Source organism: Uranotaenia lowii, chromosome 2 (assembly GCF_029784155.1).
Source record: "Uranotaenia lowii strain MFRU-FL chromosome 2, ASM2978415v1, whole genome shotgun sequence".
NCBI classification, from domain to species: Eukaryota; Metazoa; Arthropoda; class Insecta; order Diptera; family Culicidae; genus Uranotaenia; species Uranotaenia lowii.
Window position 1 is genome coordinate 152,254,153 of NC_073692.1, and position 288,358 is coordinate 152,542,510.

At 35.1% G+C, this 288,358-nt stretch overlaps 4 protein-coding genes and 2 non-coding genes across 11 annotated transcripts; 2 read left to right on the plus strand and 4 right to left on the minus strand.

The window, feature by feature from the left end:
- Nucleotides 1-14,579: 14,579 nt before the first annotated feature.
- Trnaw-cca (transfer RNA tryptophan (anticodon CCA)) lies at nucleotides 14,580-14,651 on the minus strand. The gene has a single exon. It is a non-coding gene; the product is annotated as a tRNA-Trp (tRNA).
- Nucleotides 14,652-25,574: 10,923 nt separating this feature from the next.
- LOC129745762 (mucin-2-like) lies at nucleotides 25,575-186,770 on the plus strand. Of its 5 annotated transcripts, none has more exons than XM_055739086.1 (6): nucleotides 25,575-25,736; nucleotides 34,651-34,882; nucleotides 96,203-96,276; nucleotides 161,171-161,724; nucleotides 169,606-172,369; nucleotides 185,062-186,770. In XM_055739086.1, the coding sequence occupies exons 2-6, from the start codon at nucleotides 34,849-34,851 to the stop codon at nucleotides 185,629-185,631; spliced, it is 3,996 nt and encodes a 1,331-aa protein (XP_055595061.1). In that variant the 5' UTR covers nucleotides 25,575-25,736; nucleotides 34,651-34,848; the 3' UTR covers nucleotides 185,632-186,770. The 5 variants fall into 5 exon arrangements, with proteins under 5 accessions (XP_055595061.1, XP_055595063.1, XP_055595065.1 ...); XM_055739088.1 differs by having other exon boundaries at nucleotides 25,575-25,718; XM_055739090.1 differs by lacking the exon at nucleotides 25,575-25,736 and adding an exon at nucleotides 26,153-26,168.
- Trnaw-cca (transfer RNA tryptophan (anticodon CCA)) lies at nucleotides 137,139-137,210 on the minus strand. The gene has a single exon. It is a non-coding gene; the product is annotated as a tRNA-Trp (tRNA).
- An 11,926-nt stretch (nucleotides 186,771-198,696) lies between the features above and the next one.
- On the minus strand, nucleotides 198,697-213,203 carry LOC129747948 (uncharacterized). Its single transcript, XM_055742377.1, has 5 exons — nucleotides 213,106-213,203; nucleotides 206,002-206,827; nucleotides 202,513-203,280; nucleotides 199,905-200,704; nucleotides 198,697-199,835 (listed from the first exon to the last, which is right to left on the minus strand). The coding sequence occupies exons 3-5, from the start codon at nucleotides 202,647-202,649 to the stop codon at nucleotides 199,759-199,761; spliced, it is 1,014 nt and encodes a 337-aa protein (XP_055598352.1). The 5' UTR covers nucleotides 202,650-203,280; nucleotides 206,002-206,827; nucleotides 213,106-213,203; the 3' UTR covers nucleotides 198,697-199,758.
- On the plus strand, nucleotides 204,841-218,237 carry LOC129747949 (uncharacterized). The gene is made up of 5 exons (XM_055742378.1): nucleotides 204,841-206,144; nucleotides 206,745-206,813; nucleotides 206,873-207,008; nucleotides 217,300-217,689; nucleotides 217,745-218,237. Exons 1-5 carry the CDS (start codon nucleotides 206,046-206,048, stop codon nucleotides 217,864-217,866), a joined length of 816 nt encoding a protein of 271 aa, XP_055598353.1. The 5' UTR covers nucleotides 204,841-206,045; the 3' UTR covers nucleotides 217,867-218,237.
- A 1,003-nt stretch (nucleotides 218,238-219,240) lies between these two features.
- Nucleotides 219,241-242,569, minus strand: LOC129744822 (neuroendocrine protein 7B2-like). 2 transcript variants are annotated; one of them, XM_055737544.1, is made up of 3 exons: nucleotides 242,414-242,569; nucleotides 224,464-225,176; nucleotides 219,241-222,176 (listed from the first exon to the last, which is right to left on the minus strand). In XM_055737544.1, the coding sequence occupies exons 2-3, from the start codon at nucleotides 225,130-225,132 to the stop codon at nucleotides 222,105-222,107; spliced, it is 741 nt and encodes a 246-aa protein (XP_055593519.1). In that variant the 5' UTR covers nucleotides 225,133-225,176; nucleotides 242,414-242,569; the 3' UTR covers nucleotides 219,241-222,104. The 2 variants fall into 2 exon arrangements, with proteins under 2 accessions (XP_055593519.1, XP_055593518.1); XM_055737543.1 differs by having other exon boundaries at nucleotides 224,464-225,179; nucleotides 242,414-242,562.
- Between the last annotated feature and the right edge of the window lie 45,789 nt (nucleotides 242,570-288,358).

Here is a 288,358-nt window from a genome sequence, read left to right on the forward strand (position 1 = left end):
TCCAACGCTAATTCGGCACTTGTATGCGTTTTTTATCAAAGTAATCAACAGAATCTGTCACAGCTACGGCCAATGAAAAATTTTCGCTTTATAAGGATTATTTTTTTGTTTTGATTCTGTTGAAAATCATTTGCTGGGCCCTTATGGCTGTGGGACCGACTTGCGATGATTTATGCCATATGGGACCGACTTGCGATCATTTGTTCAATGGGACAAAATTTCTTGAGGTTTTTTTCGATGTTCATCAGAACAAAGTACTAAAAAAAAAGTTTTCTCTTGAAACTACAGATGAAACCAACGTGTTTCCAGCGATAAACTTAAAAATGATAAAAACGCAAATGGGACGGACTTGCTATGAGCGGCAGCATTCTTATGCCCTCATATTATTACTACTCCTATTCAAGAAGTAATGGAGAGAAGTAATGTAATTTTTAAAAAATAATTCCATGTGAGGATGAATTCTAAACCCACACAGGCACACCAAGCCGATCCCTTCCCTTTTCGAATGGCCTTGATCATGAGTGTGGTTCAATTGGATGATTTCTCGCTATAATCGTATTAAGTATGTTGCATCAATATGTTAACAATGAATCCTACGAATCGAATCGAGTGAATCACACTTTTTGCAATCAGTGGCAATTTTAAAACAATGGGCTTTCAAGGCGCACTCGCATACGCCCTAGCTCTATTCAATGGCTTTTGAAGGTTACTATCATAATTATCTGGTGGCTCGTTGGGCTGGTGTCGACAGAAAATTGTTTACAGATGCCGAGATCCAGTCCCACAATTATTGACGCTTGACGCGTCAACTCAAGGTTTAAGCCAATCTGTAGGTATAGAAATGATGAGTATTAAATTCGCCGACAATCAGAAAGTTTGGTGAATACATAAAAGTACATAGGGGAGAGTGGGGATACTTGATCCCTTTTTCTTATTTTCACCATATCTTTTTGGAAAAATTTAGCAACTCGCCGACTTTGACATTTTCTGACAGCTTGTAACTTCAAGTTTCTATGCTCCAAAAATTAGAACGATACTTGAACCCGTTGATGAACTAGAAGCATTTTCGTGAGATAAAAAAATTGCGATTTTTCTGAAGTTAGGGGAGACTTGATCCCCTATTGAAGGAGACTTGATCTTTTATTCAGGAAGCCCTAATCCTTGTATAAAAATCAAACAAAACTCCAAGATAGAATGTTAATTGACTATTTTGGTCATCTTTGTTCTCATTTCACAATTTATAGCAGACATAAGAAGAAAGTTCTTTAACTTTGTCTCAACGCTAATAACATTGCATACTTAAAGGCGCTATTTTATAATTAAGAGAAAATTTATTATTTTTGCTCTTTTCTACAGACAATTGTTTGATAAATATTAGTTTTTGGATAAATATTAGTAATTTCGTAATCAGCAATCATAACGATCAATTCAGAAGAAGAATATGCCGTTTAAAAGGGGGATCAATTGTACCCATAATGAACATTTTAGAAAACTTTTTCTGAAAAAAGTTGAGAGTTTTCCATTGCTTTGAAAATATGACATTATTGACGTTCATTTTACGCTCGAACGATTGATACATTGGAACAAATATTTTTTTCATAATTATCTCATGTAAGGAACATTTTAAAGTGATGAACAAAGATCTTCAAGTTACAATTTGCGAAATTTTTCAAACAAAGTTCGATTACTCAAACAACTATTTTGTTTAAGTTTTTTAAACTACTAGCTTTGTTATTTTGCTCATTTTGGCACATTTTTCTAGAACATTTGATCTTTGTAAGACATTCCAGTTTCGAGATATAGCTAAGGAATCAAGTATCCCCAGGGATCAAGTATCCGCATTCTCCCCTATATTGTATATTCGAGTGTAATTTGATGGCTTCATACTAGATTGAAGATCATGTGGAACCAATTTAACCCCGCGATTGCAAGGAGTTGGAGAAAATCAAAGAATGTTCATTGCTGAAATAACATTTTCGCAAATGCAAAACAATTTGAATGTTATGTTTCCATTAAAGTGTAGTTATGTAATCCCATTCCATTGTGATGAAATCCAGCATGGATCCCCATCGATAATACTTTTATTGGAACTGCATTCTCCTCGAACAATGCCATCAAAACGTCCTCGATTGGGACACTGCAAAGAGAAATTAATCAAATCGCACCCTGAATGCTCCATGGGCTCAATCGGTGCTCATCGACAGTCAGGTGCTGACTGAATGCCAAATTACATCCGCGTTGACAAAATCGAATAACCATCATCGGGTACCAGTAAATAATAAAAATAAAAACAAACCGACCGTCGTTGTTGCTGTTCGACGATTGCGTCACCTCCGCCATTGAGCATAAGAGGCACTTCTAATCGCTCCGAAATGCAATAACATGCTTCTGCCAGTCTAAGTTAAGTTACAAGTGCTCCACAGTCGAACGAGCCCGGCAGGTAATCCACAATTAGGAAGGTACCCAAACCCGGCAGGCTGACGAATCGGCAAATGAAAGTGAAAATAGCGTCACATAGACATAATTTTCTCCAAACAATTTGTACCCAGTCAGTCAATCTTTCTTTGGTCGTTTGTTTTGCTAGTTACTTAGTTGACAGTCCCACGTCGAGCAGCAAGTGTCGTGTCGGTATGAGGGGCTTCAATAAAAAAAATAGAACTGCTTAGCGAATGATGTTTCGCGGACGATGACAAATCGCCTCAAATTGCCTACGGGGGAGGGCTACTTAATGTTGCACAAAACGCCATTAGGCTTCTTCTGCAGTGCTACCGGCTTCGTGGTGAATGTTCTGTGATTGCAACTTTTTTCGAATTTCAAAAACCCTGTAGCCTAAAAAGTTTCCTTTTAGATCAAAACGAATGACAGAATTTTTGCAAATTTTGGAAATGAGATTTAGATACCCGGGTTTTAATTTGAAATTTTTAATGGAAAATCGCGAAAATTTGTTCTTAGGATGTCACTTTTTTTTTTGGTTTCTCTTAAATATTTGGTTCTCACGCAATGGAAAAGGATCGCAGCAATCCGTGCTCGAGAACGGGCGTGCTTTTTCCGTCGTCACGTTTTTAGCATTTGTTAATTTTTCGCGAATTGAAAATTTGTTTTTTTAGTTTTTAAATGTGGAAGTTCAGTTGAAGTTCAGTACGCGAAAATTTAGCTTTTCTGAAAAGTGATTTAAATGATTGAATTAACGGGGTGGTTTTATGCTATCCGGAATAAACCAGGTCCAGAATATTTGTTCAGGAAAGCATGGCATGTAGGGGAATGTCGGGTAAGACGGACACAGCAGGTAAAACGGACACTTTCAATATTTCGAAAATTACAATGTTTGGCACAAATCTAATGATGGGAATATGTTCGTCTAAGTGTATTAACACTTTCGAGACCTTTTGTTTATTTATTGCAAGCAAGGTCCCATAAAAGTAAACAAAACAAACAAAAACTTTGAGGATCCATTATCTGATGTAATTTTCTCTCCTTATAAAATAGTTCATAACTCGCAAAATTTCCAAAAATTTCAACCTTTTCCAAAGGTAGAGTGTTTATTAGGCATCTTTTTAACCGTTCGGAGGAAAATCAGCGAATTTCGGTCAAAGGGCTTGACCAGAAAATGTTTCGAAAAAAAAGTTGCTAAGGCGGGTAAGCCGGACACCTCAAGGTCGGGTAAAACGGACACAGAAGTTTCTCCATGTATTTTAATTTTTCCATCGGTTTGTTCCACCATATGCCTTCAGAATGGTAAAAGTAAGCTCGCTTGCTTGACGGTCGTGTATCTCTTGCGCTTCTTTCCCGGATTAAATTTGCCGTGTATTCAGATTAATTCTCGACAACGAACCCCTGAACATTACTGTTCCATCGTCGAAGTTTAAAATTCACGTTAAGTTCGATCGATCGCAATCATAAGTCGACGTTATTTTTGATTGAAAATTGTACAATTTGCTCTTGAAATTTGATAGTTTCAACGCCATAACAGAGGATCTCATCGCACTAAGACAAGCAGCGCTTTGTGTTATTCATTGCTATCACCATGTCCCGCAACCGCATCAAACGACAACTCAACGGTTCCAGTGAAGAAACTGTCTCACCGGGGACTAACCAAAATCACCAATCCAAGCATAAAAAAATCGCCAGCCAAGTTGCAAACACTCAACACCGTGAGGATGAAACGACTGATCCCGTGAGCCAACCTATCATCTCACTAGCTGACTTGCACAGGATGATAAAGAACGACATACAAGCCGCTTGTAGCCAAACAAATGCCCGCATCGATGAAGTAGCTCACACTATCAACCAAGCCGTTGCTAATCTCCGGACTGAAGTGGACAAAGTTAAAGTTTCCCAGCAGTATCTTTCAAACGAATTTGAGGAAATGAAATCAACGCTATCGAATCAGCAAACCGATATTGGTCATCTAACCAAGGAATTTCTGCAGGTGGAACATGATCATTCGGAATGCCGCCAAATAAATGAGGATGTCATGTGCGAGCTTAACGAACTGAAGCAAGCAAGTATGATGAACCATTTATTAATTTCCAACGTTGTCCGAATTGCTGCTGATGAGAACCTTATTGTTCTCTTTCGAACGATAATGAACGGGTTGAAGATTGAACACCGAGACGATGAAATACAAACCATTACTCGTTTAAATTCAACTAATTCGAAAGGTATCCAACCGATTTTAGTTTGCCTTACGAATTCCAGCTTGAAGGAAAAGATTTTGAAAACTTCCCGCATACGGCCGATCAACTGCAACACTCTTGGGTTGGGATGCAACCAGCCTGTATATTTTCATCATCGCTTAACTGCGGCCAACCAACAACTCTTGGGAGCTGCACGGAAATACCAGAAGGAAAACACCTTTAAATACGCTTGGTACGCGAACGGAATGGTTTTACTACGCAAAAGTGATACCTCTAAAATTATTCGTTTGAAAGATGTGCGCGATTTCCCTTGCTAAAATGATTTTTAACACCGCCTATTTTTTCACCAAAAACGTTTATTAATTGAATTGAATATTGTAAACCCTAGAATACACCCCAAATCGAATTATTATTTATGATTAGGATATAGTAATGCTTACACACTTTATAATTCCACTTTTAGAGTAGTTGGCAACAGTTTGTAAGACTTCTTCAGTTGCAAATAAATAAATAAAGCAAAAAAAAAGAAGACCTTGGCAAGAGCAATTGTCGGTTGAAAAGCACTCGCCATCTCAAACAGGCCATAAAAACTGTAAAAACATGATCTCCGGTGAAGAAAGCGCCTCTAAAATACGAAATTCCGAAACCACACTCTTTCGCTTCCGGGCTCGGACCAGTTGGTTCCATTTTGTTGGGAAAGGTTTTCAAATGCTTAACGTACAAAAATATCTACTTTTACAGCAATTTTTGCGGCAAACTGTACCTTTTTTGAGCAGTGTCCGTTTTACCCGAACATTTTTGAAGAGTGTAATTTGCGAGCATGTTTTTAATAGCTATAAAAACAGCCGTAATGAAGGAAATTTACTAATTCCAATGGTTAATGCGTTAGCAAACAACTTGAACTGCCCATCTGTACGAAAAATTGCGATGAAAAAAGCAATATATGATTTTCTATTGCGATTCTACCTTATGGTGTCCGTCTTACCCGACTTTCCCCAAATCCAACCGAGAAGTAAAGCTACTTTTTTTTTATTTGAATTTTGGTATTTATTTGATTTGAAAAAATTTTTAGCTGATATTTTTGCTACAAGTTAGGTTATTATACAGCATGATCGTATTTATTTCAATCTCGAATGCAAGTTTTGGTGCGAAAATCCATTTTTCCAGCTAAACATGGTTTTGAAGTTGCATACTTTTTGGCAATTTATGCTTGTCCAAAAGGTATTTAATAGCTGAATTAAATTTTTGAAGGTTAACTGATTTTAATCATGACTTTTTGGTATTATTTTTTATCTTTCGAACAATCATACATTCTAATTAAGTGTTAACTGTTTGATTAGAAATTTTACTCTAAGTGGTTATATTTCGCTTGTTTTAATATTAAATCTTATACACTTTAAATGATCAAGTCAAAATTTTCTCAGGTTTACTTATAATTTATTTCAATCATTTTCATAGTTTTTTTTCTCTGTAGCAGTTTTTATAATGTTTATCAAAAAAAATTCTGATCAAATATAAATTTTTCTTTCAAAAACACATTTCTATTTAACTTTTCTCTTGCTCCTTTAAACATGTTTTCAAATTGAATCATCTTTAAATTTTTGATTCTTTAAACATGTTTTTTAAGTGTTTATTTATTATTTCTTTTCAAGAGCCGTTTCGAGAATCAGAGATATGTTAGAGATTATAGTGAGGGAAATAGCTAGCTTCTAGGAAATTTGAATGGTTGTTATTCTTATTATTTGAGAGTTTATAATTCTTTTTAAACTTTCTAATTGAAAACACTTTGTAGATATTATTAGAAGTTTCCTTAGGGAATGTCTAGGAGCATAGGAGGTGCAGGTCAACCAAAGATCGCACCATTTCCAAAAAATGGCTCCTGATATAAACCTCTCTCTTACTAAAACAACCCTTCCTGAGATACTTGAATATAGATTCGCAGACGTATAGACGGTTTCTATAGCTGGTGATACTGACTTATCATTGTTACAGAGTTTTCAAAACAAGCTTTTGAAGAAAACTGAAATAACAGATTTATAGTTGATCCTAAAAAGTATCTTACTAACAATCCTTCCTTCATCTCCTTTGACTACTAGGACGTGGCCTAGTAGAGTAGAGTAGAGTAGAGTAGACTTTTTTTTCTTCTTTTTTTTTAATGGAGAGCATGAGTTATGTGCATTGAGAATGAGTTGCCAATCCCTTCTTTGGCCCTTGTACAAAATTCATGGCCTCGATCAATCACGGAGTAGACACCATTGGCGATGTGGAACTAGTTCTACTTAGCCACGCCAGCTATCATGAAATTCGAAATGCATTGGATGATTCGATACAATATCATATTATATTTTTATTAAAACCATGGGAAAATGGTAGTATTTTTAAGACCTATCAAAGCATTTCGGGCTTAATGATTTAAGGTGGATATGAATAGTCAAACAAGCTAAGCTAAGCTAATTTTCGGAATCATTAAGAATATTATTGATTTAAGAGTCTTAAAATATTCTGATGAAATGATCTACTTGGGATTCTCTATCATTTGGCAAAAATGGTTTCAAGAAATTCAGAGTCATCAGATGTAATCGTTTTTTTTCTAAAATGAAACAAAAATTTGATGGTGTTTAATTATTAACTTGTTCAAACCATTTTTGAATTATGTTTGACCATTTCCAATGGTGCAGCATGTTGTGCTTGAATAAATTCAAACTTTTTTTTTAAGAGTAAACCTAGTCTGAGGGGACCGATATTATCTCAACCAGCCGCTCGCCTTGGCTATCTCATCCTGATCGCATATTTAATCTATGTTTCAGCAATGAAAATATCAAAAAAATGTCCAAGAAACACTCATGAAAAGATTAGCATATTTCGTTTTTTCGGACAATATTTGTGAACCATGTTATGCTCTCCCGAAAAAAGGGAATGCGATTTTACTGTTTACATAATTCAGGGTGTAAGAAAATGAAATAAAAAAACCCCTGGGTAATAATTCTATCAGACTAAGGAAAAGTCCAATGACACATTCCACCGTGATGTGAAATCGCTTTCGCGGACTTGACTGAACTGATATCATTTTTGAAGTCTAAATAGGTTGGCTTGAAAATAAAAAATAGTAGAAAAATAGTACTCTCAATTCGATGTGCGTTGCTTCTCGATTGAATAAAAACGAACGAAGTTATGCCTCTTTGAAGTTGTGGCGTGAATTCACTCAGTTTAAGCAGAACAGGCTAGTGGACTGATTTCACGTCACGAAATTTCAAGTTATTGTGGACCATTCTTCAGAGCTTTCAAATTTCATTTTGTCTTTAAAAAGTGATATTTTGTTATTCCGACTTGTACAATCATAAATTATCAGTATCTTTTCCTAACTTTTTCCTTTATTTGACTGGCACTTGGATAGCAACATATTGAGGAATCATGAAAATTACAACTTTTCCTCACAGTCTTTGTTTGAAGATTCACACACAAAATTTTTAATTTAAAAATAACGAACCAATAGAAAAATCAAAAAAAAATTTGTTCGATTTGTGAAAATCCGATCATCTGGAGGCTTGAAAGCATATTTTCCTTATAAAATTTTACCAAAAATCAAATTTTTTTGACGAGAATTCACATTCGCGCTGTTGAAACTCAGATGTATTCCAACCGATTTCTATGAAATTTAGTGTATCATAATCGTTTCATCATTTTCAAATCATTTACCACAAACAGGGATAGACATCGATTTTCTCTTGCCGTGACCAACCATATGGAGGCCTAGCTATGAATGTAAAACAATTTTGAAATTTAAAACTACTGAAAATATAACTTTTGATGGCTTTCAACGAATTAGTGTCGAAAATTGTACAAGTGGTCAAGTATTTTGTGTTCATGGCGTATATACTTAGACCCCCTGCATTCTCGTTTAACATGTTTTTTGATCAAATTGAATCTCTTCTAGCGTATGTTACTGATAATCACTCCTGCTTTGTTGTAGGTGACTTAAACGTTGCTGTGAATCTGGTTAACCTGAATACCGTAGCTAAATATACATAGATCTATCTTAGAATCTTTTGGATACGCTTGTACTAACACCTTTCCTACTATGCCAATATCTCGGAATATTCTAGATCACCTTATATCGAAGCAAATTGACTTCGATCGATTGAAAAATGATACTATCCTTTCTGATGGTTTAGTGACCATTTACAAATGCTCACATCCGTCAATTTATTAGGTGATAAAAACGTAACAATTCTTAGAAAAGAGATAGTATACAACGCTAAACTTAACAGCTTATTTGTGATTATTTTAATAGCATTCAACTACCAGAAAATGTTGATTAAGGCCTACTAGAAATCAACTTACATTCGCTTTGTGAAAATTTCTACTCGAACACTTAATAGCAGCATAAAACTTTAAGGACATTGTTGTCCATGTTGACATTTGACCTTTAAACACTTATCAAAATAAAAGAGAGTTAGTTAAAACGATAAAAAAGCATCCAAATGATATCGATTTAAAAGAGATGTTAATTCATATAAATAAAAATTTGAGTTCGAAAAAACAAGAATGTAAAAGGCTATATTACATATAAATATAAATACACTCTCAGGTAAATCTTAAACGACTTACTCAATTAACCTTTCAAATGAAAGAGGAGTTATAACCAATAGTACACAGATTTCTGAGAAATTTAACAAATACTTTTCCACAATTGGAAAGAACCTGGCTAAAGAGATTCCAACGGATACTAAAAATGATCATTTGTCTCAATTTAGCTCGATTTGATTTTCCTGTATATCTCACCAAAATTATTCAAAATTATTTGACTAGCCGAACCTTACAAGTAAGCTATCAAAATTCATGCTCTGAAAGGACACCCATTAGAGCTGGTGTCCCTCAAGGCAGTATACTTGGGCCAATTTTATACAATATTTTTACTTCTGATCTTCCTGATGTACCAGAAGGAAAAGGTAGAAGATTATTTGCTGATGATACTTTGCTTTCAGCAAAAGGTCGAAATTTACGGGTGGTACGCAGTAGATTGCAACAAAATTTAAATTCCTTTTTGAATTACTTGAAAATGTGGAAAATTTCGCCTAACGCTTCCAAAACTCAACTTATTTTATTTCCCCATAAGCCAAGAGCAAATTTTTTAAAACCTAATGAAAATCATTCCATAACTTTTAATGGGGTTTCATTAGAATGGTCTGATCACGTGAAGTACTTGGGACTTATACTTGATCGGAATCTTACTTTTAAAAATCACATTGAAGATATTCAATCTAAATGTAATAAATACACTAAATCTCTTTATTCTCTCATCAACAGGAAATCCCGGTTGTGTCTGCGAAATAAGATGCTCATCTACAAACAAGTTTTCCGACCAGCGATCATGTATGCAGTTCCGATTTGGTCTAGCTGCTGCGCGACTAGGAAGAAAGTCATCCAGAGGATTCAGAACAAAGTTCTGAAAATGATTTTGCGGCTTCCACCTTGGCACAGCACCGAAGATCTTCATCGGATTGCAGGCATTGAATCTATCGAAGAGATGGCCAACAAAATCATCTCCAACTTCAGAGGCAAATCGATGCAGTCTTCCATCGCAGAGATTCGTTCTCTTTATGTTTAGTTTAATTTTAAGATAGTGTTTAGTTTTAAGTATAAAATATTTTTGCTATTACAGGATGTTCTCCTACATTAAAAACTTGATTGCGCTCAGCAAATTAAAATCTTATAAATAAATTTTTATAATCTAGTTACTAATAGGGCTATGAACAGTTCATTATTGAGCTGAACACCTAGTTTAATGCAATAATGTAATATAAGTGTAATCATGATTTGATACAAATAAAGACATATTTAAAAAAAAAAAAAAAAAATCATTTGTCTCAAATTGAAAAGGTAGAAAATACAAGATTCTTACGGCCAGCTAATCTAAACGAAGTTCGACTAGTGATTTTTTCAATTAAAAGTAAAAATGGCCATGGACCAGATGGTTTTCCTATTAATGTCCTGAAAAATAACCATGAAACATTCTTGTACATACTTACACAATATTTTAATCAAATTTATTAGTCAGGAGTTTTCCCGAACTGTTTAAAAATTGCGATAGTTATCCCTGTTTTTGAGGCTGGCGATTCGCTTGACGTCAATAAATATCGTCCTATCTCGACCTTAAGCGTTTTTAGTAAAGTGTTTGAGAAGCTTCTTGTTAATAGGATTGTAGATTTTCTAAATCAGAAATCAGAACAATATACTCTTGAAACTACAATATGGATTAACATCAGGTTCGAGCACTCAAACTGCCATCTCAGAATTAGTTGACTCCATCATATGTAAAATTGAGCCAAAAATATTTTTGGGGCAATATTTTTGGATTTCAAAAAAGCTTTCGACACTCTTAATCATGACATATTGTTGTTCAAATTATAATAAATCATAAAATTATATAAATAAGGGAGAAGAGGAAAAACAAATAATATCCTTCGAAGCTACTGAGAAGGTCGCAAGCAGTTTGTGGCTATAGAATATACAAGAAGCGAACCAAGAAATATCAGTGTACCACAAGCCACAAGGGAGTAATATGGCCATTACTTTTTCTATTATATATCATCGATTTATGTAACTTTCAACTTAAAGACACAGCACGTTTATTTGCCGATGATACAGCATTTTTTTTATTCAGAAACTTCACCTGATATATAATTCAACACATTGAAGATGACTTAAAAATGCTTTCAAAATATTTCAATTCAAACCCACTTTCACTAAATTATACAAAAACCAAATATTTACAAGTTGTTTAGTTCTTCGCATAATAAGCTATCTCGTACTAATGACCCAGCTATGGATGGAAATACTATTGAGAGAGTTAGTTGTTTCAAATACTTGAGAATTTACTAAGATGAAACTCTCTCATGGAATCGTCACATTGAACACTTTGAAAAAAAAAAATTACTTCTCTTTGCGGTGTTCTTTGGAAACTGAGAAATTTTTTTCCACAACATTTTCTCTTTCAATTTTATTTTGCGTTTATTCAATCTCAATTGAACTACCCTATTATGATATGGGGAAGAACCTCCTTGTCCCACTTACAGAAACATCAAACGCTCCAGATAGATGCTTGTAAACCATCTTAAAGCTCCCCTTGTTATTCCCTACCCTTCAGCAATACTCTCTAAGAACGCATAACGTTCTTCCAATATCTGAACTCTGTGATTTTCAAACTGTTATTTATGTCAATGATAATCTTCACTCAACTGAAAGTATTCAAACCTCCATTTTACTAAGGGGTTGCGAACTCATAAAACTCACAAGTCAGATTCCTTGTAACGAAGCCGATCCACAACATCATTAGGGCAAAAAAGAATTTCGTTTATTGGACCTACAACACCTTACCAACTAAAATTTAAAACATAACCAATCGTTCCATGTTCACCACCAAAGTGATACAGTTTTTGAATGAAAAAACATTCGATCATCAACCAGTCTTTGTTTTGTTTACCTTTTGTAGGGGAGATGAGGGCATAACGAGCACCCAGGGCATAATGAGCACTACTCTTTTCTACGAAAGTACGTATTTTCTTAAATAAATTTTCATGAGGATTTGTTTCGTACTTCCTATAGTATTAATTTTTCACAAAAAAAGGAATCTCCTTATCATCTTTACAGAGATATTTAAAAAAAACTAGCTTGGTTCTCAAGTTACGAAAATATTATAATTTTTGAGCACCACGAAATAAGCTCTTATGATCTTAAAATTCCTTTTCCTTGGAAAGCAAAACTTAGATCATAAGCGTATGAGCATATTTTTGTAACGAACTTTAGGTTCCCCATCGATGCAATTAGCGGGTGTAATTTTAATTATGAAAATAAATTTTTCTTAATTTTTTTAGCTTGATAAATGAAAGAAGCATATGATGCGTATTTAAGACAAAAACATATAGAAATATATGCTCACGCAAAGCGACGATGATGGCAGTTGGTTCGAGATTTTTATCTCAACACACATCTGAGTGGCCCACGTTTCCCCATGGCCCACGATATCCCACTCTCCCCTATATTTTAATTCATTATTATGATAAAGTTCTCAACATTTAAACTTTTCCTACAAAAAAAATGGTTTCCAAAATTATATAAAACATGTAAAAAAAATGTTTTTCTCCGTTGGTTTTGTGTGATTTGAATTATCCAAATTATTGACAAGTTTGAGATTTTTCAATACGCTAACGGATAAAAATCACTTGTGAGCGGTACAAGCGCGTGGAATGTATCCATAAAACTTTTCAAAAACTTTAGATTTGTTAGCTACATATTTCAAAAATTTCTCTGTAAAATTTCAGTTATAGGTGTAGCATTGTTTCTGAGAAAATCCATTTGAATGGCAGAAATCCAAAATGTCCGATTTTCGTAGAATTACTGTATCTCAGGGCCCACAATCTTTCGAAAGCTCAAATTTTGTGAAGTAATATGATGATAGTTGTTCTACCATACGCAAAAAATTGGATCAATAGATGATGTAATGAAAAGATGTGGAAGTTCAAAGTCGAACTGACAGTGTACGTGCTTTAAACTTCTATAGACTTATAAACGGTACTGTTACTCGAATGAACTTAACTTAGAAGTAAAGATATCAGACTTACATAAACGAAATCTGATCATGATCGTTTGTTTTGAACTCAAAATAAATAGAACTTTAGTTTTTTTTTTTTTTTTATATTTCAACTTGTAAGTTTCCATTTGAAAGAAATCTTATGTTAGATATTATCATTTTTTTTTTTTTTTTGGATAATGAAATCACTGGTAGTTATGATTATTCATGAATTAATCAGCCCTATAAGTGAAAGATTATGAATTTGGTGGTCCAATAGTTCGATATTAGTTAAAAAATTTACTATGAGCTATGACAAGATTTGAAATACCAAGTAGGTATCAAATAACTCATTTTTAACCATAAAAAATTTACACCTGAAGGTGCTAAAATTTCTATGGAGTTTCCTATGACATAATCCACATTCTTTAACAATTAAGTAGATATTTTTAATTCAAGTCGCGTTATTCCACCACAGTTCATTTCACACTTTCTGTCTCTCTTCAAACGTTCCATTACAACAGCAATAGGTTCATAGGAGATATGCAATGAGCAGGTACATCCACCTTGTCTGCTTCATTTACTGATCCGAATGTTTTGACGGAACGGTCACAAATCAATATTCAAACCACCGAACACTTTTACTTTCTTCCGTTTGCATTATGCGGCTGTTGCTGTTGTTTGGTTTCGTAAATTTATAGTACGTGGTTTGTTTGATGTCAAAATGCTCCCTTCTTGGGTTTGGTCAAATGGTAAGCGATCTCTAATTAGGCAAGCACCGATACCCTATTCACAGCGAGGCAGCCGGAAATGAATGCTTAGCTTGGAAAAATTTGCAACTTCAAAGTGCACAACACGCTTCTGGCAAAATGATAGGTATCCATTAGTGGGAAAAGGTCTCTGTTCCCATATTGGTTGATGAGGCGGATGATGATCTCGATCGATCATCGATGGCGCGGTGAGTGGTTTTCGGAAACTATTGGTTCCTAGGGTTCGTCACCTTCATTCGAGACTTGGGCCGTTGTACTTTGGAGGCAATTTTCAACCCATTTGTTCACATCAGAGGCTTATGAAAGTTGAAACCTTTTCTGGGTAGCTTGTAAGCCACCCATGGCGGATTGCTTGTGGTGACAAATTATTTATTGGAGAGTGATCGTTAATGACATCTTAATGCGAAAAGGGAAAAGTGTTTTCTTCAAGGAAAATATACTAAAATTATGTACGTTTCTAATCAAGCTTAAAGCATAGTAAAGAATTTTTAACTTAATAAACATAAACGAACAAGAAACCTTCAAAAATAAACAAAATTAAAGCGTTTTGAAGTATGTCTTGTTGATATAAAATAGTTAACTTTAAAAACAAACGAAAACCTTTGACCCCGACGTGATTTGAACACGCAACCTTCTGATCTGGAGTCAGACGCGCTACCGTTGCGCCACGGAGTCTTAGAGTGATCTAGAGAAGGCTAGAGGCGTTGAAAAAACGTTTGTTTAAAATAGAACTAAACCTCAACTCAGCAACCCACCTTCGACTGACTTGGTGCACTGGTGAAAGGAAAATTAAAGTAGGTATAGCAAGTTTTCCGCGCTGCTTATTGAATTTTGTACTGCCCATGCAAGTATGCACCTGGTTTGACCAGTGAACCGTTACTTGTGTTTAGACCACACCATGATAAGGAATTTGCCGAACATCTTGATTTTTTTTTGACTCATGCCATATCGACGTCCAACATTCATCTTTAATGAGTCACATACCTGCACAGAATGTATGAACCAAAACATGCAGTTTATGTCTAATTTGATTACGAAAACGTTAGCTTAGCCGACTTGGTTTAAACTCTGTGACAGATTCGAACAATTCCAGTGGAAGCAGAACAAATATTGCTAAAGTTTCTTGCTAAATTTAACGAAGGAAGTTTTTAACTTCATCTCCCTGTTTCAAAACTAAATAAGATAGACCAAAATCTGTCTACAAAATATCTGGGGGAACCGTTGTTAGTACCTTCAAAAGATGGTTATATGGCCGTATATAAAAAACTTGATGAATGCCAACAGACCTCTGCACAGCGAAAATTATTTCCAGTAAAATTACGCAAATGTCCTGTGACAAAAATGAGCAGGAGATTTACAGTAATTTTTTAGGTCGAAAACATGATTACGTGACATTTAATTTTTAAGTGTACAACTTTTTTACAGGACATTTGCTGTAATAATAAATTAATCTTCGTTAACTTTCAAGGAAAACAATTTAAAATTACAGTTTTTGTTAATTACAGGTGATTTATTTTAAAGGTTGCAGTTTTCAGTGACACGTAATAGTCAAATTTTTTTCTGTGTGGTATGTGTGTATAGCAAGTAGCAAGAACACTATAGAACCTTGAAGGTGTTAACGAGACTTTCGTCGATTTTTCACGGCACAGAGAACCTACAAATTTTTTTGAAGTCGAATATCAAAAGCCAGAAAAATTTATATATTCCGTGACAAGTTTTCATACATACAGTGAGCAAAATAAGAATAGCACCACTATGTGTTTTGCTCAGAGCTGCGATTGCTCCCGTAGAGTGAAAAGAAATTATTGAAATTGAACAAGCAACCCATATCAGTTTTCAACATGCTTGTCGATATCGTATTATCAGAACGATGGCTTTGATCACAGAAAGGCGCTTGCCGACCACGCTTTCCATGATACTTCAAGTTTTCTCTTGATCATGAACATGTGCAGTCAATAATTTTTTTTTGAACAGTGACCATCGCTTTCCATTTTTGTCACTCCGGCAGCGAGAACTTCGAAATTCAGTCAGAACATTTGATTGTGACTGACAGATTTTGAAAATGTCAATCGATTGCGCATGTCCCGATATTTTTCGGTGTAGTTCAATTACTTTCAAAATATTCAAAGAATTTTATGCAAACTGACGGTTAAATTTATCTGGAAAAGGGATTCCACGTTGAAACGGGAAAAGAACTCTTCCTCTTAAATGTTTATTTTACATAAAACTCTAACTTTCGTAGTTGAAGTATGATGTGGTATGATATCCCAATCTGAAATTGCTAAACTCATAAGTTGGTCTTTGTTCTGAATTGAATCATGGATTGGATGTGTCATACTAAATTCCAACGCGACAAATGTGTCTACAAGTGTTGGCGTACAATAAAATACAAACACTGTCATCACCAATCGTTGCTGATCCACGGGAAAAAGTTCCTTGCAATAAGAAAGTTTCCGAAGATTTTTTGACACAAAAAAATTTGCCCCCGCAAATGGTCACATGAAAAACAACATGCGACTGAAGAAAATTTGTTTTTCTCTAGCAGTAGCCGCCTTAGTTACTGATAATTCTAATTTCATTCGATCTGTTTTGGGGAGTCAGCTTCAACCAAATTGTTATTTTCAACAAAACATTTAGCCATGACAATTTCGTTTGACGAACAATCAGTGATAGTAGGGACTGTGATATTTTCATTTCAGAAAATTTCGTTGACCAAAACAACACGTGGATAGGAAGTGTGGCAAACCTACTAAGATATTTCGGAAAAACTCGACTTTGAATTTTCTCCCGAACATTCGCAGCTCTGGTTTTGCTTGTTAAAATATGAATGATTGAAAATTACGAAAATTTTCTTCCAAAGTTTGTTTTGAACTGCTTAACGGATAAATCAAGCATAAGATTACTTTTTTTGGACGTAGCAATTGGCGTTGAGGACCAAAAATGTGAAAAAGGGGTGCGAAATAAGAATAGCACCACTTTCAACAAAAACAAGATTATTATTGAAAATTTATTGTGTAAAAGTGAATAATAATGCTTCTACGAATTATTTGAATAGATAACTGCATTTAAAGGAGTTTTCCAGAATTCCAAAGGTTTTCAAAAGTATTAAAAGGAGGTTTTAAGAGATGCTAATCTAGCGTTAAAAAATTCGATATTTGAGCTATAAAACTTTATCAATCTGCTTGATTTCTTCATTAACATTCATAAGTATGATGCAGAATGATGAAACATAGATTTGAGGCTGAGTTGGAATTAAAAAATACTAATGTTTTTTAATAGTCAAACACTTTTTCTCTAGTTTTAAGACATAGATGGCAGCACTATCTTGCCATTGAACCAAATTCATGCCCATTTTCGAATATCCGGGATTAATTAGAAAATGCTGGATGCTTTTGGTCAAGAAATAAATACATGTACTGTGTGAACGCTTTGGAAATTTTAAGATCACTAAATCCAAAAAAAAAAAATTAGAATTGCATCAATGTCACTAAAAGTGAATTTTTGGACCGTTTTTCAGAATAAAGTTATACTTTGCGATGGAGCTTGATAGAACACGGCTAGCAGCATTATTGGTATGATTTGCAATTGAATCGAAAGTTGAGATGAGCAGGAATTTCGGCGGATGTACATTTTTGTGCTGGTGATTCTTTTGCAAATCCGGAAAAGCTTTCTGCAGCGTGAACTTCCACAAAACTGTGATGGGGAAATACCTCAAAATGATGAATATGGGCCTAAATAAACCTAGAAAATCAATTTTGAGAATAAATTTAGTTTTTACTGCAAGATAGTGCTGCCATCTACGACTTTAGAATTTTGGAAAACTCCTTTAAATGCAGTTATCTATTCAAATAATTCGTAGAAGCATTATTATTCACTTTTACACAATAAATTTTTGATAATAATCTTGTTTTTGTTGCAAAACTCAAGTGGTGCTATTCTTATTTCGCATCCCTTTTTCACATTTTTGGTCCTCAACGCCAATTGCTACGTCTAAAAAAAGTAAACTTATGCTTGATTTATCCGTTAAGTAATTCAAAACAAATTGTGGAAGAAAATTTTCGTAATTTTCAATCATTCATATTTAAACAAGAAAAACACATAGTGGTGCTCAGTGTTCAAAATTTTCACAGTCAAAGCTCAATCTTCACTCAACTGACAGCATTTTCTCTGTCAAAGTCAAAGCTTTGAAATAGCTTTCATATTTTTATCTTTCAGAGTAAAGGAGCTTTTTTCCGTATTCATTTCCTGTAAGAATCCTTTCAAATTCATTTGAAAGCCGCTCCAGTCATTTTCAATTGAAAATGATTGATGTTTTTGTTCCTGAATATTTTTGCAGGTCCTTGATGAAAATTTTCGCTTCCTGAATATTTTGTTTCTTTCATATTCAGAATAAACAGGCAGGCACTACGAGATGTTTTATATTATAGCTGTAATCGAAATCGCGTAGTCCATCGCCTACTGAGGACATAGTTTGAAGATCATTATTTTTCAAAACGGAAGATAACCAAAAATTGGTTCAATTTTTTTTGTTTATATTTTGAATTTCTCTGAAATATAACAAGAATTGGCAAGATAACGAATGTATATGCCAAAACAATCCGTATTTCCAAGATAATTTCTGAAAACAGCACACATCAAAACAATCTTGTAGGCAATCGCATTTGCATACACCGCATCATGTCCTTTACACCGCCGCACGCAGTAGTGTTTGTTGTAGTTGCTGTTTTCAAGCGTTCCTTGGCGCTCTTTCAATCCTTCATGACTGAAAATGTCTGCCTTTCAAATGAATATGAATATGAACAGCGCACCAACTTTCATTCCTATTGGACTGATAGCCGGGCTCGTATTCGTTCAATTGGAAAAGACTGACAGCAATGATGGCTTCATGTGAGCTTGAAAGTCGAAAAGCTTTATTGTGACAGGAATAAGAGTTGCGCGACTTTGAACTTGTGTTGCGTTCGGCTTTCAATGATTGAAATGAAAATTTGTCACTCTGGTGGTGCTATTCTTATTTCGCTCACTGTAGCATTTAAAACTATTCCTTCTGCTTTAAGTGATTCGTATGAGATACAGAAATGACCCAACTTTATATGTAAAACCCGATCCAAACAGGATTCATCGACTACGAGGTGACAATGAAGTTCCCGTACTTTTGAAAAAGGTTCAAAACCGTTACCCTGCTTATCAATTAATCAAATCGAACCATCTGAATTATAAGCCAGATTCTTTGAAACCTTGACAGCAACATAAAAAAAAAATAAAAAAATAGGCACGATTTTTTTCTCCTACCTCAAGGCATCCCTTCTATCAGTTGCGAATTCTTTCGAAGATAATTGCTGGCACTTTTTTCCGTAAATGTCGTTCTAGATCCTATTAATGCCAATTTTAGGTCATCCCCGGTACCTCATCGTAAAGCTGAGAGTTCTTCCTGTAAGATGGATTCCATGAGATGTTCCTTCAGGTATAGACCTGTGAGTTGAGCAGGCAAATATTCTTGGCCCTAAAGCCCCAGAAGCCAAAAACAGCTTTTTACAAATCAAATCTTACTATTTTGTGACGATAGGGGAGTGTGAGGATACTTGATCCCTGGGGATACTTGATTCCTTCACTATATCTCGAGACAGGAATGTCTTACACACATCAAATGTTCTAGAAAAATGTGCCAAATTGAATAAAACAACAATGCTGTTAACCCAACAATTTTTAAAAATGTTATTTTACGAGTTGTTGAGCTTTGTTTGAAATTTTTTTACAAAATGTGATTTGAAGATCTTTTTTTATCACTTTAAAATGTTGCTGACATGAAAAAATTATAATAAAAATATTTATTTCAATATGTCAATCATTAGAGTATATTATGAACTTCATAATGCCATATTTTCAGTAAATTCCCAATTTTCTTAAGAAGAACTTTTCCAAAATGTATGTTATTGGTATAACTGATCCTTATTGTCTAAAAAGATATATTTTTCTTCTAAAGGGATCGTGATAATTGCTTATCATGAAACTACCAATATCTGTCTAAACACTAATATTTATCCAGTATTTATCTAATAAAAAAGACTAAAAATACTGTATTTATCGAAAAACTCTGAAATTGCGCCTTAAAGTATGCAATGCCCCTAGGGTAGTAGACAAACTTTTAGGATTCTCTTTGTCTGATGCTTTAAAACCGTGGAATGAGAACTTTTATGTCAAAAAAAAGTCAACGGACCATTTATCTTTGGGTTTTACTAGAGTTTTGCACCCTGAATTGAGGGTCAAGTCACCTTTAGTAAAAGATTAAATGTCCTGTTACTTTAAAAATCACATTTTTTTAGTCTCACGAAAATGCTTCCAGTTAATTTAAGTTCATGTATCGTTCTAATTTTTGGACGGGGAGATGGAAACCCCCGACAAGGACTCGGCTAAAATTCAGAGTCGATGGGTGGTGATAGAGAAACAAAAGTGATCAATAGGAGGCAAGAACACATACGAGATATACATTAGACCAGGGATTAGCAAATCGCGGCCCGCGGGCCGCATTTTTCCCTTGAGACTCTCTTGTGCGGCTTGCGAAGCTTTTCTCAAATCGAATTTATTTATTTTTTTTTACATTTTGAATGTTATTTACTTTTTCTACGATTGATTGTTGATTTTAATGAAATAATAGTACATATAGGCACTAAACTAAGTTTGCCAGATTGCCCGGTTTTATCCAGGTTTGCCCGGATATTTAATACAAAATTTGGGAACAGTCCGACCCGGCCCGGTTCCCTGAATTCATTGATAAATGCCCCGATTTATTGCTTTTATTTGAAAAATCAAACAAAAAACATATAAATTTTTTTATAAAGCAATTTTTAGAAAAAAATCATGAAACGTTTTTTGGAAGCTACCAATTCGATTTGAAATCTGTCGATAAATATTAATAAAAATAATTTTATTAAAAACTTTTCTCTAAATTTTTGTTAAGTGATTTCTACGTTTTGACAAAATTTGCCCGGATTTTTGTTCGTCAATTTTGAAATCAAATGCCCGGATTGTACCAGGTTTATTTTTTATATAAAATTGTCCGGATTTGTCCAGCTCAGATACGTACCGAGAAAATTCTGGCCGCCAGCAAATAAGAACTTAAGGTTATGGCTGAGGCCAATTTTTCACCAATACTAGCGTCCGTATATACCCTTATAGTTACTGGATTATGAATGACTCAAGCTCTAATGACTAGGACGTCACCAGTAAGCAAGGCTGCTAGTTTACTGGCGCCCATATTCTAAATTATTTCTTCACGCATTATATGTTATTCTCACGATAAGCTATCGCTGTGATATCGTCCCAGAAAATTATTTAATGGAAGTGATGATAAATAATATAGTAAGGTTGCCAGATTGTCCGGTTTCATCCGGGTTTGCCCGTGTATTTAATACAAAATTTGGAAACAGTCCGGCCCGGCCCGGTTCCCGGATTTGACTGAAAAATGTCCGAATTTCCCTGGATCTGTTCACTTCATTTGGCAAATCAAACGAAAAAAAGCAAACGCCTCCAAAACAAAATTTTTCGAGGAAGTTTCATAAAAATAATCAAAAAACAATTTTTGGAAGTCTAAAATACGATTCAAATTCTATCGATAAGTTTTGTTGAAAAGATTTTTTTCTTGATTTATGTTGAGTGATTTCTGGGTTTCGACAAAATTTGCCCGGATTTTTGGTCATCAACTTTGAAATCAAATGTCAAGATTTTGCCAGTTATTGTATAAAGATTAATTCAACAATTGAAAAGAAAAAAGAATGTAGTGTTATAAGCAACATTATAATTTTTATATTTAAGAAATTTATTTAAAACTACCGTAAACTGGGAGAACTTTGATCAGCGGGGTAACTTTGATCAACATGAAATTTTTGCAGATAATCATCATTAACTACGTTTAAAGTTAAAATATCTGAAAACTGTTTACTATATTTGAAAGCCTATAAATTTATCCTGATCAAATTTAAGAATTTAGGAACAAATGGGTTATTTAATATGAAATTTCAACTTTTTTCTTGGTTTAAGTTTAGTTCAAGTGTTATTTTTATGGTCATTTGTTGATAATTTTTGGATGTTGAAAAAAACGATCATTTTCCAGGAAAAAGCCCGTATAGAAACAATGGCTAAAAACCCTTTCAAATGGTTAAGTTTGAAGGAAACAAGAATATGGAAGCACTGCGAGGACTTAGGGAATTGCATAAAGGTAAAATTTCATTAGTTTTTGGAGCCAAAAAATACTGAAAAACGTTTATAATTTTTTCCCCTAAATGTATTCAGCAACATTGTCCATCTTCTGAGTATATTTGTTTTTGAAAGAAAACGTTGAAAAATTCAATTGAGTCCAAACAAAAAATTACTGTTATCGATGTTTTGAGCCTTCTTTGCTAAATGTCATCAAAACAAAAAATTTGAAGATGTTGAGATACGTAAAAACCATAGTGATCAAAGTTGCCCTGAAACCACCAATGTCTTTTCAATTAACTGCAATCAATGATCATGTTTAACACTCTTCACCTCAGTAAGTGTTTTAAAGCTTTTAGGTGTTACGAAAATGCAACCTCTTCCAAAATACTCAAAAATGAATGAAGAAAGTGATCAAATTTCCCCCAGTTTACGATACATTATTTGTAGGCTGCAAAACCAAGCATTTTTATGGTTTAAATATGAAATTTCTTTTTTATTGAATTTATATTAATTGAAAGTTTTTTAGAATCGCTCATCATAGTAATCGCAAAAGCTTTTTAATTGAATAAATAAGAATCATTTCTTTAATGAAATTAGTTATCTTTGTATTAAAGCATCCGGATTTTGTGGACACTTTCACGTTGAGAAAAAAATTACTCAATCTGTTTAACCCTCACCCAGGAATGTCAATTTGACACTCCTGATTAAAACCAATATATCTCTCTTGTTTCTCAACCTCTTGTTTCCAACCGATATTCAGCTTCAACTCTTCAGTTTTCCGTTATTCAAAGTCTACGGAAAAAATCGTAAAAAAACATGCAGCGGAAAAAAGACTGTAGATCAGCTACGAAATGCTGGAAATAATTTCACTTAACACATAAAAGCTGAAGTTAAAAGATATGCGTTGCACAAAAGGATTTATTGAAAAAAAATTTAGGTCTTGAAAACAAAAAATGCTAAATTTTCGATGAACCATCAAATTTGTTTAAGTCACACCAGATAAATTAAAATCAGAGGATTATAACGTAAACATAATTTGGCACAGTTTTGCATGTTTAGAATGTGAAAACACGAAACTCAGAATTTTTGACAAGTTTTCAAAGGAAGCTGGTTTTTGATTGTTTTTTTGTCACTTCCAACCCCTCAGATTTTCTGATACTTAATTTCAACTTTACACTGGATTTAAGTATATTTACTCAAGACTTTCGCAATTAATTTATGTTTACCAGAAAGCACATTTCACACTGATTCATTCATACTGAATAGCAGCCTTAAAAAAGTTAGTCCATTTTTGAAGCCTAATAACTTTTTTTATTTAAACTCGAATCTTTTTGCAGTCTTCTGATGAAATATTTGTCATAATTTTGACTTTAAGAAAACCTATTTTTAAAAGAAATCGGTTTGAAGGAATCCAAAGTTATTGATGAAATACTAGTTTTTCATGTTTTTCCCGAACAAAATGTCTTAAAATCCCATACAAACTTCAGGCTCGTTGAGCGACCACTTCCCCTGATCCGATCTGGCCCAAATTTGGCATGAGACCTTCCACTAGACCTAGGATCAATTTTTGCCTGCAGTGCATAACATTTTACATGTTTTCAATTTCCCATAGAAATTTGGGGCAGTCTAGTGGTCATGTTCTTGAACAAAATTCAAAAAAATAAATCCTGATGTGCAATGTATTGGCTTCTAACTTCAGCTTGATTAGACACTAAGTGAATTTTTTTTAGCATTTCATAGTTGATTTACAATCTTTTTCGAAGCATATTTTTTCGGATTTTTTTCTTAGACTTTGAATAACGCATGACTGAAGAGTTGTAGGTAAATATTTTCTAAGGATACATTACGAGCTATTCAAAATTTTCGTCGAAAAATCGACTTTTCCACGAGAAATGTGGATGTTTTATTTGAAAAAGGTCTTAAAATATGTGAATTTGTATTGAAAATTAACCAACTTTATTAAATTATTTGGCAAGGAACCCACGAGAACCCACCGACAATTTTTAAGAGCATTTAGACCATGATCACAACTGTCACTTCTCGAAAAATGAGGTACGCCAAACTTCTCGCAAGCAAGTTATTGCAATTTGAAAAATGTATAATTTTAACCTTTTTCCGATTTCGACAGAAAAAATCTGCGAAACGAATAAGTTTTCCACAAGAATATCTCATTTAAGTCTATTCCAATTAAATACTTTGGAAATTTGAGGTATTGTATAGCTAAAAACAAAAATAGGTATAGGTATAGGTAATAGGTTTCCTTAAATTATTATTTTTGCAAGTACACGACATACAGCTTAACAATATTCTACAAAGTTGATGTGAAAGGTATAATGAACACCTTTGTAGAAGAAACCATGCATGTATCTTGCTTTAGTAAAAAGTTAGATTTTGGTGCCACCTTGCGGAGAAAAATAGAACTAATTCAAATCCATCAATAGATAGCGCAAATATATTCGAGCAACTTTTTCGAAGACACCGATGAGCTACAACAAACACTCTGGCCTGTAGTCAATTTTGTCCGCAAAAGTGTGGTTCCTGGCCCACTGTGGCCGTAGGCGTATTTAACCCGATAGGCCCATTTAGGAACACTTCCCCCTATCCAAACTTCAAATTACGTTCTATTATCACTCAAGAGCGGAATAGGGTTAAAAGCACCTGAAAAATGTCAAAATGGTTAAAGCTATCAGAGGAAATCTAATAAGTAGTATTGACTTTCTACCCAAAACAGTAATTCTTGCTATTATTTATGATCCAAACCTGCTAATTAAAATATGTTTGATGAGATGTTATAGTGAATTTTGCAAACTTGAAATGATGGTAGAGTTTCTCGTTTAGAGAAAAAGTCAGAAAAATTTATGCGTATAGTTAGGGTCTGCTAGACGCTAATCCAGAAAAAGTATTTTCTCTGAAAAAATGATAACAGCATCATTGTGTAAGTTGGTTGAGTTTGTTGCTCAACTGACCCGCATTCTTGGAGACTAATTTTTGCAAACAGAAGTAATTTTAAGCAATCATCTCAAGCTCCCCAGAGTCTTAAATTACAGAGCTCATGTAACAAGCAATGAATGTTAACAATTCGCTCCGATTTTAATTGGTGTCGTTAAATTAAAAACATCCGTCCATCTGCTGCAATCTGCAGAATCCTCAAAACTAGAACACACCGATAAGATAGCGCAAAATATTAGCGCAATTTGAGTAGAGTACCAGCAAACTGGCCGGGCATTTCTCATTTCTCCCTCTGTCTGGCAGCTCGCCAAAAGCCGATTCAAACATTTCTCCACCATGGGATCATCTCTCACGGAAAAGCAGCCAGCAAGCAACAAACTGAGGAAGGCTTGGGGTCCATCGTGTTCCGCCCAAGAAAGAAAGAAAGCCCCCCAGTCAGTTAAACTTGAACTTCGAAAGCGTACGGTTGTTAAGCTGCGTTCGTTTCTTTCTGTACGCGCGACGTTCGGGGGCTCCAAGAGTCTCTAAAAGTTGTCGTTTTTGACATCGAGACGGTTTATTAGATTTGTTTGAACGTGCATATTAAGGACAGTTTTGGAGGTTAGATTTGGAGCAAAGGTTGGTGTGATTCATTGAAGGAGGAAAACTCTGCGAGAGGGTGGTCCTTTCTTGTGGTTGATTCGACACCTGACGCTGGTTGATTAGTGGGGGTGGTACTCAGCAAGTGGCACTTGGCAGTTGTTTTGAATGGTTGGCGCATTATTGGGTATACTCGCATGCTCACCAGGTGCGACGACAATCGAGAGACCGCAGCACCGCACTTTTTGGGGGGTCTTTGCTCTGGCCTGGGGGAGGTGGAATCAATCGAGTAAGACCCGTGAGGCGTATGGAATTGTGGCCTGTTGTTATTGTGCATTTCCATCACCAATCCCCGTAAGCGCCGCCGCCAGCCATTCTGTAAGCTCGCGCAGGTTTCGATTCAGTTTTTACAAGTTATTTAGTGGTCGTCTTGAAGAAAGCAGGCAGGCAGGCAGCTCAACGCTCTGATCGGTCCCGGTTTTTTTTTAATGTTGCTGCTGTTGCTCCTCGTTTATACACATTTTCAACCAGGCGCAATTTCCGATGCGCGCGTCCAACTAGTTTTCGCCATTCGCCAGGCGTGTGTGATGTCTTGTGGCTTGTGAATTTAAGCTTTTTCTGATATCGAACGCCTCAAGAGTTTGTGTGTGAAAAGTGCGCTCGCGCGTCCGCGATTTTCCCCATTTGTTGTTGCTGCTGGACGAACAAGTTTCCAAGTCGCTGTGCTCCTTCGGAAAGTGCACTTTATTTTCTAGTTTTCAATCAAACTTGATTTCTATTTGCAGTCGCGCGCAAAGTAAATCTCAAAGTGCGCTTAGTGTGGTGGTGATTTAATTAGACCCCCAAATGGATCATTTTTCTTCGATCTCCCAGCCCAAGCTGAAGCAAGGCACCCAGCGCAATTGCCGAAGAAATTCAGGTCTCACCCAGGAATGACTAAACTGAAAAACATCGAAACTATTTCAGGGGCGATAATTTCCGGTGCTCAGTGAATCTCATTTTAGCTCAAGAAAAATTAAACATGTGATCAGGTGTTTATTGTTATCAGAAAAGAAGAAGACTTCTCGAGGCTTTTTTGAAGTGCGGGGTAAAATGTGATAAATAAAACCTCAATGAAAAGAAGCGCAATAATAAGCGAAACATAAATCCATAAAAATCCATAAAACAAACAGTGAAAATCAGCCAACCGGATAAGTGATCCCGAAAAATCAACAATTTTACCTCGTTTCCGTTGAGATAGACAACAAATTGCACTCCAGCAGGAGACTTATTCTTCGCTGATGGGACTGAACTTCTATTACAATGGCTAACCCTAATCGCAAGAACACGATCCAGAGAATTAACATTGCAAATCAGGAACAGCTTGAGCAGTTTGGTCTTGAAGTCTGAAAGAAAGTCGAATTATGGTGTAATAATACACTTAGACTTGACATTACAGCTTTTAATCTGAATCGAGCTGAGCTTATTTAAAGCAACAAAAAGAGATTTTTTTAAATTTTTCATGAATTAGCAAGCTCGCAAAGATTCTAATTTTGTATTGTGAAATAAATTTGAAAACAACTATCTGTCATACAACAACAATTTGAAAAAGATAGAATAGTTGAATTTTTTTTTTAAATTTCAGTTTTTTCGATTCCAATCATATAACCCCTAACACATGTTTTTGTAAGAATTAAAAACAAGTGGATAGGGTGAGTGTACCTACTTTGGTCCTAGAGCCTACTTTAGTCCTAAAATGCCGAAAATGGTAAATAATTCATTTTGCTTGCAAAGGATAAAGATGCTGCTATGTGCACAATGAACTCTTATTCTTACTGAATCCTTCCATACCGCTTTTTGCCATAAAAAATCTTTCTCATAAAATTTTCAACGTTTTTAAAAATATGCCTTCTATTCAGTGGTAAATTAGACAGCTCAATTAGTGGGGTGCGTTTTGAGAAATGAGAGGAAATAAGGAAAAATCACGTTTTTTTAGTGTCCAAGCCAATATTTAAAGGGTTATTACTTTCACTATGAAGAATATAAACCAGATTACCTATTTTTCCTAAAATAAATAAAATCAATGGAAAACCCGGAAAATTTGTAAAGGGTCCAAATATAGGAGACTTTGACTTTGATGTTCCTTTTTTAGGCCTAACATCACAAAAATTTTGTGTGAATACCAAACAAATCAACAAAAGTGCGAATTTTTAATTGGGGCATAATTCAGAGTCAATATTGAACATATCTTACATTTTTTGCTAGCTTTACGCAAATAAACTATAAGTTAGTAGACATATAAAAACTTGAGCCATTTTTCTGCTGATAGAGCTGACGGGGAGTAAAAGTGTTTAAAATATTCATGACAGAAATGTTAGTTTTCTTAGTCGTTAAAAAGCTGTAATATTTTTTATGGTAATATTTAATTAAAAATTACACTTTTAACGAATTTGTTTATTTATTTTCGAAAAATCATATATTTTATAAGAGTTTTAGATATAGGTCCAATTGAAGGTACCAGTACAGTACCAAAATAGGAACAGTAGGTTCAAAGATGGAAATTTTGATCATCAATATCTATGCAAATCTTTCAATAAAGGCGAAACCTATGTTGAAAATTCTCATTGAAACTTGTAGATAAGATAATGAACTATAAATAAATTTCTTTAAAGATAGAAAGCTCCCGTTTGTTTATGAGAAAAGCGTGATTATTTAAAAACCACCGCTTAAAGGGTCCAAAGTAGGGCAACTAACCCTACCTTGTTTTTTTTTTAAAAAACATGAGTTCTTAAGGCAATCCTGTGGAGAGTAATAATTTTTTCGGAATTTTGGTGATAATTTTTTTTAAGTTTCTTCAGCCGATAATCAAAACATAACTTTCAATATTTGTTAAACTTTTCAACATAAATAGGGCGAGCGCTCTTACTTTGGACCTAGAGCCTACTTTAGTCCTAAAATGCCGAAAGGTGTAAATAATGCATTGATGCACACAGTGACTCTTATTCTTCCTGAATCCTACCATACCGATTTTTGCCATAAAAAGTCTTTCTGATAAAATTTTCAACGTTTTTTAAATGTTCCTCCACATCAGTGGTGAATCAGGCAGCGCAATTAGTGGGGCGCGAGAAATAAGAACGAATTAGGAAAAATCAGGTATTTATATTGTTCAAGCCAAAGTTTAAAGGGAAACTACATTCTCTGTGAAGAAAATGAAAAATAATATTTTTTTTTCGTAAAATAACTAAAACTCAATGGAAAACCTGGATGATTTTTAAAGGTTTCATTAATAGGAGACTTCGATGTTCCATATTTAGACCTGGCGTCACCAAAACTTTGATTCACTATCAACAAATCAACAAAGGTGCGAATTTTCTATTGGGACATAACCCAGAACCCATATTTAACATTTCTAACATTTTTGGCAGCTTCCCTCAAACAAACTAAAAGTAAGTAAACATAGAAAAGTTTCAGCTATTGTTCTGCTGATAAAGCTGACGGGGAGTAAAAGTGTTTGAGATATTCATAACAGAGATTCCAGTATTTTTAATCGTTATAAAGCTGTAATCCTTTTTTTAATGATAATACTTTTTTGAAGATTACATTTTTAATGAATATGTTTAACTATTTTTCAAAAATCATACTTTTAAAAGGAGCTTTAGTTCTAGGTCCAATGAAGGTACCAATTCAGTACCAAAATAGGAACAGTAGGATCAAAGTTGGAAATTTTGATCATCCATATCTTTGCAAATCTTTCAATAACGGCAAAACCTATGTTAAAAATTTTCATTGAAACTTGCATATAAAATCATGAACTATAAAAAAATTTTCTAAAAGGAATAAACCTCCCGTCCATTTATGAGAAAAACATGATTATTTAAAAACCATCGCCTGAAGGATCCAAAGTAGGGCAACTATGTTTTGTTAACAAATCTATTTAAAATACTGTTCTATTCAAAGTAATAAGTTTTGAAATGCCTTCGAATGATTTGAGAGAAGAAAAATCACTCCCCTCTTGTTGATTCTTGTTTAGTAAAAGGTTATGTTCTTTTATCTTACAATATAAACATTCAATGATCACACTTCATTGAAAATTTATGATGCAATAATCTGAGCTGCGCATCTACAATCAAGGAGTTTTACAAGGAATTTTAAATTATTCGCTTCTGCTTTTGCCTCAGAATCAAAGAATCAAATGCTTTTCTCGGTAAGTCATATATAAGTTACTCAAATTTAGAATTTAGAAATTTAGAATACTCCCAAGACACCAAGAAATAAATACGAGTAAAACTTTACAGAAAAAAAAACATAATTCTAAATATCCAAATCAGTGCATAAAAATATAATTAATCAAATAAATAAACAGATTTGAAAAATATAAAATCCAAATACAAAAATAAATATCAGTTCAGGTCGAAAATTCATCATGATGAAAAATTCCTTGGCAAAATGATAATAATTGTTTATTATTCATTATCATAATTTACATTTTTTCTTATTTTTAGTGAAGGCGTTGATTGAAAATCTCCCCTTTTATATCTTGAATTTGAAAAAGTAATCAACCACAATTTGAAATGTGAATTCTTAATTAAAATAAAACAGTTTTTTTTATTGATTTTAAAGAAAAGTATTCAAAACCTAAATTCGATGGTTGAATTTAATTCGATAAAAAGAAAACATAATTTTTATCAAGAGTACCAGCAATCAAAGTCGAGCAAAGATATTTTATTCTATAAAAATTCTTCCAGTTATCAAAATAAAAAGCTTGAAAAAATCATTTTAAAAAAACACAATAATAAATTATTATAGATATTTATAATACAACATGTCTCATTTAACATTGAAATCTTACATTGTTGCAAAAGACAGGTTAAAAAATATTATTGATCATTCATAAACTGATGAGATCATTCTAACAAAGTTATAAAGATAAGGAATTCCACGTTTTGTTGTAAATATTGAAAGCACAAAGTGAATACTAATTTGATTAACATTGCGCATCAAACTTTAGCAGGGCCGTAGGAAGAGCTGACTCATGAGGGGGGAGGGGATTTTTTCTATGACATTTTTGCTTAAACAATGCATGTATCAAAAAAAATTAAAAATACTTGTTATTTTTAAATACTATTCGAATATTCATTTTAAAGTTCCTTTTTCTAGATAAATAGAAACAAGTTTTTCGTTCTATTTCCGAATTTTTAAATCAAATTCCGGTCAATATTCGGGAAAATAAAACAAAAATCCATGAACTATTCAACAAAAATCAAGGTTAAAATAATTGAACAATTTTATTTCGAAAAACAAAACCAGATTTTGAATCGTACTCCAGTCTCTAAAAAAATCTCTTATATTTTTATAAAAAAATCAAGTTTGTTAAGTTTAATTTTTGGCGACAAAATAAAAAATTACCATGATGCAATAAATTTTTTTTACAATAAAATGGGAATCAATCCAGACAAAAACATTTTTTTTTCAACATAATTTGGGCGGCAGACAAGTTATGGTAAAACCAGGTAATCTGGCCAGCTAAATTTTTCTTGTTTAATTTGAATTTACAATAGGTTTTTTTTTTTAAAAAAGCCTTCAATTTCGAAAGAAAATTCTAAAAATAAATCCAATTTTCAAAGATAAAGGTAAAAGGTTCAAATTTTGCAGTACAAATCGGATTTATGCCAACTTGACTTTAACTAAAGATGTGAGTTTCAAATTTTGTTCTTGAAAATACTGAAATATTATTAATCGCCAAAACATACGGTATTCTCTGAAAATTGAAAATCAATTCCTGTGGATTTTTTTGCAAAATGAACCATAACTCTACTTAAGTTTTGTAATTTTCAGCTGAATTTTGCAAACGAATTGACTTTGGTAAAGCTCCTACATCGAACTTACAATTAAAATTATCATTCTGCAATCTTTTGCAATTTAAATTATCACCCAAATCATCATCTCGATGATTTTATTTTGATTGTGGAATTCATTCACGAGCTTTGTCTGAAACTGAATTTTGAACTTGAATTAAAAAAATAAAAATCTGTTTCGGAATTTCAAAACGTTTTATGAAATGTACATAAAAACGGTTTTTGAATTCAGAAATATGAGAAAAGAATTGAAATCCGTTTTGGAGCCCTCAATCATGAATTCATAATATCTAATATAATTGCATGTTTTGGGTTTCAATGATTATTCTTTATTTCAATTATTTATTTCCAATCCGACTTGCAAATCTAAATAAAAAATCCAAATTTCGAATAATGAATTCATATCGCTATTTTGAAGCTTTATTATGCCTGAATTTAGCATAAGAATAAAGTTTCTATCATATTCAAAAAAATATTTATTAAATGTTAAAAAGCGTATGAGTTTCAAAAATCGTGAATCAAATTTTGAAGGAAATTTTGAACCAAAGCAGGTGTTTAACACCTCGTTCCTCCTAAATTGCAAGTTCTGAATATCCTCAATGTCAATTTAAATATTGTGTCTCGGAAAGGACAAAAGACAGAAACTATGTTTTTCTTATTAAAAATAAACTCACAAGAAGATTATGTTTCAAATATACAAAACTTAATAAATGAAAAATAACGTCAAACTAATTGATAATATTGCAAAAAAAAGTTTGACTATAAAATTTATTAATTTTTTATAACAATTTTTTTAGAAAATTAAAACAAAATATGAAGATTATATATATTTAAGAATGAAATTTGTTCAATTGAAACTAGTTTAAAGATTTTCATTGATAACTCATTGATACGTTTTAATGATGAATTCGGTAGAAATTTGCATTCTGAACTCGAATCTTTTGTCAGATCACCTCTTGTTTTGTTTGATGGAGTTTATAAGCTTAAAAATGAATCAGTATTTAGTAAAATTAATCATTGATAACTGATGAAGTAATAAATCTTCATGAAAAAAAAACAGATTCTGATTTTGTATTTTTAACTTCGTTCAAACGAGGAATAATATTTTGATGAAAAGTATGACGAAAAATCGATATTGTAGTTAAATTATACAGTTTTTAAATATTTGAAAAGATATCGTTACACATATTTTTATAGGAATGGAAAATTTAAAGGAAAGGTTTTGTTTCATTTACAAATTTTTTAAAGTCAAAAAAATATCTTAAATTTAGTTGTTTTTTTTTTTAAATTCGTTAAAATTCCCGTATTTCACAGATTGAGAAAATCTAAAAAAAACCTAAGAAACTTCAATAATTTGTTTTTCGCAAAAGTCAAAATTATTTTGTCTTGGGGAAATTTTATAATTTACTTAAAACCCTTATTTCAAATTTTTGTGTAATGTTTATTTTAAAAAAATTGCAGAAATTTCTTTAATGATTTTAATCTATTTTCAAAGGTTTATTTAAAAAAAAAAAACAAAAGTTGAAAAAAAAGTCACAAATTTGGAATTAGGGCACTCAAATTGATCGAAATAAGCTGTTTTTTTGCACCTGGGAAAATTTGAATTTTGTGGTCTTCTTCAACTTATCAAAACTATTTTGAGAGTGGAGTTAAGCATTAGAAAAACAAGAAACAGTGAATAAAATTGAGCCTGGAATTGGTTAGATGATGAACATTTCACATCAGCATAAAATTTGCAACGAATTCAACTTTTTTTTTATAGTCAAAGCAATAAGCAATAAAGTAATTGATACTAGATTTCAGATTTTTTTTGATTATTCTATTGACTATTGACAACTTGTTGATCTTTAAAACTAGTACTCGAAATTTTGAAGTGAAAATGGTTGGTTTCGAATTCTGATCTTGATCAATTACACTTATGTATAGAAATCTATTCTAAAGACGAGCTCGGATTTTTTTGTGTTAAGATTTATGTTTTTAAATAAAAATGGTTTTTGGAATTGTAATTCAAAATTTACGATTAAAAATTTGTTTTATTTCGTGAACGTCATAAATATATATGGTCTTTATAGAAACAAAAATATGCGCTGAATGTTCCAGTGCATTTAAAAAAAGTAAAAATTTTCGGTTCAGATTTGGATGGTGGATCGTTTATATCATTTGTACTTTTGCCCCATTTTCAGTTCGTAGGCCCTTCAAGGTTTTTTGAGATTCACAGTTTATTGTGCAAAGAAGGAACACATTAATAAAATTCTTTTTCCGTCATTTGATAGTGGTTGAAAACAGCGAAATAGAACCATTAACATTTTCATTGAAAACAAGAATTTTGTTTGCCGTTATCGTTTATATAGAATGGCTGCCTCTAGAAATTATGTTCATCAAGTTATGTCGAGAGACGGATAGTTTTGTAAATAAAAAAAAAATAAGATAAAAAAATCCGCTGTAAATTTATAAAGATTTCATTGTTAAATGTAAATTAAGCTGTTTATACACATGAAACACGATACACAGGGGTATAAAATTGCTTGATTGGTTCAAACCCGTTGAAAAGTATTTTCTTCGGAAAATGCATAGCGTTATTCTAAATTTAAATGAATTCTTATTTGAAATAAAAAAAAAACAACCACTGTCCGTTGGCCTGATTTGTCAATGTAATTCCAGATCTACACAATCAAGATTCAGTGTTAATTTACTGGATCGGTAGTTTCTCGGGGAATAAAAAAGTTGCAAATTGGTTCGCCATCTGAATTTTCTGGTACAACATCACAGTACTTGAACCTACCGTAAGCGAGTGTCAAATTGAACTTCATTAGTGATAATCAACACTTCCAGAGAGACGAAGCAAGAAGAAACAAAAATAATTATTCACCTCGATTATAAATTCCATGAAGAAATTAATAAAGTATGTTTGTTTTAATAGTCGGTGCTTTGGATTAACGGGCATGGCACTGATTGGCGTTGAATTCGGGAAGAAACGAAAAGACAAGAAGAAAAAACCGAATAATTTCCTGAAAATGGATTCTTCCCCTTGGACCTCCCGATGACGAATTGTTGTAGTGATTGTTTTTTTTTCTGCTGTTGTGTTGTTTGACTGAATTTGGTCTTGAATTTATTTGCAGCGATTTGAAGTTTTGCCCGGATTTTTTTCCGTCGTCGTTCACCTGTGAAAATAAACAGAGAAAAAACCAGCCGCAGCTGTTGGGAAACTATAAGTGTGCAAAAGAAAAGTTTAAAAAACAACCTGGACAAAAAGTGGCAATCGTAAATGATTTGAACAGCAGCAAGCAGAGAAACCCCGAAAACGTTGCTGAATAAAAATGAGGCGCCTCGTGGACTTGGGTTTTGTGATCCGTAAGTATTGAAGCTTTTGGCAGTAGGAAATATTTCTTTTATCGCATGCAATCGCCTTGGCAGTTGATTACACTATTTACTGGAGTCATTTCGATGGAGAACCTATGATTTGCCAGGTTTTTTTTGGCGTTTGTTAATTGTTGTTACCGTAAGGTCACTTCCCCGAGCTGTTGTGTTTTATTGGTATGCTGCAAGAGAGTTTTCCGATATAACATTTGCCAAACGACCGTTCGACGTCTGTCAATGACCTCAGTGTTGCAAGAATTACTCAATGATAAAGAAATGCAAATGGAATTTGTTTTATTAAAACCCACGTTTAATTTACTGAAAAATAATGAAAAAGAACCCATGAAGTCATACAATTTTCTCCAATCAGAATGGAAAAAAGTTGATGTTGAAATTTAAATAACACTAATTCGCAAAACCATAAAAATATTTGTGTTTTAATCAGGGCCGTTGGAAAAACCGCCTAATGGGGAGAAGAGGGGTTAGGAAACTGGTTTTTTTCTAGATTATTTTTGCTCCAAAAATGTATGAACGAAAAATATACAATAAAGTTCAGTACCTACTATTTGGTTATTCATTCTTCTATAAGATACATTTTTCTATATCAACACATCTATCTCAGAAACCACTGGACCAAATTCTACAAATTTAGTGTCTTTGAGTTATAAAAAGTGTTGTGGACAAATTTATAGAAAGTTAATTTTTTATAAAATGCGAAGCATTTGAGTTATGCTTCTCAGCAAAGCGCACACGCGTCATGCGAAAAAAAACGAGATATCTCTTAGTTGGTGCGCAATGTGTTCATTTCTCAACGAAATAGTAATCTGAATCTGAATTTCAAATATCCTGAATAAAAATTCTGAAACTGGATTTAATACTTGAATTTTGAATCTATTTCCGAATTTCAATACGGTTTCTAAATTTAAATTTCAGATCAATATGATTTAAAATATGAGCCAAGAAGTGAAATTTGATTCGGAGCCCTTCACCATGAATCAATTTAAGTTCTGATGTTTTGAGTTTCAGTTTGACTTAATTCATTCAATCTGTCATGTGAATCTGAATCACATTCATCATTCGGGAAAATAACATTTTATAAATTTCAAATAATGGACCTGATTCTGAGTTTTCAATTCTGAATCGCCATTTTGAACCTTTGTTATGTTGGAAATCTGCATTAGAATTCAGCTTAAGAATTTCGAATCTGAATATAAATATTAAATGAAACGTAACTTTAATATTAAAAATGCATATGAGGCCTTTCGAGTCAGGTATCAGTGCAAACATTGTCGATTTTAGGTGAATAATGCCAAATGATTCTTCGTAGTTCAAGCTATACCTATTTGATGATTTTTTTTTTCATATTTTTTTTTATTTTTTTTAAGCTGTTACATTTCAATGAAAAATGAAAATTTTTGAAAAATATATGAAAAATGACCAAAAATAACAGCTTAAAAGCGTGTTTTTCACGAATTTTTACTTTTATGCACTTATACCCCTTTTTCTCCAAGATGATAGGTTCGAAACGAATGAATCAAACTTGCAATGTAATCCAAAACCGGATTGGAACCATGATTTCTTACTGAAAATCAAGAATCCTAAAATATGAATCCGATATATGAAATCAGAAAGACTATTTGGATTTTGATTTTATGGAACCAGAAGCTCCGAAATAATATTAATGTTATCAATCAATCATCATCAAAAGGGAGAAAATTTTGAAAAACTGCAAAATAATTCTGAACGTGGGATTAGTTTTCGGGGTTTTAGCATCAGTCTGAATTCAAATTGTTACTCTTGGATAACCATACCATACTTGATTAGGAATTTGAAATTTTGAGTGCAGAGTAGAGAATATCTCGCTTGCTTTTCCTGGACCCACATGCGGGGTGGGGGGGGGGGGGGGGTTGGGGTGGTTGTTCAAAACATTGATCAATACTTTGATTCTTGCTTATATTAAACATCATTTCATCATTTTGATATCACCTGTTTTTTGAGCAAAAAAAAAAAATCACAAAAAATTCTTCGGTCACCAAAAATGCAATTCATCGTAAATTCCTGTTTTCGCAATACCAGCAATATTTGAAAATTCATTTCCGGAATCAAGTAAGGTTAGAAAGCATTTTTCCCTTGAAAACTAATTCATAAAAAAAACTTCTGGAATATAAGAATATCACACCTAGGGATAATAATAAAGGCGATACGAAATAGAGAAACTGTTCTACTCAGCTAGCATTTAATGGATCTTTCCTGGAATTGTTTTAATTTTTTCAATAGTGTAAGAAACGGGATCTCATTTTGCTATCATCTCTATTATGTTTCATAACTTTTTCATTTTGAACCTTCATTTAACCTTTATTTATTTTATACTCTCATTTCGACGATTCGTTGTTAATTTGATCTTTTTCACATGAATTGACAACAAACATTATTATTTTTCAATTAACTGATTGACAAAACAAAATGGTTGATTATAAATTTTCATACACTGATCGGAATAATGTATTGAAAATTTAGAAATTTGTCACGAAACTGAATTATTTAGCCCGCACGGTTTGAGGTTCAGCAATTTTGACAACAGTTATGATCAAATCGATTTTTTTTATAAAACTGAAGGAGATTTTAACATAAAAATTACTCCAATGTATAGAAAACAGATGTCTGCTCATGTTTATATAGTTTTTGTACACATATTCGATGTAATATTTGATTAAATCAGTATTCTTCTTAATATGCACATACAGCCGGCTTTTCTCCTACTTAGGCTCTTCGCACATTAGCGAAAACTCAAGCCAAAATCTTCCAAATGTTGTTTGAAATATTAAAACCGTTTGGCATTATTAACTCATAATTCGCACTTATAACTCTCTGGCTTTAAATTGTGTTTAATTTAATGGTGACCCTAAATAATTTTTAGAACGGTTATGAAACCTAACAAAAGTTTCGCATACCTTCTACTGATTGAAAAAAGCAATGGCTACCCACAATCATTTCTCTTCAAACTGATCAATTTTCAAATAAAGATAAGCCCCTTAGAAACTGAAGAACAGAGATTGCAGTGTATTTTTGCAATCTTCAAAACACTAGAAACACATGATTTAAAAGAAGGATTCCTTCTGTACCTACTACCGTGCTTATTGACAATTTATTTTTTGAAAGCCTAGCTGAAGGAAAAACAAATTCATGAGTCGTGAACTGATGATTAATTTGAACATAATTAAGAAACTAACTTTAACACGTCTTTCTCTTACAAGATTAGATCAATAACTGCTATGTGTTTTTGATTACACTTTGAAGCTTCTATTCTAGTGTTGGTACATATTTTAAAAGATATTATTTTCAATTAAGTATGATTTAAGTAAATTATACGCATTCTTCAATCACTGTCGAAATGTAAACAAAATTTGAAAAAAATAGTTAAAATGGTGGTCCAAAATTGGACCCAGGGGAGGTCCAAAATAGATATGTACATGGTGGTCAAAAATATCAGCCAAAGTAATTATCGAAAAAACGAAGTTTAAAGGCTTAAATTTTGTTAAATTGCAACAAACGACGTTATATTTCAGTAGAATAAACTATAATCTTCGTAATGCTGCCCGAAAAGCTTTAAATAGTCTTCAAAATTACCACATTTTTCTCATGGATTTAATAAAAATATTATATTATATTTCATCAAATCATTCAATGCACTTCGAATTCCACGATCGCTGGTGTGACTAAGCAGAACAAGTTACACATCACCAATGGTTGCTACTCCGTGATTGATCGAGGCCATCAATTTTGTACAAGGTCCAAAAGAATGCAGCTTGGGATAAGCAGCTCATTCTCAATGCACAAAACTCATGCTCTCCCTTTAAATAAAAAAAAAGATCAATAACGGCGCCCGCCACGTCCTTGTATTCAAAGAAGAATGAAGGAAGGATTATTAGTAGGAAATTTTTTAGGGTCAACCATAAATCTGTTATTCCAGTTTTCTTCAAAAGCTTATTTGATAAACTCTAAAACAACAATAAGGCAGTATTACCAGCTATAGAAAACGTCTATACGTCTGCGAATCTATATTCAAGTATCTCATTAAGGGGGAGTAGGATCTAACACTTTCAAAAAATCGATTTTTTTTTATTTTTTATTTTCTTATTGTAAAACATTTCAAGAATGTTGTGTCAAAATTTCAAGTCAATCGAAGCAAAACTGTAGAAATTATAGGCCTTTATCTCCTCTTATCTAATACTGCAAGAATTCTAGAGCAGAAACTTCAAACGCGTTTTTCTCGAAAGCACATTTTTAAAGTCAGTGGACATCGTCATTTGAAAACTACTTCACCGATTCTTTTCAAATTTGGAACATATTTTCTACGTATAAAATACCAAACCCCAACGATTTTCTTTTTTTATTTTTTTTACTTTGGGAAGATTTTACATATAAAAAATGGCGGATTTTTTCGTGAAAAATCGTAGTTTTTACTTCAAACAGCCACAAAAATTTCATAAATTTTTTTTAAGTTAAATAAAATCGTTGGGGTCGAGAAAAACATCTATTAAAAATATTTTGCCTTGATTTTTTGACTTCAGATGATTCTATGCTGAGATACAGTGTTCACCGCAAATCCTGTTTTCTAAAAGGCATCCTCGAAAGTGCTCCGTCACCGGCTCATTTTTCAATATTTTTCTACGAAAAAATTACTAAATGTTCTTTTAACAATGTTTTGTATAATGCAACAAAATTGAATACATTTGTTTGAACGATAGCTCTAGAAAAAAAATCGTGAAAATGGTGTTTTTTTTACCCGTTAGACCCTACTCCCCCCTTAAGGATTAGTTTAGTAAGAGAGAGGCTAAGTCATTTTTGGAAAATGGTGCGATCTTTGGTTGACCAACACCTCCTTTCTTCCTAGACATTTACTGAAGAAACTCCTAATAATATCTACAAGGTGTTTTCTCTCAAATAATTAGAAAATCAACCATTCAAATTTCCTACAAGCTAGCTGTTTCCCTCACAATAATCTCTTACACATCACTGATTCTCGAAACGACTCTTTAAAAGAAATAAGAAATAAACACTAAAAAACATGAAATGAAGAACCAAACAGTTATAGATAATGCAATTTGGAAACATGTTGAATTTTGGAAAAGGTTTGCAGAAAGTTCTTTTGAAATTTTGCGGCTAGTTGCTAATCTTTGCTCAATATTTTTGTAGTTTAATACTTTTGGGTACTTAAGTATTTGAGCACACGAACTTTTAAACTACCCATTATTTGAAAAATGCCTTCTCTTGAAGTGAGTTAATTTCTTACTTCTGTCCGCTAAATATTATCTTGACAGATTATAGAAATGATCAAAAAGATATTCGAATATGCTAATACCATTTTCAACAATTGACCTTTTCTTAAACTATATCTAAAACACCTGCTTTGGACACCTACTACGAATCACTGATAATGGGAGTATGCTGTGTGTTGATTCTTTTCAATACTAACTTTCATTTTAACTATGAATCATGAAGGGTTTATAAAATAAACCCTATTAAAACGATGAGAAACCAAGTAATGCCATTTTAACATTTTAATATTTCAGTGACTATGTTAACTAAATAAATAAAATTTCAAAATAAGATCGCTAAAAATATCGAGACAAAGATATTTTATAAAAAACCTGCGAAGATCGATAAAATGATATGATTTATATTGTCAAATTTCATTTTGAAAGTTTTTTCTCTTAAAATTTATGTCAGTCAGATATTACAGTTAGATCGTAATAAAGAGTAAATTTTGTTAAAAAGTAATCAGTAGCAGAATATAAAAAATGATAAAAAAATCTGACTAGAAAAACATCCCTGATTAACTCAAACGAACCGTGAAGTGCTAAAACGAAAACTTTATTTAAACTAGAACCTCAAAACGGTTCGGAAAGCAAATCAGAAACTTAATGTTTCTCAAAGCATTTAATGTGCATTGCAAACTGCTGCAAAAAATGCATTTTCGAATTGATGGAACTCGCTTCAAAAATGAATTGAAAAGAAAAGAATATTTAGTTTAGGTATACTTGATTTTTTGCCAAAAAGGACGGTGGCCTATGGGTCATGGGCCACATCCGCCAGGGAAACATCATGCCTCGTTAGACTTTTTCACTTGCACTAGGAAATTCTGGGAAGAGCAGCATCGGAAATCGAGGGCCTTTTAAGTTGATCAATCTCCACTATTAGAGGAAACTGCTCAATTTGATATACCATAATCTTCGCAATATAAAATCAGATATTGCTTTTTTCATCGCATTTTTCGTGAAGATGGGCAGTTTAGGTTGTTTGTTATCGCATAAACCATTGGAATAAGTAAATTTCCTTCATAAAGACTGTCTACATAGCTACTTAAAACATGCTTGCAAATTACTTTTTTCAAAAATGGTCAGGTAAAACTGACACTGCTCAGAAAAGGTACGTTTTGTTGCAAAAATTGCTGTAAAAGTAAATAATTTTGTGAGGTAAGTATTTGAAAACGTTTTTAAACAAAAATGGAACCAGCTCCGCGTCCAGAAGTGATACAGCGTGGTTTCAGAATACTGTATATTGTAGGCACTTTCTTCACTTGAGATCCTGTTTTTACAGTTTTTATGGCCTGTTTGAGATGGTATGTAAGGGGGCATCCATAAATTACGTAACGCTCCTAGGGGGGGGGGGGGGGGGGGCGTTACGAATTGTGACATAGGGAGGGGGGGAAGGTATAGTCATCGTTACGTAACGATTTTTTCCTTAAACATTTCAGTTGAATTGCAGCTTTTTAGATGTCATACAATTTTTTGCAGAATTATAAGCAAACCAAAATCAGTTTAAATTTTGTAAGCTTCAACAAGATTGAAACTGGTTTGTAACCTTTCCTCTTTAAAGATTCCGAGATAGACTCCATAAAGTGTGTATAGGATTTCCGTGGAATAACCGTTGAAAAACCCAATGTTTGGTACATTTACCCCCAAGAACTCAATCCAATCTTAAATCGGAAACTTTATTATTTTTCTCAATTGATTTTAAAAATGCAATTTTGATTATTCCGAGAAATATTACTAAGTGAAGTATATTTTGCTTAACAAGTAGTGCACCTTGAACAAAATAAATTAATCAAGAAAGATCATCAGTTAACCAGCACAGAGCAACTTGTAATATGGCAATTAATTTATTTTATCAGAGAGTTATCATCAATGTGTACTAAGAAGCGATTTCGATAGATATCGATTTCGTTTTGAAGAACGTTAAAAAATTTCTATAATCTATTTTACCTTCGAAAATCAGTATTTCAAAACACGAGAAGATGGGAAGGGGGGGGGGGGGGGTTAATTATCAGCGTTACGTAATTTTCATAGGAGGTACGTCGAAACGTTACGATTTGTGACATACGGGGAGATGGTCAGAAAAGTTCATTTTTTGCGTTACGTAATTTATGGATGCCGTGCATTTTAACCGACAATGGCTTTTGTCAAAGTCTTTTGAAGGCATATAGAGGATCAAACCGATGAAAAATTTGAAATACCTGGAAAAACTTATGTGTCCGTTTTACCCGACCTTGAGGTGTCCGTTTTACTCACCATAGCAAATTTTTTTCAAAATTTTTGTTGTTCCAGCCCTTTGACCGAAATTCGCTGATTTTCCTCCAGATGGTTAAAAAGAAGTCTAACAAACCCTCTACCTTTTAAAAGGTGGAAAATTTTTCGAAAATTTCTCGAGTTATGAACTATTTTTTGAGGAGGAAAAAATAGTTTGTTTTGTTTACAATTATGAGACATTGATTGTTATAAATAAACAAAGAGCCATGAAAGTGTTGATATACTTAGGCGAAAATATTCCCATCGTTAAATTTATGCCAAACATTGTAATTTTCGAAATATTGAAAGTGTCCGTTTTACCCGCTGTGTCCGTCTTACCCGACTTTCCCCTTCCTGTTTTTTTTTTCAAGAAATTGCATCACAACTTCCCAAAGTGCTTCAAATAGGTCCTTTACTTGTGAAAAGGTGTACAACTTATAGAAATTTGAATTTGTTTTTTCGGTCTTGGATGTAGATCAAACAACGATAGTTTTTTTAATCACCCGACGTTTCGAACAGTTTTGTTGGTCTTTTTTCAAGGGAACTAGAAGTGTAAAATGTAGTGAGTGACTCACTTTGCTGACTGTTGTTTTTGTCGAATTCATTTTTGTCCAACGGATAGGTGTCCATTGATTGCTGCTCGTAGGTTATAAATGGAGTGATGTAAGCGGTTTAAGTTTATACATATGTACATACATTCATTAAAATTGTAACTTTCTACCTTTTTTTTACCGGTAGGAAAGGATTTTTTCTCATCCGTGTCACTGTTAACGTTAAATTTAAATTAAGATGGAGTATGGGTATGAATTAGTATGAAATGTGAATAATGTGGGTATTATTGGAACTTAAGCTTTCTGATTGAGTTTGTGTGGGAGAAATTGAGCTTTGGTTTTCTAGTGTCTAGTGGGCTATTTGTATTGGTACCTGTTCTATTGCTGTTTCTTGTCTTGAATGTTTCAACTGCATGTAATATTCCGGCGTTTGTTGAGCTGAGCTTGGCGGTGTTTGATATAAAATTCATCGTATTTTCTGTGTTGGTGATATAGCACACTTCTAACACAAGATCGAAAAACGGCAAATTAAAATTTCTTTGTATCATCCACGGTCGAAAACATAAACCTAACCATTCAAGAAAGCTACAATCCATTACTCTTAAGGCTATCATCGTTATAGTAGAAGTGCTTTTGAAATATCTCATATTAGTTGTCATCATGATCCAGTTTTTCCAAGAGAGGCGAGACGTACATATTCCATAACTTTGGAATGTTTACAGACATCTCCAATCAGACAGTCAAACAAACATGACTGGCAGTTAACTGTTACTAATCTTGATAATCAGAGCCATTTCAGAAGAATTCAGACCCTCACAGAGATGTTATGAGTCTTCTAGAATACGAAGGTACGGGGAAAGATGGAGCAGAACTAGACAAAAATGTTTAGGGGAGAAGTTGGGAGCCCACAAGACGATGCGTAGTTTTTCTGGAGGCGGTGGCACATCTGACTCAAATTTGAACCCACGAAGCAGGTAGCAATTAGTCCAACGGATTAAGTCATGGTGTGGTCTAATCGGTCTGGAACGAACGATTAAGTGAATTCTTCTGGGGTTGGGTCTGTTAACAATGTTAATTGCCTCTTGGGTAATCAGGGCCTTAGTTGGGTGTTATTTGGGTAGAAATTTTTCAAGCTTGATTATATGTTTGGCGGTTTCACTGGAAGATTCACACATTTTTCATCCTTCACATTTTACGCAGTAGGAATATGGTTCTCTGTTCCGATTCCAGAACACTGAAGTAGTTTATTAAAACAGAATCAAACATTGAACAGAACTTTAGACAAATTTAGGACGTGTGAGATCATTATTGAAGAAAGATTGAGTAGTCTAAGTCTTAAGTAGACTAAAATTGAGATGGTCTAAGAATTTTTAATTCAGATATAGAAGAACAGAAGAAATATTGAGGTTTTTTTTCAGTTTTAATCCAAACGAGAGAGTTCTATCTGATTATGCTGATAGCATCAAAAGCTTACCGCTACTTCAATTATGCTGATGATCTTTAAATCACATTATAAGTCAATCAACTTTGATACTGCCAGACAAAGCGGATAACCAAATTGAAACAAATGTCTCAACAATTAACGTGTGGCTCATCAAAAATTCCCACACGGCGACGAGATTGAACACGACGGATAACAGATTGAAATTAATGTCTTCATTAAACGATACAAGCACGTCACCTGTGTAAGCTGTGCTGTGCCATGAACTGTTGCCTATGTCATGCACTCTCGGCTTTAGGAGTAATCATCGTCTTAAACATAATGTTTTACATTTTTCCACCCATAGCGTTTCTGTGATTAGCGCTGCGATGAACGCTGGGCGGAATCCGAAAATCTTGCTGTGTCGTTAGAGTAAGCTTCCATCATTCAGCCTCAAGAGCCGAACAAAGGCTGCCCTCCTATCAGTCCTATGTACCAGATCAGCCTCTTCCAGTAGCATATTTTATCACTCGACATTAGCATTATTAACGCTTTCCTGTGTTTCTGTCATTTTTCTCCTCGGTCGGCTTTCTGCTTTCTCTACTATCTACTACGTATCATTCGGCCGGTACTTGTGCCTTGAGTGGAACACTTGCAGCTCGAGAGTCGAGTGGAAACTTGAGCCAAACATGACAAACCTGTCCCTGTCCATCTGTCCGTCAGTCCATCTACCCGGCGAATGTTGGCCAAGGTCAGGAGCATGTTTTCTTTTTTCTTCCAGTTCTTTTTTCGCGTGACGCACGACGATCTTCACGGCCATGGGCAACGAAACAAGAAGCTCTCTCTCAAGTGTCCAAGAGAGGGCACAATACAGGAAACGCAACACGTATGAAGCGAGGGAGGAAAAGATCAAAGCCCGCTACAGTTGCCCGATTGTATGATAATATCGCGATGGAAACTCTAACTACAGTTAGGTACGCTATACGGTCGTTGCTGTCAACTTTTTCTCACGTGGCTCATCATCGTTTTTTTTTTTTCAAGTTTTGTGGAAGTTTTTTCTCTGATTCGTTTCACCGTGAACTGTTGTGGGTCACTTCTCATATCGGCGCATCATCTATGAAGTGGTCATAATTGTGGCACATTGGACCAAAATAAATTTTATAGAGCACATTGGTCAAATGTCCACAAAAAAAAGAGCACAACATTGACTTATTTCAATTCTTTCATAGTTTGGTTCTTATCAACAGAAACTCTGAAGAAACCTTACAATAATGTCTACCTATCACATGAAAATATCTTTGAAATAAATGTGTTTTTATTTAGGTTTTAATTGCGAAATATTATGTAAATTAAAGTTTGATCAAAACTCAAAACCACACAAAACCTAGATTTGATACTGTTTAGAATAACTCTTTTATGGCGACCGTTAAAATATGCTTTGTTGTAAAGTTAATGAAAACTTCAGCTTATATGATGAGACTTGATTTTATTGACATTTCTTACTCTTGCGTAAAATTGAGGGGCTTCATAAGAGTTAAAAAATTGTACATCAAATTTCATCATAATTTCGAATTCAAAATCTTTTAAATTTATTTTATTAAAATATAAGCAACTAAACTGATTTCCCCTTGAATTATTTAACCGAGCTTTTATAAAAAATATCTTTAAAGATTTGCAATTTATGAAATGAAGAGTTAATCACCGTAAATTTGTTTTATGAAATGATTTTATCGGCTATATCGGTGAAATTTATATTCTTTGAGGAAGAATATTTAAGAATTGAAAGAATATAGACGGATAGAAGATTAGAATAAGGTGAAAGATGTTGAAAATGAGCGGAAGGGTAATTTTAATTTGAAAAACTTTTCATCACATTTCATCAATTTGTTCCTCACGGGCCTACTACCTTGCAGTGGTTGATACCGATAGAGCTGTAGCAACCACCACACAATAGTAGGCCTAGCGTGGTTCGTCCCACAAGTGGAAACTTGCAGTACGAACGAACAAAAAGATGAAATGTGATCGCTCAGAAAAGCTTCAAATACGACCGAGACACATTTATCGATAGATGCGGTTCTCGGTATTGTATCATTACGTGCGGTCTAGTCAGTTTTTTCGATTCTTTCAATTCTTAAATATTCTTCCTCAAAGAATATAAATTTCACCGATATAGCCGATAAAATAATTTCATAAAACAAATTTACGGTGATTAACTCTTCATTTCAAAAATCAATACTTGGCTAAAAAAAAAAAAAAATAAAAATAAAAAAACACATTTCATTACATCGGTAGATAGCCTAGTATCGGACCATCGACCGTAGCGCGAATAGTCGAAAAAACTGACTAGACCGCACGTAATGATACAATAGGGGAGAGGCGGGTTATATGCGCATATTAAGGAAAACACTCATTTTCTCGCATATTCCGATAGATAGGACCCTGAAAACTATATGCACATGAGCGGACATCTGTTTTCTATACGTAAGAGCAATTTTTCTGTTAAAATCTCTTACAGTTTTTGTGAAAATAATTTTATAATAAAAGAAGTCAAAATAGCCGATTTCCGAAACCGGCGGGCTAAATGCGCATATTTATGTTTTAAGCTATATTTCATTTACACTCGCAATATTTTGAAATTATTTAATTGAAAATGGTAGAAACGGATGTTAAGCATACGTCAAGGCTGAAATTTTGGTGAAATTTTTTACATCACTAGTTCTTTTGCATGAAACATAGTTAAGTATGCCATATGGCCATTAGACCGCTGCAGGCTTTGTATGGGAAATCTGAAATTTATGAGTTATTACAACTCCCATACCATTTTTTGATGGTATTTTCACACACAAAAATCTCCGTAAAGTTTGGAAGCGATACATTGAGTCCTGATTTAGCGCAAAGAGTTTTCATTTTGTATGGAGAATTACATGGAGAATCAATTTTTTTTTATTCAAAAATCGTTACAGATTTACAGAAACTTCGGAAAAATAAAAAAAGGCTGAATACTATTCCTCGAATTAATCTCTACAAATGATGTGAAGGTACTATGATGCTTAGTTGTAACACAACAAAGTTATTTTGAAATTTAGAAAAGATTTATCAAAAACTCAGACGAGTTTGCTTCACTCATGGCATCGCTGGCTGAAAACTTGCATGCAAGTTATTCCTTCCCAGATCGAAGGAACGGTCACGAATCGGTCCGAAATCGGTCAGAAATCAGTCCAAAGTCAGTCCGTTTAACAGGTGAAGATTTATAATGTTGAATTCTTCATAAACTAAGTTTAGTTACTTTACTTTAGACTATGGTGGTATTATTTAGAGAAAAAGCATCATTATTACAGTAAAACAATCATAACTTATATAATTTTCAATCGATTTCGGTAAACAACCTCTTGAATCATTTGCTTTAACTAATTCACAGAATCCACAGGAAATGATTTTTTTTAAAATGTTATAATCAGGTCCGAAACCATAAATTAAGTTGATTTATTCTAAAAAAAAATGCGTTATTTATCGTGTTTTCAATCATTAATTCACAAAAACTGTATGTATTGTGTTAAATTTATACAAAAATGAATTTCAGATGATCAATTGCAAATTTAACACTAAACATATCGACATTTTTTGTATACCTGTTCATACCGCGAGCGGTCAAATGACAGCAAACACCTCTTCCGCTAAAACTCTCTTGTATCTCGACCGAATTCTACAAAGTTTATAATTTTGGAAAGCTCGTGAATTGACTCAAATACGGTTTTCAGATAAAATTTTACTTCAATTATTTTTCTCAAAGTAACTCAAAGTCGAAGAAAAAAACAATCGAAAAAACAGGCTTCGGGAAAAAGGCTATAAACCAGTTATTAAGTACTCGAAAAAAAAAATTACTTAGTGCCTGAGAACGCTGAAATTAGAAGCTATATGTTACACATATGGAAATATTTTTTGAAAATTTCTTAAGATCATGGCCACTAAAAATGTAAAAAACTGGTAAACCGTAATTTTTAATAAATCAACCGCCAAAGCTGTTCCCGTTACATTAGAAAATTTGTGTAAAGTGAAATGGAAATTTGACGTAATCTGTGACATTTTGGCATCTCTAGATTTCAGAATTTTTGACGACTTTTCAAAGGTAGCTGTTTCTTTTTTAACTTTTTATCAATCTGCCTTTTTTGAGACTATTCTAGCACCTAGAATTGGCTTTGCACTGGATCGCAACGTTCTCAGGCACTGAGTGAAATTCTTTTCGAGTCCTTAATAACTGATTTAGAGCCTTTCCCTAATCCTGTTTTACGATTTTTTTCTTCGACTTCGAATAACTTTGAGAAAAATAATTGTAGCTGAAATTCGTATTTAAGTCACATTACGAGCTTTCCAAAACTATAAACTTTGTAGAAATCGGTCGAGAAACAAGAGAGTTTTAGGGGAAAGTGTTTACCGTCATTTGACCGCCCGCGGAATAAATAGGTATACCACATGCGTAACTTTATCTTATTTTTCAACTTGGTTGTGAATTTCGGGAACGTTTCACCACATCTATCACCGTATATCTTCAATAATCTCAAAAAGTTTGTATCTTACTTTCTACATAGTGCTGTAGTTTTTTTTCTATCTGCGTTACCCGATTTAAAACGCCTTTGTGTATGCCATGCAGTAGCTTGTATTCAAGTATTTAGCTAGGAAAATTGCATGCAAGTTCATGATTCCAGTGCTGCTGACAGTTTTGACTGTTGATCTACTATGAATGATTTTTATTTTACAGATTGCTTTAACTTTTTTCTGGTAGCATCTAGCTGAAAGTAACCTTAGTAAAAATTGAAGTTTAAGAATACAGTAACCCAATGAAGAAGTTATTTTTTCCATAAAACCCTACATCGCTTCCCTAGCGATTTTAATCTAGAAAAAAAACTTCCCCCATACTAATTTCCATACAAATTTAAAAACCGTTGCGCTAATTCAGGGATAAACCAAATCATCTTATATTTAACACAGATGATTGGAGAGCAAAACGGAATCGGAAAAACACATGGGAGCAAAAAGTCAGTTTTTGCAGCGGTCTAATGGCCATATTTCATGGTAATATTTTGTTCATATTGTATTTTTATCGGATCAGTATGAAGTTCTTCTTTTTTCGCTGTAAGATCGTGATTTGAGCGTAGATTCAATGTTTAAATGATAGGATGTAAAAAATGTATAAGAATAATCTATTTTTCTTGATATAGGCATTTAACCTGCCTTGATATGGGCATTCAGAACCTGTCTCGTATTCCAATATCTTATCATCTACAACTTTGCCAAAAGCTTCATTTTGTTGAATTTCCGATTTCCAGATGAATAAGAAAGTAAAACCATTAAAATTTTTGTTCACAGAATCTGTACGCACGATAATTAAAATTCAATATATTATATCAAAACTGACAAAAATCTTGTTTGAATTTTTAAATTTTTTCGACTTTATATAACAATTTAATTTTTTCATGCCTTGTGTTAAAAGCGTACTACCCACAAACTGCACTGATAAGATATGATGAATCTCTAGCCATATCGTCAATCGGCTGTATGCGCATATTACCTAACATGCGCATTTAGGAACACTTCCCCCTACCGAGAACCGCATCTATCGATAAATGTGTCTCGGTCGTATTTGAAGCTTTTCTGAGCGATCATATTTCTTTTTTTTGTTCGTTCGTACCTACTGCAAGTTTCCACTTGTGGGACGAACCACGCTAGGCCTACTATTGTGTGGTGGTTGCTACAGCTCTATCGGTATCAACCACTGCAAGGTAGTAGGCCCGTGAGGAACAAATTGATGAAATGTGATGAAAAGTTTTTCAAATTAAAATTACCCTTCCGCTCATTTTCAACATCTTTCACCTTATTCTAATCTTCTATCCGTCTATATTCTTTCAATTCTGAAATATTCTTCCTCAAAGAATATAAATTTCACCGATTTGCAATTTATTCTAATTTGTTTTCTGTGGAGAAAATAAAGTTAACTCAGAATATTGCGAAAACCGTCAACAAGGTTCAATTACACTTTTCTTGATTTTACACTAATCGTAACGGAGGGGGTCAAATGACATTTTTCGAACTTCAAATGACCATACTCTTGTTATAATTGTTTTTTTCGCAAATGTTTCTTCATGACTATTTTTTTTTTTCAAAATTCACTTATTTTTTCGGTATAATTGTTGGGGGGCTGGGGTACCTTGGGTGGACTGTATGACCAATTTCCGATGTTTGGGGTTCCTTAGGTGGGGTTGGGTTCCTTGGTTGGAGTATGGTGGTGTTCCTCGGGGTTCCTTGTGGGTTCCAGATTCCAGTTAAACACTTATTTTTGGTAAGTTACAAAGTTTATTTTAACTACACGATTCAGGTTTTAGCACAATTTATTAAACACAACGTTCTTTAAGGAAATGCAACACTATAATTTAACATTTATTACGAAAACTACAACATAATATTTAACGAGCAAAACAATTTATCTTCTGCACCAATGGCTATTCGACTTAATACTAAAATTAATGGATATAATTCAAAATGGTGATTTTGGCTAGATTTGTTACAATAAAAACAGTTCATTATGGCCCAGTTTCAACAGCTTGTTGCATCGATCAGCTGTAGCTTCTGGAGATGTTAACAGTTTCGTCCTTCTCTGTCTTCCTGAACTCCGAGCATTCGAACACAGAGTTGTAATAAGGATTCTCGTAACCCAACATCCTCGCCCATCCTGAAACCGCTCGCGTTTCTGAAAAGATAAGAAAGGGGATCTCACGAACACGAGGGGGGGCACTGATCTGTTTGGTTCTCAGAGGGTATTTGAGGGTCTTCGTTGGGCTGAAAGGCATCCGGCAACAGGCAAAGTTTTTCGACCGGTCGCGTAGATGGTCCTGTAGCGGTCTTCAGAGTTACTACTCTCACAACACCGTCTGATCCTGGATGCAGCTTCTCAATACGTCCCATTTTCCAACGGGATGGTGGAAGATTCTCGTCCTTGATGATGACCAGCCTGCCAACGGATATCTCAACAGGTGACCTCCATCTTTTGTAACGTCCTTGCAGTTGCGTGAGATACTCTACTCTCCATCTATCCCAAAAGTGCTGAAGCTTCTTCTGAAGCACTTGACTCTGGTTAAGACGATTCATTGGCACTTCTCGGAAGTCCCTGTCCGGTAGTTGTTGGAATGCTTCACCAATTAAAAAATGGCCTGGAGTAAGAGGTTGAAGGTTTCCTGGATCATCGGTTAATGCGGTGATGGGCCTTGAGTTCAAACAGTTTTCTACTTGGACCAGTAACGTGGTCATTTCTTCAAAGGAAACAGCATTTTCTCCAAGAACCTTCAGGAGATGCTTCTTGGCCGATCGAACCGCAGCTTCCCAGAGGCCTCCAAAATGAGGAGCTGCTGGGGGGATAAAATGCCATTGAATGTGATTGTTGACGCACTCCTTGGATACCTTTTCTTGATGTTGACTGTTGCGAATAATCTCCAGTAATTCCCGCAGGAAGTTACGGGCTCCCACAAAATTGGTCCCATTGTCCGAATAAATGTCGGCACAGTATCCTCTTCTCCCAATAAATCGGCGTAGTGCTTGAAGGAACCGCTCCGTCGAAAGGTCCGAAACTAATTCAAGGTGCACTGCCTTGGTACTAAGGCAGATGAAAACAGCTACGTAGGCCTTTGTTGCTGGTCGTCTTGGTGCCAAACGCAAGTACACTGGGCCAAAATAGTCAACTCCGGTCTTCATAAACGGCCTTGATTTCGTAACACGATCTGACGGCAGCTCACCCATAAATTGTTGAATAGGATTTGGCTTTGAGCGGAAACATTGTTTACAATTATGTATGATCTGGCGTGGAACGTTACGACCTCCAAGTGGCCAATACTTCAGGCGAACTGAGCTTAGCAACAACTGTGATCCAGCGTGCATAAGCTTTTGATGGTAGTACTCGTATAAGAGCTTTGTAAAAGGGTGTTTTGCAGGTAGCACTATTGGGTGTTTGGTATCTTCCGACTCCTCTGATTTTCCTAATCGGCCACCAACTCGAATAAGGTTTTCTGAAGATATTTGAGGAATGAACCAACGCAGCGGCGAATTCCGATGCACATCCTTTCCATCAGCTAAACACTTCCATTCTTCGGAAAATGCCTCCTTCTGTATTCGTCGTATTATGGCGTATTCGGCCTCCCGAATTTCTGCCACAGTTAAGAGACTCCTTGGATTTGGTTCCGATTTCTTCAAGATTCGCATTAGACGCATCCAGTACGCAGTACATCGGACAAGTTTAGTAAATGACGAAAATTTGTTCACATAATCCATTCCGAAATCATCTTGACTAGTTGCCAGGTTCGCTGTTACATGTCGTACTTCTGCATCTACTCCTTCGGTGCTGAAGTTACTTGGCTGGTTCGGGTAATGATTCTGTAGTAGCCATTCGGGACCCTTCCACCATAGATTGCTGTCCTGGATCTGGTCTGGATTTAATCCACGGGAAATTAAGTCTGCAGGATTCTGTATACCAGGAACGTGTCTCCAAACACAATTCTCCGTCGCTGTTTGGATTTTGGCTACACGATTTGCCACGAACGTTGTCCAGGTAGTTGGAACCGCCTTCAACCATTGTAGAACGCAAGTTGAGTCCGTCCAAAAGTGCATATCCATCTGAGTCTTCAACGCATCTCGTACCTTGAAGGATAATTCGGCTGACAGAAGAGCTCCGCATAGCTCCAACCTTGGTATCGACTGGCATTTCAACGGAGCGACCTTCGATTTCGATGCTAGTAGATGTACGAAGCTTCTCCCTTGAGTGTCGATGCTCTTGATGTACACGCATGCGCCATATGCCTTCTCCGACGCATCCGAAAAGAAATGTAGCTCCATACGTACCGAATTTGGGATAACTGCACAACGTTGAATCTTCAAATTGTTCATCACATGAAGCTGCTTGTGGAAATTACGCCATTCTTTTTCTACCTCAGCTGGTACTGGTTGATCCCAGTCGAGCCTTTCTCCCTTCTCGTTCAATTTCCACAACCTCTGCATAAATATCTTGGCGGTAGTGGTTACTGCTCCGACTAATCCAAGTGGATCGAACAGCATTGCGATTGCCGACAGTATTTTGCGCTTGGTTAACCTTTCGTTTTCTGATATCTGCAGAATGGTAAAGTTGAATCGCAAAATGTCTGTCCGAGGTTGCCAAACAAGACCTAGGGTTTTGACTGCAGGGTCTGGGTCGAGCTGTATCTCGTTACTATGCGGCAGCGCTAGGTCTTCCGCTTCTATTACGCGCAAGGCTGTCGTTGAATTCGAAGCAAATTTCCGCAGTCGGAACCCTCCACTCCTCGTTAGATTGATTAATTCCTCACATAGTTTTGAGGCTGCGCTTGCTTTATCTGTACCGGTTATGACGTCGTCCATGTAGACGTCCTCCATAATAGCCTTGGCTCCGTTAGGAAATCTTTCCTGTTCATCTGTGGCCAACTGTTTCAAGGTTCTGGTGGCAAGAAACGGTGCCGGTTTTGTTCCATATGTGACGGTGGTCAGTTCATAGGTCTTCACCTCCTCCGATGGATTCTTCCTCCACAGAATGCTTTGAAGCGGTATGTCTTCTTTATCGATTCCGATCTGTCTGAACATTTTTTCGATGTCCGCGACAATCATAATTTGTTTCGTGCGGCAACGCATGATGAGAGCTCGAAGCTCGTCCTGGATAACGGGTCCTGCCAAGAGTGTATCGTTTAGGGAAATACCGGTGCTGCTCTTGCATGATGCGTCAAACACCACTCGAACCTTCGTGGTTGTGCTGGCCTGTTTGATGACTGGATGGTGTGGTAGATAGCAACGTTTTTCCGGGCCCGCATGCACCCTGCGCATGTGCCCTAGCTGTATGTACTCCTCCATGAACTCGTTGTACTGGCTCCGCAAATCTGGATCCCTCACCAATCTGCGTTCCAAGCCACTCAGTCGCTGAAGTGCAATGCCTCGCGACTCGCCCATCGTCAAAAGCACCTGGTCGTTTTTCGGTAAGCCAACAGTATATCGCCCATCAGAACCCCTCTGGATTGTGCGAACAAACTGCTCCTCGCAGCGTTGTTCTTCCGGGGAAAATGTGTTCGGAGACCCTATCTCCTCACACGACCAAAACCTGGTAAGAAGTTCGTCGAGATTTACTGTAGATGCCGTATTACAAACGATGTGTGGTGATGAATCCTGATGTTCGACTGCACCGGTGACCAACCAACCAAATACCGAATCTATCAGCATTGGTAGCCCTCTGCCTAGCGGGATTTTGTTGTCGGTTTGAAAGAAGGTGAAAAAATGTTGAATGCCGAATACCAAATCCACTGATTTGGATTGGAAAAATACTGGATCTGCTAGTTCCACACCCTGTGGGAACTTCCACGACGAAACCGTCACGCTGGTAGTAGGCAGATCTGCAGTAACCGCTGGTAAAAGTAAAAACTCCATCTTCCTCGCAAAACCCGATATTCGCGACTTGACAACTGCTGAAATCTGGTACTTCACATTGGTATTCGCCTTGCCGATTCCCAAAACTGAGATGTTCGAACGTCTTCTTGAAATCTTCATTTGCTGACAGAGCCTCTCTGTCATGAAGTTGCACTCTGACCCTGAATCTAATAATGCCCTTGCATGAAAGGTCTTGCCGGTGTCGTCTTCCACTAAAACGACTGCTGTAGCGAGAATAATAGTTGAGGAACGGCTCCTTGCAACGTTTGAAGAAACTGTTTCTGTTGAAGTATTCGGTTGGAGAGCAGCTGGTTGACTACTTCTGGCGGGTGGTACCATTCGCATATTGCTGTATCCTGTGTTATCTTCTCGGAAGCACACTAAAGTATGGTGCTTTCCCCTGCATTTGCGACACACCTGCATTGATCTGCATTCCGAAGCTTGATGGCCACGTCGGAAACAATTGCGGCATAGCGAGTGCTGTCTCAGAAGCTTATCACGAGCGGAGGCATTCAATCTCGAAAACGCTGGACACGTGTAGAGGAGGTGCGAATCTGGACAAGCAATACAAGATCCTAGTGATGATTGAGTTGCGCTATAGCTGGTTCTGGGGACGACATTCTTTTTGGGTAACTGTGACAGCTCCGGCTTGGGATCATGTGATTTGGATGGCAGTGAGGCAAGAATTTTGACTCTCGTTTGCAGGAACTGCGTAAGATCCTTTACGGTATCCTGGCTCTGGAGCGCGCTATGCTCTTCCCAAGCACGACGCGTGACGGGGTCTAGTCTGGAACACAATACTTCCAACAGCAGTAAATCCTTGTAGTCTTCAGGTTTCACTAGTTGGTCTAAGGTTTGGACAATACGCTCAAAACCTTCGAGCAGCACCTGGATCTCCGATGAAGATTCTTTGGAAACTTTCGGAAGTTTGAACAAATTTCCAACCTGACGACGTTTTAAAACCTTGCTGTCGTTGTATCTTGACATCAAAGTGTCCCAAGCGATGGAGTAGTTGGCCCTCGTTAATGCCAAGGGGTCGATGAGCGATCTAGCTTCTCCAGCTAGACATCCCTTGAGGTAGTGGAATTTTTCCACATCCGGTAAGTCCACCTTTGAATGGATCAGCGACAGGAAAAGATCTCGGAAACTCAGCCACTGGTCAATGTTACCGTCGAATGTCTGCAGACGTATTTGGGGTAACCTCACATGTTCCGTCACTGGCTGAATGGATGAATCCATGATACGGGTGGACTGCAAGACACTAGTGTTCGCTGCATTTCCTTCCAGCTCCTTGATCCGGTCTAACATGCTTGCCTTAACATCGTAGAAGCGCGTGGTGAAGTCCAACCTTATGCCTGGGCAGTTGCCTTCCTTCGTTGGATACTCATCATGCATTTCAACATCCATGATAGCATCGTTGACCTTATCCCAGAGTTCGTTCAATTTTTCCAACCTGACCTGAATCTGTTGAACTGATGTTACCTCGCCCAATGTGTTCGCAAACGTGGTTAAGTTTTTAAACATTTCAAGTAACGCCTTCAACCTGGTTTGAAGATTCCTCAGCGGTGGATTTTTAGCAGAAGAGGTTGCGCCGGAGGTAGCCATGGTTCTCGTTGAAAAGATGATTCACGGTGGTGTATGGTAGTAAAATAACAGGTGAGTATTCGCACTTTGAACTAGCTTCGGCAAGGAACATACACTGTAGAGCTTAACTTACTTTAAGAAACCTTAAGTTGCACTCCTCTACAGGTATCGAACTCCGAATTCCGAACGACCTAGCGGTTGAAACGCGTGCGTTGCCTTCACGCGTGGGTGCGCCTCTTCGTATACAAGCGGTTGTAATAATTTGCCCTCAGATCAGATCAATTTCAGGATACGCGAAAAGGAAATATGCGATGTAGTAATCAAATTCCGTCAAAGCTTCGGCAAGGGACATACACTGTAAAGCTTAACTTACTTGACAGAAACTAAAGCTGAACACCTTTACAGGTATGAATTCCTAGCCGCAGATTTCGTTCAATGAATATAATTGCGCGCCTTATTATTGGGGTGCCTCAGACCAACTCTTGGATGTTCTCGGTACCAAACAGTGTAGCAGGGGGTGGTGGGTTGAGATAACGTTTATGTAGTATTTGCATTCAAAATATAGCTTCGGCAGGACGTATACCATCGGTTCTACTAACCTGACCGAAAAACTCGTTCCGCAGATTCAATTTCCAAAATATTTTGAATCCAATTTTTGTTGAACGGTGTACAAAATTTCAAAATGCACTCGATAACGAAAGTGCATCAGAAGGCCCCTTGTATCAATCGATATCCAAATGCGATGATTCAAACTCAATCAAATACCGTTATGAATATCAGTGTGTTCGTGAGACGGGAAAATATATTTGTAGTTTCATGCGGGTCCAGCTTCGGCTGGTTCATATACTAAAGTAGTTCGCTGAATTTCACTCACCGAAACAGAAGTGTTGTCCTCCGGGTAGTTCGCTGGTGACCGCGCGATTTTTGGCCAAGTGACGACAGTTATTTAGTGCAGTAGGTGAACCATTTGAATCCTGCACATGAGATACTGCAACACAGCTGATTCCAGGTAAGCTCAAGGTTCAATATTTGAAGCTCCAGTAGCTGTTCCGACCTTGAACTTGAACTGCGCAGCAACCACAATGGCGGCTTCGAAAATTGGATATCCGTGGATAGTGATTATTGCCTCATTAATCACCCGATCCAATATTCCTCGTGAAACTTATGCGCTGAAGATTACTGCGGTGGTGTTGTGTTTAATCGCGGTTGCGATTAATTGGTTTCATGGTGATCATTCATGCGGAAAGTATTTCGCGAAACCAAGATGGAGTGACGTCACCACTAATTTCAATCAGTGATGACCGGTGGATGATGATTGGTGATCGGTAGATGATGATTGGTGCGACGTCACTGATGTCGGTGGTATTGGTACCTCCTTAAGCCGAATGCCAAAGTCCAAGTAGTGGTGAGGCTCGTGGGATGTTGAGGTTGTTGTAGTGATCGTGGTGCAGCGTATTGGGTTGAGTGAGATCCAATTCTCACAGCGGGTTGTTTACCAAATAGAAGGAAACAGGTATGGTGTAATAAACAACAAAACCAAAACTTCGGCTGGACATAAACTGTTCATAAAGTTTACCTGAGAAACCAGTATTTCGGCTGTGACTGGTTTATCCTTCTGCTGTACGCTGCTCTGGAAGATTCGGGCCACAATTGGGGAAGTGCGTGTTGCTATTCCGAAGATCCAGAAGACATCCACAGAAGAAATGCTAAACGCAACGTTTTTCTAGTGATAAACGGCGATAGCTGAGCCTTCTGTTTCACAAGGTGCAAGTCTACCAACAAAGTTGTGAGTTGGTGACTAATGGTGAGCGACGTGGGTTGTGAGATGATTTTTGCGGGTTTTCTGAATCTTCTTGCTGTGCTCCGGGGGCAATGGCGATTAAAATTGTGCTTCTAGGCGGTGCTTTATGGGTTGTGCTGGTTGATCCGGTTCGGATGGACCAAAATGTTGGGGGGCTGGGGTACCTTGGGTGGACTGTATGACCAATTTCCGATGTTTGGGGTTCCTTAGGTGGGGTTGGGTTCCTTGGTTGGAGTATGGTGGTGTTCCTCGGGGTTCCTTGTGGGTTCCAGATTCCAGTTAAACACTTATTTTTGGTAAGTTACAAAGTTTATTTTAACTACACGATTCAGGTTTTAGCACAATTTATTAAACACAACGTTCTTTAAGGAAATGCAACACTATAATTTAACATTTATTACGAAAACTACAACATAATATTTAACGAGCAAAACAATTTATCTTCTGCACCAATGGCTATTCGACTTAATACTAAAATTAATGGATATAATTCAAAATGGTGATTTTGGCTAGATTTGTTACAATAAAAACAGTTCATTATGGCCCAGTTTCAACAGCTTGTTGCATCGATCAGCTGTAGCTTCTGGAGATGTTAACAGTTTCGTCCTTCTCTGTCTTCCTGAACTCCGAGCATTCGAACACAGAGTTGTAATAAGGATTCTCGTAACCCAACAATAATAATTTTTATTAAAGTATGTAGATTTCGAAAAACGTTAATCTCATACGTTAAGTAACCATGCGTTAATATACTCAATATCCAAAAGCCAAATTTAGGTGTTAGATAGAAAAGTGTCAGAAAATGCAGATCGATGAAAATGTCTGAAAACAACTACCGTCAAAAATTCTCTGTTTTTTATTTAAAAAATCCAAAGATGCCAAAATGTCACAAATTACGTCAACTTTATTTTTCACTTTTCAAAAATGTTCTACTGTGACTGGGATAGTAGACTGATTCGATTTGAGGTCATTTTCGAATTTCTCAGACCCCGGAATCAAAAAAGCTTCGTTTGGTTCAAAACTCATCCATGAATTTGCAAAATTTTTAAGGAATGTTTACATGAGTAAATTCAACTTTTAGGTTTGTATGGGAAAAATGAATGTTTTTTACTGAAAAATCAACATAATTTATTATTCCAGACCCCTGAGTTTGAGAAATTCAAAAATGACCCCAAATCGACTCAGTCTACTGGAACAGCTCATTGAATAGTACGATTTTCACACCACATTACTACATTTTTGGGGCCATGAACTTAACAAATTAAATAAAAAAATATTTCCGGCATTCTCAAGTGAATTTATTTTCGAGCTCTTCATAACTGGCTTACAGCCTTTTTCTCGACGCATGTTTTTCGGATTTTTTTTTCAATTCTGAAAATTATATTTGATTCACGTTCCATACTTTCCAAAACTATAAATTTTGTAAAAATCGATTGAAAAACATGAAAGTTTTAGCATAAAAAGTATTAGGGGTCATTTGACCTCCGCCGGTACAAATAGATTTATACAAAGTGTCGGAGTGTTCAGTGTTAAAAACCTTTTTAAACCTAATCCGCTCTTGAGTGTTCTTATTTTCATGTTTGTAGCTTGTGGGCGTTAAACACTTATACATAATCACCCCCTTGTTTATGGGGCAATTATGAACACTGTTACTATCCTCGGTATGTGATGACTTTTTATATTGGCTCTATTCCTACATTAAAACCACATATAAAGGGTGCATTGTAGAGAGATTTGTTGATTTTAAAATTTACTTTTGAGAAGTTAAGGGATAATATCAGATTAACATAGATGATGCCCCCTTTTCATATAATAACAGATCCACATTTCCAAAAAAATATTATGCAGTGTTTTGGCTTTATGTTCAAGATTTGAATAGTTATCGTAATTTTGATTGTAAAAAGTAAATTTTAATCATCAACAAATGCTCAGAAAACACATGTTCATAATTAACCCGTATCTTGAAAAACATGAGGTAAATATGAACACTTCTTTGTGCGTGAGTGGAAATTTTTATCAACAGAAAATCATATCACACCTCTTGGAGCATCAATAATTAAACGTTAAACTTAAAACAAACATTTTATCTTCATTCATTCATTTCAACACGATTTTCTTTTCTCAGAGACATACATTTTGTTAATAACTGTAACTACAAAATTTATATAGTTCGGATGGAAGTTATAAATGTAACTTATCAATTGAATGATAGACTGTCAAATTTGATCAGTTTTGAGACCCTACTATGACCCTAACGGCGCTTTCGACGTTTTTTTGGAATTACCGTAATCCGGGGTAAGATTGATCACTTTTTTGAATATTTTTCGATTATATATTTTTTCTGTAAAGGGGAATATGGCATGTTTTATATTTTTAAAACTGGGCTCATATGAACGTAAAACATGGTTGCAGAAATCTATTATACTACTTTAAATTTGATTTAAAAATCGATTTAGCCTCTGTTCAGAATTTGATGCTTTGGGGTGACATTGATCAGTCTCTATTTTGACGGTTTTATCGAGTTTTCTTGGTCAAAAGGGATACAAAACACCATCATAATAGTTACAAATGCTTGTTTATCAATTTTACCTTGTTTTTAACGTTTTCTTTTCAAAACATTTCAAATCGAAAAAAACAACAATGATGCTGCATACATTTAGGGGCAAAAATTAAAACAATTGCTAAATAGTTTGGCTACAAAATACAAATGAAATTTTACCTTCACACGTTCTCCTAGACCCACCCACTATTACCATTTTCCTTTTTTCTTCAACGTTAACCATTTGATAGGGTTCCTATCCATTTTTCCAATACGAGCTAACTCTTGAAAAACGTCTTTTATTTTTAAACATAAAAAAATTATCATTAAATGACCATACAAATTGCACTATAACTATACATATACAAAGAAAAAAAGTTGTTCTTTCACATCAAACAACCCGTTTGCTTCTAAATGCTATTTGATATCATCAGGAGAGCTGTTTGTTTGCGAGCCTTGGAAAAAAAGATATTTTAAGATTTTGAAATAACAATTTTACTAACAGAAAACAAATTTCAAATACAAACCAAATTTTGTCCATTTGATGCTCAATTAATAGGCTTTCAAACGTAGAAAACAATTTGCAAAAATTCAAACTATAGACTTAGTTATTGATGATTATTTGGCACAACTCCATGTTGATCAAAGCTACCCCGGTGATCAATGTTACCCCGTTTTACGGTACCTTTTATTCCAAATTACACCACTTAGCGCTTACTCAAATAAACCTTCAGTTTTCCGTTATTCAAAGTCTTAGAAAAAAAAACCCAAATAAATGTGCTTCGGAAATGAGACTGTAGAACAGATACGAAATGCTAAAAAAATCTTTTAGTTTCCAAGAAACCTGAAGTTGTAGGCTATACGTTGCACAGAAGGATTTTTTTTTTGAAAATTTTTGGGATCATGACAACCAGAAATGTAAAAAATTAGTGAAAAAAACTTTTCAATCAATGAACCGTCAAAATTGTTGAAGTCATACCAGATAAATTTCGTTAGGGGGATTTAAAAGTTGACGTAATTTGGCACATTTTTGTATTATTGGATTTTCAGATTTTCAAAGAAACACAGAATTTTTGATGAATTTTCAAAGGTAGCTGTTTTATGAACTATTTGTCAATTTACAATTTCTCAGATTTTCTTGCACTTAAATTCAATTTTGCACTGCATTTTGAGTATATTCACGAAAGATTTCCACAATAAATTTATTACATTACATTACCGCTGCAATACTTTACACAATTATAACTGAAATCTCGCGTTTTTATATTCAAAATCCAGTGCAAAGTTGAATATAAACCATAGAAAATATTTGAAATTGCAAATTGACAAATGGTTCAAAAAACAGCTACCTTTGAAATTGAATAACAAGATCTAACCATGCGAAGGGATGTTCTTGAGCCTCAAGCGTGAATTAATGGATTTTGCTTGGGAGAAGCAACAAATATCGTATCTAATTGGGCAAAATCGCCAGTTGCCTTAGTTCTCAAATAATGATAACAAATTAAATCATTCACATTTGTTCTTGAATACAAAGTTATATGACTATGATCGTTTTGGCAAACGAATTTATTGAGCAATTTCAGATTTCGATGAAACAAAAATAATTCTGAGTCAAGAACAATAGTTTATAGTTCTTTTATAAAATTTCGTATAATCTTTAACGGTTTTCTTAGCTACAATTTTTTTCATGAAGTTATATATTTGCCTGCCAGATTGGTCGGTTTAACCCGGACTTGCCCGGATATTAGACACCAAATTTGAGAAAAGTACGGTCCGGCTCGGTTGTCTAGCTTCCGTTGAAAAAAGCCCGGTTTAATTCAGTTTATTTGCAAAATTAAAAAAAAATGAATTGAGTTCATTTTATTTAATTTGCGTCCTTAAACTTTATGTTTTGAACAAATTTTATAATGAAGAACGGTTTTCTGGAATAAAAAAAAATACGATTTTGAATCTGCTTATGTGTTTCTATGAAAAGAACATTTTCTAGAGTTTTTCTTCTTGATTTCTTCTTTTTCGTGAATTTCTGGGTTTGGACTAAATTAGTCCGAAAATGGCCCGGATTTTTAGTCCACAATTACAAAACTAAGTATTGGATTTTGCTAGGTTTTTAGATAAAAAAAAAAAGCCCGGATTTATCTGGCCCGGAGACGTGCGGAATAAATTCTAGCAACCATAGTCATACCAAACATTCACATAACCAATGTTTTAAGGTTTTTAATCATCAGCCTTGAAAATTCTTTGCTAGAAGTATCTAAATTGAATTAAAAAATCATTTTATTTACCGACTGTAGCAATCAAAAAATACAGAACGTCTGGGTACTGCTGGGTGCGAGGTGGTGCTAAAAAAATGAAACCTCTTTTTAAAAGTGATTTTTTTTTCCCTTTAATTCCAGGATAGCCCCTCTAATCCCAGAACTCCCATGTTACTCTCAAATTTTTATATATTTTTGAGAAGATTTATTTTTCACATTTTCAAAACTTATAAAATGATTTTAATACGCTAAAGTATTCAGCAGATATGGGAATTTTGAAATAAGTTCTTGTTTTTGAAGGTTTCCTGTACCAAATTTTCTGAAGGTCATCTGCTAAGTCAAATTGATTTAATTTTTATATATTCAAAATTTTGAGTAAAATACCTTAAAATAAATCAAAAATCATAAATATCTGTTAAGAAATGTGACGAGGGGAACGAAATCAATTTACTAGTCAAAACGATCGAAAAATAGTTTAAAATTTTGCGAACAGCGTGGGAAGGTTAATCGAAGAAGGATCCTGATTTTTTTTAATTTTTCAAGAAAAAAAATTAAGCAAATGATGTCCATGAACGGAAAATCAAATTTGTGCGATGAACGTTAAATAAATCAAAAAAATTCCCGGAATAAGACTGAGTGATATACCTAGCTTATCAATTTGTCTGGTATTGTTCGACTTGCATTAATGAACGGTATTAAAATAAAAATACATGAATTCATAAGACTTTTAATTTTTTATTGTTTCGTCAAAAACCATGTCCAATTTATGTCTGATTTCTATAAGTCTTCGTTCAAATTATCATTATCAATAATGTTCTGCAAAATACCAACTTTTGCTAGTGTTATTTTAAGTGCAGCCCGTCAACAAATTTTAAAATTCAAATTAATCCGTTGGATGTAAATTTTGTTCACTCCTCATGTAGACAATTCCAAGATAGTACAATTTATGGAAATCTGTGCAGTAGTTTTGAATATACAGCAAGCTGTTCATTGTTCTTTTTTTAATCGTAAAGGTAGGTTAAGAAAGTATATCTAATATGTGAAACTATCAACTAAAAGTTGTACTAGGCTAGTGAAAGAGAGTGCCATAATAGTCGAGGCGAATCCACGGTTAGAAGAGTTGTACTAAAAAGGAAGGGGAAGGGGATAATAAAAGATTCATTTTCGAAAACAATTTCCATGAGGTTTTATTGTAAATCAAAAACATCTATGATATTCCTTGGTGTTATTTTAACGAGCTCTTTTATAAAAATATCCTAAAAAATATTAAATTTATTTCATTTGTTTGTTGTTGCGTAAATACTTTTAGTAAGACACAAAATTCTATGTTAAAGTGTACCAAAAAAACCCCACTGTGCAGTGCGCTCTATGAATGGGTTCCTAACAAGCGCACCTGATCTGATAGAGCTTCCCACTTGCATCTTTCTTTCCCAGCTGGAGGCTCTTTAACGAACTATCTCCTCTCTTCTCCTAAACAGCCACATTCAATTCAACAGACACGGGCAGACAGGCCCATTAAAAAGGTAAAGGTAAATGTGCCCCCCTGAGGGAGATTCGCCATAAATGGTGAAGCCAATACTTATTAATAACAGCGAAGTGAAGTGAAGTGAACAGTGAAGATTCGCTATCGTTTGGCCCAGTCTCCACACTCGATGATACGGCTATGTCCTACGGTGGATCATACCTTTTTGCCTTTCTTACAGAAAGGTTTGGTTATCGGTCGATTGGGGAGATCATTAATTATGGGTCTTAGGCATACCTTTATAGGTACCTATCGACTCAGCTCGACGAGTTCTGTTGATGTCTGTGGATTTGTATGTGCCATTTTAAAAATGTCAAGAACGTTTTTGCGAAACTGGGCTGCACAATTAAAATGATTTTAGTCTCAAAAGAATGCATTTTTTTTTTCTACACAACCCTTTCAAAAACGGGAAAAAAACAAAATAGTTGAAACAAGTTTTTTACGAAATGCATATTATACAAATTATGGCATAAAAAAAAGTTGCTAGTGGCGCCTCGAAGCAGCAGCACCAGCAATTATTCGATTATATTGATGATAACAAAAAAATAAAATTTCTGTCATGAGAATCGATTCCAAAACCTTCATCTCATAAGTCACCAACGCTATCCAATAGGCTATTGGTACGCTTAAGATTGAGACGCTAAAACTGAAATGGGTTACAGGTATTACTAAGACGCTCCGTTTTCTGGGCAGATTCTCAGTCTGCTGGTGCAAATACGGCAACAGCGGAAAATATAATTAACACGTTTAGCTTTTCAATGCAGCAAATGGCGGCTTACCGTTTCCTTCCCTTCAGAGACCTATGTTCGGGCATTAACAAAAAGCAGAGCCGTACAGAAAACTGCGTTGGGGGGAATTCATTCGAAGATTTTAGACCTTGTTTTTTTTAACCATACTTGATCATTTAGCATACTCATACATAATTGAGATTCAGAATTTAGATTTCAGAATTCTGAATGTAGATGTAAAATTTAGATTCATCAGAACATCTGTAAATTTTCTCCTCACTATCTATTCAACATTATCAAGTTTCAATTCTGACATTTTTTCTCCAAGAACATAAATTTTCACCGGTATGCCGAAACACAAATTTCCAAAAATCAATGAACGGCGGTTAACTTTTCTTAAAATATCTTAAGAATTCAGATTAAGAACTCATATCCAAAATTCAGATTCAGATTGAAAATTCAGATTCTGAATAGGGTAGGGGAAGTTTTGTGGGAATATTTTGTATTACGCATGGTTGAGCTCTAAAAAAGGTATCATCCAAGCCACGCGTAACCGCTAGCCATCAACACTGTAGTTGGTTTGATCTATCGAGTTGAAAAAAAAAATTAAAAATAAATCAGCAAGAATCAAACTTGTGACCAGCTGCGCGAGAGTTTGGAACGCTACCACAACTCCACGTCAGCTTACGATTTCAAAGAGAATTAAACATTTTAAATACCAGTCCTTCCTTCTATAAAACAAACTCCTAAAATGCCAGTTCGCTTTCCCTCAAAAAAACTTACTAGACATGGTTTGGTACCTTTTTGCCTTTCTTACAGAAAGGTTTGGTTATCGGTCGATTTGAGAGATCATTAATTATGGGTCTTAAACATACCTTTATAGGTACCTATCGACTCAGCTCGACGAGTTCTGTTGATGTCCGTGGATTTGTATGTGCCATTTTAAAAATGTCAAGAACGTTTTTGCGAAACTGGGCTGCACAATTAAAATGATTTTAGTCTCAAAAGAATGCATTTTTTTTTTCTACACAACCCTTTCAAAAACGGGAAAAAAACAAAATAGTTGAAACCGTTTTCTTTACGAAATACATATCATACTTATTATGGCATAAAAAAAGTTGCTAGTGGCGCCTCGAAGCAGCAGCACCAGCAATCATTTATAAATTAGAGATAATCAAAATAAGAAATTAGTGACTCGGGAATCGAACCAAAAACCTTCAGATCCCAAGGCGCATACGCTATCCAATAAACCATCAGCACGCTTAAGAGAGAGTGGCTCAAACTCAAATAGGTAAAAGGCATTACTAAGACGCACCGTGGTCTGGGCAGTTTCTCAGTCTGCTGGGGCAAATACGGCAACAGTGTTTGTATCTTACACTTCTTGCTTTTCAATGCAGCAAATGGCGGATGGGCGTTTCCTTCAGAGTCCGCCATGCCTATTATAGACACTATAATTTCATATATGAAATTATAGTGTCTATAGCCATGCCGGGTGTCAACAAAATGCAGAGCCATACAGAAAACTGCGTTAGGGGGTGGGGGGAATTTATATGAAGATTATATGACCTTCGTTTTTTTTTTACCCGTGTTGAAGAATGAATTTATGTTTTTTTTTTCATTTCTACATACTCATACATAATTTAGATTCAATTTCAGATGCAGAATTCAGATTCAGTTTTCAAATTCAGAATACAGGTTTAGGAATCAGAATTCAGGATTCAGAATTCAGAATTCAAAATTCAGATTCAGAACTCATATTCAGATTCAGAATTCAAATTAAGAATTCAGATTCAGAATTCAGATTAAGAATTCAGATTCAGAATTCAGATTCAGAATTCAGATTCAGAACTCAGATTCAGAATTCAGATTCAGAATTCAGATTCAGAATTCAGATTCAGAATTCAGATTCAGAATTCAGATTCAGAATTCAGATTCAGAATTCAGATTCAGAATTCAGATTCAGAATTCAGATTCAGAATTCAGATTCAGAATTCAGATTCAGAATTCAGATTCAGAATTCAGATTCAGAATTCAGATTCAGAATTCAGATTCAGAATTCAGATTCAGAATTCAGATTCAGAATTCAGATTCAGAATTCAGATTCAGAATTCAGATTCAGAATTCAGATTCAGAATTCAGATTCAGAATTCAGAATTCAGAATTCAGAATTCAGAATTCAGAATTCAGAATTTAGATTCAGAATTCAGATTCAGAATTCAGATTCAGAATTCAGATTCAGAATTCAGATTCAGAATTCAGAATTCAGATTCAGAATTCAGATTCAGAATTCAGATTCAGAATTCAGATTCAGAATTCAGATTCAGAATTCAGATTCAGAATTCAGATTCAGAATTCAGATTCAGAATTCAGATTCAGAATTCAGATTCAGAATTCAGATTCAGAATTCAGATTCAGAATTCAGATTCAGAATTCAGATTCAGAATTCAGATTCAGAATTCAGATTCAGAATTCAGATTCAGAATTCAGATTCAGAATTCAGATTCAGAATTCAGATTCAGAATTCAGATTCAGAATTCAGATTCAGAATTCAGATTCAGAATTCAGAATTCAGATTCAGAATTCAGATTCAGAATTCAGATTCAGAATTCAGATTCAGAATTCAGATTCAGAATTCAGATTCAGAATTCAGATTCAGAATTCAGATTCAGAATTCAGATTCAGAATTCAGATTCAGAATTCAGAATTCAGATTCAGAATTCAGATTCAGAATTCAGATTCAGAATTCAGATTCAGAATTCAGATTCAGAATTCAGATTCAGAATTCAGATTCAGAATTCAGATTCAGAATTCAGATTCAGAATTCAGATTCAGAATTCAGATTCAGAATTCAGATTCAGAATTCAGATTCAGAATTCAGATTCAGAATTCAGATTCAGAATTCAGATTCAGAATTCAGATTCAGAATTCAGATTCAGAATTCAGATTCAGAATTCAGATTCAGAATTCAGATTCAGAATTCAGATTCAGAATTCAGATTCAGAATTCAGATTCAGAATTCAGATTCAGAATTCAGATTCAGAATTCAGATTCAGAATTCAGATTCAGAATTCAGATTCAGAATTCAGATTCAGAATTCAGATTCAGAATTCAGATTCAGAATTCAGATTCAGAATTCAGATTCAGAATTCAGATTCAGAATTCAGATTCAGAATTCAGATTCAGAATTCAGATTCAGAATTCAGATTCAGAATTCAGATTCAGAATTCAGATTCAGAATTCAGATTCAGAATTCAGATTCAGAATTCAGATTCAGAATTCAGATTCAGAATTCAGATTCAGAATTCAGATTCAGAATTCAGATTCAGAATTCAGATTCAGAATTCAGAATTCAGATTCAGAATTCAGATTCAGAATTCAGATTCAGAATTCAGATTCAGAATTCAGATTCAGAATTCAGATTCAGAATTCAGATTCAGAATTCAGAATTCAGATTCAGAATTCAGATTCAGAATTCAGATTCAGAATTCAGATTCAGAATTCAGATTCAGAATTCAGATTCAGAATTCAGATTCAGAATTCAGATTCAGAATTCAGATTCAGAATTCAGATTCAGAATTCAGATTCAGAATTCAGATTCAGAATTCAGATTCAGAATTCAGATTCAGAATTCAGATTCAGAATTCAGATTCAGAATTCAGATTCAGAATTCAGATTCAGAATTCAGATTCAGAATTCAGATTCAGAATTCAGATTCAGAATTCAGATTCAGAATTCAGATTCAGAATTCAGATTCAGAATTCAGATTCAGAATTCAGATTCAGAATTCAGATTCAGAATTCAGATTCAGAATTCAGATTCAGAATTCAGATTCAGAATTCAGATTCAGAATTCAGATTCAGAATTCAGATTCAGAATTCAGATTCAGAATTCAGATTCAGAATTCAGATTCAGAATTCAGATTCAGAATTCAGATTCAGAATTCAGATTCAGAATTCAGATTCAGAATTCAGATTCAGAATTCAGATTCAGAATTCAGATTCAGAATTCAGATTCAGAATTCAGAATTCAGAATTCAGAATTCAGAATTTAGATTCAGAATTCAGATTCAGAATTCAGATTCAGAATTCAGATTCAGAATTCAGATTCAGAATTCAGATTCAGAATTCAGATTCAGAATTCAGATTCAGAATTCAGATTCAGAATTCAGATTCAGAATTCAGATTCAGAATTCAGATTCAGAATTCAGATTCAGAATTCAGATTCAGAATTCAGATTCAGAATTCAGATTCAGAATTCAGATTCAGAATTCAGATTCAGAATTCAGATTCAGAATTCAGATTCAGAATTCAGATTCAGAATTCAGATTCAGAATTCAGATTCAGAATTCAGATTCAGAATTCAGATTCAGAATTCAGATTCAGAATTCAGAATTCAGATTCAGAATTCAGATTCAGAATTCAGATTCAGAATTCAGATTCAGAATTCAGATTCAGAATTCAGATTCAGAATTCAGATTCAGAATTCAGATTCAGAATTCAGATTCAGAATTCAGATTCAGAATTCAGATTCAGAATTCAGATTCAGAATTCAGATTCAGAATTCAGATTCAGAATTCAGATTCAGAATTCAGATTCAGAATTCAGATTCAGAATTCAGATTCAGAATTCAGATTCAGAATTCAGATTCAGAATTCAGATTCAGAATTCAGATTCAGAATTCAGATTCAGAATTCAGATTCAGAATTCAGATTCAGAATTCAGATTCAGAATTCAGATTCAGAATTCAGATTCAGAATTCAGATTCAGAATTCAGATTCAGAATTCAGATTCAGAATTCAGATTCAGAATTCAGATTCAGAATTCAGATTCAGAATTCAGATTCAGAATTCAGATTCAGAATTCAGATTCAGAATTCAGATTCAGAATTCAGATTCAGAATTCAGATTCAGAATTCAGATTCAGAATTCAGATTCAGAATTCAGATTCAGAATTCAGATTCAGAATTCAGATTCAGAATTCAGATTCAGAATTCAGATTCAGAATTCAGATTCAGAATTCAGATTCAGGATTCAGAATTCAGATTCAGAATTCAGATTCAGAATTCAGATTCAGAATTCAGATTCAGAATTCAGATTCAGAATTCAGATTCAGAATTCAGATTCAGAATTTAGATTCAGAATTCAGATTCAGAATTCAGATTCAGAATTCAGATTCAGAATTCAGATTCAGAATTCAGATTCAGAATTCAGATTCAGAATTCAGATTCAGAATTCAGATTCAGAATTCAGATTCAGAATTCAGATTCAGAATTCAGATTCAGAATTCAGATTCAGAATTCAGATTCAGAATTCAGATTCAGAATTCAGATTCAGAATTCAGATTCAGAATTCAGATTCAGAATTCAGATTTAGAATTCAGATTCAGAATTCAGATTCAGAATTCATATTCAGAATTCAGATTCAGAATTCAGATTCTGAATTCAGATTCTGAATTCAGATTCAGAATTTAGATTCAGATTCAGAATTCAAATTCAGAATTCACAATCAGAATTAAGATTTAGAATTCAGATTCAGAATTCAGATTTTTGTAAATTTATTTTCAGCATATCGGTGAAAATTTAGATTCTTGGAGAAAGAATATCGGAATTGAAAATTTATAATGATTGATGTTGCGGGGTAAAGTATGGTGTGCGTTTATAAGTTTTCCTTGCAAAAATGTTCTTTTGCTCTTTTCTCTTCATTTTTCTATCCATCTTTATCAGATTCAGAATCCAGAATTAGAATTCAGATTCAGATTTAGAATCCAGATTCCAGATTCAGATACAGAATTCAGATACAGAATACAGATTTAGAATTTAGATTCAGAATTAAAATTAAGAATTCAAAATTCAAAATTTTGAATTGAGAATTCAGAATCCAGAATTCTGAATTCTGAATTCTGAATTCTGAATTCTAAATTCTTAATTCTAAAATCTTAATTCTGAATTTGAATTCAGAATTCAGATTCATAATTCAAATTCTGAGTTCAGATTCAGAATTCAGATTGAGAAATTAGATTTAGAATTCAGATTAAGAATTCGGATTAAAGATCAACCTGGAATTTGAAATTGGAAATTATATTCAAATATTAGACTAAGTGCTGTAACTCAAAATTCAAACTTTAGAATCAGAATAAGATTTCAGATTTAGTTTTCAGAATGAGATTAATCATTTAATAGTCATATTACTTTCCCCTGCTTTTGTGAGAATTTTTTCTTTTATGCATGGTTGAGATTTAAAAAAGGTATCATGCTAGGCCACGTGTCACGGCAATCCATCAATATTGTAGTTGGTTTTACTTATTCAGTAAAAAAAAGCATAAAAAAACAGTAAGATTCGAACCGTGACCAGCATCGTGAAAGTTCTGGTTGCTACCACGGCACCATTTCAGCGTGTTATAAGACTTGGAAATTCAACTGTTTAAATACCACTCTTTCCATACATAAAATGAACTCCTTACAAGTTCGCTTTTCCCCAAAAAACGTACTATGCATCATTTTTTTTATATTGAGATCGGAATTTTTCTTGTTTGAATATCTGAAATCATACTTATATGATGCAGAGAGAAGGAATCTATCATGTGTATTCTATATTATTTTATATATTTCCAAATATAACTTACACTCTGTTAGAAAGGCTCCAATCCACTGTTAAGTGTATTAAATCGGGTTTTTTCATACGCCTTTGACACGCGTAATCCGGTTAGTCGGGCAACCTAGCGGGTCGGTCAGTGTGACAATCGATATGCTCTGGCACGCAACATGTGCTTTTTGTTCCGGGCATCAAAACATCTGAGAGAAAGATTCCACTGATTTTTTATACGCGTGTCGGAAATAGTATGTCGAGGCATCTAGTTGCTGATATCTTAATTATAAGATGAAATCATCAAATAATAAAAAGAAGGATCTATGAAAATATAACTCTCAAATAAATCTCTGATTCAAAATCTTGAATTGCAACCAATTTAGCAATGATGAATGAACATTGAAAACAAATTGAAAATCCGTTTAATGTGAATAACTCTAGAAAATATGATATCGGTAAATCTTCAAATGGTTACGAATTATTTTGAATTCAAATTTAATATGATTTCCACAAGGTGCATTTTTAAATTAAAATTCTCATTTCTGTTTTTTCAACATCGAATTCCAGAATATTCAATTGCCAATTTAAATCGGAATTATTAAAAAAAAATAGTGGAGCAATAATCGCATTTATTCTTGAGGTTTTGAAAGACATTTAATCATATTATATCTTAAAACCATAAATTTCGTTCGCTTTTGCGAATTATTCACAATTGGTTCAGGATAAAAAAAATCATAGAAATGAATTCTTTGCATACTACGGGGGGCTATCCCAAATATACCTGTTCGAAACAAGCACGCAATTTTTCATGAAACAAGAAGAGTGGGTGTTCCTTATTGGGCATGTGTGCCGTTTGATTGTGACTGTTTGTGACGTAATTTTTCACTTATCAAAATTAAAAAATAAATGATAATTTAACGGATCATGTGAACTTTCATTTTTCAAAAAAATAGTATTCTATCTCACAGGATTTTTAGTAAAATCCGGAATGTTTCAAAGTATTTCCAAATTGAATGAAGTTATTAGTCTTTTTCTTAAAAACACACTTTTTTTTTAATAAAAAGTTAGAGCTGAATTTGTCAATAGATTTTTTTGAATTTTTTTTTCGGATTATTTTTATCATGATTCTAGTAATAAGTATGTTAAAACCATGTTTTTTCGTGTAAAAACTTAAAAAAACGTATGTCGACAATTAGGAACACTATTTTCAATGTGCTCCTAATTAAGGACATAAAGCTTAGTTCTTTTAGAAATGGGACAGTTACGAAAACGTGTATCTCAAAAACCATTCGTTTGATCGAAATACTTTTTATGAAGGAAATGAAGGTAATCTCATGATAATTCATGAAAATGTTAAAAGAAAATAATTTATCGTTTTGTGTAAGAAATATATCTACTTTATTGTTCGGCCAGCGCACACTTTTTTCAGTCATAGTTTGGATGAGTTTTTCAAACTTTTACTTCATCTTATCTGTATTTTAGGTGGCTTCATCCTCCTCCTTCAATTTCTGCTACTTTTCGGCCCAACACTTCTGTTTAAAAAGAAACTGAAGGCAGTTTAGAGGATAAAACTGTTTCCAAATATAACAAGACTCGATTATTTATGAGTCACTTTAACGCGTTTCTATTGAAATCCCTGCTAGCAAAATCTGGCAATAACGAAGTAGCACCATCCAAAAATTGAACTAAAAGTTTAATCGGTTAGTGTAGATCGTAAGTTACTCCTTTTAGGCTTTTAAAAACAGCAAAAACGAAAATTTTTGTTTTGTAAATTGTTGTTTTTTCCCACATGAGCAGAATCCTAGCAAATCATTATATTTTATACAAAAAATCAGCAAATACATTCTTAAATATGCTAGGGACCTTACCACGAGCAGACATGGTACAGGATACAAACGCTAGAATTTGTTTGAAATAGGGTTTATTATAAATTTTGTTGTCCATCAGAAATCATATGTTTCATTGTCTCGATACCGGCTACACAGCTTGAAGCCCTGAACTAGCAAAAATTTGTTGCTTGAGGTTAGGTTTGAATGACTCTGGGCAACACTTTCACCTTTTCAGCGGATTTTTTTTTGAACATTTCGGTGATCTATACTTAGTTTTTCGTTTATCAAAAATTAAAAATGCTGGAATGAAACTTGACTTCCCTGATGATCCTTAACCGTAATTGCCGCTCATGTGCTTCTCTCCAGTGCTTGATTTCAACTTTGTTGACATTTTTGACAGCGTTTGCATACTTTTCCACCAACTCAACACAGCAATTCTTCGAATAGTCAACGGTTTTGTCAGCTTTCAATTTGATAATGACGGATTTTGAAGAAAACTGTGGAAAACTATTTTTTCTTTTTCTCTTACATCGTTAATATCTCAAAAATGAGTTAATTTCAAATTTTGGAAAAAATTAGTCGGATAGTACTTTTTACAGACAGCAAAATGCTTTCAAAATTTTGAATGTCCGATTACTAGAAAATGAGCTATAAACAAAACCCATTTCTAAAAGAATTAAGCTTTAGTAAAGGCAGAACTCCTACCTGAAAACAATCGAGAATCAAGAATCCAAGCAGTTTTCATGACCATAATAAAACAGTCATAATACTAGCTGCATATAAAGTGTCATAATAAAACCATAATAAAACTTTCAAATTCAAGCTAGTGTGTTTCTTGGGAAATGATTTCCGGAATTTTCAAAGAATTACCACTGAAGAGGCAATCTTTTTAAAAAAAGGACCAAATAATCTGCATTATAGGTTACTCACTTATTTATGATCAAGAGCATCCAGCACACCTTAATTACCTATTCACAGGTATCCAAAAAAAATCTCCATTCCATTGAAACTGGAAAAAATGTTAACCAATAAAAAAAATCAACATTTTCGAATTAAAAGGATGTCACATTCGTAAGTGCCATAGGAAAATCTCCGTGAAAACCAGTTGAAAAAACCAAATTATTTTTTTTATGAAAATGCAGTTGTCTTTTTGAGTAGTTTAAAGAAGCATTATTATTCACTTGTGCAAAGTAAATTTATATTTCTTTAAATTATTTAGGATTAGTGAGCACAATAAATAAACATCTTTTGATAAGGCCAATAAACAAAATCATGCTTTAAATTGTTATTGGTTACCGTCAACTGGGGCTACATGCAACAATTTTCAACTTCAATCGCTTCAAAATTTTAATGCTTACAGATAATCATACCTCTTGTACATCAAAAGTTTTAAGGTAGATGGGTCACCAAACTAACGTAGTCAGAAAAATTATTGGTTTCACCAGTTATTTTTAAATTTACAAAAACATGCGATTTTCACCCTACTAAGAAAAAGGGGTAAGTTGCAACAAACTCTGTAACTTATGAATAATCAAATGAAAACGATAGAAAATTCATAGTTTTTGGTACATTTGTGATGTCATAACGCATAAAGCACAAATTGCAGTAAATTTTGGTTTTGTTCGAATTCAATTTTTAATTTTTTCTGACAAAAATGTTTTTAAGAAAAAGGTGTTAATCTTCTGCATACATTTAGGGGTAAAAAATACTACAAAATATTCTATTAGCTCAAATCATGAAAATAAATCTAGGAATGGATGAAATTTTAATGTTAACTAACGTATAATGCAAAACAATCATATCCCAGCATATGTAAACGCGATTTATGAGATTTAGTTCCGATTTGAATTTTGTTGCATTTTACCCCAGACGGGTAACTGAATTATAAAAATATTTATTTAAAAAAATTGAGTGATTGTTCGAAAAATATTTCCACATGATCAATGTTGGTATAGGATGAGGAAACGAGTATAAAGTTTGTAGGTGATATTATCAAGCCAATCCGTCATACTGGGTAAAGTTTTTTACGGCATCGAAAAATGTTAGAAATTGTACATTCATTGTTCAATTTTTCAAATTTTATATGAAAATCAAAAACTTAAAAAAACTATCTTAGGATTCAAGAAACTATGCCATCATCATTTTGTAATCATTAAAAGATAACTTTATCTCACTACATTAAAATAAAAATTGAATCGGTGTGGTGTTATATAAATGTTGCATTCAACCCCGCTGTTGCATGATGCCCCGTTTGACGGTACCATCTTTTGTCACTGGCTGCATGAAAGAGCTTTGAATGGTTCCTTTCCTCAAAGCTACAAATAAATGATATGAATTGAAAGTAATTATCTTTAAATTGATTTTTAAAATTGTTTTGTAAACTTCCTTAATTTTTATTGAAAACTAGCTGACCCGGTAAACTTCGTTTTACTTTTAAATAAATAAATCGTAATAAATGTTTTATTTCATCTACACGTCTTAAACTTAATCGTGCTCGCGAAACGATTTTTAAGAAAATCGGTAAAAAAAATTGTACGGCTTGTGTCTCATTTAAAGTTGATTTGGTATGGGGACCTCCCTTACATAAAAGTACCCCCTTCCATAAAAAGTGAGATTCTTGAAACTATTATACAAACCATCTCTGACCCAAAAAACCCTCGGATACCAAATTTCACTTCATTCCGACCGACCATTCATACGTGATGCTGTTACAAAGAAAACGCCTCCATTTTTATATATAAGATTAAAATTTAAATAGGGAAAGTCAAAATTTCACGTATATGCACCGAATTTTTTCAAGCTGGATCTTGTGAACAGTGATGTCAACCATTCAAATTTTGTCTGGATTTTCCTGATTTTGTGGCCTACCGTCAAACATTTTTTAAGGTTTCTAGACTTCCAGACTTTTATTATGTCTTCCAGACAATTCCAGACTTTGAGTTTGGACATGATATGTTTTACAAAACAGCCAAAATTCCAAATTTTCGTGGTAAAATGGCAGGAAATTATTTGAATTAGTAATAGTAAGGTGAGGAATTTTACGAAGATGGAGCTAAAACGGAAAATAAAGCATTGAACGAAGTACTGCCGCTACCATCACAATAGCCTTAGGCTTTGGCAGTGCATAGAATGTATAATTATTTATCAAGTATAAAAAGCATCTGCAATTTTGTGATGTGCCGTCCAAAAAAACAAAGGTCGTCACCTAGGGGAGGAAAACTGGTATTTGCTGGATCGTTTTTGTATCGTTTCTTTACTGTTCGACATAAAATCGGCAATTGTCGAAAAGATTTGTTCAAATTCTTCTGATGATTAGTTTCGGTAGTTCGAGTCATATAACTCAGTTGTTAAGGTGCTAAATTTTAGTTTTCTGAGTTGATCGCAGCAGATAGAAAAGTAAACATCGAAATCGAATACACCAACTAAATTATCTAACGCCAGTCTACCAACTCTGTCGTTATTATAAATTTTGAACTATATAAAATTGTTGTTCGGTCAATGGGAACTACCAAAATTCGAATTATGATATTTTTGCTATTTTTAGAAAAACCAATAATCAAACAACTATTATTTATCAGCTTCAAGAACTTCAACGAAATTTGAACAAATTAACACGCTTGAACCAGCAAAAATGTGCCAGACCAAAAGAAAACCTCATTAAAAAATTGTTAAATGCTAAACAAGTGCATTTTAGCAAAAAAAAAACGTTTTATTGAAAATTACTCAATAATACGTTTGAACGATGACATTTTTTTTAAATCTTTCAGACTTTCTTAAAAAACAGTTGGCATCTCTGCTATTGATTATACATGAAATTTTCAACAAAAATCACGAAGCTCAACCACAATCAATACACATTAGTAAGACAGATTCACTCCGGTTCATCGCTTCCAGAAAAACAAAATTACCGTTCAGCCCCACATGCATGACTAATCGAAAGCGACTCCACACTCATTGGCCGGAATGATCCCAACAACGGGAAAGTGAGTCGTCATGGGAGTTTTGATTTATCTCCAAGCCAGCAGCCAAGTTCCGAAAGAAGAGCTACACCTTATTTGAGTTCGATCGGGAGCGGATGAAAACGTTAAGTCGGTCCCATCGATTATCGGGTGTCGAATTGGTACAGATTTGCCAAAAGCGTCACCGTTTTCCTGTTTGTCTGCCCCTAGTCAACGGCAAAACGCTTGGTGTGGCATCGTTTGTTCGATTTGGAGTACTTTTTTGCTTCATTTTTTCGATCGAACTTCTATTGACAGCCTGGGAAAGAGACAGGAAAGAACGGTTGAAAGAAAAATGACAACCATTGAATGACGATTAATCATGAATGAGGATTTGAATTGGAATACCTATCGAAATAATCCAACTGAGATTAAAAGTTGAGAAAAGTTCTAAATTTTACTAATGACCGGATCGGCAGTGTCCTAAATATAATTTCATATAAATTTCTTATAAAAGTTTGTCAAAAAGCTTGGAGTACATTTTAATAATGATTTGAATATGAATAAAAACGTAGTTAACTAGTCAAATAGTTTCAAACATGTTACAGAGACCATGTAGATCGAATATTGTTAAACCTTATAGCTGAAGAAATATTACATACTATACCTTTTCCGGCCAATTAATATGTGCAAAAACGGGGTACAAATCGTTGCTAATATATTACAAATCTGTCGACTAACCTTTCGCCGATGAAGCCAATAAACAAAACCATCCGTATTGAGAAGAACATAAATGGCGTCCAGCTGCTAGCATAGGAAAATGGAAGCATCAACATCAAAACAAACGACTGCCCTGGCCGGTAGCTTCTGGATTTTTTCTACCAAATTTTATGGAACTCTCCTGGCCCCGAACACAATCAACGTGCGCTTAATTATGTTTCCGCGCTAGAACGTCCGTTTGTGCTGACACCGGCCTCATTTTTTATTTGACTGACTTTTTTTTTCGTTGTGGTCAATTGGAAGAAAGAGACACTAATGACCATTCAAAGGCGCATAGATTAGCATAGATTTGCGTATTGAATGGGCGGCTGAATAGGAGAGAATCAATCTTGTGGTTTCTATGGGTTTACGTTTTAAGGAATGATAAAGTGAAGTAATTAATTTAAAAAAACACATTGAGTGCGCTTATCATTTTTTTTTCTTATTCCTTTCTTAGGCACAGTTTTGAAATATTAAAGGCAATCATTAATTAATTAATTATGATTCATAATTATAATAAGATTTGAATTTTATATCATGATTTCACAATCAGCATTTTGGGTGCCAATGTTTCAAAAACTGATTTTGGAAGATTTTGACGTCTGGAACCCGAATCCTTTAACAGATTTGTCAATCACTTCTTTTGGGGAAATGTTGTATAGAAGTCTCTATAAACATAAATCAGTTACAAAATACCACCCGCATAAATCAGTCACCCATAAATCAGTTACCCACAATACCCGTCAAAATAATTACTTGCAACGATGCCGATCCATGACATCTTTAGGGCAAAAAAGAATTTCTTTTATAGGACCTACAATATACAACGCTTTACCTACTGAAATAAAGACCATCAACAACCGTTCCATGTTTAAAGTCAAAGTAGTACAGTTATTAAATGAAAAATTGAATCGTTAAAAAAGTCGATCAACAACCAGTTTTTTTAAATCAAATTTTGTTTGTTTTTGTAGCATCGTAGTTTTCTTTTGTCGTACTTTTAACTATTAATAAGTAAACTTAAGTAAATGTAGCATAATATTTGATTAGTTAACATTATTAAAAAAAAAAGAAATGGATCTCTTTAAAGGAAATTTTCTTCCATTGAGATCCTTATCGTAATATTGTTTAATTATAGCATACATTTCCTCGCAGTAAATAATAAACTTTTGTGTTCTCAGCATGATTAAAATTTTGTTCGCGTTGAAATTTCTTTGTTTTGCTGCCAGACGTGCTGAGAACAGTAGCGTCCATTACCAGGGGGCTCAATTGAGCCTCTTGGTGTGGGGGAGTGTGGTGGGCCGCGACAAAAAAAAAAAAATGAACCAATCATTGATTTCTTATAAACCTACATGAAAAACAAATACTGGTTTTGAATCTATTCACAATCTTTTGATCTGTTAAGGATTCAGATTTTGCTTAAATAATCTGGTTGAGGTACAACGCTTTAAATAATAAAATTCTACAATTTTTAGAAATTTTATTAGAAGTGTCTTGAAAAAGTTCTGATGGCGTTAAGTTCGGTGTGGTCGAATATACAATTCCATTGGTTGCTACTCCGCGAGCGACCGAGGCCATCAATTTTGAACAGAGGTCAAATGAATGGATCCTGGGATTCTAAAAAATAATGCTCTCTTTTAAAATATCAATAACGGCGCCTTCCGCTTAGTCAAAAGATAGAAAGGAAAGGGTAGAAATGGATAAAGGATCAATTTTGTGCTTTAGGAGCGAGGTTCCCTTTGCAACCTAGCAAAAGTAGGGGAGAGTGGGGATACTTGATCCCCTTTTCTTATTTTCACCATATCTTTTTGGAAAAATTTAGCAACTCGACGTCTTTGATATTTTCTGACAGCTTGTAACTTCAAGTTTCTATGCTCCAAAAATTAGAACGATACTTGAACCCGTTGATGAACTAGAAGCATTTTCGTGGGAGTAAAAAAACTGCGATTTTTCTGAAGTTAGGGGAGACTTGATTCCCCATTGAAGGAGACTTGATGTTTTATTCAGGAAGCCCTAATCCTTGTATAAAAATCAAACAAAACTCCAAGATAGAATGTTAATTAACTATTTTGGTCATTTGTTCTCATTTCACAATTTATACCAAACATAAGAAGAAAACTCTATAACTTTGTCTCAACGCTAATAACATTGCATACTTAAAGGCGCTATTTTTTATTACTAGGAAAAAATTAATTATTTTTGCTCTTTTCTTCAGACAATTGTTTGATAAATATTAGTATTTGGATAAATATTAGTAATTTCGTGATCAGCAATCATAACGGACAATTCAGAAGAAGAATATGCCGTTTGGAAGAGGGATCAATTGTACCCAACTCTAGGGGATCAATTATACCCATAATCAAGATTTTATAAAACTTTTTCTGAAAAAAGTTGAGAGTTTTCCATTGCTTTGAAAATATGGCATTATAAAGTTCATTTTACGCTCGAACGATTGATACATTGGAACAAATATTTTTTTCATAATTTTCCCATGTAAGGAACATTTTAAAGTGATGAAAAAAGATCTTCAAGTTACATTTTGTGAAATTTTTCAAACAAAGTTCAATTACTCAAACAATTATTTTGTTAAAATATTTTAAACTACAAGCATTGTTATTTTGCCCATTTTGGCACATTTTTCTAGAACATTTGATCTTCGTAAGACATTCCAGTTTCGAGATATAACGAAGGAATCAAGTATCCCCAGGGATCAAGTATCCTCATTCTCCCCTATTGTTAGGGAAGTGGGGGAAAGAATAAGATCAGGAGAAATTTTCGGCTAATGTCATATCTCAAACCTCTTTAATTAGTTTGAAAACAAAAATAAAATTTTATTTAACGATAAATTGCCCATTCTTTGGACCCTTTAAGCGATAATTTTAATATGTCCTAATTTTTCTCATAAATGTAAGGGAATTTCGTGATTTCCAGCAAATCCAGTCATAGTTAATGATCGATATTATCTCCAAGTTTATGTGAGATTTAAAAATACATGTTTCGCCGTTATTGATAGATCAACAAAGATATTGATGATTTCCTATATATCAAAAACATTATTGCTATAGCAAATTTAAGTTAAATAAACAATGTTTAGAATTTACTTAATCAAAGAGTTGAACTGATCATAATGGATCTGAACATTTAGTTAACTTTTATAATACAACTGGAATGTAACGATTAGAAGACTAATAAAGACATATTAAAAAAAAGATATTGATGATCTAAATTTGCTAACTTTGAACCTACTATTACTGTTTTGGTACTGGACGGGTACCTAATATTGGACCTACATACATAGATCTGAAGAAATTTTCGTGTTCTTCTTCTTCTTCTTCTTCTTCTTCTTCTTCTTCTTCTTCTTCTTCTTTTTCTTCTTCTTCTTCTCCTTCTTCTTCTTCTCCTTCTTCTTTTTTTTCTTCTTTTTACTTCTTATTTTTTCTTCTTCTTCAAAAAACTTGTATGCATTCTGGAAAATGAACAACTTGCGTTTTTCCTTTTTTTTTTTAACATAAAGGGTGATACGGTCAAAATTTGGTCAATATCAAATTGACGTTTTTCTTTCAATTTTGCATTTAAAAAAATGGAACACCCCTAATTTTGAAGGTGTGTGTAGAATGTTGCTCCTAATTTGATTTTGGAATTCACTCTTCAGTTGTCAAAATGCCGTCCAAGGAAGAAGAGCAGCGTATCAAAATTTTGCTCACGCATCGGTGCTACTCGCACGCAAAGCTGGCAAAATCGCTAAAAGTTGCCAAATCAACCGTTACAAATTAAATTTAAGTGTTTGGAGAACGTTTGTTGACAGCCAGGAAGTCTGGATCGGGGGGAAATCGAAAACCGAAACCCTAACCTCTCTCTCCGAGATGCCGCAAGTAAGCTGGGAGTATCGTCTACAACCGTGCACCGAGCCAAAAAAAACGAGCCAGACTATCGACTTACAAGAAGGTAGTGACTCCAAATCGCGATGATAAACAAAATACGACGGCCTAAGCGCGTTTTCGGAGGCTGTACACGAAGATGCTTACGAGGTTTGACTGCGTGGTAATGGACGACGAAATCTACGTCAGAGCCGACTACAAGCAGCTTCCGGGAAAGGAGTTTTATACGGCAAAAGGTTGGGGAAAGATAGCAGATATTTTCAAGCACATGAACCGTCAAAGTACGCGAAGAAATATCTGGTTTGGCAAGTCATCCGTACATGTGGCTTGAAACGCAGCCTTTTCATAGCTTCCGGGACTGTCAACCAAAAAATTTACGTGAAAGAGTGTTCGAATAAACGTCTGCTGCCTTTCCTGTAGAAACACGTTTGTTCCGTAGGGGAGAGTGGGGATACTTGATCCCCTTTTCTTATTTTCACCATATCTTTTTGGAAAAATTTAGCAACTCGCCGTCTTTGACATTTTCTGACAGCTTGTAACTTCAAGTTTCTATGCTCCAAAAATAAGAACGATACTTGAACCCGTTGATGAACTAGAAGCATTTTCGTGGGAGTAAAAAAATTGCGATTTTTCTAAAGTTAGGGGAGATTTGATCCCCTATTGAAGGAGACTTGATCTTTTATTCAGGAAGCCCTAATCCTTGTATAAAAATCAAACAAAACCCCAAGATAGAATGTTAATTGACTATTTTGGTCATGTTTGTTCTCATTTCACAACTTACAGCAGACCTAAGAAGAAAATTCTATAACTTTGTCTCAACGTTAATTACATTGCATACTTAAAGGCGCTATTTTTTATAATGAAGAGAAAATTAATTATTTTTGCTCTTTTCTTCAGACAAATGGTTTATATATATATTAGTTTTTGGATAAATATTAGTAATTTCGCAATCAGCAATCATAACGATCAATTCAGAAGAAGAATATGCCGTTTGGAAGGGGGATCAATTGTACCCAACTCTTGGGGATCAATTATACCCATAATCAACATTTTAGAAAACTTTTTCTGAAAAAAGTTGAGAGTTTTCCATTGCTTTGAAAATATGGCAGTATGAAGTTCATTTTGCGCTCGAACGATTGATACATTGGAACAATATTTTTTTTCATAATTTTCCCATGTAAGGAACATTTTAATGTGATGAAAAAAGATCTTCAAGTTACATTTTGTGAAATTTTTCAAACAAAGTTCAATTACTCAAACAATTATTTTGTTAAAAAATTTTAAACTACAAGCATTGTTATTTTGCTCATTTTGGCACATTTTTCTAGAACATTTGATATTTGTAAGACATTCCAGTTTCGAGATATAGCTAAGGAATCAAGTATCCCCAGGGATCAAGTATCCTCATTCTCCCCTACTGTTTTGGCCGGATTTGGCATCTTGCCATTACGGTAAAAAGGCCATGGAGTGGTACGCCGCCAACAACGTGCAGGTGGTTCCCAAGGACAAGAACCCTCCCAACACGCCAGAGCTCCGCCCAATTGAGAAATACTGGACTATTGTCAAGCGGAACCTAAAGAAGACCAAAAAAACTGCTAAGGACGAGCAGCAGTTCAAGGCAAACTGGCTTTCTGCGGCGAAGAAGGTGGACAAGGTAACTGTACAAAATCTGATGGCAGGGGTAATGCGTAAGGCCCGGCAATTCGGATTTGGAAAAGCGGAAGCCTATCTTATTATTTTTCCTGAATTTTCTACTGATTAAACTTGAAAAAGAAATTTAATTTGATGAATAAACGATTTCACCGATTTACACGCGTTTTCCCTTGACCAAATTTTGACCATATCACCCTTTAGTAGGTAGGGTTAAGTGGGGTAATTATGAACACGGGGTAATTCCGAACAAGTGCCATACACGCTGCTGTGGGGGATGAATTAACACAAAAAGTTCCAAAAGTGGTAGCTTAACATCCGATTGATAGCTGTAAGGTGTTTCCGATCTGTTTTCAAATCATAATGATATCATTTCAGATGTTTTAAAAAACCATTACCTCGTGAAACGGAAATCGTTTCGGACAGTGTTCAATGTTTTGAATATCAGATCATAGGAAATCCTGCTAGAATATTGTTATCAACTGTTTTAAATGCAGTTTATGATGCTTTGTCTGGATTTTGAAGAAATTTTGAAAAATTTTATTCGCACTGATTCACAGATGAGTGTTCATATTTACCCCATAGTTTCCGTCCTATGGGGTAATTATGAACACATTTTCTTATGCATTTCCTGACATTTCTAATGCTTTTAAATAGTCAAATGATTTATTCATCAACCAAGGGGGCCATTCACTAATTACCCAAGCATTTCCAGACCCCTTTCCCCCTCCTCCCCTTGTAAGAAATATCTTAAAAAACTTCCCCCCCCCCCCCATTTTTATAACATCTTAACACATAAGCGACCGTGAACAAATCTTAACCGGGAAACATCAACACTCGACATTTATATCCCAGAATCCACTGGACCAAATTCAATAAATTTCATAATTAAATTAGGTATACAATGTGTTAAGTTTTGAATTTTTGAGAAATTGATTTTTTTTTTCTAAAATTGAGATTTGGATTTAGAAAAAAAGCTCTACCAGTTCTTTTCAGTCTATGCAAAAAACTTTTAAACCCAATTTTTTTTAAACTGAAATTAAATTTCAAAAGTGGAAAAAGTGAATAAAACAGAAATTTTGAAAAAAGTTCAATCTGTAACCAAATTTAAACAAGTCTTAATTTTGTTTAAATAAATAGTGATAAAAACTTGATTTTCGTTGATAAAAAAGGCAGTCGAAAGTTTTACCGGTAATACCAAAACCGAAAACCTGTATCCCAGGAATAGTTCTCTAATACCGAGTACAGGTTTAACGTACTTCCAAAACCAGGTTTTTTGGTAATTGATAAAAAATAAGATTATAAACCAGACTTGAAGAAATGTTTAATTTGACTAAACATTGAATTCTCCTTTGTTTACAAAAGGTTTGCTGATCGAGCTTTTATTCATAACTGTGTGAAATTTAACATTATTATGAACCTTAAATCTCTGTGGTCAACAGTAAAACATATGAAAAACTTTGATAAATTCAATTGGTGAATAAGTCCACAAAGCAAAGATCAATTTTCCTGAATGTTTGGACAACGTGCTGCAATTCAGAACATAAGAATTACAGCAAATAATATTTGTTTATGTGTTAAATCCGGATCCAAAATCTATTTTCTTGCAGTCTAATTTTTTACTTAGATACTTTTTTCAATATTAATTTAAGCCTTCTCCTTTTCTGATACCTGATAGATACTTTTTTCAATGTTAATTTGTTCGAATATTTTTTTTTTAATTTGGTGCAAAATGAACATCTTTTGGTTGAAGATTTTCTCTTTCAGTTTGTTGAGGAAAACTTCGGTAGTACTTCAATTTTTTTTTTGAAAGAAGCCTAACTCGTTTAAAATTTCACACGTATGGAGAGGGTCTATCAAATAAAATGTTCTGTAAAGACGTAAGGAAACGGAAAAAAGAAACCAACCAAAACGTAAAAGATGTAACAAAGAAATTAAACTCTCAAAACAAAAGATAGAAAAATATCATTTCAAAAGAATACTAAATAGCTATTTTTCTATTGTTTTATATCTTAATTTTGTCTACATTTGTTTATTTTGCAAGTTTTATACTTGAATTGGATTGAGTTTTAATAAAACAACCCATTTTCTTGTTACTGCTAATTATTTTCATTATTTGGTGTTGAATTGAGATTTTTTGACACCATATAACTCATATTGGACAAGTCTCGGGGTAATTAATTTTTTAAGTAAAAAATCACCATTCACTGCTTACTATGGATAAATGTAACGTATAACTACTGTTACTTTTCAAAAATTTTATACTGATGATTTTTCTTCTTTGTCAGCCTTTTTTCAGAGACAAACCAGCCCGAGGCTGAAAGTCTTTATAATAAAAAAAAGCTTTTTTTCCGCGTATCGATCAACAAATTTAGTTTTAATAGCCCTTATAAAAATCCCGTTCTATGATAGTATTTGACAACCAGTTTTAGTTTTTAACATCTAAAGTTTTAGTCATATTTCAGTTTAATTTTTTATGCAAACAAGAAATTATTTTTCTGAATGAAAACTTTGTAAGCAAATTTCAAGTTTTATTTCAAGTCGTTTCGGATATCCATGATTTTATTTACTCTTTTCAAAATTTAACTTGAGTTCGTTTATTTGACAAATTTAAACTGGGAGTTAAGATTCAAAAACTTCTAAGTGTTATAAAATAAGAAATACAAAATCTTCCCCTTTGTACAATGGGGGAAAAAATGTATAAACCGCGAAAAAAAAATATCTTCCCTTCTACACGATCCAAATCTATGAAAATATACTTTCTTTCAGTAAAAATATCCAGAAAATCTATTGGACATATTTTCAGACGCCGCACGAGCTTACCAATGGAGATATAGTGAGTTTTTAACCTCTAATTCTCCTATATAACTGATTTAGACTAGAAAATTTCGAACAAAATCAGACCTATCTTGTGTGTTTTTTTTTCCGAAGAAACGAATGAAGACTGTTTAAAAAAATGGAGCTATGGCTGATTTTACTCTCGATTTCCCTATATTTTTCAATAAGTTATGAAAAAAGTAATTTCGGACTTATTTAAATTTTGAACAAAAACATGTGTGATTTCCTCGAGGAAATGAATGGAGGCTATTTGAGCCAACGCATCCACAGGGTAATGGCTGTTTAACCCTCAACTCCTATACAATTTAAAAATATTTAAAAAAAATGTTCAGACTTGAAAATTTTGTAACAAATGCTACATACTTTTGAAAATATTGCAGAAAAAGCATGTTTGGACTTTAAAAAAATTTAAACCAAATTTGTGATATTTTTCCGAGGAATCGAATGAAGGCTATTTGAGCCACCGCATTTCTCGGAAAATAAAGTTATGCCTATTTTAACCTCAACTCCCCAACATTTTTCAAGTATTTCAGAAGAAAGTTTTTCAGAATCGAAAATTTTGAACCAGATGTGACTTATCTTATGTGATTTTTTCCGAGAAATCGAATGAAGGCTATTTGAGCCACCGCACGCATCGTAAAACGGATTTATGGCTGTTTTTACCCTCAATTTCCATACATATTTCAATTAATTAAAAAAAATGCATATTATGACTTGAAAAATTAAAAACAAATCAGACCTATCTTGTGTGGTTTTTTTTTTTCAAAGTATCAAATGGAGGCTGTTTGAGCCACTGCACGCATCGAAAAATGGAGTTCTGACTGTTTTTATTCTAAATTCCTCAACATTTTTGAGGCATTAAAAAAGTTTGAAATGCTTTTAACACTACTACCAAAATAATTTAAAATACCATATAGGTAAGGTTTCGTATACTGCATATGTACATGCAAAAAAAAAGTTCATTTTAAATTTTTTTCGGTATCCCGAGAATAGCCGGAAAAGGGTCTTCCGATTTCCCGCTTTCCGGAAAGCTGAAATGGCCGGGAATTGGACACTCTTCTTGTCATTCAAAGAAGCAGGATGCCTTTTATAGACCTAAACATGTTTTGAACATCCTCTTATTCAATAGCTCCCCGTTTAAATACTTTGTGTATCAAGGCGCTCATGGCACAAATGTACTGTCCATACGAATATTAAGAACCCTAGAAAAAAATTTTATGTTATAAAATTCAATAAATAACATGAAATAAAACGCTTGAAATAATTAATCACAATCACTTAAATTAGAACCGCAGTTTCCCTGATATCTTTCATGTAAGTGTGAATTGAAGGAAAGCGTTTTCCATGTTTTTTGACAAAGCTCATTTGGTTAAAACCTTTGAAATAAAGAGGAGGTCTAAAATGAATTTTCGTGGATTCAGGTTTTTGTACTAAAAAACTTCATTTAGAGATTTATTTTTGGGTTTAGCTGTTGCTGCATTAAAAGAACATAAATATAGAATTGATGTTGTCATACTACTTGAAAAACTGAGCAGAATAATATGCCTGATATTAAAATTTTGTCGAAAACTAGCTCCTGTTGAAAATTAAGGTTTCTATCAACTTTTTTTTGCCTGCAAAAGTACACTCCACGACCTTATTTACACTCATAGTAGGGAAGTAGCTCCACTGCTACCAACTGTAAATATCTCAAAGCTGGGTAAAGAAAAAAAGTAAACAAAAGGAACAAATTTTTTTTTCAAATTTAATAGCTTAAATTTTTCGCTCAGATGATCATTTTTAGTTTGTTTTTATTTACCTTCGGTTTTCTCGTATTTTGTTCCGGGGTTGTTCTTTCAGTTCAAGATGAAAATGTAAAACGTGGAGAAGTATTATTAAACATTTAAAGAGTGATAAAGTATGCATTTCTTTGATCAAACATTTTTATTTAAAACACGGCTGAAAAAGTTGATTCAATGCTACCGTCTCGTTGTGTTCATGTTGCTCCTGAAATTTTGATACAGACACAATTTGAAGAACATTTTTATAGGCAATTTTCAAATTATTAATTTCCAATCGAGATATTGATAAATGCTAACCAAGGTTGCTAAAAAAAATTCTATGTTTTTGACATAAAAATTATCGAATTCTGTGATTTGAACCTAGAAGAGCCGACAAGGGCCTCTTCACCGGGACACATAGAACTAGGCACTACGGAGACCTCGGAGCCCCTCGACTCAGTCGCGCAGCTTCCTGCCAGCGTCAGCAGTCGTCCCGGCCCTGAGTTCGATCGTGGCGATGAGGTTCTCCAGCCTGCATGCTCAGGCAAGTACTCTGCTACATCCAGAACATTATTTTTGCGTGATAAATTTCTGCCCAACAGAACATCACTCGATTGTAATCTCCAAGCTGCGCTCGTCAATACTTCAGTTTGTTCTTCTTCGTACTCCGAGAACATCACGACTTCCACTGGGACTTCATCACCGGGACGCAACGCTTTGGGCCTTACGGAGACCCCTGTGCCCTTCGACTCAGTCTACTGGAGGTGGTGTTTTGATTGCCATTAAGTCATGCCTATCAGCCCTGCCCATCGATGATGTGGCATGGATTGACTTGGAAATGGTCTGGATTCGTATCGACCTAGGCAAACGAAAGCTTTACATTGGTGCTGTGTACCTCCCCCCCCGATCGTGCTAAAAATGCGACTTTTGCTGAATCCTTTTCTCGTAGCCTTTCCAAAGTTAGCTCAATCACTAATCCTGAAGACGACATCATTATCATCGGAGATTTCAATCTGCCTGGTTTAAAGTGGTGCTGCTCCCAAAGTAGCTTCTTGTTTGCTGACCCGGAAAGATCCTCATTCACGTTGCCCTCCAACATCATCCTCGACGCTCTAAGTACGGCCACTCTCCGGCAAATCAACAACATCGTTAACGAAAATGGCCGGACGCTCGATCTCTGTTTCGTTAATGACGGGTCTCTTTCACCAACAATCGAAGAAGCTCCTGAGCCTCTGGTCAAGTCCGTCCCTCACCACCCCGCTTTGCTGCTTACGCTCGATGTTTCCGGAATTGTCGCCGTTACCGAAAATCCGGCATCCTTCTTCCACGCTTTAAAAGTGCCGATTTTTCTGCGATTTTTCAAACTCTGGACACCATTAACTGGGAATCTGAACTGGACCCTTCTGATCCAAACGCTGCTGCTGTTAAGTTCACTCACATTGTAAACTACATTATCGATCGCCATGTGCCGAAACGCTCTGCAGTCTCAAATCTACGAGCACCTTGGGTCACGAAAGAGTTGCGACAAATGAAAACGCTGAAGAATAAAGCCCTCCGTTATTACACCAGGCACAAGACTCTTCAGGCCAAAAATCAGTATCGCAAACTTAACTCAGCCTATAAAATACTAAGCACGCGTTGCTATCAGAGCTACCTAATCCGGATTCAGCGTGGTTTTAAAACAAAACCTAAATCATTCTGGCAGTACATCAAGGATCAACGGAAGGAATCCGGCTTACCATCACACATGTTCCTGGATGATACGTCGGCGACTTCGGACCGTGAAATCTGTGATCTCTTTGCACAGAAATTCCGTAGTATTTTCGACTCTGGCTCAATATCCTCGGAGCAGTTAAATAGTGCAACAAGCAACGTCCCTCATTTGAACACTTCATTTGATAATTTTGCAGTCGACGAAGATACCATCTTGAAGGCTTCCGTGAAGCTGGAACACAGCTATTCTGCAGGACCGGACGGAATACCAGCCACTTTTTTGAAGCGCTGCATATCACATATGCTAACACCTATAAAACGAATCTTCCAAGCATCGCTCAACACGTCTACGTTCCCCTCTATATGGAAAGAAGCCTACATGTTTCCGGTCTACAAGAAAGGCGACAGGAGGAATGTCAACAACTACCGCGGTATTTCTGCCTTATGCGCTATTGCCAAGTTATTTGAGCTGGTTGTTTTAGACCCTATCTTCTCGTACTGCAAACCATATTTTTCTAATGATCAACATGGCTTTATGCCTAAGCGCTCTACGACCACAAACCTGCTGGCGTTTACGTCTAAGGTGCAAGACAGTTTTGCTTCAGGATTCCAAACAGACGTCATCTACACCGACCTGTCAGTCGCTTTCGACAAAGTGAACCATGAAATTGCTATCGCCAAACTCGATCGCATTGGTTTTTGTGGGTCTCTACTGGAATGGTTTCGCAGCTAAGTCGACCTACCAGGGGAAACTTACTGTCCGAACGGGAGAATCCTTCTCCAACCAGTTTTTCGCCACCTCTGGAGTGCCTCAAGGGAGCCATTTAGGACCAATACTGTTCTTGATTTATTTCAACGACGTGCTGTTACTCCTCGATGGACCAAAATTAGCTTACGCAGACGACCTGAAGTTGTTTCATCCCATCTCCGGCCCTGACGATGCCAAGTTCCTGCAGGACCAGTTCAACCTCTTCGCCTCCTGGTGCGATGTCAATTGTCTGCCTTTGAATCGTAGTAAATGCGCAGCAATTTCTTTTTCCCGTAAGCGGCTTCCATCAAATGCAGCGTATTTTCTCGGCGGCGAGGCTATTGCTCGAGTTGAGCACGTGAAAGATCTTGGTGTCATTCTTGACAGACGGATGGATTTCAAGATTCACATCAATTACATCGTCGATAAAGCTTCTAGAAGCCTAGGTCTATTGTTTCGCATGCGAAAGACTTCAAAGATATTTACTGCTTGAAGAGTCTTTATTGCAGTTTGGTTCGTTCGATCCTCGAATACGCCTCTGCTATCTGGTGCCCTTATTACCAAAACGGCTCTGAGCGTATTGAGGCTATCCAACGGCGTTTTATGAGATTCGCCCTTCGTCACCTGAGCTGGCAAGACCCGTTCCGACTTCCCAGCTACGAGAGCCGCTGTCGTTTAATCAACATCGACACGCTGCAAGCCCGCAGGACCGCCGCACGAGCCTCTGTCGTGGCTGATTTGCTTACATCCAGAACTGATTGTCCCGCACTGTTGGAAGGTCTTCAACTCAACATACTACCACGTGGTTTGAAAAATCGTGATTTCCAGCTCTACGTCCCTCTTCGTTTGAATAATTATGGGGCTAGCACAGCACTTAAGGTGTAATCAAGACATTCAACCGCTACTCCGAACATTTTGATTTTGACGTTTCGAGGGATGCATTCCGAAGAAAAATCCTTAAAGCTTTAAGTTTTGTGTAGACCATTGTATTTGTAGTGTCTTTAATTTTAATTTTTAATTTTATCATTAGGATCAATATGTGATCTGTTGATGTACAATAAATAACTAAATAAATAAATTCTGTGATGGTTTTCTGTGACGCTATTTCTTTAAAGTTCATTGGGAAATCATGTCAAACATCAACAAATTGGAAATAACTTACATTTTTTATAGAAAAAAAACAATGTACATTACCTTGTTTTTATATTTTCCAGATTCAGAGTCAGAAATAAAAAGCCAAAAGCGATTAAAAAATGTTTATAATTTTGGAAATTTGATCAAAATTTAGAAAATCTGTGAATTCTATTAAAATTTAAAAATTCTGTGATCTATGACACAGATTCTGTGACGATATTTTGCTCAAAATTCTGTGATAATACAGATTTTTCTGTGATTTCGGCAACCTTGATACTAACTCGTTCTTTGCGCTTGTTTTGGTGTGAATGATTTTCAAAATCTTTTGTTACATATGAGTAATCAATAAGATCGTAATTTTCTACAACACATAAATTGACACCATTTTTAACACGCAAGTTTGTGCTTAATAAACACGAAAAGCGAGCAGCAAATTAGGAAATATAAGAAAACACTTTCCTAAAAACTTTGTTGTACTCATCATTTTATTTTAAAAATGCATCATTGTCCTAAACATCTTTTAAAATTTCAATTTTTTTAAACAGCTTTGTTTGCATTACGTTTCCCTAAAATTTGCTGTCAATTTTTGATATTCCATCGCCTTTAACATGGTCCTTAACATGTGGTTATTTGTTAAGATGAAATTCTTAACCGCTCTCGTTCTTTCATCATGTAAATCATAAAAATATTCAAGGAACAAAAAAAGTTGTTTATGTTAATTATCCAAATTTCTAATTCTATGTATTTTAAAATCAGTACTAATATCCCATGTTTACAGTTATATCTTTTTAAAATTATGTATGTAACTTCTCTTTAATTGACAAAAGTAGCAAGTCACAGAATGGTTACATTTCTGGTATTGATATTTTGTTTATCACCGCGCTTTAATTTAATTTTATTTTATCGTCGTGCACGGTTGTACTCCATTTACCCGAAAACCATTGCCCAGAATGAAAAATCCCCAGAACTCCAATCGCCAGAAAGAACCATTACCCAGAATTTTTTTCCCCAGACGAACCATTCCCCAGAAAAATTTTCGCCAGAATGTACCATTTCCCAGAAATTTTTTCACCAGACTGAACCATGTACCAGAAATTTTTTCGCAAGAAGGACCATTTCCCAGAAAATTAAAAACATTTACCCTTACTAGAAATTATTTAAAACAAAAAGGAATTGTTACGAAAAAAATGGGATTTCATAACTTTATTCTTTTGCGGCAAGGCCGCAACCAACGAGGATGAAGGGGCTGAGGCGGCACAAAGCCGCCGAAGCTCCCAAATCCGAGGAGGCCGCCGACCCGCCGTCGGAAGCGGCGGCCCTAAGACATTGGTCTAGGTCTGCCGGGGCTTCCTAGGTCTGCGTGAAAGCTAGGGGTGATCCCTTAGCCCCGTCCGCCACGCGACAGCGTGAAGGACAAAACGTCTTTCAAGTTCGAACGCGCAGCGTGAGGAGTCGGATACCAAAACGGTTTTTTAAAGGACCATGGTAAGCATTGAATCAATTAAAGTACCCAAACCATAAACAAAGCACAATATTGGTTCTAAAATAAATTTAGTTGGAAAATTTCAAAGTCGTAGTTTCATTTAAAAAATCATTTTGAAAACATTAATTTCGAATCATATGAAATATTCAAGAATTCATTAGAAAAAAAACAAATAAAAATACTAGGTGAAAAATCTAGGATTTGTGCCATTCTGGTAAATATTCCATTCTGGGGAAAAAATTCTGGGAAATGGTCCATTCTGGGAAAAAAATTTCTGGTAAATGGTGCATTCTGGGAAATTTTTTTCTGGGAAATGGTTCATTCTGGGGTTTGATTTCGGGTATTTGTCATTCTGGGAAAAATTCATTCTGGGCAATGGTTTTCGGGTAAATGGGATACAATCGTCGTGCACAGCACAGTTATAGCACTGACCATACTGACTGGACACTCGATTTCGTTTGTTGAATAATTCTTCCAACAGTACGCAATATTGATTCCAGAGTGCGCATCGATCGATTTGAAGAAATGCTATCCCAGTTAGAAAATGCCACCCAACATCCAAAACAAAAAGGCAATTTTAGACGATAAAATCGGGCTAATATTTTTCCTACAGAGCATTTGTATCGGAAAAATGGTAGGTTCACCTTCTACCGTCGGTATTGCGAACCTGCTAAATTTGACGAAAAAAATTAGCCAGAAAATGATCAGTTTTTGTTCTAAGTTTCCTGTCAGTATGATCAGTGGTTATAGGTTCTATCACTCCTGAAATACAAAATTTGTGTAGTTAATAGGAAAAAAATCTTCTTCTGATTCAATTAGCCAATGATATTTTTAGCACGACGCGGAACTGCCTTATCGATTAGCTCCTATAATGGTCCAGATACAGAGACTATAAGACCAACGTTTTTTCTGTTTAAGCTCCGTGGAGTTTACAATCCTTTTATGCTCCGTAGAGATATTTTGCATTATTTTATATTCCGTAGGGTTTACAATTCTATTTTTCTTGTTTCTTCGTGTGTTACAGAGAGAGCATTCTGCCACTGAACCACTTCGTGTGTTACATTTCGTTGTGTGTGATTCTTAACCTAGTTGGAGGCGGCGGGACAGAAATAAATTAAAATGAAATCTCTTTACAAATGATAAATTTATTGTGTACCTACGTTTAAGTGAGAAACACCGAATTATCATAGGTGACCATGATCCATTTTTAAATTGGAAATGATTGGCAGATAATGTCTCCGCTAGATGGCAGTGTAATCGGTTTTTGCAAAAAAAATCAACCGATTTTTCTTCTAAGTGTCCTATCTGTTTGTCTGTGGTTATAGTGTATAGAAGAGTTAAGGTTGGTTAAAAGTTCTCTCACAACATCATATTATGAAATTTCGTTATGATACTCACTTCCTGGTTTTGGAATCTACGGCTACAGTTTCATGCAATCATCCGTGCTGTGGAAAAATCGTTTTGAAGAAAAAATATGTTAGAAGTAACGCTTTCAAATCGTTTCTCGATTCATTTTTGAATTTCCTCGCAAGATGATATAAAAGGCTTGTTGTTACAACGAATTGATATGTTACGAAATATACGTGCTCGTCAAAGCTGCATTTCAAATTTGACTATATAGAGATTCATTGTTGATGTCTGACCAGATCGCTTCTTTTTTTTTTGCAATGCAAGCAGAGCACTTCTTAGTCAGTTGAAAAAAATTTAATAAAAAACTTAGGATTTTTACGTCTTGTTTTTCCTTGAAAATTTTGTAAGTGACAATCAAACCATGAAATGGGATAAAGAAGATAAACATCAACCGCTAAGCGCGCAGAAAATCACCCGTCAAGAGACCCATCATCATGTGACCGAGCGCTTCCAAAACAATCGATTAATTAGCTGTTCCACTATAATCAGAGGATCGAGATCGAAACTATCAGATCCGTAGTTTTGTGCACCTATCTTTCCATCTTCTTCCATCGATAGGGTCCGCTTTGCGGAGATTTTGTTTGGAAATGAGGGAATGAGGGAATGAGGGAAATTTCCTTGCCAATTTTCCTCCGGGCAAGATGGGCCACCCGAGTTGTCAGTTTCTCACGATTAGTCTTCACGGAGTGTGGCATTTTGGGAAATAAAATTAGACAAAATATGCGCGATCTCTTCCAACGTCGGATTGCTCCTACTCGAACAGGCGAAATGGCACAGATACCTAATATGTTGCCATTCATGACTGCTTAATGGGCACCACTAGGTCGCCGAACGCGTGTGAAAAACTGTGAAATGCTTTTGTGGAACTGCACGGTCGGCATCTTAAGTCCCATCTCGGCTAAGCAGTAGCAATGAAATTATTCGAAACCACCGCATTCGATTGACGACAATGTCAATTTCGGTTATGTGAGACCTAGTTTTCCTTTTCTTTCTTACCTGGTTTTATAACGAGCATTTTGTGTAATCACATCTAATTTCCAACTTTTCTCTCTCGAACCAGACGAGACAAATATGCAGAAATGTGTGTACATATGCGCAAATAATGACGATTTCTAATCCAATTTTCTCCCAACTTCTTCTCACCTACTTTTTTTGTTTGATTTTTTTTCAGGAATATGGCTTGCGTTACTTTGCGTTGAAAGTAGTCAATCCGAGAATGCGGAACCAAGAGCATTAGACATTTCAGTAAGTAGATACATACCTTTAACAAAATTAATTTTTTTCTCAATTACGTCGCACTATAGATAAGTGTGCCAAAAATTAACCTAATAACATCAAAAATGAAAGTTTAGATGCAATGCAAAAATCTGCAAATGGTTATAAAAACCTGTGTGAAAGAAATATTGAAAATAAAAAAATGTATCATCGGAACAAATTACAACCATTATTCACGCTCATCGGATTAATTTGATTATGTGATTGATTACCATGGTAAATAATTGTGGTGTCCAATTTTCATCAATAACTAGAAGCAGTCGATGCAATGGCTTACTTTCAATTGTGCACGGTATTGGCCATGCAACTGTCAATTTTGTGTTATGCGATTTGCCTATTTATTCAAATCATGACCAGTTGTAGTCAAATCAGTAACCTAGTGCTTACTATAATTAAGGCTTAGTTAAATCTAAAATTCAGTTCACAATGACAGATATCGGCCAGTTTGTGTTGTTAGTATTATAGTGGAATAATATCATTTCAATGAGCAGCTCAACTTAATTGCAGGCGTATTTGGTTTGAAATGGTGGACTAATGTACCTACGTATAATAACTGGCATGTGTGGTTATGATCATCAATAAAATGTTATGTCCCTAACTCATTTCACATAAGTTCCGCTGATATCGAAAAGAATCAATTCGCATTAATGGCAGAAGCACAGACAAACAGACGGGACACTCTTTTTTCGTTTTTCGCAAAACTGTTCCGAAGCTAGGCAATGTCGCCACAAGAGTGCACTAGAATCACTAAAAAGCAAATCTAAGTTTTCATCATGGTAGCTGTGATTATGATGGTATATTTATCACCATGGTGTAACGGTATGTTTATTTCCGTTTGTTTTTAGCCAGTGAATTTTTATATTCCCGGTTTAGAAGAAATCAATTTTTAAGATATAATATTGAAAAATATATCGAAACAATCAGCAGAAATTATCAGACCAGTACATCAGTCAAAGGCTCATTCGATTGGTATGTAAAACTTCCTGGCTTCGTGCAGGACCGAGCTTGTAACAGCCAGTACATTTGTATTTTAGGAGCTATTTCCCTGAGAGATGTGCAGATGAGGGGGTCGTATCCCGTTTCGCGGATGATGCATTTTTTCACAACTTAACGTTGCTGGAGTAACAAATAATTCTTTCTTAAGGCTGGAAGGCTGTCGTACTGTATGCTTTTAGGAATCTTAAATTCAGCGCCAACGTTCTGCAGCTGTTCCGGAGATGTTGCGTCACCTAAGACGACGATAAAATTCCGACGACAACGGTTGCCCGGACCAAGGGTAAACGCCTCTAGAGACTGCCGAGGATCCGTTCGAAAAACTGACGCTAATACGGAACGGTTAGAATCCGGTCAACAAATGTTTGGGGAAGCGAATTTATCGAGGATGAGCCAAAATTTTAACAGATGAAATATTGAAATAAAGTTTAACCTATGAAACTCTTGAAGCATTGTAATGTAACCCTCAAAAATTATATTCAGAAAAAAACCTTAGAACTTGACAGATTTAAATCCTGTTAAAATGATAACTATTTTTTATAGGATAACACAGATTAATTTTTCATAAAAAAACCCCTGAAATTTAAGGCTGTTTACATAGTTCTCAAAAATGTTGAAAATCTGATAAGAAAAAATATGAATAAGCTTTTATAATTCAACCTGAGGTCTCAAAATTAAATGAAAATCAAAAACAGCTTGTTCTCAAATGATAGTTGTATTTTAAACAAAATTTTTATTCACAATTTAATTTGAAGTAGTTACATTTGATAAACACTAAACGGTTTCGGCTGGAGGAATGTTCACGACGGGGTTTACTCACACTCAAGGGGTTACCTATTTCGGGACGATATAGCTGTTAATTTTTATGATATGACTCTGCAACATAAAATTGTGATTTGAATAATTTTGAATACGCTTACGAGGCAATGGTTAAAATCAATCCGGTTCCAGAGAATCTAGCTGTGATGGATGACGAAACTCCGTTTTCCTTTCCTTTTACTGTGCTACCCCGTCCATGAAGTTTCTGATCCTCGTTATCCTCGTAAAACCTTCCGTTTCAACCACAAAATTCTTTGAAATGAAATGTTCGATCACAAGCAAAACATCAAACCGAGAAGAAAATTGCCAAATCTTCAAAGCAACAAAAAATTTGTTTGTTTACATTTTTTTCAAATATCACAATATCGTAGGCTACCTCGATCATTTCATTTTAGACAAAACTGTTTGGTAGGCAATACCGACACAAGATGGCAGTGTAATATCTTGCGAAAATTTGGACGATTTTTCTTCTAAGTGTCCTGTCTGTTTGTCTGTGGCAGAAGTTAAATTGTTCATTGTTTTAAATTTAATTTGAAAAATTTTTATCTCGAATATATTGGGAACTTTAAATGAACAACACCATGAAACTTCATTTATCCATTTTTATTTATTTAGTATTTCCCCTCACGACATTATATGATGAACATAATTTCTCCAAATAATTCGCTCCATGACAACCGTTCAAATGAACAACACCTTGAAGTAGACAAGCCGATTTAACCGACTTCCCAAGTAACACAATTTAAGCCAACTAGCATTAGGAAGTTTCATAATGGGTTTATTATAGCATTTTATTGTGCAGCTCGTTTTATGACGGTGAAAATGCTTATACTCTTGTTTCGACCAGTTGTTTTCTTTGGAGTTTGCTCCCAGCTTTCTTTGCATGTTTTATAATAGCACTCAGTGCTAGATTATCAAATCACTTTAAAGCTAAGTGACAGTTCTCCATCAAGATGTCAAAACAGAACACGCTCAGTTTAGACTGCATATATTTGAATTGGAATTCCCATTTTTAAACATTTTTGATAAGTCTTGGGTGTTGGTTTTGGGATAAAATTTAAAAATATATAGGGTAGATACTCTAGATTTCGACAGGAGCTAGTTTTCGACAAATTTTTAATAAAAGGCTTATCTTTCTATTTGGTGGCTCAAGCTATCTATGTTCATATTTTTCTATTTTTGTTCTCCCACTTAAGTATATGTTGAATGGAAAAAGTCTCCTAAATAAGTAATTAAATAGTAGTAAATAAATAATTTAAAAGTAACATTCTAAATCACCTGTGAAATTCAATGCCATCGACCAAATAAGAATGATTTTGAATCACTAAAAAACTCACCTTTTATTCGATAAAAAACAACATAAATGGAATCAATGGATGGATAAGGCTCTGAAATCCATATTTTTGGTAATTTATTTTATATTTTTGCTAGCATTCAATGAAATTTCAGCTGTTTTCTGAGCTGTCGAAAACTAGCGCTGAAAATTCACCTAATAATCTATTTTTCGACACCCATAATTTGGGCATGTTTATATTGTTACCATGGTGTAAAAAACGCCGTGAAGTAGACAAGCAATTCCATTACGCAAATATTCATATTCCTGAGCTAACAAAGGAGGTGGAAATATGCTTGTCGAAAACTAAAACTTTTTGTGTCGAAAACTAAAATTGAATGTCGAAAACTAGATCATCGAGAGGTTTTAGTAAAAGGATAATACAAACGTTGTTTCAAAACTTTTGATCAATAAAAAGGGTAGAGAATGAAGAAAAAATTTTGATTCAGATAACCAATCATATTTGAAATGGAAAACTTAAGTCAAATAATTTATTTACATGGTTTTTCTGACAAAACAAGCAAAAACTGACGAAATCTAGGTATTTTACCCTATACCTATAAATTTCTTTGAAAAACTTCAAATCGCCGGAAGTGGTATGAATATCTTTACAATATTAGTGTTGCGTGAAAGGGCCCAACAAGTGGGCCCAACATGGGTATTAGGTGAAAGGACTAATCCAGTAGAAGTCTAATTTCACTGTCCAACGCCATCTTGAAATCTCAGATGGCGGCTACTGCTCAATTTAAAATTTTGTAAATGTCTGAAAATCGTATTAAACTCTTAAATACGGGTATTTGTTGAAAGGAATCAATAAGTATATGTCGAGTTTCGTAATCTGATGTAATTTTGAAATCTAAGATGGCTTTCGCTTAGCTTTAAAATGCTGTAAATGACTGAAAATCGCATGAAACCCCAAAAATAAGTATTGGGTGAAAGGACTAAACGAGTATAAGTTGAACTCCTCTATCTGACGCCATAATAAAATCCAAGATGGCGGTTTCGCTTAACTCTAAAATTCTGTAAATTACTGGAAATCGCATAAAAGAACCACAATTCAGACCCCGTTCTTTTATGGCAACATTTTGGATTTTAGAAACAACATTACCTTATTGTTATTCTTCTCAAATGGTTATTAAATGCAATAACAAAAACTATATTTTGAATAGAGATGTACCGAATATTCGGTCGGCCGAATATTTGGCGCCGAATACCGCCAAAAAAGCGTTATGCCGAATATTCGGCTCACCGAAAAGTTGAGCCAAGTAGCCAAGGCCGAATACTTATTTATTCAAATTTAATCACCTAATAGACTTGTATAAATTTCCAACAAATGTTGGATAAGTTTTCAAATATCCATAAGTAATGTTGAAAATGCTACAAAATCATCAAAAACTTATGGTTTCAGTAAAAGATCTTAGATGTATCCGTATTTATTTCACAGTAAATAGCTTTATACTTTGATTATTGTTTATTCCAGATTTTTTTCATATATCCAGGCTTGTCCATAAATTCAATAAAGAATTCGTGAAAAGTGAAATCTGACCGGGATGGCCGGATATTATTTGAAATTTTATGGAATTTACTCGGGTTTATTCAGATTTTTTGCTAAATCAAATAAATACTTAAATTTCTTTTTGATTTTTTTTAGATTTTACATTGGTTAGAGTTAATTTAAATATAAACATCAATTATTCGTTAACTCTAAGATACGATTTTAACACTGATGGGATTTTCAGTAAAAAACAGTATTTTAAACTTAAGCGGAAACCACCATCTTGGATTTCAAGATGGCGTCAGACAACGAAATTTGACTTCAACCCATGGTTAATTCCAAGGGTTGAAGTCATTCACAACCAAGCCCCTTTCATTTAAAAAGTCTGTCCTCATTTACTGTACTAATAATAAACAAATAAGAAATAAGGAACTCATCATAATCGTGTTATCGGTTGGATTGCGAAAGAAACGTCAAATTTTAGCTTTTTATACGGCTCTCATAACCATTATAAAACTAGTAAGCCATTTATCTGACCATAAAAAAGCTATTCAGCATTGAATTGACTAACGCGATGTTGGTTGCAAAATCGAAGGGCACAAAATGACGCCATGTTGATGGATTCACAATGTCAAGTAATATGGTTCAAACAATGTTTTTTGCGATTAATTTCACCAGATCATATCTCAATAACGCAATCATCATTCATTAACCATCATGTATGCTGGAAAAAAATTTAAAAAAAACTCGAAGAACTCCCAAAATCGAAAAAAAAACAAGAAATGTCAAGCTTTTGTGACCGAAATCATAAAGCATAATGATTTTATCAATGTTCAAAAAATTGGTCATGATGACATTTCTAGGATAGGGCCAAAAATAATTTTAGCTTTATTAGAATTCTGGTGATGCATATAATGCGCTTTAGCTTTTTATGAAGATTAATGCTATAGTAGACTGAGTCGATTTGGGGTTATTTATAAATTTCTCAAATCCTGGGATCTAAAAAGCTTCGTCATGGTTTAAAACTCATCCATGATTTTTTGCAGAATTTTTAAGTAACGTTCACATGAGTAAATTTGAACTTTAAGGTTTGTTAGGGAAAATTGTATATTCTGTCCTAAAAAATCAACATCATTTTTGTTCCTTCTGTGGAACCGAGCCGGCTGATGGTTTCTGTGCCAATTTATGATTTTCCCAAAGGAAATTTTCCACTGAACAACTTTTTTGAAGACCGTAACCTTTTATTTTATTAGACAAAAAAGATATTAGCTGTTTAACAGGGGTATGTCTTTTCGCATTGATAAAAAAAATTCAATTTACATCACTGCTGGGTGCCTTGTGCGGTATTGCAAGACTACATTTCATGCAATACTTCGCGAGGTTCCTGCAGTGATGTCAATTGTATTTATTGTTTATGGATGCGAAAAGACATACCCTTGATAAACAACTAATAACTTTTTTTGCTCAATAAGATACGCAGTTACGGTCTTCAAGAATGTTGTTGGCACATAAACCATAATCTGGCTCGGCTTCACAAAAGAAACAAAAATGATGTTGATTTTTCAGTACGAAATATCAATTTTTTCCATACAAACCTAAAAGTTAAAATTTACTCATGTACACGTTACTTAAAAATTCTGCAAAAAATCATGGATGAGTTTTAGACCAAGGCGAAGCTTCCAATACCCCAGGGTTTGAGGAATTCAAAAAATGATTCTCAATTTACTCAGTCTAATGCCATAGTCCTAACGGAGTTTTGCTGACCATAATAAAGGTAAAATTGATACCGTAATCCGGGGTAATATTGATCACTTTTTTCAATATATTTCGAATATTTTTTCTTTTAAGGGGAATGTGGCATCTAATATATAAAGATGAGTTGGACTATATATGTTTGTTTGTTTGTATGCACCTTATAGAAATCCACACCGCTTAACCGATCAGCCTGAAATTTGGTACAGAGATGTAGTTGAACCAGGGTAAGGTTTTAGTAATAGTTCTGAGCCCCTCCTACCTAAGAAAAGGGACCCCCCCATACAACTTTCGTTTTTATTCCCACAAACCAAAAGTCATGGCACCCATTTTGTCAACCGACTTTTTTTCCCTTTGGCGGGTTGTTTTCACCATCCCATGGACTGGCCAGTAGAAACGACCATCGAGTTCACGTGTACTGGACAGAAAATCAAAGCATGCTAATCATTAAAAATAAGATAGCGAAATTTTTGGCGGGCTTTTTTATTTCTTTTACTGTTTGTAGCACAGGGCACAAGCACGTGGTTCTAGGATGAAATAGTAAGTCTACTTTTGAGATGAAAAAAATACTCCTAGCTGCCTGTTCGGAAAATATTGATTAGGACAGTAGTGGTTTTCAAGGTAGTCTCCACCACCGATCTAATCATCCAGCTTTTTGAAACCAACCATTTTAATATATTTTGAATTCCTCATAAGGAAAGAAACTAAATTAAGGATTGTGAGTTGAAGGCTGCGATCTCAATGCTATGATTGCCATGTAGGAATTTTTTCAACAGGGGGAAACAATAAATAATATAAATTTTGAGTTACTGATGGTCATCATGGTGTCCAATTCCAATTATGAGGAAACAAAAACCGTTTAGTACTGCGAATTCATACGAAAAATTTCTAAGGATTTCTACATTGATCACTCTTCACAATAATTAATAGAATTATTGTGTCAAAGAATAGGAAAATTGAAATGTAACTCATATAACACCTTATTTTTATCATTATAAAATGAATGATTTCGGCTCCGAGATTATGTCTTTTTTGATAACTAAAAAAACTATTAGTGGAACTTTCAACATCTAGAACAACTTATCATAAAACAGTGTGGAACTAAACAGCGAAAAAAAGCACACTGAAATATGCAGAGGTAGCCTTCAACAAGGTTACAGCGGAAGGCTATTCAGAAATTTCTAACTTAAACTTGAATATACCATTCTACGGGGAGATCATCCATATTGAAAAGTGGGATAATATTTCAAAGAGGTCAGTAACATACGTCAACAAGCTTAGGATATTTGATTTTCATAAGATAACACATGGAAAAGATGAAAAATGCATTGTTATCATTTGAAGATAAAATATTAGACTAAATCTATTCAAGCTTCACAAGTTACACAAAGAATAGACAGTCCTGAATTACTTTCAAAACAAAAGTTTATGCACCCTCCCGTCAATTAAGAAATAAACATTTATTCTACATTACAGTTTATGACAAAGACTGTGCAAAACATCAACCTATTAATTAAATGATGTACAAATACAATTCACAAAGTGAAGTTATAGACGTAACTATATGAACAAAACACAATTAAAAAGGGCATTTAAAAATTACGTCATACAACAACAAAACAATAGCTTACAATAGTTTAAAGTAGTTTTAAGTATTGTAGTCTACAAAGTTTGACTTAATAAATAAATAAATAAAACAGATGGGTTTTAGGTTGCCAGATTTTTTCCGGACGCATCCGGACCGAACAAACTTGGCAGGGACATTTGATTTCTAAATGTTCACCACAAAATCGGGGCTTTATCTGAGCAAATTTGGTCAAAACCATGGAGTTATTCAGTAAAAATCAAGAAAAAAACACTTTTAATTATTTTTTAATCAAATCACCGGATGTAAATCAGATTTTAGGCGTTTTGTTATATTTTCAAATAAAGTGAATAAATTCGGGCAATATCGACTTTTCCAACGAAATTCGGGCAACCGGGCCGGACCAAACTTTCCTCAAAATGTGTGTCAAATATTCGTCAAATGTTCAGATAAATCAAAGCAATATGACAAATTTAGTTTAAAATATTTTTCGTGATTGGATGAATAAGCGTTCAAGGGAAATTATTTTAGCAAACCTCATAACAAATAGTTTTTCAATAATATGAAAACGATTAACTTTGTTAATAATCACAATCAAAACTTAAATAAACTAACAAAACTTACAAAGCTTACATGGCCAATCATGTCAAATTTATTATAATGAAGAATAAAGAACTTTCAAAAATTCGTTAAGCAAACATCTATTTTAATTTTTTTTTTTATGTGAACCCGAGCAAGGCCGGGTAAAATCAGCTAGTGTTTTATATTTTTGAAGCCAGTACTGGACTCCTATGAACGTAAAACATGGGTGCAGACATTTATTAGACCTCTTTAAATTTGTTTCAAAAATCGATATCGTCTCAGTTCAGAATTTGATGCTTTGGGGTGACATTGATCAGCCTCTATTCCGACGGTTTTAAAGAGTTTTCTTGATCATAAAGCATACAAAACACCTTCATAACATTTGCAAATGCTAGTTTATCAAGTTAACCTTGATTTTAAACGTTTTATTTTAAAAATATTTTGAATCGAAAAAATAACTATGACGCTGCCTACATTTAGGGGCAAAAATAATTATAATAGCTAAATAGTTTGAGCTTCAAAATACAAATGAAATTTTACCTTCACACATTCCCCTGGTCCCTCCCACTTTTTCCATTTTCATTTTTTCTTCAAAGTTAACGATTTGATAAGGTTCCTATCCATTTGTCCAATACAGGCTTACTCTTGGAAAATATCCTTATTTTTTAAATATCAAACATTTATCATTAAATGACTATAACAATAGCACTATAACTGTTCATATACATAGACAAAAAGTTGTTCTTTCACATTTAACAACCCGTTTGCTTCTAAATGCTTTTTAGTATAATATGGTGAGTTGTTTGTTTGCGAGCCTTGGAAAAATAGATATTTTAAGATTTTGAAATTAGATTTTTTACTAACCGAAAAAAAAAATTCAAATACAAACCAAATTTTGCCTATTTATACTAAACTAATAGGCTTTCTAACGTAGAAAACAGTTTTCATAAATTCAAACTATAGACTGAGTTATTGATGATAATATGGAAAAGTTTATTGTAGATCAAATTTACCCCGGTGATCAAAGTTACCCCGTTTTACGGTACTTGGGTTATTATTGATTTTGCCAATTGCTAGGCCTTCGTTGTATTCTGCCAATAAATGTTTTAATACCTGGTGATAGAATTATGTGTAATGTACACATTCGAATCAAGTGCAAGTTGAGATTTTATTTTGTATTCTTCTGAACTTTTTTGACATTCAGGTTTATAATTTGTAATTGTATATAGATATTTTTGTCAATGATTCTTCAGGAAATAAAGTATTGAAGCCCACGAAGAACTCAACAGAGATTTTGAACATACAAACCCACAAAATTACGTTTGTGAAAAAATGTTAAGAATTTTAGAAACAAATATTCAATTTATGAAGGAACTGCCATTCGAGACCCTGTTGATTTGATGTTTAATTACCATTTCATCAAATTTAAATCTCATCTACGGTACTGATGAAAAAATCGTAAACAATCGATAAGATAAAAAAATTTGCAAGTTGTATTTAGAATAATTTTTTTTTCTGAATTTAGGTAAAATTTTCATGAATCTGATACAAATTTTAAAAGGAGGAAAATATAGACTCCTTTCAGATGAAATTTATGTTTTTAAAAAAAGTTGCACTAAATTCCATGACGATTACGTTAAGAACAATATTAATCAAATAAAATTCGCCATCTATGAAAATTTTCCACATGCTCTCTTCAAAATATCCTACAAACTGTTCACGAAATAAAAGCAAAAAAACACTGTGGTTTCTAGAACTTTTTTTAAGTTGGGCGGGCAAAGAGCAAGTATCACTCAAAAGTACGCAAAGGAAACACTTTGTCAATATCTTTTTTTCGTTCTAATATAGTTAAACAAAATTTTTCGTCGTTTTCAATCATACAAACCCCATTCTGACTCATAAGTAATAAACTTTCTTCCTTGATGAAGATCCAATAAGGATCGAAACGTTAGAGTAAAAAAAACAATCCTTTTTACTAAAAAATCCGAGACTGTAGCCGTTAAAAGTCCTAAAAAAACAAATTTCCAGAATTAATTTTTTTTGCATTTTTGAATCATTCGCTGCACCCTTATAAAATGTTTGTTATCATAAAAATGCGATACAAAAAAGTCAATAATCCATCAGAAACGACGAACACTAATATTTTTGAGCAGACAAACCAAACCTATTTACAAATGTTTGTATAACACAACGTAAACGCATTACACGTTCACTTTCTTAGGGTAAGATAGAGACAAAATACACTCAAACTTTTAAATTTCAGAATTGAAAATAACTCGAGTTTGTAAGTAATGCTTAGTTTTTTTTCTTCTGGATATGTTTAAAAAAGTTACTAGCAATCGAGTGATATGATAAACTATGCCCGGTGGAGCCCGGAATATAAACATTTTTGTACAAGTAACACTGCCTGCACTAAGATAAAGGTGTTTCTGCCACATTTTGGAAGAAAAAAAAATAGTTTGAGTACATCTATATTTCGACCTACAAAACTAATATACAACAACTATTAGATAACCGAAAAACCTAAAAACTTTAGTTTTCTTTTTAAGTTTTTAATTTGAGGTTTTGATCAGGATTTTGGGTTAAATACTCCTGTGTGCTTCGTTTAACTCAGATTTCCACCAATATCAAAAGAAGTATCTTATCTCAATTAGTTTGAAGAGAATTAACATGTTTCCAAATTAAGGATAAAAGGTTGAAATGCTAGATCATTGGGAATCATTAATTCTTCTTTATAAAACCGGTCGAAACAGAGTGCTTTGAGAAACATAGCAACAAAATTTTGTGATATTTCGATGAAAAAGAAACTGAACTTATTAATTATCAACTAATGGAACACAAAAAACACCCTACACTGTTTTAAATGACGCAGTAATTACGTCTTATTGTGGACGTTTCGGCTACTCAGTCAAAATATTATTTAAAAACAGTACATTTACTTAATGTCCTACGTTTCGGCCATGATCGTGACCATCATCAGGGAAATTCTAAAAGATTTTTAGTTGTATTTTAAAATTATCTGTTTTACATTTCAAAAAGTGTTCGACTTACGGAGTGTGTACTGTTTGTGTCTATTGCATTTCTTATGACTGATTTTATGTAGGATTTTCCGAACCTATTTTTCAAAATAAGCACTATCAGTTTTTTATAATTTGTTTTGATGTAGAAAGTTTAGCAAGTAGCTGAATTTTTAATTTGTTTTTAACTAGGTTTTTCAAATAAACTGTGAAATTGTACGGTGTTTTTAATATGTCTGTCTCCTAGCGTTCACTTCTTGTTATTTTTATTATCTGTGATTTTATAAAGTGGAGCTGGATTCTGTGGTGATTGTATGTGATATTGGTTTGCTTATGTTTTGATCGGATCAGGTGATTCGGCGTTCGTTGTTGAGCGTGTTTGGTTGGTTGCAGTCAACTCACGCAAGGATGTCCAAGGTGTGAGTATCATTTACGCAGGCCTCCTATCCAACAAAGAAATCCATAGGGGGAAAAAATCTTTTAGAATTTCCCTGATGATGGCCAAGATCATGGCCGAAACGTACGACATTAAGTAAATGTACTGTTTTTAAATAATATTTTGACTGAGAAGCCGAAACTTCCACGTTAAGATTACATTCACCAGTTACAAATCAACCCTCTAGCAGTTATTACATTTTCTGGTTGATTCCAACAGGATTATTTAAAAAAAGTGTTTTTTTTTTAAATTACTCGATTAAGTCACTGTCCCCAATTTGCCATCCTGAAATGCATCATGGGGGTGACAAAATCGAGGATTCACTGTATTGACGTTATCATTCATCGGATTAAGGTGAAAATTTGTACACGGGCGTTTTAAGGATCGGGCAAATTATGAGTCAGAGGTCGGCAATCGGGTTTTCGCGATATTGTCATTATTATTCATCGGATGGGGATGATAATTTGCACATGGGGTTTTTACAGAATGGAAAATGCATTACGAGTATCAAATTTTGGGTCCGGGGTCGTCCATATTAGTTGTTTACTATTTTTGCAATATTTTTGTGATTATTCAGCAGATGGAGATTAAATTTAGCACAAGGGGTTTTGAGAGATGAGCAATTGATTTCAAGTATCTAATTTTAAATTGGGTTTTAGTGAAACTGGTAGTCCATATTATTAATCTAGCCAGAAATACAAATTTTGCAGCACATGAAATTGATTTCAGGTGTAAAATTTTGGGCAAGGGGTCAGAAAAGGGGTCGTCTTTGTAGATTATTCAATGTTTTGGCAATAATAACGTTATAAATGCATCGGATTGAGACGAACATTTCAATAAAAAAATTTTACAGAACTAGAAATCGATTGCTGAAATCGATGAAATAAGCGCTTTTTCCAAACTTTTCGATTTCAATGGATCGCTTATCACGAGGTACCTCCTTACCAACAATTGCGTTGAAAAACTACGGCCCAGGAAGAGCGGCTGTGTTTGCAATAAGCTTCATCGTCCATCAAAATGCAACGGTCACTTTGCTTCTTCAAAATCGTATCCAGGGGCGGGATTATGGAACTCGAAACAATCGAGTTTCGTTCGATTCGACCAACTTTGGCATTACCGATCTTGATTCGAATGGAACATTTCGAGATGATCTACTACCCGATTTACTCGAAATCTAGTACGTGAAAATTTAGAACTTGAACGAGATTCGTAATACTGATGCTAATTCGATTCGAGTTTAACTCGAAACGGGTAACTCGAATCGAATAGGATTCATAATTCCACCCCAGTCTCCAAAATCGCTGCTTCGCTCGTTCGTGCTGTTCCGCGCTCCGTTTAGGATGTCTTCGCTTCCTGTAGGTCTTAATGTGGTTCCTTCGTTTTATGTTTTGGACGGTCCCAACGGAAATTTTCACTTTCTTGGCAATTCTTCGAACAGAGTTGTGTTCATGTGACAACAAAAGCTTAACACTCATCTCCATTTGTGGATTCACTGTGCCTCTTCTGGTTTTGGATCTTGGCAAATCTTCAAGAGTATGGTGTTCTCCAAACTTCCTGGTGATTTGATAAACCGCAGACTTCGATCGTTTCACGCGCTTTGCAATATTTCTACACGATAGTCTATCTGAGCAGTACTTTTGAATTATAAAAAAAGGGTTTCTTTATCAGTTCGTCCCCTTTCACGAAATCCAGTCGTTTTCTCAAAAAAAAAAAATCACTGCGTTGTCAACAAACTTTTATACACGATAAAACCAGTTTCATCAAATTTGAGTAAAACGTCAACTTTTTATCGTAACATCTAGGTGTCTGTTTTATAAAATAATCACTCCTTATGCAACAGGCAATCAATTACAGATTATAAATTTTGTATCAGATTACTGAAAATTGAGTAGTATATATGAACTTTTGGATGGATTGGCTATAATTTCGTTATTATGTATCTGAAGAAGACGAAAATTCTTACACGTGTATTATTTTCGACGGTCAAACAATTTCTTATTTTGAATTTCAATTTGCACAAGCTTGATGGTCGTTCATAAATACTGTTTATTATTCCATGCAGTATTGTCGTGAAAATGCACCTTTTCACCATTTAAACACAAATTCTTCTTAACATATTAAAAGTTAAAAGCGAAACGGAGTACGTGCGGAATCAGCTAGTACATCTACAAAGCAAACAAAATTATCTAAATTTAATACTATTTCCATGGTTTAAATACTTTGAAGACATCTGACTAAGTCTACTTACACAGTGTTAGAACATAGCACTGCAATAATCATTGCAAGCCATCCATGGAGTTTTTCAATCATCATAAGCAATGAAAGTTAAATAAACGAACCCATAAAGTGCATAGGCTATGTGTTACGACATCGCAATTTGTTTCCAACATTTCCAGCTATTGATAATAATTTTCTTCCCGTCGTCGTCGTCGTCCGTGGAATGAACCCATCAATCGCACCATTAGATTGGCAGTTTTCATTTCTGGTTTTTCGTTTTGCACCACAATTGATGATGGAATGGTAGTAAAAGCACCCATCAGGCTGCCGTGTTAGTTGCCTCTCTCTCTCGGCCATCGTAAAACGATTATTTATGATCCCTTTAAGCTGATCGGTCTCCGCCGGTTGGGCCAGACGACTACGATGACGGCCTTTTGGCGGTTTCGCTGTCCATAAATGCCCAATCTATGGGCTCAATTTCGAAAAGCACGTATCAATATCGAAAACTAATCGCGCTTCCACATTAATGCCTAATCGCTAGGTGCGGAACGTGAGCTTCGATCGAGCGATGTAAACAAAAGCACTCTTCTGCACAGTCATTAAGACAAATCCACGTGCACTCGTACCGGTCAAGGAAATGTAGCCAAATCGCCCAGTTTCACTAGGTATGTACCTTTGTTTTACTTTTTCTCACTCTTTCTCTAACTCACCAAGCTTCCCTTTTCCGAGTTTTGGAAAAAGAAACCTCAAGTCTGTTACATAAAATCTGTTTAGAAAATTTATCAATTTATTTCCATCATTCATCGAAGATAATTGACGCTGAGTATTTTGAACATTCTCATTAGTGTTTTGATCTATATCTTGCAATGCTGTTGAGTTTGGCTGTAACTGATAAAGAGAAAATGAAGTTAATTTCAGGATTCAACAAAAATAATCAAATTAGCAGCATATTCAATTGGATTTTTTTGTATTAAGTTAGGCATAAGACAGCATTTTATTTTATCTTATGGCTTTGGGATGGTTTTTACAAGCAAAATTATAATTACAAAATTGAGTTTAAAAATTCTACATGACATTCCATGACAAGACCGTATGTACAAAGGAACGAGGTATCCTCCAAACTATGTATACTTAACCAATATAGACCACAGTTTTTACTCCTTACAATGAAAAGGCGACACCATCAGCATTCTTTAGCGAACAAATTAAAATCATTTTTTTCTAAAAATTTGTGTTTTACGAATAAGCGGATGTTTCAGACAAGACTCAGGTAGGGTTACAAATTAAAACACATAAAATTGTTCATTCCTGTTCTTGCACCATGAAATTTAAGTAAATTGAATTGAAAAATGTTTATTAAAAATACCTTTATACTTTGTAGGCACTACCCACAAAATGTATTTGAGGGCAATTTTTTTCAAATAATTCTAAATGTTAGTAAATTTTTGAGATAATTTTAAAATCAAATAACATTTAATTCACTCGCCTCAGATCGAATAAGCTGCTCAACTTTTCATAGAATGTTTGCTTATCAAAAGTTGGGATAATGAATCCCCACTTCCTCTATACTAGATATGGATGCGTTATTTTCGATACAACAACAAAATTCACATGTCTCGTTTATCAAAATAGCTCATTTTGTACCATAGAACATGAAAACTTAAAAAGTATGTGTTGGTTAGAGGCACCGAAAAATATTATTGCAAATATTTGGCAATTGTATGGAATATTTCGGGAAAAAATATTACAAAAAATATTAAAAATATTGGTAAGATAAAAAATGTGCTGATGATTTTTATTTATGTAAAATTAATTGAAAATAGATTACTTTTATTTATTAGCACGTATCAATAAACTAAATTTTTAGCTTCAGTTGATTAAAGATTTTTAGGAGAAAATGCTTTGAAAAATATTAAAAACAATTGCATGAAACAAAATAGAAAAATTTCAGCTTGATTGGCTTATTTCCTTTCTTAAATCGCATATCATGTTATAAAAGTACACTGATCACATAGCATGAACGAATCTGAAGGAAGTACAACGTGCAAGATTTGTATTTAATAAAGTGAACTTTAAAAATCATGTGTACAGAATCTGCAAACAAAAATGTTTGTGATTTTTTCTTTTTAATTCCGTTCAAAATCAGAAATCAACAAATTGAAGATTTTAACAAAGTTACAAATGATAAGTATTAGAATAAGAGACGTTAAAATATCACCTTCGCTTTTGGAAAAAAATTCAGTAACGTTTATATTTCGGGTGATGTGGTCTAGCGGATATTTATGTTGGCGCGAGTATGGTAACCTAGGTGTACTGGGTTGCATTCAAATTTGTTTTTGAGGTGTTTATTTAAATTGTGGCTATCTCACTAACTATGCTCCGAAGTCTGCAAATGTTGCTTTAGTTATATTGCCCCTCGTTAAGCCATGTCAGTTAATCTCTTTTAAAATACTTTTCGAGTTAAGCAGTTTGTGTATTGTGTACATGTGTACAATTGTAATTCCACAATCTTTCTACGATTTTTGATTGCATCTGATAGTTTTTCGCTCAGGAAGTCATTCCTAAGAAAGTCAGACCTGCCTTCGAAAACTAGTGTGCATCATTCGACATCAAGTGAGTTAAAAAAAATGTTTAAATGATTCAAAGCAATAAACCAAAGACTATTTCGCCTAAAAAAACATTGAAAAGTAACCAAATCCGTTGTATTTCACATATGAAACTGTTATATTTCATATAGGCCAGCCACGAATTGATATTTTTTCGAAATTTCTAGAACACAACCTCTTTTTTTAGTCTTTTATGTTGAAGCCTTATGTTGACCTAAAATGACGAAAATTCATATGGGACTGTTATGCGAGTAGGGGCAGTCTGAAAAGGACGAAAAAATAGTGTTTTTCACCAGCTTTGATAAGTTCTTTTGTTTCCATGTTGTTAGAAGTGCTTGCTATCTCCATATGTAGTGCAGTTGTTCCACCATTGTTTGTTTTCGATGCAAAAAAAGAGATTTATTGTCATTATTTCTTTCATAACTCTTCAAGGTGTTAATGGCCCACTTTGGTGTCTTCAGATGAAAGTTGCATCATAAATCGAGCTATACAATGGTATTTTTTGCAAAATATTCGGTGGTGCAGACGGTACTTTTAGACGCCATTTAAAGTTTATTTACAACTTTTCGTGTTGAAGGTCATTATTTAATTTTTTTCAACTATTCTATTTGGAAAGCTGATAAAATTTCAATGCATTTTGATGTGCTATTTTATAATTTCCGTTGAGAAACAACAGAGTTATGTAACTCGAAAAATAAAAATGTTAGAAATCTGAAAAAATACGTGTGTTTTAAAGTCACAAAAATGAACCAAATTTTCAATTTTGGGAAAAATCTGAAGACCCCCGGCGCAAACCCGTCAGATAATAAAAAAAAATCCCCTAATCTGTTATCTGATTTTTTATTAATTTTTCGAAAATTTAAGAAGAAGCGCTCAATATGCTGATAGGTCTCAAGTTTAACAGGTCGTGCCAGGTTTAGCCTTTTTTTGAATGGAGATAACTTTAGATTTTTTCCATTGATATGGAAATTTGGAAGTTTTCAAGATATATAAAAAATGTGGCTAATAGCAGGTAAAATGTAGAGCAGTAATATTTTGAACAATTTGATAGGAATAGCATCCATTCCTATCGCATTTGATTTAATTGAATTAATCGCTTTTATAATTTCATACTCTTCGAAAGCTTTAAACTTGAAACTTGAAAAACATTTGGATAATGCTTTTGTTCAGTGATATTTCTTGAAAAATTCGAAGTAAAATAATCATTAATCTCAGTAGCAGAAAAGTTGGTTGCATCAGTGTTCCCTTGTGATTTACTTAGTCCAATTTTTTTTTAAAATTATTCCAGAAAGTCTTGGCTGGAACATCCAGGTTAAATCGTCTTTTATCAAGCGTCATTTTTGCTTTTAAAATTATATTGTTAACTTTATTTCGCAATATTTTATATTTATTTTTATCTTCAACTGACTTTGAATGTTTCCAAGTGTTGTAAGCCAAGTCCCTGTTTATCATTGCATGATTTATCTCATTAGAGAACCAAACATTCTTACGATGTTTTCTGAATTTGAGAGGAAATATAGTTTCATGAACATTCATCAGAAAGTTATTAAATAACTCAACAAGCATATCAGAATTTTCAATACCTAGAAAGGTATCCCAGTCAACATTAGAGAGAGTCGTGAAAAGAGCACTTTCATCAAAGTTTTTATAATCGCGAAACCAGTAACCGTCTGGTTCATTAACTTTTGGAAAATTCAATGAAGAAAAGATTAAATCGTGATGAGAAATGCCTGGTAAAGAAATTTGGCTAAAACGATGTATGCTCTCAGGTGAATCTGATATAAGTAAATCAAGTAGAGAGCAGCCGGTAGAATGGAAGAAGTTGGTAGAAGTCTTTGAATCGGAGTTTTCTCAAAGAATGTTTTGAAAGGTCCACATTAAAATCTCAAATGAAAAAAGAGGCGTTATAGGTTAAAGCAAACTGTTGTACATGATTAAGAAGAAACTCAGAGCAATCGCGTTCGGGAGGGTTATAATAAACACCAAACAGGAGTTTAGTCTCATTCAAGAACAGTTCCATGATAATAAACTCAGTACTTGGCCGTAGGAACGGGGGGGGGGGGTTTTGGGGGTTAAACCCCCCCCCCATGAGGGTCCAAAAAAAGCAAGCGAGGTATTCTACTCTAGACTCAAAATTTTAAATTCATAATCAAATTATGATAATAGAGCAAAGATATTCAAGAGTAACTATCTGGACTAAAAACTAATGCAAAAACTTTAAAAATCCATCCCAAGCTTAAAATCTGCTACAGTTCGCAAAATTTTCCCACTGTTTCATAGAAAAAGGTTGTCAGATTTTTTTCAGCACGTATCCGGGCCGGACAAGTCCATGCTGTTCTTTATTGAAACTTGGCAAAAGCCTGGTATTTGATTTAAAAATTGTCGACCAAAATCCAGGCAATACCGGGCAATTTTGGTCAAAACCTAGGAATTGCTCATCAAAAATCTATAAAAAAAAAACTTTAAAAAACCTTTCATGATTATTTTTTTGAAACTTGCTGCAAAAATTTTGGACGCATAGTTAAAAAAAATACTACACAAATTGTTTTTTTTTAGTTTGATTTAAGAATGAGAATGAAAAAAAAAACCGAGGCAAAATCCGGGCTTTTTCAATGAAATCTGGGAAACGGGGCGGACCGGACTTTTCCCAAATTTTATATTAAATATCTGAGCCAATCCGGTTAAAACCAGGCAATCTGGCAATCTTATTATAGAAATTCAGTTCTGAATATTAAATTTTAAATCAAACCCATTTTGAAGGTTCTGGTTACATATTCCCATAACAAAAATTATATCATATTTTCGTATTTCTGATTCTGTATCAAGTTTAGGATTATTGATTTTCAGTTCGAGTAATCATAAGAAATTAAGAAAGGAAAGCTGCTTTGAAATCCTGGCTCAAATTCGGTTTTGCATCTATATATATAAAAATGAATTTCTGTCTGTCTGTCTGTCTGTCTGTCTGTCTGTCTTTCTGTCTGTTCCCTATAGACTCAAAAACTACTGAACCGATTTACGTGAAACTTGGCAGGGTGGGGTATTGGAGGCCGGGGAAGGTTCCTATTATGGTTTAGGACCTCTCCCCCTAACATGAAGGGGGGGGAGGGGCCTCCCAAATAAAAGACATTTTTTGCATAACTCGAGAACCAATCAAGCAAATGGTATAAAATTTGGCTTGGGGTGGTATTTGGGAACGAGGTATATTTTAATGAATATAAGATACCCCTCACTCTTCTCACTGGGGTAATAGGAAGGGGAAAGGAGGGCTACCTTACAATTTTTCATATAACCCGAAAACTTATCAAGATATTGGAACCAAATTTGGCATGGGAAGGTATTTTGATACGAAAAATATTTCAATGATTATTTGAGACCCCTCCCATATTTTTGCAGTTAAAAGGGGGAGGGGCCTCTTTCATTTTTTTACATAACTCAAAAACTAATAAAGCAAATGGAACCAAATTTGGCATGGGAAGGTATTTGGATACGAAAAATATTTCTATGATTATTTGAGACCCCTCCCTCTTTCCGGTAGGGAGATATAAAGGCCTCTTTATAATTTTTTTCATAACGCAAAAACTAATCAAGCAAATGGAACCAAATTTGGCATGGTTGGATATTTGGGAACGTGACATGTTCTAATGATTTTTGAGACCCCTTCCTTCTTCCAGAGGGGAGAAAGGAAAGAGTTATTGCATAACTCAAGAACTACAACAGCAAAGGGAACCAAATTCGGCATGGAACGATATTTGGGTACGATAAATGCTTCTATGAATATTTGGTATCCCTCACTCCTTCAAAAAGGTGGATGAAAAGGGGGAGAAGAGGTCTCCCTTACAATTTTCAGTATAACTGAAAAGCTGATCGAGCAAATTTAACCATATTTGGCATGTGAGGGTATTTGAGTACGAGTAATGTTTCTATTATATATGGAAGCCCCACTTTTTTCAGTGAAAAGATATAAAGGGGGAACTGAGGTTTCCATACAATTTTTTTGCATAGCTCGAGAATTAATAAAGCAAATGAAATAAAATTTGGTAAGTATTTGAGTAGAAAAATACTTTTATGAATATTAAGTTATCACCACTCCATTCAATGGGGAGAACGGAAGGGGATGGTACTTCTTTCAAGTTTATGCATAACTCAAGAATTTACAACGCAAATCAAACGAAATTTGGCATAAGATGGTATTTCATTACAAGATTTTTTTTACGTCAAACAATTCCTTTCTTGCAGTGGGATGATTGAATTGGGAATAAAGGAAGGAAAGAGGAAAGCTTACATTTAACTTTTTTTTTTACAAAATCCGAGAAATGGACAAAACTTAACATGGAAAATCATTTTGGTATGATTCTATGATTATCTAACACACGTTCCTCCTTTCAGTGAGTAGGTATATGGGAGAAGGGAGGTTAGCCCAATATAATTTTGTTAGCATAAGTTCTCAATTTATGCTAACGAAGCCAAAAAATGAAAACAAATATGGCATGGAAAGGTACTTGGTTACGAGATATGGTTCTACGATTTTTATAGACCCTTACGCTTTACAGTGTAGAGTCTAAAGCTTAAAAACTTATCAACCAATGGAACTAGATTTGATATAAGAGGATTTTTGGGAACGAAAAAAAAATGGGTATGATAATTAAAGATCACGACCTCCATTCAGCAGGGGGTGAAGGGAAGGACAAGGGAGGGGCACTCTTAAAAAGTTTTTTAGCATAAATCCAGAACACATCAAGCAAAAACAACCATATTTTAAAATTAAGATTGTTTAACACAGTTTCCGAAAGATTAAAATTATCAGATCTTTAACACAAATTTATAAAGCAAGAATATTAGTTTTAGTTAACTTTGTGTTGCCATTCGAAACTCCAGCTGCAGCTCTCATTTTATAGCGGTTGCTTATGAATGATGTTATAACTTGATTTAAAATAATATCAACAAAACAATAAAAATTGAATAATTTCTGAAAATATCATTTGTTTTTGAAAGGTGTAGCAAAGCACACCGGGTCAGCTAGTTTCATATAAAATTTGAATAATGTTTCTCGAAAATCACATGCATTTTCAGTAGATTTAAAATTATAAAAAAAAGAAGAATTTTGTTTTATATTCATATTCGAAATTCTTATACTTTATTTTAGCACAAAATTTAAACATATAAAGCTTCTAGTTGGCGATCCAAAATTGAAAACTCAGATTCAGTTTCATCATTTGAAATTCACATTTCTAACCAGATTCACAAAACAGATCAAAAATCAATCATTGAAATGATGAATGAAGATTAAACCAGCTCTACAGAATTTAAATAGTAGATTCATGATTGAGGGCTCAAAGGCTTGGATAATAAAGTTCTAATCTAGAAGTAAGATTCCTAAATCATATTTTTTGTACATTTCAAATATCGTATAGAAATTTGGAAACAGATTCAAAGTTCAATTGAATGAGTTTTTCAATCAACATAAAATAGTTGAGAAATTCAAGAGAACATGTACTTAAAAATTTGCTTGTCAATCCAATTTCCAAATATCATATTTTTAATCAGAATTAGTTTGTACATACAATTCAACTAAAAATCACAAATCTAAAGTAGAATTTGAGTAAATTTTCAAAGTTATGATTCCTGCAAAATATCTCAAATAATATTTAAAAAAAATCATTCACAAGATTTTTGTCATGAAATTGATTCTTCATTAAAAATATTCCCAGTTAAAGAAACATGTACCTGATCTTCACTTAAAAAATCTGCATTAAATACTTTATTTTTTCAGTGTATTGTTAAATATTTTTAATATTGCAGTTTTTAAAGCCTAATTTCAAACTAAAATCATAAATTTAGTTCAAGTTTGCATCAAACTTATTTGATCCGAAATTTTTTTATCTCTTACTGTTTTTTATTTTGTAAAATTTCATAATATATCAAAGGTTAGAATCTTAGAATTTGCGAGAGAGTTTAGAAGATTGGGCTTGTTTGATTTGAGTATAGAATAAGTTTTTTTTAAGAAATTGAAAGCTGCCCTAAAAAGAACGTATTTTATGCCCAAATTAAATAACTTTGATCTACCAGACTTTTAAACAAATTCAAAAATTTTAACCATCGATGAAAGCAAACTTCATATTTTGACTTCATTATAAAAATGTAGCTCACCCTTTAGGCTAAGGACCACTGTTTTAAAGTTACTTTTTTAAGGTTTTTTAAATGACACTTTATCATCCTTGTGGCATTCGTGTCTTCTCTAAAGTTACGATTTCATACAAAAACTATTAATGAGTCCTTTAAAATGAATAATCATCTAGTTACAAACATAATTTGTTTTATTTTTTTTATTCGTGTGTTGTTGGGCAAAAAATTATAGGTAAAAATAAGTCTTCAAAACCCCCTCCATGAGTCGGTTCTTCCTACGGCCCTGACTCAGTACAATTACCTTCATTACATTCCAATAAAAACAAAACATCTTCATGCAAAATTAATTTTGAAATCATTATTGTATGAAGCTCAACGCATAGTGATTGAAAAAACCAAAAATTTACGGTTTCCTGAGAAAATGTCATTATCAATCTTCTGCATCCGTGGGAATTTTCGCTGTTCAAGTGTTGCTTGCAATCTTGATTTAATCATCTTGTTAACACCACATTTCCTGTACTCGAACGATATAAGTGCCGAATTGTCTTTTTCGTTTACCCTTATCCTGCACTGTGATCATAAACGTGCTGTTTACCGAAAAGACTGCCGTTGATGATTTCATGTTTTGCATTCGAATTCGTTCCCTACAGCCCCGCACGTTAATACAATTTGGGGATCTGTGGCATTTAAAACGAAATTTACCGAATAAAAAAAAATCGTGTGGCAGCAAAAGGTAATTAAGTGTGGCGGAACCCATAATTGGGACACTGGTTTTTAATTTCGTTCAACACTTTCCTCGGCCAGCCGTTCGATTTGTAGGGCTTTACTGGTGCCACGTTTATGGTTCATAACTTTTATCACACTCGGATGAGGCTGCTCAAAAGTACATCTACCGGGCAGGAAGCACTTAAAATATTTGCGCGGGCCTTAGATGTGATCTACATTCGGTTTTGGCATGCGGCCTCTTCTTTATGGCGACACCTTTACGAGTGTTGGGTTTCATAGTGTTCCCGAGATTCTTCTGCTAAGATGTTCCGGATGATTGAAATGTTGGGCCATTCGTTTAATCAAGTCATATATAACCCGTTTGGTCCATTTGACGAATGAAGATGGAGCGGATTTCCCTCATGGTTTGCGGTGGAATTCGATCAAACCTGTGATATGAAAACTAGAATAAAATATGCAAAATGTTTTAATTTTGTGTTCATCAAGCTTAACTTTATGAAACTAAGCTGTTAAATTGTGATGTTCATATTCAGAACACAGCCATGGTGGTACGAAAAAATGCAAAAAGAATATTAAGCATTTCACCGGGAATAAAAAATAACTTTGAATTATTTATGTTTTGAGTATAAATTAATGCTTGCTAATGACATTCAATCCCTTTTTGTTTTATCTATCAAAGTTTTAGTTCTTTGTATTTTTCAAAAACTATGCTTACAGGTAAGATAAAGAATTAGGGAGAAAAATCAAGCTTATCAAAAAAACAAGTCTCGATGATCTTCTGGGACAATTTATATCTACCCAGCTGGCAAAAAAAATCGCAAACGGAAGCCAGCTTCCTCGGCTTTGGCGTAGTCAGTCTCGAAGATTTACGTTGCCCAATTTATTGATTTTCTGCTCGATAAAGATCAGGAGCAAAGTACCAGCTGTAGAATGAAACAGTTCAAAGAGCAGGTTCATGGATTTTTCTGGATAATCGCTGATGAGTTTCTGATTTTGGAAGCCAAGCCTTGCCAAAGTTTCCAGTATTCAATTTATTTCAAGTGGATTCTGCTTTTGGATTTTGCTGTTACCTTTACATTGATATTATCAAAATATATTTTATTATTAAGTTTTATTAGTGACACTTTGTGGCATTCGTGTCATGAAAATATATATAAGAGTTAAAGCAATTCTCAAATCTTAGAAACTTTATTCAAGTGTGTCAAAACGCTTCAAAGTGTTCTACAAAGTTGATGTTCAACTTAAATCTTGACGCACTAAAGCAGGGGTCGGGGAACTTTTTGAATCATTACCCCAAAACATTTTTAATAAAGTTGATATTATCCCATGACGAAGAGCAAAAAACCGTATCCGTAAACACTTAACTAGAGAGCTCTCAAAGCGTGTGATGTGAATGCCATAGGGGGAAATATTCACTTTTGCATATGCCGCTTAATCCTTTACTTTCGAAATAAAACCAGCAAATTCATAAAATTGCAAAATGAAAATATGCACTTTTCACTCACAAAATATTTACTGTTACCCCCAAGAATTTCACTTTTACCCCATTTGGGGTAATTTACCCCGGTTCCCCGACCACTGCACTAAAGTATGTGTGGTTTTAAAGTGTTACCAGAATTAATTGTGACAATTTTCCCTTTTTCCATATAAAGTATCATATGAATTTAAAGATCTTTGAGGATCGCTTTATCTAAAACATTGTGGTCGATTAATCTAAAACATTGCCAGTATTGTTTTATCATCATAGATTTGATCCAAAATCGAGATTAGGTTTCAACGAAGTTGAGAAATAAGGCCAACATTAGTATACAGTTATAACAAGATCTGACTAAATATTGTTGCAGAACATGTTGTTTACAAGTGCTGGAAAATTCTCTCAATAGAAGTTAAACGAGAAAAATTATCACGTAAATATAATGAACTACGGGTGTCTCCACATATCCTGCCTAATGGAGTGGAGACGATAGTTTTTTCTTTGATTTATCAGGAATTTGTCAACTGACTTGTGGTTTCTTGGCTAAATTTGTTACATTTTACTTTATTAATCGAATTAATTGCAAATTCCATGATATTTAGTATTTCATCCCACTTTTCATCAACTGAATGCTTAATACAGCCAAATCACACTGAATAACGAAAAGGAAATCGAAATATTCTTTAAACATCAAGTCTATTTCAGGTCCTCCCCACTTACCCCAAGTAGGGTCTGAAAACAAAGTATTAGTGTTTTAAAAAATCAATTTTTTCTTCTCTATGAGCTCTAAGCTTCTCTAAGTTGTTGGGACAAAGTGGTAGAAATTTCGACACTTGTAGCACATTTTGAAAATGTTACCATGCAAATATGTTTTCAAGATTTTTGGGCGTTGTATTTTTTCACAGCACTGTTTCTATTTCAGCCGTATGTGATAGAAATCGAGCTATTTTTGCATCAAAGCATGCGAAAATAGAACACGTGTTGTTAAAAAAAATTAAAATCCGATCTAAATTGAGGATCTTGAAAATGTTTTTGCATGGTAAAGTTTTCAATATGAGTCACAAGTGTCAAAATTTCTACCACTTTTCCCAACACCAGTGAACTTGCCCTTTAATATGTGATGTGAGATTACTTGGTTGTGTAATTCTAATGAATCAAAGCAATCCTAGTCCTAGTAGTCAATGAGAAAAAAGGAAGGATTGTTAGTTAGATACTCTTTAAGTTCAACTAGCAACCTCTCACTCCTGCATACTCCAAAAACATTTTTTTGAAATAGTCAGAACCAGAGATAAGCTAGTATCATCAACTATGAAAACCGTCTATACGTCTGCGAACCCATATTCAAGTATCCAAGGAAGGAGTTGTGTTAGTTGGTGAAAGGTAGAGATCAGGATCCATTTTGGAAAATGGAGCGATCATGATTTTCCTACACCTCCTATGCTTCTAGACATTTCCTAAGGAAACTCCTATTTCTATGAGGCATTTGATAAACGTCGAATAAAATGGATCGAATAAAATATTGAAGGCAAATCAATACCATCCGAATTTCTTCTTTGATAAACTAGCTCTTTTCCCTAAACGTTATCCCTGTTGAGGCAAAGAAATTTCAAAAAGGCATTACTGTTTAAAGACGGAAAGCAACTTAAAATGAAAATGAATTATATTTTAATGTTTCGTAAATTGTTTTTGAAAACTCTTTGATTCTTTGCTCTCCTTTGCCTCACATTTTAGAAGTCTTAAGACCTTTGATGCTCAAAGAGTACAAATCAATGTTTTAAATAATCAAAACTTTTAAATACATTTTCGCACATAAAGCAGGTTACGCAAATTAAAACATAACCCACTGAACGGATTAAAACGGGTAAAACAAACATCCTACACAAATAAGTCGCTTGGAAGTCGGACATCCAAACACGTCCTTTCTCGACAAGTGCCGGGCGAACCTGAACTCCTTAATTTTTTTTAAATAACTGCAATTATGAAAATAAAACTCAAAATATTTAAATAAAATAGAGAACATTAAGATTGTAAACAAAGTATGTTTCCAGATGCGTAAATGAAATGCCGCAAACACACATCGAGCTGGTTCGCCGTCTTTCAACAAAAACTCTAATGAAACCTACTATATTCAGGTGTTTGTTACATTTTCCCTGCACACAAAGTGTACAGTTAAAGTTAATGAAAGGTCAGAGTGAAATTGATAAATGCCATCATTGGTTTAAAATCCCTGATAAAAAAGAAAAAAAAATGCCATCATTGATTATCCTCAGTCCTCACCGGGTTTTTCCGTATTCGGCAGAGCTGTTGCCTTTTCTCCACCCAGCGGCGCATGCAAAAATCAAATCGTTTTGCAGACTTCAGCAAGTTTGTTATATTAAATCAAATTTACATTTTTTTTTCTTCAAACTTTCTTCAGTGATGTTAAAAATACTTGTCGATAAACTGTTGATTTTTTTTTAAGATCATGCAGCATCATCAGCATCATTATTATCAATACATTGTTTCTAAATTGAATAATGTATAATAAACGATTTCAGAATCATTTTTTTTCTTACATATAGATTTGTTGGTTTATCAATTATCAATAATTGAATAAAGCCAAAACTGATTCACTTTTAATCTTATAAACTTCATATTATTAAAACGAGGGATAATTGAAAAAATGTGTCAAAAGATTTGGGTTCAATACACTAAAATCATCCAAACCAATCATTAAAACATTGGGACCAAAAATTTATCTTTTTCATCTTCATTTCAATTAAAAAAAAAAGCTTATTCACTGTAAGTTATACATATGTGTTACTTTAATCCATCGACCTTGTTGGTGAAAGTTTTATTCTTTTAGCAAGAACATTTCAAGACTAAGAAAATTACAGACGTATAGGAAGTTAGGAGAAAATAATAGGTTTATAAAATTAGTGAGTAGAATTTGAAAAGAAAGATTTTCATCAGATGTCATCGATTTGTTCCTCATGGAACGAATTGTCATTTTTTAACATCTGGAAATGTTCTTACTTAAAGAACATATTTTTTACTGACAAGGACGATAAATTAAATTTAAATTTTATTTTAATTTTCAAATAAATTAACAGAATTTTATAGTGTAAGCAATGATTTTTTTTTTGAAATATTTTTAATAACTTAGCTTTGTTCTTCAACTCTGCATTTTAGTGTGTGTTTTTCTTTCAAATCAAATTCTATTCAATCTCTTGAGTTCAAAATTTATATTTTTCCTGAAAGAAAATTCACTTTCAAATTGTGATTAAATATTATTTCAAACAGCAGACAGACAGAGGAATTTTTTAACCCTTCAATTGAAAATTATGTAAATATGTATTTAAATGATAAATAACTTACAATTATTATTATTTTGCCTAACAATTAACAATCAGGATTAATTGCTGAGCTAATTTGAAGTTCATCCAAAACTCGGATTTATTTTCTTTTTAAATTTTTTTTAATCATTAACTAAAATTTATTTAAGGCCGTTACTTTTACAAGTTTTAATGTTCCGAGAATTCCACTTAAAACTAATATTAAAAATGGGTGAAGGGGAAAGATAGGAAAGGGGAAAGAGAAAGGATTTTCTTTTTAAATCTGTTGTTATATTTTATATATTCTATTTCTTTGCACTGATTCTTATGTCCAAAGCTTCAAATTCTGGTTTCAAAATTTAAATTCACATTCGTTTGCAGTATATCGAAAATATTGACCTCCTACATAAAGTTCAGAATAAGAACTAATATTCTAAATTATTTTTTTAATAACTTACCGGAAATAACATTGATTTGAAACTTAAATATTGATTTATTATGAATCGTTACAGTTCATAACTTTATCGAGTTTGTGAGAATGGAGAAAATAATAAAAAAGTACTTTTTGTTGTGTTATTTTGGTATTGTTGTTAATCCCAGCTTAATTTGAATTTTGACCCCCCCCCCCCCCCCCCTCATAGACGGGTCCTTCGCACAGGCCTGATACAAACGATGGCTGGCGAAAATTCATGACCCCAAGAAAGCTTGGAAGTGTTTTCCAAGAGAAACAATCATTTTATTGAATGGCCAAGTCGTTATCCAGATCTGAATCCTTTTTGAAATCTTAAAACTTTTTTTTTCCAGAAACGTCTGGAAAGTGTGGTGATAATTAGAAGTTTGGATGATTCCATTAGCTGCAAATATGTGGAGGAACTTTGAGCTTTACAACTTTTAAAATCGAGTGGAACATAAAGCTCCAAAACCCCTGAATAACCCAATTAAGTGAATCCCGCATACCAAATATTGGCCACTTTTCTGATTACAGGTAGACTCTCCTAACATGATCATAATTTTTTTTATTTCTTAGCGGCCCGCCACACTCCCCCACACCAAGAAGCTCAAATGAGCCCCCTGGTAATGGACGCTAACTGTTTAGTTTTTAGTTTTTCAATTAGTTATTTTGTGGTTCTCATAACAAAACATGAATTGTGCTTACAGGAATTTCCACTCCAAAAATATGATTTATTGATTTTGATAAGCTATCGACAATAGATTTGAGTTGTGTTTTAAAAAGTAAATGTTATTTTGAAAGATCTCTCTAATGATCGATTGATGCCAGATGAAAATAAACCCCAATAAATGTGTGCGCTTATAGAAATTCCTAGCCCTGTATTTATACCAACAATAGTACATTAGTCCATTGCTTCATTAGTCAATTCATTCATGAGCCTTTTTACTAGTATGATGCAGCTGATAGAGTTGATTCAATTTTTTTAAGGATAAACGTGTTGAGAACATTTACTTATAACCAACTAAACTACAGATTTGTATCTAGGAGAATCAGTGATATTTTTCATAGAAATTATTGTTGCGGACCAACTACGACATATCTCGTTTTTTCGCTAAACGCATGTGTGCTTTACTGAGAAGCCTAACTCAAATGTGATCAATTTTATATAAAAACTTAATTCTACAAAATTGTGAACACCACTTTCGATAACTTAAATACACAAAATTTGTAAAATTTTGTTCAGGGGTTTCAGAGGCAGAGAGTTCCAAACATTGGTGTTTTCGAGCTTACATTTCTTACAGTCCTTAATGTTTTAATAACACTAATAAGAGCGTGGTTTCCTTTATCAATATTAAGGTTTGTAGCACTTAGTATTGGGTCACATGCAATTTCCAATTTCTCCATGAAAAAATAACGTACAAAAATAGTAAAAATATTTTTTGTAGGGTTTTTATTGAACTTTTAAGGAAAAACACAAAATCAAAATCTGCTATTTTCATGAATTTTTGAATAATTCATCAAAACTCTCGCATCGATTTCGGGACAGTTTTAAAATCAACTGTATCGACCATTTTTCCACCACTTCGCAATATCAGATTATATATTGATGGATTTTCCAATTTAATCTTGATCAGTTCATAATATCTTTTGATGGGACGAAACTGTGGGCAGTTTGGTGGGATCAGGCCAAAATTTCACGGCACATTCGTGTATGCATGTATGGTAGCCACCTTAGGGGCCAAAATTTCACGGGACATTCATGTAACCCAATAAGCTGCATAATTAAAAAAAAAATTATGTCCTTCCATCTTATAACTCGATAGTCCGAATCGTTTTTAAGCTTCATGCATGGTTGTAGACGGTATTCCAACCTTATTGACGGCATCTTGAACGGAGATATTGGAGTTTCGCTTGAAAGACGAATTTCACCACATTCAACAATTTTGCTATTTTTGCGTGCGCGTTTGGATTTTCACGACTTAATGTCGAAAGCCAAATAGAAGCATCACACACACCTACAAAATGGGAAGTGTTGAAGTTTTTTATGGGGAAGATTAGAAAAAATACAGCGAATTTGATTTTACTGTTACCTTAACGTTGATTTTATGAAAAAATATGAAAATGTTGAAGCAAACATAAAATCTCTGTAACTTTTTTCATAGTTAATAACAGTTATTTTTTATCCAAGTTATAAAAGTTAATACAGTCATGGCCGTAGGAACGGGAAGGGGGGGGGTGCAAGCGAGGTATTGTACTCTACAAACAAAATTCTAAATTCATAAACAAATTACGATAATATAGCAAAGATATTCAAGAGAATCTATATGAACTATAAACTAATACAAAAACCTCCAAAATCCATTCCAAGTTCAAAATTCTGCTACAGTTTTTCAAAATTTTCTTACTTGTACATAGAATTACGTTGTCAGATTGTTTTAAGCACGCATCCGGGCCGGACAATCCATCAATCCTGGCAAAATCCGGGTATTTGATTTCAAAATTGTCGACCAAATCCAGGCAAATCCGGACAATTTTGATCTAGGTGCTAGGAATTGCTCATTAAAAATTTAGAAAAAAAACTTAAAAAACCGTTCATGATAAAAAATTTTTAAAACTTGCTGCAAAAATTTTGGACGCATAAATAAAAAAAATTACAACACAATTTGTTTTTTTTAGTTTGATTTAAGAATGATAATGAGAAAAAAACTCGAGCAAAATCCGGCCTTTTCCTATGAAATCTGGGCAACCGGTTTGGACCGGACCTTTCCCAAATTTTATATTAAATATCCGGGACGTTCCGGATAAAACCGATCAATTTGGCAACCTTATCATTGGAATTCAGGTCTGAATATTAAATTTGGGACCGTTCAGATACCACGTGGACAGAAAAATGAGATTTTTGACCCCCTCCTCCCCCTCCCGTGGACAAGCGTGGACATTTGTTAAACCCCTACCCCCTCCCCGGATGTCCACGTGGACAGATTTGAAAGAGTTTTTTTAAATACCTACACAGAAATTTACAAATTTACAAAAAATACAAAAAATAACAAAAATTGCAAAAATTACAAAAATGATAAAAATTACAAAACGCCTGAAATTTTAAAATTAAAATAAAAACAGTTTTCTTGAAAATATGCTCATACGCTTATGATCTTAGTTTTGTCATGATCTTTCACGTGGAAAAGGAATTTTTGATGAAACATCAATAAGTCACACAGACGCAACCAATTTGCAAATCATAGCTTATGGGGAATCGTGGGCCACACATCTTGAACCACCTATATTTTTATGTATTTATTCACATTCAGAACTTAAAATACGTTGTACCTATCTGTGAAGTTTTCTTATGCCAAATGAAGAGTTATGAAAAATATTTTGTCTATCCTATATAAGAAATTTTGCAAAAACGTTCGCGAGCCAGGTTTTGGAATCTATGCGATCATACACAGCTCCAGGGCCGTAGGAAGAACCGACTCACGGGGGGGGGGGGGGGGTTTGGTGACTGATTTTTACCTATGATTTTTGCCCAACAAAGCACCACCAAAAAAAAAAATATGTTTGTAACTTTATGATTATTCATTTTTGAGTACTCAATAATGGTCTTCGTATTTAACTTTAGAAAAGTGGACCTTAGCCTAAAGGATGAGCTACATTTTTTATGATGCAACCTTTAGAAACAAAACATGGAATTTGCTCTCATTGATGGCTAATTATTTTGAATTTGTTCAAGAGTCCAAGACCAAAGAAATTTGATTTCAGCATAAAATAAGTGCTTTTTAGAGAAGCCTTCAATTTCTTAAAAGCTTATTCTATATTTAAATCAAACAAGCTCAATATTCCGAACTCTTTTTTTAAGTTCCATGATTCTAACCGTTGATGAAAATAAATAAAACTTAAAAAAAGAGTAAAAGATAGAAAAATTCAGGATGAAATTTGTTTGATGCAAACTTGAACTTAATTTATGATTATAATTTGAAATTTGGCTTTAAAAAACCACAATATTAATAATTTCAAACAACACACCTAGAAAATATAGAGTTTTGTGCAGATTTTTAGGTGAAAATCTGGTTTTTCTTTTCTTTCAAATATTTGCTTATAAAGAATCAATTCCATAATGAAAATCCTGTGGATGATTTTTTTTGAAATATACTCGAGGATATTTTGCATTATACAAAACTTAAAAAATAACTCAAATTCTACTTTATATTTGTGATTTTCAGCATAAATCTGATAAGGGACCGTTCAGATACCACGTGGACAGAAAAATTAGATTTTTGACACCCCCTCCCCCTCCGTGGACAAGCGTGGACATTTGTTAAACCCCTACCCCCCTCCCCGGATGTCCACGTGGACAGATTTGAAAGAGTTTTTTTAAATACCTACACAGAAATTTTTTTGACTATTCGTGTCACTGAAAACTGGAACCATTAAAATAAATCACCTGTAATTAACAAAACCTGTAATTTTGAATTGTTTTCCTTGAAAGTTAACGAAGATTCATTTATTATTACAGCAAATGTCCCGTAAAAAAGTTGTACACAAAAAATTAAATGTCACTTAGTCATGTTTTCGACCTGTAAAATTATAGTAAATATCCTGCTCGTTTTTGTTACAGGACATTTGCGTAATTTTACAGGAAATAATTTTTGCTGTGTATAATTTGACAGTTAGAAAACACCTCTTTTTGCCTTTTTGTAATAGAATTGGCTGATTTTGAAAAAAAAAAACGAGTAAGAATTTCCTGGTATCACAATATTCTAAAAATATTAAATTTATAAATTATTATACTTATCACTTGCTTTTAAGTAGCTACTAATTGTTTAAACTTTAACTGGAAAGCTTTGCTATTTCAAGATTTTGATTTAAACACTTTAATCTTTATTCACCTTTAGAAAATATTTTGAAGGTAAGTATGTCCACGTGGACATGACCCAAACCCCTACCCCTCCTCCGTGGACAAGCGTGGACATTTCCATACCCCCCCTCCCCCCCTCAAGTTGTCCACGTGGTATGTGAACGGCCCCTTTTTAACCCATTTAGGAGGTTTTGGTTCCATATTCCTATAACCAAAATTGTATTTCTACATATTTTCGTATTTCTGATTTTGTATCAAGTTTAGGATTCTTGATTTTCTTTTGGAATAATCATCAGATATTAGGAATGTAAAGCTGCTTAGAAATCCTTGTTCAAATTCAGTCTTGCATTTCAAATCAAATTTGAATCATGTTTTTTGTAAATCAAATGCATTTTAAATATTTTGATAATAGTTATCGGAATATGGAAAAAGAAGAAATTTGTTTTATATTCAAATTCGGAGTTCTCAAACTTTATTCTAACACAAAATTTAAACATTAAAGGTGGCGATCCAAAATTGAAAACCAAATTCTGATTCATCATTCTAAATTCAAATTTTAAATCAGATTCACAAAACAGATATAAAACCAATAATTGAACTAATGAATTAAGATTAAACCAGCACTACAGAATTCAAATGATAGATTCATGAATGAGGGCTCTAAGATTTGGCTCATGAAATTCTGATCTGGTATTACATTTCGGAAATCGTATAGAAATTCGGAAACAGATTCAAAGTTCAATTTTTGAATTCTGGTTTAGAAGGTTTTTCAATAAACATAAAACTGTTGAAAAATTCAAGAGAACATAAACTTAAAACTTGTTTGTAAATCAGAATAAGTTTGTACACACAATTCAGCTGAAAATCACAAATATAAAGTAGAATTTAAGTTAATATTTTAAGTTTTGATTCATGCAAAATATCCTAAATTACATTTTAAAAAAAATCATCCACAGGACTTTAAGTATGGAATTCATTCTTTATGAAAAATATTTCTAAATTTCAAACTAAAATGATAAATTTAGTTCAAGTTTGCACCAAAATGTTTTATCTCTTACTGTTTTTATTTGTAAAATTTTATTTGTTTTCATCAGAGGTTAGAATCTTAGAAATTAAAAAATTTCAACCATCGATGATGACAAATTACTTTTTTTGTTTCTTTCGTGTGTTATAAGCAAACCACCCCCCCCCCCCCCCCCTCCTCGAGGCGGTTCTTTCTACAGCCTTGAATACAGTTATATATTTTTATATCGCGTTTTAGAAAGTTTTTAAATATGAAGTGTGAAGAGTCTGTCTAAGAAGATATCGTTAAAAGGCTGAAATTTTGAACTTTATCGCATTAACAAAAAGTCAAACCATGATTTGAGAGAATCGAAATGTGTCTATGAGTTTCAAGTAGAAATTTTAAACTGTTAATAGATCTGATAAGAGCTTTTAAAGACAAAACTAGAAACGAATCAACATAAGGATGATTGAAATTAGCTGTTCTGGTTTGATAGGTAATTTAAAAATGATATTAATAACAGTGTCTTGAAATGCGTTTCACAAATATTGTTATGAAGTCGCTATGTCACTTAAAGTTGGGTGATTGCGCTTTATGTTCAGTAAATAATCAAGCTCAGTGCCTTATCTAGAATAAAGTTGCCAGATTTCTTTCAGTACGTATCCGTCCCGGACAATCCGGGCAATTTTATATTTTATATAAAAACCTGGCAAAATCCGGGCATTCGATTTCAAATTGACGACCAAAAATCCGGGCAACATCCGGGCAAATTTGTTAAAACTCAGAAATTCCTCAACAAAAATCAAGAAAAAAAAAATTTTTTTTTTCATCAAAACTCATCGATAGATTTTGAGTCCGAATTTTAGGGCTTCCAAAAAACCTTTCATTTTTTATTTTTTTAAAACTTGCTCAAAAAATTTCGTTTTGGAGGTGTTTGTTGTTTTTCTTTTTGAATAATTTGTCAAATAAAGGGAATAAATCCGGGCAAATCCGGGAATTTTTCAATGAAATCCGGGTAACCAGGCCGGGTCGGAGTGTTCTAAAATTCAGTATCCAATATCCGGGCAAACCCGGATAAAACCGGGCAATCTGGCAACCTTATTCTAGAATCTTGGAATTTTCGAAAAACTATCACCCCATCCTATTGTTACATTGTATGAGTTTTGAAAGTAACAACATACGTAGAATGAGAAACACTGATAAGCAGTATACATAATCAAACGAACACTGTACCGCTCAAAGCAACGTACTGAGCATAGCCGCTCTACTATGATGGCCTCTACTGTTCTCCGACTGAATTGTCACTCCCAGTTCCGCCCAAAAGCAAGTGCATGATAATCCCCAACTGAATATCACCCATCTAGCAGTGGATTTCGATTCCGTCAGGCTATCGCAAAAAGAATATTGGTGATCCAACTATTCGCGGACGAGCCGTAAGTAAAACCTAAAACCAAAGATCGACGCTTTTGTAAAGCAAGAACTCTATATTGTAGGCACAATCAACACGACATCAAGAAATTCGTCTCACGTTGAAAGGACGAGAATCATACTGCACCCAGTTGAGCTTGGAATTCAACGAATAAAACTAGCCAATTATTCCAAAAGGTAGTGGGAGCTCAGTTGAGGAAAAGAAGTGTCCAGAAAGTAGGGGAAAGGTTTCCTAAATGGGCCTATCGGGTTAAATGACCCTACGGCTGTTTGATGAAATGGCTGACTAGACAGCTTATCCGACCAATGCATTTTGAGGGTGATACGCTTTGAACATAAGGCATGAAAAAATTTTATGAATTTACAAACTCAAAAAAATTTAAAAAATCATACAAGGTTTTGATACATTTTGATGTAATATTTCGACTTTTAAAAATTATACGTAAAGAAGCTTAAAACAAACACTAGGATGGTTTTTGTTTCTTACACAAATGAACTTGAGAAATTAAACATATTTCAGCTTTTCTGGAGGTTTAATAATGATTATATAGTGGAATAATAGAGTGTTTTTGGAAGCCCCCAACATGTTTGTAAAATGCCTCCATCCTAAAATAACAGGTTGAATAGAATTAATAAATGATTTTTATCATTGAACCTTCAAATCTAAGCTCTGAATAACATCTTAAGAGAGAATTGAAGATCTAAAAACAGATTTGATAAAGTTTTTCTCATGGATGAACTGCCTCCATAGTATGGCAACCCTAACTTTTGTTTTATTCCATAAATTATAATATACATAGATTTTTATAAAACTTCAGCTTTGTCGTACAGAAATTATTACTTTCTAGCAGTTTCAATGAAATTATACGGAAATATTGCCCAAAAACAGAAATTTTGTTCATAACATGAATAGGCGCATTTAGCCCGCACGGTTTGAGGTTTGGCATTTTAGACAACACTTATAATAAAATCATTTTCTTGAAAACAGAAGAAAATTTTAACATTAAAATTACTCCAATGTATAGAAAACAGATGCCTTCACACGTGTATATAGTTTTTGTACACATATTCGATGTGATATTTGATTAAATCAGTGTTCTGCTTAATAGGCGCATATAGCCCGCTCCTCCCCTATCAAACTCCCGTTGGAACATCGAGTCAAAGGTAAATTGAACTACGAATCACTCATCGGAGATTCTTAACCTCATTCATGTTTCCGCAGAGGAAAATCAATCCCGTCAATCCGGAAAACCACACCTCGGTTCAAGTGTGTCGAAAATCTGGCTTTGAGCATAAACCCCGACAATCTAAGCATGTGTGGATGTCATTGGGAATCATGCATGCTGAAAAAGTAGAGATCGTGTGAGAAAAGAAACATCAACCACAACACACAGGTAAAGTCGATCCCTTATGTTCTATTCGACCAGATTAAATAAATGTTAACATTCCCATGCGTATACAGATTGCTCTACGTGAAGACCAGATCCCTGCCACTTCCCGGCAATGTTATTCAAACCGTGTGGAGCACATCTCTCAGATTTCCCCTTTTTTTCCCCTCGTTTTGACAGATTTAAGCTTTTTTCCTCAGATTTAAACTTTCGTCTCCTATGCTCTCAAGGCAAAAAAAGCTTAAATCTGAGGAGAAAAAGCTTAAAAACGAGATTCACGAGCACATATTTAAAAGATGTTGGTCACACGATACATAGACAAATCGTGTAACGTTGCAGGGATCTGATCCCTGCAACGTTACACGATTTGTCTATGTATCGTGTGACCAACATCTTTTAAATATGTGCTCGTGAATCTCGTTTTTAAGCTTTTTCTCCTCAGATTTAAGCTTTTTTTGCCTTGAGAGCATAGGAGACGAAAGTTTAAATCTGAGGAAAAAAGCTTAAATCTGTCAAAACGAGGGGAAAAAAAGGGGAAATCTGAGAGATGTGCTCCACACGGTTTGAATAACATTGCCGGGAAGTGATAAACTAGGAGCCGTGATAGTGTTAGTGTCAATACACTTGCATGCATGCGAAAGGAAAACGTGAGGAGTAAATGCATGCGAGCATAGTAGTGTTTGATCCAAGGTTCCGTCGATGATCTGCAGCAGCGATGAATTTGTTGACAGCGGTACAGGTTAGATTTAGCTTATAAGTAGGGTAAAACTGTACAAGACGCACCAGCGGGGTAATATGGCCTATGCCATTATTTCTTAAATATACAATAACCTACGGCTTCGAATGATGTTTTTCTTCATTTTTATTGTAGCAAACAAGCTTTTTCATCATTCAATAGATGAAAATTTCACAAAAACTACTTAAGTTCTTAGAAACAGGAGAATTAATAGAATCAGCGTGAAACTTGTTATTTGTAATAAGTAACATTTAAGGTTTTATGGTAAAACAGCCTGCGCAATCTGATGAAACTACAGCTTATCGTTTTTCCACTCGTATGCACTTTCGGAAGACTATAAATATTTTGTTGTATTTAATAAACATCCTCCAAATTTTATCAAAAATCAATCATATGAAAATTGGGGCAAAATGCCCACAAGACCACGTGTTTTACGCTCAAATTTTGAATGCTGTTAACTTTGAGAAACCCCAAATATCAAAACAAAATGCCATTCTTTTTATTTGCTGACTCCCAAATTACGATATCAATGCTTTATTCTAACAAATTTCGTCCTAGTTCGAGTTAAAAAGGTGCACCAATATTCGACTCGAAAAAATCATCTGCCGCCATGTTTGCCGCGATATCAGTCAAGAAATTGAGTTTCATTGCCTACCTGAAGGCGTTTTACCTATAAGGCTATAAAAAAGTGTATTTTGAAAAGCGAAATTTGCAATAGTTTTGCATTAGTAAATGATTTTTTGCCAAAGTATGGTTAGTTTACAAAAATATGATGGATATGTAATTAATCATTTTATTTTTCAATCATTACATTCCGTATAATCATTGTTTCATTTCTTACCACCCTTCCTGTTTGGTGCGTTTTGTCCCCTAGTTTTGGCATTCTACCCCGCGTTTTGTTTTCTGGCTGTTTTAGTTTTTTACAAAAATATAGTTAAAATCGTGTTTTAATCATATTTACTCTTTTCAATAACACGTAAATCTGATACCTGAATCGTCGTCAACTTTCAATTTGGTTCTTAAATGATTGGTATCGCTGTAAATAGCAATTCTGCTTAACTGGTGCGTCTTGTACAGTTTTCCCCTATTCATAATACCAATAGAGTTTCCAGAATGAAACCAATTATATCGTTCCATTATTAATTATTGAGATGTTTAGGCCAAGTGCCAAATGATTTGTAGAGCTTATTTATGCGCCTCTCGAGCAGAAAACTTAACGCTTGCCGACTCAATGTCCGGCCTATTAAGCTGAATAAAATTCTTGTTTCATCAAACACAAATTATTGCGTGTTGAGTTTTATGCACTCCGGGTAAGGCAAAGTCGTTACACTATATGGATCTAAAAATTTTTTTTGGTGAAATTCGAACACAAGTTGTGGACGAATCGACGAATCAAGTTCTAACAGAGACCATTTGAATGACAATAGCTGATTCAAGCTGCCAATATTGATTTTGATGATTGTTTAAAGTTTTGATCCGACAAGTAGGTTAAACCGAGAGATGAATGCAATTTCCTTAATCCGCATCATTTCGCCGTCAGCTTTTTGACACACTTTCTGATAAAACTCCCATAAATAGTTTGTTGCTGGGAGAGTGAAAAAAAAAGCTGAGGCGTGTAAAAGAAAGATGGCCCAACATGATGTCCACACGAAATCTATTTAGCAGACAAAGTGCCTCATAGTGCGCCTTCGATTATGATAATTATACGCTAAATCAAAACTATTTTTCGTGTTTCTTCGTCTCTCGATGTGGCTCAAGCTAAGAGACCGGTGACCGTTCAAAATCGGAGCAGTTTCGTCCGGCCAGCGCGACTCAGGATTATTGCACGTTTCACATTTGGATATTTTTCTTATTTAGTGGTTCATGTGTCTCCCCCCCGTGGACCAGTGATGAGCATATCTCATTCATTCCGTCCGCCCGAAATCTCCCGCCGGGGGCATCCAACCCGAAAAAAAAGCTCATAACAGCGAGATAAGCGAGCGGCCTCGCATCGAAATGAAAGATGCGGTTAGCTATTTTAATTCAATGATAACTGCTTCCGTATGAGATATTGTTTTTTTTTCACTTGGCCGGCTTTCATTCACCGCGCAGCAAAACATTTGCGTTTGCCGAATGGTGTACGCGAAAATTGGCGGGAAAGCTTCCCATGTGTATGGGTGTGTGTTTTTGGAAGGGGATTGGGATGGAAACCACGCATGGAATGGAACATAGGAAATTAAGCCCCTTTAATATAATTATAAACTTAACATATCATATCCGCGAGATATACCCGGACCGATTCCTGGACTGGACCCCTGACGAAATGGGGCTGCTGCTGTGAAAACAAACACGAAAATGTGGCTTAATAAGGGTGCGAACGAAATTTATGACTCCCGGCACTCGGGGCTCTTTCGGGGTGCCGAATAGTTTTTTTTTGCTGCCTGAATAAATAAAAGGAAAATTGACCTACATTAGGAACTTCGTCTTTAGAAAATTTTCCAAAAAGAAGACATCATTTCTTGACCCCGACGTGATTTGAACACGCAACCTTCTGATCTGGAGTCAGACGCGCTACCGTTGCGCCACGGAGTCATCCGGTGGTGTGAGGTTGGTCAGATACGTTCAAATAACACTGTGCTAGCGTTTGATATAAATAGAACTAACGCGACCGAAGTGCGATAATTGAACAACTTGCTACCACACCAGTATGTAGCTCTGCGCCATTTAGTGAAAGGCGAATGAAACACGGACAGTTTTCTGCTGCTAATTCAATTTGAAGTAGTCCGTACACAGTTGATTACGCTTGACAAAAAAGAGGTAAAGTTTGGTTTCGATTGACCATTCGTCTTATTGCTCATTATCTTATGATAAGAGTATCTTAATACTTCACACATTTGTCAAAATATTTGAAGGTGTACAGATAACAGATTTCATGTAAGTACCAACTCCACGAGATAAGGCAACTTATTCTTGACCGGCATATTGAAATTTATAAGTGGGATTTGCACTGGGTTGTTAAATTATTACTCATTACCAAACTATTAAAAAGTTAAACCCAAACTTTAAGAGACTAAAGGAAACATAAAGAAGCGCCATCTGGGGATACTTGATTCCTTAGCTATATCTTGAAACTGGAATGTCTTACAAAGATCAAATGTTCTAGAAAAATGTGCGAAAATGAGCAAAATAACAATGCATGCAGTTTAAAAAAGTTTTTATAAAATAATTGTTTGAGTAATTGAACTTTGTTTGAAAAATTTCACAAAATGTAACTTGAAGATCTTTTTTCATCACTTTAAAATGTTCCTTACATGGGAAAATTATGAAAAAAATATTTGTTCCAATGTATCAATCGTTCGAGCGTAATATGAACTTAATAATGGCATATTTTTAAGGCAATGGAAAACTCTCATCTTTTTTCAGAAAAAGTTTTCTAAAATGATGATTATGGGTACAATTGATCCCTAGAGTTAAAAACGGCATATTCTTCATCTGAATTGATCGTTATGATTAGTGAATACGAGATTACTAATATTTATCAAAAAACTAATATTTATCAAACAATTGCATGAAGAAAGGATTTTCTCTTCATTTTAAAATATAGCGCCTTTAAGTATGCAATACTATTAGCGTAGAGACAAAGTTATAGAATTTTCTTCTTCTGTCAGCTATAAATCGTGAAATGAGAACAAACATGGCTAAAATAGTCAATTAACATTCTATCTTGGGGTTTTGTTTGATTTTTACACAAGGATAAGGGCTTCCTGAATAAAAGATCAACTCGTTCAATAGAAGATCAAGTCTCCCCTAACTTCAAAAAAATCTCAATTTGTTTACTCCCACGAAAATGCTTCTAGTTCATCAACGAGTTCAAGTACAGTTCTAATTTTTGGAGCATAGAAATTTGAAGTTACAAGCTCTCAGAAAATGTAAAAGACGGCAAGGTGCTAATTTTTTTCAAAAAGATATGGTGAAAATAAGAAAAGGGGATTAAGTATCCCCACTCTCCCCTATAGGTAGCAACCCTGCGGTAAGATTTGTGAGATGCCAGCACGGGTGTCAGGTGTCCAGATTTTTTAGGATTTGTCCTGATTTTTGAGAGGCCGTCCCTATATTTTAAAAAGGCTTGAATTGTCCTGATTTTTGAAAAATGGCCTTTAAAATGTCCTAATTTGTCCTGATTTTCAAAAAATATCTAGATTTTTAACAACATTTATTGATAAATGGTGAGAATATAAAAAAAAACATAAATAAAATAGTAAAGCCAGTTTAGTCGATGAAAATATTTGGTTTAAATTATAAAATAGTGTTTTTCGATTCAAACTTCAGGCCACCCAAGGTTCTTTTCGCTGCAGTTGCATAATTTGAGGCGTCTTCAGCACCTATATTTCGCCTTTAATTATGCAATCTAAGCAAAGCTTCTTATTATTTTCATCAATATACTGGTGTCCTGAAAAATCCTGATATTTTCCATCGCGGTGTCCTGATTTTTGACAAAAATACACCTCTGGATGCAAGCAACTCTGTCACCAGGGCGTGTTAAGCTTCGGGGGTGTTCTTATACCAATGCACGGAATCGTCCATCTTGTGACAGGCAATCGTAATCGTAGGCATGGTAGGCGAACAATTGGATGTCAAAAAGCGCTCCGTCTCCACCCCCCCACCAATGAGAAACTTTTGGTACCCCTTGCCTACTTTTCCTCAATATTGTCAATATGCATCCTGTCTGTCACTTTTATTCAGGGATGCCACGTGTTGAGGATGAAAAATCTGGAAAATTTGGAAAAAAAATGTCTGTGTATGACTGTGCACAAGGAAGAACACATATTTGCAATCAAACAAAACTATTGGCGACGCGTATGAGCAGGGGGGGGAGGTTATTTTGTATTCTTGTTATTTTCCAGTTGAAAACTATATAACCATCTAATTTAAAAAGCAAAGTTTTAATGAATGATTGGTGACAGACCAAGCGAGATTTCTAGTATAATCTGGCACCTACGGATCATATCCGGTACATTAATATTGATTTCATCACTTAATTGTGAAAGTCTGTAAAATCTGGACACTTTTAGAAAAAATCTGGGCAAAATCTGTGTCTGACCAATATCTGGACGAAGGGTCAAAAGTCTGTGTTTTACAGACAAATCTGGGCACCTGGCAACCCAGCTTTTATTCCAAAGCTCTAGCGTAACATTTCATAAGCGACAAATGTAAACAAACCGAGTTAACGATTATTCTGGATGTACGTGATTGCACTTTACTTAATTAACGCGGTATCATCTTAAAACCGCTTAAAACTTGAAAAAAATTGATAAATTTCAATTTGGCGAAACTTTGTTGATACATTTTCGTTGGAATGTGAAGTTATCTCTTTTCAAAAGGGGGTTAATTTATTTTTTCGTGTTAGGTCAATAGGTGTTACTTAGTTTTTTTTTGTTTCGATTATAGTCGTTTTACCATCATTATGGCATTCGCGACTTTATCAAAGTTGCAGTTGGCGGATCGTTATTGAAAAACTTATCCGGTACAACTGTGTTCGATGTTTACTCTTGGGCTCGATTTCGCGGACATCGGCTCAGGAGACAACAGATTTGCCAACTGAGCTATATCACAAACCACAGGCGTTACTTAGTGTTTACTAAGTACAATATAAAACTCAAATACCTCTTGAAATTCTTATTTTTTGTTTCCAAAAATAAACTTAAAGAAAATTTAAATATGAGCATCAATTTTGTTCCATCCTTAGATACAATTTGAGCACTGGTGGTATGATTCGATGAAGCATTTCAATTTCAAGTAATTTAATATCACTTTCCTCTTGTGTGTTTTTTAAATAGTGTCTTATTTTAGTTCAGAATAACCCTGTTTTTCCCAAATCTTTCATAAAATTGGCCGAAGTTTCTTTTAATCATTACATTCAAGTTATATTATTACAGTTAATTGAGTGTCCCGATCACTTATGATCAGTTCAACTTTTTGATTAAGTTAATTCTAAGCATTGTTTTTTTTTATTTAAATTTGCTCTAGCAATACATTATTTAATTCAAAGGAAAATATCCTGAAGAGCAAAAAACTTAAGCCTTAACTATATCCTAAAAACTTACTTAATTATAAAGAGAACTCTGCTCTGCTATATAAAACTGCATCGATTTGCCTCTAGGGTGAGAGATGCTTTTGTTAAAGCGACATGTGATCTGATGTTCTTACAGCAAGTGGTAAGATTTTGAAAATCATCCGATCGTTCAATGGAGAGCGCTGAAATAAATTCGAACTCTTGAAATCTGGGATAAACGAGAGACCCATACTTCAAGAAGATCTTATGCATTCATTACACATCTGGTTGAAAATACTTGACCCAAAAACGGGGGGCATTTAGATGGAAGAAATAGAAGAAAATTGAAATAATCGATCCTGTTTTTTCTCTTAAAACTCGACAAACATTTGACCGAATATTTGTTTCACTGAATAAATAAAATCAATAATCGGTATTCGGTTTTTAACTGGATTATTGTAAGCAACTGTAATATACAAAAAATATTTGATTTGAAATTTTAAACGCGTTTTTCTCGAGAAGGGTTAACTGCTAGTTTGGCCTATTTTTAATGATTCTCGAGATCTGTTCCACTAAATTATAGGCAAACGAATTAGACACATCTTCTGTTCGATTGAAATGACACTGACAGATAATCGAAAATTCTAATCGGCTCACGGTGTCTTTTTACAGTAGACTCTATATCGTACCTTAGTTAATGATATACGAACGTTTTGAACATGCTGTAGAATGTGTTTCAATATGCTGAGATCACCCTCTGTTACTTAGAAAAAATGTTGGCACATGAGCATTTTCAGACAATATTCAAAGTTTCTTTGGAATTGTAATCTAACAAAAGTTGCGTTATTGTTTTATATGATTGCAAACTCTGATTACTTAATTCACCAAAACAATTTTATAACAGTATCAGAAGAATTTCGCACTAGATTCAAAATATATGTTTGTTTTAAAGCACACAAACGGTGAACTAAAATTAAATACAGGAGCATAAAATATATTTTCTCATAATCGATATTCACAATAATTACTTATTCGAACATTCGTGATATTGCCCAAAGCCGATGCACTCCTAGATTTTAGTTCCTTGATAAAGAATTGATTATAATTCGAAACGTTGGATGAAGCTCGTTTAAAAAGTGTTATAATTGACCTGATAAGACCGAAAAACCCATACATAGCCTATAATTTATTCCAGTCCAACAATAAATTGACAAACTGTTAGAAGATAGAGACATAACAAATATTCTTAGGGAAAACGAATCAAGTAAACCTATTTCCCGTATTTATAATGTGAAAATACTCAATATCAACCCATTTTTCCAAATTGAAATATTGAAGATGACAGATAAATGAAGAATGATTTAAAAAAAAAAAAAATAATAACATATTCCCCCTTATTCTGCGCCGCGCGTGACGTGACGATATACGAATCACCCTAGTCACCCGATTCCAGTAGTCGCTTTAGGTGAGAAACGTTTTTTAAAATGAACTTTTTGAGTTATTATCCTTATCTAGTAGTCAGCTGGGCATGAACCTCTGTCACATTGGCTTCAGGAATAAGCTGACAAGACTCACGTGACTCCAACTCGACTCGACTATCGTCAACTCACGCGCGGCGCAGAATAAGGGGGATTATGTGTTGTGAGCCTACTTGGTTGAATAATTCTACTGACTCATGAAAAATCGAAAGATTCCCTTTAACTCAACCACATTCTAAGAAAAGTTCAGTTGCCGGTAATTCAACCTCATATCTTCTTCAGTGAGCGATTTCGAAATATAAGTAAGTTACTATGGAAATACCGGTATCTGAACTTTTCTTATACGTGGTTGAATTAAAGGAAATCTTTCGATTGCTTTGATTCTGATTCTTTCTGAACTGATACATGTTTTGCTGATTCCTCAATGATTGTTATATGAAAACACTCTTTAATACAATATTTATAGATGCTTTATTAACGCTTATTTAATAGTTTTGTAAAAATCAGAACTGAGTTGCTTTTCTCAATTTGTCACTCGAAAATGCTTAATGGAGTTAGTAACAATAATCATAAATTATAAATATTCTAAATGTGACTTTGATTCATTATTGTTTCAAGTGTTATCGTCTTATCATAATGAGTAAAAACTGAGTTGAAGAGCATGATTGCGCTTATTTGCGTCAAAAGCTAGAAACGGAATGAAGGAATAAGTCATTCGAAAAAAAAAACTCCAAGAGCAGAAAAAACAGCTCCAACACCTGTGGAGAATTATTACAAGCCGACCACTACCTCATGCCGGTGCGAATAAAAAGGAAGGAAAATTTCACTTTCAATGTTCCACTTCTTACAGCATGGTCTGCCGAAGAAACTGACGCTTAGACTGGCAGTGATAAGCTAGTTGGTAGCTTGGTAACTCGCTAACTAAGTCAAGTCATTCGAGCTCGTTATAATGACCAAGATTCAAGAGGGAATTGTACTTTAGGTCGCTACCTGTTGTTTTTAAAGAGAGTTTTCGTGTGAAACGGTCATGACAAAAAGGGAATAGTACAGTAGACTAAGTCGATTTGGGGTAATTTTTATTTTTCTCAAGTCTTGGGGGCTTAAAAAATTCGTTCGGATTCAAAACATACTGATTTTTTTGCTATTTTTTTCAGTAAATTTTACATGAGTAATTTTAAATTTTTATGTTTCTATCGAAGACTATTGAATTTTTCGTTCTGAAAAACCAAAACCATTTTTTCTTTTTTCTGTGAATTTGAGCCTGCTAATGGTTTTGTGCTAATTAATAAATTCATTAAAGGAAATTTTACGCAGATCACCTTTTTTGGAGATCGTGACTTCGTTGTAGTTGGCGGAGAGTTATTAAAAAATTTGTCCGGTACAACTGTGTTCGATGTTTACTGGAGGGAGGGAGCGTAAACTTTTGTATAGAGAACATAAAAATTGGCACGTTAGCCAAGAATAGGCTCGGTTCCACAGAAGAAATAAAAATTATATTTATTTTTCAGTATGAAATATTCAATTTTCACATACAAACATTAAAGTTAAACTTAAAGTTTACTATGTTACTAAATGATTCGGCAAAAATTCATGGATGAATTTTGAACCAAAACAAAGCCTCTTAGACCCAGGATTTGAAAAATTCAAAAATCACTCAAAATCGACTCATTTTTATGTACATTTAATTAAAGTTGGTTATGAAATATGAGAGAGGGAAAACTATTTCGTTTAAGGTGACGATTTGAATCCAGAAAATAGTAAAGATGGGATGCATTATTTTTATATTAAGGTTCCACACTATTTTGCATGTTTTTCTAGAAAAATTAATGGAATACCTTATTGAATATCTCTTAAGTGATCATCAAGCTTTATAGGTTTATAACGACCAGATATGTATATGTATATGTATGTATAGGAATTGCTCTTCAATGTGCCTTAATTATCACTTATCTCATCTCGGAACATATTAATCACTGGAGTGAAGTGACCGGGCACTTTTATCGATTTTCTCGGCAAACATTGCGCCAACGCTTCACTGCCCACTCGTAAAAAGTCGCACTAAACCGCAATCGCCCCCGTTCGTTGAGTTTGCACTTTCATTTTCATTTATTTCAGACTCCGGGTGTTGGCGAATTTGCTTATGGTGGTTTTTATGTTGCGCTTTCTTTGATGAAGATTTATCTATGGAAACAATGAGATTGGCTACTTGTTTGGAAAGATTATGGTTGCTAAAATGAGTTAGATGAAATGACTTGCCTAGCCGATCTACTAGGCATGTCATTTCATCTAAGAAGAAAAAGAAGATGATGGTTTATAGAATTTCCGATTCGCTAGGGCAGCGGTCGGCAACCTTTTGAGACAGAAGAGCCAAAAATTGCAAATTAAGGAAATGTCCAAGTTTCAAAGAGCCGCAATTCATTTTATCCTTATCTACTACAAATAATGGTGATCGCTAAGATACATTGCATCCTGATGTTAACTCAGTTTTATTATCCTTTCTCACAGATTTTCGTTGTTTTATTGGCAAACGTAAGCGATTTTCTTTCTTCTGAATCAATACATTTTCATAACTGCTACAGCTTAGTAACGTTGAAATTTTGGCGATTTACCATTGTGACCTGATAAAATTTATCATTTTAAATTTTGGTGCAATTCTTTCCTAAAACCTATTCCCAGATAAAAAAAAATAAACTTTCGATGTGTTCTTTTGAAATATTAAAAAGAAGCATTGAAAATTTTATATCATAAAAATGCGTACAACAAGATGTAAATTAATATAAAAAAAACTATACGAAGGTTTGTCACTGTTATTTTTTCTTCAAATTCTACAAATAAGCCCTAATTTTTTTTTTGGTTTTGAATATCCGTTAAAATCCATTGAGGTTCATTTGTTTGTTATGCGCATAAAACTATCATTTTAAATAGATAAATATTTTCCGAGCCTTCGAATAAATAAACCAACAAATTTTAATTCATAAATGCTCATTTTATGGATTGAAAAAAATTAATCAAAATTTGACAAAATTTAACAATCGGTCGTTAGATGTGGTTTATAAAATGTGGTTATAAAATTTCTTTCAATTTTTTTTCATTACAAGCATTCCAATTCAGCTCTCTAGTTCTCATTCTGATTTCTAATAAAATAAAAAAAAAAAAGGTTTCACAAATTATGTTTTTCAGCAACGAAAATTTAAGTTTAAATTCTCAATTCTGTTCAAAATCGTAATCCTTCCAAGTTGTTTCTTCTCCATACTAATAAAATAATGTCTAAACCTCTGAGTCTCAAACATATCTTGGTTTAGATCAGTAGTTTTCAAACTTTTTTCACTCACTGCCCCTTTTGCAAAAATTTCAAGCACAACGCCACCGTTTGCAAATTTTCAGAAAATCTATTAAAAAATGAAAATCTGGATCGTTGAAAAATAATTAGCTTTTGGCTTGATGTTGTTGTAAGGCTTAATTCAAAACTCTTTCAAAATTATATGAGACCCTCAGAGCAAAAGGGGTAGGGGTTATAATAAGTGCAAAAATGGGCGATTTTGATTAAATAATGTCGAACGATTCTCATATTTCAAACTATTTTTCATTGTTTTTCAGATTTTTAGAATTTTATTAACATACTATTTTGTTCGAAAGAAAAAGGCAATTTTTTGAAAAATATATGAAAAATGACCAAACATAACAAATAAAAAGCGTTTTTTTTTTTCGATATTTGCTTTTATGCACTTATACTAAGGTTGCCAGAATTTTCTCAGCACGTACCCGAGCCGGACGAATCCGTGATATTTTATCTTAAAAGCTGGCAAAATCTGGGCATTTGATTTCAAAATTGTCGACCAAAAACCCGGGTAATATCCATTCAAATTTTGTAAAAAAAATCATGAAAAAACTTGAAAAAAAAATTTTGTTGTCGTAATTTATCAGTAGTTTTTAATCGTATTTTAAACGTTCAAAAAAATTTTTCATGATTATTTCCATAAAGTTTGCTCAAAAAATTTCTTTTTGGACGCAAAATCTTCATAAATTATATATCTTAAACTATGGTAAACAAAATTTTCTTTTCATCATTAATTTGCATTAGTGTTGAAGACTAAATTGCATTGTTAAATACAAATTAAATACTGTAAAGCCGGTTAAATAACGTAGAAATAGTATTACTTCTTGATATCTGAATTTGAGTCTTGTTCAAAGTTTTGCAGCATTCCCGGGTTTTAAAGTTTAAATTAGATTCTAATCACAAAATCTAGGCAATGTTGATGATAACCGAAAAAATATAAAAGTTTATCCATGGCAAATGGCACAATTGATTTTTTTTAATCGACTGAAATAGAGATGAACAAATAAGAACTAAAAATAAAAGTTCTCTAATCTAAAATAATTCTTACATATTTTCTTTCAAACAAATCTATCACTAAATTACATATGACGCCTTTTTATACAGATTGTTTTGAAGGTATTTTCTGTTGAGCAGATTTGTTGAGATAATACATTTTAAAGATTATCAAGCAATGCCATCTAGAATTATTCTTGTTTTTGTATAATCCAAAATAATGTTACTAAACAAGATCAACATGAGTGGACCGTATACAAAATCAGTGACAATATAAAAAAAATCTTTAGTTACATTTAAAACTAAATATTGAAATACTAGAACAAAAGTTTGCTTGCAGCTTGGTGAAATCATAGATATTTTAGTCTTCATCCTGATATCTAGTTTTGTAACGTAAATTCATTTTTGCATCGAACTTACTCGTTTTTATTCCAAATCTATGTTGTTTCGTGATTTAAGAAAATGTGAATTAAGACCTCATTGCCCCCCTGAGCTCTTCCAACGCCCCCCAAATTTCAACATTAAGCTCACCGCCCCCCTTGAAGCTCTCAACGCCCCCAAGGGGGCGGTAAGGACCACTATGAAAACCACTGGTTTAGATTGATCCTTCTGTCAAAGTTTCTATGAATTCTAATCACAAATTAATTTTTTAATTTTTTATACAATTAGTGATTTGAAATTTAATCTATTTGATTTTTTCACAGATATTTCAATTTGTTGAATGAATTCTCAATTTTCACTTGCAAATTTGTAATGTTAAACATTATAGTAGTTTGTTGGTGATTCCCTGGCCGAAAATGTTAACCAATTTTAAAGACATAAGATTCGTTGTGTGAATAATTTATACTAATTTTTCAATATTTCAAAATAAAACAATTTCAAATATTTCAAACAGTCAAATACAAAAAAAAATACTTTTAATTCTTCACAGATTTGCAGAATTTCAGTGTATCTTGGATTTTTGAAATCGTCAAGAAAAGATTCAACCGATGATGTTGAAATTTGCTGGGGTCCAATGAAAGTTTTGATAGCTATCTCAGATCTTCCATAACAATAAGAAATCTTTCATAATAATAGAAATCTAACTTTGGCTTTGCTTCGTTGTATTTCATTTATCAACGAAACGATTTTTTAAACTCAAATTTTAGTTTCTTTACGTTATTTTGATCATCACTTTATAGAACAAACCAAAACCAAAATTTTGATGAAGGCTTAGAAATCAGAATCAACTTTTAGAACAGCCATGACGATTTAAAAATAATTGAAGAATTAGGAATAAGGTTTAGAATTAAAAAAATAAAAGATGTTGAAGTTGTTAGAAGATATATTAAAGTTGTGGAAAAAAATGCTTCTTTACCAAATAAAGTGTCTCCTTCGAATAAATTCCGAAAAATATTCACATCACACATAAAATTCTAAAATTAGCTCTCGGTTTTCAAAATTTTTTTTTTTAAACTTGAAAATTTTGTTCACTTGAATTCATGTTCAAAATTAGAACGAAGAACTTGATTTTTTTTCATGAATTTGAAAAGGAACATTGAGAGATGTTCAATATTTAAAAAATTTAAAAACCAATTTTTTTTAAAATCAAATTTATTAGTATTCAAAGTTTTATTAAAATCATCATCTGATCAGAACGGTGGTATAGCTAATTTATTTTTAAAATATTCAATTAAAAAAAAACAAACTCAATTTCATAATCTTAACAGTGAGGACTTAAGTTGACGATTAAAAATGCTCGGTTTTTATCCGATTAAATCAGAAAATCAAATTCAACGGAAAAGTTTCCGTGCCAACGAAGAAAAATTTCTCCAGGCTTCCAAATGCTATATCAGACTTTTATAAAGAACGTTTCTAAATCTGATTTTGGTTGTAAACCGAAAAGGTGCTGTTAATTTGTTCTATAGTAGTTTTTTGGTTTATTTTTCAATCCTGGAAAATATATTATCTGAACTGAAGGATCTTATGTTGCGTCCGTTTACTTTAGAAAATTTCGAGGATTTTCAAAATTTTCACACGTTGAGCTAAATAGCCGCAATTATACATCCTAAGAGCGGCATGCGGCTCGCGAGCCGCAGGTTGCCGACCTATGCGCTAGGGCAAGGGATCGAATAATTTTATCTAGCTTTTAAACAAATCTTTATTTTCGGTTTTTCTATTGATTCTGATTCTGAAGTTATAATTATTCAAAATGTGTGTATCAATGAAACCGTAATCCGGGGTTAGATTGGTCACTTTTTCCAATATTTTTCGATTATTTTTTCTGTTAAAGGGGAATGTGGCATGTTTCATATTTTTAAAACCTGTACTGGACTCCTATGAACATAAAACATGGTTGCAGAATTTATTAGACTACCTTAAATTTGATTAAAAAATCATTTTCCTCTTTGTTTAGAATTTTATGCTTTGGGGTAACCATAGCAAACATGAAATCGTATTAGAAATGATAACTTAAGTCGTTTTCAATGGTGTTGCGAATTGCAATTCCTACCGCATAGTGAAAAAATCGTTCAAATGTTGTCTGAAGTCAGTTAATATCGGATATGATAGAAAAAGTTTCCATCGCTTTAGAAAGAAATGAAATTTATGAAATTTATCCACTTTGGTAGGTAAATGCTGTTTTTTTTTTTATTTTAATACGATCGTTCTATAATGTATATGGAACGTATATCAAAACAGCATAAGAGTATAGCTACAAAAATGTTTGCTGGAACATTGATCAGTCTCTATTTTAACGGTTTTAACGAGTCTTGATCATAAAGGGTACAAAACACCTTCATAATATTTACAAATGCCAGTTTATCAATTGCTTAGGCAGTTCGAAATAAACTCAAATGATATAAAATTAATCATGAAACTCTACAAATTTGAGCAAAATTGAGTGCTTACAGAACCTATCATGTTATTTGATTTTTTTTAGGAATAACATTCGATTTTATGCTGAACCTCAAAATACACATGAAGCCGTAAGATTTTCCATAAATTTTTCGAAGATGGTTGATATGAAAACTGTTTTGCCTAATTAACTCACAAATGTTTTAGGTGCTTGCAATGTGCATTATATGTACATAAACTAAGGTTTCCAGATTTTTTTCTACATGTACCCGGGTCGGACAAATACGGACTATATTTTTAATCAAACCTGGCAAAATCCAGGAATTTAATTTCAAAATTTTTGATCAAAAATCCTGAAAATACCCGGGCAAATTTGATAAAAACCCAGGAATTTTCTCAAAAATATTTAAAAAAAATTTTTTTTTTGTTTTGCGATAAAGTAAATAAATCCGGGCCAAATCCGGGCTTTTCAAATGAAATTCAGGCAACAGGGCCGGACCGGCCTTCTCATAAATTTTGTATTAAATATCCGGGCAAATTCAGATAAATCCGGGCAATCTGGTAAGCCTCATATATTTGTCCTATAATAATAGAAAATGATAAAAATATATAGAAAACAGGTAACGCGTCCAAAAAAGGTCACTTTTGGCCACAATGTTCCATTTTTAGACCTGACATGATTTTTTTGCATACTAACCAATCATTTATGATGCAAAATTCCATAAGGGCATAATTAAAATGCTATAGTGAGCATTCCTAACATTTTCGGTCAGCTTTTGGAAAATAGTAAACACAAAAAATTTAATAACAATTATGCTGATGAAAACACAGTTTGGGATATTCATAACAGAAATTAATGTGTTTATTTTAATCGTTATAAATCCATCATATTAGTTCATGGTATTTTTCATTAAAAAATTATTTAATAAGGTTTTTGATGTTTGTTTTTTTTGAAAAATCAAACTTTTTACTGGCATTTTAGATCAAGTTCCAATAAAGGCTACCAGCCCAGTAACGAAACAGGAAGGAACAGTAGGTTCAAAGTAGGAAATTTTTATAACTCATATCTTTGTAAACCTATAAAAAAAAACGACAAAACCAAGATAAAAATTATCATTGAAATTTGCAGATAAGAACATTGAATACGAATGGGTTTTCGAAAAACCACAAAACATCCGTCCATGTATGAGAAAAACATGGGTTTATAACCACCGCTTAAAGGGAACAATGCAGGGCCACTAACCCTATCAGGCAATTTTTTAGGTTGGAAAATAAATATTGACGTTTATACGTTTGACCATAATTAGGTACTAGAATTTTTTTGTTTTCCAAAAATAACTTTCTTTTTCGATTTCTCAAAATAAACTATTGAAAAAGAAGGAAACGATCACAAAATTCACAACACTAAAATTTTGTACTGAGTTGCGTAGCGAACTTTACTACTTCGTAAGTAAATGACAGTATTAATAAATCGTTCTCAGTCCTGTTAAAGAGACTAAAGAGAAAAAAAAATTAAAAGTAATCTGTCTTTTTTGATTGATCATTTTTCTTTTTTTTTATAACTGTTCAAAAAAGCTGGAACAATTTGCATGATCGTTCCAAAACATTAAGATACGAAAACTTGCGTTATTTTTTCCGAAACCATAAGAAGTTGTATGCAAACAAATAACTGTTGTTATTCTATCCTTTCTGTTTTTGTAAGCTCTAAAATGAAATCAATAAATTATATCTTCTCACAGATCTTTGTTGTTTAAATGAAATCTATTCAGTCCTTTCGCTTTGTTTGTGTTATGGAAAGTATAAACTTTATATTTTCTATTCATATAACGAGTTATATAAAAATACTGTAAAAAGTATCCCTCTATGTTGCACTGTAGGCCAAGAATAATTAATTATTTTTTCAATATCAGAAAAATCTTTTTGATAACTTAACAAAATTCACAAAAATACCACAATGAAGGATTTACAAATTTTGTTTTTTTATGAATCGATCCAAAAAATAAAATTTAAAAAAAAACTCAAAACTTGGTATTTCATACTACATACTTTAACCTAAGGTTGCCAGAGTTTTTTCAGCACGTTTCCGGGCCGGACAATCCGGGCAATATTCTATAAAAAAAAACCAGGCAACATCCAGGCACTTCATTTCTAAATCAAGACCAACAATCCGGGCAATATCTGGGCAAATTTTATCAAAACCCAGAAATTACTCAACAAAAATGGAGATAAAAGATTTGAAAAAATAAATTTTTTCATCAAAATTCAAAAACAAATTTGAAATCGAATTTTAGTCTTCAAAAAGTCCTTTCACGATTATTTTTTCAAAATCTGCTCTAAAATTTTTGTTTTGGTGACTAAATAAAAAAAAATTATAACACAATTTTTTTTTTTTAATTTGCCAAATAATGTGAAAAAATTAGGGCAAAATCCGGGCATTTTTCAATGAAATCTGGGCAACCGGGCCAGACTGTTCTAAATCAACAGCTTTTCATTTCTATTTTTTTAATGACGACACGAATCGAAAATCAAGAATCCCAGAATGGATACAGAATCTTAAATATGAAAATTGAAATAGAATAAAAGTTTTGATGATATGGAACCAGAACCTCTGGAATGAGTTGAATCTCATATAAAATTTTATGTTTAGAAAAAAGTTTCTATCAACAAGCAAGAGAATATCGAAACACTCAAGCAAAATTCTGCACCTGTGATGAGATTTCGGGGTTTTGGCGTAATTTCTGAATTAAAGTTGTTACTCTTGAAAAACCTTACTCAAGGATCAAAATTTGATTAAGAATTTCATTTAAACAGTAGAATACATTGCTTGCGTTTGTGGACCCTCATTTAAGAGGGTTTAACCCCCAAAACTCTCTCCGTTCCTACTGCTATGTTTACCGTATAAATTTCTAATCGATCATGGTAAAACATTTGATGTTACATATTTAGATTTGGCTAAACTTGCTCCTTGATATTGCATTAATTATTGGTGAAAGTTCATCAAAGATCCAGCAAATGCTTTTTTCATACAATCCAAAATCAAAAATTTAATAATTGAAATTTTAAGATAATATAAATTCTTTCTCTGAACATTTTCAATTTTTAATTTCTCGTAAGTTCAACAAAGCCAATTAACAAATGTCTTCTTAACTTTCATTTTCATACCCACTGAAATGGTCAGTAAGCATCAACAAAAAGCATAACTTATTCGACTGCAACTTTATTAGCTGTAGGCTTTTCTTATCGCTAAACAAATAACTAGATGGGAAAACCTAGCCTATTATATCAAAAGGTCGTCTAAGAATACTCGTTAGTAATTCATCAAATCAGAATCTTAAAATGAGTAAACTAGCAACTGAAGTGATTATTTCAATAAAATATCAGAACAATTGTAAAAATTGTAAAAAAAAATTAAATCTTGAACTATCGACATTCTGAAAACTAATTATGGGACCGGATAGAAATCTGCATCGCTTAAAAGTGCATCTCTCAGTCAAGTGTGATGGAAAATCTTCAAATAGCACCAAACCGCACATGGTTCCGAATGGATTTTTTTTATTGTTGCAAATTTCTCATAATGTTTGTTTCCCTTGCTTAACCATTCTTCTTCCACCAAGCCACAAGCATGCAGAAAGTCAACAAGTGTGCAAAAAGCATCCAAACAAACCAAAAAAGCGGGAAAACACTTAACAAAGATGGTAAACACTAAAAGTGCATACCATCAGTAAGCAGCCAACATGCCAGCCGAGGGTGGTTTTGCACGAATGATTGAAGTGAAAAGTAAAACTGCGATGCTATTTGTTTGCTAACTCTCAATCCGATTCCCTCGTCGCACACATGCCATGCCACCACCCTTTTTCTGTAATTTTTACACCTGGTTTTCATTTTCATGAACAATAACAATCTTGTTACTCTCGTCTCGTGAAAGATCAAGACAACCATCACGTCGAGTCGGATCCGCGCTCCAGTGAATCGGGAAAATTTAAAACGATGTTATGTTTTGTTTTCGTTTATGCTCATTACAGAACCGCTTTTGTCGGTGGCGGTACAATTTGGCACGATTATGGCATCAGTTTATGGAATAATTGGTAGTTTCCAGTAAAGCACCAGCAAATTGTTATCTCATAAAGTTAGAGTAAATTAATTCCATAGTTTTCAACAAGTGTTTTTGAAAACTTTAATAAACTAACTAAATAAAATTTCTGTGAGATCGAAAATCAAACCTCTGAAATTTAAATCAAGTTGAGCTTAGCTTAGCTTGATTGACTACTCACATACACCTCAAGTCACTGAACCCGAAATGCCGCCGGAATTTATTCCGTCATCATTAATACTTAAAAATTTCGGATTACATAGCCGTAGGCGCGACTAAGTAGATCGAGATCCAAATCGTTAAAAATTAAAACCTACATCCTAGCGAAACAATTTTGGTGCGGATTTAAGGAAAAGAAATATGATCAGGAGACACTTTTGACGATTGTATAGATCTTATTTTTGAAATCAATTTTCCTATGCTTCTGTGGTTTACTATCAAAATCCTGATATTTGAAAAATATTGAAACCATTTTTCTGTTGAAAAGAAAAAGAAAAAAACTTCAATTTATAATCACACATGCTCAATGCTTCAGCAAAAATATCAATATTAATAGGGGAGTGTGGGGTATCTCTTTCTGTCTTCGATCCATAACTCCTATATTACAACATATATAATTAAAAAGATAAATGGTATAATTTTCTATGTTTCTAACGTATCATAAGGCAATTTTTTTCTAATTTTTTAGTAAATAATTTTCACGAATTCTGACTGTAAAAAAGTTTGTTTTGGATTTTAAAAAAATGGTGCGTAATCGTGGACCAAAAAAATAAATTTTGTGATTTGCTATCCCCTTCAATTTCAGGGTTTAAATTGTAACTGAGGCACCCCTAAATCAAGTCCGATTGACCTGAAATTTCATAAAGTTTTTTTTAGGCTTATCTATGCAATGTTTGTATATTAGGGTGGCCCTTATTTTCAAACTTTCTTGAAACCAAGCTCTCACCCCCCCATCTGGATCCAATCAATGATTAAAAAATACTGGCAAAGTTTTAGTTTATTCGAATAACTCTAAGGCGACCCTCAAATACCATCAAAGTTGTATGGAAAAAGTGGAAATTTCATATCGAAAAAATGAAAATAAAAAAAAATGTTATCTTAATCTGGCAACACTGCAGAACAGCACAAACTTTGTGACGTGAACATTTTAACAAGAGAACCAACTTTGTAGAACTTTTCAAATAATTTGTCGCCCGTGAAAAAAAGTTACAGGGATCTCAAGTAAGCTTTTACTTTTTCATATATTTTCATAGAAAATCTATTTCTACTCAAAATTTTATTTTATAATATCCGTCATCTTTTTAAAAACTACAGCTCTAGAGTTCTGCCAGATAATGAATATTACTGTTTAATTTCATAATGAATGTATAGATTTACATTAAACTACGAACATTTGAACAAGATTACAGTGTTGCTCATAACTGAGTACCGTAAAACGGGGTAACTTTGACCAGCAATAAACTTTTGCACATTATCATCACTAACTCAGTCTATAGCTTTGATTTTTGAAAACAGTTTTCTACGTTTGAAAGCATATTATTAGATTATCAAATAGGCAAAATTATGTTTGTATTTAATTTTTTTTTGTTAGTAATAATGTAGTTCAAAAATCATAAAATATCTATTTTCCAAGGCTCGCAAACAATCAGCTCTCCTGATGATACAAAAAAAAATTAGAAACAAACGGGTTGTTGAATGTGAAAGAACTACTTTTTTTTTATTGTATATGTATAGTTAAAGTGCTATTTTTAAAGTCATTTAGTGAGAAAATTTTGATATTTAAAAAATAAGGACTCTTTTCAAGACTAAGTCCGTATTGGACAAATGGATAGGAACCCTATCGAATGGTTAATTTTGAAGAAAAAATTAAAATGGAAATAGTGGGAGGGCCTAGAGGAAAGAGTGAAAATTAAATTTCATTTGTAAATTTTAGCTCAATTTATTTAGCATTTTTTTTTTATTTTTGCCTCTGAAAATATGCACCATAATAGTTCCTTCTTTTATTATAAATGCTTTGAAAAAAACGTCTAATCTTATCTTCTAATATATAAAGATGAGTTGGACTATATATGTTTGTTTGTATGCACCTTATACAAATCCACACCGCTCAACCGATCAGCCTGAAATTTGGTACAGTTATGTGTTTGGACCATGGGAAGGTATTAGTAATAGTTTCGAGCCCCTCCGACCTGAGAAAAGGGACCCTCCCATAGAACTTTCGTTTTTTCCCACAAACCAAAAGTCATGGCACCCATTTTTCAGAACCATTTTTTCCCTTTGGCGGGGTTGTTTTCACCATCACCATGGGCAGTGATGCCAACTGTTTTTCCGAAAAGTCTGGAAGATTTTGAAAAAAATGTCTGGAAAAGTCTGGATGGCTAACTTTATAGGTGGCGACCCTTTTTTTTTGTCGCCAGATCGCAATATTGCAATATTGTAGTAGTCTAGGGATCAATACTCATTACTTGAAAATGAAAAATGTCTGAGTCTATGCGAACGAAAGCTTAAACAACCGAAAGCTTAGACCCATTCAATTGTCAAAATAACTTCTGTATTCTGCTTCACAGTAAATTCTTGCCGTTATGAGCTATTGGATTTCAATAATATTTTTTTATTAAAACGTTGAGCTTATAGAAATTTCTGGACAAATCTGGATAATTTATGAAAAGTCTGGACCAGACAACATGAGGTCTGTATTTCTGGATGACACATAAAAATCTGGAAGATTCCAGAAAAATCTGGAAGGTTGGCAACGCTGACCATGGGCCGGGCATTAGAAACGACCAACCAAAGCACTATGGGGTTTGAGGCGGCAAAAAGTCAAAAACTAAACTTTATCGGATCGCTTTTTTATTTTTACTAGTTAATAACTTAATATTTAACTAAGATATTCCCAATTTTTCAACTCATTATCTTGAATACTGAACACACCACAGACATCAGACTTTGAAAAATTGAAAAATTTGTATGATTTAGAAAAAAATTTAAATCACATATATTTCTATAGCAAACTTTTTTTTTTAAATTCAAAGTACACCATATGAAAGCTTATATTAAAAACTATCATTTGAACCATTCAAAAATTTTACACTCTAAATTGATCTATGATAAAAATGAGTAAATAATTATTTTTTTTCAAAATCAAAAAGTTTAAAGGCTTGCCAAAAAAAATCCCCGCATTTCCCCATACTCTTTTCACTATCAAGATCTATTTTCAAGTCCCAAAAATACAAAGAAAGAGATTCTAGGCACCTTAAAGCACCGTTTTTTGAGTTATAGTCAAATAAAGCTGAAAATATCATGCAAATGGGTAATTTTTACCCATTAATGAGTAAAAATTCAACAAAGTTGATGTTGGTTTGTCAAAAAATTTTTTCTCATGATTGATCAATCATTTCACACATTTTTCTCTTGAGTTTCATGAAATGTCTTGATGTTATTTATCATTTAATGATCAATTAGTCCAAAACCTGGTTTTCTAAAGATATAAAAAGTTGGGTCAAAAATAACACCAAGCATCGTACTTTAAAAGCTATTTATGCAAAATTCTTGTTGGAATTTATTTTAAGTTAGTTAAAATAGTAATTTTCATACAAAATTTTCAAAAATAACAAAAAAGTCCAAAACACCTAATCATACTTTTTGCCGCCTCATTGTATGGAGCTGCCCCATAGTGGCAAAGTTCACGTTTACTGAAAAGCAAATCAAAGCCTGCTGATGAATAAAAATTTGATAGCAATACTTTTGGCGGGCTTTTTTATTTCTTCTACTGTTCATAGCACAGGTTACAAGCACGTGGTTCTTGGATGAAATAGCAAGTCTACTTTTGAGATAAAAAAAAATTGCCTAATTGCCTGTTCGGGGTAAATTGATTAGAACAGTAAGTAGGGGTTTTCAATGTGGTACCTGGGGGCGTTGAAGGTCTACAGGAATATGCAGCGCGTAAAGTGTGAATGCAATGATTAATCTTCATAATGAATTGTCTTCTTCAGCTGAATAACGATTTGGACTAAAATCTTGGAATGTTCCAGCTTTTAGGAACCAACCATTTTCATATTTTTGCGATTTCTTATAGATAAAGAAAAAGCAATTAAATGCAAAGTTATAAGCTGAAGGCTGCAAGTTCAACGCCTCCATAGCGGAGTAGGAATTTAAACGGTGACTAGCTAATTAAACGGGCATTTTCTGGAAAAAGTTAAAACCTAATCCTTAATAACTTATCAGAAATTTAATCTCGTATTTTTAGTTTTGCACAGTTATTTTCACAGCCCAATTTTTAACTTTTGAGTTATTGTTGATTGTCTATGCGGTCAGTTCTACCATCCAGTGATGAGAAAAATTAAACCGTTTAGTACTGCGAATAAAAAAAAAGATTTCTAACGATCTTTACATTAATCAATTATGATAATTTATAGGATAATTGTGTCAAAGAATAGAGAAATGAAATATACCTTTAATAAAATCTTTTCCAACATATTATAAAATGAGCGATTTCGGTTCTGAGATTATGTGTTTTGATAACTGCAAAAAACTTTTAGTGGAACTTTCAACATGTAAATAAACTAATCATTAAAAAAAAGTGAAATTAAGCAGCGAAAAAAGCACATAAAATTAAAAACATGCAGAGTAAGCTTTCAACAAGGTTTCAGCGGAAGTCTTTTTAGGAATTGCTTTGTAAATAAAACTTGAATTTACCTTTCTACAGGCAAATGATCCATCTTGAAAAGTGGGATGATCTTCAATATAGGTCGATCGCATATGTTTACAAACTTAAAATACTGGATTTTCATTAGAATTGGGTTATTGAATTAGGTCAAGCTATTTTTAAGTATTTTCGAACACGAATGCCTTATTCATGGTAAAATGTCTCTAATAAAATTAATAATAAATATTACGTGGCTAAATTAGGGCAAAATTTAAAGAAAAGGTCATATGATGTCCAGGAGTCATATGATTCATATTTATTTATATTTGAACTGGACCCGAGCAAAGCCGGGTAAAATAAGCTAGTAGCTAGATAAAATTGATAAACTAGCATTTGTAAATAATATGAAGGTGTTTTGTATCCCTTATGATCAAAAAAACTCGTTAAAACCGTCAAATTAGAGACTGATCAATGTCACCCTGAAGCATCAAATTCAAAGCAGAGAAGAAATCGATTTTTAAATCAAATTTAATGTAGTCTAATAATTTTTTTCAACCATGTTTTACGTTCATAGCAGTCCAGTACTGGTTTTAAAAATATGAAACATGCCACATTCCCCTTTACAGAAAACATAATCGGAAAACATTGAAAAAAGTGATCAATATTACCCCGGATTACGGTACCCACAACTCGTGTTTGCTCAAAGCACTATAATTAAATTGAAAAAAAAAATAAACTTGACTAGGCGGCTTATGAAATCAAAACTCTTTAAAATTTACCCAAAAAACATAAAGCTGCTACTGAAGCAGCTATAATACAACATACATCGCATATTTGCCCCGGCTCTCCTGAAACTGTTATTGGATGATAATTTTCCATCCATAAATAAAATTGGAATGAAAGGAGAAATTATGATTATACAACTACAAACAAGTAATAATGAACAGAAAATCAATTGAAGTGGAAACAATAAATTCAGTTTTTATCCTAACAAGCAACGATTCTACATTATTTGTAACGTTTCAAAATAGCTTTTTATGATTTTGATTCCTCAACAAAAAAAATCCAAAAATTTGTTTAAAAAAAACGACAATAGTTACATGAAAACTAAATACTATTGTAAAAGATAGTTGTAAGCAACCATACACAAACAGGTTAAAAATAGACATAATTCTTACAAAAAATCACAGGAAAAACAGTGCGCAGATCGAAAAAAAATTCAATTGAGCAAAACCAATTAGCTGAACTATTTACCAATTATACCACTAATCGTTTAAAAATTAGGCATTTGAAAGAGGTTTCATTATTCTAATGACTATGGCTCCATCTAATATAACTCATTAAAATAAAGCAGTAAGCCTTCATAAGGTGTAAGTCAATTAATTGACAATTTTTTTTATTCTCGAAATTTAGAGAAACGAAGTTAAAATTCTTACTTAAATCACTTCAATATTCTTCGAAACACTTCAAGATTCTGAGTTCAGGAGAAAGTTGTTCGAAGTTGTAAAATTATTAAAACTTAGAAAAAGTGGCTTGTGTTGTGGTATAGCTCAGTTGGCAAGTCAGTTGCTTCCTGAACCGATGTCCATGAGTTGGAACCCAAGAGTAAACATAAAGATGTTGAAGCGACTATAATCGATACAAAAAAAAACTTGGAAAAAAAACTTTCAGATACTTTTGTTGAATTCATAATTTCTCATACATCCGCAAAGAAACGGTACTGAAATATATAAACAAAAAGATCTTAAACTTTTTTCACTTAGTCCAAAACTACTTGCTGTCTTCTAAAACGATGTTCTTCAGCTTAAAATCTACAGTTAGATTATTTTCAAAGATTAAATAAATAACTGCATTTTGAGGAAATATTCCTTCAGCTCTAAGGAATTTGACATTTGAGTTTTAATACTTTATAAAACTGGTTAATTTTCTCATTAACATAAATTGAAATGATATTACAATCGTTATGGGTCAATTTTGAATCCAAAAAACAGGTTTGATTTCAAAAACTTTGATTTTTTTTTCAGTAAACCCCAGTTAAAGTCGTAAATGGCAGCATTTTCTTGAAGTTTACCCCATTTTAAGTCTCAATATTGAGTTTCCGGGTCTATTCAGGCCCATATCCATAATTTCGTGATAGTTTTCCAACACAGTATTGTTGGAGATCACGCTGAAGAAAATTATTCTGGGTTTTCAAAAATTCACCAGCAAATCAATTGCAAATTATATCAAAATCACCAATAGCCATCTGGTCAGTCATTCTCCATAGGAATGTACAACGTTACTCAGATTACCGGCCTGAGAAATTCACTTTTCAGCGACCTTGATGCAGTTCTAATTATTTGAATTAGGGATCTTAGATTTTCCAAGGCGTTCACAATGTACCATGCACTTACTCCTTGATCAAAATCATCCAGCACACCTTAATTAATCCCGAATAGTCTAAAATGGGTCTCAATTCCGATAAACAGCAAGATAGTGCTTCATCCAAAAGAGTAAACTTATGCTTGGTTTCTCCGTTGGACAGTTTAAAACACACTGTAGAAGAAAATTTTGATGTCTCATTCATATTTTGACAAGCAAAACTCATAGTGGTACTATTCTTATTTCGCTCACTGTATGAATCACAGTCTCTGAGATTTTAGGTCACCCCAATTTAAATTGAACTTGTCCTAGCACTGAAAGTACACTCGGCCAAGTTTATGGCGTTGGTTGGCATTAAACCAATAAGGCAAAACGGAACTTGATGAGCTATCAAACACCTGCAAATGAGTATGTAGGGCAATTCCGGACCAACTCTTTCAATTGAATTTGATCATTCAAGGCCACTTCTGGGTTTGTTCGTTTATGCCCTATTGTAAGCAGACGTCTGCCTTCTCAAACAGAAGATAATTTCGTCATTAACCTCAAATCAAGTGCCATACATTTCTTCCACCATGGATGGATGGGAAATTGGATTTGGGCTGAACAACTTACTTTCGTTCGACGTTTGCGTTTAACATGAGCTGAGCGCATCCGCTACTTGGCGTTTGATTTGATTCCACACTCTCTTCGAAAAACCCGATTACGAGTCAAGCGTTAATCTGTTTTAATTTTGATTTCTTCTCTTCTCTTTTTCTTCGTAGGTTCCATGGAGACCCCTCTCCTACCATGTGCCCCAGCAGCAGCTGATTAGCGTGGCCAGTTTTGACACAACCAGCAAAGACGAGCTGGTTCAGATAGCCCAGCACAATGCAAACATTCTGAAGCATTTCAACCAACCGATAACGCAGTATCAGCAAAACCCAGGCAGCAACAATCCTCAGCAAGGGCAACATCCGGCACAAGGGCTCGCCGGTGGTCCTCAGGCGCCTCAAACCCTCCAAACACAACAGCCATCGATTCCACCGGGTCAGCTTCAACCGAAACTTTCCCCGCCACCGCCTGGGGTCTTTGGGGGTCACACTCCAATCCCGAAGTACATGACGACCCCGTTGCTGCTAACCAATGTGAGTCCAGCTGGTGCCATGCAAACGACGGCTCGCCATTCGATGAAATCTCCGTACGGAAGCAAATCAGACCAAATCACCACCCTCAATATCGTGCACACGCCACCTACCCAGAAGGTTCCGGGTCCGGGGGTATCGTCTCATCTGGCTCCGGTTGGAGTCAAGGCGCCCAAGTTTAATTCACAGCTCAGGTAAAATGAAACGCGTCAAGTCGTCAGCACGGTTACGATTACGATGGGAATGTGGGGGCTCTCCATGTAGATTAGCGGAGATCATCCCACGGGGTGTAGTCAACATGGATGGATTTTGGGGTGACAAATTGAACAATAACTCACCTTCCTACCAAATCAGCGTACCCATCAAGACGGTTTTCGTTAACTACAGGGTGGGAAATAGGACGCAAGCTATTTGCATGAATGCACAAACATTTTCTCGCTGCCTTGATTGTTCGTGACTTTTCCTAAACAGGTCAAATGTGAGATTAGTAAGATTTTTCCGTAAAGGACGATTTATTGGATGCCTAATCTTCCCATGCCGTTCGAGTCGAAATGACCCAAAGCGTACATCAACAAATTTAGTTTCATTCCATTATATTAAGGTTGCCAGATTGTCCAATTTTACTCGGACTTGGCTGGATATTTGATACAAAAATTTGGAAAAGTCTTGCCGGCCCGGTTGCCCGGGTTTCGTTAAAATCATCCCGGATTTTGTCCCGATTTATTCACTTTATTTTCAAAACTTTACAAAAACATCTCAAATTGGCGATGTAGAATTCGTTCTACTGAGACACGCCAGCGATCGTGAAACTCGAAGTGATTGTTATTATAATTTAATTTTGGAATAAGTATCTAATTAATACATTTGTTATAACCATGCATTTTTGGTTTAACGGTTAAAAGTGAATGTTGTGAAGTGAGGTGAGGTGAGTAGTTTAACAAAATTAAGATAAAATTTAACATAAAACTCAAACTGAGTTATCATAACTTTTGATTTTTGCGTCCAAAAATTTCAAATTTATTTGAGCAAGTTTATACTGTATTATTCTGCGGAGTTGACCAAATTTGTCCTGTATTGCCCGGATTGTAGGTTGAACATTTTGAAATCGAATGTCTGAAGTTTGCCATGTTTTCAAATAAAATTGCCCGGATTTGCCCGGTCCCGAGACGTCCGGGAAAAATTCTAGCAACCTTACACTATGTGTATGTTAACTAAATAGAACTAAAAAGGGGGTTTAAAAAAAGATTCAGTATTATTTAGATAGAGCCGAACTTAGTTGATTGTTCTAATGTTTTCTTGTGAAATAATTTTTTACCAAAATTTTCGATGTAGCAGTGAAAATTTTCATTGAACCCTCAAATATATATATTTGTATTTACGGATAAATTTATTTTTTACAATTCAACTTATTATTGATACATCTTAATGTCAAAACAACTCTCAGTGGTAAAGAATTTCAAAGAGATTTTTTTTAAAACTTTTTTCATTCGTAGACGATTACTGGTAATTTACTAGAATATTTTGACCTAGTTTCAAAATGTTGAAGAATACATACATAACCTACAAAATAAGGATCAAATAAAAACGACATAAGTAAATAAGACTGGATATTTTGCGATTTTGCAAACGGCACTGGGAGATTAACTTTATTAAAAAAAAAACATTCCTAATCCGCTCTAGAGTTTCAATATGACACTATTGGAAGTATGACAGCTTCTAACATGGCAGTAGCTGGGGGAGGAAGACTGAAATTCGCTGTATCGTTTTCTGTATCGTTTTTTTACTGTTCGGCAAAAAGCCAACAATTGTTGAAAGGATTTGTAATCGTAAACTTTAAACTATATAAAAATTTTGTTCGATCAATGGGAACTACCCTAAATCTAAATCTGTTATTTGAGCTATTTTTAGAACAACCATTAATCAAACAATTTTTATTTATCAGCTTCAAAAACTTCAACGAAATTTGAGCAACTCAATACGCCTGATCTGCAGAATTCGCCAGAGCAAAACAAAACCTAATTAAATCATTGTTTTATGCAAAACAAGTGCTTTTCAGCATCAAAAAAGTTTTATTGAAATTCACTAAATATGAAAGTAAGATTTCGAACCTTCGCACTGGTCGGTAGATTGATGAGAGAAATTTGACGTTTGAAAGATTTTTTTCTTTTTTTATTCAGTCTTCCTCCCCCAGGGCAGTAGGAACAGGGGGATGGGGTGGGTTTAGGGTAAGGTTGCCAGAATTTTTTCAGCATGTATTCGGGCCGGATAAACCAGGCAATATTATATAAAAAACCGGGCATTTGATTTCAAATTAACGATCATAAATCCCGGCAAGACCCGGGCAAATTTTCCCAAAACCCAGAAATTACTTAACGAATATAAAAAAAAAAAAAATTGAAAAAAAATTTTTTTTTCATCAATACTCATCAACAGATTCTTAATCGTATTTTAGACTTCCAAAAAACCTTTAGGGTAAAATACCTAGATTTCGACAGTTTTTGCTTCTTTTGTTAGAAAAATCATGTAAATAAATTCATTGACTTAAGTTTTCATGTCAAATCTGATTGGTAATATGAATCAGACTTTTTTTCTTCATTCTCTACCTTTTTTTATTGATAAACAACGCTTTTATTATACTTTTACTAAAACCTCTCGATGATCTAGATTTCGACATCCAATTTTAGTTTTCGACACAGAAAGTTTTAGTTTTCGACAAGTATATTTCCACCCCCTTTGTTAGCTCAGGAATATGAATAATGGGCGATGGAATCGAAAAGTTATTCTTCCTCTCCTAAAGAAAACCCCTTTAGAACTGTCAAAAGTTGGGTGAAATTATAGCTGCATCCCACTTGCACTAATGCAAAACCATCACCCAAATTTGTCAGCGCTTCCATCGCCTATTGCATGTTGGAATTGTTTGTCTACTTCACGGTGCTTTATACATCATGGAAACATTATAAACATACCCAAGAAGGTGGGTGTCGAAAAATAGATTATTAGGTGAACTTTCAGCACTAGTTTTCGACAGCTAAAAAAATAGTTGAAATTTCATTAAATGTTAGCAAAAATATAAAATAAGTTACCGTAAAGATTGATTTCAGAACCTTATCCATCCATTGATTCTTTTGATGTTGCTTTTAGCCGATTAAAAGGGGAGTTTTTTCGTGATTCAAAATCATTCTTATTTGGTCGAAAGCATTGAATTTCACAGGTGATTTAGAATGTTACTTTTAAATTATTGATTTACTACTATTCAACAAATTATTTAGAGGAATTTTTGTATTCAATGTATACTAAAGTGGGAGAGCAAAAATAGAAAAATTTGAATTCATTAAAAATTTGTCTAAAACTAGCTCTTGTCGAAATCTACACTGCAAAAAATTAACATTTAAACGGTATGTTTTTCCACACATACGTTTTTAAAATTGTTCAACATATTAAATTTATTTGAATCCAATTGAAACCAACATTTCGACACATAATTTTTATGTGGAATAAATATATTGAGCCGGCTTTATGAAAATGAGCGTGCAGAATCTGTCAAAAAACATCGAACCTGCTGTCGATGAATTTTGTCTGTTTTTTCTTTCAAAATGGCGTGGTCAAATTTAGTTTTGGATGGCGTGGACTCAAAACGAGGAATGGAAAAAACTCCGAAATCCTGCTTTTTTTTTCCTCGGAAGCAAAGGAAACTTCATCAACCAATTCTGATGTGGATGCCAGTAAGTTCAAGGCCAGGGAATGTTGGAAACAGAATCAAAAACTAAGCGTAAATATTTTCTTTTCCCATCAGGATCGGGTGGCGGTGGTCAACGCGACAGGTGTTAAAATATTTTCTTACTGGAGCTCGAAGCCCGGATGTGATCGGAATCATGCACTTAATTAGCCAAAAGGAGCACTCTATCGGAACAACCTGGGATGTTGCCTTGGATGAGCAAGGAGAGCTATTCAAACTTCACGATAATCTGCCGTACGGGCCCGATGCCGCTTGCCAATCCGGACAGTGTTTGACAGTGTTTACTTACAATAAAATGTGTGAAATTAATAAAACCAGTTGGTTCTGAAAGATTTTAGCGTTTAAATATATAGATCATTTTCCCCTTTAATAAATAAATTGAACTAATGTACCCCAAAAAGCTTAATTGATCCAATATGCCTGCCATATAGCATTTGTATGCCAAATTTCATATCTTTTATTTGTTAGACATATGCATTACATGTGTCGCCACGTATAACCATTCTATGTTTTTGGCTATGTGCGGGACACATATTTTTCAATTGTTTAACAAATTGCAAAAATCTATATAGGCTGACACATAGCCTCAAAGTGTCAATTTCGTTGAGTGTAGAGTATTTACCTTAATGATTTTTTATGAAACTTGCTGAAAAAATTGCGTTTTGAAGGTGTTTGTTGTTTTATTTTGTTTGATTTGCCAAATAAAATGAATAAATCTGGGCAAAATACGGGCGTCTATAAACGAAATCCAGACAACCGGGCCGGGCCGGACTGTTCCCAAATTATGTGTTAAATATCCGGGCAAACCCAGAAAAAACCGGGCAATCTGGCAACCTTAGTTTAGGGGTTAAACCGCCCTCATAAGGGTCCATCAAATGCAAATTTTCCCACTTATTGATAGGAATTAATTTCTGAATACTAAAATATAAGTTTTGACTCATTTCAGAGATTCTGAAATATGTATTTGTGTAATCCAGATTAGAGTTATGATCTTCGGTTCGAATCATCATTAAAAATTTAAATGAAAAGCAGTGTTTGAAACCGTCGTTTAAATTTGGTTTGACATTTCCTTCAAAATTTGATGCCTGATTTTCGAGACTCATACGTGTTTTTTTACATTTAGATAATATTTTTCCAAATATGAAAAAAAAACTTGGAAATCATTGTGAGATTTTTAGTTTCATATTCATAAACGAATTTGAAATCCAAGTTCAGATTCCAAGTTCATGAACTTTATTCCAATGCAAAACTCAAACATTACAAAGCTTCAAAATAGCGATATAAGTTCATCATTCGATTTTTTGTCTTTTTATTTAGAATTGCAAATTGAAATAGAAATAACTTATAGAAATAATAAAGAATGATCATTGAAACCCAAAAGATTCGAATTATAATTATGGTTTCTTGATTGAGGGCTCTGAAACTGATTTCAATTCATGGCTCATATTTTTAAATTCAGAAACCGTTTTTATGTACATTCCAGAAAACGTATTGATTGAATCTCCGAAACAGATTGAAAATTCAAATTTTGAACTCAGACTCAAAATTCAGATTGAGATTCAGCTCGAAACTGAGTTCCACAATCAAAATAAAATAATCAAGATGACTATTGCGGTAAGGAATCGAAATTGCAAGAAATTGCAGGCTTTTAGTTCTGATTTTAAGTTAGATTTGAAAATTTAACAAAAGTCAGTTGCACAGTTCAACTAAAAATGAGTAGAATTAAGCAGAATTTAATTTCATTCTGCTAGTTTTTTGTTATGAAAAACTTATTTCGAAAAACCACCAACAGGAATTCCTTTAAATGAAAAGTAATTGATGCTAAAGAAACATGTATCTTCTCTTAAAGAAGTTGCAGGGAATTTTTTAAATCTTTAACTTGGATCGAGTTTGCATAAATCGGATTTGAGCCGCAAAATTTTATTCTTTTACTTTAAATTTTGAAAATGTGATCTATTTTTGAACTTTTTTTTTATGAAATTGAAGGCTATCTTAAAAAATATATACAGTAAAGTAAAATCAAATGAGAAATATTAAGCTGGCCAGGTTACCCGGTTTTACCCAGACCTACCCGGATATCATCTGGTTGCCCGGATTCAAAATTTTTTTTATATTTTCGTTGGATTGTCTTGGGTTTTTGTCAAAATTTTTCGCATATTGCCCAGATTTTGGTATGCCAATTTGAAAATGTAGTACCCGCATTTTGCCATATTTTAAATAAAATAAACCAGATACAAGCGGGAGAACACTTGTCACTCTTAAGGTTAGTTCACCAGATTTTGTCGCAAATTTCATGATTTCAACAATCGTTGAAAATAAGTTTTCTATTTTGTTACTAAAAGATACTTTTATACAAATCATAATCAACTTTTGAAAGATATTGAGATTTATTTTAAGAAATTTCTTTTCAACACGAAAAACTATTTACGTTAAAGAACTAAGTAAATAATATATTGTATTAAAATTGTATATTTCTTTTATTCATATATTTATTGAGCAAAAATATCATAGAACAAATAGGTAACCAAATACCCCCCCCCCCCCACCTCCCCTCCATGTGTCAGTTCTTCCTACGCCCCTGGCTTGTTACCTAATTCAGGCGCATCAAAATTGAAAAAAAAAATCAGGCTCTTTTTTACAGTACTTTAGATGGAGGCAAAATAGTTGTTGAAGCAAATCAGTTTTGAGAATTGAACTTTTCGACTCTGAAAACAGTATCGAAAAGCTCATCAGCGAGTTGCATATAAATTTTTTTGCAACACTGCAAATAATAGTGCAGAATCATGTTTTTCAACCTGAAGAATCAGATTTTATAATTTCCTCCAAAATCGAAACAGTGTCGTAAAGTAGCATTTTTAGAAACTGCTTAGAAAACTGTTTCAAAAAGTACTTGTTTTCGACATTGGTTTATCGGCATGAAAAGCAAGAAGTTTTAAAGCCAAATTTCGTAAAACAATCATTTTTGTGTGGAGTTGTAAAAACTGCATTTCGTCTCTGTTTTGATTTAGAAGGAAAACTACAACCGTTGTTTTCAGGTACCGTAACTTGATTTTCACAAAGGTATTTTCGAGCATTGCAAAAAAAAATGTAAGCAACTCTTTGGAAAATTTGACTTTTTCAGCACTCGACGTAACTCGTGTTGAAAAAATCCTCTTTTACTACTGGTTTCATAAGTAACTGTTTTGCAATTTCGCTGTAATATATCCGCTTTTCAAAACTTATTTCGGTAGGGAAAACAAGCCTTTATACAGGCTTAGATAAGAATCTAAGAATCTTCTCATTCGAACCAATTTTTACACGTTTAGATTGTGGGAATGTTAATTGGATACCCCTGGCAAAATTCGCAACACTCTCTCATTTTTCAATCAATTTGATCAAAATTTATAGTTTTAGAATCCTGAATACGTTTTATGATGCTTAGAAAACATTCAAAGTCGTTGAAAACCCCGCCTGAAATTTTCAGATATTTTTACTAAAAAAACATATCCTTCACTGATAAAACCGTTCAATCAATTTGTGTTTCATTTGTATGGAAAAAAAACCTTCCAGTAGAAGGAAGCTTTTCTTTTCTTTTAGTACCAATTTTTACGCTTTTAGTAGTATTTTTTGTTTTTTTTATCGAACACACACATATTGGATCTCAGTGAATCTCCATGTTTCTTTGAAGTGATCTTATTTATTCAGATCTAAGGCGTACGTCTTTCAAGGTTAGAATGGCTGTACCATATTACAACTGCTACAACCACCAGCCCACAGAAAGAGAACTATGCTTGCCGTGACCGGAATTCGATCTCATGACGTCTGGCTTGGAAGACTTGAACGCTTTCCTCTGGACCATGGACGGTGGCTAAATTTTTTTTTTTGTTTTATAGGATTGTTAAAATCTCGCTTTATTCAACCTTTTTCTGCGTATCCGTAGGGAAGAACATGGAGACTTGATTCCATTTTCTTTTTTTCAACATATTTTTTGTTTCGAAAACCTCGGCAAATCTTTTTTAACAGTGTTTCTGTCTGATAGCCGTAACTGGCTCCACAAGAGGCCAGGAAGGAGATCCCGGAGATAAATAGGAAGCATTTTAGTGGAGAGTTTTTTTTCAATATTTTAAAGGTTGTCAAATTTCTAAGTGAATACATAAATACATTCCTATTGCATGTTTCATATTTTATTTTTTCTGATTTGAAATCATCAAACTATTTATAATTGAAGTGTAGTGGATAAATCCCATGTCTATGGTTCGATTAGTTCAAAATTGAAACAATAATTAACATAAATTAAATTGCAACTGATTATGATATGTCTTGATACTTTCCCTAAATTCTTTTGGCAAACTTTTTCCAGAGAACCGTCTGCAACCCTAAATGCTCCTCCGCCACCGTCCAGGCAAAAATCCACGCTGAAACCACATCCGGTAATGAACAAACTGCAATCGCACATGGCCGTAGCCTATCACCAGAAGCAACCGGTGACGGCGACCTCGAACCGATTGGAGCATTACGTCTCCCCGAATAACCTGTACGGAACCTACATTCAATTTGGCCATGTCTCAAGTCCGCTCCAATCGGCGAAGACCAAATTCATCAGCCAACTCGCCAGCCATCCTAGCTTTGATTCACAGCTCAAAGGTTTACTGCATGCCGGCGCAGGTGGCAGCTATCAGCAAACGATGGCCCACATCAAGAACCTTCAGAAGCTCAACTACATGCAACAGCAGAACAAATTGCAGCCTTACTTCAACCACATTCCGATCGAAGCCGATTTTCCGAAAAAATCTATTCTGCCAGTAGAGAAGGACGTTTCCAAAATTCCTGTAACCCCGACCACACCTCTGTTCCCTCACATTCCACCAAGCGTTTTGACACCCTTCTTTCAACAAGTGCAGCAACAGCAGCAAAACAAGTACAGTTTCAGCCTGAAAACACAACATCCAGCTCCTCCAGCTGCATCCCAAGTGCCAACATCCCAATCTTTGAAAGAGAAACCTTTCAAGCCCCCGCAGTCTCAGTTCCAGTTCGAATCGCATCAGTCCCATTCGACTGCCCTTCAACCTTTCAAAGATCATCATGCCGCGGATAGTTTCGGTTTCAATGCGTACCATAAACACCAGCAGCTTCCGATTGAGCACAAGCCGCATGAAGCTATCAAATTCAAAGAAAACAAGCATGTGTTCAACGAAATACATGATGAATACAGTAAAAATCTTGTCCCACCTCCAATGAGCACTGAGCAAGCCTTCCTTCCTACAATCGTCAATCATGTCGAAAGCTCCAAAGACCCAATTGAAATATTGAACAAATATAATATCAACCCCCATTCACCGTTGCAAGATACAAACCGCTTCAACTATGAATCCTATGCACGACCAAGCTCCTCACCTTTCCATCCAACATCCACTCCTAGTACAACTTCAGCTGCCACACCCTCTTCGACGCAACGTCCGCCTTCTACTACTCCACGTCAACCATTCTACTCGCATACCATCACATTTGGTGGCGAACACAACAACTTCAACACACCGGTACTTGTAACGCCAATCAACGAAGATTGGATCGGTCGGGATAAATTTATAACCACAGAGAAACCCAACGTCTTCAAACATCTCTTCCGTCCCATTGAAAGCGAATATAAACAGCACAAGCTGATGCATCCTAGCTACACCGGTCTCCCACCGAACAAGCGAGTTCAATCCACAACTCCATTGGCACCGGTTGAATCATCGACTGAGGAACCTCTCATAACTCACAGTTTCTTCACAATAGAAGATGCCATCTCAGATCCAACGCTCATACCACCCAATAATCGCAACAAGTACAAATACTCAACCGAAGCCGAAGGAAACCGGGTCGATGAACCACAGCCAGAAATAGTTACCATAGGACCAGCTTTCGATAGTTCCCAGGAATCTGGCACCACCACTGTTTATCCTATGTTCAAGAGCAAAGGTCGAAGGCGCCGCCCGAAGCCTCATTCGTCATCCACCACCGAACAATCTGCCGAAGTCGATTCCAACGAGAGTCCACTAGAGCGACCAAACCGAAACCGGTTCCGATATCGACCACGGCCAACGCTCGAAGCAGAAAATGAAATCAAAACTACAGAAATTCCTACTACTCCTTTCCTCACGGAAGATAGTTCCCTGAAGAAACTTCGCAAGAAGCCTAGCAACTTTGATAAAACTCGGGTGACCTCCAGCAACATCCGGAACGAAATCTCAGATCAGGAACGTGAACACTCGGACGTGTTTGACTTTTCCCCGGTAACCCAGGACGCAATTGTCACAACCACTACCGTCAACAGTATTCTAGGAGCGCTTTTCAACGAAACCATTGGCAGTAATAACGGACTTCGCTCTCGCTTCCGACCAATATCCGGAGAACGTAACAACGTTACTCCAGACACCAAAAACACTCGAACAAAATCGAAATTCTCCGAAGAACTGCAGGATCTGTTCAAATCAACAGAAGTGACTCGTGATCCCGAAACTACTCGACCAAACTTCAAAATGCCCAGTCTTAAACCTAGCCTCCGATTACCGGCCACCACCTACACCTCAAGTACTTCTTCAACGTTCGCTAGTTCTACCTCGGAAGAAACCAGTGCCGAAGTGAACCGAACACGACCCGAACTTAACCGACCACGGTTCAGCATCAAAGAGTTCCGAAACAAACTGAACCGAACAACGACTTCAACAACGCCTTCATCCTCGTTCTCAACCGACACCGAAAGCACCACACCGTCTGCGTCCACGAAGCTTCGATTCCCCACCCGGAATCGGTTCCTTCTCAACACCCGACTAACGCCTCTCAACAAAACTACCGATTCCAATGAAATTCTTTTCTCCAACAGCAGTAGTAGCGGCAACAGCTTACCTTCAACCACAGAAAAGTCCCTGGTATCGGCGGTCGGTAACGATAGCACAACCACCAGGACATCGTTCCGACCAACGGGAACCCGCAGCTACAACCGATTTACGGTGAAGAAGGCTACCACTGAAAATCCCTCGGTAGGATCGCCGGTGACGTCCAGCACAAACGGCAACTCGTTGAGTACGTTCCGAACGGCCAGCCGCGGTCGGATACGATTGCAGGATACCACCACGCAGTCGGTAAGATATTTTTGATTTTATATATCTTCCATTTCAGGGTTGAACGTTGGACACAAGCTATTATAAGAAAAAAACAATGAAACTCTCGTTGAGCGACCCCTTAGAGTTAACAAAATGAGCTTAACTTTGGCATGAGGCTTTCTGACAGGCCAAAAATTGTTTTCAGCCCCCAAGATTTTGATTTCGGAACATACCCCTTTTTTTTATCACCCTGCAGAATATATTCAGAGGTTAATTATCATTCTGAAATTTGGCCCTGTCAGGATCTGACAAATGATGTCCCCTTAGAATAAACGAAAGCAATTTGCTTCTTCTACTAGAAGCTGATTTTTTTCTATCATATGAGGACTGTACTGGAAAAAAGAAACACTGTTTGTTTGTCAATAACTTTTTAATGCATGAATGAAAAATTAGTAAATTTTCAGTAAAATTACCAAGAATTGGAATGTTTTGTTTACATGTGCAAAATGTGATGACAATCTGTCAAGAGTTTTTAGGAGATATCTCTTATAAAAGAAGCTCATTGGCCAAAAATGTTGGCCACCGAGTCGAGCGCCATCTATGTTACATTCTATTAGAACTCCCTTATTTAAAATCATGATTATTTTCGAAAACGTTTCCTATTTCATAGAACTTTTCTTAAAAATTACTAAGAATGTTCTAGTTGTTCCAAGTTATGACAAGTTCAGTAGATTGTTTTCCTTCGCCACAAATACTACACAAACATAACACAGATTTATCCAACAAAATTTGAAAGCATTTTTATGGTTTTATTATGGCATTTATTTGCAGCTAGTTTAATGACTGGTTTGTTATGGTCATAAATAATGCTTATATGCTTGATTGAACCGTTTGTTTTCAGGTAGTTCTGAAAACACTAATAAAGCTTTCACTAACACCCTTATTCTGGTTTTCGTTCGAATGACATTCGTTCGAAAGTTTCCCCAATTGTTATTCTTGTTTTCGTTCGAACGAATAAGTACAGTTCGATCTTTCGAACATAGTTCGTTCGAACGAATGACACCATTCTCGTTTTCGATCGAACGTATTTCTGCTACTGCTTGACAAACGCAAGTCTAATGCTGCGAACCGTGGGCGTTTGAATGTAAAACTTCTATACGATGCTAAAATATTTTGTGCAAAATTAAAAGGAAATGGGAGAAAAACTGAGCTTAGGAAAATTCTAATTGAGCCAATCGTTGGCAGAAATTTTTGTCATTGCATAAGACCGGTTGTGGAATGCCAAGGACGTTGAAATTATTGAACTTTTGCGGGGTCAATGTTATGAAATTGTTTTCTTCGAAATAAAAAAAAATCGTATTGGAATGTGTGAATCATTTTTATTAGAAGAACTATTTCACATCGAGTTCCCAAAAATATTTGAATTAAAGCGGAACAACTTTTCAGCAGCAACAGAGCATGCATCACTAACACCGGCTGGTATCGGCTTCAACTTGTTTGCCATCTTTTAATCACCCGTTTTAGCAGCTGCTGGTGGTGTTGATGGTTTTTTGGCAGGCTAGATCCGTTTGCTGAAAATTTTTCCTTGTCTCCGGGGGGTGTGCAGAGTTAGCCGTTTTTCTTCCGTACTCCATCTGACGAAAAAAATTTCACAAAATTACCAAACGAAATCGGTTGTTTACATCGAATGGGTACGATAAATGTCATTTTGCTAAGCAGGGCTGCCTTAAAATTTCGAAGTTCATCTGGTAACACCAACCTCGAACGTATCGCGTTCGAACGAAAACAAGAATAGCTTTTTCGAATTCGTTCGAAAGTATACGTTCGAACGAAAGCCAGATACGCCGTAAACGAGAATAAGGGTGTAAATATACTTTTTATCTATATATATAAAAATGAATGTTTGTCTGTCTGTCTGTTCCCTATAGACTCGGAAACTACTGAACCGAACATCGTCAAAATTGGCATCTGAGGGTTTTTGAGGCCGGGGATGGTTTCTGTAGTAGTCAAAACTCCATCCGACTTAAGGGAAGGGGGGCTTCCATACAAAATTTGTAGTTTTTCGAAACAAATTAAAGTCATGACATCCATTTTCTTGAGATTTTGTTTTCCTTTGGGCGGTTTGTTTTTCGTCTCTATGGTCGAGGCGTCGCGAGCCAAAGGAAAGTAACCCAGGCATAGCATACTGATCAGTAGGAATATTTTGGCGCGTATTTCTCAACCAAGCATATTTTCTTTGAGGGGTTTGTTTTTCGTCTCCATGGGCGAACAAACGTCGTCGCAAGAGGATAGTAACCAAAGCACACTGTTCATTGATTGTTGGAAAATTTAACAATAAGGCGCCTGTTTCGAAGCGATATGCAACCTAGATGTGTTTTTTTCTTGCTTATTTGATTTGTACACAGCACGTGGTAATAAATGACGCCTAGATGTGACACGGATTGGTATTTTATCAATCGAATCAAAACCAATTGAAAGATTTGCCAAAATGCTTCAATATTTAGTTTGTGTTAATGTAGGCAGCATTCGACTTTTCATTCAAGGAACATTAGAACATGTTCAAACGTTCAACTTTTTCTGTTAAAAAAAATTAAAAATTATCTTCTAGAAATTGTTACTTTGGCCCAAATACACAACTGAAACGAATTTAGAAATGAAAATGGGAGCTTTTTATTTTAAATAATTCTGAAAAAAAAACCATCGTACTTTTTGCTTACATACCAATTCAAGTACGTACTTAACATGAAAAGTGTTTTTGTGTTACATGGCTGCATGAAAGAGACTATTGATCCGCTTCGTTTTTGAAAAGTGAGACTTTAGTTAGAACTGATATTCAACTGGACGCAAAATTTTTAAAAGAAATTTTTAGTTTACCCTTAAAGTGTTAAAAACAATATTCCCTTCTGTCAACTTACACGGTGGGGCAAGGGCAAACGTCGAACTTTTAAGAAATTCATTTTCAAAATGATTCAATATGTTGGAAAGACCAGAAGGGGTATTCCGAATGTTGAAAGTGCAGCGGATATTGAACAACATTCGTTAAAAGTGGAGTAACCAACATAAATTTATATTGCAGGAATACTGCAGATCGATCAGTGAAACTTGATAGAACAAAAAACAGGAATTCGTATTAAATCCGTTTTAAAGCCATTACTCTGACGCATCTGTAAATAAGATTTGCATTGACACTTGCCCCAATATACGAGACAAATGTAAACTCAGAAATTTGTTTTTGCCAACATTTTTGAATATTTGACTTTCAAAGAGAAAATAAAAAAAACGCTGAGAACTTATTTAGTGATGCAACTGGTATTTTTTTTTAAATATTTATATGTTTACCGTAGTAAATTTATTTAAAAAAAAAGAAATTTGCACTGTATTTAAAACATAACAAATTTAATATCTTTTTCAATACCATGATAAGTGCTGTTTGGGTATCAAGCCGGTTAAATTTGCCTACCTTCTTCAAGCAGTGGGGGACAAAATTGAAAAAGATGGAAGAGCTCCCATGTAAATTTAAGATAAAGAGCTTTTCAAAGAAGGGACCATATTTAAAAAGGTATTTTTGGGTACAGAGTACAAATTTCAGATCTTGAAAAAAGAGTTTAGAGATCAAGTTTCAGTAAATAATATATACCATCTTTGAATTGCAATTCAGAACTGCAGCTGCAGCTCTAAATTCAAAGTTGTTGGTTCTGAAGTATGATTAGGTTTGATTTAAAAAAATGCTCTCTAAAATCTAAATTTGAATAAATTTTTATAAATTACATTTATTTCCGGAAGGTGTAGCAAAGCACAACGGGTCAGCTAGTGTTATTTATAAAGAGTTCTATATGCTCTTTTAAAGCTCCAATAAAATATAAACTTAGAAGTTTGTTCCAAGCTTTTTTTTGCATATTTTATAAATAAACGCAGTGCTCGATTTCAAAATTTTAAATAAGGTGACAGTTCTCGATCAAATTGTCAAAACAGGAAACGCTCAGGCTGAATTACACATATTTGAATTGGAATTCCCATTTTTACACATTTTTGATAAGTCGTGCGTTTTGTTTTTGAGTTCTTCTCGTATATAAGTATAGCCGATGACATAGTAAGAGCGATGCGATGCGAACCGGCGAATGCGATTCAATGCGGCGAACCACATTTGATGAAAATGTATGTGAATCGCTTAAACCTGACATACTCAACGCGGCGAAGCAGATGTCAATTTGTTCCGCCGCTCGAGTTCGCATTGGCCGCGTTCGCCAATTCGCATCGCATCGCTCTCACTATGTCATCGGCCTATCTTTGAAATACTTCAAATCACCGGAAGTAGTATGAATATCTTTACAATATGAGTATTGAGTGAAAAGCTCAACTAGTAAAAGAAAAAAAAAAGTTGCTTGATGTTATCATGAAGACGATGGTTTCCGTTTTTCTTTTGAAAGCTCTAAATGGCTGAAAATTTCATGAAACATCCACAATAAGGGTAAGAGTTGAAAGGGCTCAACAATTCTTTATTTAAAATTGTATACTACGAGAATTGCTTGAAACCCCCAAAATATGAGTATTCGGTGAAAGGGCTAAACAAGAAGAAGTCGAATTGGTAGCTTCCGCTTGAGTTTAAAATGCTATAAATTACTAGAAATCAAATGAAAGCCCCACAATGTAGATATTAGGAGAAAACGCTATACAAGAAGAAGTCGAATAAGGTAATCTGGCGCTATCTTGAAATCTAAGATGACGGCTTCGACTTTTCTTTTCAAACCTGTATATTTCTGATATAATCGCTTAAAACCCCCATAATATGGGTATAAGTTAAAAGGGCTAAACTAGAAGAAGTCAAATTTGGCTATCTGACCCCATCTTTAAAAATGCTGTTAATCACTGAAAATCGTATTAAACCTCCACAATATGGGTATAATAAGGGTATATACGGACGATAGTATTTGCGAAAAATTAGCCTCAGCCATAACCTTTAATTTTGATTTGCTGGTGGCTCCACCAGTGATGCTATGTGCGTTACTTAAATCAGTATTTGCTTGGTTTAAACTGATTATATTTTTTCTGCATTGATTAAATTTTTAACTATCTACAGCTAAATTACAGGGCGTTCCTAAATGGATGAAGATAAACCGTCTTTTGCTAATGAAATGTTAAGTTGAATTTAAAACATCTGACATATTTTCCATGTACTTTTTGGTAGATAAAAAAAGAGTTGTTTCATATTTCTTAACGAATGCAAATTCACTGTGACAAAAAAGTAAATTAACGAATCCCCGTCTTTGTTGACCTAGAAAATAATCGCCTACTTGTTTTGACTATTTTGAACACATTCACAAAATTTTCTATATCGTTGAAATGTGCGATACATACAGGAGATATTTTGTTCATGTGAAAATGATGCATTTAATTTCACATGCGGAAGTTGCTTATTTTCAGTACTCATGAAAATGTTTTTCAATAACAATGCAATTGAAAAATATAATCATTTTGCAAATATCAATCTACTTGGCACCCCTGAACGTCCTAAAGAATCAAAACACAAGCATCTGTACATCGCTTTTCCACAGGGCAAATTTGTCGATATTAGAACCGGAAAATCGCGTTTATCATGCGCCCTTCTCAAAAATCGATTCTATTCTCCCACGATTTAAAGGTTAGGGCTGAGGTCTCCTGTTAAGATGGTGTTCGTATAGAACTGTCAATATATCCTAATAGACTAAGGTTGCCAGAATTTTTTCAGCACGTATCCGGGCCGGTCAAACCGGGCAATTTTATATAAAAACCTGGCAAAATCCGGGATTTGATTTCAAAAGTGACGACAATAAATCCGGGAAAATTCTCTCAAAACTCACACATTACTGAACAAAAATCAAGAAAAAAATTAAAATAATTTTTTTTTTCATTCAAACTCTTCGCAGAATTTAAATCGTGTTTAGGACTTCCAAAAAACCTTTCATGGTTATTTTCATAAAAATCGCGCAAAAAATTTCATTTTGGAGGCTTTCGTGGTTTATTTTTGTGTTTATTTTGCCAAATTAAGTAAATATTTTCGGGAAAACTCGGGCATTTTTTTAATGAAATCCAACAGGGCCGGGCTAGACTGTTCCCAAATTTTGTCTTAAATATCCGGGCAAACCCAGATAAAACCGGGTAATCTGGTATCCTTAGTATGGTGTGAAAGGTAGTAAACCTACATGTAAGAGAATCTGAAACCCTAAATTTCAATCGATACAAAAAAATGTCAAAATCGATTCCAATCGATCCGAGCTTTTATCGTAGGCCTTTTAGGTTTCTTATTAAAAATTCAAATAAGGAGAGTACTGTGATTTCTGTTATAGTTAAAAAATAATTTTAAAGCTCGTCATATGAATTTATGGTTGGGAGATTTGCATGTTTTTCACTGCTTTGGTGGATCGTATACAAATTTAGAAAACTATCTGATTATTAACTAAATTCAAGTCCATTATACTGTTCATTGAGATCCAGGTTCACTTATGAAAGGGTTAAACGAGAAAAAGTCAAATTTCGGTTTCTGATGCCATCTTGAAATCCAATATTGCGGCTTCCGCATAACTTGAAAAGGCTGATAAAAACTGAAAACTGAATGAAATTTAAATAAAATTTTCGACTACTGCGGCAGTCACCATCTTGGGTGGCTTCGAATAGCAAAATTGGTTTGCTACTCGCCACAACCTTTCACCCAATACCCATATTGTGGAACTTTCATGCGAGTTTTATTCATTCACAGCATTTTAAATTGAGGCGGCGTCAGACAGTGAAATTCAACTTCTTCTGGTTTAGCCTTTTCAACTAATATCCATATTTTGCAATTCTCAGTGAATAACAGCATTTAAAAGTTCAGTTATAGCTGCCATCTTGGATTTCAAGATGGCGTCAGAAAGCGAAATTAGGTTTTTCTTGTTCAGCTGTTTCATCCAATACTAAGGTTGCCAGAAATTTATGAAAAAATTGTTTTTCATCAAAACTCATCAACAAATATTAAATCGTATTTTAGGCATCCATAAAACCTTTCATGATCGATTCTATATAACTTGCTCAAAAAAATTGGCTTAGAAGGCATAAATAAAAAAAAAATTATAACAGAACTTTTTGTTTTTTGTTCGATTTGCCGAATAAAGTGAATAAATCCGGGCAAAATCCGGACATTTTTCAATGAAATGCGGGCCCAATACCAATATTGTGAGGCTTTCATGCGGTTTGTAGTCAATTGCAGCATTTTAAAGTTGAGTGGAAGTCGCCATCTTCAAGGTCAAGATAGCGTTAGATAGCGAAATTCGACTTCTTATAGTGAAGTCATTTCACCTAATATTCATATTGTAGGGTTTCATGTGATTTTAACTCCTTAAGAACATTTTAGAGTTAAGCGGAAGCCGTCATCTTTGATTTCAATGTGGCACCAGGCATCGAAATTCGACTTGAACTCATTTTGTTCTTCCACCGGAAATTCATAACCAATCCCTTATTTGTTTCATTTAAAAAGTTTGTACTGAAAAATAACAAAACAAAACAGATTTACTGTACCGAAAATTAACAACTTAGAAATGAGGAACTTATCCTAGGCGTTTTATTGGTTGTCTTGCGTCAAATTTCAGCTATTTATATTAGTGTTGCCATCCGTCCCGCAAAAGCGGGACATGTCCCGCTTTTTTGTTGAATGTCCCGCTGTCCCGCTTTTTCCTCAAAATGTCCCGCGTTTTTTTTTTTTTCTTGGAAAACTTTTACAAAGTTGACTGACTAACACTGGGAAAAATCAAACTTTAGTCTCAATTTGAATTCGGTGATGAACAGAAAATATTTCAAATACGTCTTTTTCTCAATATTAGCAGGATTTTTCATAGTTTATATAATATAATACTGAATAACTCTAAAGTTCTTAACATTACAGTAAGGTTATGATTTAGTTAAGCATTCTTGGAGCACGTTCAACCAATGTATGAAGAAAAAATTGGTTAAGTTGCTTCCAAAAATTATAAATTATAGAAATTTAGAGATTAATTTTTCCGCCGGAATCTTTGTTAAGCTGCCTTATATTATAAACCACTATTTTCGAGTCAATTGTTCAAAGTATATAAAGGTGAAAGTTTACTTGAGTTTTCGATTTTTCGAACAAATTTCCAAACAAACTAATTTTTATACAAATTACACAAAGATTTTTTACGCGGTTTCAAATCCAACGTTTGCATGTACGACTTGAAATATTTTCTCCCAAACTTTGTAATTCGCGAAAACCGTGGAAAATAACGGGGCATATGGCAAAAAAAACCTGTGTAAATAGAAGTCATGTAAGAAAAACTTAAATGTCCCGCTTTTTTCGGCTGTGTCCCGCTTTTTTTCGAGAAATGTCCCGCTTTTTTCTGAAAGTATCTGGCAAGCCTAATTTATATCGATTATTTTCCTCAACCAGGGGTGTCAGGTGTCCTGATTTTTCAGGATTTGTCCTGATTTTTGAGAGGCCGTCCTGATTTTTCAAAAATGCTTGAATTGTCCTGATTTCTGAAAAATGACCATCAAAATGTCCTGATTTGTCCTGATTTTTTAAAAAGTATCTAAACTAAAACTAAATTGATTGTTAAATGATTAGAAAATCAAACAAATCTTTTATAAAATAGTTTAACCAGTTAAACCAATGATATTATTTGGTTCAAATGATATTTAAATAGTGTATTTCGATATCAACTTCAGGCCATCCAAGGTTCTTCTCGCTTTTGTTGCAAAACTTGAGGCGTCTTCAGCACCTGTATTTCGCCTTAAGTTATGCAATCTAAGAAGAGCTGCATGCTATTTTCATCAATTCAGTGGTGTCCTGAAAAATCCTGATTTTTTAAATCGCGGGGTCCTGATTTTTGTCAAAATCACCTGGCACCCTTGTCCTCAACCATCGTATAAATAGGGGAACATGCCCTATTATGCGCCACCTAAGCGAATCGCTGATTTTCTATGCATTCCACGTACAAATTGTGTTAAAAATGGGTGGAATCGTTGATGAAAAGTGTTTTCTACAAATGCCTGTGATTTTTTATTACTCAAATTGCTATAGTTGCTTCAAAAACTTGATTTTTAAAAACCATATTCAAAGCCACAAACCAAAACTGTGTTGCAAATACGCGCCGCTGTGTATTCAATACGCGCCTAGCAGCCGAACACACCCGAAAGCAGCCGAAGACCGAAAACACACCAATACTTACAGACTCTTTGAATGAAGATATAATCAAAATTGACTAATCAAAATTTTAAAAAAAATTAAAAGAAGATTTTTTGGGCTGAATTCACGCTCTAAATATGATTTTAGACTTTTTGTTCGTTTTCAATAAAAATTGGCCTTTTTGAAAAATTAATGCTATTTTCAGCCTACTACGATTGGCGCGTTATAACGAGCGCATGGGCCGTGATAGAACATACCCATAAAAAGCATACCTTAGCGAGTTCGATATGATTTTTTAGCATAAAATCATAGTTTAGATTCTCCTCTATCGATGTGTCAGAAAATATTGTCCTATTCGTTTTTCTCTGCTTGGTGACACCTTATTGAAAGTGTTTTAAAATTTAGATAGAGATGAAGAAAAACCTAAATTGTGAAATCACAGGGACATTTTAAGGAAAAATTCATACTTGCCATGACCAATCACAGCATTTCAAACAAATTGGCAATATTTTGCAAGCTTAAAATGTTACAGATTCTTAAAAACAAGGGTGGTGCGTATTAGCCACATAGGGCGTTATATGAACTTTTCCCCTACAGCTGTTGAAGGGTAGGCAAGTGAATGAAAAAATCGCGTTGCGTCCCGAAAGGGGAAGCCATTTTGTTTTTGGCAGTTCGCAATCGGTGGTTTTCATTCCAATGTAAAATTTCATAAATGTAAATAGCGGAAAAATGAATCTATTTTATCAATATTATATAAAAAGTTTTATTTAATTTTTTAACTATCAAGTTTTCATCACGTTAGTATAAGTGACAAAAGAGAAAATTAGGTTACTTTAGGCTATGTGAAGCTTGCTCAGCAAACATGAGCGGAAACAAAAATGGTAATAGAAACCCCAGGGCCCAGAGAAAGGATATGGAAAGTTCATTTCTGACGAGGATGCTTTTGAAAGGTAGGATTTTTGTGATAACGAAGAAACCAACAGGAAAACGAACAAAAATCAACGGCGAGAACCCCAAGATGACACTACTGCACTGACACAAATTAACATCAACACTGGGTTGCCATAATTTTTTTTTTTTTTCAAAAATCAGGGAATTGGTGAAATAAAAATCAGGCTACGTGAAGTTACGGAATTTCGCTTAAAGTAATGACCTTTTTTTGTCATCGCTCCACATTTTCACTCTAATAATAGGTGTTGTGAACCTATTTGATTGAATAATTCTACTGAATCAAAGCAATCAAAAGATTCCCTTTAATTCCTTTTTTAACAAACAATGCAGGGAATCTTTCGATTGCGTCGATTCAGCCATATTTTCACTTTTTAACTTCAGCAAAGATACCTATCCAGTTCCATACTACCCATTTTTCATCACATTCGTAAAAATCAGGTATATTTTCAAAAATCAGACAAAATCAATGACTTATCAGGTTGTCAGACTGATCCTCGAAAAATGAGGAAAATCCAGAAAAATCAGGCACATTGGCATCTCTGCATCAACACACAAACAACGACCAACACACCTACACATTCGTACTCAGACTCTGACTCGGACACAATGATCAACTCACAAATAAAATCATCCAACCCAAAAACAACACACATAATATCAAACAATACTGAAAAAATTCAATAAGAATAATCTAAGAAAAGAAAAGTTGGTCGAGTTGATGCTCAACTCGACCAGTTCAATGTGTTTAAGAATGCAGGTCAATACAGATATGAATTGTCATACAAACAACCGCAAGATACAGAAAAAAATACTCAACTCAACGCCAATGTTAAAAATCAACAATATCAAAGCTTATATTCCGAGAATGCTCAAAGAGACGATAAGGATTATCAAAAACATTCCGCTGTCCATCACAGACAAGGAAATCGTGCAAAACGTTTTATCGGATAAAAAATCATTTAAGTAGAAAGAGTAAAGAAACTCAATCGCGAGAAGAAAAACGAATCTGATGAGAATCTAACTAGGGCAGTCAAAATAATAATTGAAAGCTCAGAGCTACCGAAAGTAATCCAAATTTACGGAGTCAATTGAAAACCAGAAATTTATAGACATATCCAGATCGAATTTGCAGCAAATGCTGAAGACTAGGTCATAAGGAAGCGGCTTGCAAAGGCAAGAAATCCTGCAAAATTTGCGGAAAAAGCGAAGATGTCGATCACAAAAACTGTTATGAAAACAGCGAACCAAAATGTAAATATTGCGGAGGTAATCATCTCCCTACAGAACGAAACTGCCCAGAGCGTATTCGAAAAGAACATATCAGTTTTGCAATGGATTATCAATAAGATGACATTCGAAGAAGCAGTCAAAAGCAAACACTCTTTATGATTTTTAATGTCATGATTCCAACGAAAAGTAAATTGTTTAAATATAAAATACTAGCTGACCCGGTGTGCTTTGCTACACCTTCCAAAAATAAATGTAATTTGTAAAAATTTATTCAAATTTAGATTTTCGTAGGCATTTTTATTAAATCAAACCTCATCATAGTTCAGAACCAACAACTTTGAAATGAGAGCTGCAGCTGGAGTTCCGAATTGCGATTCAAAGATGGTATATATTATTTATTGAAACTTGATCTCTAAATTTGTTTTTCAAGATCTGAAATTTGTACTCTGTTTTCAAAGCTTCATAATGACTTGAATAATGTCAAAATTTATGGTTTTTCCACCTTTCTTCCCAAAGTGGGAAGTTTCGAACTTCCATAAAAACATTTGTCACATATTTTTTTGAGTTATACCGAATACCCGTACGCATAAAAGCTTTTTATCTTAAACTTACACCGGAGCTCCCGTATCTTTTCCAATTTTGTCCCCCACTGCTTGAAGAAAGTAGGTTAATCAACCCGGCTCGAGTTTACATAAATTACTAATTGAAAGAAAAAGATTCGCATATTGGAATTTATTGCATATTGTACTTTATGGAGATAGAATTTTGAAAACCGATCAAAAGCGTGAATCGGGACAAATTTTTGTGTATATTCCTAATATTCTGAATTATGAGCACTTCCAGATCCTGATTAGCTTTAGATTGTGTATTTTTTGGAGTTGAAAAAACAAGCTATAGAAATTTGAAAATAAAATGATGAAAAGCGATCCTCGCCCTTCAAAGCAGATTGAATATCTATCCTTTTTGCACCAAAATTATGTTAAAAAAATGTTTCGCCATATGCAAAACTCGTGGACATGAGACATAACAGCTTACAGTTTTCCCAAACAGTACTTGACATGGGATGAAAACTATCGATTTTAGACAGTGTAAATTTCTTTATTACATTAAAGCAAAAAACATAAATATTTAGAAAAAATATCAGTTGAATCACTAAATAAATTAATAAAGTAAGCAAATTTGGAAAATAAATCTTATTTTATTGAAAAATGTTGATAGCGAAATTTCAACGAAAATTTTCGGACTGATCATAATTTAACAAATTTAAAATATTTCAACATAGCCAAAGATATTATACACGAAAAAAAAACGTTTTTTTCTAGAAAACTTAATAGTAATTTATTTCTCCAAAATAAGAAAATGTGTTTAATTTCAATACTCTTTTCCCTGAAATTTCCCACAGTCTCTGAACCGCACTGCCAACCCGTCCACGTTGAATTCGAGCACATTGGCCAATCGACGGCCACCGAAGATCAGCCTGCGGCAACGAATCCAAAACTACAACCGGAAAAAGGAATCGGACAGCGGCAGCCAAAAGGACGTCGATCCAGCTTCCAATAGTTTGCTGAACTCATCTGACGAGCTGAAGACTTTCGACGATCTGGAGCCTCACAACAGTCGCTACGACGAGGGTACAATTGAGGGAGCTGGCCCGGGTTCATCCGGAACTAGTACCACGACCGAAGGATATCGGCAACCGGAAACGGCCATTATGAAGATTTCACCGAAAGATTCGCCTTCCGCGACTTTTAACGGGTACGGCGAAACTGATTGGGATCTGAACAGTGCCTCATCGGATTACAGCAAGCGGGTCGTTGAGTTGACCCTGTCGGCGAGTAAAGATAAGGGTTTTAAATCGGTCAATAAGGGGCTGCTGTCCCGGAGGGTTCCTGGCTATTTCACACTGGCAACGGAAGACCCAATTCTTCCGATAGAGGCCTTTTTCCCGCAGGTGAAAAAAGTTAATGCGTGAACAGAGAGTATGAGCAAATTAGGGTTGGATAGTAAAGAATGGTAGAGGTATGTGCGTATTTTTTTGTATGACGAAATGAGTGAGGAACCATGTGAGCGATGATTGCTTCTGAGAATTGTTATGATGGAATGTGCGTATGAATGGTCCAGAGAATGCTAATTTTAGACCTCGAATGGATTCTATTTTCCCTGTTAAGATGTCGTTTAGAGTAAAAAAGTGCTTCCAAGTCTGCAATAAGACACACGACGTGACCCAGAAAGGCATGCAACATTAACAAAGTAGCTTGCACGATTTCTGGACCACTCACCCGGTAGCCTACTGCGATCGAGACACGCCAACACGGCTCATCGTTACTGGTCCAGAGACCTCTCATTAAGTCAAGAAGCAAAAGTAATTGGAGTAGAAGTAGTCACAGAAAAAAATGCGTCTGGTCGTTCAAGAATGTTAATTGCGGTAATCATAGGTTAGGATCACGGTAGGCGAAGCATGGCCAGCTCCGATCGCACGCGGCATACCATACCCCCGGGATCGAGAAAAAATGGGAAGAAGGGGGATCGTCTTTTCTAACAAGCACACAGACTTTAACGCCAGATAAACAGGGAACCCCCGCAAGAAAACGACGTGGTAAAAGTTGTCATTATACACTTATTGTTGTCATAAAATGAAGTAGTTGTTGGGCTACCATTTTATAGTCCTATTCTTTGTTAGGGATCTTGCTAGACGTTTTAATGATATTCTATGTAGTTTAACAATAGTAAGTTATTACCAGCGGACCACTACTGGGTCTGTAAATGCTTGAAGAGAAAAAATGAAGAAACAAGGCGTCAACAGAAAATTAAATCTCAAATTAACAGTAGGTACGCAGAGAGTGTTTTTATTTGTTAGTTAGCTCGTGAGTAAATTATTATTTTTAAACGGAATTATATTTGCCAAATCTCAATTGCGGAATGAAATAGAAAACGGTCTTTCTCCAAGTGACGTATTTTAAAACACGCTTTCAAAAATGAACAGTTAAACAACGAAAAAAGTGACGCCAGGATTGACTAGAAAATACTCAACTAGGAGCTAGAGCATTCATTTATCAAATGGAATGCAGATTTATTTGAGAAAAAAAATAATAGGATTCATTGAATATATGCAGGTGCATGAAATAAACTTTGTAAATATTTCCAATAATAATCTGTTATAATTATGATGACAAGTTCCCTTATACTATAAGTTGGAATAAGACAAGAACATAAAAAAAACAGCGTACAGGGGGGGGGGGGGCTTAGTCTAGAGGCTTTAGTGGCAAAGCTGTTTAATAATAATCATAATAATAATAATATTTCTGAAAATTGGACGGATAAACTGTCAGTTTTGCTAGTTGCTTCGGTAAAATTGTAGCAAGAGGATTTTCCAGTAAGCTCCATATATTAGAATTTTATTTGCATTGTGAGAGAATAAAATATTCAAGAAACCCCAAAATAGTGAAATTTTCCGAAAAAATACGCGTATTTCCATAAAAATGTTTAAATCAAAATCCAGGTACATAAATTTCATTTTAGAATCGTTCGTTCATTTTGACAAAAAAAATTGTTTTGAGACCACAGTTAAAAGTTTAAAAAAGTAGCAAAACGACACTTCCTGTTGTGTTTCCAATCATACTATTCAAAAACACTTAATGTTTGAAAATTAACCAGTGTAACTATAACTCAACTATTTTCTTGTGATTTGAACTCCTTAAAATATTGAAACCGACCTTGATATTTTAACCTTAATGTAAAACTCTACTACGATGTGAATCTAAATAATGACCAATAAACGACTATAAATCCGGGACAGAATACTGAATTGCCAATCTGAATTCAAAATAACGATTTCTGATAGGTAAATAGTATTTACTACATACTATTTGAGTCATTTATTAGGCTAAGGAGACATTGGGTATCGTTCTGACTTTAATAGGTATATCCGCCATACGAAAATTGTCTCTTCGAATGATCCCAGTGGAGGAGTGCGTATCTACTCGAGTAAGGTTGCTAGATTGCCCGTTTTTATCCAAGTTTGCCCGGATATTTAATACAAAATTTGGGAAAAGTCCGGTCCGGCTCGGTTGCCGGGATTTCATTTGGTTTTTGTGGAGTAATTCCTGGGTTTTGAACAAATTTACCCGGATATTGCCTGGATTTTTAGTCGACAGTTTCGAAACAAATGCCTGGATTTAGCCAGGTTTTTTAGATAAATTAGCTAAGATTTACACAGCCCATATAGGTGCTGAAACAAATCTTATACTAGAATTAGGGGCTGTTTACTTATTAGGTAAGCTCATATGGGAGAGAGGGGGTTTTACGTTTAGTAATTGACTACAAAACGTCAAACATTTACCTGGCATCTCGGATGGAACCGCTGTCGAAATTGGGTGATGGTTTTCCAGGACGCAGCTAAAATTTCATCCAACTTTTGATAGATCCTTCTCTTTTTTTAAGGAGGAAAATAATAACTTTCCGCTTCTATCACCTAATCATGCTAGCTATGTTTTGAAATTAATTGGTGATATGTTTGCATTTATCCGTCAATATTTTGATCTAGGGAACAATTAAGTTAAAGTCACCGAAAACCAAATTCTTATCTCTCATATAAAGAAATGGACACTTAAATATTTGGTAAACTATGCAACAAGTTGCAAAAAGTGAATTTTTTAGCAGCAGTCATAAATATACGTCGAGTGCTGAAAAAAACGAATTTTGCAAATACACAATTTTATGAAAATTCGAAAAAAAAACCCTGAAAATTCATTTACAAACAAGAAGCACATTTCAACAAGCGACAATATGTGGATAATATTGCCAAAGACTGAAATTTTTTGATCAAGTAGGTCGTGGAATGTATTTTTTGATAATAAGTTCAGTACTATAAAGTAGCACTTCCTTTTTTAAGAGAAAACAGTAGAAAAAGATGCGTATTGTAACGACTTAAAAAAATTATAATTCAAAATTCTGTTTAACAAATATTAAATCAATTATCATGTAGTGCTCTAGTTTACCAATTTTTTAAGTACGCCATCAATCTTCAATTTTATATTAACACGATTAACCAAAAATTGTGTCCAAAAAAAGTTTTTGAAATTCCATGCTCTAATCTGTCAAAGCATGTTTGGTTATTAACAAAGTTATTCTATTTAAAAAAAATTCAAGTCAAATTCTTAAATTGTCCGTTATAGACAGAGATTTTATCATGGCTGTTGTTCTTTCTTTCAAAATCATAGACATTGACCAATTGACTGCCCCAAATTTGTATGGGAATTTTCAAGCTTTTGAAATGTTATGCGCTGCAGGCTTAAATTGATCCTAGGCTTAGTTTAGTTTAGTTTAGTTTATTCATTCAAAAGTAGCGTAAGACAATTGTCTTTTCATGATGCCACAATGGCGTTATAGTAATGATGGAATGCACTTGAAAATTAATCTACATTTCTCTAACGATTTACCCTAATACGATTTACAATTTACAGTTTTCTAATTAAATAACATTGAACATTGCTTCTTAAATGTGCTTAAATTTAAAATATTCTTAATCGAGTTCGGCAGTAGATTCCAAAGAACAACACCTTTGACAAAAAATGTGCAACTATAGAAAGAACTTGAGTGGTTTGGAATAACAAAATTTCTTACTCTAGTGCTATTGAAAGGCTGAAGGATATTGAACAGATACGACGGACATTTTGTAGTAACAATTTTATGGAACATAATATTTGACCTTACTGTAATAAAATTATAGAATGAATTTCCTAGCAACTTGTGTTGTAAATGAGTTACCCGATCCAAACGAGTAAGATTGAATACAAAACGGACACACGAATTAAGCGCTATTTTTATTCTGTCAAGAGCTCTTGCAGAAATTGTAGGTAGTAAAAAATCGCACGCAATAAAATATGGTAAAATGAATGTCTTGAAAAGTTTCAACTTGATGTTCTGGTTAAGGAAACCTGACTTCAACTTTATGTTTCTAAGGACACCGTATATTTTTCCACATTGGCTTAACACATGGTTATCCCAATCAAATTTGCTATTAACGATAAATCCTAAACTAACCGCTTTGTTAACAAAATTTATTTCATTTGAACCTAGTGTTAAAAACGGTTTTTCTGTGCACACAGTTCGAGTTATTAGAAGAGCGTTTGATTTACCAGCATTCAACGTCATTAGATGATTCTGAGCCCACGTATTGATAGCTTCTAGATCGATGTTGACCAACTGACAAGTTTCGATAATGCTTTGTTGTTTACATTTTACATACAGCTGGATATCGTCCGCGAATAAATGGATAGTGCAATGTTTCACAACGTTTGGTAGATCGTTTATATACATTGTAAACAATAAAGGTCCTAGGACAGATCCTTGCGGCACTCCAGAATTAACCGGTAGAAAATTTGAAAAACAATCATTACTACAAACTGCTTGTTCTCGGTCTTCTAAATAGGAATCAATCAATTTAATAGCTGCTGGTTGGAAATTGAAATTTGTGTTTAATTTTCGGCAAAGTTTCTTATGAGAAATTGTATCAAATGCTTTGGAACAATCTAGCAACACTAAAAGAACTTTGTAGCCTTCATCAATGGGTTTTGAAATGTCGTTACATATTTTAAGCATTGCTGTTTTTGTACTGTGGCCTGGTCTATAACCAGATTGATGCTCAGTTATTAAGTTGTTTGCGTTCAAATAAGTACTTATTTGCTTCTTCATGATTCGTTCAAAAACTTTTGAAAGGGCACTCAAAATACTAATTGGACGTAGGTTTGAAAGTGATGATAAGTTTGTTTTTTTCCTAAAAGGTATAATTTTTGAAAGTTTCCAAGCCTTTGGGTAATTAGATGTTGAGATTATAATGTTAAAAATGTATGACAAGTGTTTTATGATGAGCGGCAGAATGAGTTTTACAAATTTTATGGGTATTTCGTCTAGTCCTACGGCATTTGATTTCACCTCATATACGGCGTTGATAATATCGGATTCTTGAATGCTACTAAACTTAAAACCTGTTGAGTTCACATAATAATGGTTATAATATTGTGCTTGATCTACAGTAAAGCTCTCGTGAAACTTTTGATTTATTACATCCGGATGAAAGTCGTTCTCAACACAAGATTTTCGCTTCGATAAACCAATGCTACAAGGTCTCATGCCAAAATTGGACCAGATCGGATAACGGGAAAGGGTCGCTCAACAAGCCTAATGTTTGTTTGGGATTTTGTTCGGGAGGAACATGAAAATCCAGTTTTTCATGAATAACTTTTGCCCCCTTCGACCGATTTCTTTTGAATACGGTTTTTCTCAAAGCCTTAACTATGACAGATATTTCATTTGAATAATGCATTTCAATTCGAATTATGACAAAAAAGTTATTAGACTTTAAAAATGGGGTAATTTTTTTTAGGGCGATATTCATCACTGCTGCGTCAAAATGTTCGATGACTGTCTCTCATTAATAGTGATAAATATCACCCTGAAAAAAGTTACTCAATTTTTGAAGTCTAACAATTTTTTTGTCATAAGTCGAATTGAAATGCAGTTTTTGAATGAAATATTTGTCATAGTTTAGGCTTTAAGAAATTTTTAAAAGAAATCGGCCGAAGGGGATCAAAGTTATTCAAGAAAAACTGGATTTTCATGTTCCTCCCGAATAAAATGTCTCAAAATCTCATACAAACTTTAGGCTCGTTGAGCGACCCCTTCCCGTGATCCGATCTGGCCCAAATTTGGCATGAGACCTTGTACTAGGCCTAGGTTCAATTTAAGCCTGCAGCGCATATTTTTTTCAAATCTCGGGTAATTTCTGGCGCTCTATTGACCAATTTCTCTGCTGTTTTATGAGAGTTTTGATCCATCAACATTTTATTTTCACGAAAAATGTACTCTGTTTTTATCTTTTTAGCAAATATTTGCTTGTTTTAAAGCTATATTATGTTTCTTATGATCACTCACTCCACTAATTGCGGCTTTGAAGTTTCAAGTTCGATTTTTGAAATAGTAAGTGTTGATTTTTTATGTTAAATTTCTCTAAGTTCCAGTCTCCTGTTCAAAAATATTGTGATTTGTCCAAAAAAGATCTTACCAGAGCAGATGGTAGGGAGGTTTAGAGATATCTTACTTTTTTCATTAATGGGGGAGGAAGAGTCGGGAAATCTCACAATCTTGCTTGCGTAATAAGTGAACGGCCCCTAAAATTTCTCTAAGCACTCATTTCGATACAGCCATAGAGGCCAATAAAAGCTGCTAATCAATAATAAACTTTTTTACATATTTTAATTAATTTACTGTTTTTAAGTGGTGAAATATTCACTAAAAAAAACAGTTCTTTTCAAAGATCAGTTCAAATAAAAATAAGAAAAAATCATCAAAAATAAAGTTGTTTTTAAAGCTGTTAATTGAACAGTTTATTTAGTCTTCGATGAAAGTTTGAATATAAATTGTATGAATATCTAAGTTTGATTACGCTTCTATCATGAGAATTTTGCATACAAATTTGAAAAATCAATAGACTACTCGCATGGTGTGGAAAACATGGGATGGAAGTAAACGCCGATAAGTGCAAGTGTATCAGTTTTTTTAGAACCAGAACCTCCGTGGCCTTCGAATACGCTTTTGGTGGCACTCCGCTTGAAAGAGTTGTCACCATTAAGGATCTAGGAGTAACCTTTGATCAGAAGCTATCGTTTAATCAGCATATCGCGACAACAACAGCTAAAGCCTTTGCTATGTTTGGATTCCTGCGAAGAAATACTTTAAGCTTCGAGGACCCATATGCTCTCAAGACAGTGTTCTGCTCTTTAGTGCGAAGTGTCTTGGAATATGCGGCACCAGTTTGGGCACCCTACCACTCTGTTCATATCGAACGGATCGAACGAGTTCAGAAAAAATTTCTTCGTTATGCTCTGCGTCGACTGCCCTGGCGAGACCCCGTAAGGCTACCGCCTTACTTACAAAGATGCGCTCTTCTGTCTATATCGACTCTGAGTCAAAGAAGAACATATTTGCAAAGAATGTTTGTATACGATATCCTGACAAACACTGTTGACTGTCCACAATTGCTCCAAAGCTTGAGTTTACACGCCCCAGCACGCCGTTTGCGCAACCAAACCACCTTCTGGCTACCTAGAAGCAGAACAGTTTTTGGACAAAACCACCCGCTTAATCGATGTTGTCAAGTCTTCAACGAAGTGTCACACTTGTTTGACTTCAATGTATCCAAATCAATGTTTAAATGTGCAATCCGTGACGTTCCCTAGCATTAACATAACTTTAATTTAATCATAAGTGATTTTAATACTCGGTCTGTATGACGGCAGTCAAAGACTTAAATAAATAAATAAATAAAAGTGAAAATGGAAAAAAAGCATTGGACTGGACAAGAAAAGTAAATCTAGACTATGTTAACAAACATATTTTAATCAAATAATAATTTGTCTGGTTTTTGTGCTGTTTTTTTAAGTTTTGATGACTGTATTTGCATCTTCTGGTGGAATATGTGTACTGAACATTAGACCGCTGCAAGATTTGTATGGAAATATCAAATTCTTAAATTTCTACATTTCCCATAACTTTTTTTTGGTTTTTTTTTTGTGCTGCCAGAACTAGCAATCAAAATTTTGGAAGCGATCATTCAGTCCTGAATAACCGCAACGAGTTTTAATTTTGTATGAAAATTTGTTTTGGAAAACTTTTCTTTCAAATTTTTCTTTTTCTTTCAAAATACGCCAGAGATATACCGAAAGTTCAAAGAAATTCAATTTCGGATGAAAAATATTCCTTGATTCTTGCAGAACAATTCAAGTGAACAAAGCAAAAACCTAAATTGTACTCCAGAAAAGTTAATCGATGTTATAAATTTTTTTTTCAAATTATTATTTTTTAATTTTTGTGTTTTTGTCTGCTTATTTGGAAGCTGTGTGACCGTCGGATGGAAAGAAAAAATCTAGAAAACTACTTTGCATTTCCAGAGAATTTATTGATTTATATAACCTTTGCAAAAACATTTCATGCGATTATTAACAGCTAAAGCAAAAAAGTATGCCACTTTTAAATACTTTTCAATGCATTCAACTTTTCTCTTGAAATTCTTAGCTGCTTGTCAAGTTAGTAAAAAATGAAGATTAAAAAAAGACAAAACAAAATATCAAAGATTGACTTTATTCTAGCTTTTTTGAAATTTCTGGACGATTTATGGTGCAAAAATTTCTTCTTCCATACCAATTTCTATACAAAATTAAAACGCGTTGCGCTAACTCAGGAATCAACCAAATCATCTCAAATTTTACACTGATGCTTGGTTACCCAAAAGGTATCGAAAAAAACATATGGGAGCAAAAAATTATTTTTTGCAGCGGTCTACTGAACATCCTTATAAAATGAAATAAAAAAAAATCAATAATTTCATTTAATCCGACTGTGAGTCTAAATGAAAAATACTTAATTGGAAAAATGAATTTGATTCTGAGCTTTCGATTCCTTATCACCAGCTTCCTTATGTTTGGATTCTGCATCAAAATTTTTGGTAAGATTTTAGTCGTATCTTTATGTCATTCGTGACTTAGTATATCAGCGATGCAGTTTACGGACAGTCATTAAAAAACTTCCCGAGCAGACTTTGATGCCTGAATCGATAGCAAAAAGTATCCAAAATGAGCTATCAATGCCAAAATGATAGCATAATTTAGTGTCGTATTTTTGCTGATGCCAGAATTAGGTTTTATTAAAGTATCAAAAAGCTGAAATTTGATGGCAATTTAATACCAAAGTGAAGTATCAATCCCAAAATGATAGCACAATTAGGTACTGATTTAATTGCGGTAGCTGAATAAGGTATCATTAAGGTTTCATTTATTTTCGTAGTTAAGAAATGTGAAATCATAATGATAACATGATTTGGTATTCAATTTTCAGCGACGAAAAATAAATTTTATTAAGGTGTCTGAATTTAAATCGAACTTAAAACAATAATCAAATTAAGTCAATAACAGCAAAATGCGCGCATTATTTACTGATTTATCAGTCGCAGCCAACCCCCTGGCAACTTGACAGTTCTGGCGAGTTTCGTGTGCCTGATTAAAATTCGCAGATGTCGCATGTGTACCGCTTGTTTACATACCTTTCGAGCCATGCGTATGGAAAGGGCATATCATCAAATGTGGTGCGAATCTTAAAATTCGAACGAAAGAAAAAAAAGTTTCAATCGAAATTATTATTCTCATTCAATATTCTACCTATTTATTTATTGTATAGGAACAGTTTTCCACAAACCGAGAAATATTCTGCTATAATTTAAAAGTTTTGTTATTTTAAAATTTCCATATGTGGCGCAGGTCATGAAAATCACTCGATGATTGTTGTGGTAATGTTTTGTTTTACATTTATTGTGTACACTCAGAGGAAATCTTATTATAAATTTCATAAGATACATCTTATGAACCACTTTTTTGCGTCCAAACTAATTTTTCATAAGAGTCTTATGAAATTCTTTCAATTTTCATACGATGTTCTTATGAAAAAATAGAAGAAACGGCATTGTGAAAAAATGATGAACACATTCATTCATAGAATCAGTTTTTTTTCATCATCTAACAGTACGAAGCAATCGCCAGTTCATAGTTATTATAGTTTTCCTTTAATGTTAAATGTTATTGTTATCTCCAGAATGGTAAGTTCGATTTGATGTTTTTGGTGTGAACGTTGAATATATTAGCTGTGATATTAGTAAACTAAAATACATTATTTGTTTACTTTTCAGCAAGCTGATCGGCAAAAAACGGAAGGTCGAAGATTAAGATGCGGCAAAAAAAAACTTTGATGGAGCCGTCTGTTGATGCGCTGCTGATGGTGACCATGAAGAATTTAATTTGAAACAAATTTGGCAAACAATAAAGTGAATGTTTTCAGCATGAAATACCGATATTTTTTCTTATTAGAATGTGATTTACTGTTTCCATAAGAATCTCTTATGAAAAGCAACAACCTCTCATTGAAGTAGGCGTTCATCTTCAGAATTCATTCGCGTCATAAGACAATCTTATGAATTTCATTAATTTTTCTTATGGCGCCACTTCATAAGAGAATCTTATGGCATACATAATAGTATTTTTCTGAGTGTACGATCGTCATAAATAGTTTCGGTGGAAGTGGTTCTTGTCCCAAAAAACTGCCGTATATCAGTAAATTATTTTGATCAGTCCAGAAGTTTTAAACCTAATAAAGGACATACAGATTTACGTCTGTGTGCCGTTTGCTTCGACTGAACTTTTGAAAACAGATTCACTTTACGTATTTTTTGAAATTCGAATCGTTTTTTCATTTGTTAAATCAATTAAAAGAAAACATATTTCCATATGCGCCCTTCCGACATGTTAAGTCGCTTGATTTTCGATTTGACAGAACCAGAGAACCAGAAAAAACTGGCACACGCAATTTGTATGGGAAACGTCAAGTTGCCAGGGGGTTGGTCGCAGCATAACCAGGCATCATCAAGGTATCATCAAAAGCCAAAGAAAAATCACATCTAGTTTTGTCGCATGAAGAACTATTCATATGATAAGAAACTTAAAACTTGTAAACAAACAAATTACTTACTGTTTTATAACTGTAATAATCCAAACATTGAGACAGCCGAAGATATCCTTCGTGAAAAATCCTTTAGTTCTTCCACGATACTTTGTTGATCCATATCCCGCATAAGCATAGGTACTGGAGATTTCAGGAAAACATTGCAGACGGTAATTCCTTAGGCTGAAACCCATCTTTCCAAATCGCGATTCTCAGAAAACTAAACTGCAAGAAATTTGTGCACATTTTGAACACCAATACCAATAAGGAAAAAATAGGTAAAAATATGTTTTGACATTCGCAGAATTTAGTGGTACTAGCTTTAATATTTAAGGTACATCGGGGCTATTGGAGACGTCATTTAGTTTAACCTTGAAAAATAATTCAAAAATTATTTGTGAATGAACATTTTCGTCATATTTTTATCATTTGAATGGTACGTTTAGTGTGTCCTGAATAATAAAAAAAAAATTGAAATCTTATTTCAATTTCACCAATGTACATTACTACCTCCACTTATCCCAGGTAGCGTCTGCAATCGATGTTTTTTTATGTTATGAGATAAATTTCAAGCTAATATTGAACATCATGTGTTATGAAATTCAAAATTGAGTGTTTTAAAAGCCATCGCCATCGCCTCCATTTATCCCACATTTCATTTCACCCCGCCCAAGCAACCAAAAGTTACATATTTACTTGAATGAAGGCATTGAAAGTTACCTATTGGCTGACAAAGAGAATCAACTGACCAATTCCCTTTAGTGAACTTTATGTACTCATTAATGAACTTGAAAGTTGCAAAAGTGATTGATATGTACGTTGTATGTGACTTGTTTCGCCCAATTCCCATTAGTGAACTATATGTGCTCATTAACGAACTTGAAAGCTGCAAAAGTGATCTATACGTACGTTATACGGGACTTAAGTCACATAAAGGGCACAAAAGTGCTCAATACGGGATTTAGTAAGTCACATAAAGGGCACAAAAGTGCTCAAACGGGATTTGATAAGTCACAAAAAGTGCATTGATGTGCTTTCAAAATCAAATCACCTCTTCGAGTTTTAGTTTCAGTTAGAGCAACATCTAGGCGTGGTCTCGTGGTAGCGTGTTCGATTCTCACCACGAAGGTCGGGGTTCGATCCCCAAGCCTGGCAAGTTTTTTTCAATAAGTAAATTTGTTCTTGAGTGACCATTCTGATGCGATATACGTAGGAAATGTAGGAAAGAAGCAATTGAGCAATTAGTCGAATTTGAAATCCGGCGCGTGGCATCATGGCGGCACCGGTACAGAACACAGTAAATAATCAAGAGAAGGTGATATGAACCGAAGCCAACGGTTCAGTTGAGATAGAGAGAAATTTTTTTGCTCATTTTGCGATTTTTTGGAAGCTGAATTAAGAGGCCGCTGGAAGCTGAATAGAAGATCATTAAGACTTTTTTGGAACTTGAAAGTATAAATAAGAACTTAAATTTTGAGCTGCATAGAACGTACTTCATATCAATGATGGGGCTGAGTAAGCGTTTTTGTACCTGTGTTTTATGGGACTTTTGGTTGCTTGGGCGGTGTACCTTAAAGAAATATTACGGTACTAGCTGATGTCAAGATAGCGAATGAATTAGGTGAAATAATTACCCGCGCATCACACCACCACAGAACTAATTAATTCATGATTGAGACTATCTAACTATATGTGCGCTACTTGTCAACTTTTAGAAGTAATATTTTGAAGCAGTGCAGTCCATGGATAGTGTTCAGATAAGTATATTTTCTTCAAATTTTATTGGCTATAATTACTTTGTGATTTTTTTTTCAGACCTCACATACCGTAAGATTTGAACAGCTAGCAAAACATCCATATATTAGAAGAAAAAAACAACTTTTGATGTTATAAATTGTTGCATGTAAGTTGTTTTATTAATCTTGAGTTTTTCAAGAAAATTTTTGCATGTTAAAAGTTTCTATAATTCGTGAAACTGTTTTGCGATTTGAATTATTGATCTTATGTTACTTTCAAATGATCATCTTTCATTAACTTCATCAAAAGCTTGCTATGAATATTACTCCAACTTAACTTTTTTTTCTTGTATTGCAGGATTACATTATTCATTTGCCCCAGGATGAGCATTATAATTAAGACTTATGATTCTTCGACGGAACATCACTATGGATGAAGTTATATTTATAATAATAAGAGAGAAATTACACCTTTCGAAAAACTGGATTCTACTATTCAAAACCCAAGTGATAAAGCTATGTTCTTATGAGCTACATATTGAGGATTTAACTTTGGATTTATCATCTGAGAAAAAGATGATTAAATAGTGAAAATACCACTTAGCTTTAACTAGGAAATTTCAAAAGTTAATATACATGTTTAAAGGCACACAAAAAAATGCAAAATTGCATGTTTTCTTTAATGTGAAAAAATGCAATAAGTTCAAAAACTCTATTAACACTATTGATAATTTTTTTTGTAAATATGTTATGCAACTCAATCGTTGTTACAAAAATAAAAATTCGTTTAATTGAAATTCTACATAGTTTTATTGTTAATCTACTTGCGTTTTAGCCTTACATACAGACACATAATTCACAATTTTGTTATTCAAACGCACTATAACACAAACACAATTACGAATTGAATTATTCACAGACTTAACATATTTTAAATTTGTTCTCTTAAAGCTAAACATGTTGTCAAAAAATCTACGGACATTCAATTTTTCTCCTATAATAAACATTGAATTGAACTCGTCAATAAGAATACTTGTAATTATAAAAAAATCTCCTGATAAATAAATGCAGGAATCGTCGTATGAAAATTTGTGGCAATAATCCTCAGTGCAAATTTTAGTTCCATTTATAAACATTATATTGCATTTACTAAATTTTTTCCCCTGGTACGAATCTTTATTGATGACATTTTCACATACTACTGACGAATTCATTTGATCAAACATACTGTTTTTCCTCAAATTTTTTTGCCATAAATTCAACGTGTAGTCGGAAATAGATTCACATTGGCGTATAGCATCAAAATGGCAAACTCGATTTAAAATGTATTTTTGGGAAATTTGTATGACAGGGTGGTTGTTCCCTGTCCTGAAATTTAGCACCATACTATTTGCATTCTCGTATGGGAACAAAGAAGAGTTCCACAAAGCACCAAATTGTTCAACTGATTCCGCCATATGTGTCAAAAGGTGCACGTTATAAACCATATGTTTTTTTTGTACAGAAGTTGGAATTTTCTTACAAACTTTTTCATCTCAATTTTTGAATTCTCTATTTCATCGGACTGTAAATCTATTTTAAGTAATTTGAAAATTACCGACGAAAAAGCCATGGCATGATTCAAATATCTTCTAGGCAGAATGCCAACCAGGCAGGGGTACATGTAATGAAAAAGGAAGTGTTCCCAGTCACTGGCTTTGTTTTTCTTTACATCTTCTATTTTTCCGGGGTGTCGTGAGAACCAACTGGGAGGACGAATAGAAGCAAACCGAAGCTGCACTTCCGAAAGTCGTAACCCAATGTAAAAGGGTTGGTTGTGGTTATTGGTTGGAAAAAAGCTCCCACAGCTGTCTAGTGACCCCCAACAATGCTCCATGCATATAATCTGGAGGGAATCCTGAAAAAAAGAAAAAAATAATAAATAAAAACTTGTTTTCAAAAACTTACCAAATAAAAAACTAAGTACCATTCACTACATCAAAATATGGAATGGTCATAAAAATGGATAAACCCTTTATTCCATATTGCGGAGTATCAGTGTTATGGGCTTCTACCATAGATTTTCTGGTGTCAGTTACATTTCTTTTTATGGTCTCTTGAAAGGGGTATTTTATCTGTTTGGACCCTTTTAGCACAGTTCCTTCTTGCAGACAGTATGAGCATCCATATTTACCGTTGTACTGCTTAACATTTTGAAGTTTCGGCCGGGCAACCGAATCCGCGCAACATTGAACAACATAGAGTTTCGTCCAAACGCCATTCATCAGAACTCCATTACCCAATACTCGAGCTTCCTCACTGAAATCTTTAAAAAACAGAGGTATGTATGGCTCTCCCTGACTTAGCCAGATTCCAGTCAAAATAAGATTATTCTTATCGAATCTTAAACGCGGGGGCAAATTATTCACAGCCACAAATATCGGGTAACAGGGTTTGTTCGAGCTCCATTTGTAAGCAGCTGCTCCATCAGTGTTCACCGAAAGAGTTACGATTCTACCTAACTCTTTCTGCTCAAGTTCTCTGACTTTTTTGGCGTTTGTTACGTCACTGATTCCTTCATCAACCATTCTTTGTGAGTAGCTCTCGATTTCATGCTTGTATTTCGATAAAAGCTCTTCTATTTGCCTTCGCATAGGAATTGTGATGAAGAAATCAGCCTGTTTTCCTCCACAATCCTCAACATTGCAAATAAAACTCGAAGTGGGAGTTGATTTTCCTATTACCGCTTTACATGTGGAACAGAAATATGTTCTCGCTACACCAGTGGTTTTCAAACTTTTTTCACTCACCGCCCCCTTTTGCAAAATTTTCGAGCTCAACGCCCCCCTAAGCAAATTTTCAGAAAATCTATTGAAAAAATGAAAATTTGGATAGTTAAAAAGCTATTAGCTTTTGACTTGATGTTGTTGTAAGGCTTAACTAAAAATTCATTTAAATTTATATGAGGCTCTTAGAGCCAAAAGGGTATCATAAGTGTGAAAATGGTCGATTTTGATTTAATAATGTCAATCGATTCTTATATTTCGACTATATTTCATGATTTTTCAGATTTTTAGAATATTATATGCATACTATTTTATTCGAAAGAAAAGAGTTTTTTTTTTAAATATATGGAAAATTGGTAAAAATGACAAATTAAAAGCGTGTTTTCTCGAAATTTGCTTTTATTCGCTTTTAGCACTTACCCGAGCCGAACAAATCCGAGATATTTTATCTAAGAACGTGGCAAAATTCGGGCATTTGATTTCAAAATTGTCGACCAAAAACCCGGATAATATCCAGGTAAATTGTCTCAAAACCCAGGAATTTCTTAACAAAAAATCAAGAAAAAAAAACTTGAAAGAAAATTTTTTTTCGTCAGCATTTATCAGCAGTTTTTATTCAGGGATTCAAAAAACTTTTCATGGTTATTTCCTTAAAATTTGCTCAAAAAAATTCTATTTGAAAGCATGAATAAAAATTTCAAAAACACAATTTCATTTTATTTAGTTTGTTTTGGCAAATGAAGTGAATTATTTCGGGCAACCGGGCCGGATCGGACTTTTGACGATTTTTTCAATAAATATCCGGGCAATCTGGCTACCTTAACGTATACCCATTTGGTTCCAAGGGCCTCATATTGCTTCAAACCTTTAGTAAACACTTAATTCTATGTAAAGTTTCCTGGACACTTATTTAAACTGATTAATAAGTTTGATATCAAATCATATAGGTATCTTAAATATTGGTAAACAAAATTTTCTATTTACCATTAATTTGCTTTAGTGTTGAAAACTAAATTGCGTTATTGAATACAAATACTGTAAAGCAGGTAAAATAACTTGAGAATAGTATTACTTCTCGATATCTGAATTTGAATCCTGTTCAAAGCTATGCAGCATTCACGGGTCTTAAGGTTTAAAAAAGATTCTTATAACTAAATCCAGGCAATGTTCGTGATAATCGAAAAGATTAAAAGTTTATCGATGGCAAACGGCACAATTTTTTTTTTTTGCATCAAACGAAATAGAGATGAACAAATAAGAACTTAAAATAAAAATTCTCTAATCTAAAATGATTCTTACACAATTTAAAAAAAGTCCATCACTAAATCACAGAAATCGCCTTTGAATACAGATTTTTTTCAAATGTATTTTCTGTTTATAAGATTTTTGGAGACAATACATTTTAAGGATTATCAAGCATTATCATCTAAAATTATTCTTGTTTTAGTATAACCCATACAAAATCAGTGACAATTTAAAAAAAAATCTTTTAGTTACATTAAAAAATAATTATTGAGATACTGGAACAAAAAATTTGCTGCAGCTCTGTGAAATCATAAATATTTTAGTCTTCAACCTGATGTCTAGTTTTGTAACGTAATTTCATTTTTTGCATCGAACTTAATCGTTGTTATTCCAAATCTATGTTGTTTCGTAATTTGTGTAAATGTGGATTACGACCTCACCGCCCCCTGAGCCTTTCCAACGCCCCCTAAATTTCAACATTGAGCTCACCGCCCCCTTGGAAGCTCTCATCGCCCCCAAGGGGGCGGTAGGGACCACTTTGAAAACCACTGCGCTACACCATAGTCACGGGAAACCGCTGAATTGAATGATTTGAAACGTTCTGGTAGTTGTTTGACACCAAAAATTACATTCAACATGCTCAATAAGTCCACTAGGCCCTGTTGAGTTAGGTTATGGCGAATGAAATAGTTCAAAACCATGAATAAAACATCATCAACTTTCAATTTCGATGTAAACCGGATGTTTTGAGAATGACCATCATTGGGAACCTAAAATGGAAAACGTGTTATAATATTGATGGAAACTTTCAGAATATATTTTTAAAACTATCTTACCTGATTGGCATCTCCAAAATCCTCATAGCTGTGTGTTGTTGCTTGGTCATCAAAAAAGTTATTATCGCCATCGAGATCGTTACTATGGTCATTTTCAGTCATGTTGAAGTTTTCAACATTCTCCCACTCGTGTTGAAAATTCTCATTTTCCAAACTCTCATTTTCCGAATTCGAAGAATCTATAAAGCTTTCCACAATGTGGCGTGCAGCAATGCTGCTATACGAGCAGCCAGGTTGTGGATCTTCGTTCGCAGAAATGAAACTATTTTCAAGAGCCCTCTTCTTACTCGGTGGCTGGAATGGAAAGATCTATAAATATTTATTTTAATTTTACCTCCACGACTTACCTTCCGAGTGTATTTCTTATCTACAAAGGAGTTTGTTAAATAATGGTGTCTTTTATTTCTTGGTTTCGACTCAACATTCAAATTCTGCTCCATATTAACGTTTTTTTTTTTTTTGTAAATACTTTGTAAGCGTCTCAATACGTTGACACCTACGATAAGATGCGAAGTAATGGTTAAAATACAACATTTTTTCAGCTATTTAAAATAATTTTTTATGTGTATTAATTTTTTCAGTTTTATTATTAAAATTATAACTAAAATATGCAATTATATTAAAATTGTTTTAGACCCTTTTCTAATAATGGTCTTATATATCGAGATATGTTTGTTTTGTCATGTAGAGTAAGTTTACTCGTTTTGGAAAAAGTAATAGAAATTGTAACCTTTGTAGCACATTTGAAAATTTTACTATGCGAAAATTTTTTCATGATCTTTGGCTGTCAAGTGTTTACAACACTTGTTCTATTTTTGCATGCGGTGATGCAAAAATAGTTGGATTTCTGTCATATTTGACTGAAAAATTACTAACGTTAAATTTTAAATCGGCGAAACTGCCAGATGTAAAAAAATCAAGTCATTCTACACAACAAATCTCATCAGTTTTATATCAATTCCAAAAAAGGTGACTTGAAACTGGTATAATGGACTTTCAGTAAGGTTGCTTTGGTCGGAATTTGGGTCTAAACCGGCTGTTTGGACCACGGATACAGGTGCTCTAAGAGTGTATAAATATTCGCATAAAGCAAATAAAACAAGTTGTGTCCGTAGACGTTGTCATTGAGAAATAATTTAAAATTACTTGCGACTCATAATAAACACTGCAGGCAGTATCCTACTATACAATTCAAAAACATCTGGGCATATTGTCTGTGTTCGCTGGTACCGATACCTTCCAGAAAAACAACAAAGTTCATCCCCTTCAGGGATGCCAGGTGGTTTTAAAAAAAATCAGGACAACATGAGGAACCTGGACACCACAAATTCTGCTTAAATTGCATAAACATATGCGAAATACTGGTACTGTAGACGCTCTAATTTATGCAATGAGCTGAGCAGAATCTTGGCTGACCGGCATATGGAAAAACACCATTTCTATATCATGTGAACCGAACATTACTATCAGTTTTACTGTTTTATTACAGATTTGTTCGATACCCTGATAATTGAACGTTTAATTTAATAACAGCTAAGATATTTTTTGGAAAATGAAGACAATTCAGTACATTAAAGACCATTTTAAAAAAAATCATGACAAATCAGGACAGTTTTAAAAATCAGGACGGTCTTCGAAAATCTGGACAAATCCTGATTCATCAGGACACCTGGCACCTCTGACTCCTTGGCTTTAGAGGTTCTGCTCCAATGTGGTGGAAAGGGAGGTGATGAGAAAGAAACTTTGCAAAGTTAGTAGTTAAGTTTTTTTGTAAACATAGTTAATATGACAAAAAAATACGTCCTACCGACAATTTTCGCGACGCATTTTCCCTGGGATGAAAGTATTTTATGTTTACTTTTTCTCCGTTGTTCGCCACCTTAGTAAAGGTGTACCTCATTGGCTCCGCTACTTCAATAAATGTTGTATAAAACTACTTATCTTATTCCTGGCCGATGAAAAAAATATCATGTTTGGTTATAATATTTCTGCTTTCCTAATCCAAAGTTATCTAACATATTTTTTTAACTACACTCAAGGGCACTGAAGGAGCGACAGAACGAAAGGGCAGAATTAAATTCTTTCATATAAAACGATAAAAAAGTAGTTGAAAATATATTTTATTGAAAAACAAATCCTCAAATTAAACGAAAAAGTTATTAACAGTTCCACAACCGAATAGAAGTTCAGTACTTTAATCGGAATCTTGAAATCTAGCAGATCACCATTAAATTTATTCGAAATGATTTTGTTTTCAGGTTTGATACAAATGCTGTGAATACATGTTAGTATGTATTTTATAGATGAATTTATTATGTACAACTCATTTAAAATAATGATTTTCATGTCCACTGTGTACTCGGCCTCACTCACAATTATCAACTTGAGAAAGAATTAAAATTTGAATTCAAAATTCCACACACGTACGTTTCTTTTTTTCCTGGGATTTTCATCCGTAGAGATGATTCATCCCGAAAGTTCCACACAGGTCGGCTAAAATTCAATTAATATGTCCTGCTACGGCATTACCTTCTCAAGAAATATTTCTTGCTCGCAAGCATTAATTTCACAAATACAGATGAAATGAGAAAAATTAGCATACCTTAAATACTCTTAGCGTGAACTCTTGGCGAGTGAATGATTGCCATTTTCATGGTAGTACTAGTACTAGTACTAGAGTTTATCTAGTTCTAGTTTGATTATTTTTATCATGGGTGCCATCAGGCGTCAAGTTTAATTTATTTCACAATTTCGCCACTTTATTTCAGACACGATGAACACCCGGTGAAGAAGATATTTTGCAAAGATTTATTTTTAAATTTTTATTGAAGTTAAATTTTTCTGAAAACTTTAAAGGCGCGTACGAAGTTGTTCTTAACAATCACTACACGTATTATTATTTTGAGACACTTAAGAATTCAGTCTAGAAAAACTGGCATCCCTTAATAATTCATTTTTTGTTTTCCCGGGTTCACTCTTTGTTTGAATCGGAATAAAAAACAATCTTTAGTGGCGCAACTTGTTGAAAAGGCTTAATTTCTTTCAAAATTTTTTAAAACAAATCAACTTAGCGACAAATTCTAATTTTTGCATGATTGAATGAATCTACAAAAAATCTGATATTGAAATTTGGATATACGATACGTGCCCTTTCGACATTTTATCAAAAAGTTATCAACAAAGAATTGCATTTTGTTTGATTTGTTGTTGTACTTACTCGTAGTGGTCGTCAGCTGGTCTGTGTTTTCCGGTTGTATCGAAATGTCGGGTATTAAAAAATCGGCGAATAAAAAAGCGGTGTACAGAGCAGCGTTTCGTAAGAATCTTGACTATGCGATGGCGGGAATTCCGGAGATAGAGGTAAGAAATGGTGATTATAAATTTTCTAAATTTAGTGAAAGAGAAAGATGTAGGTTATGGCTTCATTTGACAGAATATATCTTTATAGAATTTTGGCGATGTGATTGAAAACACACTTAACGCATAGTTCTTAAACCTACTTCATAAGAGGCAACGTTTGCGTTTTTTTTATTTGGTGGATTGAAAGCAGGTTTCTCCCAGAGACTTGGGTTTTGTCGACACTGGACAACATAAACTTCGATTTTGGTTGCTGAGACATGTTTATGTTTACATCTAGCTAGACCTAGGACGAAGAGTTAGAATGTCTCAACAAGTATGGCAGACCTTGATTTAAACATTAACAAGTTTCAGCAACAGACATGTAAATATATACATGTCTCAGCAATCAAAATCACAGTTCAAGTTGCCTAGTGTGGACTAGGCTTAAGAAAGTCTCGAATATTCCAAACTAAAACTTGTTGCAACAACCAAAAAAAAACGCAATCGTTGCCTAGATAGTGAAGGCTTAATGACTAAAGGCAAGATTCAAACACATTAGCTTGGTTCAATCATATTTGTTTTGAATAATAAAAAAATATTTTTGTTCTTATTTTTATGTAGCCCTCGGTTTCGTCATCTCTATACCTGAAGAAACGTCGGCTTATGTCTGTTGCGGATGACTCGCCGGAGGTATGATCGCAGAACTAAAAAAGAAAAAATAAGTTCAGTTTTCTTTTCAATTTTTTCAGGCTACAAGTTTTGCGAGAACTCAACCCGTGATCGTTTCTTCAGAAGAAACGGATGAATCAGATACTGACCAAACAAGTGTCAATCTTTCGAACGAGCCTGTTGAAGAAGAGCCAGGTGCCCCTATAGCGGTTGAAGGTAATCAAATATTTTGATACTCTTTTCTTCATTAAAGCTTGACAGCTTCATATGAACTCAACAAACTCTTTTAAAATGTATAATGCAAAGTATCATTCTAATCAGTGGATACAATCAAAATGTATAGGTCTAATCATTATCGTACCTTACTATTCTATTGAACTTAAAAATTTGTTTAAATTAATCAATCACCCTTTTGAAGAATCGTTACCGACTTTCAACATATTGTGGTACAAGATTTTCAAATCAGTCACTGGCGAATTAAGGCAGCACTCCTCAAGTGAATACCATCAAATAGCAACAACAACAAAAATATTTAAGATTCATGTGACAAATCACGCATGCGATTTCATTACGTCGTATGAAACAAATTATAAAGAAATAGTTTTAATACAAAAAATACAGAAACTAACGTACACTAGTCACAACTTCTTTTAATTGAATATATTTTTTGTTTGGACAACATATTCTAGGAGTGAACTACAAATTTTATAGTTATTTGCCTAACTTTTGCAGCCGTTTTCTGTGAATCTCTAAGATGTTTCATACGACGCAATGAAAGCGCACGCGAGAAATAGTATGTGTCACATCATAAGCATATATTTCATTGTATTTATTTATGTGCTTAATTTTGTCATTTTTGAACCTAAATATGTATTCGAGTTATAATTTCGTATAGCGATTCAATTGCTCGCTTGTCCAAGGTTGGTAATTTCATTGGCTTTAATTGTCACTTCCATCTGTACCGTTGAGCCGTCAACACGTACGCCGGAGCATCGTATCGTTGCTGTGTACCTGCAGGAACATTTTTACATTATTTATTTTTTCCTTACCTGTTTTTCAATCAGCACTTTTCAGTGCTATAATTATTTTTATTTTCTTTTATTCATATTTTTCTCTTTTCTTTCCAGCATGGGGAAGTCTTCGGCCGGCTCAAGGGCCGGGAGAAAACGGATTGCCGAACCTAATTCAGGTCCATCGCCCATAAAGTTGAAATTTCCAATTCATTCGATGTCCTTCATAACATCGGTGATGAGGAAATATTCATATTTAATTCTGATAAGAGTACTAAGAAACCTTCTTCTTCTTATACTCTTAAAAACGAAAAGATTCCACCAATAACGGTCACGATTCCTGACTTCAATGCCTTTCGAAAAGAAATCGTCACTTCCGTCAAGGATGTGAAGATTTCTTTTCAGATCGGTCGAAGGGGAACTGCTCGTATATTGGCGGAATCTTTTAATGATTTTCAAAAGGTTTTAAATTATTTGAATAATAAAAAACACCAATTTTTTACGTACGACACTAGAAGTGATCGTCCATTTAAAGTTGTACTTCGTGGTCTCACTGGCGATCAGACACCGGATGAGATCACAGCTGAATTAAATTCTTTGTTAGGTTTTTCTCCAATTCAAGTAATTCAAATGAGGAAAAGAACCAACACGAATAATACCAGTAGTGTTGGTTTTGCTCCTGAACTTTATTTGATCCATTTTAAAAAGGATCAGGTGAATAATTTGCAAATTCTTGAAAAGGCTCGTCTTATGTTTCAATGTCGAGTCAAATTCGAACCTTTTCGTAAATCTTCTACCAATTTTCTTCAAAATATTACGCAATGTCGTCGTTGTCAAGCTTTTTGTCACGGCACTAAAAATTGTAGAATGAATGCCAGATGCATGTTTTGCGGCTCATTCGATCATGAAAAATCTAAATGCCTTTTTGGTGGTGATAAGCCAAAAACAGAATTTTTTAAGTGTGCGAATTGCGCAGGTAATCATTCCTCGAATTCTCTAGACTGTCCCATCAGGGCAAAAATTGTTGCTTCTAGGAAAAATCCCAAAGTTTCCAGAAAAGTTTCTTCTCCTCCTTCCTCTTTTTCGTCTTCACACGTCAGACCGGCAAACAACCTGCCTGTTCGCAGTCAGCCTCGGCCTACATTGGAATCACGGCTGGGTAATACCCGAAGTGATTTTAATGTTACCTGGGCTGATTCTGCGCCCCAGACTCGTTGTTTATCGTTCTCAGAGGTGGTTGAAAATGGGTTTCCCTCTTCAGGTTTAACTAATAAAAATGGGAAAAAAACAAGTCTCAACGTTCATGCGAAGGCTTGGGAAAATCCCCGAAATTCAAATACTTGTTCTTCTCCTTTATTTTCTGATCCTAACAATTTTGTTGATTTGGGTGAGATAACTGAGGAAAAATTAAAATTTTTGCATCAAAATTTAATGGAAATGATGCAACTTATGTTGAAAGCAAATTCAATGTTTGAAGCTTTCCAAACTTCTTTTAATTATGCTAACAAAATTATTATGACTTTACGATTCCCTCATGGATCCAAATAGATGTTTAAATATTATGAATTGGAACGCTAGATCTTTGCTGGCTAACCAAGACGAGTTCTTTTTATTTTTGAAAACCCAAAACATACATATTGCTGCCATCACTGAAACTTTTTTAAAGCCAGACAATAACTTGAAAAGCAATGCTTTCTTTAAAATTTTACGAAATGATCGACTTGATCGACAAGGTGGGGGTGTAGCTATTGTCATCAATAGTCGTCTCAAATTTAGACTTCTTCCTTCTTTCAATACAAAAGTCTTAGAAACAATTGGAATTGAATTAGAAACTTCTATGGGGAAAATTATAATTGTTGCCGCATATTTGCCTTTTCAATGCAGCGGTGAACAGAAAAATTTTTTGAAGGGAGATTTACAAAAACTAACCAGAAATAAATCTAAATTTTTTATTATTGGTGACTTTAATGCAAAACACCGATCTTGGAATAATATTTCATCAAATTCAAATGGGAATATTTTGTTTAATGACTGCTCTGCAGGTTATTATACTGTTGAATATCCTAATGGGCATACTTGTTTTTCTTCAATTAGAAATCCCTCCACAATTGATTTGGTTCTAACGGATTTAGGCGAGCATTGTAGTCAATTAGTTACTCATGCGGACCTCGATTCAGACCACCTTCCAGTAACATTTTCTTTATCCCAAAGTCCCATTGAAAACCCTTTAAAATCAACTTTTAATTTTCAAAAGGCTAACTGGAGGCGATATATGAATTTTATTGAACGTAATTTAGATGTAAACGTTCCATTGAATTCAATAGAAGATATTGATTTGGCTGTAGAAAATTTGACAACTTCAATAGTCAATGCTAGAGCCGCTTCAATACCTAAAGTTAAACATAAATTTAATCAACCTTTAATTGATGATGATCTTCAGTTTTTGATACGACTGAAAAACATTCGTCGACGCCAATTTCAACGAACTAGGGATCCTTATTTGAAATTAATTTATTGCGACCTTCAAAAAGAGATCAAACGTCGTTTAAATTTCATTCGTAATGAAAATTTTGCTAAAGCAGTAGAGGACATAAAACCCTACTCAAAGCCATTTTGGAAATTAACTAAAATTCTAAAAAAGCCCCAGAAACCAATTCCTACTTTGAAAGATGGGGATAAACTTCTTTTAACTAATTCAGAAAAAGCTCAAAAATTAGCCCAACAATTTGAGTCTGCTCATGATTTTAATTTAAACGTTGTAAGTCCATTTGATGCTCAAATTTCCCTAGAATTTGATGATATTCTTTCTAAGCAGATTGTGTTTGAAAGTTCTTGTGAGACAAATATTGATGAACTTAAATTGATTTTCAAAAAATTTAAAAATATGAAAGCCCCGGGGGAAGATGGGATTTTCTATATTCTTATTAAAAAGTTGCCTGAATACACTTTAAATTTTTTAGTTAAAATTTTCAATAAATGTTTTCACTTGGCTTATTTTCCCAATAAATGGAAAAATGCCAAAGTAACTCCAATTTTGAAACCTGGAAAAAGTGCTTCAGAGCCTTCAAGTTATCGACCAATTAGTTTGCTTCCTTCTTTAAGTAAACTATTTGAGAGAGTTATTTTGAATAGAATGATGATTCACATTAATCAGAATTCTATTTTCCCTGATGAACAATTTGGTTTTCGTCATGGACATTCTACTACACATCAACTTTTGAGTGTAACTAATATGATTAACGCTAGCAAATCTGAGGGTTATTCAACTGGTGTTGCTCTTCTTGATATTGAAAAAGCTTTTGACAGTGTTTGGCACAAAGGTTTAGTAGCTAAATTAGCTCGGTTTGATTTTCCTGTATATCTCACCAAAATTATTCAAAATTATTTGACTAGCCGAACTTTGCAAGTAAGCTATCAAAATTCATGCTCTGAAAGGATACCCATTAGAGCTGGTGTCCCTCAGGGTAGTATACTTGGGCCTATTTTATACAATATTTTTACTTCTGATCTTCCTGATGTCCCAGAAGGAAAAGGTAGAAGATTATTTGCTGACGATACTTTGCTTTCAGCCAAAGGTCGAAATTTACGGGTGGTACGCAGTAGATTGCAACAAAATTTAAATTCCTTTTTGAATTACTTGAAAATGTGGAAAATTTCTCCTAACGCTTCCAAAACTCAACTTATTTTATTTCCCCATAAGCCAAGAGCAAATTTTTTAAAACCTAATGAAAATCATTCCATAACTTTTAATGGGGTTTCTTTAGAATGGTCTGATCACGTGAAGTACTTGGGACTCACACTTGATCGGAATCTTTCTTTTAAAAATCACATTGAAGATATTCAATCTAAATGTAATAAAACTAAATCTCTTTATTCTCTCATCAACAGGAAATCCCGACTTTGCCTGAAGAATAAGATGCTTACACACCAAAAATTTTATAAAATTAAACGAGCCAGAAACGCTTCGTTACCTAATAAATTTAAGATCTAATACAGAACAAATCTAAATTTACAACACTTTAAACCTAAACGGCACACACACCACTCTCAAATGAACTGTAAGCTTGAAAAGATCTAAATTTAGTTCCAAAAGGATATATTTTTATGTCACGTACCAAAAAATTACCAAAAACACAGTTCACGTTTGCAATTGAATCAAGATGCAAAAAAGTAGTGACGGAAAATGGTGTGTTGCTATGTTGAGAAGAAAATTAAACTCTTGTTTTTATTTTAATAAGTTATTTAGCTGTTATTGATGCTTGAGAAAGCTATTCCATCCAGCAACATCAAAATAAATGTGAGCGATATATTCAAATGGGAACTATGCTGGAATTCGAAGTGTAGTGGATCGTTCGTGAGGAATCAGATTCAGCTAGTTTTTACTACACAAAGCTCCAGGCTAATTTTCGGAAAAACTTTGAATGTCATGCAAGATGAAAAGTGCATGATTGAATGATACTACCCATTGGAAGCATCTGGCCAAAATATTCTCATTCGTTGGTACAACTTGTGTGTAAATAGTTAAATGTATAAAACAATACACGTGATTTTACATTTTTGGTCAATTTTTAAACATTTCTTGAGAAACCTTTTAAATTCCATGACTCATACAGAACATACGAGCATTCCAGTATCATCACATTCAACAAGTAATTTAAAAATCATAAGATGTAGCATTGCAACTAAGGTATGACATTTGCAATTGAATTCAGCAAAGAATAGTTTGTCGCGTTGTAAAAGCGAACTATTTCTAAGCTTCTGTTAAAAATACACTGTTGAATATGAGGTGTGTTCAAAGGGACAGGGAAAATTGACCGTATGCCTTAAAAAGTTGGAAATTTTTGGAAGTCAGTATCAACTACTGTGAAGAAGAAATATTTCAAGAACATCCAAAACGCAACTGGAGCTATGTGTTTTCAAAGATAGTTTTGTGTTCTTCAAATCAATTTAGATTTATGTATGTTTTCTCAGACTGCCCGGCCATTAGCATTAAAGAACATTAGTGATATTGGAACTTTTGAAATACTTCCAGCCAAATATTACTTAAAATGCTCGAAGAATGGATTAGATTTTAAAATGTTCTCAATAGGATAAACAAATTTATAAAATTGGGTTCTTTATGTTCCAGATTCCAGAGTTTGAAAAAGAGGAAAAAAGGAACTTCGATTTCCTTCGAAAACTTTACGGGTACAGGAAAATGAGCGACTTCCTGTGCAGCAACAGAAAGAAAAAGAAAATCCTCAAATAATGTTTGGCAAGTCATAAAGCTGAGAAAAATGTTAAATTACCAATTTAAAACTTACCGGCCAAACGTTTTTTAAACTTTTCTTGTGATAGCGTAATTTCATTTTTTCTCTTAACTTTTCCGTTCCAGATCCGTGCTGAATAGTTGATGTTTGGAGATTAACCAACTGCAATAAAAAATCCCAAAAAATATGATGAAGCCTAAATAAGGCAGAAGTCATTGTGCTTCTTACCTCAAGAATATGCTTTTGAATTCTTTTTGGCCATAGCTGCATCTTGTTGAATATTTCATATATTTCCAATTGGACAAAACAATTATTTTCAATTTAAACATTTTGACGAGCTAATAATTAAAAACACTATACCAACTGGCTGAGTATATGGAACCAACGGAACCCTAACAGTCAGGTACACAATTTTTCTCCGTTTGTTTGCAAGTTAAGAGCTCTGAATATTGTTATGGAATCGTTCAAAAATGGTATTGAATTTTTAGAACCATATTTTCAATTCTACAAAATGAAAAGATTATTGTTATTGTCAAATTTTATTTATTCAAAAAAGGATCGATCATAAATTTTTATAACTCTCATGAGAGTATGCATACAGAGCAGGTTTAAACAATACATGTACATGCAAGAAATTTCACACCTAAGCAATTAGAAATACTTTGCGCCCGCAGCTCTCAAATCATGACACGATTAAACCGCCATTCTCAAATTTGCATGTATTCGATACAATACGTTTTCAAATGGTCGCAAAGGTTTTTGAATTCTTTAAACTAAATTTTACGAAAAGTGTAATACATTTTTTGAACTGAACAGATTAATTTAATTATAATTGAAAAGTGAATTTTGAAAAATTTCAATAGTTGAGTCAATTAAGTAATGATGAAATTTTATCTTAAATTTAATCACTTTAATCATCATTGTACGAGCATGTAAACTGTTCATTTCAAATGTTTTGCTTGAAATTACACCCTTTCAAACTTTTGCTATTGATGTACATTTGAGCAAACGACCTACCGTTACAAATAAGTCACTGCTGGTTTCGAATATGAGTTTTGCCGCCAAACCAAATTTTGTTCCCAGGAATACATTGGAGTTGGTAATAACAAAATGAATTAGAGAAAGTTCTCATCTTTAATTCTTTGCGTGAGTCCCATTAAGTTCAGATAGATTTTTAACCTAAACTGCCGTTTTAATGAGCGTTATAACGAAGATTTTGATGTTTGAACTTTTCTTTCTTATTTATTGAGACAGTTGTGTGATATCACTATCCGCAGTACTACGCAGTTTGATTGAAACGATTGTTCAAACACGGTTTTGAGTTTTAATTTTCAGCATGACTAAATGGGGCATTAGGTTTTTCCAAACCAGAGATTCGTAAACGGTTTATGCGTGTCGCACTGCTGTTACAAATTCACAACATAAACATTCGCGGATGTTTATTTGCGAAGAAATTACAATCAAATCCGCTTAATCCGTATAATCAAATTTAGTATTTCTTTAGGGCTACCGTGCAATTGAACAATGGTATTACAGAAAAACCTTAGGACAATCACTATATTAGGTTCTGGGATTAACAGGTAAGTGGAAAACTGAATGTTTTATTTGAGTTATTTTAAAAAAGTTTATTTTCTTTTTTATAGCTTCCAAAGGTTCGAAAAGCGGAAACTATTTCCGAAAACAGGAGGATTTTTGCAGTACAAATTTGGCAGAGGTGTTATACTGGTTACACAGCGACTCTTACACAAACCGGTGAGTAGACGAGGATTTTTTTGTTTAATAATGGGAAATGTAATGCCCGTCCGGAAATTTAGTGAATCACCTGAAAATAGCTCTTGTCGCAGATTGATCAGAGGTTTCTCTGGATCCGCTGTAGAAAAGATGTTACAACACACGAACTTAACATAATTGGAGACATTATTATTTCATCACCTGCAGAAAGGGTTTAGCGAATAATCTTAATTGAAAGAGCCTAGCAATATAATCGACGTGGAAAAATGGACAATGAAACTGTCTCAACATGAAACGTTGAGATTCTAACCCAGATGGATCGTGGTGGTTTGAATTATTTTAGTTACTACTAGATTACGAAATTATTACACCAAGATAATTTAGCTGTTCGTACGTCGTAATTCATAATTAATGAGGTTGAAAAAATTATGTTTGAAAAATAATCGTTACAATATTTTAAACAATAACAGTTATTTTAAATTATCCGAATACTAATAATACTTCACTAGCATGTCCAATAAACTAACATCTTCTATCATTCTTGCAGGTCTCCGTAATACATGTTCTACGTTTTGCGCATCATGATTCATTCAGGAAGTACCAAATAAAACTGTATCAAAGTTTTTGGTTTTTTCAACCAAAATAAATATCAGTTGGATAAAATGTGAAGCAGGCTGCGAGCCATGAAAATGGCGCCTGGAAGAAGAAATATAATATAAGATGATACACAACATTCTAATGTATAAAAACGATTATCAAAATTATTGATGTGTATATTTTGTTAAAGCTTTATAAGTTTAATAACTATTGATGATACAATTGAAGAATGAATAAAATTTGTAAAATTTGATTCATGTTGATTTGTTACCTACTTGGATTTGTTATCCATTTCTGAATTTGAATATCACCAGAACCTTTGATTAGTTTTAGCATATTTTTTTTTTAATTTATAGTTTTTTTTTAAAGTTTAGATGAGGAGCTTTAAAGCATGATTTGAAAAACAGAAGCACTGATAGAATGTTTTATTGTAAGCATCAATGCTGAGCCGATATTAGCCAAACTGTGGCTGAAATAAGGCATGCCAACTGCCACTGATGATAATGTGATGTTACTTGCTAGCAGAGTGAACAGCAAACAATTGTGATTATTTTTCCCTTCTGTGACATTTAAATTCAATGTCCGATATCAATACATAAACATGCCTATCGATTAAATTTAAATCGATGATGACACTTTCGATGTTGAGTTACCTTATTTCCCGTAATTTTTTTCTAAATTAAATTGTGTTTTTTTGGAATAAGCTGCATAAACAATATAAGAATATTAATATTAAAATGAAATGTATGCCTCTGAAATAGTGTTTCCGAAAGCTCCTATGACTAAAAATGTAAACGACGCTGAATCAAAGCAATCGAAAGATTTTTTTCATTCAACAACGTTATAAGCTAAGTTCAGATACCGGATAGCAACTTACTATTTTTATCCGTGAGCGTTTTCAATCAAAAACGCTCACTGAAGAAGATAGTAAGTTGCTATCGAAATGCCGATATCTGAACTTTTCTTGTACTGTGGTTAAATTTTTCGATTGCTTTGATTCAGTAGAATTATCCACATATTAGACGATGACATTATCACGATGCAATATTATATCATCAATGATCTAAATTTATGTCAAAAACGATGCTACGCTTTTGTGCGTCCTACTTGACGTAAATTTACATCATTGATGATGTAATATTATGTCAAATGTGCTATTCAATTATAGCCGGAAATTTTATGTCTTCAAGCGTTTCTGTATTTTCCAGTGTAATTTTATGTCAAAAGTGATGCTTCTTTTTTGTGCATCCTTTTTGACATAAATTTACACCAAAAAATTAATAGTGTGTATTTACAAGCAAGTCTTCCGACCAGCGATAATGTATGCAGTTCCGATTTGGTCTAGCTGCTGCGCGACGAGGAAGAAAGCCATCCAGAGGATTCAGAACAAGGTTCTGAAAATGATTTTGCGGCTTCCACCTTGGCACAGCACCGAAGATCTTCATCGGATTGCAGGCATTGAAACTATCGAAGAGATGGCCAACAAAATAATCTCCAACTTCAGAGGCAAATCGATGCAGTCTTCCATCGCAGAGATTCGCTCTCTCTACAATTAGTTTAATTTTAGGATAGCTTTAGTTTTTAGTTTTAAGTTTAAAATATTTTTTACACGACAGGATGTTCTCCTTTATAAAAATGCTTGATTGCGCTCAGCAAATTTAAGTCAAATAAATAAATGTTAGTGATTATTTAACTATAGGGCTCTGAAAGTTCATTATTGAACTGAACACCTAATTTAATGTATTAATGTAATATAAATGTAATGATGAATTGGTACAAATAAAGATATATTTAAAAAAAAAATTGGCTTTAATTGAACCTCCCCCCTCTCCCCATTGCCTATAACTTTTTTTAATCTTCTCTTTACTAAATGTTTCACCAGTCAAAAAGAACAATTATAATTTTTGTCTCCTTATGCAGATTGTGATTGCAAGAAAAAGGTGGATGACTTGATGCAGAAGTTACACGAGAAGGACGCCGAAATGAAAAGCCTTCGACAGGCCAACATGAACCTACAGCGAGCATTAGTTTCGAAGCTTATTGCCAACCCGGACGAGCCATTCAAAGATCACTGTGGAATTATTGGAGTGGAAAGGATTAAAAGATTTAATGAGGAAGCTGGAGACAGTGATTATTTATTTGTTAAATTTTTAATGAATGCCCTCTGGCCTGAAGGTTTTAGAGGTCGTTCGATTTCCGGCCGACCGTCAAATAACCCTTCGGGCTTGAAGAAATCGACCGATAGGGACCAATCAGTGCAGCACACACAAACAACGCGGCTAGAGGAAGATAAAATTCGATTTATAAAAGGTAAAATTTTGAAATATTTTTGTTATTTTTTTATAAATACTGTATAAATTTTCAGATCGACTTAGGGAAAGACGTGAATTTTTCCGTGATGATGCAGCAGCCACCTTGGAGGCATTGGATAAATGCAATAGATTCATCAGAACGGTGATGTATAATTCACTCAGGAAAAAATCGTAGTAGTAAATATTTATGAAGAATCAAAAAAGAAAAGAAAATTAGTTGCAGGATTTATTGAATTTCGTTGCCAATCTGCTATTTTTTAATATTAAAGATAATTAACTTAGATAACTTTTTTAATAAAAGAAAATGCCTAATTATGCTATTTTAATAAATTTTATACCCTATCGTACTATCAGTTGGTACCATAATTGAATTTCCGAGCAGACTTGTATTCCTGAACTATTATATATCCGAGCAGACTTTTATGTACTTAATATACTTTTATAATATTTAATTTGGCTATCATGCCCTGAATGTCAATTTTGCTTTTATTTTGCCTGAATGAAGGTCGTACAATATACCAAAATTTGGGTATCGATAGATAGAAAGATAGCACAGTGATACCAAATTTTGGTTTTAATGAAAGCTTAATGATGCCTTTTTTGGCAACGTTTAAAAAAAATATTTGAAATCATAATGATGCCAAATTTTGGCTGTAAATTATACCTCAAAGTGGCATCATTTTGCCCTCGAAACTCGCTTAGAAACGTTGGCTAAACAAGGCATCATTAAGGTTTCAGTGAAACCTACACTTGGTATATTCGAGGTATCCATATATGAAAAGTGAGACCCAAATTTTGGCATTGTACCACCTTTATTCGGGCAAAATGATACCTCAATTTACTTTCATGGCATGATAGCAAAAATAGGTATTGTTTTGCCATAAAAGTCTGCTCGGGTTTATCCGGTACAACTGTGATCGTTGTTACTCTTGGGCCAACTAAGCTATATCACAAGCCCCTGGTTTTTTTTTTGAATTTTTGTTTTTCATATGACAAAAATTATTGTTGAAATTTTTACTGAACATTTGAATTTTGAGTATAATTCGTGAATCATTTTAACCAGGATTTATAAAAAATCATCAATTTCTAATCTTGTCCAATTGAAAATCAAGAACTCTAAACTGGATACAGAAACCGAAATTTAAATCTATGTATCGTCAACTGTGGCATCATGCAACACTTTTCAACATAGATGGCTTTTAAAAAACTAATGTGTACATCAAATGTTTAAAAGTTGATAAGTTTAATTGACCTCACTGCTGGGTGCCTAGCGTGGTATTGCATGACTACTTTTCATGTAATACATCGCTAGACATCGAGCAGTGATGTCAATTGCGTTTGTTGTTTTTCAATGCCAAAAGACATACCCCTGTTATGCATCTAATAACTTTTTTATCTAATAAGATACGAAGTAACAAAAAATCATGGATGAGTTTTGAACCGAAACAAAGCTTTTAAGACCCCAAGGTTTCAGAAATTCAAAAATGACCCCAAATCGACTCAGTCTAGTGTGATAAACCCCTACTTAACAAATATAAACAAGCTCATATGCGGAAATACTACACTCATGTGATTTAATATTTATTTCTCTATACCTCTGTGTAAGGATATAATATGGTACGTGTACTGTATATGTATATAATTGTGTGTTGACTTGCTTGAGATAGATTAAAAGTTTACATAATTATACTTCATCTGTTTTGAATTTCACCGACAAGGTTCTGATAAATAGAAATATATTTTTATGCACCTGTCGCAACGCAGTTGTGTTGTTTGTTTTTGTTCGTGTATGTTTTGAAGTTGTTGTGTGTTTTGTTGGTGTGTGACTGCACTTTAAGTGTAATACTTATAATTTTTTTTTGTTCATTTTCTGCGATTGTTTCTCTTAGTTACAAGAATACGTTATGTGTTTTTGGTTTTTCGTTAGAAAATAATAAATTTTTAAGTTTTAAAATGGGGGTGTTTTTCGAGGAACCAAACATTTGTTGACTCATTCGAAATAATACTTCTCGTGGAAAATACGATAGGACATAGATGTTGCTCTCTTTAGTGGATTCAAAGATTTCTCTCCAGTTGGTTGTTGTCAATGCACTGCTTTGCTCCACATTCAATGTATTGGTTTTGTTTAAGTCAAGCTATTTTGTAGCATTAACAGATATCAAGTACTGATTTGATGAGAGTTTTTTTTCTCTCGTTAGTATTAATCGATGTAAATGCTTCTTTCTGTTTTGGGAAATTTCAATTGTACATATTTTGCTCAAACTGCGCCCTCTTTCTTCGTTTGGCATTGTTTCCGTGTCTTATATTGTCTGATTATTTGATACAATTTAAGAGTTAGCATCAGCCGTTTGTTTGATTTGGTTTTGAAACACACTTTTTGCTCAAGCCTGACTTCCTAGTTTTTGGCTCATTTTAGATGGTGTAGGTTCTTTTCATTTTTGTTGTTAGTTTGTTTGTTATTTGGATAAGTACGTTCTCGACTGACTCGCGGTGTGAAATTTGTCTTTTTTATTCCACTTTTAAGATTAAATTGACAGTTGAGTTGGTTGCCATAATGGATTTTTTGTTGGATTGATTGTTATTGGGCACCTAAACACACATTGTTGTATGATTCTTTTCACACCACCAGTCAGTTTTTTTTGTTTTCCCAAACATACACACTCGCGCGAAGAAGTTATAGTCAAATTTCTAGTCCGTTTGAGTTGACTTGGTTGTGGTCGTTTTTTTTCACTTTTCTTGTAATGTTTCTCTGTTGGTTTTTGTTGTTCTTGCACATTATCTTGATTTTAGTTTGACAGTCGATTTGTTGATGTTTTGTTTTTGTATAAAGAGTTTTCCTTGCACTTTCTGTGTGAAGACAGTTCATTCATGCCTTGTAACCTTTATTACAATTTTATTGTTGGTTTAATTTAGTTTTATATGAATTTACATTGAGATTTGAGTGTAAAAATTAATGTCCATTTTTTTTTGTTTCTATTTATACAGAAAATGTTGAAAAGATGAAGCTTTTTACAAATTTCTACATTTTTGGTTGTAAAGGGTGTTGCTCATAGCTACCAGATTTCCTTGATTGATGTTTGTTACCCGAATAAAATTATTTTCTCTTCTTTCGACGAAGCTTCCGATTCTTTTTTCATAATAACCCATATGCCAAAGCAAAGAAAAAACTTGCATGACATTCATGCGTTACTGAAAACGTGTGCTTTGCGCTGAAGAAAAAGCTGAGCGTAACGCTTACAATTTGTCAGCGCTTAAGTTGGTTCTCGAAAATACAGGTTCTTCTATCTGTTGAAAGCTTTTTCCAGTTCGTATTGAGCTGATCTGGGCTTTATTCAGCATTACTGCAACTTGGTTGGTGCAACTAATCGGAAGCATAACAGAATTTGGGGCTTCTTTAATTTTTTTTTATTTTATGCATGTCATATCCTCTCTTTTAAATTTCAAAATCAGTAATGAAAAGAATTCAAGTGTTTTTAACTACTCTTCATTGATTCCATGATTCCATTCACATGTATCTCTATCATCCGACGTTATTTTTCAACTTATGTTTGCGTTTTTTTCTTGATTGGCGGCTTTTTATCATTTATTGGATAAACATATCACTTGAAGTGGTAAAACTGTGGTACATTTAATATACTATCCGGCAAATACGATATTTTAAGAACAAGAGTACGGTTATGTTTTTTTTTTCCACAAACCAGTTGGATAAAATGTTTTTCAATCCATCGTCTCATCTGAGATCTCTCTCAGCGTGCACCAGTAGCGTTTGATAATTTACTGTTTTATTAAAGTATTGATATAGTTTGAAATTTACTTTACATTCTAATATTTGGGGGGCAAGTAAGAAAGAAACTTAACGGGGAAAAATGTATCATTTCCCTAAAAACTTCAAAGTTCAACTAATCCGATAAATCATAGAGTAGATATTCCTGGAAATTTTTCGAAACAGATGTTAGAGTTCAATATTTTTTCATCTTCTAGCCGTGATTAAGTTTGATCGTAATGTACAACACATCTGTGAATATATAAATACCTAAGATGTACTTGTGCCGTAGTCCGGATTCAGATTTCAGTTTTTTCGTGTGCTTTTGATTTGTTTTGCCATCAGTACCCGATCAGATGAAGAGAGTGTCCAATTCCGTCACGTGAATCCTAGTCTTCCAGTAGTCTCCGATGCCTCCAAAAATGTTCTACTGAAGTTCTCAACTAAAATCCGAAGAGGATTTCCATATGAGAACGCTAAGAGCGGCTGGCTGCCCTATAGTTGGTCACTTTCATTGGAGATGTTGGCATTTTCCTTCAAAGATTTTAGATGGGGGACTTGTCTTCTCAAAATTTGATGGCAACGGGATGTATGAGATCAGTTCTTCTTGATAGAACTGGAACTCTTTTCCAGTGTGAGCTGGATACTGTTTAGTGCTTTACATGAAGACCTTTCTTGGCCGCTATCGGAAGCTTCTCGCCTTGAAGAAATGGGTTGGAGCTCTGAAAAATGCAGAAAAATACATTTAATTAATTTATGCTGAAAAATACATTTAATTAATTTAAAAGAAACACATTGAAAACCTCTTACGAAATTGTCTATTTTCCTTTTTACACCTTGAAAAAAGCTTAAAGACTAAAAAATCACTGCTCTTTTTTCATTTATCGCTTCCCTCTGGTCTCTACTCTCTTTACTCATTTATCTTTTCTGTGCACTCTACTATCTACTATGTACTCTCTATTCTGAACTCTCTGCTCTCTAATCTCTATTCTCTTCTCTCAATTTCTAAGCTCTAATCTCGACTCTCTACTCTCTACTTTCTTCTCTCTTCTCTCTACTTTTTATTCTCCACTCTCTGCTCTCTACTCTCTACTCAATACTCTAAACTCTATTCTCTCTACTCTCTACTCTAGACAGTAGAGAGTGTCTACTCTCTATTCTCTACTCTCTACTCTCTGCTCTCTACCCTCTACTCTCTACTATCTACTCTCTTCCCTCGACACTCTACTCTCTACTCTCTACTCTCTACTCTCTACTCTCTACTGTCTACTCTCAACACTCTACTCTCTACTCTCTACTCTCTAATCTCTACTCTCTACTCTCTACTCTCTACTCTCTACTTTCAACTCCCTACTCTCTACTCTCTACTCTCTACTTTCTACTTTCTACTCCATACTCTCTACTCCCTATTCTTTACTCTCTACTCCCTAATCTCCACTCTCTACTCTCTACTCTCTACTCTCTACTCTCTACTCTCTTCTCTCTACTCTCTTCTCTTTACTCTCTTCTCTCTACTCTCTACTCTCTTTTGTCTTATATCAGCTCCTCTTTACTATTTACTCTCTACTCTCTATCCTCTACTCTGTACTCTATATTCGCTACTCTTTACTCTCTAATCTCTACTCTATATTCTCTACTCTCTTTTCTCTACTCTCTACCCTCTGTACTCTCTACTCTCTACCCTCTGTACTCTCTACTCTTTACTCTCTACTTTCTTCTCTCTACTCTCTACTCTCTACTCTCTACTCTCTACTTTCTTCTCTGTACTCTCTACTCTCTACTATTTACTCTCTACTCTCTACTCTAAACTATCTATACTGAACTCTCTACTCTCTACTCTCAACTATCTATTCTCTATTCTCTACTCTCTACTCTCTTTTCTCTACTCTCTACCCTCTGTACTCTCTACTCTCTTCTGTCTTCTATCAGCTCCTCTCTACTATACTCTCTACTCTCTATCCTCTACTCTGTACTCTCTATTCGCTACTCTTTACTCTCTAATCTCTTCTCTCTTCTCTTTACTCTCTACTCTCTACTCTCTACTCTCTACTCTCTACTCTATACTCTCTACTCTCTACTCTCTACTCTCTACTCTCTACTCTCTACTCTCTACTCTCTACTCTCTACTCTCTACTCTCTACTCTCTACTCTCTACTCTCTACTCTCTACTCTCTTCTCTGTACTCTCTACTCTTTACTATTTACTCTCTACTCTCTACTCTAAACTATCTATTCTGAACTCTCTACTCTCAACTATCTATTCTCTACTCTCTACTCTCTTTTCTCTACTCTCTACCCTCTGTACTCTCTACTCTCTACCCTCTATACTCTCTACTCTTTACTCTCTACTTTCTTCTCTCTACTCTCTACTCTCTACTTTCTACTCTCAACTCTCATCTCTCTTAGCTGCAATCTTTACTATCTACTCTCTACTTTCTTCTCTATTCTCTCTACTTTTTATTCTTTACTCTCTGCTCCCTACTCACTACTCTATACTCTCTACTCTCTACTCTATACTCTCTACTATCTACTTTCTATTCTCCACTCTACTCTCTGCTGTCTACTCTCTACTCAATACTCTGTACTCTATATTCGCTTCTCTCTACTCTCTACTCTCTATTTTCAACTCTATACTCACTTCTTTCGACTATCTTCTCTCTACTCTCTACTCTATACTCTCTACTCTCTACTCTCTATTCTATTCTCTCTACTCTCTACTATCTTCTCTCAACTTTCTACTCTTTACTCTCTACTATCGTCTCTCAACTTTCTTCTCTCTGCTCTCTTTTCACTATTCTCTGTTTTCTATTTTCTACACTTTGCTTCCTATATAACTCTACTCATTAATCTTTGCTCTCTAATCTTTACTCTCTACTCTCGAATCTCTGCTCTCTACTCTCTGTACTCTCTACATTCTACTCTCTACTCTCTCTTAAATTCTTCCTTCACTCGTTTCTATTTTTTTTTTTTTGAATCTATACCTGAATAATATGAAATTCACTCAAATTACCTTCTTCACGTGAAACTTCTTCGCGACCAAGCTCTTGTGTTCCTGGGTGTGAAACTGCCGGGCGATGAAGCTCTCCAGATCCGAGTCCATTTGCGTTCCGGCTTCGTTTTGCTGCTGGCTGGGACAGTTGAACATATGCTCCCCGTCGCACATGCAGTCCTGATTGGCCTGGTACTCCCGGCTAAAGGCGGCCGTATTCTCGAAGTCCATGGTACATCCCTGATCCTCGGTGTATCCTACCGGGCACGGGTTCGGCGGATTGCAATAAGCCGGCAACCCAGCATCGGTTTTCACTTGTGGTTTCGGACGATGCGGACCCTCACCGGCACCTCCGGAAACGTACTGGTGCCCCCAAAGCGAGCTGTGCTGCAGATATTCCTGATCCCTCGGCGACGGATTCGGATTTCCATCCAGCAAAGCATCGTAATCGAACTGCTCCGATTCCAGATCCTTGTTGGCCCGAGCCATCAGAGCCAGACGTCCGGGAAATTCGTCCATAGGGTCGATGTACGAGTCGGCCGCCTCAGCGATGTCCTTGCCCATCCGGTCGACTATCTCGCGCATCAGCACGTCCGACAGCAGCTGGTCTTTCAAGCCCGCCGAAAGGTAGCCCAGTGCCCCAGGGGAGCTGGCGACCATCAGCGTGGCCAACACCAAAAACAAATACATCCTCAACGGTGCTCACCCGGGTGAGCCGTGCACCTGATTGAATTCTGCTGGAGAGAGAGAATTAAATAGCATCAGATGATTTTAGGGTTAATATATTTTTTTTACTTATTTTTTTATAATTCTTTATTTGAAACGGCTCATACAATTAAGTTTCAAGGAGCCAAACTCGCTTTTTTGTTTTTACAATCTTTTTCTTGGCTTTGCACTTTTTTTAGAAGAAAAAAGAAGATAGAAAGGGAAAAATGAAAATAAAATAGAATTATAGACGAAGATCGATAGCTTTTAGAAAAGAGTAGATTTCAAACATGTAGTCCAAATCTAGCACAGCTAGTACATCTCTCACTGGAACGTTAGGTGGTTTTCCTCGGGCCCGAAGGGAGTCTATTAAATTCGTTCTGGCGACAAGGTGGACCTCGCACGACCAAACAATATGCTCAATGTCATGGTAACCTTTGCCGCAACCACACAAATTGCTGCCAGCAATGTCAAAACGATAGAGTACCGCGTCTAAGGAATAATGATTGGACATGAGACGGGAAAATATACGAATAAAATCCCGACTCAGGTCCAATCTATTAAACCAGGGTTTAAGGCTTACCCTTGGGATAATCGAGTGGAGCCACCGACCCAAATCATCCTCGTCCCATTTGCGCTGCCAGTTGACAAGAGAGTTTCTTCGAACCAAAAAGTAAAATTCGTTGAAGACGATTTCACGTAGATACGTGTCGCCTTCCATCGCCCCCACCTTTGCCAGAGAGTCAGCCTTTTCATTACCCTGTATCGAGCAATGAGAGGGAACCCAAACAAAGGTGATGGTAAAGCGACGTTTTGATAAAGCACTCAAATTATTCCGTATCTTCTCGAGGAAGTATGGCGAGTGCTTTCCCGGTTTTATCGAATGGATTGCTTCAACAGAGCTCAGACTATCCGTTACAATATAGTAGTGTCCAACTGTCCGGGAAGCGACACTGTCCAAAGCGCAGGGAATAGCTGCCAACTCCGCTACATATACAGAGCATGGTGACTGGAGACTGTGAGAGGTGCTAAATATTTCGTTGAACACCCCAAAACCTGTTGTTTCGTCTATAAGTGATCCATCGGTAAAGTACATTTTATCAGCATCGACGTGTCTATATTTAGCTTCGAAAATTCTTGGAATCAGAAGAGGACGATGCGAGACCGGGATTCCATGAATTTCCTGCTGCATAGACAAATCAAACTGGACAGAAGAATTGTCGTAGTCTGGGCTACAAACACGAGTTGGGCAGTACGAAGAAGGGTTAACCTGCATTGACATGAAGATATGGTAAATAGACATAAATCTAGTTTGAATATTTTGCTCAAGTAGCCTTTCAAAATTATCAATTACCAATGGGTTCATGACCTCACACCTGATGAGGAACCGGAGTGATAATAAATTGAATCGATCTTTCAGTGGTAGTATGCCTGCTAAAACTTCAAGGCTCATGTTATGAGTTGAAGGCATGCAACCCAAAGCGATACGGAGACAACGGTATTGAATACGCTCGAGTTTAATGAGATGAGTTTTGGCGGCCGATTGGAAACAGAAGCTGCCATACTCCATCACTGAAAGAATAGTTGTTCGATATAGCTTAATTAAATCTTCAGGGTGAGCTCCCCACCAGGTGCCGGTAATTGAGCGGAGAAAATTAACTCTTTGCTGGCATTTTCCTTTCAGATACTCAATGTGAGCTTTCCAAGTGCACTTGGAATCAAACCAAACCCCAAGATACTTAAAACACCTCGATTGAGTGATCGTTCTGCCTAGGAGCTGAAGCTGAGGCTGAGCAGGTCTACGCTTTCTAGAGAAAACAACCATCTCCGTTTTCTGTGGAGAAAACTCAATCCCAAGCCCCAAAGACCAGGTTGACAATCTGTCTAAAGTATCTTGTAAAGGCCCGAGCAGATGAGACTCTGTAGCTCCTGTAACAGATACTACACCATCATCTGCAAGTTGTCTTAGAGTGCAGCCTTCAGAGAGACAACTGTCGATATCGCTTACGTAGAAGTTATACAATAGTGGACTCAAACATGAACCTTGCGGGAGACCCATATAAGAGATCCTTCTAATTGTAAGATCTCCGTGAGCAAAGTTCAAATGTTTCTCACAAAGCAAGCTGTATAAGATGTTGTTCAAAAGAGGAGGTAGACCCCGGGAGTGCAACTTGTCTGACAAAACCTCTATTGAGACTGCATCAAAAGCTCCTTTTATGTCAAGAAACACTGATGCCATTTGCTCACGTTTTGCATACGCCATTTGTATCTCTGAAGACAGCAAAGCAAGACAATCGTTCGTCCCTTTGCCCCTGCGAAACCCAAATTGAGTATCCGAAAGGAGACCATTTGTTTCCATCCATTTATCCAATCGGAATAAAATCATTTTCTCCATCAATTTCCGAATGCAAGACAACATCGCTATTGGACGGTACGAATTGAAATCAGACGCAGGTTTTCCAGGCTTTTGGATAGCAATAACTCTCACTTGTCTCCAATCTTCGGGAACAATGTTAAACTCCAAGAATTGATTGAATAAATTTAACAAGCGAAATTTTGCGGCATCAGGAAGGTTTTTCAACAAGTTAAATTTTATTTTATCAACTCCTGGAGATGAATTGTTACAAGAAAGGAGAGCAAGTGAGAATTCTACCATCGAAAAGCCGGAATCCAGATCGCATCTATTCGGAGGCACACTTCGGATGATTTTTTGCACAGGTGTGGAATCTGGACAGATTTTCCGCGCGAAGTTAAAAATCCATTTATGCGAATGTTCTTCACTTTCGTTCGTGGAAGAACGATTACGCATGCTACGTGCCACATTCCACAAAGTGCTTAAGGATGTTTCCCGCGATAAACCTCCCACAAAATTACGCCAATGCGCGCGTTTTTTCCCCTTGATCAGGTTTTTGAATTGTTTCTCAAGAGAAAAATACGTGTTGAAGTTATCCAGGGTTCCGTGTTTCCGAAAAACTTTAAAAGCGTTCGATTTGTCTTTGTAAAGTTTGGAACACTGACTGTCCCACCATGGATTGGGAGGCCTTCGACGAACAGATGAATCTGGGATGGGTTTCGTTTGAGATTTTACAGCACTATCATAAATCATTCGAGCAAGAAAGCTGTATTCCTCTAAAGGAGGTAAAACATCCACAGAACGAATGGCTGAAACGACTGCGTCCGAGTACTTTTTCCAGTCGATGTGTCTTGTGAGGTCATATGCCATATTTGTTGAATTTGAAGTATTGACCCCATTGGTGATTGTAATTTTGATAGGCAAGTGGTCACTACCATTGGGATCAGGGATTACCTTCCACTGGCAATCCAATGATAGTGAACTTGAGCAGAGTGAGAGGTCAATTGCACTTTGTCTTGCAGGAGGTTTAGGTACTCGTGTTTTTTCACCCGTGTTCAAAACTGTTAAATTGAAACTGTCACAAATGCCATAAATAAGATTAGAACGTCTATCGTCAATTTGTTCTCCCCAGACAGTTCCATGCGAATTGAAGTCACCCAGGATCAACCTTGGCTCAGGAAGCACTGAGCACAGGTCCTCTAGGTGATTTCGATCCACTGCAACTCTATGAGGCCAGTACAAACTGACAACGGATAAGTCCTTACCTCTTATAGTTGTATGACATGCAACAGCTTCAATTCCACCTGTCGAAGGAAGGTGGATTCTATAAAATGAGTGGCGCTTATTGATCCCTAAAAGCACCCCTCCATAAGAATCGTCACGGTCCAGGCGGATAATATTAAAATCGTGGAAAGAGATATCGTTTTGAGAAGAAAGCCAAGTTTCGGACAAAGCAAAAATATCACAATTAGTTTCATGCAGAAGAAATTTGAACGGATCCAGTTTAGGGATTAGACTACGGCAATTCCACTGTAATACAGTGATATCTCCGACCTCTCGGCGTAAATTAGCCATCAAGAGAGATAAACGCTGAAAGAAGGGGCCAAGTTTGCATCAATTGCTTCAAAAATGTCTTCACCACAGGCAGCATTGAAGTCACAATGCCCCTGATCGATTCCGATACATTGAAAGAAGAAAAAATTCCATTTAAGATATCAGACAACTTGAACAGTCCCGATTGAGCAGTTGGGTCTGATAAAACTACATTTGATTTTGGAGCTTTAGAAGTTTCCGGTACTTCAGGTTTGTTTTGGGATGCAAACTTCATGGAAAATCCAGGAGGGACAACATTTTCTTTTGCAGAAGTTATCGGTTTTTGTCTTACGTCAATTTGGGAGCTAAATGTAGGAACTTTCTTTGGAATTTTAGGGGTCTTGGGAGCAGGTTTTGTTCGTTTTCTGGAGTTAGCAACAAATAGAATTGGGTGATCTTGATCAGTTGAGTCAGTGTCGTCAGTGTCAACTGGCAGCACTGAAAAAATGTTGGTGGACTGAGATTGGATCGGAGGCGCCGCGCCCTTTAACATGGCGGCAAAAGAACGTTTTGATCGTTCTTTTAAAGAGCGCTTTTGACTGTCCCAGCGACTCTTAAATGCCTCACACAAGGAGATATCATGGGGTGAGCCCCCGCAATAGACACATTTCTGTTCTATTGCTGAGCACGCTCCTTCCCCATGAGTCTCCCCACAGTTGGCACAACGCGTCTTGTTGCAGCAGTGTGACGCAGTGTGTCCCAATTTTATGCAATTTTTACATTGCATCGGTCGAGGCACAAAGAGCCGCACAGGCAGCCTTAAAATTCCGTCAATCAAGACGTAATTAGGGAGGGCGGTACCCGCAAAGGTAACACGAAATGAGTCTGAAGGTGAGTACACTTTGTTTCCATTCACGACGGTGGCAGTACTGAGTTGACGGCATTCCAAGATTTCGACCGAAGCCGAATCAAGGCTCTTAAACTTACCAACGCCGTTGGATTTCACGTAATCAGCATTCAGACTCATTTCCGTGATTACACCCTCGATCTCTACGTCTCGAGACGGAATGTAAACATGGTATTCTAAATTTATGAAATTGCTGGTAGCAATTTCATTAGCAGCTTTCCGGTTGGCCACTACAACGCGCAATTTATTTGGTCGCACCTTTGTTATACTGGCCACGGAAGTCCACCTCGCCAGATCTTTGGTGATCTGTACCACGTTAAGCTGTTTACCGTTTTTTTTGGGCCGGATAAAAACCACCCAAGGCCCAGTAAAAGTTGAACCATCTGTGTAGGTTCGGAGACGGGTTGCTCTACTCTCAACTGTGGATGATGCAGAATTATCATCCATCCGAGAAAGATTAATACCTGAAGGACCAGCATCAGGCGAATCCTCCAGATGCTCTTCATTCTCTTTGATGACATTGTCATCATCCACAGTTGGTGGGTTTAACCCCCCGCCTTCCCTCATATTTTTGAGCGGGGGCACGAATGCCTTCCGTGTCAAAAATATGAGCGAAGCAGTCAATGTTCAAAAAATAAATAAAGAGAAACAATAGAAACAAGAAACAGTGAAAAAAGAATAAAATAAAGATTACTTGCAAGCACTTCTTAGCGAGTTATTCAGTTTAGTGTCCGGCACCGTCTCCACCACGTAGTCGTCCTTCGTTGATTGAAGATGGCGACGTCTAGCAAAATGCTGGGTCCTCCTTGTATCCCGATTACGGCAATCAGAACCAGAATCCTCGGAACGCCCTCCTCGGTACGCAAACCCGTATGTTCAGAGCGAACAAAGAGCACCCTTTTGATAACGATGGCCTTGGTGGTGTTGATGACAACGGCAGCCAATCTGCTGCTGTTGGCGAGCCGGTGACTACCTCGCACCAGTTTTTGGCTTGTGAGGGACGGCAATTGTTAACCGAACCAGCAGGAAAATCCACGATATGTGACAAAACTGCACTTTATACGTTATAAAAACAACCAATTTTCGATTTTTTTGGAAAAAATTTCACTTGAAAACGGTAGTGAAAAAATGACATCCACACTAGCCGAGCTACTTGGATCGAATGTTTTACTTATTTATTGTGTAACAAAGTTTTTTATTCTTTTAAAATTAATGAAAAGGGTTTTCACAACTATTGAGTTCAAAAATCTCCTGAGTTGCTAAAACATCTTGATTGTTTGTGTTCTTGATAGAAGTCGAAGGGGTTACTGATAAGTAGAAGAAAGGGGAGTTGAAAATTAACTAAAATTTGTGTTATGATATATTTTAGAAGTAATTGTAATTGTAATTGTAATTGTTTCTTTATTCAGTGACGATAACCTTTTTGTAAAGTTACATTGTATCAGGTCAAGGAGATTTCAGTGGGAAAGCAAATAGAACAATGGAATGAATAAACACTATTTTAAGCTAACAATGAATTTAAAACTAATCAAACAAAAACAAGTATTGGAGGTAATTTAAATTAACAAAGGAGACAAAACGAAAAAAAAGGTGACTATTGCAGCAAGAGTTTGTATGTGGTTATGAATGTGTCATATGAGGGCTTTTCCTTGACGGAGATAGGCGTTCCATTCCAGAGCGACGCCCCAAAAACAAGCACGCTTTTCCTTCCAGATATACCATGCCTCGGAATGATGAAACATTGGGTCCTCTCTTGACGTCCTCTTTGCAGATGTTGGGTAACATATTTTGGTAGAATGTTGTGATAAGCTTGTCGCATAAAGCAGCATATTCGGAGTTGATAGTTGAAGTCCAGCTCGTGACCAAGGATGAGTTTCCGAACGCGTTGCGTCGAGTCTCTGCCCCGGAGGTTGAAAACAAACCGTACAGCTGACTTAAAACACATATTTAGTCGCTTCTTGAGAGCAGCTGTTAATCCAGGATAATAGATAATGTCGCAGTAAGTCAGCAAAGGAACTATCACGGATTGAACCAGTTTGAGGCGAGTAGGTCGAGATAGTACGGAAGAGAAACGACGAAAGGTTCTGAGGGTACCAAAAACCTTTGCTACGACGTCATTCACTTGCTGGGTCCATGAGAGGTTGACGTCCATGTAAATTCCAAGGTTCTTGACTGAGGTTGAAAGTGGTACAACTTTTCCTCTAAAAACTACTTCCACGTTCGGCACAATTGTTCCGGTTTTACTGAACACAATGGCTTGGGTCTTTTTCGGATTCGGTACGAGACAGTTGTTATTGGACCATTCCACGATTCTTGTCAGATCTTGATTAACTTGCTCGATGAGGTGGTCTACTTCGCCAATAGAGCCAGAGATGTAGAGCTGTAGATCATCTGCGTAGAGATGGTATTGGCATTTCATCAAAGCGTTCGGTAGACTATTGATGTACAGGCAGAAAAGAAGCGCACTTAGAAAAGAACCCTGTGGAGTGCCATCGATGAGCTCTCGGTCAGTTGACAGGCTCGTACCAAAACGTACAATTTGTGAACGACTGTTCAAAAAGGATGAAATGAGATCTGAAGCTTCGCTTGTAAAGAAAAACTCGTTTTCTAATTTACTTCTTAATAGGCGATGATTGACGCAGTTGAACGCCAAAGAGAAGTCGACAAGCACCATGACTGTACAATCTCCTTTATCTAGACCGCTATAAATGTCATGGGTAACCTTTGCGAGTGCGGTAGTGGTGCTGAAATTTTTTCTGTACCCAGACTGATGCTCAGCAAGAAGAGGAGGTGTAGAACAGTCCTACACCACAGTCCTACACCACAGTTGAGAATAGGTGACACAAGTTTACGAACTACCACCAACGTTGTAAGATGAAGGGGTCGAGCCATTTACAAACAAGAAGCTACCGACAATCCCAAAAAGAAGGTGTGGTTAACTTTTGTTAACCTCTCTCAGGTAGGTACTGCACAAACGTGCAGTGTTCTTTTGAAAAGTTTATTCTTGTCTAACCGTGTATTTAAAGGTGGTTGGTAGATTTGATGAGAGTTGCTGAAAAGGCGATCAAAAAAGATAGGTACCAGTAGGCGTTCTGTTTTCGCTCGTTGAAGAGGTAGGACGCCTCTGCAAGCAATTCTAAAACTGTGGACTATATAGTCGTGTCGAATTGCATCAGACATCCAGCATCGTTCGATAATGCCTGCTTGTTATGCTAAAGCCGCACACCTAAGTTCTCACCGATTCGGTTATTTCTCCAGCTACTTAGAGAGATGGTCTCACCACACCGTGGAAACCAGTAGAACGCGCCCTCTGCGACGGAGGCTGCGGGAATAAGACATGACCTTCTCCGCAGTCGAGCTCGTAGGGAGCAGAGTATTCACGCCGCGGAATACTCTCGGGTAGAGAGATCTCACGTTGCCGTCGAATGAGCCGCGTCAGAATTCATCTGAGTCGTAAGCTTTAAAGACCCGTACGTATGCTGCGACAGGCGCGAATCTAGGATAAGCTGCTCTCAATTCAGCACACGGCTTGCAAAAAACCTAGGGTTACCAGTCCCAAAGTTGCAAGCCAAAGGAAAGAGGAAGACCGGGCCACGGTCGAAAAAATGCCCTTTCGGCTGGGGGTCTTCGAATAGTGTGCGTCCGATCCTAGCAGTAAAGCATACAAAGATAAGACTTTACCTTCTCCATATGCCGAGCTGCCCAGTTGTAGGATACCTCCACAAACGCGGAGTATCTGGGTTGACGTGCTCCCTACGACGGAAGTTGACAGGATAGGACTTTACCTTCTTCGCAGTCGAACTCTTAGGGAGTCATTCGAGACGGTGTAGGTTGAGGTCTTTGCCGAAAATCATCCGAGTAGTTTCGTGAAACCCCGGACGTGTGCTGTGACAGGCGCGTGTCTAGGATAAGCTGCTCTCGATCGGTACACAGATGGGCAAAGAGGAAAGGGTCTCGAGCCAAACCAAGCGAAGCTCAAGTCGTAAAAGTAAAGGTCATTGGTCTCTAGCAGTGGTCTCGAACACAGACTGAGCGCACGATAGTTGTGGCAACCAAGCGAGCCTCGAGCTACGAGTAAAGGTCGGACCTCGAGTCGTCATAGGAGAGATCCCTAGTCTTGAACCGTAACAAGAGGCAGGGATTTGCTGGAGTTTTGACTTGAAATCAAGTAAGCCAAGCGCGGACTTGGTCTCCCCTCACGGGTACAGCATTCGTTGCAGGACCGGATGGGAATTATGGCCAAGGGCCTCGGGTGGACTCTAGAGTAGACTAATTGCACCCATTGACCCACAGTAGCATACTGGGGAGACGCGGTGGCTCTCCGTGCCCTGAAATGCAATCCGTAAATATTTTTTACCACCTGGGTTATCAATCAATAAAAAAAACACCGTGGAAACCAATAGCCATGGTACAAAATACGAGCCACTCTTGACTGCTTTATCGAACAACCACAACCAGCAAAATAGCTCAGTAAGCGAGAAACCCTCGAGGTAGTATTTGAGCCCTCTTGAGCGCCTCCATCGGCTTCAAGCAGTTGTTACTCCACGCACGTACGTCTCACGGCGGCAACAACACATTTGGCTCTTGAATGCCTCGTCATTTGTCCGTATTACGAGAACTAACCAGCACCTTCTTTCAAAACACAGGCAATCACTCGCTAGGGAACTCAATCCCCGATCATCCCCTAAGCTACGTTCTCCTGCTGTAAACTACCATCCCAGAAGTCCTGGAGATAAACGACAGGTAAATTCAATAAATTTTAAAGAACATAGCCGTCCGAAAGTTGCCTCAGCTTCACGTGAAACTTTGCTTTTTCCCCAGGAACGGGTCAACCCAGAAGGGGCTGCCCAGCAACACCCAGTCCCTGGTCTAAAGCCACGGGGACTAACGGGTGTCGTAGTCCATTTCTATCCGGATTTTAATCTTCAAAAATGTCGAACGAGAAAATTTCACCGCACTTGGTAAAACAGACCGTCCGCACCAAAAGTCGTTTTAAGATTGAAGTTCCTTTTCCTCTCATTCCTCATCAATATTTTCTCAGATGTATTGGTATGTTCTTCGAATGAGTTACTTCAGACAGCACTACTACAGGCTAACTAAATGGGTTATCACTCAAAATACCCAAGCTCTTTTTTTTCAGTAGCGCTCTTTACCACAGTTGATTCGGGTTTGATGATTTTTTTTCCGTTTTGTTTCGCATAATGACCGGTCTATCTCGTCATCAAAGAGTGCGTTGATTGAAAAAAGACAACTGTAGGTACCAACAACAACAATTTTGTAAACAGAGAAGATTGGCGATTGGAAGGTAAGTAGTTTATGAGGTAAAGTTTTCTTAATGTCCTTGTTTTTCTTTTAGGTTCTTTTTACGATTGCTTCGATTTTGCACCGGTTAAAAAGGTTGGAAAATAGGGATATATAGAGAATAAGGTAAGTGATCAGTGAAATATCAATAATATTTTTTTTATTTTTCCTCTTGTAGCTCCTTCTTCTACAACGGGTTTGGGCGCTCAAGGCCTCTTTTGTTCCTGGGTCTCAGGGCGTATATTAGGCTGGGGGAGTTTTCGGATGGGTGGATTCCTAGTAAAATAAATACCTTGGTTTTATCTGGTGTATTCGGCGATTTCTCGATGGGATGTCACAATGTCACAATTCAAGCACACGGGGTTCGGGATGGTTGCGGGGCTGGACCTTTGGGGCGGTCGTCTGAGTCGCCACGGACCGGGCGACGCCTGGATGGAACGGGAGGAGCGGCGCAGAACGACGCACCACGCTCACGGCACGGCTGGGCGATCCGGTCTCTCTACAGGGCTTGGATAGGCAAACCACACACGCGCCTATGGGACCTATTGGCTGGACCGACACGTTGCACCGGCCGCAACGTTTGGAGATACCTCGGTGGGGCGGGAGAAGTGCGGTACCGTACCCGTACACCACAATAACGGCACGGTTGGTAGATTCGGTCTCTCTCCTTGGTTAAGCAGACCAAACCACACGCTCGGTCTTCGGTGATGGGATGGAATAAGTAGTGGCTGGCTAATCTAACCAACCAACACGCTGCTTGGGATTGCCCGCACTGCACGGGAGTTGTTGTTGCCCGTGCTGGATCTTCGTCGGTTTCCTCTTCCTACGGCTGTTCGTCTTCGGGGTTGAGACACACCAGCTCTGGTCAAGATAATCGCTGGTGCTTTTTCGGCTCGGTTTTGGAGGTTCGTCGTTCTCACTATTCGCTTACTTCGCGGATCACTTGCTGGGAACTTCTTACCTCGAAGACTGCCGGGAACCAAGAGAGTTGGTGATGTGCTTTGACTCACCAAGAAACCTCGCATCTCGATGATCGCTGCTTATTTGCGTTCTTCCAGAACGCGTGGTTGTTGTCGATGCGTTCAAGCGTAAGCAACGCCTCAGTTCAACGCATGTGCTTTTTCGGTTTCGCCTACTTCGCAGTCCATCACGTGTTTGAATTCAATTTCGCCGTTTTCTTTATAGTCTATCTATTTACAATTTCTTATCCTAACTCCAACCCATCAATAAATTCATAAAAAAAAAACAAAACAATGTTACCGAGTTGGTAACACACGAACGCTCTGAGACTTACTTACTTAATGATCCCGCGCCGATCCTCCGGTGCATAGGGCCGTGGTAAAAGACCTCCACTGTTGACGATCCGGAGCCAGCGACTTCACCTGGTCCCAGTCAAGATTCTCGTCGACATTTCGGATTTCAGCGGCTAGGCTTCGCCGCCACGAGTTTCTGGGCCTGCCTCTTCTTCGATGACCTTCTGGATTCCAATCTAGGTCCTCTCTGCAAATCTCGTTTTCATCTTTTCGCAGCGTGTGCCCAATCCATCTCCACTTACGTTCCCGAATCTCGATTTCTAGCGCCCTTTGATGACACCGGCGATGTAGTTCCTCATTCGAGATCAAGTTGCCAGGCCATCAAGCGCGGATGATGTTCCGCAGGCAGCGGTTTACAAATACTTGCAGTTTTCGCGTCGTCACCGCATATGTGCACCAAGTTTCGCACCCGTACAGCAATACGGATTTGACGTTTGAGTTGAAGATTCGGATTTTTGTTCGTAGAGAGATCTGGCGTGACCGCCAGATGTTTCGGAGACTCGCAAACGCAAATCGGGCCCTTCTGATCCGGGTTTCGATGTCTTTCCTGGTACCACCATCAGGCGTAATCTGGCTACCAAGATACTGGAAGCACTCCACTTTCTCAACTTGTTGCCCAGCTACCATGAAACTGGAGGGATTTCCTGTGTTGATCTCCATCGACTTGGTCTTTCCGACATTGACTTTGAGACCCGCTGCCTTGGAACTTTCGGTGAGGTCGTCGAGTTTGCTCTGCATGTCCGGTTGTGTTTGGGCGAGCAAAACAATATCGTCAGCCAGGTCAAGGTCGTTCAGTTGCTCCATTGTTAAAGGATTCCACGGCAATCCTCGGTTCGGTGCACAGTCGATCGATCCAGTCAGAATCTCATCCATTACGATGAGGAAAAGTAGCGGTGATAGAATACATCCTTGTCTCACTCCAGCAGTTACCGGGATTGGTTCGGACAAGACACCGTCGTGCAAGACTTTGCACGAAAATGCCTCATACTGTGCTTCGATGAGATGGACTAGTTTCTCTGGGACCCCTCGTCGCCTTAGAGCCGCCCAGATGTTTTCATGGTTAAGTCGGTCGAATGCTTTTTCGAAATCAACGAACACCAGCAGAAGAGAGTCCTGGAATTCGTTGATTTGTTCCAGTATGATTCGTAGCGTTGTGATGTGGTCCACACATGATCGTCCGGATCGGAATCCAGCTTGTTGCCGTCGGAGTGTGGCGTCGATTTTCTCCTGGATCCTGTTCAGGATCACCTTGCAGAGTACTTTGAGGGTTGTACAGATCAACGTTATGCCTCGCCAGTTACCGCACTCTGTCAGGTCTCCTTTCTTCGGGACCTTTACGAGGATACCCTGCATCCAGTCGGCCGCGAATGTTGCAGTATCCCAGATGTCAGCGAAAAGACGGTGCAACATTTGTGCTGACAGGGCAGGGTCGACTTTCAGCATTTCAGCAGGGATGCAATCGATCCCAGGTGCTTTGTTGGATTTCATGTTTTTGATTGCCGCTTCTATTTCAGCCAGCGAGGGCGCTTCCGAGTTGACGCCATTTATGCGACCTACTGTTGGCGCTTCAAGCTGCGGGTTCTGTTGGCCATCGCTATTCGTGACTCGGAAGAGTTGTTCGAAGTGCTCAGTCCATCGTTTGAGCTGATCTGTTCGATCGGTCAATAACTGACCTGCTCGGTCTTTCAGCGGCATTCTTGCATTAGTCCTTGCACCACTGAGGCGGCGAGAAATGTCATAAAGTAATCGGAGTAATCCATTGGCAGCGGCTCTTTCCCCCTCTTCGGCTAGGGAGTTTGTCCAGGCTCTCTTGTCTCGTCTACAAATCTGTCGCTGTCGTCTGTCGCTCTGAGACCTATGAACAAAAGAGTTCTATGTGGGTTAGCCCTGTTTCTGGAGAAAAGTGTAGTTCTACTAGAGAGTTCATCATACAACCAAAGTATCTACTGTCAGAGTCTATTACGACGACTTCAAACCTGAAGTTGGAATATCTCGGAGTTAGGTAAAGCGTCGAAGCTAGGCGCGAGTGTGAAGTCAGGTACCTTGACAAGGGTAATTTTTTTTTAAACTAAACGTACCGGAGAGGGTCAAATGAGATTTTTTGAACATCAAATGACTTAAACTCCTATTATAATTGTTTTATCGCAAATTTTTCTTCATGACTATTTTTTTTTCATAATGCATGTAGTTTTTTAAAAAGTTAGTAAATTTCAAAAAACGTATGTGGTATAGGGTAAAACTGTACAAAACGCACCAGCGGGGTAAGATGGCCGATGCCATTATTTCTCAAATATACACTAACCAACGGCTTCAAATGATGTTTTTCTTCATTTATATTGTAGCAAACAAGCTTTTTCATCATTCAAAAGATGAAAAGTTCACAAAAACTAATTCAGTTCTTAGCAACAGAAGAATTAATGGAATCAGCGTGAAACTTGTTATTTTTCATAAGTAACATATAAGGTTTTATGATAAAACAGCCTGCGCAATGTTATAAAACTACAGCTTATCGTTGATCCACTCATGTGCACTTTCGGAAGACTACATTATTTTTGTTGTATTTTAATAACTTCCTACAAAATTTTATCAAAAATCGTTCATATGAAAATTGGGGCAGAATTCCCACAAGACCACGTGTTTTACGCTCAAATTTTGAATGCTGTTAATTTTTGAGAAAACCCGAATATCAAAACAAAATGCCATTCTTTTTATTTGCTGACTCCCAAATTACGATAACAATGCATAATTATTACAAATTTCGTCCTTGTTCGAGTTAAAAAGGTGCACCAATATTCGACTCGAAAAAAATTATCGGCCGCCATGTTTGCTGCGATATCACCATATCAGTCAAAAAATTGAATTTCGTTGCCTATTTGAAGGCGTTTTATATATAAGGATATTAAAAAGTGTATTTTGAATAGCGAAATTTTCGTAAAGTTTAGCAACATTAAATGACTTTTAGCTGAAGGATGGTTAGTTTACAAAAATACGATGAACATGTTGTCAAACATTCGATGTTTCAATAATTACATTCCGTATAATCGTTGTTCCATTTCTTACCACCCTTCATGTTTGGGACGTTCTGTCCACTAGCTTTGGCGTTCTACCCCGCGGTTTGTTTTCTGGCTGTTTTAGTTTTTTACAAAAATATAGTCAAAATCGTGTTTTTATCATATTTTTTCTTTTCGATAATACGTAAATCTGATCCATGAATCGTCGTAAACTTTCAATTTGGTTCTTAAATGATTGGTATCGCTGTAAATAGCAATTATGCTTAACTGGTGCGGCTTGTACAGTTTTCCCCTACCTATTTATGCCGCCGGGGGTAAAATGACTTCTAAAACTTTTTTCACTAAAACTCTCTTGTTTCTCAACTGATTTTTACAAAATTTATAGTTTTTGAAAGCTTGTAACGTGACTCAAATGTGACTTATAAACAATATTCAGCAACAATCATTAGTTTTAAAGTAAATCAATATCTAACAAAAAAAACGAAAAAACATACTTAGGGAAAAATGCTGTAAGTCAGTGATCGAAAAATAAATTCACTTAGTGCTTGAGAAATCTGAAGTTAAAAGCTATATCCCAGTAAGCGCGTCCTCTCAAAAATCGACAGAGCATGCAAAAAATTGAGAGTTGAGTCACCGAAATTAGAATAAATCGGTTAATTTCGGCGACACTCCAAAGAACGCAAGAATTCTCATTCGGTTTGTCCTGCCGAGATACCTAGAGGCAACGAATACGAATGTGTACATGCGAAATCAGTTTGAATCGTACTCTCATACGGTGTGGTTGCATTTATCTCCGTGTTTTTTTATATGCGTGCTTTCAATCGTAGCAGTCGACTTCGCTCGCAGCCAGGCAGACAAACACGATTCGGGTTGTTTTCGTATTTTTCTCTGGAGGGCGTGTCTTAGATTATTTCGTGTCACTCACCCAAGGCACGCGTATGGTGTGTTCCTCTCTGCCGATTAGATGATGCAAAATCGCAAGAGAGATCGATGCGATCCCTCTGTCGATTTGAGTTACCTCTCTGCCGATTCATGTTTACTGGGATGTTGCACATATGTAAATATTTGTTTAAAATTTCTTTTGATCATCGTCACAAAAAAGTAGGGCTCCCATACAATTTTTATATTGCATAACTTGAAGACAATTCTAGCAAAAGGAACCAAATTTTGCATGAGAGTATGAGATACTAGAAATGGTTGTATGATATTTGACACCCCACCATCCTTCCATTGCAATGGAATTGGGAATATAGGAAGAAACAACGGGGGCTCCGATACAATATTGCACAACCCAAAAACTTATCTATATATGATTTTGTTGTATAACTTCAAGACTTATCAACCAATTGAACCAAATTTGCTATGATAGGGCTTTTGAGTACGATAAAGTTGATATGATTGTTAGATACGTCTACCACCTATGTGGCGGATAGATAGAGAAAGGGTGAGGGTCTCCAATATAAGTTATACAATTTAGAACAATGTTTTTGGTATAACTTGATAATTTACCAAAAAAGTTAAATGTGGCGACGTTGTTTAGATGTATGTAAGTAACAAAGTTTTAATGTTGGTTCTTGAGCCATGAGAAGCAATCTGTTGTTATTTGGTAGTTTTTTGACACCTTTAAAATTTGTTTGAAAATCGGAACAAAAATTTAAAAAACCTGCATGAATTGATCAAAAAGCCACATTCTAGCAATATTCTATCACTCTATCAAAGCTTCTGAACAAAATCACTTTTATAAATCGAAGCACGGATTGCCCGGAATTGATGACGTTTGCAAAAAAAATAATCTCCTTTCTTATGAATGGAGAAAATTTGGAAAGAAATTTGATACCAAACCTCCATACAGCTGCCTCTCTGCAGTGTGTTATATAGCTCACTCCGTCGACGGCTCTCGTCAATGGAAGTCACTTCTCCGCGCAAGTCTCAACACTTCCGGGAAAGTGCGGTCCACGATCATGAAAACCATGATATTGGATAAAATTTGCTATAAAACATATCACCTGTTGTATTTCCACTGCTTGGTTGGGTAGCACACAAACTTAAACAAATCACTTTTCTTCAAAAAGGAAACGCTTTTCATTAAGCATTGACACTCAAGTTATGCCATGCCAGAAAAAAAACCTTCCCATCTGTGGGTGGAAGCAATCAATATTCACCAGCAGCACCGCATGAAAACGGTAGCGTGACGTCAGCGGCAAAGCCCTCGTCAACAGCGCTTGAAACACCGAAAAACATTAATGCAAATCTGGTTGTCTTCAACAGAAGCACCTGGTGATAATGCGCTGGAACGCCACATTGATAACGATTCCAGTCCTGCGGCTGGGTAGGTAGCCTAGAGGTGAAGTCCATTAGAAGCACTCTGGTTATACTACAATCAATGGGTGGGTAGACAGCATTCATCCCCCCATACCCTGAGTGGTTTCGACACACCACATGGGTACTACATAAATTGCATGGGGACACCACTAGTACTTGTATCTATAGGGCTAGGGCAGGAAGAAAATAAAAACATCCACGTCAGCTATCGCGGGAAGCAAACAGATCGATATCGGGTTTGACAACTGATGATGAATTTATCGCCCTTTTACTTTCGGAACTAATTAAACAACTGCCTCCAGTTATTGGGGGAATTCCATTTTCCATCTGGGTTTGGATTTTTTTCTGACCACCTGTGACTTATACTATTGATTTTCGTTGTCTATCCAAATTCATTTCAAACATTTTAAAAAGTTCTGAGATAGCTCCATTTGACCTTCAAACTTATCTAAAACTTCCCTGGAAGGGTTCTTCTAAACTGATTTTCAATCAACCTTTTAAAAAAAATATCGACTCGTTAACCAACCTTTATTGCAGACTCAGGTCCAGGCTGTGATTCACTCAAAGAACGAAGTAAAACTGAGAGTAATCTTATCCTCCATGAAGCAATAACTCAACAGGAACAGCTAACTGAAACAAGCTAGAGCTTACTGTGGGATGGAGGAAGGAACAGTAGAAAAACGCTTTTCGGATTGACTTTTGTCGAGGCACTCTGTGAACGAGTCCCGGCTGGTGGAAAATCCATATTGAAAAAATAAAAACATTACAGTCCCCAGCTTGGAGGAATGTCAAAATGAAGCTTTTTCCCTTCAAAACGCATGCGTTGGATTCTGGGGCAGCCATGTGAGCAGCGATGGACAGTGGTACAGTATCGGAATTTATCTTATGGGAACGATTTACTCAAACCAAAAATAAAAATAAAATAATGATCAAAATTTTAGGTCATTTATGTGATCAAATGAGGTACAAGAGCGAAATAAACATCATAGCTTATTGATTTGAAAATGCTTCCAATTTTCTTGTACTTCAATTTGATTTACATATTAATTTTTAAGTCTAATGATTTTGAAACATATTCACAGAATTTAAATGTGTATATTGTTTCCTACAAAACGCGCTTTCTCATCCTCGAATAACGGACTTATCAATAGTAAAAGTTGTAGCGTTTGTTCCTAAGCTGTTAAAATATCCCATTTTATGGTTTTTTTTTCAGTTGTTTGGTTTTATCTAGCGTAGCGGTACCTGAGATAACGGCTTAAGAAGTCTTTTTTGATTGTTTTAATAGAATAGAATATTTTATATTTTAACTTACCGGTTGTGTTCTGAACGATAGTAAGCAATTAAATTAAACTATTTTTATCACTAAAAGTGAAAAATCCTATTAATCCATCAGGAGAAAAGGAAAATAAAATTCAAAGGATTCAGTTCAGTCTGGTTGAACGAAAACGTATTCAAATGCTGACGATCCGCATCATAACGTTTTTGGCATCGAGAGCGTAATTCACCATTAAAATAATCAAATTTCAATTCCTAACAAGCCTGGGAACGGTTTTGAATCGGAAAACCAAATAAACTAAAGATTATTTCGTACAAAACCAATGTTCATGACTAAAATGTGTTTTTATCTTTTTCTTTAAGGTAGCTCTCATTCACTTTGGCGCAACGCATTTTTGCTATTTCCAGTTCCTACAACATAGATTTTTTTTTCTATAAAATCATAAAAAAATAGGGAAAGTGTTTTTATATTTATAGGGAAGGTAGTTTAGGTAGGTAGGTAGATAACTCTTTTTTTCAATTTGGCGTTCAGTTCGGTCTGGTTGAATCCCGACCATTTAAAGAAAACTTTGAAATAAAATTGTCGTGTAACGGTGTTAGTTTGACTACTCCTTCGAAATGTCTCAACCGATGCTCACGAGATTATTTTTAGATTATGCTTTAGCCGTGAAAATAGGTTTTCATTAGAGATGTACTGAATATTCGGTCGGTCGAATACCTCCAAAAAAACGTTAATCCGAATATTAGGCTCACCGAATTGTTGAGCTAAGTATTCGGCCGGTTAGACCGAATATATATTTTATTAAATTTTAAACAATAACATACTTGTGAAATTTTTCAATTGATGTTAAATAATTTATTAAATATTCAAAAGTAATGTTGAAAAAGGTACAAAACCATCAAAAACTTATGATTTCATTAAAACATCTTAGGTGTATCCGGGTATATTCCACTGTAGATAGCTTTACACAATGATTATAATAAACGATAATTATCGTTTATTCCAAATTTCCTTCATGTAACTGGGCTTGCCCAATTTGAGAAGAGTCAAATCTTACCGGGATGGCCAATCCTATAAACTCGAATTTCTCTTTGCATTTTTTTGGATTTTGTGTTCAAAAAAAAATTTAAAAATTACATCAATTTTTTTTTAATCCTTAGATACGTTTTAAACACTGCTGATTCTGTTCAGATATGCTCTTTTTTACAATTTTTTCACAAAATCCCGGCCATTTGGGTACGTGTGGTAGAAAGTATGGCATTCTTAAGGTTAAATACATATCATCGTTCTTTTTGGCAATTATCTTGAAGACATCTAGCTAAAATTCAACATTCTTCTGATTCAATATAAAATAAGCAAATTTTAATAGCTGTTTTGACATGTGTTGTTCCAGATTTCACTGCAGCACCCAATCTCTTCAGTGATAAACGTCCTAGAAGCGACAAGTCAGCTGATGTCCTTTTAGCTATTGGTGTAATTTTGAAAATTAAAGAGACCCACCCCTATTTAAAGAAGATCTGATGTATTATACACAGCAAAAATCATTTCCTGTAAAATTACGAAAATGTCCTGTAACAAAAAGGAGCACGACATTTACCGTAATTTTACAGGTCGAAAACATGATTACATGACGTTTAATTTTTAGTGAACAACTTTTTTACAGGACATTTGCTGTAATAATAAATTAACCTTCGTTAACTTACAAGGAAAATAATTTAAAACTACAGGTTTTGTTAATTAAAGGTGATTTATTTTTAAGGTTGCAGTTTTCAGTGACACGTAATATTCAAAAAAAAATTTCTGTGTACCTCTGGTTGAAAATTATCGACTCAAAAACAAAAAGAGCATTATAATGGAAGAGATAGAAGAAAAATGGATAATGGCTTTTTTATTTCTATGAAAAACTCATCTGAACATTCGACCGAATATTTGGCCGAATATTCGTTAGGCCGAGTAGTTGAAAAGGTCAATATTCGGTATTCGGCCGTTCGCCGAATACCACTATTCGGTACATCTCTAGCATTCATCAAATATTCATAGCACGAAGTTATATCAATTGTCCGCAGTAAGAGCAAGTTCACTGGTGTTGGGAAAAAGTGGTAGAAATTATGATATTTTGAAAATTTTACCATGCAAAAATGTTTTCAAGATCTTTGGGCGTTGTATTTTTTTACAGCACTGTTTCTATTTCAGCCGTATGTGATAGAAATATTGCTATTTTTTCATCACAGCATGCGAAACTACTACACGTGTTGTTAAAAAACTTGAATGCCATAGATCTTGAAAATGTTTTTCCATGGCAAAATTTTCAAAATGTGCAAAAAGTGACGAAATTCCTACTACTTTTTCCCAACACCAGTAAACTTGCTCTAATTGAATTTACTCATTCGTTTGCCAAAATTTGAACTTGAAAAGTCGTGGCATCCTTTTTTTTTCGAAATTTTCTTTCTTTTGGAGGGTTTGTTTTTCGTCTCCATGGGCGAGGCGTCGCGAGCAAACATCGCAAGCAGATAGTAATCAAAGCATACTGAAAGAAAAATCGAACATTTTGGCACGCATTTTTCATCCAAGTTTATTTTACACATGATGGCGATATGTAACCTAGATGTGATTTTTTAATCATTTTTATTCCTTGCCCATTTGAATACAGCAGCATCGAACACCATTTGAACGATTTTAAAAAATAATACCATATTTAGTTCGTGTTAACCTAAGATTTATTTGTTATATAAAAAACAGACATTTAGTTCTGATGCACATAAAATAATGGTTGTTCCGAGAAGTAGGCGTTGGTTGAATGTGACAGACGTGGTTTTTGGAGCTGAAAATTTTAAATTACCAAAATTCCAACAATTTAATGTAAATTTAAATTCAGCTGTCGATTTTTAATTGGTAATACCAAAAGTGTTAACGTGATAGATAGTTTTATCTGTAGAACGCCGTTTTATCGAACTGTCTGATGTTGTGAAAAATGTGATCATGAATGGGATTTGAAAAATCAAGGGGAAATTAGAGCATAGTTTTAAAAGTTGTGGTCTGTGGAAGAAATGTATTTGAACGGAACCGGAACGGAACGGAACGAATTAATATGGATTACGATGGCTGCCTTGATTGGGAAAAGCAAGAAAATTGTAGCGTGCATCAAGATCCAGAAAATTCAGCTAAGTATCCGTTTATTTCATTTTTAATCTTCCGAAAAAAAATATTTAGTTGGAATAGTTCCAAGGTAAGATGATGAGTATAAATATTAAATTTTTTATTGATATAATATTCAAAATAGCTTAACTCTATTTAAGGGGATCAGTGGGGGGTTGGATAGGTCATCAAACGAACGAAAGACTGAAATACAATGGATTGTGGGTTCAAGCCAGCCGGAGTATCTCGGCAAGTTTGGAATTATGCGAAGGATACTAGGGTATCTTTTGATAATTCTAAATTTGTTTCGAACAGTTGGAAGAGAGTTTGATGAGTCGAACCTACCCCAAACCAGTGGTAACGGACCCCTTGGAAGTACTGCAAATATTGTTTGTGAGTTAAGCATGGACAAAATTTGAATGTGTGATCGAGACTTCCCGTACCGCCTCGGGTCGAAAGACCTATCAGCCACTGGTGGGTTCTCATACATACATACATACATACATACATACATAAAATAATGGTTGTTCCTTTGAGGATGTTTAAAAACAAGAAAAACGGCAGATTTACATAAAATTATTCAATCTTTTTCACCCAGAAGGTTAGAGAGATAGATCGAAAACATTTGGTTGAACATGTAAGAATGTATAACTGAAAGACACATGAACTACGCAATGTGTAGCATTTCCTCAAAAATAGGTAACGTGCTTGAAGACCGAGCACAGGGAACTTCATTAATAAAGCATAAGTAAAGAGTATCAGTAAAATAAACAGCGTTTAAGTGACAAAAATTGACGGTTTTTCGAAAAAAAAATTATTTGAAGTACATCAGAGCAGGTTTAAACGTTGAACTTTCCTCTGTTACAAAAAATGTAATAAACATTTGTACTTCTAGAAATTATTCATGAGCCTCAAATAAACAATTAAGCTGAGTGAACTAAACTTTTGATTTTATATAATTTACAAACAAAAAAAAACACTGTGCTATTTGTTTCCATGCCCATTCAAGAACGTACTGTACAGTGTGTTTTTGTTTAACATATTTTGGTTACATAAAAAAAAACTTGTCCGTTTTTTTTTGTGTTGAAAAGTGAGTTTTTGGAACTCATATCCAACTACAAGCAGAATTTTTTGAGAAATTTTTAATATAGTGAATACCCGTTCATATCACGATTTTTTATTTAAAGATATCCAATTTAAACAAACTGGTGTCTTTTATTCTGATTTTAGCAATATATTCCATATTTAATGATTTTAACTCATTTCATATCTTTGTTGAAGACTGCGAAACGATTTGATTTATGGTTTGGATAATATCAAAAATTCAATTCAGTTTAGAATTTCTCTAAATTTACGTCAAATTTATTGTTATATTGTAGATAAATGAAAAAAAAATAACAAACAGAAAAATTTAATGACAATTTCTTCTCAGACTTCTGAATTACTCGGGGTCTTCGGTAATGTTGATTATTGAGTGAATATTTATTATGTTCTATAGCTTTGCCAAAAAGGTGCACAATTTTAATTAATGAACTTTCACATATTATCAGAAGCTATCTCGAAAACAAGAGCAGACAAAAAAGTGAAATCATATTGGGAATCAGCGTCCCAAAGTTAGTCAAAATAAGCTCTAATATTCTCTGCACCTTAAACTTGTTTACTGGTGCTATAACATCAATATTATACATACAACTTCAAGATATGATCTATAATAAGTTTGCCAGAATTTTTTTCAGCACGTATCCGGGCCGAACAAACCTGGCAATTGTATACAAAATCCTGGCACTTGATTTCAAAAGTGACGACCATGAATCCGGGCAATATCCGGGCAAATTTTCTCAAATCCCAAAAATTACTCAACAAAAATCAAGAAAAAAAATTTAAATAACAATTTTTTTCATTTAAACTAATCGACAGATTTTGAAACGAATTGTATGTGCCAAAAAATCTTCTGTCCCCAAATTTTGTTTTAAATATCCGGACAAACCCGGATAAAACCGGCAATCTGGCAACCTTAAACGCCTCAAGATTCGATCGCAAGACAGTTGGCATAGAAGAAAAAGATGCAATCGACTACGCTGACACTTGCTGACTATAAAGTCACTTAGATAATATTGGTTCGAAATTTAAAAAAAAAATTGGTATAAATACCGGAAAATCGGTAAATGTGGCAGCGCTGCTTACGATCATATGAAGAAGCAATCAGTACTGCTCAAGATTCCAAGTAAACCAGGTTACACAGGGAGGTGTTTCCCTGTTGAAATAAATTTTAATGTTTTAAATTTGTTTTGGTACATAATTGTACCCGTAAATAATCGAGAAATTCATGGTTTTTACGGCTATTTTTTCTTTCTTTGATATCTCATGTTTCTTTAACACTACCGATCCCCTTTGAAAATGTGAGATTTGGATCATAAGCCAAACATTAACAAATTATACAAATTCACATAAGTGTTTTTTGCTTGCTCAGATCCAGAGTCATATTCAGGATTTCTTCTATTGTATGTATATGATGTAAACCTTCATATCATACAACATGGTGATGTAATTACTTTTGTCTACCAAAATGACTCAAAGGTAAGTTATTTTCGAAAACAAGTTTATCTCGAAAATCACATTGGTTTTCACCCAGGACAAGCTAAATAAAAAGGCTTTCCTTTTTGTTTAATCAAATAAAGGTACACAATAAACATTTCTATACTGTATTAGTGGTTACCGTAAACTGGGAGAACTTTGATCAGTTTTTTCATTCATTTTCGAATATTTTGGAAGGGGTTGCTCTTTCGTAATACCTCAAAGCTTTAAAACCCTTACTGAGGTGAGGAGTATTAAACATGATCATTGATTGCAGTAAATTGAAAAGACATTGGTGGTTATAATTAAACGTTTGTTACAAAACCAGATTTCGAGTTTTTTCAGATTTTTCGAGGGGTAATTTTGATCACTCTGGTTTTTACGTATCTCAACATCATCAAATTTATTGTTTTGATGCCATTATGCACACAAGGCTCTAAACATCGATAAATGTAATTTTTTTGTTTGGACTCAATTGAATTTTTCAACGTTTTCTTTCGAAAACAAATATTCTCGAAAGATGGACAATGTTGCTGCATACATTTAGGGGCAAAAATTATAAACCTTTCCTAATATTTTTTGGCTTCAAAAACAAAAAAAAATTACCTTCATGCAATTCCCCAAGTCCTCGTACTATTCTCATGTTCTTTGTTTCTTCAAAATGAACCATTTGATAGGGGTTTTAGCCATTTTTTCTATTCGGGCTTTTTCATGGAAAATGACCATTCGTTTTCATTATCCAAAAATTATCATCAAATGACCATAAAAATACCACTTGAACTAAACCTAAACCAAGAAAAAAGTTGAACTTTCACATAAAACAACCCATTTGCTCCTAAACGCTTAAATTAGATCAGGAGAGATGTTTGTTTGTAAGCCTTCAAAAAACCAGATTTTTCAAGATTTTAAAATGATATTTAAAGTAATATAAAAAATCGCCTAATAAAAACCAAATTTAGGTTAATGGTAACTAAATTTACAGGCTTTCAAACGTAGTAAACACTTTTTAGATATTTTAACTTTCTACATAGTTAATGATGATTATCTGAAAAAATTTCATGTTGATCAAAGTTACCCCGCTGATCAAAGTTCCCCCAGTTTACGGTACGTCATTTATGTCCATTTGAAAGTTTTATTTTTATCTCCAAAATGATTCAGCTTAATGTACGAAAGAGGTATCCAGAGTGCTGAATCTAAAGCGGATATTCAAAATTATTGAATGTTTTTGTAAATGAAAGTCTTTTGCTTAACAGCATTCTGTAAAAGTGGAGTACCAAACATGAAATTATACTGCAGGAAAATTGCAGGTATATAAGTGAATGTTAGTTAGTATTATCAAACAACCAAGAACACGTAATTTCCATGTTAAAGCCTTTTTACTGACGCATCTGGGAGTTAGTTTATAAAAAGCTTTGTGGAGCCCAACAAATGGGACCAAATTAAACTTAGAAATTTCTTTGTGCCTACATTTTTTTTATTTTACCATTTACAGTCAACGAGAGTTTTTAAAAACTTATTTAACAATGCAACAAATTACAACTGGTATTTTAGGAAGATATGTATATGTAAATATTTTTCTACGACATATGAAAAAAAAATAAATCTAGAGGCAAAAATCTTCATTTTAATCTGTTTTTGTGATGAAAAGTAGTCATGCAATACTGCGCTAGGCACTTAGCAGTGATGTCAAATGAGTTGATTGATTTTCAATGCCAAAAGACACACTCATGTAAGTCACCTAAAAACTTTTTTGTCTAATTAGATTCGAAGTTATGACCTTCGACAAACCTGTTCAGCGGAAAGTTTTCTTTAAAAAATTAATAAATTGGCACAAAAACCCTAAGCAGTTCCACAGAAGAAACAAAAACGATGTTGATTTATTATTACAAAATATTCAATTTTCCCATACACACCTTAAAGTTCAAATTTACTGATGTAAACGTTACTTAAAAATTCTTCAAAAAATCATGGATGCGTTTTGAACAAAACGTATGCATTAATAGGCTGAGTCGATTTGGGGTCATTTTGGAATTTCTCAAACCCTGGGGTCTAGAAAGCTTCATCTTGGTCCAAAACTCATCCATGATTTTTTGCAAAATTTTTAAGTAACGTTTACATGAGTAAATTTGAACTTTTAGGTTTGTATGGGAAAATTGAATATTTTGTACTGAAAAATCAACATCATTTTTGTTTTGTCTGTGGAACCGAGCCAGCTGATGGTTTTTGTGTCAATTTATAAAATTTTCAAAGGAAATTTTCCGCTGAACAACTTTGTCGAATACCGTAACTTCAAATTTTATTAGGAAAAAAAAGTTATTAGCTGTTTAACAGGGGTATGCTTTTTGCATTGATTAACAATAAACTCTATTAACATCACTGTTTGAGCCTAGCGAAGTGTTGCATGGAAAGAAGTCACGCAATACCTTGCTAGGCACCCTGCAGGGATGTCAGTTGAATTTATTATTCATCAGTGCGAAAAGACATACCCCTATTAAACAGCTTATAACTTTTTTTTCCTAATAAGATAAAAAGTTACGGTCTTGGACAAAGTTGTTCAGCGGAAAATTTCCTTTAAAAATTTTATAAATTGACACAAAAACCATCAGCTGGCTCGGTTCCACAGACGAAACAAAAATGATGTTGATTTTTCAGTACAAAATATTCAATTTTCCCATACAAACCTAAAAGTTCAAATTTACTCATGTAAACGTTACTTAAAAATTTTGCAAAAAATCATAGATGAGTTTTGGACCAAGATGAAGCTTTTTAGATCCCAGGGTTTGAGAAATTCCAAAATGACCCCAAATCGACTCAGTCTAATGCAGGGGTGAGCAACCTTTTGAAGCAACGGGCCACTTTTGATTTGAAATTCTTTCGGCGGGCCGCATTAAAAACAACATTTGGGTAAAAATAGTTGGCTAAGCTTTTCGTATTTTTTATAGCGAAACAAAAATTAAACTGAAAAGGGATAAATAAAACAAATTCATTTACTTGCATAAACATTTCTTTTAAATATAAGGTGATTGAACCAGCCGAAATTGAATAATTACTCAATCTTGATTAAAGATCAATAATATTTTTAAATTGATTTGAAATGTTAAGCGAAAATTCATTTCGACAAGGGGGAACAAGGGAAACATCATTTGCTTTCTTTTTATTTATTAATAACGAAAAATTTTGAAAGTCTATCTATGGTTCGTAAAAACAAATGAATCGTTTTCTGAGAATACCTCGTTTTTGTTCAAACGAAAACGATGGTATTTTTCGTCATCACTTCCATTAAAAAATTTCATGGAGCTCAACCATAGCGATTTTTTTCTGTGCCCATTTTTAAAAAGTTTTTTCTCAATTTATATAAATTTTGTCGTGATGCTTCAGTTTTTTTTTCTTTTTAGAAACGGTGAGTTTATTTTTATTTGAAGTTCCGTATGAATTCGTTGCATTGAGATACTGAGCAAGGTTTAAAAAACATGAAAAATTCATAATTTCACAAACTTTTATCCAGATTTGCTTGTGAATGTTTCAATTTACATTTTTGATTTTAGACCTTTTTTTTAGATTTCATAAATTTCCTTAGATATTCGAATTTAAATACCTCTGAGATAGGTCTCCAAAGGCTGAATCAAGAAAATCGTATGACTCTCAAATGGCTCAAATGACATCGGAAGTCACATTTTTCTGAGGTGCAAGGAATCTCAGAATTGATTTTGACTTATTTGGAGGCGCTGAATATAAATATTCAATGAGTTTTTTGTCAGCTCTAGTTTTTGGAATAACTTAAAAAAATTGGTGAAAAATAAATGATTCAGTTTGTATACTTATTTGTCAAAACTATAAAAAACAAATACTTATTGACTCAATGATCAATTTTTTCAAAGATCGCGAGTAATTTTAAATTCTGAGAAAAAAATAATGGAAGTTTTCTTTTTGCCATTTTTCCAAACCTGCAAAAACGGGCGTTTTGAAGAAATTAGAAAGAAAAATTAAACTAAATTGAATCATTTATATTTTTAAAACCGTAAGTCAAATCATTTTGCAGTCTTCAGAAAAATAGTCGGATGAGTTAAAATCTTTTATATTCAATATTAAATTACTTTCTGAAATGATGTTAGAAGAAGTTGTAATATAATTTTTTTGAATTTCTATAAATTGTAGAATTCAATTGCGTTGTATCTCTTTTACGACAATATTTTTTCAAAATCTGAGTCCTTGATTGAATGAAGGATAGTAAATTAATTCAAAATCAGCTCTTGGTTTTAAGAAGGTTTATTGGTTTATCAGTTATAAGAGATCGATTTTACCCAAAACTGATAAATTTTAAAATTTTCACACTTCATATCAATCACTTAAACCAGAAGTGCTAGACAAAATCTGTGAAATGTTTTGAATTTTGGACGTCAAAGTTATTGAAACATAGGCACCAAAAATGCTGTTTCCCTGAGAAATCGTTACAAACTTTTTGGGTAGAATCACAGAACTAAATATATTGTACTTTTTCAAAAAATCATACAAAAAAGTCTACAATCTGGATGATTATGGGGTAAATGCAACTGCAAATAAGCGACGTGCATATTTGATCAAGTAAATCGTGAAATAAATTTAATTTGAGATAAGCTTCGCGGGCCGCACAAACATGCCTCGAGGGCCGCATGCGGCCCGCGGGCCGCGGGTTGCTCATCCCTGGTCTAATGCATTAATGGCCCCAGGATTTGAGAAATTCTAAAATGACCCCAAATCGACTCAGTCTATTCTAAAGCAACATTTGATATCTGTTTTGAGCAAAGGATTTATATCCCCAGGAATATAGTTTTTGCAACAAATACAAAAAAAAATCAGCTTTGTTCTGTGTATCTAAAAAGTCTAAAAAAAATTTGTGGAAAAGTTGTAAGATATGTGCTTTCTATGATTAAATTTACTTCCACTGGATCTAAGTATAAAAAAAATCAACACAAGTCAACAAAAAATGTGTTGGAAAATTTATTTGGTGCCCACCTCGGCTAAACACGTTTTCCTTTTAAAATGTACAAAGTAAATAAAGGAGACACGTTTCCAACGTTCGGCTGCACGATACAATTTGACTTACCAATGAAGTGTAAAATATCAAAATTCATTGACAAAGCTCGGTCGGGCTTCTACTGCAGCATCCAAAGAATCACAAGTAGTTTGTTATTCGCCCCCGCAAAGTCAACCGAATCCATAACGATTGAATGGAGACCATCCTAACAAGTCGCTGTTTAAACACCCATTAGTCCCAATAAGAGAAGCAATAAAATGTGAGTTCTACACTACTGCCGGGGAAAAATTCTCGGGAAAAAACGAGAAGAAACAAGCAAACCAAACACACTTAGAGCATTTACGATCTTTTTGGGGGTGGTGGGTGGTTGGTGGAATCTTTTTATTTTTTTTATTTTTGATAGTCTACCCACGCATTCCCTCGGAAGCAGCACGACGATGACTCGAGAGTTATGTCGAGTTGGCAAAAGTTGGTGCTACAGTTTCCGCAGTGCAATTCGTTTTTTTTTTCACGATGATCCGATGTGGTCTGGCCCGGTTGGCTTTTGACCCAGGGCCCTTCAATGCGGGTGGGAAGTCTTTTGGCTGACTCCGAGAGTGGGTGGCAAACATAAAGACCCATTATGGCGAATGGAAGCTCGTCTCCGGGTTTTTCTGTAGAAAGAAAGAAAGTTAGAAAGAAAGAAAGCTCCATCCTTTCCTAAATGTTTGTAAAGGTACGTGAGATAGATTGCGAAAAATGGACGAGAACTTTTCGAGGCAACAGCTGGCAGTGCTGAGTTTGCAAAAATTTACTATGGCATTCGCAAAATACACCATGAGACGAAAGAGCTTCGGTACAAATTTAAGGGGCGCCCTAGCTTTGTGTGTGGGTGTATTGAGGATGCGCAGTTCGGAGCAATCCTTTCTGTGTGGGGAAAATGGTTTTATGAATGAAAAGCTGAATATTGCTGCGGGTATGTGACTGCGGGAGCTTTTCGGATCGATTCCATCTTTCAGGTAACAGACGTGACATCTGCCTGGAATGTGTGCAATATGTTGTCAATCGTTGATTGATATTGGTTAATCGATGTTATATCAGCAAATCGAAGTTTTATCAGTTCCAGGAATATTTATCCGAACACTGACAATGCCGTTTGTGGCACCTGTTGTCTGTTTCATAATAGCAAGTAATTTGACTTTAGTTTGTCATATATTTGTATGATGCAAAAACTGAACTCGGTACAATCTGTAAGAAGTTCAATATCATTTATGAAAATTTGTCGAATTTCGTAAAACCTACACAGGCAAAATATTTCAAGAATAGTTAGTATTTTTATGAAAAAGTTATATTTCGTGTGAAGTTGTAAAATATATTTCAAAACTCTAAGATTATATCTATACTTAAGAACAAGTTTCAAACGTAGGAGTATGATTTTTTTATAACTGTCGGTAATACAAGATTTTTTTTAATATTCATAAATGACATAAGTGCATGAGTCAAGAATCGACGGAATTTCCAGACTGGTAAATAAATAAACACGAGCCCTCAACATGGAATGCAAAAATTTTGCAACTTTTTAGATAACATACCGTAAACACTGATCACTTTTTTAAGAGGCCGGGTCATTCGGCCGAAAGTCATAAGGCCGAAAGCCATTCAGCCGATGGACGTTAGGCCGAATGTGCTATCTGGCCGAACAGGCCACTAGGCCGAATGGGTTATTCGGCCAACGGTTATCCAGCCGAATGCTGTTAGGCCGAGAGGATGTTTGGCCGAATGGTCACTAGGCTGAAAGGTCATTTGGCCGAATGGTTATGAGGCCGAATGGCCGTAAGGCCGAAAGGTCGTAAGGCCGAAAGGTCGTAAGGCCGAAAGGTCGTAAGGCCGAAAGGTCGCAAAGCCGAATGTCGTAAGGCCGAATGGATGCTGGGCCGAAAGATCGTTAGGCCAAATAGTCATTAGGATGAATAATCGTCAGGCCAAATGGTGGTAAGGTAGTTAGGCCGAACGGTCGTAAGGCAGAATGGACAATAAGCCGAATGATCATAAGGCCGAATGATCGTAAAGCCGAATGGATGCTAGAAGGTCATTAGGCCGAATAGCCACTAGGCCGAATGGTTGTTAGGCTGAATGGTCGTTGGGCCGAATTTATGCTAGGCCTATAAGACATATTATCGCTTTCTTGCATGTTAGGCCCATCAGTAGATAGGCCGAATAGTCATCAGGTTGAATAGTCATCTGGCCGAATGGATGCAAAACCGGATTCGACCATTCGGCTTTTCGACCGGGGCCTATCGTCCATTCGGCTTTAGGACCATTCAGTTTAATAACCATTCGGGTTTGTGACCATTCGGCCTCATGAACATTCGGCCTATCGTCCATTCGGCCTAATGACCATTTGGCCTTATGACCATTTGGCCTAGCATGCAGACAAGAGTAAAAAATTCTTATTGACCTAGCAACCATTCATGAAGATCATTCAGCCTTATGACCGTTCGGCCTTACGACCTTTCGGCATAGCATCCATTCGCCCTTACAACCATTCAGCTTAGTGACCATTAAGCCTAACGACTATTTGGCCTAGAATCCATTCGGCCTTACGAACATTCGGCCTTGCGACCATTTGGCCTTACGACCATTCGGCCTCATGACCAGTCGGCCTAACGACCATTCGGGGAAATGACCATTCGGCCAAATAACCATTCGATGTCCATTCAGCTTAGTGACCATTTGGCCTAACGTCCATTCGGCCAAATAATCTGCGGCTTAATGTCCCATTCGATCTATTGTCCTATTCGGCCGAACATCCGTCGGCTTTTTAACCCATTCGGCCTAGCAACGTTCGGCCTAACATCTTTCGGCCGAATGTCCGGCCCCCTTTTTTTAATTTATTTTCGAATATGTTTTAGGGGTCGCTTTTTTGTAACACTAAGATGTTTAGAAATACTGACTAAGGTAAGGAGTATAAAGCATGATTATTAATAGCAGAACATTCAAACGACTTCAGTGGCTATAACTAAATGTTTCACGGTGTGTTTCGTAGAAGGACTTAAAGAAAAAAATACAGTAACGCTAATTTTTACATGGGTAGAAAGTAGAGCTTCTTCTGGTTCATTCTCACCGAAAATTAAAATATTTTGTCGGTGACCCCCCATACTAAATATAAACGTTTGTTACAATACCAGATTTCATGTTTCGGAGTAACTTTGATCACTATGGTTTATACGTATCTCAACATCTTCTTCTTTTTTGGACTCAATTAAATTTTTAACGATTTTTTTCCAAAACAAATAAACTAAAAAGATGGACAATGCTGCTGCATACATTTAGGGGCAAAAATTATAAACATTTCTCAATTTTTTATAGCCACAAAAACAAATGAAATTTTTCCTTCATGCAATTCTCAAGGTCCTCCCACTGTTCCGATGTTTCTTTTATTCAAACTTAACCATTTGATAGGGTTTTTGCCATTTGTTATACAAGCTTTCTCATAGTCCGTTTTTCAAATATCCAAAAATAATCATAGAATGACCGACAAAACAACTCTGAAACTAAACCAATATAAAGTTAAAAGTTAAACTTTCAAACAAAACAACCCATTTGCTTCTAAATGCTATCATTTTGTTTGTTTGTGAGTCTTCGAAATAAAAATAATTACTATAAAACTTTAAAATTACGTAATATAAAAGAAGTAATATAAAAAAATCCAGGTACTGTTGTTATCAAAAGCCTTAATGCACCGGTGGATTATGATGCCCTTTCATTGATTAAACTTAATGATAATTGGTATTTCGGTGAAGTATAAATTTCCAAAACGATTTATAACGATTCCAAGTTTCATAATATGTTTCATGATGAAATATCAGTTATGCCTTTTAGCATTTTGGGAATTCTTTTAAAAAAATTAAAACTTTATTATATTGCATACTTTTGTCTAAAGACAATACAACGATTGTTTTGCATATTTTTACAATTTTAAAGGTTGTTTGATTGAAAAAACTGATTTGAAAACATGGTTTTGGAAATAATTTCGAATTTTCCATTTAAGTTTTAGCAAAAAACCTAAACCATATTAAAAAGGGGATAGATATAAATAAGAATTTATCTTAACAAAAATATAATTTCCATGTTAGATTCTATTTTCAAACTTTAGATTTATTGAAAATAAATTATGAGCTTCAATTCACCATCAGTAGCACCGGTCGTGTCTTTAGACATTTTTCAAAATCGATACATGTAAATAGTTCAAAAGGTGTTTGCTAGAGGAATTCGTGGAGTAGAACGGCATTTAAAACGTAAGAAATTAGGAACGATTAGTTATTAGTTATAAAAAAAAATACAAGAAAACAACCTACCACATTGTAAAAAGATTGTAATCTTACGTTGCAAGAATAAAATAAAGAAATAAAGAAATAAATAGGTCAGTTTTCTTAGAAAGGAAAAAAAATCTGAAATCAGTAAGAAATCCATCAAACATGGTCACGTTTTTCAGTCCGAAAGGACATGCAATAAACGAGCGCCAGTAATAAAAGAGCAGCAAGATCAAAAACTTTTAAATGTCGTTCATCGCAATATTTGAAATGTCACATCTGAATCTCGGAACTGAATTGACATTTATTAAATGAAGCGCCTGTGCCATCAATGTGAACGATGGTTGTTGACGAAGAAAAAAATAAATGAAAAAATTGTTTTCATATTTGAATTTTATTGGCGGTCGCTGACGAAGAACATTTTTGTAAGTGAATATTGATTTAAATTATCTTCCAGCTACCACGAAAATACGCCGGTTTGACTCCTAAGCTCATAACACTTAAAGAAAACCTTTCTATCAATAAGAAAATATTTAATAAATTATTAGTAATTGATTTTTATTTGTCTTCATTATAGAGATGTTCAAGTTTTGATATTGAATAATTGAATTTTTGATATTGAAGTTTTGATATTGAATAATTGAACATATGGTAGTGAAATGAGGACTCCCCACATTATTGCAGTCATTTACATTTCATTTCTCAACCTCAACAAACCACTCCCGATATCGCTTGCGAAAATCAAGTTACGACGACTGATTCGTGTGACTAAACACATCGAGTGCCACTGGCCGGGAACGTGATAACGCAAAAGTTTGTGACAAGGTAGTGATAACTCCATTAATTTGCTCCTTGAACGCAACCACATGTAAATCAGCGTGAGTTGAGTTGGGCACCCGAGTCAAAGTTTCTCGAGCCAATATATCAGTGGGGATTACCGAAGGATTTCGTCGTCGACGACTAGGGGGAAGTGTTCCTAAATGCGCATATTGGGTAATATGCGCATACAGCCGATTGACGATATGGCTGGAGATTCATCATATCTAATCAGTGCAGTTTGAGGGTAATACGCTTTTAACACATGGCATGAAAAAGTTAAATTGTTATGTACATTCGAAAAAATTTAAAAATTCAAACAATATTTTTTTCAGTTTTGTTAGAATATATTGAACTTTAATTATCGTGCGTACAGATTCTGTGAATAAAAGTTTTAATGGTTTTTCTTTCTTATTCATCTGGAAATCGGAAATTCAACAAATTGAAGCTTTTGGCAAAGTTGTAAATGATAAGATATTGGAATAAGAGACAGGTTCTGAATGCCCATATCAAGGCAGGTTAAATGCCTATATTAAGAAAAATAGATTAGTTTTATAAATTTTTTACTTTTTATCACTTAAACATTAAATCTACGCTCATATCACGGTCTTACAGCGAAAAAAGAAGAACTTCATACTGATCCGATAAAAATACGATATGAACAAAATATTACCCTGAAATATGGCCATATGGCATACTTAACTATGTTTCATGCAAAAGAACTAGTGATGTAAAAAATTTCACCAAAATTTCAGCCTTAACGTATGCTTAACATCCGTTTCTACCATTTTCAATTGAATAATATCAAAATATTGCAAGTGTTAATGAAATATAGCTTAAAACATAAATATGCGCATTTAGCCCGCCAGTTTCGGAAATCGGCTATTTTGACTTCTTTTATTATAAAATTATTTTCACAAAAACTGTAAGAGATTTTAACAGGAAAATTGCTCTAACGTATATAAAACAGATGTCCGCTCATGTGTATAAAGTTTTCAGACTCCTATCTTTTGGAATATGGGTGAAAATTAGTGCTTTCCTTAATATGCGCATATAGCCCGCCTCTCCCCTACTCGTTAACCCTCTGGGGAGAAACTTCGAACTATCGTAACCATATTATTCACCTGTTACCGGGAATCTTTCCCAACGTTATAAGTAGCACCAGCAGCAGCAACAATATCAGCAATATGGAAAGTAAGTTCCGATTTTTTCCTCATTCAGCTACCCACAAACACATTCGCCATCAACACAACAAAAACAACGATTGCGGTGACTTTAGGTCAGGGGTCGGCAAACTTTTGAACCGAAAATTACAATTTACAAACATACGAATCCTTGCTGTAAAATGGGGTGAATAGGACCATGGAAAGGAAAAACAAATTCATATATAATTAATCTACACATCACAAAAATATCAAGGAAAAATACCAATGATTGAATTTTCAGGTACCTCTTTTCTAGAATTTTCAATAAAAAATTTGGCATATGCATTATCATGATTCTTAGCATCTCGATTATAATTTAAAATATATTTGTATTTATATTTATATTTGTTACTCTGGGTCCATGGATGCAATTGGACGACTCATGATACAATGGTAGAGTTCACTTAGGGTAGGCTTGCCTGATACTTTCAGAAAAAAGCGGGACATTTTACCAAAAAAAGCGGGACACAGCCGAAAAAAGCGGAACATTTAAGAAACTCTTGAAAAAAATCCATATTGTTAAGACAATCTCATAGGTACGTATACTATCTACATTGTAAATTTTTACCTCGATTTCCAGCAAAAAAAATTGCTGAAAACTTTCAGCTATCCAAATTTTTGCTGGAAATCAGCAATCGGTTTTCTAATTGCTGGATTTTTCAGCACTCGATTGTGTTCTTGTCATTTTTGCTGAAAAATCAGTAATCGGTTTTCAAATTGCTGGACTTTCCAGCAATTGATCTAGTTTGCTGTGTTGGATTAATAAAATTATTTTTATTTTCCTCTATATTCTAGCAACCAGACACAAGTCAGACAACACTCTGGCACAAAGCTGCCACTCCAGAGCCGGTGTTGGAAAATTTAAAAAAAAGTTCTTGAAAATAAACAAAACATAATTTAAAAATGGAAGAAACTAATTCTTTTTCATTACTCATTATATGCACAGCCAGTATTAAATATTTAATTTAGAATTGAAATATAAATTTGGTACTAAATACAGCCGGTTGTTTTGAAAGAAATAGCTGGTTTCCAGCAATCTGGATTGCTGATTTTCCAGCAATTTGAATTGCTGGAAACCAGCATTAACGTTTGCTTTAATTTAAATTGCTGGAAATTTCGCTGGAAAGTCAGCGGGACAAAAACCAGCAAAATTTTGCTGGTTTCCAGCAAAAAATAAAAATTGCTGTTTACCAAAGTTGTTCATAGAAAGTACACTTATGTGAGAAAAAATAATGATTCAAGTCCAACATGGAAACGGCGGAATTGATACCACATAAAAACCCTTTTATGAAAACAAATATATTTCAGATTTGTTTTTTTGAAAAGTTTGAAAACCCAAGAAAACTCCCACCTTTAATAATTCAGTTAAAAAACGGGGTGCTAATTAAAGGCAATTTTATTAAGATTCAGGCGAAAATATTAAGATCTATAACCATTTAGAAACAACTGAAACAATGTTTACTCCATACTAAAGTTTTATTAATTGCGTTGGTTGAATGTTCTTCGCTTTACTGAATCAAAATCGTACTTTATAACTTTAGAGTTTTTTTTAGTTTTGTCATAAACAACTTTGAAAATTGCTGCTTATTTTGACAAAAAAGACGCTTTTGAAAAATTTTCAGTGATAAACCAATGAATACAAAATGAGGCTTAAGTTTGATTCTTGCAGAGTGAGTCAGTAAACTTTTTTTTGGTCAAATTTGCCCAGATATTGCCCGCTTTTATGATTGACAATTAAAAAAATCAAATGCCCGAATTTGGCCAGGTTTTTAGATAAAATGGCCCAGTTTTGCCCGGCCCGGATGCACGAGTGATAAATTCACGCTCCTAGGCAATACCTACTTGTTTAGAGTTCAATTGTCAGTACATCCTAATTTCAAAACGACTTGATGCACAACCTCTCCTCTAACGAAGTCAGATCGAATATCTCATCGTGTTCAAAGAAGCCCTTATTCGAGCGCAACTTCTTGCTTTGAAAATCTGAGCTGGGGAGGACAGCCAGAGAAACAAAACGAGTTGTCAACCCCATATTTTTTTTCTGGGCGCACACGTTAGTCAGAGGAGAAGAACCCCCGAGCCACGTGTAAAACCAAAACTCTCCCAACACACTCAAGTCACCACTTTGCACAACTAAAGGGTGTCCACGATGAAATTGCCACACTATGAAATTGCTCTAACTTATTAACCGTTGGGTAGACTTTAATGATAATTTGGGTGGATTTAGTTCATAGAGCGATGTTTAGGTCCTGCAAGTTTTAAAGTCCTGTGATCAAAACTCGCGGAAATGAAATCGAAAGAACAGCTCGTGCGTGATAAAATCTTGCGCATTCATCGCGAGAACAAGGATCTCTCACATCGTTTCATCGCTAAAACGTTGGGAATCGTGAATTCCACGGTATCGTGAGTGATTAAGCGGTTCGAGGAACAATCGACCACCGATCGGAAGCCCAGAAGTAAAGGAAAAAATATTCCGTACAACACCAAAAAATCACAACCGCGTAGTTGGGGCCTTTGTGGGGGGATTTTCGGAGAATGGCTTATCGCGACGGAAATAAAAACACGATGTTGACTCGTATACACTAAGTCACCGATTGATTTCTTTATTTCGGTTCAAAAGGTTTTTATGAACTTACAAGTACGTGTTAGTGTAAAGGAATTTGTTTATGAAGCTAGAAGTCTGGAGCACCATATAGATTGGTTCGGTCGAAGACCAATTATGTAAACATCAAAAAGGTCGCGCATTCGAGCGATTCAATTATTTGTAAACACCCATCATGCGATCACGCATTCGAGCGATCGCCCTCAAGTGGGTCATAAAACGATAGGTACGTACAGCATGGTATGCATGGTGTACGATCAGAACTCAGCATGTTTATCTTAAAGAAATTCAACAAGACATTCATTGTTCCACTTTTACCAAAGCGTTGGTCGAAGCAGAAAAATGTATAACCAATATTAATACAATGGTTTGGTCCAAATGCTTCAAGAGCAGAAATGGATGTTTGTAAAATATCCGTTCATAAACATTTTATTGGACTCAAAATAAATCAAAGTAGATTTTGTCACATAGGCATTATGCTCTATGAGTTAAAACATCCTGCAACAATGTTGCTTGGAAGTTAAATAAATGCTAGTCGGAATAATTGAATTGAATAATTGAATTGAATAATTGAATTGAATAACTGAATGCAATTATGCCACACCTTCAACCGAAACCCGAACGCCTCCATTCGGGATGTGGCTAAGAAGCTGCACTTAAGCCAAAGTTTTGACCAGAAGACCAAAACTAAGGCTGGGTTTCAAACGTTCAAGATACAAAAGGCCCCTTATCGCGACGAGAAGCAGAACTAGTCTGCCAAAACCCGTGCCAGGAAGTTGAACCTCAACATGCTGACGAAAGTGGAATGCTGCATCACGGACGACGAAACATTGAAACTAGGCCTTCGACTAGCTCAGGACTCCAGCCAATCTCAGGGTCGGCTCGTCGTAGCTAGAAAATCACTCACTCACCTGTTCGACTTTCGCTTCCTCCAACCCCGTTATAACCCGTATTTGATGCAATTTCGGTGCACGCAATAAAGTAACAAATAAAACTTTTAAGGGCAGAAAGTTTTTTTATATTAAAGAAAGTTCAGTAAAAAGTGTAAATACTAGCCAACAAGGAAACATTAAATTTGAGATCGAACTTTATTAAAAAAACACAAACTATTTCGACTCACTGCTTGCTGCTACTGGATCCTCGATGCTGCCGGACACCTTGATGCCGGAACTCGCTGCCGTGGTACCACGTGTCTGGATCTGGTCCTGGTGTTTCGACGAGATTCTCAATGAACCGGGGCGTTGTCGGGGCTTTTTCCAATCTCCGATTATGGAAGAAATGCCAGGTAGACGCGTTCGCCTTGCGCTGACATCGGCCTGCTTCCGATAGAGATAGAGTGAATGAAAACCGCAGTTTTCACGGTTGGTCCTTGGCCGTATGTTGACGGACGGCCGGTGTCTTCAGCCGTATGTTGACGAACGGCTGTTCGACCCTCTTGGGACGCACTAGGCACTCGATGATACACCGTGCCTGTTGCAATTTTCACTTGCACTTGCACCACCAAGGTCTTTACTTTTCACGACACTTGGATGGCGGAACTGGTTGGCGGATTAAAATAAGCACGCACAACTGTCGAACGACTTGCGGACTCGCGTTCCCAAGGGATAAAAGAGCCCGGCCCATTGGTGCGTCGGTCTTTTATCACCTCCTCCGGTACGACCAATCGGTGATGTCGACGCTCCTGATTGGGCCACGTCATCCCCTTGGTGTTTCCGCATGTGATGTGGCGCGGATTTCGTATGCCGCGGATGGTGTCTCGGCTAAATGGGTTGGCATAACAGTAGAGTCGCCCTAATCTGCTACACTGAGAAAAATGCCTGCTATCCTCCTATTTTCTACTACTAATTGCCAAAATTATATGGTATTTAAATGTATATAATGCAAAACTTTATCGCGTGAATATTTACATTTACCTACATTTTATCATATTTCAGGGCAAAACTGCCACCGAAAGGCATAAAATGCAGGTTGTAACCGAGTAGGAGGTTACAACATATGTGAAGGCCAACTTCAAACAGATCCCCGGCAACCTGTTTTTCACGACCCAGGATAAGTTCAGCGTTCCGGAGCATGTCCGCACTCAGAAGATGTCCAAATTGGCGAATAAATTCCTGGTTTGGCAAGCCATCTGTACTTGTGGGAAGCGGAGTGCACCTTTCGTGACCCAGGCAGGACACGATGAACAGACAGGTGTACATGAAGGAGTGCCTCCAAAAGTGCACCTCCCCGTGGTGTAGAGTGGAAACGTGTCTACAGACTTGTCACCTGTAGGCGTACGGCCGAGAGAACTACACGTCACACTTGGTGCAGCCAGCCCGCCGACGAGCTGCGTGCCGAGTGTGGCACAATCGTGGTGCGACTGGGTACCTTTGTACCAGTGCTCAGTTGCAAGAGGGAGGGGTCGAAACGTGTATCGGGTAGTCGCGACCTCGATATGCGGGACGACCAAATGTTCGAGCGGGTGTTGGTCGAATTCGCGTGTCGGGTGGTCCTAGCCCCGATTCGCGGATATGAACGACTCACGACGGGCAGAGGGGCCTTGTGCCGTAACATGTGGCGCCCTGTGGATGGGCCACAGCGGGTAGAGACGTCTCAAATTGTGTCAAGAGGATGAGCGTGAGAGGGTCTCGAGTCACGAGGAGAGGCGGGTCATGACGTCTCGAATTGTGGCAAGAGACCGAATGTGGGACTCAAGTCACGAGTAGCGGCAAACGAATAGTTGAACCGGGAGTCGTAAATCGTGACAGTAGAGTGGATTGATGATGATGAGTATGGCCGTGGAGCGCTTTGCGCGAGTATGGCTTCCAATCATGGGTATAGCCTTTGTTGCAGGTCCGGATGGGAAATATTGCCAGAGGCCCCAGGTGGCGTAGGGGTAGCATCATGTGTCGTTCAATTGCACCCATGGACCCAGAGTAGCAAACTGGGGGAACGCTGTGGCTCGCCGCGCCTTGGATTGCAATCCATAAAAAGGATTTACCACCTGGGTGACCAACTAATAAAAAAAGAAGTGGCTGCTTCCTCTCCTGAAGGCCCACAACTTGCCAACAATCTTCTGCCCGGATTTGGCCTCAAGTCACTACTCCAAGAACGTGCTGAAGTGGTATGCGGATAATAAGGTCAATTTCGTGCCGAAAATGGACAACCCTCCCAACACTCCGGAGCTCCGCCCTATCGAGCAGTACTGGGCGATTATGAAGCAGCACCTTCTTAAACGACCTAAGGTAGTGAAGACAGTCGAGGAACTGAAGAATGTATTGGTTTACATGCAAAAAACGATAGATTCACAGGTTGTGCAGAATCGTATGGCCGGGGTTAAGGCCAAGGTGCGGGCATTTGCGAATGAACTGTACATAAAGCCTGTTTCACATAGAATCTGGCCGCATCTTTTCATTTACTGCAGCGCTCCTAGTTGTTACATCGCGAATCTATTGACAGTGTTTTGATCCGGATGGTTTGTTTACTTAGTGGTGAAAATTTCATCAAGGTTGATGCAGTCAGTCTAAAGTTATCGACGATGGAACGCGAAAGGCGTGAGAAAATTCTGCACACTCACGTAGAGAAACCGACGTGCTCAGGGGTAAAGATCGCAAAATTCCTGAAACATCCATAATCGACTGTAAATTCGGTGCTGCAACGTTACCGGAAGACCGTTACGGTGGATCGAGCCAAAAAACCAGGCGTAAAAGTGGAACATATGACCGGAAGCTGCTAGCAAAGGTAATTCGATCTGTTCAATTTGTTGAATTTGTTCGCGAGAAGGCTTGCGGTCGTATCATGCAAGCAAACACCCCAACAGTACGCTGAAACAAAACCTGGTGGCCAAAACCAGGGCAAGGAAGTTGTACGAGAAAATGTTGACCAAGTACAACGGATGGATTTTGATGCACGACAAAATTTACGTCAAAATGGATTTTGGACAAATACCCGGTAACGAATTTTACCTTGCGAAGCGTAAAGGGATTGTTGCGGGTAGATTCAAGTTTGTTTTCGCAGATAAATTTGCTCGTAAGTTGATGATTTGGCAAGTGATCTGTAGTTGTGGGAAGAAGACTAAGATTTTCATCACTGGGGACACAATGAATGGAAATGTTTACAAAGAAGAATGTCTTCAGGAGAGGGCTTTGCCAATCATTCGGTCCCACAAAGGTCCGGACCTGGCAAGCTGCCACTACAGCCGGGATGTCGTTAAGTGGTATAAGGAGAACAAGATCGATTTTGTTGAAAAAAGTATCAATCCACCAAACTGTCCGGATTTTCGTCCCATCGAGAAATATTGGGCAATAGTTAAGGGCAAAGCAGACATTTTTCAAGCATCATAGTTGACATGGTTGCTGATTTTCCTTCATCGTCACGTTTCAAATCTCATTTGACTACTAGTCAAGCTTCAAGGGACTGGAAACGCTTGACAATCGTCATGGATTTCTGTTCACGTGACGGATGTTCTTTTTCAAACGACGGTCGTCAAGCAAGTTGACGGCGTCGGTTCAAAGCATTTTATGTATGATTCGAAAATTTTTTTGTATTTGGATTTCTTGTTGGGCGATTTGCCAGTGTCAAAAACTAATGGAATTTGGATTCAAAAAATACAACCAATTGCGGAATTACAATATTGTAAAGGAAGTTTTATATAGATAATTATGAAAGGCAATTTTTTTGCGCATAGTTGATATTGTCCTTCTAGTCCCTAGCGAATTCTCATCGGTCGTGACAGTTGATGTAACGTTTGAAAATGTCCTGGTCCCGAACTATCCTGGACTGATCTCCAAAAACGGAAACGATGATCGTTGTTTCCAGATTATTTTTCAGCCACGATCATAACGTTTTTCGGCGTCGCCTTAAGATGTTTTTTTTATCTAAACACTAGCTGACCCGTTGTGCTTTGCTACACCTTCCGAAAATAAATGTAATTTGTAAAAATTTATTCAAATTTAGATTTCAGAGAGCATTTTTTTAAATTAAACCTCATCATACTTCAGAACCAACAACTTTGAAATGAGAGCTGCAGCTGCAGTTCTGAATTGTAATTCAAAAATGGTATATATTATTTACTGAAACTTGATCTCTAAACTCTGTACCCAAAAAACCTTTTTAAATATGGTTCCTTCTTTAAAAAGCTCTTTATCATAAATTTCCATGGGAGCTCCCCCATCTTTTCCAATTTTGTCCCCCACTGCTTGAAGAAGGTAAGCAAATTTAACCGGCTCGAGTTTACATAAATAACTAAGTTGAAAGAAAAAGATTCGCATATTGGAATTCATTACAAATTTTACTCTATGGAGATAGAATTTTTAAAACCGATGAATAGCGTGAATCGAGACAGTTTTTTGAGTATATTCCTAATGTTCTGTATTATGAGCATTTCCAGCTCCTAATCAGCTTTAGATGGGGTATTTTTTGGAGTTGAAAAAATAAGCTATAGAAAAATGAAAAAAAAAAAACGATGAAAAGGATAATAACCATTTTCAAACAGCTTTTTTCACCATCCTCGCCTACGAAACAGTTTGAATATCTATCCTTTTTGCGCCAAAATTATGTTAAAAAAATGTTTCGCCATATTCCAAACTCGTGGACATGAGACCTTATAGCTTGAAGTTTTTTCAAACAGCACTTATCATGGTAATGAAAAATATATTAAATTAGTTATGTATTAAATACAGTGCAAATTCTTTTTTTTAAATAAATTTACTACGAAAAAAAATTATAAATATTTAAAAAAAATATCAGTTGCATCACTTAATAAGTTCTCAGCGTTTTTTTTAATTTTCTCTTTGAAAGTTAAATTTTCGAAAATGTTGACAAAAACAAATTTCTAAGTTTACATTTGTCCCGTATATTGGGGCAAGTGTCAATGCAAAGCTTATTTACAGATGCGTCAGAGTAATGGCTTTAAAATGGATTTAATACGTTTTCCTGTTTTTTGTTCTATCAAGTTTCACTGATATATCTGCAGTATTCCTGCAGTATAAATTTATGTTTGTTACTCCACTTTTAACGAAAGCTGTTGTTCGGTACCTTCATTTACAAAGACATTTAAGAATTTTCAATATCCGCTTCAGTTTCAACATTCGAAATACCCCTTCTGGTCTTTCCAACATCTTGAATCATTTTGAAGATGAATTTCTTAAAAGTTCGACGTTTGCCCTTGCTCCACAGTGTAAGTTGACAGGAGGGAATATTGTTTTTAACACTTTAAGGATATACTAAAAATTTCTCATAAACATTTTGCGTCCAGTTGAATATCAGTTCTAAAGTCTCGCTTTTCTAGAACGAAGCGGATCAAAAGTCTCTTTTATGCAGCCATGTAACACAGAAACACTTTTCATGTTAAGTACGGACTTGAATTGGTATGTAAACAAAAAGGACGATCGCAATTTAGAAAGAAAAAAACACATCAAGGTTGCATATCGCCCCCACGTGCATAAGAAACATAGGTACTTGGTTGAGAAACAGGTGCCTGATTGTTAAATTTTTCCAGCGTTCAATGAACAGTATGCTTTAGTTACTATCCACTTCCGACGACGTTTGCTTGATCATAGAGACGAAAAACAAACCCTTCAAATAAAAGAAAATCTCTAAAATGTTTTATTCGATCGGTGAAATGTCAATCTGGGTCTCATCTAGGCGTCATTCATAACCATGTGCTGTACAAATGAGCTAGGAATCAAGTAGAAAAAAAGTCACATCAAGGCTTCATATCGCCACCCCTTGCATTGAAAATATTCTTGGTTGAGAAATACGCGCCAAAATATTTCCACTGATCAGTATGCTATGCCAGGGTTACTATCCTTTTGCGACGTTGGTTCGCGACGCCTCGACCTTGGAGACGAAAAACAAACCGCCCAATGGAAGAAAAAATCTCGAGAAAATGGATGTCATGACTTTAATTTATTTCGAAAAACTACAAATTTTGTATGGAAGCCCCCCCTTCCTTAAGTCGGATGGAGTTTTGACTATTACAGAAACCATCCCCGGCCTCAAAAACCCTCAGATGCCAATTTTGACGATGATCGGTTCAGTAGTTTCCGAGTCTATAGGGAACAGACAGACAGACAAACATTCATTTTTATATACTGCCGCTCATAGCAAGTCCGTCCCATTTGCGTTTTTGTTGAAGTGAAAAAAAAAGGCATTGAAAAATCGTAAAAAGTCCAACGCTAATTCGGCACTTGTATGCGTTTTTTATCAAAGTAATCAACAGAATCTGTCACTGCTACGGCCAATGACAGATTTTCGCTTTATAAGGATTATTTTTTTGTTTTGATTCTGTTGAAAATCATTTGCTGGGCCCTTATGGCTGTGGGACCGACTTGCGATGATTTATGCCATATGGGACCGACTTGCGATCATTTGTTCAATGGGACAAAATTTCTTGAAGTTTTTTTCGATGTTCATCAGAAAAAAGTACTAAAAAAAAAGTTTTCTCTTGAAACTACAGATGAAACTAAAGTGTTTCCAGCAATAAACTGAAAAATGATGAAAACGCAAATGGGACGGACTTGCTATGAGCGGCAGTATATATAGATTAACCGTCACAGTAAAAAAGACGACGACGGGCTGAAGGCGACTATGATTATTCCGACGCCTCATTTGACTGAAGGTTGAGGCGAGATTGTTTGCTTGGTTACTCATTTGAGGGCGTCTGTTATGAATGCGACTGCTTTAACTTTTTCACAGTCACAGTTTTATGACTGATGACGGTGAATTTTGTATGCTCTGGTTAAGGGCAAACTGAAGAAATGTGACAGAACCATGAAAAAACCCGCTCAAATGGAAAAGTGGTGGAACAAGATGGAGAATGAGGTTACCAGCAGTACTATGTAGAAAATGATAAATGGTATCACAAAAAAAGTTCGAAAATTCATCCGAAAAGCTGACGAATGATTTTTATGTGTTTTTTCCCTTAAAGTGCAATAAAAACCCTACAAAATGACACTTTTACTTTTGTTGTACGTTATTTCTTTGCGGAGAAATAATCCTTTTTACCGACCAGATTCTATGTGAAACAGACTTTATGTCATCTGGATACTGGTACCTGGTACTGAAATGCACCACTTCTTCCGCGTAGATTTAGCAAAGATCTGTCGAAGGCCCCTAGTGGGTTCATGATAGTTCTCTTAGCCGTACATCTGCAATCGCCGGGACTTGCAGACACGTTCCCGCCCTGGACCGTAAGGCGGTGAAACTACCGGCCCAGAGCATGTCAAATATAAGCTGCATACTCTAAGTTTTATGTAGATTAAGAAGTGTAGTGAGTGTTCCGGAAACTCGCAAACGTAAAGCGGACCTTTCTGATCCACGTTTCGATGTCTTTTCTGGTACCACCATCAGGCGTTATCTGACTACCAAAATACTGGAAGCACTCGACTTTCTCAACCTGTTACCCAGCTACCATGAAATTGGAAGTATTTACTGTGATGATTTGCATCGACTTGGTCTTCCCGAAATTGATTTTGAGTCCTGCTGCCTTGGAACTTTCGGTGAGGTCGTCGAGTTTTCTCTGCATGTCTTGTTGTGTTTGGGCGAGCAAAACAATATCGTCTGCCAGATCAAGGTCATTTAGCTGCTCCATTGTCGAAGGATTCCACGGCAACCCTCGGTTTGGTCTACAGTCAAGATCTCATCCATTACAATGAGAAAAAGCAGCGGTGATAAAATACATCCTTGTCTCTTTTCAGCATTTACCGGGATTGGATCGAACAAGACACCGTCGTGTAAGACTTTGCTAGAAAATGCCTCGTACTGTGCTTCGATGAGATGGACTAGTTTCTCTGGGACCCCTCGTCGCCTTAGAGCCGCCTAGAGGTTTCATGGTTAAGTCGGTCGAATGCTTTTTCGAAATCAACGAACACTAGCAGAAGAGAGTCCTGGAATTCGTTGATTTGTTCCAGTATTATTCGTAGCGTTGTGATGTGGTCCACACATGATCGTCCGGATCGGAATCCAGCTTGTTGCCGTCGGAGTGTAGCGTCGATTTTCTCCTGGATCCTGTTCAGGATCACTTTGAAGAGTACTTTGAGGGTTGTACAGATGAACGTTATGCCTCGCCCCTGCATCCAGTCGGCTGGGAATGTTGCAGTATCCCAGATGTCAGCGAAAATACTGTGCAACATTTTTGCTGACAACGCAAGGTAGGCTTTCAGCATTTCAGCAGAGATGCAATAGATCCCAGGCGCTTTATTGGATTCGTCGCTTCTATTTTAGCCAGCGAGGCCGCTTCCGAGTTGACGCCGTTATACTGTTGGTGCTTCGAGCTGCGGGTTCTGTTGGTCATTGCTATTCGTGACTCGGAAGAGTTGTTCGAAGTGCTCACTTAATCGTTTGAGCTGATCTGTTCGACCGGTCAGTAACTGACCTGCTCGGTCTTTTAGCGGCATTCTAGTATTAGTCCTTGCACCACTAAGGCGGCGAGAAATGTCATAAAGTAATCGGATATCTCCATTGGCGGCAGTTTTTTCTCCCTCTTTGGCTAGGGAGTTGGTCTAGGCTCTCTAGTCTCGTCTACAAGCTCGTTTAACTGCCTTTTCCAGTTCAGCATATCATAAGCGTGCGGCTGATAACTCTGATAATCAAAAATACCTAAACTTATGTCTCGCATTATCTTTTTATACCTTAGTCTGTTATTGAAAACATACATCCCCATACAGCCCATCAGCTCTCTAAACTTGATCTTGCAACAGAGAACTAGTTTTTGGGCGAACGTATTTGCAGTGGGGCTTATCCTTAGAGACACGTGACGTGACTTGTCAAACTGACTGCAGTAATCTCTGCTGACTTCAGAAATCTCTCCAGACTAAAAATGTCAGCTCGGTTTAGCTGAAATTGGTCTTCGAAGCTCATCTTTAATTTTCTTTACTGGACCTTTGTAAAAGCTCTGGACGAGGTGAAATCTCGTGAATTGCGTCTCGTGACTTGCAGAATAGCCAGTTTTCCTCAAAACAGTTTTTTTTTTCATAAAAAAGAAAAAAAATGCACACGGAGCTTACAGGTTTTTACATCAAGCGCGCCCCATCTGGCTCGTGTGTCACAGATTGCCTACCCCGGCTCTAGGTGATAATGTAATAACACCCACTTCTCCCACGCGAAATAGCAGGGATGGCTGAACCTGGGAGCTCCACTTTGTCACGTAGCCGGTACCTGGAGTGTCGCACCTTTTCAGCGGAACAAAAACAGAGAACCACCAAGAGAATGGGGAAACCCGGCTGCCGGCAATGTTTATCTACGGTCTATTTCTGGCCCCGGCCCATCGTCGTCGTCGTTGATGTTAATGGTGTGAAAGCATAAATTAATAGTTGACTTCTGCTGGGGTTGTTTCCGCTTCCAGGAAATGCCATCAGCGTCACTCTCACTCGGAACCACAATGGTGATTTGGAGAAATTACACGGAACAAACCACACGGCCAGCACCATCCAGGGACATCCAGGGGGCGCCATAATCGACAACAGATAGGCACCTTACCGACTGTTTATATTCTACGGTGTTGTTTGTGGGAGGTGAGCTGTGAAGTTGACCGGAGGGTGTCCTGCCTGCCTGCCTGATTGTTTCCACACAGTTCAGTCGGTTGCTCAACGGTTGTGCTATTTTTAGTAACGAGATACCACCACCAAGTATGGTGCCAATGCGTTTTACTGGTGCTATTTTTGCGTCGTAGCATTCCAGACATCAAAGAGCAAACCGTTTTGCTTACAGCATCGTTGAATGCAATCCTTACATGGTTTTTTTTTCCACAAATTTCGGATTGTGTTGAATAGGCATTCATGTTGGGGTAGTACCGTAAACTGGGACATCATGCAATACTCTTCAACTTCAATGGCTTCTAAAAACCAAATGTCCACAGATAATCATACCGCTTATACATTAAAAGTTTTTAGGTTGATGGAACTTCAAATTGACTGAGAAAGAAATATTATTGGTTCCACCAGATATTTTTAAATTTACAAATAAAGTCTGCTTCATTTAATATTGGAACAAATTCTTTTGCTCATTGTGGCGCTCCTAGTGGACGGATTTGGAAACTTTTTTCACCCACGTGTCGGGAAATTCATTACCTTTCACCATGTATTTATGTCATAACACCAAACGATAGCATTTTGTAAACAACCGCCATGGAAGCCGAACGGAGAGATCAAATTGTGCACAGTTTTCTTACAAGTACGAGTACGAGAATTTCTTCGAAACAGCAATGAATAATTTTTTAAATTTTTTTTTATGAAAGAGTAAAGAAAATGCTACATTTGTATGAAAAACAAATTTTGAATTCGTTAATAAATGACTGAACTACACGCCATTGTTTGTGTTCCAATATTAAATGAAGCAGACTTTACATCCGTCGAACTTGGTCAGCACTTGGTCGTACAGCTTTCGAGCACGGATTCTGGCCACATTGTTCTGCTTCAGCGTCCGCATTTTTTACCCTACTAAGGAAAAAGAGTAAATTGCAACAAACTTCGATTTTAATGAAAAATCAAATGAAAACGTTTGAAAGTTTATATTTTTTGATATATTTGTGATGTCATAACGCATAAAGCACCAACTGCAGTAATTTTTGGCTTGTTCGAATTAAATTATACCTTTTTCTGTCAAAAATGTTTTTTTTATAGAAAAGCATGCATACAACAAATAATATACTAGCTGAAATCATAAAAATTATTGTTTGGATGGATGGAATTTTGAAATTACAAACACCTAGATGCCAAACAACCATTTCCCAACATATGGAAACGAGATTTAAAAGGTGAAACTTTGATTTTAATTTTGATGCATTTTAGCCCACACTGATATCTGAGGAATAAAAATGTTTATTTAGTAAAAAAAGCTGATTTTCAGTAAAATATGTTTACACAACCAGTGTTTGAATAGGATAGTAAAAGCAATACAAAGTTTGTTGGTGATATCATTAAGTTAATCCGCAATACTGGGTAAAGTTTCATAAAGCATCGAAAAATGTTAAAATTTATACATCTATTGCTCGATTATTTCAATTTCTATGTGAATCAAAAACTTTAAAAAAATATCTCAGGATGTGAGAAGCTATGATATCAATATTTTGTTATCATTAAATGAGAACTTTATTGGATTTTATTAAAATAAAAATTTAATATATGTTGTGATATACAAATGTTGCATCTAACACTGGTGTTACATGATGCCCCGCTTGACGGTTCAAATTCAGAATTTGAAGCTTACAAAATTCATTCATCGAATATTTATTTTACATGTCAACAAATTGGTAGATATATGTGTTGCGTTTAATACTTACGATAGCCTTCAAAATTAGCCAAAAAAACGTTAACTTCAATTTTTTTATTAATCACTTTGATTATAAAAAAAAGATTATTACTATTTTCATTACATTACAAATTAATTATATCCATATATGCAGTTACTATCAGCTTTTCTTTTGAAATATAACTTAAAATGTGTTTAAATCATATAAGAATAATAAGAAATTTTTAAACAAAATTTTAAATCTTTCAAAAAAAAAAACCAATAAAGGTTTAAATTTAATCATCAACTTTTTCTAAGACCACAAGTTATATTGTCTTCTGTGAAAAAAATTTAACAAGTTTTCTGTTTAATAAGGCAATTTTAAAAAATTTTTTTAAAGAAATTCAACAAAAATTATATTTTAGATATTTTTAAAGCAAAAATTCAATTATATTGCAGGCTTCAACAAATAGGTTTAATAATATGAAACCTTTGTATTGTTATGATATTTGTTCTATTTTTAAAAAAACTCTTAAATTTATTATGTTTAGATTATTCATCTTCATTATGAACAAAATATTTATCCTTCTTAATCAAATGAAGCCAACAAATTCAAAGTCAGTTTTTGTTCTTTCATATACATAGATTTGCTAGTTTATAATCAATCGATGATTGATTTCACTCGACATTGATTCATTTTTAAACTTATAAACCTTATATCTGCCTTAATAAAACTACTTATAAAAAAAATTTAAAATAAACCTTATATCTCCAAAACAGTATGACAAAATCTATGTAAAGATTCTGGAAATTTAGTAAATTTCTGGAAAATTCGATATCTTTCAAATTAACAAAGGCATAAAGTGCTGTTTTCTTTAGCTATAAATTGAATTCTATAAATTAATTTTCGAAATCGTAAGAAGTTAGCGGTAGGGTCTAACACCTTCAAAAAATTGATTTTTTTTCTTGTTGCGAAACACTTCAAGAATGTTGTGTCAAATTTTCAAGTCAATTGAAGCAAAACTGTAGAAATTATAGGCCTTTATCTCCTCCTTTCTAATACTGCAAGAAACTACTGAAAACTACTTATCCGATTCTTTTCAAATTTGGAACACATTTTCTACATATAAAATAACAGACCCCAACGTTTTTCGTTTTTTTTTTGCTTTGGGGAGATTTTACAGATAAAAAATGGCGGATTTTTTTCGTGAAAAATCGTAGTTTTTACTTCAAATAGCCACAAAAATTTCATAAATTTTTTTTAAGTTAAAGAAAAACGTTGGGGTCCAGAAAAACATCTATTAAAAAATATTTTGCTCAGATTTTTTGACTTCAGATGATTCTGTGCTGAGATACAGTGTCCAGTGTCGAAAGTGCTCCGTCACCGGCTCATTTTTCAATATTTTTCTACTAAAAAATTACTAAATGTTCTTTTAACAATGCCTTGTATAGGTAATGCAAAAAATTTGAATACATTTGTTTGAACGATAGCTCTAGAAAAAAATCGTGAAAATGATGCTTTTTTTACCCGTTAGACCCTACCCTCGATGTCGTCACGAGCCACGCTGCGGTTAGCCTGCAAGAGGTCACGTCCGACGGCCGGGAGCAGTTCCCGGATCCGCAACCGGGCAACGCAATGGTCAGGAGATCCACCCCGGATAAATTGGGTGCTTTGGAGGAGGTGGTTCGGGCGATGGTTAGTCGCTAGCGAATTCATCCACCTCTTGTTTTCTGAGGCATTTTGGATGAGTCCTGTCGATCGAAGTCTAGCTAATTCACGAAGCCACCGAGAAAGGGCCCCGGTAGCAACAAGAAATTGTTTATTTGGGGTTACCAGAAAACAACAAGCAAGACATGCTGTGCGTTTGCATGCTGAGGTTATCAGCCACCAGAATCAACGAAGATTCGTCTTCGATTCTGGTGCCAGTCAGCATACGTTGGGAGACGAGAGCGACTACGAGAGTAGCGATGGTGAAGATGACGATGATGATCCAGATTCCGTCAATCCCGAACCGGCCCAGAGACGCAGTCATCGAGCAGGAGAAGCTTATCAACGCTACGTGGCTAACGTAGCCGCTGATGATGAGGAAGAGCAACTTCAAATCGTCAGCAAGCTCAAGGGCCAAAGGGACTGCTTTTTTTTCCGGAAGACCACCGCAGCCATGAAAGGAACAAGATTCGGGCTGAACGAAGTGAGGTTATCACTGAGCAGCCGTTCAACGATTTGACTGGTTGTTTGCTGTTTTCGAGGCCGAACATCAGTGCTGCGGTTGGCGTACTAAGCCACTATCAAGCAGCCCTGGATGAGAGCGAGATTTGGGAAGTGGTTAGCTTAACCCAGGTTACAGGAAACCCATTCTGTTTCTCGTTGAAATGGGTCTTCTGTAAGACAACTATCGAAAATGCCCTGAAGAAGTACGCGTCATGGGAGACTGTTGGCTTACCCTAGGTCACAGTTTTCGTGACATGAACGTTCACTGGACGATGATAAACGATTGTGAGGTTATCACCGAACAGCCGTTCAAAAGAGTTGATCGATTGTTTGCAGTATCTGGCGATATCATCGAGGCCAGATATTTGTGCAGCGGTTAGCGCACTAAGTAAATACCAGGCCAGCCCGGCGGATAGCCACTGGCGAGGCCTGCAGCGTATTCTGCGATACCTAAATCGTATGACCGTTACGGCGTTGGTATTCCGCAGAAACACGAAATTGAAACCACTCATCGGATATGTTGATGCAGATTTTGCCAACGACTCCGATGATCGAAGATCTGTATCATGTTACGTTTACATGATCTTTGGGAATCTAGTTTCGTGGTCAACGAAACGTCAGCAGACGGTCAGTCTGTCGTCGACCGAAGCTGAGATAGCAGCCCTTTGCCATGCAGTCAAGGAAGGTTTGTGGTTAACAAACTTCCTTGATGAATTGGGTGTGGTTAGCACTCCTTTCAAGTTAATGGAGGACAACATCCCTTGCATCCAGTATCTGGAAGAGGCGCGGACTCATCAGCGGATGAAGCATCTGGATGTGAAGTATGCTTTCATCAGAGACATCATAAGAAGCGGTCAGCTATCTTTGAGACACATCTCTACTGAGGATCAGCCAGCTGATGCGTTCACGAAGGCATTACCGAGGGCGAGGCACGCGAAGCTGTTCAGCATTCTCAATCTGCGAATTGAGGGGAAATGTTGATACTTACGGTTTCAGCAGAGGAAATCGAAAACAGTTTGTTTTGGTTCCGCATGCTTTGAGTCAATTCGCAATTGAAACAATAGCGGTAATGATTGATGATGACAGCTGATGATGGTAAACACGGTACAAATTTTTACATCATCACACTGTGTAGCCAAACAACTCAATTTAGGTTGGTGGTAACTCACCAGTGTTACCAGATATTCTGAGTGGTTAGCTCAGAATATCACACGTAAATGAGAAAACTAATAAGTGAGGATATCACTTCAGTGAATCATGTAAATAGCTATCGCTCATGGCCGTAGGAACGGGGGGGTTTTGGGGGTTAAACCCCCCCCATGAGGGTCCAAAAAAGCAAGCGATGTATTATACTCTACACTCAAAATTTTAAATTCATAATCAAATTATAATCAAGCGCTAAATTATTCAAGAGTAACAATCTAGACTAAAACCTAATGTCAAAACCTCAAAAACCCATCGCAAGTTCAAAATTCAGCCACAGTTTCTCAAAATTTTCTCACTTGTTCATAGGTTGCCAAAACTTTTTCTTCACGTTGTCGGGCCAGATAAATCCAGGCTGTATTATATAAAAACCTTGCAAAATCCGGGTATTGAATTTCAAAATTGTCGACCAAAATTCGTGCAATATCCAATTTTGGTCAAAACCCAGAAATTACTCATCAAGAATCAAGAAAAAAAACACGGAAAAAACTTTTATGAATCTTTTTTTTAACTTGATCCAAAAATTAAGGACGCATAAATAAATAAAAATAAAAAAAAATTGTTTTTTTTAATTTGATTCAAGAATGAGAATGAGAATATATCCAGGCAAAATCTTGGCTTTTCCAATGGATTCCGGGCAACCGGGTCGAACCGAACGTTTCCCTAATTTTATATTAATTATCCAGGCCAACACGGTTAAAACCGGGCAATCTGGCAACCTTAGCATAAAAATTCAGGTCTGAATATTAAATTTTTAATTAACCCATTTTGGAGTTCATATTCCCATAACCAAAATTGAATTTCTATATAATTTTGTATTTTTGATTCTGTATTAAGTTTAGGATTCTTGATTTTTAGACCGAATAATCAGAAAAAATTAGGAATAAAAAGCTGGGTTGAAATCCTAGTTCAAATTCGGTTTTGCATTTCATATCAAACGTGAATCATGTGTTTTGAAAATCGTATGCATTTTCAATGTTTTGATATGAGAATATAAGAAAAAGAAAAATTTTGTTTTTCATTCAAATTTGAAGTTTTCAAACTTTCCTCTAACACCAAATTTAAACATTTATAGCTCCTTAAGTGGCGATCCAAAATTGAAAACTTAGATTCAGATTCATAATTTGAAATTCACATTCTCAGTCAGATTTACAAAAGATTAAAAATAAATAATAAAAATGATGAATTAAGATTAAACCAGTACTACGGAATTAAAATAACAAATTCATGATTGCGGGCTCTAAAACTTGGCCCATAAAATTCTTATCTGGAATTCAGATTCGGAAAAAGTACTTTTTGTACATTTCAGAAATCGTACAGAATATCGGAAATAGATCCAATGTTTAGTTCATGAATATAAAGTAGAATTTGAGTTAATTTGCTAAGTTTTGTTTTATGCAAAATATCCCAAACTATATTTAAAAAAAATCATCCTTACGATTTCCAATATGGAATTGTTGCTTTATGAAAAAAAAATCGCTGTTTGAAGATATGTCCCCGATCTTCACCTAAAATAACTGCACCAAATCCTATTTTTTCTCGGTGAATTGTATAACCTTTTTTGATATTGCAGTTTTTTTAAGCCAAATTTTAAAATAAAATCATAATTTTAGTTGAAGTTTACATCCAGCAAATTTAATCCCATTTTTTTTTATCTCTTAGTCTCTTGGGAAAATTTTATTTATTTTCATCGAAGGTTAGAATCTTGGAAAGAATTTGGAAGATTGAGCATGTTTGATTTGAGTATAGAATATTTTTTTTTTTTAAGAAATTGAAAGCTTCCCTAAAAAGAACTTATTTTATGCTCAAATCAAATAACTTTGATCTACCAGACTCTTAAACAAATTCAAAAATTTGAACCATCGTTGAAAGCAAATTCCATATTTTGATGCTAAAAGTTTCATTTAAAAATTTAGCTCACCTTTTAGGCTAAGGACCACTTTTCTAAAGTTACGATTTAATATGAAAACTATTAATGAGTGCTTAAAAATTAATAATCATATAAATACAAACATAATTTTAATTTTTTTTTTGTATTCGTGAATTGTTGGGAAAAAAATCAAAGGTAAAAATCAGTCATAAACCCAAGATACTTTCAAAATTTACTAAAGAGTCCAAAACACTAAATAATAATTTTTGCCACCTCATTGTATGCAACTGCCCCACAGTGCAATCGTTCGACAAATATTTACAATTAAAAAAAAAGCGTGTTATTTTTTATTAAAAATAAAAAAAAAATCAAGAATACAAAAAGCTTTCAATTTCAGGCCTATCACAGTGTGTTTTTTGTTTTCTTAATTGATCGAACATTCGATCAATCTAAAGAAATTTCCAAACATTATTGTTTTTATCCTTCTTCGAGTTTTTTGAAAAATCGAAGGAAGGCAGTGACAAAAGAAGTATATATTTGTTCAAGCCTTAAAACTAATTAATGGATTGTGCCCGATATAAATCGCTAAGCAAATCCACGGTTTTGAAAGATTATTACTTACATTTGGTAACCTATCCGTATTTTTGACAATCAAAGAAAAATTCGGAAATACGGAAAATTAAAATTATAATTTTTATGTCAAATGGCTAGGAAATGCATAAAACGTAGAGAACTGGTGTTGTCTCGAGCAAAAAATTTGACTTAAAATAGACTTTCTTTTGTTTTGGGAAAAACTGGTCGTCCCAGAAAGTCAATTTTTGATAATTTTTTTTTTAGATAGAACCGGATCTTCACGTTTTATACATTTCTAAGTCATTTGCCATCAAAGTTGTAATTTTGATTTTCAAGATTTCCTTTGACCCGCCCTTTAATGTTTATTGAGGGTAAAATAAAACGGAATCTTTGTGCGCTTTAAGGTACCCGTTTATCAAGTCTGATTGTGCCAAGATTTTGCACAAGTCAGGTTTATGGACCAATCTACAAAATGTTTGGTCTGTTTGCGAAAAGCGACATGACATTTTTAACAAAATTTAATTTTTTTAGAGAATTTTTTTTACTTTCTATAGACAAACTACTCCTGATGTTATAGAGTCCATTTTCATAAAGGGTTCTTTTCTGATCGGCCTTTTCACACAAAAAGCATTGGTACAGGGAAACAAACGATTTTTTGAACCAAATTGAATTGTTGTCAAAATAAGTTAAATTTAAGAAGCATTTTCCTTTTTTTGAATTTAATATTTTTCTACTAAAAGCGACAACTCTTGTTTTGAAATCAAAACTTTGTGATTAAATCTAAAAACCTCAGAAACACAAACAACAGAATTATAAATCAGTGCTAAAGATCAAACAGGAAGAAACATCACCAACCACACTCCCAGAGCCAGAGCAATGAGTAAAGAGCGCATGTCGGGGGGCAAACTAGTAAGTTGGAAAAATCGGCTGGCGACAGTCTGACTAGTCATTTTAAAAATAACTTTCCCCCAATCCAGCTCCGATCCCAATTGGTCCCGGATTGCGAAAACTTTCCCCCATCCATCCGTAGGAATGAACCCCGATAGCTTCCGATTTATGATGGTGACGTTTGCTTGGAGCGGTTACGCTGCCGCCAATCCTTGAGCCGTGGCGAGGCGAGAAAGGATGGCATCATATAGTTATGGGGATAGGGTTATATGAACATATTTGGGAAGCTTGGTACCCAACTTATTCCACTCTGGGAGCTTCGTCCGATTTTTTTTTCTGCATTATTCTATTGGAAACGCTGAAGATTTGGAAGGAAATTAAGCGTAGAGGGACGAGATGAAAATGTGACTGGTTGAAAGTCGAAGAGAAGCGGTTTTGTCGTTTTGGCAGCTTGACAAAAGCTATGATTTTTATGAGCAGCTAGCCAGCAGAAATCTACCGTTGAGGGTCCAAAAATATAAATGGGAATAAGAATTACATCATACATTTGGCGGTTCTAGTACGCGGAGCTGTGATTTATCTGACATACATAATTTGAAGCTCGGGAGGGTATTGTTGGGAAACTGCTTGATCTGACGAAAAGGGGAACGGTCGAAAAATCGATTCCCTTATGCGTTGATAACTTGGGAGCTTCCGGAGATCCGGAAAGCATTTTGTCGGATGGTCGTGACATGTTTTTTCGGACAAATCGAATAAAGAGTTCAATGTTCGTCGATTTGTGAATTCCTAAATGAAGAATATATCATTCATACATCTTTTCTGAAAGAATTGGATGGAAAAAAAATCAAATTTTAGTACTCCCTAATATAAAATTTAGTGCTTCTGAACCGATTGTTTCTCGATTGGTTTTAAATAGATGGAATCATTCTTATCGCAGTACTCTTTGAGAACAGATGTTTTTCATTTTCTCGGGAGCAAGAGTTTAAATTCTTCTGGTTCTTCTCGAAGATCCGGTTTATATACCGTTGGGATAGTTATCCGAAATGATCCGGAACAGTGTGCCGTCACCGGGTAACAAGGAACTGGAACAGAAACGCTGAAGTCGCCATCGATTGCCATTGGAAAGTAAAATTTCTCCATTGGAAGAGGTTTTTTGACAACGCCATTATTTGGAAAATCTCGGCCTGCTCAGCATTGCCAACTTGATTGCTGCCTTCCGTGTTGGACTGTCCCTGCTGCCATACAAAACAAGTGGAAATCGGCCGCCAAACATAGCCGCTTCGACTGGTTTCGCCGGAGCCTCCTGGAAAATTACTGGAATCGGACAGAAACAAATCCAAAAATTGTAACTACATTTTCATTTTCCCTTTTCTTTATCTTGCCTTTTTCCCTTTAAAGTTTTATATTCGACTTGTGTACTTCATTCATTTTTTTTTACGAGAGACGTTTTCGTCCCCGTAATTAAATATGAGTGAGAGCGGGGAGCTCGACGTTGCAGTTCCTATGGATGATGGGTTTCACTTCCAAAAATGTAGGTCACCCGGAGAATCCAAGTCTTGTCTCAGAGAACAAAATCTCAAATGACAAAGCGGGTTCTTCGGGTGTCCATGCAATTTCGAAAGAAGATCTCTCGCAATCATCCAGAGATACTCAAACAGCTCCCCGAGTCAAGGTTTATACAGAAAATTCTTCCTTCACTGGCCCGTGGGTGGTTTTCTTTCGGCTCAAACCGAACGGAAAACCACTGAATGTTATTCAGATTACTAAAAATCTGGCCAGGTGGTCCTCTGTAACCAATGTTACTAAAGTTAGACCAAACAATTTGCAATCTTCGTGGCTAGCCTCAAAGCAACCAATGAAATTGTTGCCAGCAATCATTTCAACCTAGAATACCGGGTTTTTGTACCATCTCGACACGTAGAGATCGAGGGAGTGATCTCAGAAATGAGTTTGTCGGCAGAATATGTTAAGTCCAACGGCGTTGGTAAGTTCAAGAGCCTTGATTCGGCTTCGGTCAGAATCTTGGATTGCCGCCAACTCGTAACTGCCAACGTCGTCGAAGGAGTTAAAAAATATTCTCCGTCAGACTCATTTCGGGTAACATTTGAGGGTACTGCACTCCCTCACTACGTGTTGATTGATGGTATGTTAAGGCTTCCAGTTAGACTTTTTGTGCCGCGGCCAATGAACTGTGAGAATTGTAAAAAAATGGGCCACACAACTTCACACTGCAACAACAAGTCTCGTTGCTCCCACTGTGGAGAAAATCATGGGGAAGACGTGTGCTTGGCATCAGCACATAAATGTGTTTATTGCGGAAGCCGTCCCCATGATTTGTCTTCATGTCCGGCCTTTAAGTCTAGTTGGGATAAACAGAGGCGCTCTTTGAAAGAACTCTCTAAACGTTCTTATGCCGCAGTACTGAAGAGCGCCTCTCCACCGGCCCAATCTCAATCGAATAACATTTTTTCTGTGCTCTCGGTTGATGACGTTGACAGAGATACAACTGATGAAGAACAACCAACATCCTTAGTTTTAGGAAGCTCCCGAAAGCGCTCAAGAGTAACTTCTTCCAAAATTTCGAGAAAAGTTAAACTTATTAACCCTTCAGTCAGCTATGCTAAAAGATCTACTTCAGCTGATCAGGAAACACCAATACCGCCCGGATTTCGCGGAAATATTTCAATTCCGAATGATCCAGCGATAGCTGAAACATCTAAATCCCCAAAACTTAATTTGATTTCATCTCCTGACGCTAGTCAATCAGGACTTTTTAAGTTGTCCGATATTGTGAACGGACTTTTTTCATTTTTTGATGTATCGGATTCCATCAGAAGCGTTGTTACCGCAATGCTTCCAATTGTAAAGACATTTTTTCAGCAATTGATGCAAACTTGGCCCCTTCTGTCAGTGTTTATCTCTCTTGATGGCTAATTTAAGCCGAGAGGTCAGAGATATCACTGTCTTACAGTGGAATTGTCGTAGTCTTATTCCTAAAATACAACCATAAGAGGTAAGGACTTATGTGTTGTCAGTTTGTACTGGCTGTCGTGTCCGTTCGGTTTCAGAGCTCTTCAAAAGCGACCGTCTTTATCGTTTAACATCATTCCAAAAACTGACTCATGCGATATCTGCAACACGCACGGGAACCTCTCCGTTTAGTTCATAATTTTCTCACTCTCTTCTTTTCTTAATCTCACCTATTTTTCGGCATATCACACGCAAGATTCTAGAGGAAATACGTAAGAGATTATACAGTCCGTGTTCTCGTGGTTCACCATGATAAATAGACATCTTACTTTACTTCAAATCTAGAGTTTGTTTTGATTAGGTCGTATGAACCACCTGACTTGTTTCGAGAAAATCGCTGTTGAAGTTTTGTAACACATTTTTAATTCTTATATTTTAAATATCGCCAACAATAGTCAGGAAATTTGTTATGCGATAATAAAATAGCTAAGCAATACGTGAATGTGTTCGATACAGGCATAAATTTATGTTTTTCTAGAAAATATGCACTTACAACCTTTTGCTTTAAGTATTTGGCGCAAACGTCGTTTTTCAGATAGATTAAAATTATTTGAAAACTTGATTTCATCTGGCAATAACTTCGCTTATTCCTGCTAACCTGCTTCATTAACTAAAAATTTATCATGATATGACCCCTATGCAGATTGACTCAATAATTGATAGGAGATTTGGAGATATTCTTTGTGTGGCTGTTTGCCAAGCACCTCAAAATAGAGCGAAAAAGAAAAAGGACTTACTTATGAACCCCGCAGGTAATAGACACGCTACAGAATCCGGCTTTTCCGAATGGCACAAAAATTGTAGAGCTGCCCTGTCCAAGTTTCTATCCCTGCTTTAGTGAAGAAATCTCCTCTTCGCCGCTGCAGCCTAGCATCGGTGGTACTGTAAGGGACTTTTGCATCAGGAACATTCATTTAACTGATCATGATGATCGCATAGTGACTCCGGCAACCGTTGAGTGCGGAAATGTATCCATTGCCACTGTAATGAAAAAAATTGGAACTGAAAAAATTGTCCATGCTAAAAGGGTATCAGTGATACCGTATCACTTATAGAACTTACCTATAGCATTAAATTAAATATATCTTTTTGATTGACATGACTTGAACCACTCTCCCAAACGATTTTCTTTCAACTTTTCAATATTTTGAACACTTCTCGAAGCATTTTCTTGAAAAATGCACAAGGTCGCAAAACCAACACGCCGAAAAATTTTTTTGCGACCTTTGTTTTGCACGCCAATCCAATGCAGTGCAAAAAGTCGCAAATACCAAAACGCACTCTAAAATGAGAAAGTCATCATACGTCCTAAATTCAAATAATTTTGTAAAATTTATTCATTGATCAAATGAAACCAAGTTTTTACGTAACATAGAATACATCTAGAGTTTGTTTTGATTAGGTCGTATGAGCCACTTGATATGTTTCGAGAAAATCACTGTCGAAGTTTTGAACCACATTTAAAATTCTCAATTTAAGGATATAGCTCGATAATACTTGAACATTCGGTATTCAATTGAAGAATAAGAATAGGAATACGCTGAACTACATAAAAAAGCATTAGTAAAGTTCTTGGTAGTGCACGAGTACTTGCGACCTTTTGCATTATTTGTGTGGCGTTAACGTCTTTTTGTAATTCTATCAGTTTTATATTGAAAATCGATTGATTCGATATTACACTACGCTATAACATTAGAAATAACTTGTTAAGGAACGCTTTTAATAATAGTAAAGTACGATGATAAGTCATACCTGTAAGTAACTCATCGTGGTAACATGGCTTAATGGTATCCGGAATTGTTGCTGGATGGGACTGTCCACTAGGAATTTGACTCGATATGGCTGGCCACTATCTGTGATAACGTTGACAGTTCGCTGCGTGCGTGATACGTATCCATTGCGATTATTTATATGAAAATAGAGCAAACTTAGGTTTCACACAGCCACAGGTACCTTTTATTGTACTTACCCGGCGATAAATTGAGGTCATCCATCAGCCTAAGATCTTGAGATAATTCCGGCAAATGATTTCCTTTTGATGTTCTAAGTTTTTACACAAAAATTCAGCACTTTCTCAGGAGAATTTGATATAAATGCACAAGGACGCATAAACCAACACGCCGAACTGATATTTTGCGACGTTTGTTTTGCACGACAAACCAGTGCAGTTCAAAACGTCGCAAAAACCAAATTGCACTCGAAAATGAGAAAGTCATTATAGGTCTTAAATTCAAATCATTTTATAAAATTTATTTTTTGATCAAATGAACCCAAATTCTCACCTAACGTAGAATACATGTTTTTCAATCGTTAGCAATAAATAACTCAATTTTGTTTATGTTGGTTCATACGACCTAATCAAAAAAAAATCTAGAAATATTTATACAATTATTTCCATCGCCATATACTCTACACTGGCCTCAGAGAGTTGCAGTGGATCGAAGTCACATAGAGGACCTGTGCTCAGTGCTTCCTGAGCCAAGGTTGATCCTGGGTGACTTCAATTCACATGAAACTGTCTGGGGAGAACAAATTGACGATAGTCGTTCTACTCTTATCTATGACATTTGCGACAGTTTCAATTTAACAATTTTGAACACAGGTGACAAAACACGGGTTCCTAAACCTCCTGCAAGACCGAGTGCAATTGACCTCTCACTCTGCTCAAATTCACTATCGTTTGATTGCCAGTGGAAGGTGGTCCATGATCCTAATGGTAGGGATCACTTGCCTATCGAAATTTCAATCACCAATGGGTCAAACCATTCCAGTTCTATTAATGTGGCATATGACCTAACAAAACACATTGACTGGAAAAAATATGCGGATACGATCATTGCAGCCATCGATTCTGTTGATACCTTACCTCCCTTAGAGGAATATAATTCCTTTCTCGTCTGATTTACGATTGTGCAACTTCCTCTCAAACAAAACCTATCCCTAATTCACCTATAAGTAGAAGGCCTCCCAATCCGTGGTGGGACAGTCAGTGTTCCAAGCTTTTTTTGGACAAACCGAAGGCATTCAAAGCCTTCCGAAAGCATGGAACACTCGACAATTTCCAATTGTACTTTTCCCTTGAAAATCAGTTTAAAAAACTTATAAAAGGGAAAAAACAAGCATATTGGCGTAATTTTGTGGGCGGCCTTTCTCGTGAAACATCTTTAAGCACTTTGTGGAGAGTGGCACGAAGTATGCGCAATCGTAATTCAACGAATGAAAGCGAAGAAAATTCGCATGGTTGGATTTTCAAATTTGCACGAAAAATTTGTCCTGATTCCACACCAGTGCAAAAAATTATTCGGGAAGCATCTTCACATAGGTGTGAGCTAGAATCCAGCTTTTCTATGGTAGAATTTTCACTTGCTCTTCTCTCTTGTAACAATTCAGCTCCGGGAATTGATAAAATAAAATTTAACTTGCTAAAGAACCTTCCGGATGTCGCTAAATTTCGCTTGTTAAATTTATTTAACCAATTCTTGGAGCATAACATTGTTCCCGAAGATTGGAGACAAGTGAAAGTTATTGCTATTCAAAAGCCTGGAAAACCAGCGTCCGATTTTAATTCGTACCGACC

What these genes read in the sequence shown, in the direction of transcription:
- LOC129747948 (XM_055742377.1), bottom strand. Translation starts at nt 202,649, where the DNA reads ATGGTTTTGAACTATTTCATTCGCCATAACCTAACTCAACAGGGCCTA. An exon ending in AATTCAGCGGTTTCCCGTGA is followed by an intron (nt 200,705 to 202,512) that starts CTATGGTGTAGC and finishes AAGTTTGAAAAC; the next exon opens with CACTGGTGTAGCGAGAACAT. An exon ending in ATATTTTGATGTAGTGAATG is followed by an intron (nt 199,836 to 199,904) that starts GTACTTAGTTTT and finishes TCTTTTTTTCAG; the next exon opens with GATTCCCTCCAGATTATATG.
- LOC129745762 (XM_055739086.1), top strand. Translation starts at nt 34,849, where the DNA reads ATGAGGCGCCTCGTGGACTTGGGTTTTGTGATCC. An exon ending in AAGTTTAATTCACAGCTCAG is followed by an intron (nt 161,725 to 169,605) that starts GTAAAATGAAAC and finishes AACTTTTTCCAG; the next exon opens with AGAACCGTCTGCAACCCTAA. An exon ending in AGGATACCACCACGCAGTCG is followed by an intron (nt 172,370 to 185,061) that starts GTAAGATATTTT and finishes AATTTCCCACAG; the next exon opens with TCTCTGAACCGCACTGCCAA.
- LOC129744822 (XM_055737544.1), bottom strand. Translation starts at nt 225,132, where the DNA reads ATGTATTTGTTTTTGGTGTTGGCCACGCTGATGGTCGCCAGCTCCCCT. An exon ending in AGAAGTTTCACGTGAAGAAG is followed by an intron (nt 222,177 to 224,463) that starts GTAATTTGAGTG and finishes TGCATTTTTCAG; the next exon opens with AGCTCCAACCCATTTCTTCA.
- LOC129747949 (XM_055742378.1), top strand. Translation starts at nt 206,046, where the DNA reads ATGTCGGGTATTAAAAAATCGGCGAATAAAAAAGCGGTGTACAGAGCA. An exon ending in TTGCGGATGACTCGCCGGAG is followed by an intron (nt 206,814 to 206,872) that starts GTATGATCGCAG and finishes CAATTTTTTCAG; the next exon opens with GCTACAAGTTTTGCGAGAAC. An exon ending in TAAAATTCGATTTATAAAAG is followed by an intron (nt 217,690 to 217,744) that starts GTAAAATTTTGA and finishes ATAAATTTTCAG; the next exon opens with ATCGACTTAGGGAAAGACGT.